The following is a 256,551-nucleotide window of genomic DNA, read 5'->3' on the forward strand; positions in this document are numbered from 1 at the left end:
ATAAACCTTGAAGAAGGATGGAGATGTAGTGAAGGAGGACATGTGGACAGTTGGTGTGGGTGAGGAGGATAAAGAGGACAGGGTTAAACGGAGGCAGATGATTCGCTGTGGCGACCCCTGAAGGGAGCAACCGAACGGAAGAGAAGAAGAAGGATGCAGCTGGTTCCTGTATGGGCCAGACTCATATCCTGTCATTCAATCTCCTTCAGCCTGTTGGTCACTAGCAAAAGCCTGCTGGAATGACAGAAGGGGTGGGGGTGAGGACTTTGCCCCAGGGTATTGATGTGGGTGTTTGAAACAGTGACAGCAAGGTGTGAAGAATACAGTGGTCTGCTATTCAAAGAATACACTGTGTGGTCTTGGTTACTCTGAAACATTCTGTGATGGCACTATTATTGATTGTGACAAACTGGTTAAAAGACTATTTCTTAGCTTCTCACTGTTATGCTTAAATCACTCTAGCACTTTTATGATCCCCCAGTTTGGGTAGCAGAAGTGAAGATAGAAATATGTCAGTAGGTCAGTTCAGTTCTATACATGAACACCTATATCATGTAATTTTCTATAAATATTTATGGTGCATTAACCATATTACCTTAACAGCAGGTCAAAGTTTACTCTAATCCTGAGAAAGACTTTGTACAGACATCCATGGCTCCCACAGGATGAGGCCTAATAACTTTTAAGCTCCAATTTAGAATTAGCAATTAGGTCAAAGCACTGCTGGGCCTGTACAGTACAGCCCCATAGATCTGCTAGCATTGACTCAATGTCTTGTTTGAATTTTCCACATGAAAACACATTGCACTTCTACTTCACTAGAAGTGTACACATTACTGCTGACATGCTCTGTCTGCTGTACTCTGTCAGCTGGTCAAGTGGTAAACAGGTCAATTAACAGAGCCTCTGTTAAAAATAGAAAGCACTGTGGTGTCTTTTATATTGTCTGTAAGTATTACAAAGATACAATATCAGTGCCAGCAATTAAAATAAACAGAAATTATGTTTACTACTGTGTCTTGTTTTAAACACCCAGTGGAACAACTTCTGTCTGCAGCTGTACTTACACTGTACCAGTGCAGTTTAGACTGGCTGCAAAATGGGTTCAATGATAAATTCTTTAAAGGGCAAATGAGAATTTTAGGTGCTGTGGTAGTGCAAACAGGGTGTGACTCTTACTAAGCTCTCCTGCTGAATTTAAACTGGCAGACTGAGTGGCTTAAATGAGCTAATACAGTGGTACTGATCCAGATTCACACACACACTCCCAAGTTTTGTTTTTTTTTATTTCTCATGGGGACTTTACATTGACTTACAATGATTTCATGGAGACTTACCCTAACAATAGTTAGAGCTAATACTTACCTAAACCTAACCCTAACATTAATCTAACCCTTAAAACAATGTGTCACCCTCAAATTCAGCACTTTACATGGTAGAGATCAGCATCTGGTACCCACAAGGAAGGTTGAGTCCCCACAATGTGAGTGTGTAAACAGTTTTTTTTAAAACTGAGTACCACCTGGCATGCACATACAGGCAAACACACTAACAAACATCTCCTGGCACAGTGAACAGAGGGAGGAAGAGAGTCATAATGAAAACCATGACGCTTGTCTGCAAATACTGCCAGTTCTGCAGATTTTCCTTCCACAAAACACATGTTTTTTCACAAGTCCTGATTACAGAAGATGTGTATCATAATAATAATCACGCACATGCTCATATGTACCTTAGCAGTTCTAGTGGTCACTCTGGACTCCTCCTATACCTACTGGTTGTGTAGAGATCTCTCTCTCTACCTGCTGGTATTACATTTGTGTCAGCCATCCATCCTTTAGCTTTCATATATGTACAAAAACCTTCACATCTCAATGTAATTCTAAATGTAATTGCAACATAATTCTGTAATAAATCTGATGCTTAGGGAGACATATTATTGACTTATGATGTAACTTTGTAGTGTTGGTCAGCAGAATACTGATGAGAATAAAAACTCTTGGAAGAGATTACACACCATCCATTGTCTCCCTCTGGTTGCCAGATGTGTGTGTATCTGCGCTCCACTGTTACTTGCTTCTTAGTGCTGTCATTGCTTGTGCCAGTGTAATGTTTAACCACAGATTCTAGCATCTTTAACTTAAATTATTGGAAGGGCAGCATTTTACAAGCTAGTTTGAAGACTCTTTATCAATTTAACAGACTTTAATTGAGGTGTGTAACAATGTGCACATGGATGTCTACACCAACAATAAAACATTTGGACACAGTTTCTTGTTCAATTCAATATAAGAGTGTCCAGATCTTTGACTGGTAGTGTAGCATATTGAGTAGTTCTTTTGTATCAAATGAATAATCTTTATTATAGAAGTATGTTCAGTATCATAATCTGTGTTTTTTTTTCTAGAATGATCAGTAAAGAAGGCATCAGATTTCCAAAGCGCAACTGAAAAATGTTCTTTCAATGAATCTCTCTCAGCTCAACAGTATTACTGATCAGCAATTTAATGTGTCACAGTTGATAAAAGGTGTATATTAAAAATGTAGAAGAGATGCTTATGGGATATCTGTGCATCTGTGCTCCAAAAACAGAGACGTGGTGTGAGAGTGTCACAATAAAGGGTCTGCAAGTGGCTGCATATAACACTGACTATTTTGTTTGAGGGAAATGGAAAGTATTAAGTATTTTACACTGAACATTATTTGCTTCAATTTGACAACCTCAAACTCTCCACAGCAGAGTTAGTCGTGCCCTGCATAACACTAGGTTTTTCCTCCCACCCCACGCCTGTTATTGTTTTCACAAATAAAAAAAGGTTTCATAAATCTGATTTTTAAGTGACTGACTTTGAGTTTTCCAAAGGTTACCAGTCTACTTGTTTATCACCCTGTGAAACTGCCATATTACTTTAATAATGTAAAGGTTCAACAAATCTGAAAGTGACGTAAAGTGACGTTATTTACGTTAAGATGTAAATAACCAACTCTAACTGGCCTTGCAAAACTCAGCCTGGGGTCGTACCACATACTGAAAAATCACCAGGTGCCACTGGTTACACAAAAACTGGCTTTGCACTGCCTCACTGGAATGAACCACCCACCTGTGCACCATGCTCTGGTACAAATATACCATAGATCAGGAAACTGTCACTGTGCCAACATAAAAGTAGGACTCGTAGTTTGCATTTATCACTTGAAAAAACACTGGAAAAAGCACTGTGGTGTCTTGTATATTGTCTGTAAGTATTACAAAGATACAAAATCAGTGCCAGCAATTAAAATAAACACCCAAATTATGTTTCCTACTGTGCCTTGTTTTCAACTTCTGTCTGCAGCTGCACCTATATTGTACCAGTCCACATTAGACCAGCTGCAAAATGGGTTCAATAATAAATGTTTTAAAGGGCAGATGAGAATGTTAGGTCCTGTACTTGTACTCAGTCCCTTCCCCAAGACATTATAATCTTAATTCTATATTAGTCATGCACAGAAACACCTTCTCAGTGTCTCAGTCAGTGTATTCTGCCTGATAGTATGTGGCTGCATTATAGTGGAGCTTAATCAGTCACATATTAACGTATTAATACTTACAAATATTTCTTGAGGATTAAGAAAGGATAGAACTTTGCCACTGACCAAAAACTCTTCCACCTTTCTTGTTATTATTCTACTGTCTCATTTTTTACACGAGTAGTCAAACTAAACTTCCTTGTTCTTTTCAATCCAAAAAGGAATCAAATATGAAAGTTAAAGTAAAATAAATAAAAGCATTAGGTTTAAAGAACATACAAAATGTTTAAAAAGTACAAAATTTTTATTATCAATATCCAAATTATTTATTATCAATATCTATCAATCACCTAAAGCAAAAAATAATGAGCATACCAACAAAGACATTCTTTTAACTACGTTCAACACAAAACATAGAAAACCATTTCGATTTTTTATAGAAAATATCATTACTACAAACAGCAGAAAAAATAATAAATGCACTTTTCAGGGAAAGAACTACTGCAGCTTCTGTTTGCTTAGAAACCTGTCCAGGAACAGGTGAAAATACAAATGCATTTGTTAGCCTCTCAGCATATTCTACAAAATATGACCAAATTATTAAATTATTATTATTAAGGAATTGAGTGATTTATTGGGAGGTTCATTGCTTAACCTATTGTTAAGTAACAAGGGAAGACTGAAAAAAAAAAAATCCTGAAGTTTAGTTTTTGGAATCACACCATGTAGAATCAGCACAGTAGCTGTGAATTTTAATGCTTGTTGTGACATTTTCTTTATAAAGAAACAGCGTAGAAGTTTTCCAATGCCACTGTTCTAATCAGTTTTCAGATCAATTAGCACAAAACCTTCAGAACTACTGTGTACAATTTAACAGGGCTCTACATGTTAAGTATGAGATACTATCTGAACACTATCGTTGAGTGTTCCTTATAATGTCAGCATGCTGTTCTGTAAAGAAACAGTCACTGAGTTAGTTTTACATGCCAGTCAAACAGTATCAGTGTTGGTGAGTCAAGTTGAAACACTGTCTCAGAAGAAGCAACCTGGTGTTTCTTGTACAAGTGGAGGCCAAAGTATTACCACTGCATCATGACAGGTGAGGTTTTTCCACAGGTAGGGGAATGGTGGTTAGAACCTGGTTCTGGAAAACAAATCTCTGGACACGCTCAAAGACCCAAAGAAAGACAAGGAGGATGCTGACATATTGAATCCAGGCAAATTTGATGGTTTCCCAGAAGCCAGGATGATAGGTGGAGGGAAATGGTTAAGGTAGAATTAATGACAAATAAGTTGGCTTACGTCCAACCCAAATTTCCCCTAAGTGATGAATAAAGTTTATCTTACCTCATTTTTATCTTGTGTTAATGAAAAAATTTAAATCTTTGGAGCTAAAAGAATTGAAAAATGTCTCTTAAATGCATGTATAGGTGGTTTTGTTTGCTTAATATAAAAACAATACAGTACTGATGCAACAAGCTCGCACGCATTTCAACAAGGCAACAATTTTACCACCTGACAGCATTATTTTGTGTCTGCTTTCAGTGCTTACATTTCCACTGACAATGCAACTGCCTACAGGTATTTCAAATGTTTTCAGTGATTGAAAGTCACATATACATGTCCCAGATACGAGTATAAAAAACAAGCATTTTGATAGGTGAGGGCTTCTGGACAATTTTATCTGTTTTTATATTTAGCTTTCTGTTTGTTTGGTCCAGCACCTGCTGAAGTGTTTTGGATTTGTACTCCTAACTTTTTATTTAAGGTAAAGAATTACTATTACTATTACTAAAGATTTGCTAATTTCTATTAGGTTGAAGTATATCCTATGTTAAAACACATACAGCTTTTCCAGTTTATATTAAAGGATATCTAATGACCTCCATGGGGTAACGGATCTCAACGTTAAGCTCAAAGGGAGAATCTGCAGCTCGTCCTACAGTCCAGACAGGCATGGAACAGGACAGCGTAGTGGTCACTGTGGTAACAAAAGGGGCAAAAAGATGGATTGAGAGAGAGAAATGATACCACTTTAGCTGTGAATGTGATAGCTGTGGGTTTAAATCCCTCTCAGATGTAGCGGTTCAGCTTGAGTCACACAGTATATTCAGTAATAAAAGCAGGTGACTTACAGTTCCTCTCCTGGTAGCTTCTAATTATGTTGTTTAGGTCATATGCACTTGCAAAAGGACTGGAGCCATCAATCACTGACACCTTGACATTAAGAAGAAAAACACACGTGGAACAATAGCTTAACAAATGAAACTCTGTGGTTAGTGCCACATCTCCTTCAGCATGTGGCAGCACTACATGCTGAGCAGTACAGGTGGTACATGTGTAATATGAGAGCTAGAATAAAGGTATCAAAAGGTATGGTATGTGCTGAGCAAGTTGTGCATGAGTAATATTGGATATCATTACATGAAGTCACTTTGGTGTCATAATACTGTGAAGTGATTTTATGCTATACATCAGGGATTTTTGAAGTCTAATACTGCCTCCACCCCCTTCTCACACTGTGTTTTTACTTCAGCTTCCACAGCTGCTGCACAGCCCCCCCCCCGTGAGGAGCAAACACGACAATGAATGGCTTCCATAGTTTAGCTTTCACACTAAATTACCATAGTTTCTATTACTAAGTGTTTGTTTATCTGGTAATCGGCCTGTAATCACAATAAAAATGACTAATTCTGTTAATAACATGGTTAGAAAAAAATAGCTTTGAATTATTAAATTTTATCTTTCGTTACACAAAAAAATGAAACCTGTGTTACTGCTGCTCAGAGTAAAAACTCCACACAGGTTTAATAAGGGATTTGAATTCCAAATCTTGTACCTCATCCATCTCATGCATCCCATCACTGCCTGAGTCCCTGCCTCACTACTGGACCCTCTGTCACCTGCTCTCTTTCATTTTCTTTGTTGACTACTTTGCATGCAAACCTCATCACCCACCTGCACATGGCTCTGCCAGGCTCTGAGTGTGTGTGTGTGTAAAATACTTTTTCATCTTATTCATGGGTGGCGAAGTCTGCTATTGTTTAATGAGCACTTGTGCAAAAGGCAAAATGAGAACACAAGGGAAAGAGAACACGTAGACAGAGAGAGACAGTGACACTCTGAGTTCTCTCACATTGTAGATGTTGTAGATCCCCCGGTGAGGCAGGGGTGTCCTCTGCTGAAGCCTCAGGTCCCCACTGATGAACAACTTCGCTCCAGGGACAGAGGAAGAGTACTGGACATAGGCCAGGCTCTGCATCACCACTGTGGACATTCGCTAGGAAACATAAAGGCAAAAACATGGTTTGTTGTAGTTGAAACCTCGACTGAGGCTTGCCTTAATGAGCCTGATGTCTTAGTGCAGTTGGCAGGCTGTACTGCTGTGTCAGCGTAGACACAGGAAAGGAGCTCCGGCTACTTGAGTGCAATGGCTCCTGTATCAGAAGGCTATTTTCCAAAGCTACACTAGCTGGCTGTGTGTTTTCTATCTCTGGAACAAAGCATATGTGTCCATGAATATATTATTATGCTAGCTATTATGAGATTACATGAATTTGAATTGCAATACATTTTGACTATGGTGGTAAAAATGGCGTTTTATAAATGGTTTTCATGCTTTGGTAACATTTAAAGAAAAAGTGCTAATCCACATAATCTGCATGGGACAATTAAGCAACACCGAATTGCACATTTGAAGCCGACCTCAACAAGTGAAAGCAACAATGCAGCAATGTGGAGAGGAGTACATACATAAAGCTGGTAGCTGAAGGTGAGGAGCAGCTGGACACTGTACACCTGTTCCGTAGGTTTTAGAGGTAGCTGCAGCTGAAAAATCAGAAGGTCCAACTTCCCGTCCTGGTTTTGATCCTCTTCTCTCACCTGTAGTGTGTGTCAAAGACATATATATATATATAGTTTGTCCTTTGCCACTGTATTTTGACAGTATTAAAAGAGCAATATCCAGTGTATTTATTATGCAATTACAGCCAGTCCACGGAGGCACAAGTGCCAGTCCACATGGTCTTACAGAGACAGAAGGGATGCGGAGGTTAGCCCCAAGCATGTTGTTGAGGTAGGGGTAGGTGCTCCAGGCCACATGGTCCCCCACTGTACTGGTTGCTGCCACTAGCAGAGTCTGATACTGGAACCTCACAACCGGTTGCTCCTCATAGGTGCTTCTTTTTAGCCAGAAACCTAAAGCAACACGGCTGTAAGCAGTGAACAAGCACTTGTACCTGTCTAGCCCAGGGCTGAAACACTGTCAGCCTCCCTCATGTAACAACAGCAGCACAAGCAGCGTTACCTTGGCTCCTGTAGGCGACCAGCAGAGGCGAGATGTAGGTGAGGCACAGCACTATGATCAGAAACAGAGTGGCTCTCGAGCAAACACTCGCCTTGTAGCGAATCAAAGCTGGCCGAGAATAGACTTCATAGAAAGCCATGGGATCCGCTGCGTTAAGAGGAACCGTCAACGGTGCGTGTCCGCCGGCTAGCTGTTTAAGCTAATTGTGAGGATGCACCTAACGTTAGTGAAAGCTCAGAGCCACCGGAGCGATATGAATACAAATGAACCCTAATATCCACAGTAATATGCACATATCTGCTTCCGACATGAAATCGTCGTTAAATGCGTATTTTATTGATATTAGCCTCCTAGCTAAACATCATGCATGGCGCCATGTTCTGGCTTTGTGTAGCGTCTCGCGGTCACCATGGCTGCCAGTGCTGCATTCATGGAATAACGCTGCAGTGCGAAAAAAGAATTCCCCCTCATTACTCCGAATTGGGAATATTCACATAGCCATCCACATTGCTTCACTGTAGTAGTCACATAATTTAAATTGGACTTTATTTACATGTAAATGATAGAAATGTTTTGCAGCTACGCTGTGAAAACCTGTCAAACCAAGTTGTCCTACACAAGAGCAAGATTCCAGGCGTACTAATGTGACACCTCTTCGTAGCCATTTTTTGTGGGTTTGACATCTGATTGTAGTAACTTGGTGTGACTCAAGTGATTAAACAGTTATCAAAATTGTTGCAAACAGTCAATTGATAAATAAACTGATCATTTCGTTTGTACAATGTGAAGGTTATATGACAAGGTTATATGCTTCCTGGGCGAAATTGTCATATGAAGTGGGAGGCAATAGGGGCACACCAACAGTTTCCCCCACAGTACTACGTTAATCCATCCATGGCCTTCATTAGTTCCTTATGGATTCTAAACAAACATTTAACTACATTATTTTATATATAAACAATTTTTGTCTGCAACCAAATAATATCCTGCGTAAATTAGTCCGCATTGTTTTTATGGGCTCCAATGATGGTAGGACAGATTATCTTCGATTGCACGTGAAGGCAGCATCATCACCGCCACACCTCTGTGAGACAGTGACGTCACCTCCCAGCGAAACGGACAGCTGGAAGCTTCAGGTAGAGAGACGGTGTTGACGTTTGGTTTTGATCGTTTTTGCCTGGATTTTTGGACACTACGCCCGATTTAGCAGCCCGTCTTTCGACTGTGCCATCACGCCTCAGTCCCGGGATCCAGCAAAGATGAAATGGATGTTTAAAGAGGACCATTCCCTCGGTAAAGGGGTTTGGATTGTTATGAAACAAGGGATGCTCTCCTAATGGTTGTAACAGCACAAGCCGCAAATGATGCTGTAAATCAATTCTGACTAACGCTGCATGCCTGGCAACAACTAACATGGTCTTCCTGCAAGTAAAATGACCCATGTAGGAATAGGGTTCACCTTTTACACGTCAATGATTTCACAGAAAAATGTTTCACCTTGCGTTTTGACATTTCATCTCCAAATTTGCATTGAAGAATTCGCCAATTTAATGTAGCCTTGCCTAGGCCTTTATTTAGCCATCGGCAGAAAATGTCTTTAGACATGCGGGACTGTAGTTGTTTTCCCGAGATACCTTCTGCTATAACGTTTTGCAGGAATTATTTTGCTAACACGACTCTGAAGATTTCATGTAAAACAAATAAAGAAAGCAGGTAGATAGATAGATAGATAGATAGATAGATAGATAGATAGATAGATAGATAGATACTTTATTGTGTTTGTTTGCAGGTAGTACTGAGTGTGTGTATTACCTAGATACAGGATAGATGAGTGTATCCTTAGCATTTGTTTCAGAGCTTCTGTGTTCCACTAACATAAATATTTAAGGATCCAAGGGGAATATTTCTAATTGTAATGTACCAGAATTTTGAATTGAGTTTGGTGTAATGTTCTGTCCATACTCAGATTGCTCACATTATTTAGCAGTCCCATATGTAACCACTCCTCAGCTCCTTTCAGCTTTTATGTGCATATTCTGCAGATATAACAGCACCGTGCTGTTTAAAGTAAATATAAATGAATATAAAATATCAAATGTAAATATAAGAGTTGCTGGACAATCTGAATTTCCCCCATGGGGATGAATAAAGTATCTATCTATCTATCTATCTATCTATCTATCTATCTATCTATCTATCTATCTATCTATCTATCTATCTATCTATCTATCTATCAGTCTATCAGCCTATCTATCTAAAGAAACTCTGCATCTGGTTTGTAGACATGTTTCTAAAAGTAGGCCTTCTGTCAGTGCTAATGAAAGCATGTAATGTGTTAGGCCTAAATGGATCCACACATCTCACCACCTATCACCTCCCTCCTCTGGCCTGTGTCTGCCTGCCAGACACCCTATCACTTGCTCTTTGATGATGGTAATTACTAAATTGTTTAGTACCAAAAGACTGTTGGTGTGATTCATTGCTTCCACTAATGACTATGGTTTAGGATCACTACTAAAATCCACTGTCTATCTGTTCATATGGAACCCAATGTTGGACTGACCTGCCTCCCTCATCCCTTTAATCTCTAACTTCGAGTGTGTTTCCTGTCTTTCCCTCAGAGCATCGATGTGTGGAGTCAGCCAAGATACGCAACAAATATCCTGACAGAGTACCGGTGAGTGAGGGGTGGAGGTGCTATTTCTGATTTCTGGCTGGGGAATGGAGCTTGAGAGAAAAGTCTAGAGATAAAGACGAGTGACTGTCTGAGTCAATGGGAGGAAAAGAACAGAAAGACTGAACAATGACAGTCCTGTCCTGACACACATATTACGATTTGGACCCCAGTGAAAAGTCTTTATTTTCCAATACCTTTCATTAAAACCATAATATATCAAAGGTGTGAATGTGTGTATTATGATCAGCTTGAGGGACTTGATATTTGACACCATGTTGCCAAAAGAAAAAAAGGATGAATGCGGCTTTATCTCAATATATATATATAATTATGTGTTCATGTGTTTACCCCAGGTGATAGTGGAGAAGGTTTCTGGCTCTCAGATAGTGGACATTGATAAGAGGAAGTACCTGGTGCCCTCTGACATCACCGTGGCCCAGTTCATGTGGATCATCAGGAAACGCATCCAGTTGCCTTCTGAGAAAGCCATATTTCTCTTTGTTGATAAAACTGTCCCGCAGTCTAGGTGAGAGCAGCATCACATTCTGCAGGTGCAATTGTGGAGGGAAGTTCCAGTAAGACAGTGAAATTTTACAGGCAAGATTGTTTCCTGTTTTGCATCATCGATCTATACTGTTTGTGCTGTGAAGCACTAAAGCAATTCCTCCCCCAAAGTGCCTAGGTGGTACACTATTTAAAATGCAGTGTAGAGGCCATTAGAGGTTGTGCAGCTTTGTGCTGATGGCCTGTTTGTTTATGGGAATTCATGTCACTTCTGCAAATCAATGTTAAAATAATTTATTGATCTCAAGCTTCTATTTGTAGCACTTTTAAAACAAAGCAGAATATCATGTTTGCATAATTCTGTCCTCAAAGTACTCAAGATATTTTGTTTTGGAATTATCCATATTTATTAACTATTTAATAGGGGCTGGACAAACCTCTGCTGTGCATTCAACTTTTAAGCCGTGGCAGTCTTCATGTAAAATGTATTCTTGGTTCATATTGGCCAAAGTGAAAATTCATGCTCTAACCACAGACCTAGCTGACCTCACATTCCCCCAAAATGCAGGCTTTGTGTTGGAGTAAAGCTCCATAAAGATGATCACGGCAGGGATACTTCCCTCAGAAATACTCCAGCCCTCACTTCCTGTCTTAGTAGCAGCTTTGACACACCAGCATTTTAAAATGGCAAAATTTCAAAGTGGAATCACTACACTCTATTGGTACTGGCGAGATAAAATTAAGTCATGTGCGTGATCTGTGTAAAAGTTCACCTCTGTTCTTGAACCTCTGAGCTAATAAAAGTGGTTTCTGCTGTGTGTTACAGTCTGACCATGGGCCAGCTGTACGACAAGGAGAAGGATGAGGACGGCTTTCTGTATGTGGCCTACAGTGGAGAAAACACCTTTGGCTATAAGGCCTTTCATACAACACAGGGTTAAAGCTTCAGCGAATACCAGTCACTCTCTGTCTCACAGACAAACACACACATACACTGACACGGCCGAACAGATGCTGGTGCACAGTGTTTTAAACATTGGCCTTCACGTGTGTGACAAAAGTAATGCACCTACACATTTGGTACATTGATTAGTGGTCGATTTTTGATACAAACAAAATACACATTCATTTTCATTATGAAGTAATCATAAACCACACAAAAATACTACAGTGAACAAAGTGCTTCACAAAATTTTGACAGCCTCAGATTAGTTTGAATTTAATGATTGTTGGTGATTACAGTTTAAAGGCCAGTTGTGGAGAGAAATATCTTTAACACTGCCGTGACATAAGGATAAAAATCACCACGCATGTCATCTGTCATTAATTTAACACACACACACACACACACACACACACACACACACACACACACACACACACACACACACACACATCTTACTTTGAGTCCAGCTTTGTCATTGCAGATATTTGTGTTCAGCTGAAGTGAGGGAGAAACTCTGTAATCGTGAATCAGAATCATTAACCATGTTGTGGATGTATGTGTATAACATATCGTGTATACCAATGTAAGTATGTAACTTTAGTCCACCAGGTCCGATCAGAACCTCAACAGGTCATGAGAACGACTAATAAGCATGTGAGAGCTTGTGAGTTGGTGGGTGACTGGAAGCTGGTGAGGAGGCAGCCAGGGCAGAGTCTGTATAGCTCAGGGCCAGGGACCTGCATCAGTCCCTGTGGATGTTACTGAGTGCTTCGCAGTCTGGCTTCGCATTTGCACATTATGTTGGATGAATAGATGTCACCACCACCCTCGGATTCAGACTGCCAACAGGAAGTCATGAGCCTCAGTGAACAGCTAAAGAAATTCAACACTTTCCTTGAAGTTTATTGTGTTGAATTGTGATATGTTAACATTGTTATCACTGGGTAACAGCGGCAACATTACAGGCACTAAAAGAGGAGGCTTACTTTGTTATATTATCAGCCTGTGACACTCTGTCCAGGAGATACTCAGTGAAAAAGTGCTGCTCTGTTCAACTTGTTATCAGGTAGCGGTTTCTTATGTTTTTCAGAATGCCTTTCAACAGTTTCCATAAACGTCTGTTCTACCAAGCTTTTTCACTGCACACAGTCTGACTTGGGATTTACACACGTCTAAATTGTTGGAATCATCAGTAACGTTAATAATTTCACCTGTGTTTCTCCAGCCATAACCAGACAAAATGTCTTCTGTGTGTCTTCTTTGTGCTTAATACTGACCTGACTGCTGATGTTTTAGTGGAGCATTTAGGTACATGTATAAAAGGTACATATAGTAACATCAGAAGCAGTATTATGCTGCATTACGTTTATTTTTTTCTCATTTTCCTGGAATGTGCGTCTGTGTTACCAAACATAGGTATCTGACGGCTGAAATTTTAATCAGTAATATACGCAAGGCTCTCAGTGTAAATGCTGGTTAATGAAATAACTGAAAGCCTTTTTATACTGTGCAGAGTACTTTCAGACTTGTAAATGACTGAATACGTCCAGTGGTCATTTACCAATCAATCCTGTGACCACAGTAAAAATATAAAAAACACTGTAATTAACATCTCCAAAATTTCAAGTAAAGTGTTGCTCAGGTCTTTAGCTGTACAGATTCCAAAGGTGTAAAATCAGAACCACCGTTAACTTTCTTACCTTCACTGAGGTAACTCTGAAGCTGACAATTTGGCTGCAGCTCTAGTCTTTGGTGCTGAATCAGAGCAAGACATCTGATGTGTTTCCACACTTTGCTTTGACTCATTAAAGTATTCATATTTGTGCACCGCAAAGCTGATTCAGGCATTTAAACATTGTATGTAGATGTGTAATATATTTATGAAATGCTGAGTAATAACACAGCAGGGTTGTTTTATTTCATCAGTGTTGTATGATTATTAACTATATCTTACAGACAAAGGAATTTTAGATATTTGAAGTAAGGGAGACCAATAAAAATGAATGTAAAATTAATCGTAAGGTGTCTCTGTCATATTAAAAAGAAATATTTGTCAGTACACTTACACTTTATATTTGTACAAAATTAAAGGTACACTGTACAGTTTTGACCACGTGCTATGGAGTAATGTTTTCCAAGTGGATGCCTTTTGGTTTGTCATGCACAAGGTAACATGAGCATGGAGCCAAAATGTCTGCAGTGTGTGTGCTAAAATGCACCACAAAAGGCAATGAAGGAGACTGCTACAAAGTCCAAATGTTCACCCAAATTGACACTCCAGTGATTTAATGTTGGGGATTGGTGAAAGATATACAGTGGGTACGGAAAGTATTCAGACCCCTTTAAATTTTTCACTCTTTGTGTCATTGCAGCCATTTGCCAAAATCAAAAAAGTTCATTTTATTTCTCATTAATGTACACTCAGCACCCCATCTTGACAGAAAAAAACAGAAATGTAGAAATTTTTGCAAATTTATTAAAAAAGAAAAACTGAAATATCACATGGTCATAAGTATTCAGACCCTGTGCTCAGTATTGAGTAGAAGCACCCTTTTGAGCTAGTACAGCCATGAGTCTTCTTGGGAATGATGCAACAAGTTTTTCACACCTGGATTTGGGGATCCTCTGCCATTCTTCCTTGCAGATCCTCTCCAGTTCTGTCAGGTTGGATGGTGAATGTTGGTGGACAGCCATTTTCAGGTCTCTCCAGAGATGCTCAATTGGGTTTAGGTCAGGGCTCTGGCTGGGCCAGTCAAGAACAGTCACAGAGCTGTTCCGAAGCCACTCCTTTGTTATTTTAGCTGTGTGCTTAGGGTCATTGTCCTGTTGAAAGGTGAACCTTCGGCCCAGTCTTAGGTCCTGAGCACTCTGGAAGAGGTTTTCTTCCAGGATATCTCTGTACTTGGCCGCATTCATCTTTCCTTCAATTGCAACCAGTCGTCCTGTCCCTGCAGCTGAAAAACACCCCCACAACATGATGCTCCCACCACCATGTTTCACTGTAGGGATTGTATTGGGCAGGTGATGAGCAGTGCCTGGTTTTCTCCACACATACCGCTTAGAATTAACGCCAAAAAGTTCAATCTTGGTCTCATCAGACCAGAGAATCTTATTTCTCATATTCTAGGAGTCCTTTATGTGTTTTTTGGCAAACTCTATGCGGGCAACGTGTCTTGCACTGAGGAGAGGCTTCCGTCGGGCCACTCTGCCATAAAGCCCCGACTGGTGGAGGGCTGCAGTGATAGTTGACTTTGTGGAACTTTCTCCCATCTCCCTACAGCATCTCTGGAGCTCAGCCACAGTGATCTTTGGGTTCTTCTTTACCTCTCTCACCAAGGCTCTTCTCCCACGATTACTCAGTTTGGCTGGACGGCCAGGTCTAGGAAGAGTTCTGGTCGTCCCAAACTTTTTCCATTTGAGGATTATGGAAGCCACTGTGCTCTTAGGAACTTTGAGTGCTGCAGAAATACTTTTGTAACCTTAGCCAGATCTGTGCCTTGCCACAATTCTGTCTCTGAGCTCCTTGGGCAGTTCCTTCGACCTCATGATTCTCATTTGCTCTGACATGCACTGTGAGCTGTAAGGTCTTATATAGACAGGTGTGTGCCTTTCCTAATCAAGTCCAATCAGTTTAATTAAACACAGCTGGACTCCAATGAAGGAGCAGAACCATCTCAAGGAGGATCAGAAGAAATGGACAGCATGTGAGTTAAATATGAGTGTCACTGCAAAGGGTCTGAATACTTATGACCATGTGATATTTCAGTTTTTCTTTTTTAATAAATTTGCAAAAATTTCCACATTTCTGGTTTTTTCTGTCAAGATGGGGTGCTGAGTGTACATTAATGAGAAATAAAATGAACTTTTTTGATTTTGGCAAATGGCTGCAATGACACAAAGAGTGAAAAATTTAAAGGGGTCTGAATACTTTCCGTACCCACTGTATAGCCAATATTTATGTCATGGTGCCATGCGCCTTAAGGCCTGGATCAGGTGTGTTCAGCCAATCAGATGCTGGAAACTGTTTTAGTTAGTCCTTTATAGGAATAGAGTTCCACAAACACGAATCCTACATTCCCATGATGCATCTCTTTCTTGGACCCGCTATACCTGCTAAATGTCCACAGATTTCAAACTTTGTGACCCTACCACTGTTATGAAAGTATAGTCCTCAGGCACAAGCAGATGACATCATCAAGGTTATTCTGTGACGCCTCTGAAAACTCCCTGCAGACCCACAGAAGACAAGGCACATCTGTTTTGAATAGCATTGGTTAACAGCCTCAGCCTGTCAGCCTTTACCACTTGGTCACACAAATACTGGGTGGGAGGACATGAAATTTTGTACAGAGATCCATGTGAAATCATTATGAACTTTGTGATCCTCTGACTTTTACTCTAGTGCCAAGCTATGGCACTTGTTTGTTTTACTGTATGCCCTGCAAAACTAATGGCAATTGTATATTGTTTTTACTGCAATTAGTGTATGTTAGCATGCTAAGACTAAACTAAGTGTGGCCACAATCGTAAACATTATACTAAACTATACTATGCTGAACATCATCACAAAGTGCTGGTGGAGCTGTAAATTTAGAATTTGGAAAGCTCCCAAATGAGTCACAGAAGACATCATACAGCACATCTGAGTTCACGCACTGGTTTTTGTGTGAGAGCCCAGGTATGTCATTTTCTCACATAGTGCAAAGCATTCAAATGAATAAAAACACTGAAGCATTATCAGGCAAAAACTCGGGGTTGAATTGACAATGTGAAGCATCCTAGTTATAACTTGCAACATGCTCTTCAGTGTTAGTCGAGCTGAACAGCTAAAGCAAGAACAACTGGTCCTCAGTCCTGACATTAATTTGGTGCTGCTGGGCTCAACACCAAAGCCTCAGCCTCAAATGTGCAGGCTCAACTTACTCTATTTGAGTGTGTGTCCCATAGAACTGGAACAGATTCTGGAAACACAGCACCTCATCAGATTTATGGGTTGTCACAGGCTGAATACAGACAAATTTGTCCTTATTCCATATGACCAGACTGCATAGACAGGTAGAGGAAACCTATTTTCCACTTTGCAACAAACCTCCTGATGTCTTTTTAGAGCCTGAACACCAGGCAGCTGCAGTCACATGTTACACACTGTGAAAATAATCAGAGGACAATGAAGAGCGGTCATCAACCTCTGTGAACAGCATGACAGTGCAGGACATCATGCTGTGTGGACTATGGAGTCTTAGAAATAGCCAAACAATACTTATTCAGACCTCAAGCCTCAGTGACCAGCTGACCCACCAGGTGTTAGGAAATCAACGCTTTAGAAATAAGAGTAGCCAAGTTTGTCATTTATAATACGACATCATGAAGATTCAGTATGTTTTATTCACAAGTATTTGTGTTACTACCATCCTTTGTTTGAAATGGGAGTTTTACTTTTCCCCCTTGACAAGCGTCATATTCTTAGAGAAAAACACTTGTAGACCACTGTAGTTATTCAGACTTGTAATGGGGATATTTCAGCTGCAGACTGGGATTTCAGTGGAAGAGCAGGAGATCTCTGTCACTGCGTGGCCACAGAGGAAAGGCTTGGCTGTGTATCTGCTGCCAGGCCTGCTGGTACGACTGGGATGCCTGCTTGTAGTCCCAATAGGTCTGAAGCTCAGTTTTCCTGAACATACACATATAAAAGAGGGAGGACCCAGTTATTGCTAATATTTTTTTTTTACAAACAATATTTGTTTATGTAAATCTCCCTGCTGTAATTAGTGAACTAGTTACCAAAACAAAAAAAAAAACACACATTTGAAAAATCTGAATAGATCATACTGGATTTTCTCCAGAGTGTATGAGGTTTAGCATAAATGTTAGGTTATTTTTTTTCTCCTAGTATATTTGTTTTCAAATGCAGTCCAGTTTAAAAGATCTAACTGCATGGCTCTCTGAATGGTTGCATTATGCTGGACAGCAGAGGGCTCCTGGAAGGATGTTTGAGTAGCCACATATAAAATAGTTATAATTACCTCATTAGCCATCAGTAATACAAATATTTGAATTTTTATGTGACTTTAACATACAACCTTTTGTCTGGTTGTTTCTTTTAATTTATCATATTTTATTTTTACTTTTGCATATGTGTGGTAATAGCTGGATGCAGATATATTTTATTGAAGAATACATTTTGTGATACCTCATGTAAAAAAAAAGGACATGTAAATAATAACGAGCGATGGCTGAAGTCTATTTAGCTTCATGTTAATAGTAACTCGTGCTTTACCTGCTACAACTGTCTTCTGGGAAAAGGGCTAGCTGTTAGAAGATTTGTATGAGCCAGCCCACAATCAGGTTACTTGAGGAGCAGCAGCAAGAACAAAATCTTGCTCGGGTGAAGTGGATAGTCTGGATCTGAATGACTGACTGCTTTATTTAATCATTAATGTCCCGTCAGACAAATAGGCACTACCCGGTTACCTAAGTTGTCTATTTTCACCAGACACAGCATTGTCTTTGCTGACAATGTTGTCACTTTATCAGAGCTAGATGTATGAGGGTGCATGAGTGTGTGGGTTTTGTTGTGTGCCTACGTGTATGGCTGTAATGGGCTGGGATCAGGTTATATGCAGAAATGCTGACAAACAAAGGGATGTCTGTTCTGCCTTTGGACAGGATCCTCTGCCAGTAGCACACACACACACACACACACACACACACACACACACACACACACACACACACGCATGCATAAACACAAAGCATGTGAACTACCCTGGACAAACAGATGGAGACTAATAGAGGAAATATGAGCACTAAATGTCATATGCTCAGACACACACAGAGAAAGTCATAGCACACATACATATGCGCACAGAGGTGTCAGAGGTTATCCATAACACAAAACCTTATTATGTGCGATGACTGATATATAAAACATTTGTTGACTGTGGGGGGTAGATTGTCTCACTGTGGATTCGACATGCTTTAGATTTACCCAAAAGGCCAAGCTGATGAAAGCCAGATCATCATTTGGTTGGGTTGTCATTAGTGTTTTAGGTTGTTCAGATTCAGTTGGGGGCTGTTTCAAACCACAGTAAGATTATGAAAGAGCTTATTGTTTGTTACCTGAGAGAGTCAGGAAGTGCTGAAGGGTCAGTGGCTGATACCAGAGAGAGGAAGGAGTGGAAAAGCTCCAGTTTACACAGAAGAGACCTGAAGACATGCAGAAATATCACTTTATTTCTTTAGAAATGAAATGCACCAAACAGTAAAGTCTTATAAGTATTCTGACAAGACAGAGTGGGCCAACTTTACCTGCACTTTGCTGTGCCTAAGGCCTTTTTGGTGACTCCATGTTTGTAGCCGTTGGCGGTGACATCTAGTGGCTGCTCACTCACATTGCACCAACTGATGGCTGAAACGTATGTACAGGTTGATTGTAATTACTGGAGAAGCTAAACAAAACTTCAAACACTCAGTGAGCTCCTAAAAATCGCATGTGTTACTGTGTGTTTAAGTTTTTCCTCAGTATTATTCTCTATAATTCACAACTGTTGTGGGACCTGATGTAACACTGACGTTAAAATAAATAAAAACAGCAAACAGAACAGAGCCATCATTGTGCTATTGGTAACACCTGTAGTTTGCTGCTGTGAAAAAGACTTTAAATATATGCAGTCTGGTGACGTAAGCACAGATCTAATCAGCCATGATTATTAAAGACGTGTGGTTGTGCTGTAAGAAAAGATTTGTCTTTCCGCAGACCTCAGCAATCGGCAAACACAGTTATAGCCTATAGAGCTTATGCCACTTTTAATTCACATGCTTTCTTGTCTATTGTTTTTCCTTTATTTAACCAGGAAAAGGCTGAACTTTAATCCAAATCTTTTTTACTTATTGTGGGGGTTAGAGAGATGTGCATGAAGGGAGTATTACAATACTGTCATAACGATATAAACAAACGTAAAGAGGCAACTGTCACATGCTTCAAAAGAGATATCAAAAAAGTAAAAAAAAAAATCATAATAAAAAGAAAAAAACTAGAAGCAACTACATTTGTGTGGGCAGAATGGTATGAGACGACAATACCTGCACCACAGGGGGAGATGCGTCCGTGCCTGGGCTGGTGCCTGAGCTCAGTCTGGGCTTGGCTAAAGGGGAATTCCAGGCTGGACTGAAGCAGCACTGGTGCAGACACAGAGAAACCAGCAGGGAGGTGGGATACATGGGAGCACCTGAAGATGACAGGAGGACTACAGTTAAGAAGGCGTGTCCTCATTGTTGCAATTAGCAACAAACTTTTAGCTTTACATTAGTTAAAAGGACATGCTTTCTTATAAAAAAAAAAAAACGGTTCAAAGGACTATGTATAATATGAAAGAAGTTGGTTATAATGATAAATCCATGAAGAACTGTCATCTGACTGCAGTTCCCCTGTGCTCTACAGAGTTTTTTAACCTTATTTAGTTAATTGCTTTGGTTTTAGTCTCGATTCGAGTCTCGAGTCAAGTCTTGAGATGCAGCAGGCAAATACGTCTACCTGTTTAACACAGAACCACAGACTACGTTAGCAACTATCTGAAGAGATGTAGTTGGTGGAGACCAAAGCTGAGATTAAAAGCTGAGTCCACAATAGGTCTTCAAACTGTTCGTTTTACGTGATCAGAAGAGTGTAGCTCAAATATATTTAACATTTATTAGAAGGCTATTTGCTCCTGTGTCATTCCTCACCTTGTGACCAGAGCTCTCTGCAGGGCCTCTTTGCTGTACGGGCATTTCCCCACCACCACAGTGCTGAAGTAGAGTGCCTCCTGTAGGTAATGGGACAGCAGTGCACCCTGGAAGCCCAGCACTGCCCAGCGGGCCAGCTTGTCACTGCAAGAGAGAGACAGAGTCGGCTCTCCTCGCCCAGGCTTCACTCGAAGCACCCCGGTGCTGTGATACCCCACCCCAGCATGCAGAGGGTCAGCTGGGCCACCTGGGACACACTTGGCCCCTGTTCTGTGAATGTCTGAAACCTCTAGGTGCAGCCCATCACTGTCAGCAGAGCCTTTAGATTTTAACTCCATCTGCACTGAAGCTTTTGAGATAATTTCCATAGGTGTTTTTTCACTTTTAGGTAAATTAGAAAGGCAGGGTAGTTTTGTGTGTCCTCTGTCCTCTAGTCTCATCTCTGTGGTCTTCTGTTCCACCAGACGGGGCAGCTTAGTGTTTTGCCCCTCACTTAGTTCGTCAGCTTTCCTTTTCAGATCTTCTCCAACATCAGTTTCTTCAGAGTCCTTTACAGAAACAACAGGAGGACAGGGCTGAGACTGGCTGTGAGTCATGGGGATGATGGAGGCGTCACCACCTAGCCAAAGGGAAGAAGTTACAAGAATAAGACGAAACATATAACTTAAAAATAAACATACCTCAACTACAACACAGAAAAATATACCATAAAACATACAGCTTTATTTAAAACCTGTGGCTTATCTCACATATGTTGCTGATGCTCATTTACACAACTTCTGTGAAGGCAGACTGATAGACTCACAAGGAGTGTGACTGGTGAAGAAGACGAAAGAAACTCCCGGTTGAAGCCTCCACTTCCCCGGCTGATCTCCCAGGCAAAACACAGAGCTGTTCCCACCACTCACAGCCCTGTGCAACTCCTGGATCAGGTACCTGAAACACACACATCCAAAATGCTAGCAGCCTATGCTCAGTTTTGTGTATGCTCCAATGTCTGCAGCCACAAACCTATCAGGCACACAAAAAACTCAATACAGATACACACCTAATACATCCTCTTCTGGCAATGACTTCTGCATGGCTGTCATTAAGTACATCACCTGCATGGATGACAGAATCAAGAAAAACAAACAGATTGCTCCAAAGGTTGTTTACAGGGTGCTGTGGATGTCAGGGTTTACCAGCGGTTGTGATCTAAGGTCTGAAACTGAAAAAACAGCACTTTCACATAAATACACATAAAATCAATCCGCAAGAAAGCAATGAAAATGTTTATAGTGTGTTGGCAAGTCAGTTTTGTTGATCTGCTAAAAATGAACAACACATATAGAAAGACCGAAACATTTATTGTGTTAACAAGGTCAAGGCCACACACCTCTGGGACTCATACATGCCCGTCCAATACATTTGGTCCCAGTTCCCAGAGAAACGACTTCTTTCTCAGCTGTGAAAGAGAAAGAAACCCATCACATGCTGCATTTAGCTGCCAGTGTCAAAACTCTGAGCTGACGTTTACAAGCATAACGCTGGTATATTTCCTAAAACTAGTTTGCCAGTGTACAGAACCGTTAGCTAAGGTTTCCATGCTGTATTAATGAGATATGGTCAGATATGATGAACGAGAGACGATAATAATTACAATGAATAAAGTTTTGGAAAAAGGCTAATTCTGTCTAGTTATAAGGCCCAACTAGCATAAACAGAAGCAGAAATGTGTATTTGTAATTGTAGTTCATTCCGCAGTCCCACCTGTGTCGGAGTTTGCGCACTGGCGGGTTTTGACCACAGCGGCCAGCAGGGTCCACTCTCTGCCCGGCTCGGGCTTCCCTCTCCGCGGAAGCTGCTTGAAACGCTCGTAGCACAACTTGGCGATTTCCTCCGCATTCACCATGTTAACACACATTACACACGTGACTTAAGTTACCGAGAAATATCTTTCAGAGAGCAACGGTGTTACATAAACAATAAATACATGAAGGATATTTGATCAGGTTCACCGACCAAGTTGCAAGAGGCATGACAGGAAAACGCAGCAGGTACTTCCGGGCCGAGCCATGGAATGCTCCCCTTCAAAATAAGGGTCCTTAATGAAGAACTAAAAAGTAATTGTCTTAAACCAGTTAGTATTAAAACGATAATACTTTTTTTGCATCTAACAGTTATTCTATAATATAGACAGCAAAAGCAAATTAGTATGTTTTCTATTCAATTCAATTTTATTTGTATAGCGCCAAATCAGAATACAATCATAAAATGAAAAACCCAACAAATCCCTTATGAGCAAGCAGTTGGCGACACTGGAGAGGAAAAACTCCCTTTAATGGAAGAAAAAACCTCCAGCAGAACCAGGCTCAGTTTGGGCCATCTGCCTCAACTGGTTGGGGTGAGTGGATAGAGGAGAGAGAAAAGAACAGCAACAATAAACAACAAATAAACACTGCAGGTTGGTGGTTCAAGGTCACCTGAACCAACCTTAACTATAAGCTTTGTCAAAAAGGAAGGTTTTAAGTCTAGCCTTAAAAGTACAGAGAATGTCTGTCTCCTGAACCCAGAATGGGAGCTGGTTCCACAGGAAGGAGCTTGATAGCTAAAGGCTCTGCCTCCCATTCTACTTTTGGAAACTCTGGGAACCACAAGTAGACCTGCACTCTGAGAGTGAAGTGCTCTATTGGGATAATATGGTACTATGAGATCTTTAAGGTATGAAGGAGCTTGATCATGAAGGGATTTGTATGTGAGAAGAAGGATTTTAAATTCTATTCTGGATTTTACAGGGAGCCAGGGAAGAGAAGCTAATATAGGAGAAATATGATCTCTCTTGCTAGTTCCTGTCAGGACTCTGGCTGCGGCATTTTGGATTAACTGGAGGCTTTTTATGGAGATACTGGGACATCCAGATAGTAATGAGTTACAGTAATGTAGCCCTGAGGTAATAAATGCATGGACTAGGTTTTCTGCATCATTTTGAGACAGGATGTTTCTAATTTTGACAATGTTGTGCAAGTGAAAGAAGGCAGTTCTAGAGATTTGTTTTATGTGTGAGTTAAAGGACATATCCTGGTCAAAAATAACTCCAAGGTTTTTCACAATAGTGCAGGAGGCCAGGGCTGTGCCATCTAAAGTAGCTATAATTTTAGAAAAGTAGAAAGTTACTGGTCATCCAGTATATATTTTCTTTCAATATATATACACATACAGTGGGTACAGAAAGTATTCAGACCCCTTTAAATTTTTCACTCTTTGTGTCATTGCAGCCATTTGCCAAAATCAAAAAAGTTCATTTTATTTCTCATTAATGTACACTCAGCACCCCATCTTGACAGAAAAAAAAACAGAAATGTAGAAATTTTTGCAAATTTATTAAAAAAGAAAAACTGAAATATCACATGGTCATAAGTATTCAGACCCTGTGCTCAGTATTGAGTAGAAGCACCCTTTTGAGCTAGTACAGCCATGAGTCTTCTTGGGAATGATGCAACAAGTGTTTCACACCTGGATTTGGGGATCCTCTGCCATTCTTCCTTGCAGATCCTCTCCAGTTCTGTCAGGTTGGATGGTGAACGTTGGTGGACAGCCATTTTCAGGTCTCTCCAGAGATGCTCAATTGGGTTTAGGTCAGGGCTCTGGCTGGGCCAGTCAAGAACGGTCACAGAGTTGTTCCGAAGCCACTCCTTTGTTATTTTAGCTGTGTGCTTAGGGTCATTGTCCTGTTGAAAGGTGAACCTTCGGCCCAGTCTGAGGTCCTGAGCACTCTGGAAGAGGTTTTCTTCCAGGATATCTCTGTACTTGGCCGCATTCATCTTTCCTTCAATTGCAACCAGTCGTCCTGTCCCTGCAGCAGAAAAACACCCCCACAACATGATGCTCCCACCACCATGTTTCACTGTAGGGATTGTATTGGGCAGGTGATGAGCAGTGCCTGGTTTTCTCCACACATACCGCTTAGAATTAATGCCAAAAAGTTCAATCTTGGTCTCATCCGACAAGACAATCTTATTTCTCATAGTCTGGGAGTCCTTCATGTGTTTTTTGGCAAACTCTATGCAGGCTTTCATGTGTCTTGCACTGAGGAGAGGCTTCCGTCGGGCCACTCTGCCATAAAGCCCCGACTGGTGGAGGGCTGCAGTGATAGTTGACTTTGTGGAACTTTCTCCCATCTCCCTACTGCATCTCTGGAGCTCAGCCACAGTCATCTTTGGGTTCTTCTTTACCTCTCTCACCAAGGCTCTTCTCCCACGATTGCTCAGTTTGGCTGGACGGCCAGGTCTAGGAAGAGTTCTGGTCGTCCCAAACTTTTTCCATTTGAGGATTATGGAAGCCACTGTGCTCTTAGGAACCTTGAGTGCTGCAGAAATTCTTTTGTAACCTTGGCCAGATCTGTGCCTTACCACAATTCTGTCTCTGAGCTCCTTGGGCAGTTCCTTCGACCTCATGATTCTCATTTGCTCTGACATGCACTGTGAGCTGTAAGGTCTTATATAGACAGGTGTGTGCCTTTCCTAATCAAGTCCAATCAGTTTAATTAAACACAGCTGGACTCCAATGAAGGAGCAGAACCATCTCAAGGAGGATCAGAAGAAATGGACAGCATGTGAGTTAAATATGAGTGTCACTGCAAAGGGTCTGAATACTTATGACCATGTGATATTTCAGTTTTTCTTTTTTAATAAATTTGCAAAAATTTCTACATTTCTGTTTTTTTCTGTCAAGATGGGGTGCTGAGTGTACATTAATGAGAAATAAAATGAACTTTTTTTATTTTGGCAAATGGCTGCAATGACACAAAGAGTGAAAAATTTAAAGGGGTCTGAATACTTTCCGTACCCACTGTATATATTTTGTAATCTGTAGAGTTATTAAAGGCTTTTTGAGCACTTTTATATTGTTTCATTGTCATGGAGAGGACAAGTACAAGAACAACAACTTTATAAGTACAGAACATACTTTTTTAAAAAAAAATAAATTCAAACTAATTAACATTGGTATACACAATTCCTTTAAATTTAACTCTATATGTATAGTCTTCATTATACATTTCTTGATTTTAATCATAAATATTTTATACCTTGGAATCCCACAGGCAAATGGGAACCATAAAGAGGCCGCAAGAAGAGTAGCAACAGCCAAATATAAACAGAGAGTAAGGCAAGTCCTGAGAAGTCAGCTGAATGGTTAGACCAAGGTCATGGCTATCATCAGTTACCCCCTGCCAGTCATCATCACCAGAAACAGGATTTTGATCCAAATTGTCATAATTTCTTCTCTGGACAAACTGATCCAAGACCAGCAGACATGTGGTAACTCCTTTGCTGTGTGCTCACTCACTTTGGGATGCCTCCGTATTGTGTCTGCAGTGTCTGCATCTTGTTGTGTGGGAATTCTAACAATTACACAGTACTGTGAATCAGAAAATGTATATTTCTTGATTTGATCAAAATGCAATTTTATGAGAGATTTAAATGCATTTTTTAAAAATTAAAGTAAGATCATTTACTACTTTTTCCAATATTATCCTGGTTCCAGTTCACACAGTTAGCAATTTTGTACATCTGAAGTCTTTCCACTGCTGGGATTTCAGCAGTTTCTCAAAGAACCTCACAGTTAAAGTTGTGTTCAGAGCCTGGAATCTGTGACACCGCTCTTATGCCCAAAGCTGCAAACTGTCGAGCCAATGGGAAACTGACAGTGGAGATGTATAAAATGTTTGTTTGTATGGTTAGATCCAAATCTGTATTTTCAATTATTGTGATCCTGCCAGCCAAACCACAAAATGTGCCCTGATTTGTGGAAAATACTGCTGGTTCTGGCACAATTCTGTCCACATTCACAATCATTCCCCTTTCACTGCTTCTTGCCAGTGTGACAGTAAATTATAGGGCAAAATAGTATTGGTTTGAAGTTCTCATAGCCTTGGATTTACATATTTAAGGATTTCTCATGTCGTCACCCTTCATACTTTTAAGATAAAAGTTTATTTCCTTTGTAGTGGGAAATTTCCATGCAAATACTGGATGACAAATGATATATTACAAACCTTTTACTTCAGAGTTTTTGCTGGCAGAGGTGCAAAGAAGTGTTACACCAAAATACAAACAAATAGCTACAAGTGTTTTGATTACGTGGTAATGTATATGCAAATGTATAAATGCAATTTTAGATACTTATGCAAATTGACAGATTTTTCTGAGGATATTTTTGGCTTTATATAATAACATTGCAAAAACAGATATAAAACATGGGGAGAGAGAAGAAGGTATGACACGAGGTGAAACAAAATAGTGAAATACAGCTTTTCAGCCTGGTGCTATACACTATTTCTCACCAAGAGCTCTGCAGACAGACTTATATTGACTGGGTGGAACGAACCCAGCAGCTCAGGATCACCAGGTAAAATTTACTCTTGTGGTGTAGCCAAAATCAGGAAATAGTTTGGGTATTTTAAACGCAATGTACAGTGGGATAACATCAGTTCATAAAGATGTCAATTGTAGTGTTTCATCAAAAATTCCATCACTAAGCTCTGTCAGCTAAACAATGTCCCTTGTGGCTTGTATTTTTATTTGGCAGAGAGCAAAAGACTCATCATTACCTGAGGAAAGATTTGTGTTCTAATCAGTCCACCTTTCTCTGCCCTGTGTATGGATTTCAACTGGACTAACTTGGAAACATTTTTACATTATTTCTAAACAGTGTAGAAATGCATTTGTTTCTCTCACGTTCTAATATTTCTTTTTGGTTTATTACACCCAGTGTGTCTTCTAATACTCGGATCCTCGGGTGCTCTCTCTCCATGTGTATGAGTTACTCAGACCAAGTTAGTATTTTTTAAAGTTTTAGTAAAGAATTTTCACTATTTTTCTGCAGACTCCTAGACCTAAAATAGCTAACAAAATTTAAAAGGCTGTTAAAAGCGAATACCTTCAGTTCAACTTGAGGTATTGGTCTGTGAATAGTCTTCATGCACCCATAGGAGTGTGTGTGTGTGTGAGGTTGTTTGTTTTTGTGTGGCCCTGTGATGGACTGGTGACCTGTCCAGGGTGTACCCCTGCCTTTCACCCAAAGACAGTTGGGATAGGCTCCAGCAGATCCCTGTGACCCTGGTTAGGAATAAGTGGGTGTAGATAATGGATGGATGGATGGTCTTCATGCACCTGTCAACTTTCACATGGACACAGGCATTAATAATGGCAGCATTGCATCTTCTTTCTGTGCTTGTGTACTTAATGTTTGTAGCCATGCTAGTGGCAGGGCTCTAGAGATGACAGTGTCAGTCAGTCCACCACTTCAAACTACCTTAACTATTATTTTCATGAGTTGCCATTTGTGTACATTCATGACCATACACTTTCATAGTTAATGACATGTCCATCAGCAATACTTTTGGTTCATCATGAAAACTTTGTTTGTAGCCATGTTTTTAATTTGCTGTGATGGTGTATATAAAAAAACTCCTAAATGAAATAAGTTGTCTAAACCGCATGACTCACTAGGATTCATATAAACTCTGCATATGGCAAGTCAAACTGAAAAAAAGCTGTGCAACACAAGATTCAAATCTCATTTATTTTAATTATGTACAGGAGAAAATGCTGAATTTCACAATTAACAGAAAAATAAAAAATAAAATCACATCTCTCTAGCCTCTGTCACAGAGGTACTTATGTTAGCGGCTCTGTTCCACACAAACACATACATGCGCTCAGCTCCTCTAATATGTTGTCTATCTTACTCTCTGACCACCTCCCCCCCTCTCTCTCTTACTTTAAAATGTTAAAAAACTTGTTTCTCTGGTAGATATGTTATACTGCATTTATGGGTAGCTGTGCTGCTGCTGCTGCGAGCCACTGCTGATATTAAATCTATCCTGTTTGGTTTCGGTGCATTTCTAAGCAATGAGAAAAGATGTGTATGTGAGTCTAGTCAAATATAATCCTCGGTATGTGCCATCATATGAAACCCATACACATCCCTTTTACCACTCACTCACACTCACACTCACACACACAAGTATATACACTCTTCCTTGATGTTCTTGTGTCTCTTTTTCCCAGCTCCAACTTTAACGCATTACTCAATCTACAAACATGACCCTCCCTCAGGTAAGGGGTTATAGATGATGTGAACTTTCAGCCCTGTGAATAACAAATGCAAAATAAGAACAATAAAAACAAGGGGAACTAGTAACTGTTCTCCTTATGCTGTCTCATGTCTGATTCCTGCATCACTCCTGTCCAAATCCCTCTGTCTCCTCAATGGCGAATAGGAGTTTCTCTCTGAGCTGCTCCAAGCTCCTGTAGGGTGGCAGATCCAGACGATTGAAGCTGCGGGGAAGGGACAAGCAGGGGGTGACAGGCACAGTTAGCTATTCTTATTTGTGCACTCGCATAGCGAACAAAATAACAGATCTGCCAGATATGTAAACTACATTGACTAAAATCTTTTATGGCTGCTGACAATTAAAAGAAGCTCATGTGAAATTCAGAAGCTTGGTGGTAATGCCAAACAGCAGTGATGGGAACACAGTATTGTTCAGTATGTTGGCATGATTTTAACAGTTGTAGTCCTTTCAAATCACTGATCAGATGCAGTTTGATTCTTGATGTCTTGGCCGTTTCCAGTAGTCAGAAGGTCATGAGTCCTCATAATTAACACTATTAAAAATTAGTTATTAGACTTTGCATACGCATGAATGTATTCTGATCTTTTAATCTACTCTTTTCGGTTTGGATTTATGGTCACCAGTTTTTTCACACTGTAATCACCCGTAATTACCTCTTTACACAGTAGTTTTCATTGTTGTTGGCAGAATCCTCTATTCCCCTGCTGCATTCAAATGAACTTTCTACAGCCTCACTCGTTACTGTTCACTCCCCATATTCATATCAGAGCTGGCTTTGAATACAATTACCAGTCAATCATGAAGCCCGCTAGGTTAGCACACAGACTTATATTCACATCAGCTGATTCTTTATGCACAAGTGGGTAAACCCACATTTACAATTTGAGCAGTAAAATCTGAGGTCTATTATCTAGCTTTCTGGAGCTTTCAGTCACATCCTACAGTCTTCCTCTTGCCTTGTAAGTGAAGCTTTGAGCTTAAAATATGACAGTTTCACAAATACCACAGCATCTTACCATGTGTGGCTTCTTGGAAGCCAAGTCTCCTTCCCCACCTTGTCTATGCAGAACTTCTGGGGACCGTTACTTCCTGCAGGGAAAATAAATTGATATTTTTGTAATAGAAATATCAGTTTCATCAACCTATTAATCCCAGTTTTTCCATGTTTTTAAGCTGCTGCAGTGTTTTCATGTGAAAAGCCTACAAAGAATAGGAAGGTTGCTATCCTTTTAATGTCAAAATTCAGTTTGAAGTGTCACCAACAGTACTTATAGGTTCTCGGTGAGTTGTGTAATTCAGTGATATGTACCTATGAGCTCAGCGAAGCCTCCGACAGGCAGCCGACAGGTTCCAGTTACAAACTGAAGCAGACGGATTCTCTTCTCATTATCCATCTCTTTCACCACCTACAAGAACACCACTTCCTTACATCACTATTTCACCATAAAAGATCAGGACTTCTGTAACTTCTGACAGCATGACACGTGCTCACTAAAACACGGCGTGTGTCTGTACCTGCCAGAACCAGTGGATCTGCTTGCTGTTTTTTGTGTAATGTCTATAGATGGTGTTCTTCTGCCAGTCGGTCAAATCGATCTCCTGCATTCCACACAGCATCAGCTGCAACAAACACAATGGGGAAAAGCCATTTAAAATCCAGTGTGTAAAGCAGCATGTCCTTCATTCTTTGTCTGTGTTAGTCTGACTCATCACCAGGTGGAGGACAATGTGAAAAAGGACAGTGTCAACACACAGTCACAACATGTCTCTGTATGACTGAGTTTCTGCTGCAACATGGACATAGTACAAATTAGTATGTACTTTCTTGATTCTCTCTGAAACCAAAACATCTTTTTTTATAGTTTTAATTTTTATTCTGAGTTTAAAAATGAACCAATAAATTAAAAAAATAAAATAGAACAAAACTTGTTTTGATTTGATACAGCTGATGACATTCTGCAAATATAAATGAGTGGAAAAGGAAAAAAGGAAAAAAAAAAAACATGAACTGTCAGTGTTGTGTTGTAACATGAGGGGATGCACAGATTCATATATTATTTTACAACTATTGGCCATGATAATGATTTAGTTTCAACAGTTTTCAGAGGGTTCTTATACCCAGGGTAATGAAATGTACCCTGTCCTCTCTCAGGTTGTCTGAATGAGACACGCACTGCAAATATTGTTTCAGCTGCATGCTACTCTTACTAAAATCTGCAGTAAGAGTAGTTCTTTCTTTTGGGCAACATTTTCACTTGTGTTATACTAGGAGGTACGTTTTTATTTTTTTGGCAGTACAATATTATCTTTAGTAGAGTAAAGAGCGCCATCTAACTAGCTAGTGACTACTTGACAAAACGACTGTAAATATACACATATAATTTGGTTCGCCGTATAAGTCACAGGACAAGCCAGAGGAGTAAGAAAAAGTACGACTTATGGTCTGGAAACTATGGAAATCACTAACTAGGCCTTCACCTATGCTCCAAACTATGGCCTCCACCTTCCAGCCCCACCATCCATTCTCCTTCCTCACCTCCAGCTCCTTCTCATCAAAGTATCGCAGCCACTCCAGAGGAACCACCTCGTTGAAGCCGTCCAGGAAGGCTTTGGTCTGCTCCTCCACCCCACGGGTGAACCTCCAGTCTGTCAGGAGGCTGTAAGAACACAGTGGGTGGTTTTTATGGTTTGGTCACCATCCTTAGTTTCCTGAAATGTATTCCTGACATAATTGTTTTTTGCAACTTTGATGATGACCTACCTGATATACTCTTCCTTGTTTTCCTCGGTGACCAGCTCATTCTCTCCTTCATCCTTCAGCTGGTGAGTGGAAACTTTGCCGAGGATCTCCATGTCCTGTGCAAAATACAGCTCCACCCCACACTCTTCCAGGTTGTTCTCTCTGGACACACACACAAAACACACATGAGTGCACACATTAGAGTACCAAAACCTTGCTCATTCTCATACACTAAGCCTGTTATAAAGAGTGTTAAAAAGCAAACTAAGTTATGATAATAAGAGAAAGGCTGAATACATTCAGAAACATACCCATTATGTGCTACTTACTTGACCCACATGATGGAGTTATAGAACTCAGGGTCTATGGATTCCAGGTCTTTGAGTGTGGGTTTCTTGTCCAGCATGCGTTTGTAGAATGGCAGCGTGAAGCCAGTGTCGATGAACTTTCCGTGGTACAAAGCCTGCATGGAGGATTTGTTACATGACAATCAAAATTAGCTGAGTCAGGTTCCCTAAGTTATACATAAAAAAGAAGCCTTGACAAGTCCCTAGTACAAAAGTAGAGAAAATATTATTGCTTCCACTGTAATTTGGGGATATTACAGCGCTATTTTATGGCCATCGCTGACATATGGTTGAAATATGGTTCTCGACAGATTGCAAATATTTTCAGCTAGGTTGCTCAGTGTTTGTATTGATGATTCACTGTGGACTGTTTTGTGCCCCTGCACGTTTACAGGAAACTGGAATGGGCCTTTTATTCCTGGAATCACAGTGCCTGGGTAGAACTTTGGCTACTTCTCTTGTTGAAATCATTAGCCAGAAAAAAACTCTACACCTGTTTTCTCTATATACACAAAAGGTATAAATACAAAGCAACAACTAATTACAATGCAGTAGCAGCTTCTATGTTAAGATTGTATTTTGGTGACATAAACTGTATCTTTTATCCATATTTTAATAGGAAAAACTACAAGGAGTCGCCGAGACAAAACAAAGCCAGAGTCTCTCCTTGGTGTGTATGTGTGTTTTACAGAGAGGTAGAGTGAATACTCAGCCAGACGAAGTTGTTTAATGTTGAAGAAACCACAGAGGCCTCAGAGCTGCGATTAGCCAAAAACAACACAGACACCCACTGACGGACTTAGTCACAGTCTGTTCTGTCTTACTGTATCCCGACTGACCATGTGTCTGATGGCCAGTGACACACACAAGAAAATTTACAGACAGAGCAGAAGGTGTCTGTGCAAAATGGTGGGTAAAGAAAGAAAAAAAGGTAAGGAAAAGAGACAAGAGAAAGAAAAAAGACAATGGGAAAGTTTAGTAATTGAGAGTTCGTAAAGATAAGCGTCTTAATGATAGTAAGGAAAGTGCATTTTCCTGCTAAATATAAACAGCTGCTAGCGGGTGTGGACTGGGTGCAGCAATGAGGTCATGGTGTGGGTGAGTGGTGGGGTGGCAGTAGAGGGCATCGGTTTTGGGACCTACAGCTTGATGGAGCTGATCCCAGACAGACATGAGTACAGTATATACTGTAAATATTAAACATCATTGTATGTATTAAGGGTTATGAAGTATTAGATTTTTCATCTTCAAAACAAAGAAGACCTGGTGATAAAGATCCATAACACAAGGTTCAAATCCAGCTGGGAACCTTTTTTGATGTCATAGTGTTCTCTGTATCTTCTATCATGATCATATAAAGGATAAAGTCCAAGAAATAACCAGAAGAACAGAAGCTATTCAAATACAAGTGAATAGCTGTTCGCACAAGAGCAACTAAACATGCCAGCAGACAATTCAAAGGGAAAAGAATCTGGACCAAGCTGTCATACAGCAGCTCTGCATAGAAAAAAACCTTTACCAGATTTCTGTTTCACATGTAGTCATTTCAGTGTCTGAAGATGTTTCTTGCACATTAAGAGTTTTGCTGTAGAATTCAATGAATTCTATTAATTAAACCCAAACTCACTGGTTTCATGGTTAATACTTGCAAGCAAATATAACGGTAAAATGAAGACAACAAAACAGACATTGCCTGTGGCAGTTCAGTTTTAAAGCCCTTGAACATGCCTGAAAGAAAATCAAATCATAGATCTGATTTTAATAAAACTTTTCCAAAGTGAAGCTCACCATGGCTATGAAGCGTCCGATGAAGCGGAAGTATGTGAGGTGATCTGGGTTGATGGAGGAAGCCGGATTGATCTGCAGACAGTAGTTGTTCTTGCCGGCGTATTCAAACAGACAGTACATGGGGTTCAGGACTTCATGGGAGAGCAGGAAGAACCACTCCCTGCAGAGCAAGACGACAGAAGACGTTTATGCCGGAGAAAGACATAATCCTTTCAGAAGGCCTCAGAGTCAGACACATTGCTGCAGAGGTGTACTGTTATTATGACAGCAAACAATGTATACACAATCATTTTCCTCATACATACAGTGGGTACGGAAAGTATTCAGACCCTTTAAAATTTTTCATTCTTTGTGTCATTGCAGCCATTTGCCAAAATCATAAAAGTTCATTTTATTTCTCATTAATGTACACTCAGCACCCCATCTTGACAGAAAAAACCAGAAATGTAGAAATTTTTGCAAATTTATTAAAAAAGAAAAACGGAAATATCACATGGTCATAAGTATTCAGACCCTGTGCTCAGTATTGAGTAGAAGCACCCTTTTGAGCTAGTACAGCCATGAAGTCTTCTTGGGAATGATGCAACAAGTTTTTCACACCTGGATTTGAGGATCCTCTGCCATTCTTCCTTGCAGATTCTCTCCAGTTCTGTCAGGTTGGTTGGTGAACGTTGGTGGACAGCCATTTTCAGGTCTCTCCAGAGATGCTCAATTGGGTTTAGGTCAGGGCTCTGGCTGGGCCAGTCAAGAACAGTCACAGAGTTGTTCCGAAGCCACTCCTTTGTTATTTTAGCTGTGTGCTTAGGGTCATTGTCCTGTTGAAAAGTTGAACCTTCGGCCCAGTCTGAGGTCCTGAGCACTCTGGAAGAGGTTTTCTTCCAGGATATCTCTGTACTGGGCCGCATTCATCTTTCCTTCAGTTGCAACCAGTCGTCCTGTCCCTGCAGCTGAAAAACACCCCCACAACATGATGCTCCCACCACCATGTTTCACTGTAGGGATTGTATTGGGCAGGTGATGAGCAGTGCCTGGTTTTCTCCACACATACCGCTTAGAATTAACGCCAAAAAGTTCAATCTTGGTCTCATCAGACCAGAGAATCTTATTTGTCATAGTCTGGGAGTCCTTCATGTGTTTTTTGGCAAACTCGGGCTTTCATGTGCCTTGCACTGAGGAGAGGCTTCCGTTGGGCCACTCTGCCATAAAGCCCCGACTGGTGGAGGGCTGCAGTGATAGTTGACTTTGTGGAACTTTCTCCCATCTCCCTACTGCATCTCTGGAGCTCAGCCACAGTGATCTTTGGGTTCTTCTCTACCTCTCACCAAGGCTCTTCTCCCACGATTGCTCAGTTTGGCTGGACGGCCAGGTCTAGGAAGAGTTCTGGTCGTCCCAAACTTTTTCCATTTGAGGATTATGGAGGCCACTGTGCTCTTAGGAACCTTGAGTGCTGCAGAAATTCTTTTGTAACCTTGGCCAGATCTGTGCCTTGCCACAATTCTGTCTCTGAGCTCCTTGGGCAGTTCCTTTGACCTCATGATTCTCATTTGCTCTGACATGCACTGTGAGCTGTAAGGTCTTATATAGACAGGTGTGTGCCTTTCCTAATCAAGTCCAACCAGTTTAATTAAACATAGCTGGACTCCAATGAAGGAGCAGAACCATCTCAAGGAGGATCAGAAGAAATGGACAGCATGTGAGTTAAATATGAGTGTCACTGCACAGGGTCTGAATACTTATGACCATGTGATATTTCAGTTTTTCTTTTTTAATAAATTTGCAAAAATTTCTACATTTCTGTTTTTTTCTGTCAAGATGGGGCGCTGAGTGTACATTAATGAGAAATAAAATGAACTTTTTTGATTTTGTCAAATGGCTGCAATGACACAAAGAGTGAAAAATTTAAAGGGGTCTGAATACTTTCCGTACCCACTGTATAAACACAATGCTGAACAATTTAACAGGTCAGAGAAATCAAGTTCATCAATGGCCAAGTAGACAGAGTTAGAGTTATTTTCATCTTTGTGCTCAGACAAAGTGGTTGGTGGAAGTAAATACACAAACATATTTTGTGGTACAGGAACAAGAACAGGTGACAAACAGATGATAGAGAAAAGAAGACATCTTATAACAAAACAATACTCAGTGCATTTAATGAGCACAGTTCATAGAAAATAAAATAAAATAAAATAAAAAAAAAACAAACCAACAAAGATGGCACACTGTATGTTTGAATCTTTAATCAAATATAGTCCAAATGCAGAGCCTGATTTCTTCGGCCTTTAACATCTGCAGATGAAAAACAGCCTTCTGGTTAATTCTGGCATATTTACAGAAATGCTCATTAATATGCATTGTCCCAAATGAACACATTTAAAAAAAAATTATTCATTTTTAAAGATTTCAACACTGCACTAATTAATTATGGAATAAATTGTGGCAGATAGAGTGAGGTGTTGATTCTCTTCTCTAGTTTTTAAGAACAGTTTAACATTTTTGCTTATCTGCTGTCATGCTGAGAGTTAAATAAGGAAACTGATACCCCTCTCATGTCTTACAAGTGACATGCTGAAGTCTCCTCAGGCTGTCTGGCAACCTTACAGTGAGGACAAGACAGAAATAGTTCCAGGACACAATAAAGCTTTGGAGGTATTGCTGGGTGGATTTTTAAACCTTTGGACAGATCCAGACTAGCTGTTTGCCCCCTGCTTCCAGTTTTCACACTTAGTTAAGCTGAGCTAATGATCTACTGGCTCAAGCTGTATATTTAACAGAAAGACATGAGGTTTATGTTAATCTCATTATTTAAATAAGACATTTTTCTCTTAATCTAGGGCTTTTTTTAAATAGCAGCAGCAAATAATATTTGGCATGAGCCTAGTCCAGATAGTGCTGATCCTACTGTACAATGCAGATTTGATATATCAATTACATGAAGGCAAAAAATATTAAGTATGAATACATTAGGACAGAATAAAAAAGACACAGACTGTGAAAGGATGCATGTTAGAGAATGAGGGCCCACCAGCAGCAGCTCCGCCACCAGCTGCAGCACCAGAACCAAGCGTTCCCAAGGTCCCTGCCCTCCCCGTTGGGGGATATGGGAGGGGGGTATGGACTGACGGACGGACGCAGACACCTCCCAACATCCCGTCCGTGGTTCTACCCTGTGGTAGAACAGCATGATGTCACCTACCATAGGGTAAAACCACTGACGTGACACCGGAGACAGACACACAATGCAAAACCAAACAGAAAAATGGAAACACAGCCAACAGAAAAATAACAACATATATACAGAGAGAAAGACCTGGAACACAGCAAACAGAGGGGCAGGATGGATATATGTGATGGGTGGATGAAGGGATGGGAAAGGGGAAGGAGGAGAAAGACACTGCAAGAGGGTGAGCACCATTTAAAGAGGCATTAAGTGATATACAGTATGACCTCTGGTGGTAACTAGTGGGAATTTCATACTCAGACCCACAGAGCTTAGTCATGCCAATCGACTCAGACAAACAAACAAAAAAAAAAGTTTTGTAACAATAAGGATTTTCAGAGAATGGAAAACTTTAAGGGCCAGCAATCTCAGCCCCTTCAATCAACCTTGTTTGGAGGTGCAGCTAACATCACCTTAAAGCTTGTTCCAGATAACGAAAAACTAAGAGGAAGAACACGGCACCAGTGTCACCAACATTAAAAACAAATGTTGACAAATGGAATAACCCTTGACCAAACCTGTAAAACAGAGAACATGACAGAATGGGAGGCAAAGAGAAGAGTGTCTTTGTTTCATTGCTGCTCTTACCTGGCAATGCCACCATAGTCCAGACCCTCTTCTCCTCTCATAATGATGTAGAGTCTGCGGCGGAGGTCATATGGCTTCACATTCATGATCTGATGACAAGACATCTTTTTAACAAATACATTACTGCATTTAAGAGGCTACATTTGAAATTAGTAGAAACTGAGAATGTAGTTATATACGTAACTGTAATTTGGGTATTCATTTTACTGAACACAAAAGTGAGTGAATATTTTACTTGTTGTTCTTGATCTATTTACAGAGTTATTTGAGCATGGTAGGCAGGTCAGAGGAAATCAGAGGCATCTCATAGCTCAGGATCAGTCCACATCACTATTCTTGCTAAGACAATCAAAACTAATTACATATACTGTAGTGTCGCCATTATTTTATCTTTCAAGTACTTTTAATATTCTGAATATTTAATGATTTATTCATTTAACATGTACTAAATGTATTATTTTTCAAACTGAACAGGTTGTCTTGTTTGTTGGTTAAATTTACTCAGCAAGTATTCATCACAATTTACAGTGGCTATATTTAACTGCAGAATACATATGTAACATGTTTTGTGAATCTCTGACCTGCTGAAATGAGTCCTCAAACAGCGTCTGTCTAGATACAGAGATCTTCACATGGCTGGGCAATGCATTGGACTAAACAGAGAAAAATAATTGTGAAGTTAAAATTTTAAACAATCCCTTCATTCTGTGAAAACCTTAAAAGATCATGAATGAAGTCAAACTTAAATCTAAACTAAACATCATCATCATCATCATTACTGAAACTACATTCTATCTTTTATTACCTTTAATTCTTTGCCTATTTTCATATATTTCAGATAGGTTTGTTAAACTGGTCTGAATAAACAAGACACTCTCTTAATACTTGTGGAACATAATGACAATTTCGGGTGATTGGTAGGAACTCTATGTATGCCCTGAACCAATAACGTACTTTAACTTTACCTTAACCTATTTTGACTCAACTCAATTCAGTTCATTTTTACTTTTTTTTTTTTTTGGATAGTGCCAAATCACAAAAAAATTATCTCAACAAACTTTACACAGAAACCCAACCAGTCCCTTTTGAATAGGCACCTGGTAACTATAGAGAGGAACAACTCCCTTTAACAGAAGAAACCTCCAGCATAACTTGTTTCATTTTATTCAGTTCTGAACTATAGTGTTTGGCAGAAATGCTCTTTCTAAGATGAACACAAATCAGTGCTTGTCTTATAGCGATATATTTAGTACAGAAAATATACAACGACATCTCACCTGGCCAGTTCAGTTCACCACTAATGGAGAAAAGTATAATGCTATAAGTATATTATTATTAATATTATTATTACTGTGAAAATATTGGCACAGTTTTGAGCGAAACTATTCTAGTCTCAAAAACATTATTGTGATTGGTTATTGTGCCAGATAGTTTATTTTGTTAAAATGAGATTTTGGCCGTTAGCCCATTGATGTGGAGGCTAACAGATTAATTTATGAAGTTCAGTGTTAACTGAAAAATTACAATGTAAAACAAATACTGTAACCCAATTATTGCCAATGTGGATAACCCACAGACCCCACTGCCAACATATGAAATACCTACTCCTGAAAAAATTGTTCCAAGAAAAACATTTTCAGAGTGTGTATCTGTATTTCAGATGAACAGAATGCCTCTGCCTTGCTGGACATCGCTACACCTAATTTGGGTTATACCAGTAGTACACTCCAACACACAGATAAAGGTGAAGTGTGTGGACAGGGAACCTTTTTTGTGGTTGCTGGCTCCAGTTAACACTTACATGGCACAGGAAACGGAACTGGTGGTATTTCCACCTGAAGCTGCGGTCGTAGGCGCCGGGTGAACCTCCCTGCCGTGATCTGCACACGCGCATGCACGCGCGCACACACACACATAAAGAGACAAAGAGAGAGACGAGAGAAGAACTCAGAATTTTACATGGTCTAGGCATGATACATGAGGAATCCTGATTCAAGAATTCCTGAATTAATAATCTAAAACAAACAAATGAATGACCTTGATCAGCTGAACAGCTTTGACAGTTCGGCTGATCAACAGAAACATGAAGTGCAGCTTTAAGAACACATGATGTTCCCTGGAGTAAAGTTTGAGTTGAAAATTCACAGCAAATATTAAAGCCACCCTGCTCTAAATAGCTCAGTGTATGTGGGTCTCAGACAGAGAGGTGAGCCCAGGCCTGCAGCTGTGTTAGTATAAGCTCCACCAACCCACTTCACACACACACACACACACACACACACACACACACACACAGACACTGGATATGTGCCTTGTCAGCATTGGAGAGGCTGAGACACACAGAGAAAGAAAGACAGAGCTAGACAGATAATGGGAGGAAAGGAGAAAGCGAAATGGGGGAGAGAGGAAGAAGGGGGTTGATGAGTTGGGTTTGTGCTCCACAGGCTGCCAGGCACATTTCAATTTGGGTTAGGAAACAAAGACCGCAGCATCAGAGCGCAAGACGCAGACACACACACTTGCAAGACCCAGTGTAAAAACAGCAAAAGGCTCTATTAGAATCCCTCCATGACTACCAGCATAAAAATATGATCAAAGATCAGCAGGAAAAGCAGCTTGCAGATGAACCCATGCACACAAACAAACCATCATCAGTGCCCACATTTGCATGCTAAACAACAAAACAGCACATTCTCTTGACTTTGTAGACATCCATAGGCTGAGGAGAAGAGCTATGTGCATGTGCTAGGATGAAAATGACATGATAAAATGAGTTTGTGACACTGAAGGTGATGCTATCTGAAATATGAAAGGTCTTGAAAGATAGAAAATAGTCTCAGTAATGATGATGATGTTTAGTTTAGATTCAGCTTCATCAACATGATCTTTTTACGGTTTTCACAGAATGAGGGGATTGTTTAAGTTTAAATTAATATTCCTAATGCAGTTATGTCAGACCCTGGCAAAATTGTGTAGTAATTTGAGTTTTTTGACTTGAGAGCATTTCTTGAGAATGTCTTCACCTCAGTCTGTGACATACTTTAATTTTTTTTTTTTTAAGCAGGGAGGAAGGGCTGAGAAAATATTTACCCTGACTCAAACCCGGGTCGGGGGTCTTTAAAGGTGGTGGTGCGCAAGTTGTGGTCCACAAAATATCGGACTCCCTCTGCGGTGTACTTCATCTCCCAGCCCGGGGGCAGGGGGTGCTCCTTGATCATCCTGCAACAGGGAGAGGAGCAGTGAGCAGGGTCCCAGCTAGAGGGCCCCGTCCTGGGGATGAAACTAATACACCTCCCTGCAACCGGTGGATCTAAAACAAAGCCTGGCCTGCGACAACTGAAGCTACGCTGGCCATGGAGCTTTGCTCTGAGGATTCCAAAGGTACAAAGTCTAGGGGCCTTTACCAGTGGGGCCCACAGCAAGAGAAGCCCATATACAATTTTGTTTTATTATAACAAGAAGTAATTCACGATATTGTTAATATAGCCAAAATGTTCTCATTACATCCTAGCTATGCCTCTTGTGTATCATTATTAGACCCACAGTGCTAGTAGCAGTTTTTGTGAAAAAGAAAAAGAAATAAACAACACTCTTTGAAAAAGTTAAAAGGTGGTTTTAACAAGCTGGTGCTCTAATGGCATTTCCAGAATCCTCAAAGACTTTCAACCCTCTGGATATAAAGAAATTACTGTTCATAGTGTGAGACGATATAAATACATAAGTGTTATTTTTCTGCACCAAACTAATGCAAAGTAATAGTAAAAGGCACTTTCGGACCGGACGAACCTTTGGAGAAGGTTTTTGTATGTCTGCATCACAGAAAAAGCTCCTCCAATCCAAAAGCGCCTATATATTTACGTTAAATCGTCTAACACTAACTTACAAATTTTTATATCCTAATGTTTAGAATAGTGTTTCTGCACATCTGTAAGTGCTGTATAACCACCTTATACAGTTAGTTTGTCAAAGTCTGCTATATTTAGGTCGGTGACATGATTATATCGTTAACAGATGAGAGGCATAAACTGGGGTTAACCAAATCCACATTTCTCTTTTATGCCATAGGCTATAGAGGTGAAGATGTCCCACATGTTCAAGAGGCTGACTATCAAAAAGGGACTGAAGATTCAAATCTGAAATGTGTGATATTTGCTTTATACTAACAAGTGGATGACGGAGTTAGTGATTTAATTAGAATGAGTGAGGTGATGAAAAACCTTAAGTTAAAGACCTTAAGAAGAGTTTAAAAGGTAAAAGAAATTGAGAGTGATGGCAGAAAGAAATGTTTCCAATGTCCTCTGGCCGTTCAGAGGGGAGGAGTGACATGAACTACAATAAAACTAGGGTTCCCAAATAAGTGGATAGAATTTCTAAAATAGTGTTTGCCATGGTCCTGTAAAAAAAGAGCTGTGCACTGACTTAGTTAAACTGTCAATTTTGGCTCTTTTGGGATCAGGACTCTTTCAGTTCTGTATTCCTGAACAGTGGGAAACATGTTTATATATGCTATGATAATGTATGACTCACTCTGTGTATGGTGACGTTTTCTGTATGAGCAAATACCCAAAGCGATGTACCATGTAACAAGCAGGCAAACATGCACACATACACACTTACAGTACTGTATATATAGTACTTTTCTTAGCTCATGGTCTCACCCTTGGGTCCGTGGATCATCCCACTGTGTTGTTCGAGTGTTGTGGTTGACAAAGTACACTCTGCCATTGTCCTGACGCTTCTCTGTAGACAAAGAAAAAAGCGAGTTTTGTGGCATTTGGGATGTTCACAGTGGAAGGATTATTAAAAAATGGCAGGATAAATCAAGATCACACAAGTTTCTCTGACAGTAACAATCAGAAGAAAAAGGAAAAGAAAAAAAAAAGAAAATGAAAAATCACACCACTGTAATAGAAAACCAGCAAGTCTGTGTGGTATTTCACTGTGACTTGATCTGAATACCTCACCAGGGTAAACCTAAGTGTAAGTGTGTGTGTGTGTGTGTGTGTGTGTGTGTGTAGGTGCTTCTGGAATTAAGGTTGCAGTGGAAGTGTCTCAAAGTTTGTGACACTGTTGAGAGTAAATATGATTTTTTTTTATAATAATCAAATCTACATTATAAGCATGTTAAACACAGACCAGTGCTATGCATACACATACATTTACACACACACAGTGATATAAATATATGTATGTAATTTTGTGTATGTGTGTGTGTGTGTGTGTGTGTGTGTGTGTGTGTGTGTGGAGGGGGGTAGGCCAGTGGTCTCCAGAGAGAGTAGCTGGTGCCCCATCCTCCTCCCTCCATTGCTCTGACATCTTTTTCTCATTAACAGCAGTGTGTGGAGGGCCCAGAAACACTAGAGCTCACATTGCAACTCTTACTAGTCCGCTCTTTCACTCACTCCACACTCCACCCCCACTTTACTATCCAGTTTAACCCCCCTCCTTTTTTTATAGTTTCTTTCATTTACCACTGTCTCTTTCCTTTCTCCTCCATCTTTTGGTATTGCAACATGTTGAAAAGGCATCATGGATAGACAGTGAGGCTTTTGGCTGTGTGATGAAGTGGATGAAAATGCTGGTGGGACAGGAGCTGCCAGAAGTGTTCCTTTATGAATGAATGTGGGTGACATGATTTTTGCGTGGAATCCGATTACTCTGGGAAAATTTTAGATTATGAAGAGTTCCATCAATAACGTAGCCTCTCATTTGTGGACTTCTGACTAAAGGGAGTGTGCACAGTGATAAATTGATAGAACACAGGAGACGTACATTGAAAAGAAACTATGAAGTATTTTAATCTAGATTTTCTATAGAAAGATAATGATCAAGATGAGGACTGGAGACTTAAATCTGTCAATTTATAATAGATTTGATCACTGCAGTCTACAAGAAACAACCTCAAACAAATACCAAAAGCAACAGCACTACCACAAGCAAGTTTTAAATGGTGAAAAAAGGCCTAAAATAATCAAAAAAGTGCACATGGTTCTGTTAGGAAAAACAACACAGCCAGGCTGCAAACATTTTGCAACATTTTACCCAAACCGCACTACCTTAAAGTTGCATGTAGAAGTGAAAAACAAATCTGCAGGACTCAAATGGACTAAATCAAGCAGTGCTTATATCCTAACAAATTGCACGCTTTTACTGTTGACTACTGGCAAGAGTCAAAAATACCTGCACAACACTGGCAAGAGTTGCAGGTTTTTATTGAAAACAGCTCAGACTCACGAATCCAGTCTTGACTGGCCAGATTTATTTAAAAAATGGGCATCTCTAGCAGGTGTAGAGGACTTTTAGATGAAAATCTAGCTTGCTATCAGACACTAAACCTCAGCAACAGTTTAGAAATTAACCTTGTCTGGTGTGCATGTACAAGGAGTGTGTTAGGCAAACTTACCCCATCCAGGAGGAAGAGGGCCCAGAGGGTCATTTTCTACCAGAGCACCAGATGGCTGAGGGAGAAACAGAGACACAAAACAAATCCAGTTAGGACACCTTTCTGATGCTCTTCTCTCATCTTCCACCTCTATGCTCAGCTTTCTCCTGTTCTCTCTCAGTGTTCATCCATGTCGTACAGCATGCGGTGAGCTTCTGTTGCTCGGTTTTTCACCGCCATGTGATGATGACAAGAGGAAGGAAATGTTTGGAAAAAAATCAACCAAAAAAAACAAAACAAAAAAAAAAAAACAAACAAAAAAAAAAAAAAGCAGAACTGAGGAAAAACCACTGAGGTTGCAGATGAGTAAGAAAAAAGGAAACTCACTCAGTGTAGGTGTCCCAAATTCTGGTAATTTGGTCAGATGTGTGATGTAAGGTCTCTCAGTTGACCTCACAAAATCAGGATACCTGTGGGTAAGTCAGGCTAGTTGAAGTATGTGTGCATGTGTAAGTGCTGAGGGCAGAGCAGGGTGGGGGTGGCTCCTCACTGCTGCAGCAGTAAAGGGCGACTGAGAGATCTGGCTGGCTGGCGGCTCCTATGCCTTCCAAAAACTACACGTTTGGTAGGAGGATAAAACAACAACGCTGTTCCAATGAGCTCACTCTCTGGATGTAAGCCCCACCCCCCCTCACCCCCCTCCCCAGCTTCACGCTTACCTCCTCAAATACACCCTCCACCTCCACCCTGGCACCCCTCCCTTCCCCACCCAGAGTTCCTCCTCCTCCCCCTCCTCCTTCATTTTTCTCTCTCTCTTTTCTAGGACTGCTGTGAAAGTAGGCAGGAAAGTGCGATGTCTGAGGGAACTGAGGGAACATTCATACATGTTCCAGACTGGACAGACCCCCCCGCCCCACCCACTCTGCCTCCTCACCCGCCGCCCAAACCCACCTCGGCCCTGACAAAAGGCACCTTTATACACCCTGGGCCTGGAAATCACTGTGGGGTTTGCTCAGCCTACACTCCTATACACACACACAGTGTGAGAAAAAAAAGCGTGAGACTGTGCATGAATGTGTATGTGCAGCAGTGTGGAAATTTTGTCCGTGGCAAACAGTCAGTCAGTGTGTACGTTTTCTTGCTGGCATATAAACACACATGAATATATTAGCTTGAATGGAAAAGTAGCTGAAAAGACGCTTGTTCAGAATTAGTAGACACTGATGTTTTTTCACTCTAAAAGATGTTTATCACAGGGGCCAGTTTGTGTGTGTCACAACATTATTCAACATTATTAACTGGTCTCTTGGAAAACAACGTTACATTGGTTAATGTTGTGATGGTGCTGCAAATAAAAAGTTGGGTACAGTGTGAACTCTATTTAGTATTTGTGGAAAGCCAAACCTGAAGTATGGACAAAAAATTTAATTACGCCTTCAGAAAAACCTTAACAAAATGTGATTTTGGTGGCTTCATCATCTATTAAATGGCTGGTTTTGGCAGCATACAGAGTGCTCATTGCCCTTTAATACAATGAGGTGAAAAGAACTAAAACCACCAATTTTTTTTAAAATGAAAACTAGTGGACCTTCAAAGGGATTTCTCACTGAGATTGCTGCGCCAAGTGATGACTATTTCCTGAGAAGCCGTAAAGAATTATCCTCTGAATGTCAATGTCGCTTTACACAGCATTTTCCTAAAAGAAATATGACTGCCAACTTAAAATGACTCTGTCATGGAAACTGTGAGGAAGTCATGATGGAAATGACTGGGCCTGTTGGAGGAGTGAGAGTGGGCACATAACAGGGTTAAAGGGTGTGTGTGTGTGTGTGTGAGAGTACGTGTGTGTGCTGCTCCCATCGACAGGGAATCTATGCCCTTGTGCCCCACCCTTATGGGTTTTCTGTGACTAAAAAAGGTAAAAGGAGAGTATAATGATATAAAGACATGATGACTTCATCCTGGCTCTGACCATTCAGCTCCTCAGCAGCTCCCAGACACAGCGAGGCCGGATGGAGAAAAAGAAAGAGACTGAGAAAACAAGGGAGGGTGAGGAAGAGAGGGAAAAGCAGCATGTTGGCAGAAACTTGTGAAATAAAGGTTGGGTGTTATGGATCCAGAAGGAATATGTCATAAAGGCATGTTTCAAGACCTGACACCACAGGTGAAAATGGCAGTTTCAGCTGGTCACTTTTAACACTCATAACTGGCTCCAGAACACAAAATGAGTACAAATACTATCCACGTCTACAACTGTAAAGGCTAATCAGAGTTCTGTCACAAAAATGACTCCTCATTCACACACAGTTTTCCACATATGCATGGGAAAAGTAAAAAACAGGAGTACAGTTAAGGTCAGTGAGTTCATCATCAATCATTCAAATATATCAAAAGTGTAGAAGTGGTGCTGTGTGTTTCTGCCCATACCAGAACATCAGCTCCTGTGTGAAAACGTATGCTTATTTCTTGTCTAATATTAACTTGATAAATAGTGACTATTTTTGCTGGTGAGTATTTAACTCTTTTTACTTGAAGGAGGAGGAGACCAACAGACTAAATCTGACCTGGTCCTTCTATGACCAACCCAATTTGCACTTACAGGATTAAAAGACTTTTCATAACACAACATTAACAGAACCAGCATCAGTACATGTTCTGTTCATTGTTCTTTCGTCAATTACCCCACTTACAAAAGTGCTTTATGGAAACATAAGCACTGACGGATTGTGTGTAAACACAAGCGAATGTGATATGCAGCGGTGCAGACATGTGTGAGCTTTCTGTTCAGGGCTGCAAATGACACAACACAGGAGTGATTCAGGCAGTGTTGTTAAGGGTCCTTGTTTCAGCCAAAATGCACAGAAAGTCAGAGCGGGAGAGGGTGAAGGAAGCAATTGACGAAGGTGAGGGCTAAAGGAAGACTTCTGGGTGGAGGATGAAAAGTGGTAAAAACAGAAAACAGAGGAAGAGGCACAGATGATGTGAAACTAGCCAAGATTAAAACAAAGACATTTTAGCGTAATGCACAATAGGGTATTCTGGAGGGTCAAATTGAGATTGGGGGGAATTCAGACAGGCCACAGAGCAGTGGAGGAGGAGTGTGGAAGGAAAGAATAGATGTGCAGAAAAGGAGACTAGTAGAGGTAAAAGAAGAGGGCTGGAAGCCACAGTTAATGATTCTGAGGCTGCACACTGATGTGTGCTGATGAGCAGCAAGTACTCCACACACACACACGCTGCAACTGCTGTGAAGCCAAACAGTGTGTGTATGCAACAATCTGTGTAAACTCTTACTGAATGCACTTTGGTGCTAATTTTTAATGCGTTTGCACAAACAAGTTTACACAATGTGCATATTGTGTGTGTTTATGTGTGCACATGCCTAGTATTACTCACTGTGAGGACCAAAACCTGCTTACACACACACACACACACACATTGTGGTGGCCTTCGTTCACTATGAAACCAGTGAATTTGCAGTAGAGTGCTAACTTGGTTTAAGTTAAGGGTAAAGGTTATGTTTCAGCAAGCAGTGCTTATGGTTAGTATTAGCCTGCAGGCAGTTAATCTAAGTCCATCTGAAATCACACAAAGAATGAAAACAAAGGTGTGTGTAGTTATATGACTACAGATGTGTATGTAGGTCCTACTGTTAAATTAATGCTCTGCCAGATGTATTCACAGGGCTGTAATGATGAGGTCTGGTGCCACATTTCTTTTTTATAGCACCTAACAATAGTCAGGGTTGGTCGTCCACTCAGATGAAAACAGGTTGACAAAGTTTTTTTTCATTCCTTGTGGGGACATTACATTGATTTACACACATTTCCTGGAGACTTACCACTTCCCCACCCCAACACACACACTATTACAGCATCCTGAATACCCACAATAATAAAGGAAACTTAACATGCCCTGATTTTTTATGGCAAAAGAGGATGATAGATTCCCAAGATGTTTTTAGTTATATTAGTAGTTATTATTTATAGTGCATCTACACAGAGTTAGAGCAGTAAAATATGAGGCTATGTTCACAGTTAAACTATGAGCTCGTTTGTGTGTTTCCTTGTTCACACACACTGAGGCCATAAATAGTCACTGCTATCAGCAGTGTGGGCATTCCAAGACAGAGTAGTGTACTATCAACATGGAGAGCAGACCTGCCTAGTGGCTTGTCTCACACACACTGATGGAGAAGAGGATGGGAGGGAGCAGGCAAAGTTACCAGCTCACACTGAATGGGTGTGTGCGTTGGGTGACATGGAAGACTGAATTAACTTTGTTAATGTATTTTTGCTTGTGCAATCCTTTTTTCATGAAGATGAGATCTGTTGCAAATTCCTTATTGTTTTTTGAGATAACGTGTTTGTTGTCTGTTTTAGTCAGGCATTTTTTGGGCAGTTTGTGGTCCTTGAGAGTAATTAGCAGGCACCTGATCAGGCAGCTATGGTTTCTAAGGTCTATGAGTGAGAAACGGGTGGGAACTCTCAGTGCCGTGACCGTGAAAACTCTTTTTGGTGTAGAGATTGTGTTCGTGAAGAAATAAGTTATTATTGACATGTACAAATGGAAAAATATTTGCCACCTCTGTATGTTCGGATGGGTAACCTTATCTGTGCGTTAAAATACTGGCTGTGGATATAACAGCGGTTTAGCTAATGCTATCTTGCTCGCTGTTAAATAATGACTTCTGCCATATCAGGCTATGGACCAGGGCTAAGTGACACCTTGACTCAGTCTCTGCACCGCATCTGCACCGCAGTTTGGGACCGCCTCCAGGCCGCCAGTGCTCACGTCGACAAGTCTAATTGTGCCACAATCAAGCACTCAAGCAACGCCAGCAGGGGCTTATGCAACTCAACAAAGACCACTAGCCTCAGCATACCGCCCTGCGTAACAAATAAGTCAGCCCAAGCCATCATTAGCAGATGCCATGCATGGTAAACCAGCAATACCTGGACAGACTGGACCTTACCACACTAGACAGCTTACCATGGGAACCTCTGTCGATCCAATACACCAACTCACTCAAGCTGTAACTGCTCCGTTAACATGCCAAACCCAGACTGCAACTGTGTCATACTCTGCACACCAGATAACAGCTGTAACTAATATTGAGCCTCAACAGTTTATCCATCAATCTTCATGAGTACCAGCTGTTACACCACAGATGGATCTTTGGCCCCAACCAATCATTACTGTACAACTGGCATATCAACTGCCAATCTTTCAGCTGAGTCAACCTCTACAACAGCATTACCAGCCTCCTGGACGAGGCTAAGCTATTAGCTCAATCCTGCGGACATTACATACAGCCCTACACTGTCGCTATGCAGGCTCTCCAGCGACAATACGGGCAACCGCACCAACTTGCACAAAGTGAAATTGCTGCCATCATGAACTCTCCTGACCGCAAACCTGGAGACTCAAAGGCCTTTCAAAGCTTCGCCCTCAGCGTCAGGCTAAAGCTGATAATGCATGAATCCAAGAGGATGTGCCTCTTTTGTTAGAGCGCTGATCACTACCCATCACAATGTGTGGACATAACCCAACGCTCAATGGAAGAGATCCGAAGGTGTCTAGAAAGGAGCAAACACTGTCATAACTGAGGTTGGACCAACCATCAACCTGCACTCTAAAGAAGCCATGCAGTGAATGCCAAGAAATTCACCTCAGGGTTCTCCATGGTGCTGCTCCTCATCCTACAGACCATCCGCCAGGATGTGGCTCACCTTGCTGGCGAGTCAGTTGATTTCTATGTAGCCTCATTGTCATAGCGCACTAAAACGCCACTTTATCCAAAATGCCTTTACAACAAGTCAGTTAGCATTGGCAGACCAATCATACCACATGGCAGTTCTCCAGAAACGCTATAGACTATTGAGAGGTCTCCCGCTTCCGAATTTCAGCAATGTGCAACCACTGCTCTGCTGCTAATTGGTCCAGATTACACCCCTTTAATTACTACCCAAAGCCCAGTCATATTCGGTTCTAAGGGCAATCCTGCTGCCATTCAGACAGCTCTTGGATGGGCACTTCAGGGCCCCGACTGCGATGCATCTTCTGATTCTTCATGCTGCTTCACTGCCCTGAAGCCAGTACCAGATGACTTGTACCAACATGTGGAGCATCTGGCAAATACATGTACTCCCATATAAGAATGAACGCTTAGCGGCAAGGTCGTGCTTAGACCAATAGGCAGTGAACACCCCAGGAGGTAGAGCAGGTCGACCATGAACCAGAGGGTTGATGGTTCAATCCTTGGCTTCCATGGTCCATAGGCCGAAGTGTCTTTGGGCAAGACACTGAACCCCAAGTTGCCCCCAGTGGCTGTTCCACCGGTGTATGAATGTGTGAGCATTTGTGTGAGCTAGTGGGTGAATGGACATATAGGGCAAAAGCGCTTTGAGTACACTTGAGTGTAGAAAAGCGCTATACAAGTATAAGACCATTTACCGGGTTTGTGTGTTATGTTGAAGCACGCACCAAGATGGTAAAGACACGCACTGGTATGCCAAACCCTTGTTCCGCGTCAAAGGTGCCCCACTACTCAAGGCTACACCCGAGGCAGTTATACCAATGCTTCATAACACAAAGTGGAGGCTATTGAGGGACCCAGCCCTAGCAAAAAATGTATGAGGCAGAGATACAGAAACTCATCAACAGAGGATGTGTATCCAAGCTAAGCTTAGTTGAAGTAAATGCCTCCAATGAATCATGATTCATCCCACATCACCTTGTCCATCAGAGCTATGGCTGGTTGGAAAGGGACTCTAATTCCCAGGAGCCAGCTTTGGGCCTAGAATGGCATTGCCCCACACATCAACTTGGTTACATACTGTACCTAAACCAATGGAAATGGAGACAGATACTGTATGATAACGGCGTGGGTGTGAAAGGACAATACTTGGTTGTGAATTTCGCGAAAAAAAAAAGATGGGAGAAACAGAACGAACAGAAAAATAATTTTAAAAAACTGAAAGACGACGGAACAGTTTGAAAGTTGAAAACCAGGTTATTTAAATGGTAAACACACACACAAACACACGCACACACAAGTGTAAGGTACGGTGTTTGAAAAGAAAGGAAAATTTTAACAGTGGGTTGACTAAAGGTCCATTCAGAAAGTCCCTTACGTCTCTACTGACTGGCCGCTTCACTGAGAGGACAGTGATTGACTTAACTGACACTGTTCGGAAAGCACATTAAACAACTTTACAATAACAGCTTAATTTTACCGAACCCAAATCTACAAAGATCAGTGATAAAAAACAAGAATGAGGTAAATTACTTTAAACATCAATATTCAGAAAATGTCTGTGGAGATTCTCAATCGTCCAGGTGAAGTTATCTAGAGGTTGAGTCATGGCAACTGAACTTCTAGTTTTTAGGTTGAAATGTTTCACTACTCATCCGGTAGCTTAATCAGTCTGAGAGAAAGCTGGCATGGAACCACAAATTTATCATTCAGGTTGGTTTCACTCCACTATTTTCAGTTGATGTTTGCATAGCAGTGGTGCTCACTTGTCACTGTAGATGCTACATGTTGTGACATTTTGATCTAGTGATTCTGGTTTTGTCAGTTGGGTTGATAAACAGCTACTGACAGGAAATTCTGCCCTCCATGTAGTATAACATACATCAACGTCCAAATGAGAAAAAAAGACAGGCTCCAGCGTTCTCGCAACCATGACATTACTCCACAGTTGTTTTTGCGGATTTGGTTTGTCTCATTTATACTGGCATATGTTGTTAATATGGCCGGTGAAAGCCTGAAGTACCTGGTAGAGGAAGCGCTGGCTGAACTGGTGCATGGCACCCTGCAGCTGGCTGCGCTGGCTCTGCCACTGCTGGTAGTTACGCACCGACTCTGCCGTGGGCCTCTGCCATGTAGTGGTTCTGGTGTTGTGGTCCACATAGTAGAACCTGCCCCGCTGGTCCACTCGCTTCTCCCAGCTAGATGGGAGACAAAAAGGAGAGGAGTAAGAGAGGCTGCCGCTTTCAACAACATCTTTATTAAGTCTTTCAAAAGTGGGTTGTTGCATTAAAAAGCTATGCTTCTGAGAATAGCTGCACTGATACAGACACAAAAAGAAACAAAAGCAAGAAGAGGAAAAAACAGTAAGCAGGAGACAGAGTGGGAGCAAGTAAAAGGAAAAGAGAAGGCAGGACTAAGAGATAAAGACTGGAGATGAAGCAGGGCAGAGTAGGATAAGAAAAAGAGGAGAGGAAGAAAAAGAATATGCAGCTAAATTGCTTAATGAAAACCATTCCTAACAAAACCAACTTGGTCTAATCTACTTCATTACAGTTTTCAATTTTACCAAAAAACATTTTTAAATTTTTACACTTATTTTGGTATTCAGTGATTAGCAAAATATAGTTTCACATTTATTCTAGTTTGGATTTTATCAAAAAGTTTATTCACTTTAAGACAAACCCTCAATTACAATGACAAGGGAAAACAATGGTCGATACCAGATTATTGATTGACAGTACATATGCACTGAGCTGTGTATCTCTGTCAGTGCCTGCCGCTGCCATTACTCAAATGTCAACGTATATCCTATTCTACCCTTGAGACCAAGGGTCTGGGCATGACCAAGATACAGATGCTTCATGGAAAAACACACACTCAGACACAGTCATACATCAAAATGACATATGAACATAGGTCCACACAAACAGACAAGTTCCCTGGGGTCAGCAGGACTGACTGCAGTTCTACTGCTATTCTCATATGTCTGAGTTAAGCGCAACAGAATTTGGAAGACAAAACAGCACTGACTTCTGTTTGTTTATCAGAAGCATACGGTGCAGACCCCAGAAGGTTTGTAACACACAAAATAAATACTCATGTAGATTATGATAGCAGTTTCACTCCCAGTGTTAAAACTGTGCGTTCTTTTATTTCATTTTCATAACTAGCTGGAATATTTCTATGACCTTGCTCCTTTCTGGTAAACAACCAATACTGCAATTAATGTGTGAGACAAGCTGTTTAATAAATTCTGTTCTAATCCTCTTCACTGAACCAGTTCAGTTCCTAGATAATCTAAGTTCTTTTACTTTTATCCGTTTGGAACACAGTTCAGTTATGTTTCTGGTGGGAATCTGAATCATACACTGAAGTGCAGATACAAACACTCTCTTACACACACTAAAATTGGCACAGTACGCCAGGGCATTTATTTTGCTGGGTCCTCCCAGTGGTCCATGTCCTCTAAATAGACTCACTTTTGTGGTATTTCAGATGTTAATGCTTGCTCACACTCCCTCTCCTCTCTCTCTCACACACACACACACGCGCGCACGCGCGCACACACACACACACACACACACACACACAATGCATTCAGTGTGTAGAACTACATGATAGCTTACTATAGTATGTACAGCATTTTCTGGATGAATACGTATTTATCTTAAAACATACATTTTTTTCCTGTGAAAACAGAATTTTAGAAATGTTTGCAAATTTATTAAAAAGGAAAAACTAAAATATCACATTTACATAAGTATTCAGACCCTTCACTCAGGACTTAGTTGAAGCACCTTTGGCAGCAATTAAAGCCTAAAGTCTTTTTGGGTATGACGCAACACCTGGATTGGAGGACAGCCATTTTTAGGTCTCTCCAGAGATGTTCAACAGGGATCAAGTCAGGGCTCTGGCAGGGCCACTTTAGGATTTTCACAGAGTTGTCCCTAAGCCACTCCTGTGTTATCTTGGCTCTGTGCTTGGGGTCGTTGTCATGTTGGAAGGTGAACCTTCGGCCCAGTCTGAGGTCCTGAGCGCTGGGGAACATGTTTTCATTGAGGATATCTCTGTAAGCTTTTCCTCAACCCTGACCAGTCTCCCAGTCCTTGCTGCTGAAAAACACCCCCACCATGCTTCACTGTTGGGATGGTATTGGGCAGCTGATGAGAAGTGCCTAGTTTCCTTCAGACCTTACCTTTAGAATTGAGGCCAAACAATTCAGTCTTGGTTTCATCAGACCAGAGAATCTTGTTCCTCATAGCATGAGTCCTTCAGGTGCTTTTTCAAGTGTTTTGCACTGAGAAGAGCCTTCCGTCTACCCACTCTGACATAAAGCCCAGATTGGTGAAGGGCTGCAGTGATGGTTGTCCCTCTGGAACTTTATCCCATCTCCACACAGGATCTCTGGAGCTCAGTTAGAGTGACCATCAGGGTCTTGGTCACCTCTTTTACTAAGGCCCTTCTCCCACGATTGCTTAGTTTGGCTGGGCAACCAGCTCTTGGAAGAGTCCTGGTTGTGCCAAACTTGTTCCATTTGAGTATTATGGAGGCCACTGTGCTCCTGGGAACCTTTAGTGCAGCAGAAATTTTTGTAGCCTTCCCCAGTTCTGTGCCTATGAACAATCCTGTCTCTGAGCTCTACAGGCAGCTCCTTTGAATTCATGGCTTGGTTTTTGCTCTGACATGCATTGCCAACTGTGAGGCTTTCTGTAGAGAGATGTGTACCTTTGCAAATCATGTCCAACCAATTTAATTCACCACAGGTGGACTCCAATCAATATGTAGTAACATCTCAACAAAAATCAAGAGAAATGGGAGGCACCTGACCTAATCTTCACACATTGTTGCACAGGGTGTGAATACTTATGTAAATGTGATATTTCAGTTTTTCCCTTTTAATAAATTTTCAAACATTCCTAAAACTCTACTTTCACTATATCATTATGTGGTACTGAATGGTACTGGTGTTAGAATAATGAGAAGAAAAAACAAAGAATTTAAACAATTATAGTATCAGGCTGCAACATTTTTTCAGTATTTTGCTCAAAGACACTTCAGCAGCATGGATGATTGTAAAGACAGGGCAGTGTTTGGTTGAGGGTTGACTAGTGTGCCTCTGAGCTTCCTTTAAAAGGCAGGAAAAACACTGTTCCCTCTCTGATATTAACATTAGATAGTTATTTACTGGAGCCAGGGAAAATCCCAGAGCCCACAGCGGCCTGTCTGAGAGTCTCTACTTAGTTATGCTATCCAGCTTTAACTCTTTGTTCCAGTCATTTCATTAACTATCTACTCCATGTTTTTCTTGGAACTAGAAATGTAGAGCCTCCTCACCATAAAGTGTCTGGATTAAGATTATGCAGTAGATTCTTGCCCTACATGTGCAAAGTCCACTCATTATTCATTACCCCGCTCGCTGACAGCAATATGTGCGCCTACCTTCTGTCTCTATCCTATACGGATTAACTTAACAGCTTCTAAATTTAACCGTTAACACCACATATAGGATTAGCATAAATTATGCTTGCAGTGCACTAAACACACTGGAGACCGAAACTATATAGTTTGCTGATGCACAATGTAGAATTTTGAGGGGCACTATGTATCAATCATTTCTATAATTGCCTAGTTACTGTATTTAAGTTTTCTGTTAAAACCACTTTGAGTTAATATGAAGCAGATGTGTATTCAGAAATTCTCACTATAAAACACTGCTGTTCTGTGGCAGTTCAGTTTGTGGCTCAGACCCCAGACACTGTTACCCATTATTTCATGTTCATGGCAAATAAAACTCTGCTAAATTAAAGTAGTTCTCGCTTGGGGTGAGTTTTACTCTTCATTCTGACTGTTGTCAGTTTGGTATTGCAGAAATGCTTGAACCAAAGCTTTCAAAACATTCCTTATTATTATTTTGTGGTTTCAGTCTGAGCTTAGTCATGGTAGCCAATACGAGTCCAAGTGAGGTTTATTAAGCATCTCAGGTTTAGTATCAAACAAAAAATTACTGTTGTTCAGGACCAGAGCTACATCAAAACACAGGGACATGAAACAAAAAAAAAAACAAAAAAAAAACAAAAAACTCCAATCCTGATTGACCGAGTAATTAAATTTTTATTTTGACTATCCATTTTTCCTAAGAAAACCAAATGTAACTATTGAAAGTGGAACTGTTTAGTTAAAATAGAAGCATTAGCTGTTTAGAAATGTGGTACTAAAAATATAAAAACAATATGTTGCTTTACATACCAGTTTTGGTTGTTTAACTTACTGTAGTTCCTGTCAAAAAATATGAGAAGGAATTACATTACACTAACATTGCGGTTGAAAGATATAATGCGATGCAGACAAGCACAGATTTATGTAAACATGGCATCAATTTCAATGAAAGAGACCTTACCATTGTTAGACTAAAGAAACTGTGTTATGGTGTGCTGCAACTGAAAAACCAGAGTGGTTGAGCTTGTGATCCATCACTACTTACTGACTACAGTAAATAAAAGAGCAGTGTGAGTCAGAAGCTCTCTTTTAGTCAGCCTTCGGATGGCTTTCATTATTTCAGCTTCCAAACCTAGATTGCTTAACTCCCCCAACCTCTAAACAGTTCCTGGTGTGTACATCTGGAATGCTAGCCCAGGATTAGCTTGCTAATTGATCCTCTGAAGGGCCATGGCAGCCAGCAGCCAACACGGTGGTGGATGGAAGTACATGTGGCGCTAAGAAAGGACTTTTGTTCTCTAGGCCCTTGTGCTGTCGTTCCTTGTATGGAAAAACTGAGATGGGGTTGGATGTTTCGGGAGATGTGGGGGTGACCTTTTCCTCAATACAGTCCCTCACACACACACACACACACACACACACACACACACACACACACACACACAGACACACGCACACACACACACACACGCACACACACACACACACACACGCATGCACACACACACGCACACGCACACACACAATATGAAAATCAATAAATAATCAGTTCAAGTAAAAACGTCATAAAAGGGCTCGGCTTCTGGCAACACTTGCAATGTTCTTGCAATGCTGGCACAAAGAGAAGGAGAAAACTGTGTTCCTATTATGATGGCTTAACACACAAACAGTACAATCAACCTGGGTGATTTAAGATTAGTTACATTGAGAAAACAAAACACCAGAAGCGCAAACCTTCCTTTGGACACATTCCCGTACCTATGGTTAATATTGTAAATACCTAAAAATACAGTCACAGCAGCATTTTACTGCAGAAGACCAGATAACCATGAAGTGTTCACTTCCAGACAAAACATGTCTGAATTCCAATGAAAAACGTGATGATGTAAGAATTATTAACAAAAGATTTCTGTACGTTAGTTTATGAGCTACCTAATCTTTCAATTCAGTTCTGTATTATAGTAAACTACTTGTTGTGTTTTTATTGTATCAACTGCCTGGTGTTTGTTCAATAATCAGAATTTTCCAAGAGAAAGTCTAGTCAAGTCATTTGCATATGTAACCCACGATTAAAAAAGTGTTGTAAAATCAGCACAAAGCAGAACACAATTCATCTAAAGTCACACTGTTTGCTTGTTTCACAAGACTGTGAAACCAGTCAGTATATGCACTCTGTAATGAATTAGTTGGCCAACGGTTCTGTAGCTGTTCATTATCATGGCCAAAAAAGTATTCATGTAAAAGAAAAAAAAAATAAGTGCATTTTATCTGTTAAGTCAGTTTAGTTCATCTTGGCACATTAAACTCTCCACTGAAACAAAAACCAGTTTTTGTGAAAAACAAGGCCCATTTGGTGACCTGATTCATCAAGTCAAATGTAAAAAAAAAAAAAAAAAAAAAGCCTAGAAAACACTCATTTTAACAATAACCATGTTGGTTGTCTGTCAGACTGTAACTTTCATACTTGCAGAGGTGGCATAATGAAAGCATCAACAAAAAACTCTTAACAGGCCTACCCTGGTGGCAGTGGTCTCTCCCAGGTTGTGGTTTTGGTGTTATGGTCAACATAGTACACTCTGCCATGAGGCAACACCCTCTGCTCCCAGCTAAACACACAGACAGAAAGACAAAAGTATGAATGTATGCAAAATGCATGGAGAAATGATAGTAATTTATAAGTGGAGCAGTAATTTAAGTGTAGTCATGAGGAATGCACAGGACACATTTACAACAGAACTGAGTACACTCCTACGCAATATCACTAAAAAGTTAAATAATTCAAAAGTGTACCATCTTACAACAGTTTTGTAAGCTAAAGTGATTGGTATTTGATCCATTTCTATACAGAACAGTGCAAATATTTTACGCAGTAAAAATACACAGCTTTTAATATAAATTACAGAAATAGTTTTTCATTTCATTTCCAATTAACTTCATTCAGTATTTGCAATATTTCTCCTTTGTCTTTTAAGCCAGAAGCAGTTCTATCTGGTTTGACCTGCACACAGCTTCTCCTGGTACTTTGCAGCACCTTGGAGAAGCTGCTGCAGTTCTTCTTTAGAATCAGGCTATGCCAATGTCTTCTGTCTCTTCATATGATCCTGGACTGATTCCAACTGCTGAAATTGTTGTCCTGTTCAATGGGCTGCACAATGAACCTAGAATCAATCAGACATCTGATGGTGTTGTGTGATAAGAATCTAAAATACCTACAGTGCCAATAACATATGCACAGTGCTTTATATTGAAAACAAACTGGAGGGACAATATCAAAGTACAATACAAAGACAAAGTATAATATCAATGTGAGTAAGTGACATCAACAGTGATAACTGCAGCAAAGGTGATTACACCTGTGATTTTCAATTAAGGCTAACTGCACAAAAAAGGTCAAAAAATAACCCTGGAACATAACACCTTTCTTCGATCGTGAGATTTCATAAAGATGGGAGAGGGTAGAGGAGCATCAGTAGTTACTGAACATAAACTGAACCGTAGTTGCTGCAATGGTTCGGAGGTATAAGAAGAACAATAATACCAATAACCAAGTCCTTGAAAAATCACAGCACATATATGTAGGGGTTTCCACAGACACATGGAGCCACAAACCTCCACTGATCAACAGCTGCTGTTGCTTAAGTTTTGCGATTTCCCTTAAAAACATTCATTTCAATGCTGTATGGTTTAGAGAGGTTTACACTGTGTTGACAGACAGTGTTTAAAAATTACATTTACATACCTACTATAATATTGTGAGATGCCCTTTATCGCTGCATGTGCTGACTTACCCTGCTGGGAGCGAGTCTGTGGTGGATTCTGTTGTGGTGCTGTTGCTAGGCTGTTCTGTGTTAGAGGTGGTACTGGGGCTGGGCTCTGCCGGGGTGGCCGGACCCAGGGCATCTTGACCTGGTGAAGGGCTGGGGCTGCTGCTGCTGCTGCTGGCGGCTGGGGACCGGCTTGATGGAGAGGACGGTGGAGGTGTATGATGGGCTACACCCCCACGGCTGTTATCTAGCCCATTTGACGTCAACTCAACTTTGTCTGAGAGAAGACAGAGGAAAGGGTATGAGACAGATGGAGAGGGGGGATGAAAAAGAGACTTACTGTCACAGTTTTAGCTTAGAATTGTCAAATCGAGGTTCTAAGCTGATGTGGTGCTGTGGAGAGCTATCTCTCACCATTGTTTCTCTGGTTAAAATGGCAAACGTAATCAGTGGCAGATTATATTTCTATATAATTTATTTGACAACAGGTAAAATGGAAATGTCTGTTTAATAAGCTCACTACTACTATGCTGCTGTAATGTGACATCTTTCACTTAAACAACAGAGCACAGAGTCATAATGGACCATTCTGCTGGACACAGCATTATATGGGGTTGCTTTGCAGCTTTGTTTTTTTTCGTCTACAGTAGAAAGCAGATTTGGACAGATACTATAAAAATCCCTCATACTAATTTAGTAATAAAGGCAGACTGATTTACTGACATTCATGTTGTAAACACAGTAAATGTTAAAATGGTTTATATATATTTTAGGCATTATTCCATCATGGCATAGCATGGTTACTTTCTGCAGCTTCTATCCATTAATAAACAGAATCAACTTTACAACAAACAACAATAACAAACAAATCACAGTAGAGTACATGACTAAACTTAAGGTTGGCTATATACCTGCGCTGTTCCCTGGGCTTTCATGACTCTTGGAGGACTGACTGTTCGGGTTCGGTCCAAGCACCGGCTCCTCTGTCAGCTCCCCATTTGTCAAAAAGCCCCCTCTGGAACACCCTGGGGAACTGCCCTGCGAACCCCCCGCCGAGTGCCTGCTACTCCTGTGAACAGAGAGAGACAAGAGAATAGGATGTAGAGCAGATGAGGAGAAAAAGTGAAAATAAGGAGATGAGGAGGAAAGACAGGAGGGAGGGAAGGTGAAAGGGAGTTGCAGTGAAACAGGGAGTAATATGGCAAAGAAATGTTTTTGAACGTCTTTCAATGCCCACTTCCTGTGGAACACAGCACAGCTTTGCTGTGACAACTTATAATCAGATCAGTACCATTGTTCGTGACTCATGTACAGGTCTAGCATACGTACAAGTGTGTACATGGCTGAAACCAGCACATAAAAACACACACAGGTGTTGATGTCGGCTACTTTTCCTCTCTGAACACCCTCATATTTTCATAACGCTAAATATAACTGTGCTTTTCCGACAAGAAGTTCTGCACAAAGAAAAACATGTTGGCTTTCCCTCCCTGGGACCAAGGAATGCTGAGTCCAAGCTTGGAGAGCCATCAACAAAAAAACCGACTTAGGGCTACACTCAGTTGTTTATTGACCAGAATTTGGGGAGAAGCAGCACAGGAAGGGCAACAAACAACTCGCACTGACACCTGAAGTATATATACATTTATGTATTTTTTACACTTACAAATGTGTGTACAAATGTGAGCTCTTAGTCATGGGACACAGAAAAAACTTCTTGTTTTTTCTGTCACAGACATCTGTTAGACAGGATGGAGATGTTGACGGCTTCTCCATGACAGCGGCGGTTTGGTCTCTTGGCTGAACTGTGTTTGATGCCCCCCTACAATGTTTACAGGAAATACCATCTGACCCCATGCACCCCCACCGCAAAGCTTTAAAAAAATGCAGCATGTTCCACTATTTATTATCTCACTACTGTTCAGTGAGAGCAGCATCTGAAACCACACTCGGGGAATAACATGCCGACACTGCATTAAGTGCTCCAATTGACCATACTGGCACAGTCACTCAATGCTTTCCCTTCTTTCTTTGATTTATTTGGATTACAATTATGTCCTGGGTTTATGATTTTCATACAGGAGTTTTGCAAACAGTGTTTCACAAAAAGGCAAGTTCATTATTGTGCGATAACTTTTGTTATTTGTATTGTGATGACTAAAAAAGCTGGTTTTCTGTGTGCATTCCAGGTTACACAGATACATGTGTGTGTGTGTCCTATATATTATTATACTACAATAGAATCCAAAAACCCCATGAGCTTGTATGTAACTTGGAACAGGAAAAAATGTCAAACTGGTGAGTCTCCCAACTTAAAATAAAATTTACTTTTCGTGACAAAAACAACAATCCAGGAAAAATGTGGACTTACTGTTAGGTTGTTACTTCTCTTTGGTATGAAGCATTACAGCTGAGAGGCAATAAAGCACAGTGTATATGTACCTTTTCACTTTAAAAGGACAAAAGTATCTTTCATTACGCATAACCTAAATGATGAACCTACAGTGTTGTAAGTCATAACAAACTGTGCCTGACCTCTATAGCTATTCATCTTATTTAGCCACACACTATCTGATCAGAAATGTGTGTGTGTTTTGTCTGCTTAAGCATTTGTTAAAAGACAAACAAATGCTATTGATACTGCAGAAATCTATTCAGAAATGAAGTGTCTTCATAATAAAAGCCAAGACCACTTTCTTTTTAGCTAGAAAAACCTTTCATACAACTTGTGCAGTTTTTGAGATGTCTGTCTTTCACGAGACAGACGATACTACCACTACACAATACATTCAATATGCTGTCATCCACCTCACATATTACTATTACTATATTTATCCCTATGTCATCAAGGTGATTGTATTGTACCTGAATCTCATTCAGTGTTGTGATGGTGTGTGTATGGGTGTGTGTGTGCGTGCTGACCTGCCGTTAGATCCCACAGTACTGGGAGTCTCCTCACTCTGTGTCCGCCTCAGGTTTGGTCTGTCTGAATAGAAAATCTCTGCAAAGACATATTATCATTATAGAGGGGGCAAGAGACATATTTTTAAAAGCAAGTAAATGTATGCTACATCAGGAGTGATGCCAGTCATGCTTTTCGAACAGCCCACACCAACCACAGATGTCTGTTTTCTGCTTACTCTTAAAAAAAAAAAAAAAAAAAAGATATATACACTCAGTGGCACAAATATTCCAAATATATCAGGCTGAATTTTTATACATATATATATATATTACACACAGAGGTTGGAAAATGAAAACTGAAAACACTGGCCAATTTATTGTTGGAGGTGGCTAAATTTGACCAGCCTGGCAGCCAATCTTCATTGATTGCACATTCCACCAGTAAGAGCAGAGGGTGAAGGTTTAATTAGCAGAGTAATAGCACAGTTTTGCTTAAAATATTGCAATGCACACAACATTATGGGTGACATATCAGAGTTCAAAAGAGGACAAATTGTTGGTGTGCGTCTCGCTGGCGCATCTGTGACCAAGGCAGCAAGTCTCTGTGATGTATCAAGAGCCACGGTATCCAGGGTAATGTCAGCATACCACCAAGAAGGACGAACCACATCCAACAGGAGTAACTGTGGACGCAAGAGGAAGCTGTCTGAAAGGGATGTCCGGGTGCTAAACCGGATTGTATCCAAAAAACCTAAAACCACAGCTGCCCAACTCACTGCAGAATTAAATGTGCACCTCAACTCTCCTGTTTCCACCAAAACTGTTCATCAGGAGCTCCACAGGGTCAATATCCATGGCCATACTAATGAATTATTGTGGTCTAAAACCAGGCGTTTCAGTTTCATTGTCCAACCCCTGTATATCCCACTTAAAGCATTAACATTTTGTTATCTAAACACCTTTTGCAAGGTAGATTATACTGTGGAAACACCATCATTTAAAAACACTTTAAATAGTATGGGCAGTTTTTGTAACCACAATATCACCAGTTTAAGTATCTGTATTCGATTTGTTACCCTTTAAGTTCACTCAATTTCAGTTCAAAATTTCAGCCTCTGCCTGGAGGTTACAAGGTGACACTACTGTCAAACACTGAACACTGCGTTATTAGTTCTCTCAAGAGCTGTGTAGGAAATAAGAAAATGCTCATAGTGAGATTTATCTCACTTTGTGTTTATATTTAAAAAAAAAACAAAAAACAAAACTCCAGAATAATTAAATCCATATATATCTGAAACATGTGGAAATGGAAGTACATTGTCGTGGTATACAGTCTTGGTGGTGTGAGTGAATGTGATACTACATGTTCAGCCCCAGCTGTGACTGAAAACCACAGGCATATACCATGCTTTTCGAAAACACTTACTTTTTCCTTCCTATGTGCAAGACACTCACACAGAAGCTATGATGACCTTAAACAGCGTCCATGTTTACACAAATATATACCCTGCTATCTAAGCTAAAGCAAACAGGTAATCTCTCACTGACTCACTCACTCTCTCTAACACAGACATACACACAGGGTGCTGTCTTGTGGCTATGAAAGGGCTGCTTGTGAGCAGACCCAATGGACATACAGAAAAATAAACAGTGGTCTTGAGGAGAAACCATTGTGTCATATCCTGTTCACTGAGTTTTACCCCCTCCCTCTTAATGGCACAAGTCTAAGTACTAGTCCGCTATGTGTGTGCGTGTGTGACAGAAGCATGTGTAGCAAAACAGAATTTCCAAAGTGACCATCCTTCGGACACAAAAACATCTAAACTGCACTAAAACAACAGAGGGCACCTTTCACCTTTTAGCTGCTGCTATGCATGGGTTGGAAACTCAAGGTTACTGGAATAACCTCAGTTGTCTAATTAGCAATAATGGAATGTGTAAATGAATTCTGCAAGAGAACAAATGTCAGAACTAACCGTTACTTTCACCACAAATTAATTGATCATACACTAACAGAAAAGCAGCACCTTGCTACATTTCAGACACCAGAACCACAGAATATTTGGCCTTTTTGCCTAAAAACATTAGGCATTACCAAAAATTGTGTAGAACAGCTCTGTGGATCGACAAATTGCTGCTCAATACCATTTTGCTGAAAAGTTCTGCTGCTGTGCCATAAATGGTTAGCATGGGCATAAAAACACCAGTGACAAAGTCCTGCAATATACTGTCTATTAAAAAAAAAAAAAAAAAAAAAAATTGTTTGCTTTCCAGTTAGCTACCATACAACGAGACACGTGTCCATTGAACACCACCCCAGTAATAACAAGTAATAACAATGTTTTTAGTACACGTTTTTTTTAATTTCAACCTAGATTGCTGCAAAATTAGACTTAAACCACAAATTAGACATTTAAATCTGGCTGTTTCCTAAATGTATTTTCAGGATATTACTAAATCACAATATATCCTTTTTACTTTGGTAAAATATTACATGTAATAGAGGATTTGTCTCCACCCAGACTGCTGCTGGTTTGAATGAGGTCTAACCAGAAGTAACAGAATTTCTATGTCAAACAGTCAACAATTATTTGGCACATACTTGTACCGAGTCTTGCATGACATGTCTAGGGTGATGAGCGTTTGCTACTGGTGTGTCTTTGTGGATAGTCTTTAGTTTGTGTATGTTTCTTCTGCCTCTGTTTAATGGACAGTTGTGTATACATGAAGTCTGTATGTGAGGATCTAACATTTAAATAACACAGCAATATTCTCAGAGTAAAAGTCTTTCTGTTCAGCCTTCTGTTTCCCCTCACCTCAAAATACAAAGGTTTGTTTATGAAGTCTGCCATGTGTGTGTGCAAGCTTGCCAGTGTCAGAAAAGTTGCCAGGGGAAATGAGTAAAACCTTCAAACTAACAGAAGTGCGTTCAGAGCGAGAACAGAGTGCCTTAACACCACCAGAAGGCAACACACTCCCACCTTTATACACCTTATATATGCAGGCAGCCCACATATGCCTGCGCACATACACAGACGTACACAAACACAACATGTAAAACATATTTACACACACTCACCAACAAACACACACAAGTGTGAAAACGCTTGCATCTACACACAAAAAGTTTGAAACCCTGGTTATAGTGGGCACACTTCAGCCCTCTGTTCACTAGCATTGCCTCCCCCACAAAAACACACATACACACACAGAACCTCTATCATCCCTGGCCCTGCAAGGCAGGAGAGGAAACCCCCCTGCTACCATGCACCCTGACGGCTTAGGGATCACAAGAGGCGATTGTACTGACGAGCTGCAAGCAATAAGACCCAATTACGCAATTCTCAGAAGCAAATTAGAAAAACGCACTCCCGATGTCTATGATTATATGTGCGTGCGTGCATGTGTGTGTGTGTATATGTGTGTGTGTGTGTGTGAATACAGAGTTTGACAAGACATTAAGAAAACAATGGACCATATAAAGAAACAGGGGTCCAGGACTTCATTGATATATTAACCTTTGAGCTGCAGACGTCTAAATACCCGACTTTTTTAACTGCACTCCCATTTACCGTATTTATCCCCTTATGTGTGTTTTTTGTTTTTCTCATTTTCATTTTGGCAAGAATGTAAAATCCAATATATGAAACTGTTCTGTGAAGGCATTGGTTCCCAATCGTTTTGGCATATAAAATGTTAAAAAAAACAAACAAAAAAAAAACAAACAACAAACAACACACACAAACCACCTCCTCTTAACGTGTCTTCACACTAAACAAAGAAATACATTTATACAATCCATGCTGTGGCAGGCCTTGGCCCTTACTGCCAGCCCTGTATTCATGCACTAGAATACACTGTGGGCTCTGTATCTTGCGCTATGAAAAGCCTTGTGTGTGTGTGTGTGTGTGTGTGTGTGTGTGTGTGTGTGTGTGTGTGTGTGTGTGTGTGTGTGTGTGTGTGTGTGTGTGTGTGTGTGTGTGTGTGTGTGTGTGTGTGTGTGTGTGTGTGTGTGTGGTGCAGGCGATGGATGCATAGCCCTGGCTAAGAGCAGCTTAACAACCATGTATTTGTTGAAAAGACACCAAGTCTTTGCTTTCAAGCCATAAAGGAAAGTAAAATGTTAAGAGTAGTGTCTGGTAGCAGAAAATACTGTTGACTGAGAGTGTGTGGAAGGGTTGAAATTTTTTCATCTGAGGGCTCTGATCTGATTTTATATTGGTTTGGATATAGCAACATGCAAGCATTAAATGTTCTCTAACATAAGTTAACATTCAGTAAAAAAATTAGCAATTCTGCAGCTGTGCATAGTCAAAAAATTCTGCTTGTATTAAGTCACATTATTTTTAAATATTCTTGACATAATTCTTGGCAGGCTGGAAAATCTTCCGACACACTATTTAAATATCCAGCCTCTCCACTTAAACTCATACGTTGCTGAAATAAATAAATACATATATATGCTAACCATTGTTCTGGAGTTAGGTTTTACAGAGTGCAGCAGGGAAATTCAAGAGCTACATGCCAAGTAACTACAGACAAATCAGTTGAAATATATTCAAATATTCACATGCTGTTATCTTTGAATATTATCCTCCTTATTTTAAACTTACAGCAGAAGCAGAGCAGCTCATAAATTTAAATAAACGATACTAAGGATGTCACAGCAGGGTTCAGACGTCCACTGCAGTGGGAGAACATGCAGAGCGGTTGGCAGGATTAAGCTAACATAGGGCGTATGAAAGGAAATTTGTTCACACTGACAAGAGCCTAGCTGATGCATGATGAAGTAGGTAAATGATGTGTATCCTGGAAAAGATTGGGTGAAGCTCTTGCTAAAGGTTAAAAGGATAGTAGCAAAGCTCAGGTTCTCTATTAGAGGTCACTTTGTATTACTGGCTCATAGATTATTGATTTCTAAGGCTGTCACAGTATCACCATTAGAGTGACAAAGAATTCAAGTGCAATAAAGTGGCTAACATTTCGTTATAACACAAACAAACATTTTTAATATTATTTCCTCAACCATATCTTTGATACTTCTGTACTGATTTGGCATTTCTGCCTCTCACAAGCCCATCGCAAGATTTCTTGGGTGACTGTGATGCTCTGAGCTTCCCTTGTGATCCATGCAACAGTCCTGCTGTAAGCACTGTTGGCTTTAAAAGTGGAGATCTCTTAGACTGAGGTAGGGTAAGACTTCAGACTTGCAGCTCTTTATGTTATTTGATGGTGATTTAATATGTCAACCTCAGATTTGAGGGGGGAATCTGGTCACTTGGGTGTCATGCTGGCAGGTCAGATTTGGGGCAAACTTCAGCGTCACTTTACAAGACAACGTTAAATGATGTAACTGAAACTGAAATGTGGTAGTGACAATGAGCTCAAGGATGATCATTTAGACTTCATTTCTTCCTTTTAAATTCCATTCCCTATGTAAACAGCATACATTCACTGCTGCCATACGAACACAGTCCAAGCAGTCTTTTTCCTTTCTATACTCACATTCTCTCACTCTTCCTCTCTCGCTCATCCTTTATGCTATCTAAATATGTGTTAAATATCATGTGAGCCTTGTCTCTTTCCATAAATGTGCTGTGATGCAACAGCTAAACCATGCGAATTCATAAATGACAGCCACTAATACATAAAGCTGTATAATTCCCATGGGCAAACTATGTTGTACTCATCCACTGTACAATACAGGTTAAACAACACAATTTAAATAACAAAGAAAATAAATTAAACTTTCATTGATTAAATAAAATTATAAAAAAAATATATATATAACTAAATATGTATATTAATACATACAATAAACCCAAGAGTCAACATTCATCCCACTGTTTTAAAAAAACAAAAAACAAAATGTAACACTATTCATTCAAAGCCCTGTGGTTAAGTGCCTTTGGAAATTTTACAATTAGACAGTGTAAAACCTCTGGCTTTCTCCACATGGGGAAAACAGTCATTGCCAGGATGAGAAAACACACAATCATTCTACTATATCAGTTAATGCATATGCATGTGTGAGAGCAAATATGTATGTGGTTGTTGGCAACATTAATAAACATTTCAGAGAGTACGGAAGGAAGGGAGGAGTGAGAGGAGGTAAAATGGTTGAATATTGTGGTGTATTCTGTACCAATAAACTGTCTATTATATTATATATTTGTGAGAAGAGTGTGTGTAAATTTACTTTAATATATCGTGACTATATTGTGACCAAATGAAAATCCAGAATTTTCACAAACAGAAACCATGAAAACGGCTAAAATTGTTCACACTACAGCAGTGAAACATCTGTGTGCATGCCCGTAGTGTGAGAGCTTCTCTGTATATTTCTGTTATCACCTTCACCTCAGAGTGTGTGTGTGTGTGTGTGTGTGTGGTAAAGACAAGACTCACTATCCGCTGCCGTGCTGCCATTGGGCAAGGAGCCCAGATCAACAACCATGCCATCCAGACAGACGTTGAGCTCGCCTCCCGCTACAACCAAGCCTTTGTTCTCTGTCTGCAGCACCAAACTCAGCTGGACGTTCTCCACTGGAGGGCGAGGAGGAAGCATAAAGAACAGAGTGAAGAGACAGTGAGAGGATGAGAGGTTGAAAACATAAAGGACAGGAATGGTGGCAAGAAAAAGAAAGGTTGAGTTGCAGAGGAAGTGCTATCATGTTTTACTTCACAGTGGTTTTAGAAACAGACGAGACACTTCTGTGTCAAGAACTGAAAACTAAACTGACTACTGTCTCAATGGTAAATGTTAGATCCCAGTGCTGTACTACTGGTGGACATCAGTAACTGATGTAAGTAACCAGGATGATGTCAGTAACTAAAACACAAGTCTTAATATTATAAAGAATCGGAGTTAGGGTGGAAGTTAGATAAATCTTCAGATGAAGGGAAAAACACATATTATAAAGAATCAGATTTCACTTCCCCCACAATCGGCTGCTGAACCTTGGGAACTAGCCACTAATCCTGTCAAACTGTACCAAGTGCAGAAAGCTGTCAAGTACTGAAAAGTGGCACTGGAAGCTTGATCAGATGTACATGTACTTTACGCTATAATCAGACACCCTCTGATTTACCATGCCTAGTATTGAAACTTACATAATAAAATATATAATATGACTCTCTGGAATTTAATGATTTTCAACTTATTGTTTAGTGGTCCAGCTTGCAGCTACTGTTTTAGGTCACTCTCGCCACTCATTACATTGCTTTCAGATGGTGTTTTTGGCATCAAAGTTACAAAAATAAAAAAAAATTTTAAAAAAAGCACCTGCTTAGCAAAGACAGCAGCCAGACAGTTAGCAACTTTCATGATATTGCTATTCTCAAACTGCACACTGTGCAAATAAGCTAATGTTTGCTGAAAGTCTTCCATATGAATGTAAAAGGGAATCAAATATCAGTCATATTTACATTTTGCTTTATTTGTTACTGCAGGTTTAATCATTGCAACTGTCCTACATTAAGGTAAAGAAAAACATTATTATTCACATAATTTTTAATATCTAGCATTTAGCTGCTGTGAATATTGAGTTTTAAAAACTTACAAATATTGAAAAACGCATGTTTTATAAGGTAGGTGGCATATGATGGGAATTTCAGCACAGGCCGACGGCCGGTTTAGGTAATTAGTGAAGGAGGTAATGAACTAAGCAGTTTACTTGAAGTGCACCACTAACACCACCACAGTAACATGTAAATAAATGAAGTAAGCGTAAACATCACTGGTGCCATATGGATGTACTGACTGTTGTGTATGGCAGGCTGTTTTAAAATAGATTTCACTTCAATATTCGTAACTGCATTTCAGATACAGTATCTACAATTACATTTCAACGAGACAAAATTACAGTGTGACTAGTCACAATTATAACAAACAACTTGTTGCTTGTTTAAAGGTGAGGCATAAGGTGCTTCAGGAGGTGGTACACTCTGCCGTGGAGGAAGAGCGACGGACCAGTGCCATGGCAATGTGGCAAGGGGCCTGGATGAGGTGGGAGCAGGTGATGGAGTGGAATGTGGAATGTCACCTGGCAGCATCTGGAAGTGGAACCCCCAGAGAATCAAACCCACCCAATCCTGTTCTCATTGGGCAAGGTTGAAACACCAGCTTGTCACCTTTGTTTAAAAACCAGGACCTTAAGACATGACCAGGTCCTTAAGATGGAGAGGGTCAGCAGCCCAAACCTCATCTTCAGAGCCTTCAAAAACCACCTGATCATGGTGGTGCTTAACTGCCCTATTTAAGGATTCAATGGCCTCTTTACTCAAAGAAGTAAGTACACATGTAGTACTGTGTGGCATCAGTTTCATGAGGATGTAGACCAGATTTTGGAGTGGATGGCGAGGGGAGATGTGGACCGCCAGTTGAAGACTATGACCTCAATCACAGTTAACATTGTAACTGAGCGATTTGGGATGAAGGAGGCCAAGCCCGCACCATCAGCCTATGTTCCAAACCACTGAGCAAGGACTATCCAATGCCTCAAGGAAGAGCTTAAGGCACTGAGGGGCAGTACAAGAAGGCAGGAGATGTGGAAAAGGAAGGTCTATCAGATCTTCAGGCAATCCTGAGGAAACAGTTACTGACTTTGTGAAGAGTGGAAAAACACAGGAGGAGGCGCAGAGACAGGGCAAGGAGGAGAGCCGCATTCGTGGCCAACCCCTTAAAGGCAAACAAGCAACTCCAAGAATCTGGTGATCTTTTTCTGGTCTCACATCTGACTGGCACCAGCTGGAAGTGGGGACAGTCACTGGCTGCACCACCTTAGTGTCCCTGTTTGCATTAGCAAAGAACATGTTGGTCAAGTCGGCAGAACAACGGCCCTCTCAGCAAGCCAGGCATGAGACAACCGCCCATCAGAGCCTTTATGGATGATCTCAGGGTAACAACAATAGCCATACCAGAAGCTAGGTGGATCTTCCAGGGGTTGTAAAAGCTCATGTCCTGGACATGGAACTAGAGCTTTAAATCCGCCAAATCCTGTTCCTTGGTCCTGAAGAAAGGGAAGATTAGCGACAAATTCCACTTCAGGGTAGGAGAAGTCCAGATGTCGTCTGTCACAGAAAAACCATTGAAGAGGTCTTCAATTGCAGTCTGAAGGACCATCAAGTCAACCAGACCAACTGAGTCAACACCGTCAGCAGAATGGAGAGGCCTAAGCTGGTTCAGGAGGAGGTGCGTTCCGCTGTGGAGGAAGAGCAACTGACTGCAAGTGCGGGCCGTAGTAAGCCAGCTGGACACAGGCCGGGGTTTGATAAACCCTGGCTGAGGGTGTCTGTTGTAAGGCCTGAAACACCCGGTGAAGCCTGGATACAACACTGATATGTCCAAGTTAGAATTGCTTTAATGGACTTTTGACTAGTCTTCTTAAATTAGTTTTCCCATTTAAGTCAATTTAAATAACATTGCTGACTAGTTATAAATACATTATAGATATCTTAAATATGAATCCGGTCCACCTATTTAATGTTAAAATGTCTTGCCATAGTTGTGTGCCAGTTTGCATTTTGTGGACAACTTCCTGGTGATGGACTTAACTTTTTATTCTTCTGTATAGGAAAAATACTATTTGTATATATTTTCATAGACTACATTTCTATTCACATTCTAGATTGCAATGTTTTCCAAATTGATTTTCTGTTTGCATGTCCTTACTCTTGCCATCATGTGTGCGCAGTGTGTCCAGCAGGTCTATGGTGGCACTGCCCAGTAGCTCCTTCCTCAGGGTGTGGCAGCTCCAGAGCTTCAGATCCAGACGACTCTGAGGCGTCACATTACTGTGAAATGCAGAGTAACATGAACACGCACACACACACGCCTGTTACCACACACTCCATTAAAAATACAACAAATACTGACTTCTGACATCCCTACATTTTCCTAATCAGTTCAGCATGAAAACACACCAACCACAAACAGGCAGTGTCATTTTATCCAGTTTTCCTCAACCATTTACAGTACCTATTTCTATTATAACAATGTCAGTGAGTGTGCTTTCTTTTACCTCACAAAGTGTTTGCAAAGAGCTGGATTCCATTTAAATAAACTGGATATTTACAGGAGAACCCACTGAACTTCAGTTAAATGTTCAGTGACATGCACTTCTACCAGAGGGGAATATTTGGATATTGGGAACCCTTTCCTTCATTGCCTGAAAAACTAATGACACAACAGTGTAGCAGATATACAATGTTTCTGTGTGTTCTATATATCTGTTTACACAAAGTTGCAAAAAAAATACATGACTGTATAAACATCATTGTGGGAAATGATATTCTTACAGGGTGAGGTCTTCATTCCACTGCAGCTCCAGGTGTCCACTGCGTTTGCCTGTTTTTTTGGTTTCACTGGTCAGGCCATCTGCAGTCACCTCCACAAAGGAGCTGAGTCGAGTATGACGGTTTGGCAGCTTGGGAGATTGGGGCTTTGCTGAAACCACTGTGCGTGAACATACATTAAAAAAAAAAACATATCCTTTGTCAGTGATGCACAGAGCCCATGGGAAAAAAGAGCGTAATTAAGTAGAGTAAGATAAAAAGTGTGCGACCATAGCCACAGTCCAACCACAACTAGAAAACTATTCTACAGTGTGTGTTTTAAAGATGAAAGTTTTAGGTTTAATGTCAGCTCACTCACAATTCACCTCTGTGCCTTCTGCAAACAGGTCTTTAAATTGAGTATCTAACAGAGGAAACCCTAACTCATTTGATCCAAACTCAGCAGCCAGCATTCTCACGTGTACACGCAAAGATGAACATGTTACTCTTATACTGAACTTACTAAATTGCCTTATCGTGAAATACAGATTGCTGATAAGTATGTTGTGTGGATTTAGAACAACTTGTGTGCTGGTAATACGGCAAGTAAAGAAATAAATATAAGCACTGCCCTCTGGTGTAAGACAAAACATCTGCAGGTACACTCATTTATTTTCAAGTGAGGGGTTGAGGAAAATAATTACATGGTTGCAGAATGGGACTTTCAATACTTACATCAGAGTGCTTCCACAGTCTAAAATTGCTACTGCTGTAAATGTATTTGTAACTATTTTGTCACATCATGCCCACGTAAAACAAGTCATCACAATGATGACTTCTTGATAAAACTCTCCAACATTTTCTTTTTCTAATCTGAATCTCAGCACTATTGGGATCTCTGGAAGAGGGGTATAATTCTACAACTGAGCTTAGGGTTAGCGGTTTTGAATTGTTGTAGGTCTGCTGAGAATCTTATTACAGCATGTGTCAGTCATACGACATCCCACTTATTCATCACTGCTGGATTGAAAAGCAATAAGCAGGCAGCACTCCAGTGTTTCCCTGGGTGTATCTGATCTGGATGAATAAATGCTGACACAGAAAGAGGCTTCTGTCTCTACTTCTTTCTATTGCAGATGAGATATTAGCAAATCCACTCTAGGTGAGATGAACTAGCAGTCTCTGAACTCATCTGGCAGACAAAATGGGACTCGCCCACAGCCCTCTTGCAGAGTAGGAATTGACACAGAGAGGTAGAGCCCAGCCTGAAATTCAAGAATCAAATGCAGGCTTCGCCAGAGTCACAGGAAATCAGAAGTTCAGGGAAAAGGTAGACAGTGTGACTGAATAAAAACTGATTGGAGACAGGAGAAAGGTACTTTTTGGCCTCCTTAAAGAAAATACAAGTCTTACATAAGACTGTAAAACACAGAAAGACAATTCATCAATGTAACCACAAAAAACTCTTAAGTATACTTAAATGTACAATGAATTGAGAGTGATATTTCATAATTAAATAGTAATAAAATCAGTCCAGGGTATGCCATGCAGCTGGATTGGCTCCAGCCCCACTGAAACACCCCGAAGGAGAAACACTAACTAATGGATGGATGGAAGTGTAATTTGGTTTTAAATAAGAAGGTATTTTCATAGACTTGCCCATACATGTATGATAATTTAGTACTCAGAGTAACTTTTAAGAGCGTAGGGTACCTTCTACAGACACTGTGAAAATTTCAATTCAAATGGAAATACAAACTGTCACTCCTCATCAAGGTAGGTCTGCACCTGCATCTGCTATGACCCGCCACCTACCCTGCCTCTGATTGGCTAACTGCAAGTGTAAGTAAGCTTGCCCAATTAAGGCAGCAAGTCCCAGCCAGTAAGTAGACGAGTAAATCTTTGAGCCTTTATTTACATAGAGAGTAATGGTATGGCAAAGTCGACAGAAGCAGGTCCTCCGAGAGACTGGACTTAATGAGCCAGTGTCCCAGCAGCTGACACAGTTGTGTCTGGAGATGGAAAAGTAACATTACTGCTTCTGTTCTGTTCATCAAGAGCTTCTGCAGCCGCTCAGAGAGCACATACTTAATAAAGAAGCTAAAAAACTTCCATATATTACAAGTACCATTTTAAAAATCAAGTTCCATGGTTTATGTAAATCACTTTATTTGGATGTCAAACAGCAAGTGAGTAAAAATCCCTTGATGCATTCAAAATAAATGCATTCATTGTCTTCCCCAAATAAATTTGGCTAACCTGGAGGTATATTTACCAACTTCTCATGTGTCTTGACCTACCTGACATAATTTGGTTAAAACGAATCTCAGTAATAAAGTTAACTTTACAGAGACCAGTCATCTATCTATGTTCATTGTTTACATCACTGACACACATTACCTTTATGTTGGTGCTGTGTTAAAATGCAAAATTAAAACATGGGCTAACTGATATGATACTTGTTAAGTGGATATTACTGTTACTGAAAACGGTGTGTGATAGCTTGGAGCATTAAATAAGATCAACTTTATAATTCCCATGGGGGGAAGTTCAGGACGGGGCTATAACCTACCAGATCAGCACAGACAATTTATCACCACTCCATATTCACACTATAAGTGAAGCTGGATTAAATCTGTGTTTTCCTTCATGCTCTAACATGCTGTGACTTTTTATAAAGAATCTGTGAAAAAATTACAGTCACTTGGATCACTTGGAGTATATACTGGTAAATCTAATTTTTGTTGATGAAAAGGAACCAGAAATTCTTACATCTTTCAACATACAACCCAAAGCGATGGAGGTGTTTATGTAATGGACAGAGATTATTAGGAATTATTAGGAATGTTGTTTGAATCCAAACAAAATACATGGAACTATCTGAGCTGAATGATGCCATGATGTGATAACTTCAGTCACTGTGAATCTACATAAGTATAACATACATAAATGAAGAGGCATCTGACACAGTCACTTTTTTAAATGATGTGAAACTGTTACACATCCTGCCTAAATAAATGCTGCACTGTAACAAAGGTTAGGACAACAATAACACCTGGCAAGATGTCGTCATGGGTAATAAAACCTGCTAGGACCTACGCAAACAATCGGAGAAGGGTTATAATTATGGCCTTCTGACAATCAGTAATGAGTGCAAAACTGACAAGAGCAATAAAGAATTATATTATACATTATAAAACTATTATCTTCTTTATGCAAGGACATGTCACGGTTGACTTTTATCACTCTGTTGAGGGTGTTACGTTATAGTTGGTCAAAGTAAAGATCTAATGAAAGATGATTACCTTTTAAGATCAACTGAGACTTTTCAGTGGTGTGGGCACTGCCAGCTCTGCTCACACTGGCAGCTGCCATGACATCACAGCTCTGAAACACACACACACACACACACACACACACACACAATATTACAACATACTGTCGCTGCATCACAACATGAGAAAAGACTCCCTACAAACAGAGTAGATTTAGCAACCGGACCAAATACATTACAGTAACAGCAGAGATTTGCCTGCCTCCCCCCATCAGACACTGTGCCAAATCCTATCAACATCACCTTGAGCAAAGTCAGATATGTAGCCTGCTGGATTTAAAGATACACACTGTCACTTTGCAGCAAAACTGAACCTAGTGCCAATACTGATCTTAACTGTATACATCTATAAAAGACCCAAATCCTAACACTGGCTTGTAGTAGGGATCCTCATGATGTTATCAGGGTGGCGTTTCTTGCTGCAGCACCAAGGTGACTGCTGCTGGAACCTCAGCACGAGACCGCTGGCAAAACCAAGTGATGCATGACAAGACATCACTTGGTCATCATGACACGAATAGTTAGGTACTGCATGAACAAATGGACACAAGAGACCTGTCTCCGCACGACAGACAACTAGATGAACGCTATCACAACAAAGCGCACGGCACCTTCTGTCAACGTTGTGAATAAAACTGAACGACAGCGTTAGCTGGATCGGCTACACAGCGAATAGACTTATAAATATTTAACTGGCACCCTGCTAAACAGATTTAATTCTCCCCATGTTTAAATACCCTGGGCTGTAGCGTAGCAAAGGCAAACACGGAAGATGATCAAGACATCTGTGTGTATCACTGTCAAGTCAGACTAAAAACTAGTGAAACTTCCGGTCATTGTTTCCAAACAAAAACTCTAATGGCAAACATGAAAATCTTCCGACTTGTTAGGACTAATACACCGCACAGAGGAAAAACCAAAAACAAAACGTTTTTACTCGGAAATAAGAATTCCGTAACTCTCCACAATGTTTAATAGCACACGATACTAACCACAACTATGACAGTTTTGTTTACACTTGTTTTGAAACTGCTGCATGTCCGGTCGAGCTAATTCTGGCTAACTTTATCTGAAAGACGCTAACGTTAGCTGTTAGCGAGCAAGATTCGTCGGTTGATTTTACATAAAGACATGCCGAAAAACCTCGCTCTAAACAGCTGACAATAAATAGAGCTGCATTTATAGTTACATCCCTCAGGTTAAAATATGCTACATCCATTGACACACCAAAGAACTGGGCTTAAATGTAACATTTCCCATACCCTTTTCAGCTGTGTTCTGCTGCTGTCGCTAGTTAACTTTCATTTCCGCCTCACTGACAATACCACGTGACGAGAGGTGCTGTTTTTTTTTCCTTGTACAAAGGATTGTGGGTCATAAGTAATGGTACACAAAATCACGTTGGTTGTCACTCAGTTACCACACTTTCTTTCACCTTAAAACTACTCTTCATTTAATCAAATATTTAGCAAACGTGTCTTAACCACATCACTACAGTCCGCTGGCTCTCACATCCCATATTTTAAAGATCTTGGAGAGGATGATTCTCCTTAAGGCTCAAGGTTATACACACAACTAATCCTCTGCAGTTTGCTTACCGAGAACACAGTGTTGTGGATGATGCTGTCCTCTACATGCTTCACTGTGTTTTGTCTCAACTTGAAGAACCAGCAAGTTATATGAGGATTATGTTCTTTGACAGCCCTGCAATGGACTGGTGAACTGTCCAGGGTGTACACCTGCCTTTCACCCAAAAAGAGAGCTGGGATGGGCTCTAGAAGATCCCCTGATGATACTACAATTGTTGCATGTAACAGGAATAGACAGGAAGCGGAGTACTGCTAAAATCCTTCAGTGACTGGAGTCACAAAACTGCCTCCTAATGAATACTTCTTTAAAACCAAGGAGATGGTAGTGGATTTTCAGAGGTCTAAGCCCCCTCCTTATCCAATCAACATCTGTGGTGATACATTGAATTGGTGCTTACAAATATGTAGGTGTACACCTGGACAATAGGTTGGATTAGTCACTGAACACAAATGTTCAATATAAAAAAGTATAAGTAAAAGACATTTTGCGTGTAAGGCGAACGTGATCACCACTACACTAGTTGGTATAGACACTACACTACACCAAGTTGGTATTCATAGTCTTCAGTCCTCACTCCTTGAGTATCTCCTTGCTGTCATTAACATACCAGCTCAAACGTAAGTTGAGACTGACTTTAGCTCTGTGGGAAAAGACCAATTCAGACCTTATTCATCTGAATAAGGCTCTTTACATTCCAGAGTGTGTATTGATTGTTTGTTGCATCATTTAAAGTGTTTAATTCAGCTTTCGTTTATATTTTCTTTTTAACAAGGTCCGGCACGGCTCATTAACACCGCTTTTGTCCGGCTAAGAGAAAGCCTACAGAACTTTGCATTCCCAGGCGTCCTCCCATCCAAGTACTGACCAAGCCCCGCCCCGCCTAGTTTCCGAGACTGGGGAGGGCACTCGCAGGATGGTGTGGCGGTAGGCGGCAGGCAGCAGGCAGCAGGCAGCAGGCAGCAGACCTTATTGATGGTTCTTGATGGTGACTGACACTACAGACACTGGCTTGTCCTAGCTCCAAAGTGAGTCCTTTGTTTTTTGCAAGTCTGTGCAATCGCCTGTGCTGCACTTTATATATATTTCAGACTGACGTCGCCTTTTGGCTGAGAACATGGCACTGGGAAATGCAACATTGTACACTAAGCCCATGGGCCACTTCCTTTGGAGGAGCTAAATGGGGAGATACTGTCCACTATACTAACGAGGACTGCAGGACTTTTTTGGCGTGTAAGGCGAACATGATCACCACTGCACTGGTTTGTCCTAGCTCCAAAGTGAGTCCTTTGTTTTTTGCGAGTCTGTGCAATCGCCTGTGCTGCACTTTATATATATTTCAGACTGTGCATTTGTTGCGTTTTCCATATTCAAAGTCAATTACTCTACTTCCCGTTTGTGTTTTCTTTGTAGGAAATCCGCAGGAGCTTTCGGCCCACGGGCTCGGGGTGGGAATCGAACCGAGGTCTCCCATTTGAAAGCCATGAGCTCTGCTGGTTCACTTTTAAACGGCGCTGTCCATCATGGTAAGCAGTACTTTTGTTCAACTGGTAAAGACAGAATAACATAAGACTCCCCGTCGGGGAATCGAACCCCGGTCTTCCGCGTGACAGGCGGAGATACTGTCCACTATACTAACGAGGACTGCAGGACTTCCACGGCGTGTAAGGCGAACGTGATCACCACAACACTACAGAAACTGACGTCGCCTTTTGGCTGAGAACATGGCACTGGGAAATGCAACATTGTACACTAAGCCCATGGGCCACTTCCTTTGGAGGAGCTAAATTCAAATGATCCAAATGTGTGTCACCTTTAGGAAATCATAAAGGAGCCCTGTCATATTTCTTGACAGCATACAGCAGTGTTCCTGTAGTGCAGGAGTGTTAGTTTCACAAGTACAAGGCCTCCACAGGCTTGCGAGGGGGACGATGTGAACGCTGCCATAAGACAACTCAAAGCTGCTTTTGCATTGGCCGGGAATCGAACCCGGACCTCCCGCGTGGCAGGCGAGAATTCTTCCACTGAACCACCAATGCTTCCGCTCTGCCAAGCGACTGATGTCCCCGCAGCACGGCGCCTGATCTTCTGCATGTCCAAGTTGGTATTCATAGTCTTCAGTCCTCACTCCTTGAGTATCTTTTTGCCGGTCATAGACATACCGGCTCAAACGTAAGTTGAGACTGACTTTAGCTCTGCGGGAAAAGACCAATTCAGCGCTCTTATTCATCTGAATAAGGCTTTTTACATTCCAGAGTGTGTATTGATTGTTTGTTGCATCATTTAAAGTGTTTAATTCAGCTTTCGTTTATATTTTCTTTTTCACAAGGTCCGGCACGGCTCATTAACACCGCTTTTGTCCGGCTAAGAGAAAGCCTACAGAACTTTGCATTCCCAGGCGTCCTCCCATCCAAGTACTGACCAAGCCCCGCCCCGCCTAGTTTCCGAGACTGGGGAGGGCACTCGCAGGATGGTGTGGCGGTAGGCGGCAGGCAGCAGGCAGCAGGCAGCAGACCTTATTGATGGTTCTTGATGGTGACTGACACTACAGACACTGGCTTGTCCTAGCTCCAAAGTGAGTCCTTTATTTTTTGCAAGTCTGTGCAATCGCCTGTGCTGCACTTTATATATATTTCAGACTGTGCATTTGTTGCGTTTTCCATATTCAAAGTCAATTACTCTACTTCCTGTTTGTGTTTTCTTTGTAGGAAATCCGCAGGAGCTTTCGGCCCACGGGCTCGGGGTGAGAATCGATCCGAGGTCTCCCATTTGAAAGCCGTGAGCTCTGCTGGTTCACTTTTAAACGGCGCTGTCCATCATGGTAAGCAGTACTTTTGTTCAACTGGTAAAGACAGAATAACATAAGACTCCCCGTCGGGGAATCGAACCCCGGTCTTCCGCGTGACAGGCGGAGATACTGTCCACTATACTAACGAGGACTGCAGGACTTCGTTGGAGTGTAAGGTGAACGTGATCACCACAACACTACGGAAAATGACGTCGCCTTTTGGCTGAGAACATGGCACTGGGAAATGCAACATTGTACACTAAGCCCATGGGGCACTTCCTTTGGAGGAGCTAAATGCGGAGATACTGTCCACTATACTAACGAGGACTGCAGGACTTCGTTGGAGTGTAAGGCGAACGTGATCACCACAACACTACAGAAACTGACGTCGCCTTTTGGCTGAGAACATGGCACTGGGAAATGCAACATTGTACACTAAGCCCATGGGGCACTTCCTTTGGAGGAGCTAAATGCGGAGATACTGTCCACTATACTAACGAGGACTGCAGGACTTCCTCGGCGTGTAAGGCGAACATGATCACCACATCACTACAGAAACTGACGTCGCCTTTTGGCTGAGAACATGGCACTGGGAAATGCAACATTGTACACTAAGCCCATGGGCCACTTCCTTTGGAGGAGCTAAATGGGGAGATACTGTCCACTATACTAACGAGGACTGCAGGACTTTTTTGGCGTGTAAGGCGAACATGATCACCACTGCACTGGTTTGTCCTAGCTCCAAAGTGAGTCCTTTGTTTTTTGCGAGTCTGTGCAATCGCCTGTGCTGCACTTTATATATATTTCAGACTGTGCATTTGTTGCGTTTTCCATATTCAAAGTCAATTACTCTACTTCCCGTTTGTGTTTTCTTTGTAGGAAATCTGCAGGAGCTTTCGGCCCACGGGCTCGGGGTGGGAATCGAACCGAGGTCTCCCATTTGAAAGCCGTGAGCTCTGCTGGTTCACTTTTAAACGGCGCTGTCCATCATGGTAAGCAGTACTTTTGTTCAACTGGTAAAGACAGAATAACATAAGACTCCCCGTCGGGGAATCGAACCCCGGTCTTCCGCGTGACAGGCGGAGATACTGTCCACTATACTAACGAGGACTGCAGGACTTCGTTGGAGTGTAAGGCGAACGTGATCACCACAACACTACAGAAACTGACGTCGCCTTTTGGCTGAGAACATGGCACTGGGAAATGCAACATTGTACACTAAGCCCATGGGGCACTTCCTTTGGAGGAGCTAAATGCGGAGATACTGTCCACTATACTAACGAGGACTGCAGGACTTCGTTGGAGTGTAAGGCGAACGTGATCACCACAACACTACAGAAACTGACGTCGCCTTTTGGCTGAGAACATGGCACTGGGAAATGCAACATTGTACACTAAGCCCATGGGGCACTTCCTTTGGAGGAGCTAAATGCGGAGATACTGTCCACTATACTAACGAGGACTGCAGGACTTCCTCGGCGTGTAAGGCGAACATGATCACCACATCACTACAGAAACTGACGTCGCCTTTTGGCTGAGAACATGGCACTGGGAAATGCAACATTGTACACTAAGCCCATGGGCCACTTCCTTTGGAGGAGCTAAATGGGGAGATACTGTCCACTATACTAACGAGGACTGCAGGACTTTTTTGGCGTGTAAGGCGAACATGATCACCACTGCACTGGTTTGTCCTAGCTCCAAAGTGAGTCCTTTGTTTTTTGCGAGTCTGTGCAATCGCCTGTGCTGCACTTTATATATATTTCAGACTGTGCATTTGTTGCGTTTTCCATATTCAAAGTCAATTACTCTACTTCCCGTTTGTGTTTTCTTTGTAGGAAATCTGCAGGAGCTTTCGGCCCACGGGCTCGGGGTGGGAATCGAACCGAGGTCTCCCATTTGAAAGCCGTGAGCTCTGCTGGTTCACTTTTAAACGGCGCTGTCCATCATGGTAAGCAGTACTTTTGTTCAACTGGTAAAGACAGAATAACATAAGACTCCCCGTCGGGGAATCGAACCCCGGTCTTCCGCGTGACAGGCGGAGATACTGTCCACTATACTAACGAGGACTGCAGGACTTCGTTGGAGTGTAAGGCGAACGTGATCACCACAACACTACAGAAACTGACGTCGCCTTTTGGCTGAGAACATGGCACTGGGAAATGCAACATTGTACACTAAGCCCATGGGGCACTTCCTTTGGAGGAGCTAAATGCGGAGATACTGTCCACTATACTAACGAGGACTGCAGGACTTCGTTGGAGTGTAAGGCGAACGTGATCACCACAACACTACAGAAACTGACGTCGCCTTTTGGCTGAGAACATGGCACTGGGAAATGCAACATTGTACACTAAGCCCATGGGGCACTTCCTTTGTAGGAGCTAAATGCGGAGATACTGTCCACTATACTAACGAGGACTGCAGGACTTCCTCGGTGTGTAAGGCGAACATGATCACCACATCACTACAGAAACTGACGTCGCCTTTTGGCTGAGAACATGGCACTGGGAAATGCAACATTGTACACTAAGCCCATGGGCCACTTCCTTTGGAGGAGCTAAATGGGGAGATACTGTCCACTATACTAACGAGGACTGCAGGACTTTTTTGGCGTGTAAGGCGAACATGATCACCACTGCACTGGTTTGTCCTAGCTCCAAAGTGAGTCCTTTGTTTTTTGCGAGTCTGTGCAATCGCCTGTGCTGCACTTTATATATATTTCAGACTGTGCATTTGTTGCGTTTTCCATATTCAAAGTCAATTACTCTACTTCCCGTTTGTGTTTTCTTTGTAGGAAATCCGCAGGAGCTTTCGGCCCACGGGCTCGGGGTGGGAATCGAACCGAGGTCTCCCATTTGAAAGCCATGAGCTCTGCTGGTTCACTTTTAAACGGCGCTGTCCATCATGGTAAGCAGTACTTTTGTTCAACTGGTAAAGACAGAATAACATAAGACTCCCCGTCGGGGAATCGAACCCCGGTCTTCCGCGTGACAGGCGGAGATACTGTCCACTATACTAACGAGGACTGCAGGACTTCCACGGCGTGTAAGGCGAACGTGATCACCACAACACTACAGAAACTGACGTCGCCTTTTGGCTGAGAACATGGCACTGGGAAATGCAACATTGTACACTAAGCCCATGGGCCACTTCCTTTGGAGGAGCTAAATTCAAATGATCCAAATGTGTGTCACCTTTAGGAAATCATAAAGGAGCCCTGTCATATTTCTTGACAGCATACAGCAGTGTTCCTGTAGTGCAGGAGTGTTAGTTTCACAAGTACAAGGCCTCCACAGGCTTGCGAGGGGGACGATGTGAACGCTGCCATAAGACAACTCAAAGCTGCTTTTGCATTGGCCGGGAATCGAACCCGGACCTCCCGCGTGGCAGGCGAGAATTCTTCCACTGAACCACCAATGCTTCCGCTCTGCCAAGCGACTGATGTCCCCGCAGCACGGCGCCTGATCTTCTGCATGTCCATGTTGGTATTCATAGTCTTCAGTCCTCACTCCTTGAGTATCTCTTTGCCGGTCATAGACATACCGGCTCAAACGTAAGTTGAGACTGACTTTAGCTCTGCGGGAAAAGACCAATTCAGCGCTCTTATTCATCTGAATAAGGCTTTTTACATTCCAGAGTGTGTATTGATTGTTTGTTGCATCATTTAAAGTGTTTAATTCAGCTTTCGTTTATATTTTCTTTTTAACAAGGTCCGGCACGGCTCATTAACACCGCTTTTGTCCGGCTAAGAGAAAGCCTACAGAACTTTGCATTCCCAGGCGTCCTCCCATCCAAGTACTGACCAAGCCCCGCCCCGCCTAGTTTCCGAGACTGGGGAGGGCACTCGCAGGATGGTGTGGCGGTAGGCGGCAGGCAGCAGGCAGCAGGCAGCAGGCAGCAGACCTTATTGATGGTTCTTGATGGTGACTGACACTACAGACACTGGCTTGTCCTAGCTCCAAAGTGAGTCCTTTGTTTTTTGCAAGTCTGTGCAATCGCCTGTGCTGCACTTGATATATATTTCAGACTGTGCATTTGTTGCGTTTTCCATATTCAAAGTCAATTACTCTACTTCCTGTTTGTGTTTTCTTTGTAGGAAATCCGCAGGAGCTTTCGGCCCACGGGCTCGGGGTGAGAATCGATCCGAGGTCTCCCATTTGAAAGCCGTGAGCTCTGCTGGTTCACTTTTAAACGGCGCTGTCCATCATGGTAAGCAGTACTTTTGTTCAACTGGTAAAGACAGAATAACATAAGACTCCCCGTCGGGGAATCGAACCCCGGTCTTCCGCGTGACAGGCGGAGATACTGTCCACTATACTAACGAGGACTGCAGGACTTCGTTGGAGTGTAAGGTGAACGTGATCACCACAACACTACGGAAAATGACGTCGCCTTTTGGCTGAGAACATGGCACTGGGAAATGCAACATTGTACACTAAGCCCATGGGGCACTTCCTTTGGAGGAGCTAAATGCGGAGATACTGTCCACTATACTAACGAGGACTGCAGGACTTCGTTGGAGTGTAAGGCGAACGTGATCACCACAACACTACAGAAACTGACGTCGCCTTTTGGCTGAGAACATGGCACTGGGAAATGCAACATTGTACACTAAGCCCATGGGGCACTTCCTTTGGAGGAGCTAAATGCGGAGATACTGTCCACTATACTAACGAGGACTGCAGGACTTCCTCGGCGTGTAAGGCGAACATGATCACCACATCACTACAGAAACTGACGTCGCCTTTTGGCTGAGAACATGGCACTGGGAAATGCAACATTGTACACTAAGCCCATGGGCCACTTCCTTTGGAGGAGCTAAATGGGGAGATACTGTCCACTATACTAACGAGGACTGCAGGACTTTTTTGGCGTGTAAGGCGAACATGATCACCACTGCACTGGTTTGTCCTAGCTCCAAAGTGAGTCCTTTGTTTTTTGCGAGTCTGTGCAATCGCCTGTGCTGCACTTTATATATATTTCAGACTGTGCATTTGTTGCGTTTTCCATATTCAAAGTCAATTACTCTACTTCCCGTTTGTGTTTTCTTTGTAGGAAATCTGCAGGAGCTTTCGGCCCACGGGCTCGGGGTGGGAATCGAACCGAGGTCTCCCATTTGAAAGCCGTGAGCTCTGCTGGTTCACTTTTAAACGGCGCTGTCCATCATGGTAAGCAGTACTTTTGTTCAACTGGTAAAGACAGAATAACATAACACTCCCCGTCGGGGAATCGAACCCCGGTCTTCCGCGTGACAGGCGGAGATACTGTCCACTATACTAACGAGGACTGCAGGACTTCGTTGGAGTGTAAGGCGAACGTGATCACCACAACACTACAGAAACTGACGTCGCCTTTTGGCTGAGAACATGGCACTGGGAAATGCAACATTGTACACTAAGCCCATGGGGCACTTCCTTTGGAGGAGCTAAATGCGGAGATACTGTCCACTATACTAACGAGGACTGCAGGACTTCGTTGGAGTGTAAGGCGAACGTGATCACCACAACACTACAGAAACTGACGTCGCCTTTTGGCTGAGAACATGGCACTGGGAAATGCAACATTGTACACTAAGCCCATGGGGCACTTCCTTTGGAGGAGCTAAATGCGGAGATACTGTCCACTATACTAACGAGGACTGCAGGACTTCCTCGGTGTGTAAGGCGAACATGATCACCACATCACTACAGAAACTGACGTCGCCTTTTGGCTGAGAACATGGCACTGGGAAATGCAACATTGTACACTAAGCCCATGGGCCACTTCCTTTGGAGGAGCTAAATGGGGAGATACTGTCCACTATACTAACGAGGACTGCAGGACTTTTTTGGCGTGTAAGGCGAACATGATCACCACTGCACTGGTTTGTCCTAGCTCCAAAGTGAGTCCTTTGTTTTTTGCGAGTCTGTGCAATCGCCTGTGCTGCACTTTATATATATTTCAGACTGTGCATTTGTTGCGTTTTCCATATTCAAAGTCAATTACTCTACTTCCCGTTTGTGTTTTCTTTGTAGGAAATCTGCAGGAGCTTTCGGCCCACGGGCTCGGGGTGGGAATCGAACCGAGGTCTCCCATTTGAAAGCCGTGAGCTCTGCTGGTTCACTTTTAAATTGGCGCTGTCCATCATGGTAAGCAGTACTTTTGTTCAACTGGTAAAGACAGAATAACATAAGACTCCCCGTCGGGGAATCGAACCCCGGTCTTCCGCGTGACAGGCGGAGATACTGTCCACTATACTAACGAGGACTGCAGGACTTCCTCGGCGTGTAAGGCGAACGTGATCACCACAACACTACAGAAACTGACGTCGCCTTTTGGCTGAGAACATGGCACTGGGAAATGCAACATTGTACACTAAGCCCATGGGCCACTTCCTTTGGAGGAGCTAAATTCAAATGATCCAAATGTGTGTCACCTTTAGGAAATCATAAAGGAGCCCTGTCATATTTCTTGACAGCATACAGCAGTGTTCCTGTAGTGCAGGAGTGTTAGTTTCACAAGTACAAGGCCTCCACAGGCTTGCGAGGGGGACGATGTGAACGCTGCCATAAGACAACTCAAAGCTGCTTTTGCATTGGCCGGGAATCGAACCCGGACCTCCCGCGTGGCAGGCGAGAATTCTTCCACTGAACCACCAATGCTTCCGTCCTGCCAAGCGACTGATGTCCCCGCAGCACGGCGCCTGATCTTCTGCATGTCCAAGTTGGTATTCATAGTCTTCAGTCCTCACTCCTTGAGTATCTCTTTGCCGGTCATAGACATACCGGCTCAAACGTAAGTTGAGACTGACTTTAGCTCTGCGGGAAAAGACCAATTCAGCGCTCTTATTCATCTGAATAAGGCTTTTTACATTCCAGAGTGTGTATTGATTGTTTGTTGCATCATTTAAAGTGTTTAATTCAGCTTTCGTTTATATTTTCTTTTTAACAAGGTCCGGCACGGCTCATTAACACCGCTTTTGTCCGGCTAAGAGAAAGCCTACAGAACTTTGCATTCCCAGGCGTCCTCCCATCCAAGTACTGACCAAGCCCCGCCCCGCCTAGCTTCCGAGACTGGGGAGGGCACTCGCAGGATGGTGTGGCGGTAGGCGGCAGGCAGCAGGCAGAATAAGGCAGCAGGCAGCAGGCAGCATACCTTATTGATGGTTCTTGATGGTGACTGACACTACAGACACTGGTTTGTCCTAGCTCCAAAGTGAGTCCTTTGTTTTTTGCGAGTCTGTGCAATCGCCTGTGCTGCACTTTATATATATTTCAGACTGTGCATTTGTTGCGTTTTCCATATTCAAAGTCAATTACTCTACTTCCTGTTTGTGTTTTCTTTGTAGGAAATCCGCAGGAGCTTTCGGCCCACGGGCTCGGGGTGGGAATCGAACCGAGGTCTCCCATTTGAAAGCCGTGAGCTCTGCTGGTTCACTTTTAAACGGCGCTGTCCATCATGGTAAGCAGTACTTTTGTTCAACTGGTAAAGACAGAATAACATAAGACTCCCCGACGGGGAATCGAACCCCGGTCTTCCGCGTGACAGGCGGAGATACTGTCCACTATACTAACGAGGACTGCAGGACTTCCACGGCGTGTAAGGCGAACGTGATCACCACAACACTACAGAAACTGACGTCGCCTTTTGGCTGAGAACATGGCACTGGGAAATGCAACATTGTACACTAAGCCCATGGGCCACTTCCTTTGGAGGAGCTAAATTCAAATGATCCAAATGTGTGTCACCTTTAGGAAATCATAAAGGAGCCCTGTCATATTTCTTGACAGCATACAGCAGTGTTCCTGTAGTGCAGGAGTGTTAGTTTCACAAGTACAAGGCCTCCACAGGCTTGCGAGGGGGACGATGTGAACGCTGCCATAAGACAACTCAAAGCTGCTTTTGCATTGGCCGGGAATCGAACCCGGACCTCCCGCGTGGCAGGCGGAGATACTGTCCACTATACTAACGAGTACTGCAGGACTTCGTTGGAGTGTAAGGTGAACGTGATCACCACAACACTACAGAAAATGACGTCGCCTTTTGGCTGAGAACATGGCACTGGGAAATGCAACATTGTACACTAAGCCCATGGGGCACTTCCTTTGGAGGAGCTAAATGCGGAGATACTGTCCACTATACTAACGAGGACTGCAGGACTTCGTTGGAGTGTAAGGCGAACGTGATCACCACAACACTACAGAAACTGACGTCGCCTTTTGGCTGAGAACATGGCACTGGGAAATGCAACATTGTACACTAAGCCCATGGGGCACTTCCTTTGGAGGAGCTAAATGCGGAGATACTGTCCACTATACTAACGAGGACTGCAGGACTTCCTCGGCGTGTAAGGCGAACATGATCACCACATCACTACAGAAACTGACGTCGCCTTTTGGCTGAGAACATGGCACTGGGAAATGCAACATTGTACACTAAGCCCATGGGCCACTTCCTTTGGAGGAGCTAAATGGGGAGATACTGTCCACTATACTAACGAGGACTGCAGGACTTTTTTGGCGTGTAAGGCGAACATGATCACCACTGCACTGGTTTGTCCTAGCTCCAAAGTGAGTCCTTTGTTTTTTGCGAGTCTGTGCAATCGCCTGTGCTGCACTTTATATATATTTCAGACTGTGCATTTGTTGCGTTTTCCATATTCAAAGTCAATTACTCTACTTCCTGTTTGTGTTTTCTTTGTAGGAAATCCGCAGGAGCTTTCGGCCCACGGGCTCGGGGTGGGAATCGAACCGAGGTCTCCCATTTGAAAGCCGTGAGCTCTGCTGGTTCACTTTTAAACGGCGCTGTCCATCATGGTAAGCAGTACTTTTGTTCAACTGGTAAAGACAGAATAACATAAGACTCCCCGTCGGGGAATCGAACCCCGGTCTTCCGCGTGACAGGCGGAGATACTGTCCACTATACTAACGAGGACTGCAGGACTTCCACGGCGTGTAAGGCGAACGTGATCACCACAACACTACAGAAACTGACGTCACCTTTTGGCTGAGAACATGGCACTGGGAAATGCAACATTGTACACTAAGCCCATGGGCCACTTCCTTTGGAGGAGCTAAATTCAAATGATCCAAATGTGTGTCACCTTTAGGAAATCATAAAGGAGCCCTGTCATATTTCTTGACAGCATACAGCAGTGTTCCTGTAGTGCAGGAGTGTTAGTTTCACAAGTACAAGGCCTCCACAGGCTTGCGAGGGGGACGATGTGAACGCTGCCATAAGACAACTCAAAGCTGCTTTTGCATTGGCCGGGAATCGAACCCGGACCTCCCGCGTGGCAGGCGAGAATTCTTCCACTGAACCACCAATGCTTCCGCTCTGCCAAGCGACTGATGTCCCCGCAGCACGGCGCCTGATCTTCTGCATGTCCATGTTGGTATTCATAGTCTTCAGTCCTCACTCCTTGAGTATCTCTTTGCCGGTCATAGACATACCGGCTCAAACGTAAGTTGAGACTGACTTTAGCTCTGCGGGAAAAGACCAATTCAGCGCTCTTATTCATCTGAATAAGGCTTTTTACATTCCAGAGTGTGTATTGATTGTTTGTTGCATCATTTAAAGTGTTTAATTCAGCTTTCGTTTATATTTTCTTTTTAACAAGGTCCGGCACGGCTCATTAACACCGCTTTTGTCCGGCTAAGAGAAAGCCTACAGAACTTTGCATTCCCAGGCGTCCTCCCATCCAAGTACTGACCAAGCCCCGCCCCGCCTAGCTTCCGAGACTGGGGAGGGCACTCGCAGGATGGTGTGGCGGTAGGCGGCAGGCAGCAGGCAGAATAAGGCAGCAGGCAGCAGGCAGCATACCTTATTGATGGTTCTTGATGGTGACTGACACTACAGACACTGGTTTGTCCTAGCTCCAAAGTGAGTCCTTTGTTTTTTGCGAGTCTGTGCAATCGCCTGTGCTGCACTTTATATATATTTCAGACTGTGCATTTGTTGCGTTTTCCATATTCAAAGTCAATTACTCTACTTCCTGTTTGTGTTTTCTTTGTAGGAAATCCGCAGGAGCTTTCGGCCCACGGGCTCGGGGTGGGAATCGAACCGAGGTCTCCCATTTGAAAGCGGTGAGCTCTGCTGGTTCACTTTTAAACGGCGCTGTCCATCATGGTAAGCAGTACTTTTGTTCAACTGGTAAAGACAGAATAACATAAGACTCCCCGTCGGGGAATCGAACCCCGGTCTTCCGCGTGACAGGCGGAGATACTGTCCACTATACTAACGAGGACTGCAGGACTTCCACGGCGTGTAAGGCGAACGTGATCACCACAACACTACAGAAACTGACGTCACCTTTTGGCTGAGAACATGGCACTGGGAAATGCAACATTGTACACTAAGCCCATGGGCCACTTCCTTTGGAGGAGCTAAATTCAAATGATCCAAATGTGTGTCACCTTTAGGAAATCATAAAGGAGCCCTGTCATATTTCTTGACAGCATACAGCAGTGTTCCTGTAGTGCAGGAGTGTTAGTTTCACAAGTACAAGGCCTCCACAGGCTTGCGAGGGGGACGATGTGAACGCTGCCATAAGACAACTCAAAGCTGCTTTTGCATTGGCCGGGAATCGAACCCGGACCTCCCGCGTGGCAGGCGAGAATTCTTCCACTGAACCACCAATGCTTCCGCTCTGCCAAGCGACTGATGTCCCCGCAGCACGGCGCCTGATCTTCTGCATGTCCATGTTGGTATTCATAGTCTTCAGTCCTCACTCCTTGAGTATCTCTTTGCCGGTCATAGACATACCGGCTCAAACGTAAGTTGAGACTGACTTTAGCTCTGCGGGAAAAGACCAATTCAGCGCTCTTATTCATCTGAATAAGGCTTTTTACATTCCAGAGTGTGTATTGATTGTTTGTTGCATCATTTAAAGTGTTTAATTCAGCTTTCGTTTATATTTTCTTTTTAACAAGGTCCGGCACGGCTCATTAACACCGCTTTTGTCCGGCTAAGAGAAAGCCTACAGAACTTTGCATTCCCAGGCGTCCTCCCATCCAAGTACTGACCAAGCCCCGCCCCGCCTAGCTTCCGAGACTGGGGAGGGCACTCGCAGGATGGTGTGGCGGTAGGCGGCAGGCAGCAGGCAGAATAAGGCAGCAGGCAGCAGGCAGCATACCTTATTGATGGTTCTTGATGGTGACTGACACTACAGACACTGGTTTGTCCTAGCTCCAAAGTGAGTCCTTTGTTTTTTGCGAGTCTGTGCAATCGCCTGTGCTGCACTTTATATATATTTCAGACTGTGCATTTGTTGCGTTTTCCATATTCAAAGTCAATTACTCTACTTCCTGTTTGTGTTTTCTTTGTAGGAAATCCGCAGGAGCTTTCGGCCCACGGGCTCGGGGTGGGAATCGAACCGAGGTCTCCCATTTGAAAGCGGTGAGCTCTGCTGGTTCACTTTTAAACGGCGCTGTCCATCATGGTAAGCAGTACTTTTGTTCAACTGGTAAAGACAGAATAACATAAGACTCCCCGTCGGGGAATCGAACCCCGGTCTTCCGCGTGACAGGCGGAGATACTGTCCACTATACTAACGAGGACTGCAGGACTTCCACGGCGTGTAAGGCGAACGTGATCACCACAACACTACAGAAACTGACGTCGCCTTTTGGCTGAGAACATGGCACTGGGAAATGCAACATTGTACACTAAGCCCATGGGCCACTTCCTTTGGAGGAGCTAAATTCAAATGATCCAAATGTGTGTCACCTTTAGGAAATCATAAAGGAGCCCTGTCATATTTCTTGACAGCATACAGCAGTGTTCCTGTAGTGCAGGAGTGTTAGTTTCACAAGTACAAGGCCTCCACAGGCTTGCGAGGGGGACGATGTGAACGCTGCCATAAGACAACTCAAAGCTGCTTTTGCATTGGCCGGGAATCGAACCCGGACCTCCCGCGTGGCAGGCGAGAATTCTTCCACTGAAACACCAATGCTTCCGCTCTGCCAAGCGACTGATGTCCCCGCAGCACGGCGCCTGATCTTCTGCATGTCCAAGTTGGTATTCATAGTCTTCAGTCCTCACTCCTTGAGTATCTCTTTGCCGGTCATAGACATACCGGCTCAAACGTAAGTTGAGACTGACTTTAGCTCTGCGGGAAAAGACCAATTCAGCGCTCTTATTCATCTGAATAAGGCTTTTTACATTCCAGAGTGTGTATTGATTGTTTGTTGCATCATTTAAAGTGTTTAATTCAGCTTTCGTTTATATTTTCTTTTTAACAAGGTCCGGCACGGCTCATTAACACCGCTTTTGTCCGGCTAAGAGAAAGCCTACAGAACTTTGCATTCCCAGGCGTCCTCCCATCCAAGTACTGACCAAGCCCCGCCCCGCCTAGCTTCCGAGACTGGGGAGGGCACTCGCAGGATGGTGTGGCGGTAGGCGGCAGGCAGCAGGCAGAATAAGGCAGCAGGCAGCAGGCAGCAGACCTTATTGATGGTTCTTGATGGTGACTGACACTACAGACACTAGCTTGTCCTAGCTCCAAAGTGAGTCCTTTGTTTTTTGCAAGTCTGTGCAATCGCCTGTGCTGCACTTTATATATATTTCAGACTGTGCATTTGTTGCGTTTTCCATATTCAAAGTCAATTACTCTACTTCCTGTTTGTGTTTTCTTTGTAGGAAATCCGCAGGAGCTTTCGGCCCACGGGCTCGGGGTGGGAATCGAACCGAGGTCTCCCATTTGAAAGCCGTGAGCTCTGCTGGTTCACTTTTAAACGGCGCTGTCCATCATGGTAAGCAGTACTTTTGTTCAACTGGTAAAGACAGAATAACATAAGACTCCCCGTCGGGGAATCGAACCCCGGTCTTCCGCGTGACAGGCGGAGATACTGTCCACTATACTAACGAGTACTGCAGGACTTCGTTGGAGTGTAAGGTGAACGTGATCACCACAACACTACAGAAAATGACGTCGCCTTTTGGCTGAGAACATGGCACTGGGAAATGCAACATTGTACACTAAGCCCATGGGGCACTTCCTTTGGAGGAGCTAAATGCGGAGATACTGTCCACTATACTAACGAGGACTGCAGGACTTCGTTGGAGTGTAAGGCGAACGTGATCACCACAACACTACAGAAACTGACGTCGCCTTTTGGCTGAGAACATGGCACTGGGAAATGCAACATTGTACACTAAGCCCATGGGGCACTTCCTTTGGAGGAGCTAAATGCGGAGATACTGTCCACTATACTAACGAGGACTGCAGGACTTCCTCGGCGTGTAAGGCGAACATGATCACCACATCACTACAGAAACTGACGTCGCCTTTTGGCTGAGAACATGGCACTGGGAAATGCAACATTGTACACTAAGCCCATGGGCCACTTCCTTTGGAGGAGCTAAATGGGGAGATACTGTCCACTATACTAACGAGGACTGCAGGACTTTTTTGGCGTGTAAGGCGAACATGATCACCACTGCACTGGTTTGTCCTAGCTCCAAAGTGAGTCCTTTGTTTTTTGCGAGTCTGTGCAATCGCCTGTGCTGCACTTTATATATATTTCAGACTGAATTCAAATGATCCAAATGTGTGTCACCTTTAGGAAATCATAAAGTAGCCCTGTCATATTTCTTGACAGCATACAGCAGTGTTCCTGTAGTGCAAGAGTGTTAGTTTCACAAGCACAAGGCCTCCACAGGCTTGCGAGGGGGACGATGTGAACGCTGCCATAAGACAACTCAAAGCTGCTTTTGCATTGGCCGGGAATCGAACCCGGACCTCCCGCGTGGCAGGCGAGAATTCTTCCACTGAACCACCAATGCTTCCGCTCTGCCAAGCGACTGATGTCCCCGCAGCACGGCGCCTGATCTTCTGCATGTCCAAGTTGGTATTCATAGTCTTCAGTCCTCACTCCTTGAGTATCTCTTTGCCGGTCATAGACATACCGGCTCAAACGTAAGTTGAGACTGACTTTAGCTCTGCGGGAAAAGATCAATTCAGCGCTCTTATTCATCTGAATAAGGCTTTTTACATTCCAGAGTGTGTATTGATTGTTTGTTGCGTCATTTAAAGTGTTTAATTCAGCTTTCGTTTATATTTTCTTTTTAACAAGGTCCGGCACGGCTCATTAACACCGCTTTTGTCCGGCTAAGAGAAAGCCTACAGAACTTTGCATTCCCAGGCGTCCTCCCATCCAAGTACTGACCAAGCCCCGCCCCGCCTAGCTTCCGAGACTGGGGCGGGCACTCGCAGGATGGTGTGGCGGTAGGCGGCAGGCAGCAGGCAGCATACCTTATTGATGGTTCTTGATGGTGACTGACACTACAGACACTGGTTTGTCCTAGCTCCAAAGTGAGTCCTTTGTTTTTTGCGAGTCTGTGCAATCGCCTGTGCTGCACTTTATATATATTTCAGACTGTGCATTTGTTGCGTTTTCCATATTCAAAGTCAATTACTCTACTTCCTGTTTGTGTTTTCTTTGTAGGAAATCCGCAGGAGCTTTCGGCCCACGGGCTCGGGGTGGGAATCGAACCGAGGTCTCCCATTTGAAAGCCGTGAGCTCTGCTGGTTCACTTTTAAACGGCGCTGTCCATCATGGTAAGCAGTACTTTTGTTCAACTGGTAAAGACAGAATAACATAAGACTCCCCGTCGGGGAATCGAACCCCGGTCTTCCGCGTGACAGGCGGAGATACTGGCCACTATACTAACGAGGACTGCAGGACTTCGTTGGAGTGTAAGGCGAACGTGATCACCACAACACTACAGAAACTGACGTCGCCTTTTGGCTGAGAACATGGCACTGGGAAATGCAACATTGTACACTAAGCCCATGGGCCACTTCCTTTGGAGGAGCTAAATTCAAATGATCCAAATGTGTGTCACCTTTAGGAAATCATAAAGTAGCCCTGTCATATTTCTTGACAGCATACAGCAGTGTTCCTGTAGTGCAGGAGTGTTAGTTTCACAAGCACAAGGCCTCCACAGGCTTGCGAGGGGGACGATGTGAACGCTGCCATAAGACAACTCAAAGCTGCTTTTGCATTGGCCGGGAATCGAACCCGGACCTCCCGCGTGGCAGGCGAGAATTCTTCCACTGAACCACCAATGCTTCCGCTCTGCCAAGCGACTGATGTCCCCGCAGCACGGCGCCTGATCTTCTGCATGTCCAAGTTGGTATTCATAGTCTTCAGTCCTCACTCCTTGAGTATCTCTTTGCCGGTCATAGACATACCGGCTCAAACGTAAGTTGAGACTGACTTTAGCTCTGCGGGAAAAGACCAATTCAGCGCTCTTATTCATCTGAATAAGGCTTTTTACATTCCAGAGTGTGTATTGATTGTTTGTTGCATCATTTAAAGTGTTTAATTCAGCTTTCGTTTATATTTTCTTTTTAACAAGGTCCGGCACGGCTCATTAACACCGCTTTTGTCCGGCTAAGAGAAAGCCTACAGAACTTTGCATTCCCAGGCGTCCTCCCATCCAAGTACTGACCAAGCCCCGCCCCGCCTAGTTTCCGAAACTGGGGAGGGCACTCGCAGGATGGTGTGGCGGTAGGCGGCAGGCAGCAGGCAGCAGGCAGCAGGCAGCAGACCTTATTGATGGTTCTTGATGGTGACTGACACTACAGACACTGGCTTGTCCTAGCTCCAAAGTGAGTCCTTTGTTTTTTGCAAGTCTGTGCAATCGCCTGTGCTGCACTTTATATATATTTCAGACTGTGCATTTGTTGCGTTTTCCATATTCAAAGTCAATTACTCTACTTCCTGTTTGTGTTTTCTTTGTAGGAAATCCGCAGGAGCTTTCGGCCCACGGGCTCGGGGTGGGAATCGAACCGAGGTCTCCCATTTGAAAGCCGTGAGCTCTGCTGGTTCACTTTTAAACGGCGCTGTCCATCATGGTAAGCAGTACTTTTGTTCAACTGGTAAAGACAGAATAACATAAGACTGCCCGTCGGGGAATCGAACCCCGGTCTTCCGCGTGACAGGCGGAGATACTGTCCACTATACTAACGAGTACTGCAGGACTTCGTTGGAGTGTAAGGTGAACGTGATCACCACAACACTACAGAAAATGACGTCGCCTTTTGGCTGAGAACATGGCACTGGGAAATGCAACATTGTACACTAAGCCCATGGGGCACTTCCTTTGGAGGAGCTAAATGCGGAGATACTGTCCACTATACTAACGAGGACTGCAGGACTTCGTTGGAGTGTAAGGCGAACGTGATCACCACAACACTACAGAAACTGACGTCGCCTTTTGGCTGAGAACATGGCACTGGGAAATGCAACATTGTACACTAAGCCCATGGGTCACTTCCTTTGGAGGAGCTAAATGCGGAGATACTGTCCACTATACTAACGAGGACTGCAGGACTTCCTCGGCGTGTAAGGCGAACATGATCACCACATCACTACAGAAACTGACGTCGCCTTTTGGCTGAGAACATGGCACTGGGAAATGCAACATTGTACACTAAGCCCATGGGCCACTTCCTTTGGAGGAGCTAAATGGGGAGATACTGTCCACTATACTAACGAGGACTGCAGGACTTTTTTGGCGTGTAAGGCGAACATGATCACCACTGCACTGGTTTGTCCTAGCTCCAAAGTGAGTCCTTTGTTTTTTGCGAGTCTGTGCAATCGCCTGTGCTGCACTTTATATATATTTCAGACTGTGCATTTGTTGCGTTTTCCATATTCAAAGTCAATTACTCTACTTCCTGTTTGTGTTTTCTTTGTAGGAAATCCGCAGGAGCTTTCGGCCCACGGGCTCGGGGTGGGAATCGAACCGAGGTCTCCCATTTGAAAGCCGTGAGCTCTGCTGGTTCACTTTTAAACGGCGCTGTCCATCATGGTAAGCAGTACTTTTGTTCAACTGGTAAAGACAGAATAACATAAGACTCCCCGTCGGGGAATCGAACCCCGGTCTTCCGCGTGACAGGCGGAGATACTGTCCACTATACTAACGAGGACTGCAGGACTTCCACGGCGTGTAAGGCGAACGTGATCACCACAACACTACAGAAACTGACGTCACCTTTTGGCTGAGAACATGGCACTGGGAAATGCAACATTGTACACTAAGCCCATGGGCCACTTCCTTTGGAGGAGCTAAATTCAAATGATCCAAATGTGTGTCACCTTTAGGAAATCATAAAGGAGCCCTGTCATATTTCTTGACAGCATACAGCAGTGTTCCTGTAGTGCAGGAGTGTTAGTTTCACAAGTACAAGGCCTCCACAGGCTTGCGAGGGGGACGATGTGAACGCTGCCATAAGACAACTCAAAGCTGCTTTTGCATTGGCCGGGAATCGAACCCGGACCTCCCGCGTGGCAGGCGAGAATTCTTCCACTGAACCACCAATGCTTCCGCTCTGCCAAGCGACTGATGTCCCCGCAGCACGGCGCCTGATCTTCTGCATGTCCAAGTTGGTATTCATAGTCTTCAGTCCTCACTCCTTGAGTATCTCTTTGCCGGTCATAGACATACCGGCTCAAACATAAGTTGAGACTGACTTTAGCTCTGCGGGAAAAGACCAATTCAGCGCTCTTATTCATCTGAATAAGGCTTTTTACATTCCAGAGTGTGTATTGATTGTTTGTTGCATCATTTAAAGTGTTTAATTCAGCTTTCGTTTATATTTTCTTTTTAACAAGGTCCGGCACGGCTCATTAACACCGCTTTTGTCCGGCTAAGAGAAAGCCTACAGAACTTTGCATTCCCAGGCGTCCTCCCATCCAAGTACTGACCAAGCCCCGCCCCGCCTAGCTTCCGAGACTGGGGAGGGCACTCGCAGGATGGTGTGGCGGTAGGCGGCAGGCAGCAGGCAGAATAAGGCAGCAGGCAGCAGGCAGCAGACCTTATTGATGGTTCTTGATGGTGACTGACACTACAGACACTAGCTTGTCCTAGCTCCAAAGTGAGTCCTTTGTTTTTTGCAAGTCTGTGCAATCGCCTGTGCTGCACTTTATATATATTTCAGACTGTGCATTTGTTGCGTTTTCCATATTCAAAGTCAATTACTCTACTTCCTGTTTGTGTTTTCTTTGTAGGAAATCCGCAGGAGCTTTCGGCCCACGGGCTCGGGGTGGGAATCGAACCGAGGTCTCCCATTTGAAAGCCGTGAGCTCTGCTGGTTCACTTTTAAACGGCGCTGTCCATCATGGTAAGCAGTACTTTTGTTCAACTGGTAAAGACAGAATAACATAAGACTCCCCGTCGGGGAATCGAACCCCGGTCTTCCGCGTGACAGGCGGAGATACTGTCCACTATACTAACGAGGACTGCAGGACTTCGTTGGAGTGTAAGGTGAACGTGATCACCACAACACTACAGAAAATGACGTCGCCTTTTGGCTGAGAACATGGCACTGGGAAATGCAACATTGTACACTAAGCCCATGGGGCACTTCCTTTGGAGGAGCTAAATGCGGAGATACTGTCCACTATACTAACGAGGACTGCAGGACTTCGTTGGAGTGTAAGGCGAACGTGATCACCACAACACTACAGAAACTGACGTCGCCTTTTGGCTGAGAACATGGCACTGGGAAATGCAACATTGTACACTAAGCCCATGGGGCACTTCCTTTGGAGGAGCTAAATGCGGAGATACTGTCCACTATACTAACGAGGACTGCAGGACTTCCTCGGCGTGTAAGGCGAACATGATCACCACATCACTACAGAAACTGACGTCGCCTTTTGGCTGAGAACATGGCACTGGGAAATGCAACATTGTACACTAAGCCCATGGGCCACTTCCTTTGGAGGAGCTAAATGGGGAGATACTGTCCACTATACTAACGAGGACTGCAGGACTTTTTTGGCGTGTAAGGCGAACATGATCACCACTGCACTGGTTTGTCCTAGCTCCAAAGTGAGTCCTTTGTTTTTTGCGAGTCTGTGCAATCGCCTGTGCTGCACTTTATATATATTTCAGACTGAATTCAAATGATCCAAATGTGTGTCACCTTTAGGAAATCATAAAGTAGCCCTGTCATATTTCTTGACAGCATACAGCAGTGTTCCTGTAGTGCAAGAGTGTTAGTTTCACAAGCACAAGGCCTCCACAGGCTTGCGAGGGGGACGATGTGAACGCTGCCATAAGACAACTCAAAGCTGCTTTTGCATTGGCCGGGAATCGAACCCGGACCTCCCGCGTGGCAGGCGAGAATTCTTCCACTGAACCACCAATGCTTCCGCTCTGCCAAGCGACTGATGTCCCCGCAGCACGGCGCCTGATCTTCTGCATGTCCAAGTTGGTATTCATAGTCTTCAGTCCTCACTCCTTGAGTATCTCTTTGCCGGTCATAGACATACCGGCTCAAACGTAAGTTGAGACTGACTTTAGCTCTGCGGGAAAAGATCAATTCAGCGCTCTTATTCATCTGAATAAGGCTTTTTACATTCCAGAGTGTGTATTGATTGTTTGTTGCGTCATTTAAAGTGTTTAATTCAGCTTTCGTTTATATTTTCTTTTTCACAAGGTCCGGCACGGCTCATTAACACCGCTTTTGTCCGGCTAAGAGAAAGCCTACAGAACTTTGCATTCCCAGGCGTCCTCCCATCCAAGTACTGACCAAGCCCCGCCCCGCCTAGCTTCCGAGACTGGGGCGGGCACTCGCAGGATGGTGTGGCGGTAGGCGGCAGGCAGCAGGCAGCATACCTTATTGATGGTTCTTGATGGTGACTGACACTACAGACACTGGTTTGTCCTAGCTCCAAAGTGAGTCCTTTGTTTTTTGCGAGTCTGTGCAATCGCCTGTGCTGCACTTTATATATATTTCAGACTGTGCATTTGTTGCGTTTTCCATATTCAAAGTCAATTACTCTACTTCCTGTTTGTGTTTTCTTTGTAGGAAATCCGCAGGAGCTTTCGGCCCACGGGCTCGGGGTGGGAATCGAACCGAGGTCTCCCATTTGAAAGCCGTGAGCTCTGCTGGTTCACTTTTAAACGGCGCTGTCCATCATGGTAAGCAGTACTTTTGTTCAACTGGTAAAGACAGAATAACATAAGACTCCCCGTCGGGAATCGAACCCCGGTCTTCCGCGTGACAGGCGGAGATACTGGCCACTATACTAACGAGGACTGCAGGACTTCGTTGGAGTGTAAGGCGAACGTGATCACCACAACACTACAGAAACTGACGTCGCCTTTTGGCTGAGAACATGGCACTGGGAAATGCAACATTGTACACTAAGCCCATGGGCCACTTCCTTTGGAGGAGCTAAATTCAAATGATCCAAATGTGTGTCACCTTTAGGAAATCATAAAGTAGCCCTGTCATATTTCTTGACAGCATACAGCAGTGTTCCTGTAGTGCAGGAGTGTTAGTTTCACAAGCACAAGGCCTCCACAGGCTTGCGAGGGGGACGATGTGAACGCTGCCATAAGACAACTCAAAGCTGCTTTTGCATTGGCCGGGAATCGAACCCGGACCTCCCGCGTGGCAGGCGAGAATTCTTCCACTGAACCACCAATGCTTCCGCTCTGCCAAGCGACTGATGTCCCCGCAGCACGGCGCCTGATCTTCTGCATGTCCAAGTTGGTATTCATAGTCTTCAGTCCTCACTCCTTGAGTATCTCTTTGCCGGTCATAGACATACCGGCTCAAACGTAAGTTGAGACTGACTTTAGCTCTGCGGGAAAAGACCAATTCAGCGCTCTTATTCATCTGAATAAGGCTTTTACATTCCAGAGTGTGTATTGATTGTTTGTTGCATCATTTAAAGTGTTTAATTCAGCTTTCGTTTATATTTTCTTTTTAACAAGGTCCGGCACGGCTCATTAACACCGCTTTTGTCCGGCTAAGAGAAAGCCTACAGAACTTTGCATTCCCAGGCGTCCTCCCATCCAAGTACTGACCAAGCCCCGCCCCGCCTAGCTTCCGAGACTGGGGAGGGCACTCGCAGGATGGTGTGGCGGTAGGCGGCAGGCAGCAGGCAGAATAAGGCAGCAGGCAGCAGGCAGCAGACCTTATTGATGGTTCTTGATGGTGACTGACACTACAGACACTAGCTTGTCCTAGCTCCAAAGTGAGTCCTTTGTTTTTTGCAAGTCTGTGCAATCGCCTGTGCTGCACTTTATATATATTTCAGACTGTGCATTTGTTGCGTTTTCCATATTCAAAGTCAATTACTCTACTTCCTGTTTGTGTTTTCTTTGTAGGAAATCCGCAGGAGCTTTCGGCCCACGGGCTCGGGGTGGGAATCGAACCGAGGTCTCCCATTTGAAAGCCGTGAGCTCTGCTGGTTCACTTTTAAACGGCGCTGTCCATCATGGTAAGCAGTACTTTTGTTCAACTGGTAAAGACAGAATAACATAAGACTCCGCGTCGGGGAATCGAACCCCGGTCTTCCGCGTGACAGGCGGAGATACTGTCCACTATACTAACGAGGACTGCAGGACTTCGTTGGAGTGTAAGGTGAACGTGATCACCACAACACTACAGAAAATGACGTCGCCTTTTGGCTGAGAACATGGCACTGGGAATGCAACATTGTACACTAAGCCCATGGGGCACTTCCTTTGGAGGAGCTAAATGCGGAGATACTGTCCACTATACTAACGAGGACTGCAGGACTTCGTTGGAGTGTAAGGCGAACGTGATCACCACAACACTACAGAAACTGACGTCGCCTTTTGGCTGAGAACATGGCACTGGGAAATGCAACATTGTACACTAAGCCCATGGGGCACTTCCTTTGGAGGAGCTAAATGCGGAGATACTGTCCACTATACTAACGAGGACTGCAGGACTTCCTCGGCGTGTAAGGCGAACATGATCACCACATCACTACAGAAACTGACGTCGCCTTTTGGCTGAGAACATGGCACTGGGAAATGCAACATTGTACACTAAGCCCATGGGCCACTTCCTTTGGAGGAGCTAAATGGGGAGATACTGTCCACTATACTAACGAGGACTGCAGGACTTTTTTGGCGTGTAAGGCGAACATGATCACCACTGCACTGGTTTGTCCTAGCTCCAAAGTGAGTCCTTTGTTTTTTGCGAGTCTGTGCAATCGCCTGTGCTGCACTTTATATATATTTCAGACTGAATTCAAATGATCCAAATGTGTGTCACCTTTAGGAAATCATAAAGGAGCCCTGTCATATTTCTTGACAGCATACAGCAGTGTTCCTGTAGTGCAGGAGTGTTAGTTTCACAAGTACAAGGCCTCCACAGGCTTGCGAGGGGGACGATGTGAACGCTGCCATAAGACAACTCAAAGCTGCTTTTGCATTGGCCGGGAATCGAACCCGGACCTCCCGCGTGGCAGGCGAGAATTCTTCCACTGAACCACCAATGCTTCCGCTCTGCCAAGCGACTGATGTCCCCGCAGCACGGCGCCTGATCTTCTGCATGTCCATGTTGGTATTCATAGTCTTCAGTCCTCACTCCTTGAGTATCTCTTTGCCGGTCATAGACATACCGGCTCAAACGTAAGTTGAGACTGACTTTAGCTCTGCGGGAAAAGACCAATTCAGCGCTCTTATTCATCTGAATAAGGCTTTTTACATTCCAGAGTGTGTATTGATTGTTTGTTGCATCATTTAAAGTGTTTAATTCAGCTTTCGTTTATATTTTCTTTTTAACAAGGTCCGGCACGGCTCATTAACACCGCTTTTGTCCGGCTAAGAGAAAGCCTACAGAACTTTGCATTCCCAGGCGTCCTCCCATCCAAGTACTGACCAAGCCCCGCCCCGCCTAGCTTCCGAGACTGGGGAGGGCACTCGCAGGATGGTGTGGCGGTAGGCGGCAGGCAGCAGGCAGAATAAGGCAGCAGGCAGCAGGCAGCATACCTTATTGATGGTTCTTGATGGTGACTGACACTACAGACACTGGTTTGTCCTAGCTCCAAAGTGAGTCCTTTGTTTTTTGCGAGTCTGTGCAATCGCCTGTGCTGCACTTTATATATATTTCAGACTGTGCATTTGTTGCGTTTTCCATATTCAAAGTCAATTACTCTACTTCCTGTTTGTGTTTTCTTTGTAGGAAATCCGCAGGAGCTTTCGGCCCACGGGCTCGGGGTGGGAATCGAACCGAGGTCTCCCATTTGAAAGCCGTGAGCTCTGCTGGTTCACTTTTAAACGGCGCTGTCCATCATGGTAAGCAGTACTTTTGTTCAACTGGTAAAGACAGAATAACATAAGACTCCCCGTCGGGGAATCGAACCCCGGTCTTCCGCGTGACAGGCGGAGATACTGGCCACTATACTAACGAGGACTGCAGGACTTCGTTGGAGTGTAAGGCGAACGTGATCACCACAACACTACAGAAACTGACGTCGCCTTTTGGCTGAGAACATGGCACTGGGAAATGCAACATTGTACACTAAGCCCATGGGCCACTTCCTTTGGAGGAGCTAAATTCAAATGATCCAAATGTGTGTCACCTTTAGGAAATCATAAAGTAGTCCTGTCATATTTCTTGACAGCATACAGCAGTGTTCCTGTAGTGCAGGAGTGTTAGTTTCACAAGCACAAGGCCTCCACAGGCTTGCGAGGGGGATGATGTGAACGCTGCCATAAGACAACTCAAAGCTGCTTTTGCATTGGCCGGGAATCGAACCCGGACCTCCCGCGTGGCAGGCGAGAATTCTTCCACTGAACCACCAATGCTTCCGCTCTGCCAAGCGACTGATGTCCCCGCAGCACGGCGCCTGATCTTCTGCATGTCCAAGTTGGTATTCATAGTCTTCAGTCCTCACTCCTGAGTATCTCTTTGCCGGTCATAGACATACCGGCTCAAACGTAAGTTGAGACTGACTTTAGCTCTGCGGGAAAAGACCAATTCAGCGCTCTTATTCATCTGAATAAGGCTTTTTACATTCCAGAGTGTGTATTGATTGTTTGTTGCATCATTTAAAGTGTTTAATTCAGCTTTCGTTTATATTTTCTTTTAACAAGGTCCGGCACGGCTCATTAACACCGCTTTTGTCCGGCTAAGAGAAAGCCTACAGAACTTTGCATTCCCAGGCGTCCTCCCATCCAAGTACTGACCAAGCCCCGCCCCGCCTAGTTTCCGAGACTGGGGAGGGCACTCGCAGGATGGTGTGGCGGTAGGCGGCAGGCAGCAGGCAGCAGGCAGCAGGCAGCAGACCTTATTGATGGTTCTTGATGGTGACTGACACTACAGACACTGGCTTGTCCTAGCTCAAAGTGAGTCCTTTGTTTTTTGCAAGTCTGTGCAATCGCCTGTGCTGCACTTTATATATATTTCAGACTGTGCATTTGTTGCGTTTTCCATATTCAAAGTCAATTACTCTACTTCCTGTTTGTGTTTTCTTTGTAGGAAATCCGCAGGAGCTTTCGGCCCACGGGCTCGGGGTGGGAATCGAACCGAGGTCTCCCATTTGAAAGCCGTGAACTCTGCTGGTTCACTTTTAAACGGCGCTGTCCATCATGGTAAGCAGTACTTTTGTTCAACTGGTAAAGACAGAATAACATAAGACTCCCCGTCGGGAAATCGAACCCCGGTCTTCCGCGTGACAGGCGGAGATACTGTCCACTATACTAACGAGTACTGCAGGACTTCGTTGGAGTGTAAGGTGAACGTGATCACCACAACACTACAGAAAATGACGTCGCCTTTTGGCTGAGAACATGGCACTGGGAAATGCAACATTGTACACTAAGCCATGGGGCACTTCCTTTGGAGGAGCTAAATGCGGAGATACTGTCCACTATACTAACGAGGACTGCAGGACTTCGTTGGAGTGTAAGGCGAACGTGATCACCACAACACTACAGAAACTGACGTCGCCTTTTGGCTGAGAACATGGCACTGGGAAATGCAACATTGTACACTAAGCCCATGGGTCACTTCCTTTGGAGGAGCTAAATGCGGAGATACTGTCCACTATACTAACGAGGACTGCAGGACTTCCTCGGCGTGTAAGGCGAACATGATCACCACATCACTACAGAAACTGACGTCGCCTTTTGGCTGAGAACATGGCACTGGGAAATGCAACATTGTACACTAAGTCCATGGGCCACTTCCTTTGGAGGAGCTAAATGGGGAGATACTGTCCACTATACTAACGAGGACTGCAGGACTTTTTTGGCGTGTAAGGCGAACATGATCACCACTGCACTGGTTTGTCCTAGCTCCAAAGTGAGTCCTTTGTTTTTTGCGAGTCTGTGCAATCGCCTGTGCTGCACTTTATATATATTTCAGACTGTGCATTTGTTGCGTTTTCCATATTCAAAGTCAATTACTCTACTTCCTGTTGTGTTTTCTTTGTAGGAAATCCGCAGGAGCTTTCGGCCCACGGGCTCGGGGTGGGAATCGAACCGAGGTCTCCCATTTGAAAGCCGTGAGCTCTGCTGGTTCACTTTTAAACGGCGCTGTCCATCATGGTAAGCAGTACTTTTGTTCAACTGGTAAAGACAGAATAACATAAGACTCCCCGTCGGGGAATCGAACCCCGGTCTTCCGCGTGACAGGCGGAGATACTGTCCACTATACTAACGAGGACTGCAGGACTTCCACGGCGTGTAAGGCGAACGTGATCACCACAACACTACAGAAACTGACGTCACCTTTTGGCTGAGAACATGGCACTGGGAAATGCAACATTGTACACTAAGCCCATGGGCCACTTCCTTTGGAGGAGCTAAATTCAAATGATCCAAATGTGTGTCACCTTTAGGAAATCATAAAGGAGCCCTGTCATATTTCTTGACAGCATACAGCAGTGTTCCTGTAGTGCAGGAGTGTTAGTTTCACAAGTACAAGGCCTCCACAGGCTTGCGAGGGGGACGATGTGAACGCTGCCATAAGACAACTCAAAGCTGCTTTTGCATTGGCCGGGAATCGAACCCGGACCTCCCGCGTGGCAGGCGAGAATTCTTCCACTGAACCACCAATGCTTCCGCTCTGCCAAGCGACTGATGTCCCCGCAGCACGGCGCCTGATCTTCTGCATGTCCATGTGGTATTCATAGTCTTCAGTCCTCACTCCTTGAGTATCTCTTTGCCGGTCATAGACATACCGGCTCAAACGTAAGTTGAGACTGACTTTAGCTCTGCGGGAAAAGACCAATTCAGCGCTCTTATTCATCTGAATAAGGCTTTTTACATTCCAGAGTGTGTATTGATTGTTTGTTGCATCATTTAAAGTGTTTAATTCAGCTTTCGTTTATATTTTCTTTTTAACAAGGTCCGGCACGGCTCATTAACACCGCTTTTGTCCGGCTAAGAGAAAGCCTACAGAACTTTGCATTCCCAGGCGTCCTCCCATCCAAGTACTGACCAAGCCCCGCCCCGCCTAGCTTCCGAGACTGGGGAGGGCACTCGCAGGATGGTGTGGCGGTAGGCGGCAGGCAGCAGGCAGAATAAGGCAGCAGGCAGCAGGCAGCATACCTTATTGATGGTTCTTGATGGTGACTGACACTACAGACACTGGTTTGTCCTAGCTCCAAAGTGAGTCCTTTGTTTTTGCGAGTCTGTGCAATCGCCTGTGCTGCACTTTATATATATTTCAGACTGTGCATTTGTTGCGTTTTCCATATTCAAAGTCAATTACTCTACTTCCTGTTTGTGTTTTCTTTGTAGGAAATCCGCAGGAGCTTTCGGCCCACGGGCTCGGGGTGGGAATCGAACCGAGGTCTCCCATTTGAAAGCGGTGAGCTCTGCTGGTTCACTTTTAAACGGCGCTGTCCATCATGGTAAGCAGTACTTTTGTTCAACTGGTAAAGACAGAATAACATAAGACTCCCCGTCGGGAATCGAACCCCGGTCTTCCGCGTGACAGGCGGAGATACTGTCCACTATACTAACGAGGACTGCAGGACTTCCACGGCGTGTAAGGCGAACGTGATCACCACAACACTACAGAAACTGACGTCGCCTTTTGGCTGAGAACATGGCACTGGGAAATGCAACATTGTACACTAAGCCCATGGGCCACTTCCTTTGGAGGAGCTAAATTCAAATGATCCAAATGTGTGTCACCTTTAGGAAATCATAAAGGAGCCCTGTCATATTTCTTGACAGCATACAGCAGTGTTCCTGTAGTGCAGGAGTGTTAGTTTCACAAGTACAAGGCCTCCACAGGCTTGCGAGGGGGACGATGTGAACGCTGCCATAAGACAACTCAAAGCTGCTTTTGCATTGGCCGGGAATCGAACCCGGACCTCCCGCGTGGCAGGCGAGAATTCTTCCACTGAACCACCAATGCTTCCGCTCTGCCAGCGACTGATGTCCCCGCAGCACGGCGCCTGATCTTCTGCATGTCCAAGTTGGTATTCATAGTCTTCAGAGTCCTCACTCCTTGAGTATCTCTTTGCCGGTCATAGACATACCGGCTCAAACGTAAGTTGAGACTGACTTTAGCTCTGCGGGAAAAGACCAATTCAGCGCTCTTATTCATCTGAATAAGGCTTTTTACATTCCAGAGTGTGTATTGATTGTTTGTTGCATCATTTAAAGTGTTTAATTCAGCTTCGTTTATATTTTCTTTTTAACAAGGTCCGGCACGGCTCATTAACACCGCTTTTGTCCGGCTAAGAGAAAGCCTACAGAACTTTGCATTCCAGGCGTCCTCCCATCCAAGTACTGACCAAGCCCCGCCCCGCCTAGCTTCCGAGACTGGGGAGGGCACTCGCAGGATGGTGTGGCGGTAGGCGGCAGGCAGCAGGCAGAATAAGGCAGCAGGCAGCAGGCAGCATACCTTATTGATGGTTCTTGATGGTGACTGACACTACAGACACTGGTTTGTCCTAGCTCCAAAGTGAGTCCTTTGTTTTTTGCGAGTCTGTGCAATCGCCTGTGCTGCACTTTATATATATTTCAGACTGTGCATTTGTTGCGTTTTCCATATTCAAAGTCAATTACTCTACTTCCTGTTTGTGTTTTCTTTGTAGGAAATCCGCAGGAGCTTTCGGCCCACGGGCTCGGGGTGGGAATCGAACCGAGGTCTCCCATTTGAAAGCGGTGAGCTCTGCTGGTTCACTTTTAAAACGGCGCTGTCCATCATGGTAAGCAGTACTTTTGTTCAACTGGTAAAGACAGAATAACATAAGACTCCCCGTCGGGGAATCGAACCCCGGTCTTCCGCGTGACAGGCGGAGATACTGTCCACTATACTAACGAGGACTGCAGGACTTCCACGGCGTGTAAGGCGAACGTTATCACCACAACACTACAGAAACTGACGTCGCCTTTTGGCTGAGAACATGGCACTGGGAAATGCAACATTGTACACTAAGCCCATGGGCCACTTCCTTTGGAGGAGCTAAATTCAAATGATCCAAATGTGTGTCACCTTTAGGAAATCATAAAGGAGCCCTGTCATATTTCTTGACAGCATACAGCAGTGTTCCTGTAGTGCAGGAGTGTTAGTTTCACAAGTACAAGGCCTCCACAGGCTTGCGAGGGGGACGATGTGAACGCTGCCATAAGACAACTCAAAGCTGCTTTTGCATTGGCCGGGAATCGAACCCGGACCTCCCGCGTGGCAGGCGAGAATTCTTCCACTGAACCACCAATGCTTCCGCTCTGCCAAGCGACTGATGTCCCCGCAGCACGGCGCCTGATCTTCTGCATGTCCAAGTTGGTATTCATAGTCTTCAGTCCTCACTCCTTGAGTATCTCTTTGCCGGTCATAGACATACCGGCTCAAACGTAAGTTGAGACTGACTTTAGCTCTGCGGGAAAAGACCAATTCAGCGCTCTTATTCATCTGAATAAGGCTTTTTACATTCCAGAGTGTGTATTGATTGTTTGTTGCATCATTTAAAGTGTTTAATTCAGCTTTCGTTTATATTTTCTTTTTAACAAGGTCCGGCACGGCTCATTAACACCGCTTTTTGTCCGGCTAAGAGAAAGCCTACAGAACTTTGCATTCCAGGCGTCCTCCCATCCAAGTACTGACCAAGCCCCGCCCCGCCTAGCTTTCCGAGACTGGGGAGGGCACTCGCAGGATGGTGTGGCGGTAGGCGGCAGGCAGCAGGCAGAATAAGGCAGCAGGCAGCAGGCAGCAGACCTTATTGATGTTCTTGATGGTGACTGACACTACAGACACTAGCTTGTCCTAGCTCCAAAGTGAGTCCTTTGTTTTTTGCAAGTCTGTGCAATCGCCTGTGCTGCACTTTATATATATTTCAGACTGTGCATTTGTTGCGTTTTCCATATTCAAAGTCAATTACTCTACTTCCTGTTTGTGTTTTCTTTGTAGGAAATCCGCAGGAGCTTTCGGCCCACGGGCCTCGGGGTGGGAATCGAACCGAGGTCTCCCATTTGAAAGCCGTGAGCTCTGCTGGTTCACTTTTAAACGGCGCTGTCCATCATGGTAAGCAGTACTTTTGTTCAACTGGTAAAGACAGAATAACATAAGACTCCCGTCGGGGAATCGAACCCCGGTCTTCCGCGTGACAGGCGGAGATACTGTCCACTATACTAACGAGGACTGCAGGACTTCGTTGGAGTGTAAGGTGAACGTGATCACCACAACACTACAGAAAATGACGTCGCCTTTTGGCTGAGAACATGGCACTGGGAAATGCAACATTGTACACTAAGCCCATGGGGCACTTCCTTTGGAGGAGCTAAATGCGGAGATACTGTCCACTATACTAACGAGGACTGCAGGACTTCGTTGGAGTGTAAGGCGAACGTGATCACCACAACACTACAGAAACTGACGTCGCCTTTTGGCTGAGAACATGGCACTGGGAAATGCAACATTGTACACTAAGCCCATGGGTCACTTCCTTTGGAGGAGCTAAATGCGGAGATACTGTCCACTATACTAACGAGGACTGCAGGACTTCCTCGGCGTGTAAGGCGAACATGATCACCACATCACTACAGAAACTGACGTCGCCTTTTGGCTGAGAACATGGCACTGGGAAATGCAACATTGTACACTAAGCCCATGGGCCACTTCCTTTGGAGGAGCTAAATGGGGAGATACTGTCCACTATACTAACGAGGACTGCAGGACTTTTTTGGCGTGTAAGGCGAACATGATCACCACTGCACTGGTTTGTCCTAGCTCCAAAGTGAGTCCTTTGTTTTTTGCGAGTCTGTGCAATCGCCTGTGCTGCACTTTATATATATTTCAGACTGTGCATTTGTTGCGTTTTCCATATTCAAAGTCAATTACTCTACTTCCTGTTTGTGTTTTCTTTGTAGGAAATCCGCAGGAGCTTTCGGCCCACGGGCTCGGGGTGGGAATCGAACCGAGGTCTCCCATTTGAAAGCCGTGAGCTCTGCTGGTTCACTTTTAAACGGCGCTGTCCATCATGGTAAGCAGTACTTTTGTTCAACTGGTAAAGACAGAATAACATAAGACTCCCCGTCGGGGAATCGAACCCCGGTCTTCCGCGTGACAGGCGGAGATACTGTCCACTATACTAACGAGGACTGCAGGACTTCCACGGCGTGTAAGGCGAACGTGATCACCACAACACTACAGAAACTGACGTCACCTTTTGGCTGAGAACATGGCACTGGGAAATGCAACATTGTACACTAAGCCCATGGGCCACTTCCTTTGGAGGAGCTAAATTCAAATGATCCAAATGTGTGTCACCTTTAGGAAATCATAAAGGAGCCCTGTCATATTTCTTGACAGCATACAGCAGTGTTCCTGTAGTGCAGGAGTGTTAGTTTCACAAGTACAAGGCCTCCACAGGCTTGCGAGGGGGACGATGTGAACGCTGCCATAAGACAACTCAAAGCTGCTTTTGCATTGGCCGGGAATCGAACCCGGACCTCCCGCGTGGCAGGCGAGAATTCTTCCACTGAACCACCAATGCTTCCGCTCTGCCAAGCGACTGATGTCCCCGCAGCACGGCGCCTGATCTTCTGCATGTCCATGTTGGTATTCATAGTCTTCAGTCCTCACTCCTTGAGTATCTCTTTGCCGGTCATAGACATACCGGCTCAAACGTAAGTTGAGACTGACTTTAGCTCTGCGGGAAAAGACCAATTCAGCGCTCTTATTCATCTGAATAAGGCTTTTTACATTCCAGAGTGTGTATTGATTGTTTGTTGCATCATTTAAAGTGTTTAATTCAGCTTTCGTTTATATTTTCTTTTTAACAAGGTCCGGCACGGCTCATTAACACCGCTTTTGTCCGGCTAAGAGAAAGCCTACAGAACTTTGCATTCCCAGGCGTCCTCCCATCCAAGTACTGACCAAGCCCCGCCCCGCCTAGTTTCCGAGACTGGGGAGGGCACTCGCAGGATGGTGTGGCGGTAGGCGGCAGGCAGCAGGCAGCAGGCAGCAGGCAGCAGGCAGCAGACCTTATTGATGGTTCTTGATGGTGACTGACACTACAGACACTAGCTTGTCCTAGCTCCAAAGTGAGTCCTTTGTTTTTTGCAAGTCTGTGCAATCGCCTGTGCTGCACTTTATATATATTTCAGACTGTGCATTTGTTGCGTTTTCCATATTCAAAGTCAATTACTCTACTTCCTGTTTGTGTTTTCTTTGTAGGAAATCCGCAGGAGCTTTCGGCCCACGGGCTCGGGGTGGGAATCGATCCGAGGTCTCCCATTTGAAAGCCGTGAGCTCTGCTGGTTCACTTTTAAACGGCGCTGTCCATCATGGTAAGCAGTACTTTTGTTCAACTGGTAAAGACAGAATAACATAAGACTCCCCGTCGGGGAATCGAACCCCGGTCTTCCGCGTGACAGGCGGAGATACTGTCCACTATACTAACGAGGACTGCAGGACTTCCTCGGCGTGTAAGGCGAACGTGATCACCACTGCACTACAGAAACTGACGTCGCCTTTTGGCTGAGAACATGGCACTGGGAAATGCAACATTGTACACTAAGCCCATGGGCCACTTCCTTTGGAGGAGCTAAATTCAAATGATCCAAATGTGTGTCACCTTTAGGAAATCATAAAGGAGCCCTGTCATATTTCTTGACAGCATACAGCAGTGTTCCTGTAGTGCAGGAGTGTTAGTTTCACAAGTACAAGGCCTCCACAGGCTTGCGAGGGGGACGATGTGAACGCTGCCATAAGACAACTCAAAGCTGCTTTTGCATTGGCCGGGAATCGAACCCGGACCTCCCGCGTGGCAGGCGAGAATTCTTCCACTGAACCACCAATGCTTCCGCTCTGCCAAGCGACTGATGTCCCCGCAGCATGGCGCCTGATCTTCTGCATGTCCATGTTGGTATTCATAGTCTTCAGTCCTCACTCCTTGAGTATCTCTTTGCCGGTCATAGACATACCGGCTCAAACGTAAGTTGAGACTGACTTTAGCTCTGCGGGAAAAGACCAATTCAGCGCTCTTATTCATCTGAATAAGGCTTTTTACATTCCAGAGTGTGTATTGATTGTTTGTTGCATCATTTAAAGTGTTTAATTCAGCTTTCGTTTATATTTTCTTTTTAACAAGGTCCGGCACGGCTCATTAACACCGCTTTTGTCCGGCTAAGAGAAAGCCTACAGAACTTTGCATTCCCAGGCGTCCTCCCATCCAAGTACTGACCAAGCCCCGCCCCGCCTAGCTTCCGAGACTGGGGAGGGCACTCGCAGGATGGTGTGGCGGTAGGCGGCAGGCAGCAGGCAGAATAAGGCAGCAGGCAGCAGGCAGCATACCTTATTGATGGTTCTTGATGGTGACTGACACTACAGACACTGGTTTGTCCTAGCTCCAAAGTGAGTCCTTTGTTTTTTGCGAGTCTGTGCAATCGCCTGTGCTGCACTTTATATATATTTCAGACTGTGCATTTGTTGCGTTTTCCATATTCAAAGTCAATTACTCTACTTCCTGTTTGTGTTTTCTTTGTAGGAAATCCGCAGGAGCTTTCGGCCCACGGGCTCGGGGTGGGAATCGAACCGAGGTCTCCCATTTGAAAGCGGTGAGCTCTGCTGGTTCACTTTTAAACGGCGCTGTCCATCATGGTAAGCAGTACTTTTGTTCAACTGGTAAAGACAGAATAACATAAGACTCCCCGTCGGGGAATCGAACCCCGGTCTTCCGCGTGACAGGCGGAGATACTGTCCACTATACTAACGAGGACTGCAGGACTTCCACGGCGTGTAAGGCGAACGTGATCACCACAACACTACAGAAACTGACGTCGCCTTTTGGCTGAGAACATGGCACTGGGAAATGCAACATTGTACACTAAGCCCATGGGCCACTTCCTTTGGAGGAGCTAAATTCAAATGATCCAAATGTGTGTCACCTTTAGGAAATCATAAAGGAGCCCTGTCATATTTCTTGACAGCATACAGCAGTGTTCCTGTAGTGCAGGAGTGTTAGTTTCACAAGTACAAGGCCTCCACAGGCTTGCGAGGGGGACGATGTGAACGCTGCCATAAGACAACTCAAAGCTGCTTTTGCATTGGCCGGGAATCGAACCCGGACCTCCCGCGTGGCAGGCGAGAATTCTTCCACTGAACCACCAATGCTTCCGCTCTACCAAGCGACTGATGTCCCCGCAGCACGGCGCCTGATCTTCTGCATGTCCAAGTTGGTATTCATAGTCTTCAGTCCTCACTCCTTGAGTATCTCTTTGCCGGTCATAGACATACCGGCTCAAACGTAAGTTGAGACTGACTTTAGCTCTGCGGGAAAAGACCAATTCAGCGCTCTTATTCATCTGAATAAGGCTTTTTACATTCCAGAGTGTGTATTGATTGTTTGTTGCATCATTTAAAGTGTTTAATTCAGCTTTCGTTTATATTTTCTTTTTAACAAGGTCCGGCACGGCTCATTAACACCGCTTTTGTCCGGCTAAGAGAAAGCCTACAGAACTTTGCATTCCCAGGCGTCCTCCCATCCAAGTACTGACCAAGCCCCGCCCCGCCTAGTTTCCGAGACTGGGGAGGGCACTCGCAGGATGGTGTGGCGGTAGGCGGCAGGCAGCAGGCAGCAGGCAGCAGGCAGCAGGCAGCAGACCTTATTGATGGTTCTTGATGGTGACTGACACTACAGACACTAGCTTGTCCTAGCTCCAAAGTGAGTCCTTTGTTTTTTGCAAGTCTGTGCAATCGCCTGTGCTGCACTTTATATATATTTCAGACTGTGCATTTGTTGCGTTTTCCATATTCAAAGTCAATTACTCTACTTCCTGTTTGTGTTTTCTTTGTAGGAAATCCGCAGGAGCTTTCGGCCCACGGGCTCGGGGTGGGAATCGATCCGAGGTCTCCCATTTGAAAGCCGTGAGCTCTGCTGGTTCACTTTTAAACGGCGCTGTCCATCATGGTAAGCAGTACTTTTGTTCAACTGGTAAAGACAGAATAACATAAGACTCCCCGTCGGGGAATCGAACCCCGGTCTTCCGCGTGACAGGCGGAGATACTGTCCACTATACTAACGAGGACTGCAGGACTTCGTTGGAGTGTAAGGTGAACGTGATCACCACAACACTACAGAAAATGACGTCGCCTTTTGGCTGAGAACATGGCACTGGGAAATGCAACATTGTACACTAAGCCCATGGGGCACTTCCTTTGGAGGAGCTAAATGCGGAGATACTGTCCACTATACTAACGAGGACTGCAGGACTTCGTTGGAGTGTAAGGCGAACGTGATCACCACAACACTACAGAAACTGACGTCGCCTTTTGGCTGAGAACATGGCACTGGGAAATGCAACATTGTACACTAAGCCCATGGGGCACTTCCTTTGGAGGAGCTAAATGGGGAGATACTGTCCACTATACTAACGAGGACTGCAGGACTTCCTCGGCGTGTAAGGCGAACATGATCACCACTGCACTACAGAAACTGACGTCGCCTTTTGGCTGAGAACATGGCACTGGGAAATGCAACATTGTACACTAAGCCCATGGGCCACTTCCTTTGGAGGAGCTAAATGGGGAGATACTGTCCACTATACTAACGAGGACTGCAGGACTTTTTTGGCGTGTAAGGCGAACATGATCACCACTGCACTGGTTTGTCCTAGCTCCAAAGTGAGTCCTTTGTTTTTTGCGAGTCTGTGCAATCGCCTGTGCTGCACTTTATATATATTTCAGACTGTGCATTTGTTGCATTTTCCATATTCCAAGTCAATTACTCTACTTCCTGTTTGTGTTTTCTTTGTAGGAAATCTGCAGGAGCTTTCGGCCCACCCGCTCGGGGTGGGAATCGAACCGAGGTCTCCCATTTGAAAGCCGTGAGCTCTGCTGGTTCACTTTTAAACGGCGCTGTCCGTCATGGTAAGCAGTACTTTTGTTCAACTGGTAAAGACAGAATAACATAAGACTCCCCGTCAGGGAATCGAACCCCGGTCTTCCGCGTGACAGGCGGAGATACTGTCCACTATACTAACGAGGACTGCAGGACTTCCTCGGCGTGTAAGGCGAACGTGATCACCACAACACTACAGAAACTGACGTCGCCTTTTGGCTGAGAACATGGCACTGGGAAATGCAACAAACTGACATCGCCTTTTGGCTGAAAACATGGCACTTGGAAATGCAAGATTGTACACTAAGCCCATGGGGCACTTCCTTTGGAGGAGCTAAATGCGGAGATACTGTCCACTATACTAACGAGGACTGCAGGACTTCCTCGGCGTGTAAGGCGAACGTGATCACCACTGCACTACAGAAACTGACGTCGCCTTTTGGCTGAGAACATGGCACTGGGAAATGCAACATTGTACACTAAGCCCATGGGGCACTTCCTTTGGAGGAGCTAAATTCAAATGATCCAAATGTGTGTCACCTTTAGGAAATCATAAAGGAGCCCTGTCATATTTCTTGACAGCATACAGCAGTGTTCCTGTAGTGCAGGAGTGTTAGTTTCACAAGCACAAGGCCTCCACAGGCTTGCGAGGGGGACGATGTGAACGCTGCCATAAGACAACTCAAAGCTGCTTTTGCATTGGCCGGGAATCGAACCCGGACCTCCCGCGTGGCAGGCGAGAATTCTTCCACTGAACCACCAATGCTCCGGCCCTGCCAAGCGACTGATGTCCCCGCAGCACGGCGCCTGATCTTCTGCATGTCCAAGTTGGTATTCATAGTCTTCAGTCCTCACTCCTTGAGTATCTCTTTGCCGGTCATAGACATACCGGCTCAAACGTAAGTTGAGACTGACTTTAGCTCTGCGGGAAAAGACCAATTCAGCGCTCTTATTCATCTGAATAAGGCTTTTTACATTCCAGAGTGTGTATTGATTGTTTGTTGCATCATTTAAAGTGTTTAATTCAGCTTTCGTTTATATTTTCTTTTTAACAAGGTCCGGCACGGCTCATTAACACCGCTTTTGTCCGGCTAAGAGAAAGCCTACAGAACTTTGCATTCCCAGGCGTCCTCCCATCCAAGTACTGACCAAGCCCCGCCCCGCCTAGTTTCCGAGACTGGGGAGGGCACTCGCAGGATGGTGTGGCGGTAGGCGGCAGGCAGCAGGCAGAATAAGGCAGCAGGCAGCAGGAAGCATACCTTATTGATGGTTCTTGATGGTGACTGACACTACAGACACTGGTTTGTCCTAGCTCCAAAGTGAGTCCTTTGTTTTTTGCGAGTCTGTGCAATCGCCTGTGCTGCACTTTATATATATTTCAGACTGTGCATTTGTTGCGTTTTCCATATTCAAAGTCAATTACTCTACTTCCTGTTTGTGTTTTCTTTGTAGGAAATCCGCAGGAGCTTTCGGCCCACGGGCTCGGGGTGGGAATCGAACCGAGGTCTCCCATTTGAAAGCCATGAGCTCTGCTGGTTCACTTTTAAACGGCGCTGTCCATCATGGTAAGCAGTACTTTTGTTCAACTGGTAAAGACAGAATAACATAAGACTCCCCGTCGGGGAATCGAACCCCGGTCTTCCGCGTGACAGGCGGAGATACTGTCCACTATACTAACGAGGACTGCAGGACTTCCTCGGCGTGTAAGGCGAACGTGATCACCACAACACTACAGAAACTGACGTCGCCTTTTGGCTGAGAACATGGCACTGGGAAATGCAACATTGTACATTAAGCCCATGGGCCACTTCCTTTGGAGGAGCTAAATTCAAATGATCCAAATGTGTGTCACCTTTAGGAAATCATAAAGGAGCCCTGTCATATTTCTTGACAGCATACAGCAGTGTTCCTGTAGTGCAGGAGTGTTAGTTTCACAAGCACAAGGCCTCCACAGGCTTGCGAGGGAGAAGATGTGAACGCTGCCATAAGACAACTCAAAGTCATAGACATACCGGCTCAAACGTAAGTTGAGACTGACTTTAGCTCTGCGGGAAAAGACCAATTCAGCGCTCTTATTCATCTGAATAAGGCTTTTTACATTCCAGAGTGTGTATTGATTGTTTGTTGCATCATTTAAAGTGTTTAATTCAGCTTTCGTTTATATTTTCTTTTTAACAAGGTCCGGCACGGCTCATTAACACCGCTTTTGTCCGGCTAAGAGAAAGCCTACAGAACTTTGCATTCCCAGGCGTCCTCCCATCCAAGTACTGACCAAGCCCCGCCCCGCCTAGCTTCCGAGACTGGGGCGGGCACTCGCAGGACGGTGTGGCGGTAGGCGGCAGGCAGCAGGCAGCAGACCTTATTGATGGTTCTTGATGGTGACTGACACTACAGACACTGGTTTGGTGAGCTCCAAAGTGAGTCCTTTGTTTTTTGCGAGTCTGTGCAATCGCCTGTGCTGCACTTTATATATATTTCAGACTGTGCATTTGTTGCATTTTCCATATTCCAAGTCAATTACTCTACTTCCTGTTTGTGTTTTCTTTGTAGGAAATCTGCAGGAGCTTTCGGCCCACCCGCTCGGGGTGGGAATCGAACCGAGGTCTCCCATTTGAAAGCCGTGAGCTCTGCTGGTTCACTTTTAAACGGCGCTGTCCATCATGGTAAGCAGTACTTTTGTTCAACTGGTAAAGACAGAATAACATAACACTCCCCGTCGGGGAATCGAACCCCGGTCTTCCGCGTGACAGGCGGAGATACTGTCCACTATACTAACGAGGACTGCAGGACTTCCTCGGCGTGTAAGGCGAACGTGATCACCACAACACTACAGAAACTGACGTCGCCTTTTGGCTGAGAACATGGCACTGGGAAATGCAACATTGTACACTAATCCCATGGGCCACTTCCTTTGGAGGAGCTAAATGGGGAGATACTGTCCACTATACTAACGAGGACTGCAGGACTTTTTTGGCGTGTAAGGCGAACGTGATCACCACTGCACTACAGAAACTGACGTCGCCTTTTGGCTGAGAACATGGCACTGGGAAATGCAACATTGTACACTAAGCCCATGGGCCACTTCCTTTGGAGGAGCTAAATTCAAATGATCCAAATGTGTGTCACCTTTAGGAAATCATAAAGGAGCCCTGTCATATTTCTTGACAGCATACAGCAGTGTTCCTGTAGTGCAGGAGTGTTAGTTTCACAAGCACAAGGCCTCCACAGGCTTGCGAGGGGGACGATGTGAACGCTGCCATAAGACAACTCAAAGCTGCTTTTGCATTGGCCGGGAATCGAACCCGGACCTCCCGCGTGGCAGGCGAGAATTCTTCCACTGAACCACCAATGCTCCAGCCCTGCCAAGCGACTGATGTCCCCGCAGCACGGCGCCTGATCTTCTGCATGTCCAAGTTGGTATTCATAGTCTTCAGTCCTCACTCCTTGAGTATCTCTTTGCCGGTCATAGACATACCGGCTCAAACGTAAGTTGAGACTGACTTTAGCTCTGCGGGAAAAGACCAATTCAGCGCTCTTATTCATCTGAATAAGGCTTTTTACATTCCAGAGTGTGTATTGATTGTTTGTTGCATCATTTAAAGTGTTTAATTCAGCTTTCGTTTATATTTTCTTTTTAACAAGGTCCGGCACGGCTCATTAACACCGCTTTTGTCCGGCTAAGAGAAAGCCTACAGAACTTTGCATTCCCAGGCGTCCTCCCATCCAAGTACTGACCAAGCCCCGCCCCGCCTAGCTTCCGAGACTGGGGCGGGCACTCGCAGGATGGTGTGGCGGTAGGCGGCAGGCAGCAGGCAGCAGACCTTATTGATGGTTCTTGATGGTGACTGACACTACAGACACTGGTTTGTCCTAGCTCCAAAGTGAGTCCTTTGTTTTTTGCGAGTCTGTGCAATCACCTGTGCTGCACTTTATATATATTTCAGACTGTGCATTTGTTGCGTTTTCCATATTCAAAGTCAACTACTCTACTTCCTGTTTGTGTTTTCTTTGTAGGAAATCTGCAGGAGCTTTCGGCCCACGGGCTCGGGGTGGGAATCGAACCGAGGTCTCCCATTTGAAAGCCGTGAGCTCTGCTGGTTCACTTTTAAACGGCGCTGTCCATCATGGTAAGCAGTACTTTTGTTCAACTGGTAAAGACAGAATAACATAACACTCCCCGTCAGGGAATCGAACGCCGGTCTTCCGCGTGACAGGCGGAGATACTGTCCACTATACTAACGAGGACTGCAGGACTTCCTCGGCGTGTAAGGCGAACGTGATCACCACTGCACTACAGAAACTGACGTCGCCTTTTGGCTGAGAACATGGCACTGGGAAATGCAACATTGTACACTAAGCCCATGGGGCACTTCCTTTGGAGGAGCTAAATGCGGAGATACTGTCCACTATACTAACGAGGACTGCAGGACTTCCTCGGCGTGTAAGGCGAACGTGATCACCACTGCACTACAGAAACTGACGTCGCCTTTTGGCTGAGAACATGGCACTGGGAAATGCAACATTGTACACTAAGCCCATGGGCCACTTCCTTTGGAGGAGCTAAATTCAAATGATCCAAATGTGTGTCACCTTTAGGAAATCATAAAGGAGCCCTGTCATATTTCTTGACAGCATACAGCAGTGTTCCTGTAGTGCAGGAGTGTTAGTTTCACAAGCACAAGGCCTCCACAGGCTTGCGAGGGGGACGATGTGAACGCTGCCATAAGACAACTCAAAGCTGCTTTTGCATTGGCCGGGAATCGAACCCGGACCTCCCGCGTGGCAGGCGAGAATTCTTCCACTGAACCACCAATGCTCCAGCCCTGCCAAGCGACTGATGTCCCCGCAGCACGGCGCCTGATCTTCTGCATGTCCAAGTTGGTATTCATAGTCTTCAGTCCTCACTCCTTGAGTATCTCTTTGCCGGTCATAGACATACCGGCTCAAACGTAAGTTGAGACTGACTTTAGCTCTGCGGGAAAAGACCAATTCAGCGCTCTTATTCATCTGAATAAGGCTTTTTACATTCCAGAGTGTGTATTGATTGTTTGTTGCATCATTTAAAGTGTTTAATTCAGCTTTCGTTTATATTTTCTTTTTAACAAGGTCCGGCACGGCTCATTAACACCGCTTTTGTCCGGCTAAGAGAAAGCCTACAGAACTTTGCATTCCCAGGCGTCCTCCCATCCAAGTACTGACCAAGCCCCGCCCCGCCTAGCTTCCGAGACTGGGGCGGGCACTCGCAGGATGGTGTGGCGGTAGGCGGCAGGCAGCAGGCAGCAGACCTTATTGATGGTTCTTGATGGTGACTGACACTACAGACACTGGTTTGTCCTAGCTCCAAAGTGAGTCCTTTGTTTTTTGCGAGTCTGTGCAATCACCTGTGCTGCACTTTATATATATTTCAGACTGTGCATTTGTTGCGTTTTCCATATTCAAAGTCAACTACTCTACTTCCTGTTTGTGTTTTCTTTGTAGGAAATCTGCAGGAGCTTTCGGCCCACGGGCTCGGGGTGGGAATCGAACCGAGGTCTCCCATTTGAAAGCCGTGAGCTCTGCTGGTTCACTTTTAAACGGCGCTGTCCATCATGGTAAGCAGTACTTTTGTTCAACTGGTAAAGACAGAATAACATAACACTCCCCGTCAGGGAATCGAACGCCGGTCTTCCGCGTGACAGGCGGAGATACTGTCCACTATACTAACGAGGACTGCAGGACTTCCTCGGCGTGTAAGGCGAACGTGATCACCACAACACTACAGAAACTGACGTCGCCTTTTGGCTGAGAACATGGCACTGGGAAATGCAACATTGTACACTAAGCCCATGGGGCACTTCCTTTGGAGGAGCTAAATGCGGAGATACTGTCCACTATACTAACGAGGACTGCAGGACTTCCTCGGCGTGTAAGGCGAACGTGATCACCACTGCACTACAGAAACTGACGTCGCCTTTTGGCTGAGAACATGGCACTGGGAAATGCAACATTGTACACTAAGCCCATGGGCCACTTCCTTTGGAGGAGCTAAATTCAAATGATCCAAATGTGTGTCACCTTTAGGAAATCATAAAGGAGCCCTGTCATATTTCTTGACAGCATACAGCAGTGTTCCTGTAGTGCAGGAGTGTTAGTTTCACAAGCACAAGGCCTCCACAGGCTTGCGAGGGGGACGATGTGAACGCTGCCATAAGACAACTCAAAGCTGCTTTTGCATTGGCCGGGAATCGAACCCGGACCTCCCGCGTGGCAGGCGAGAATTCTTCCACTGAACCACCAATGCTCCGGCCCTGCCAAGCGACTGATGTCCCCGCAGCACGGCGCCTGATCTTCTGCATGTCCAAGTTGGTATTCATAGTCTTCAGTCCTCACTCCTTGAGTATCTCTTTGCCGGTCATAGACATACCGGCTCAAACGTAAGTTGAGACTGACTTTAGCTCTGCGGGAAAAGACCAATTCAGCGCTCTTATTCATCTGAATAAGGCTTTTTACATTCCAGAGTGTGTATTGATTGTTTGTTGCATCATTTAAAGTGTTTAATTCAGCTTTCGTTTATATTTTCTTTTTAACAAGGTCCGGCACGGCTCATTAACACCGCTTTTTTCCGGCTAAGAGAAAGCCTACAGAACTTTGCATTCCCAGGCGTCCTCCCATCCAAGTACTGACCAAGCCCCGCCCCGCCTAGCTTCCGAGACTGGGGCGGGCACTCGCAGGATGGTGTGGCGGTAGGCGGCAGGCAGCAGACCTTATTGATGGTTCTTGATGGTGACTGACACTACAGACTGGTTTGTCCTAGCTCCAAAGTGAGTCCTTTGTTTTTTGCGAGTCTGTGCAATCACCTGTGCTGCACTTTATATATATTTCAGACTGTGCATTTGTTGCGTTTTCCATATTCAAAGTCAACTACTCTACTTCCTGTTTGTGTTTTCTTTGTAGGAAATCTGCAGGAGCTTTCGGCCCACGGGCTCGGGGTGGGAATCGAACCGAGGTCTCCCATTTGAAAGCCGTGAGCTCTGCTGGTTCACTTTTAAACGGCGCTGTCCATCATGGTAAGCAGTACTTTTGTTCAACTGGTAAAGACAGAATAACATAACACTCCCCGTCAGGGAATCGAACCCCGGTCTTCCGCGTGACAGGCGGAGATACTGTCCACTATACTAACGAGGACTGCAGGACTTCCTCGGCGTGTAAGGCGAACGTGATCACCACAACACTACAGAAACTGACGTCGCCTTTTGGCTGAGAACATGGCACTGGGAAATGCAACATTGTACACTAATTCCATGGGCCACTTCCTTTGGAGGAGCTAAATGGGGAGATACTGTCCACTATACTAACGAGGACTGCAGGACTTTTTTGGCGTGTAAGGCGAACGTGATCACCACTGCACTACAGAAACTGACGTCGCCTTTTGGCTGAGAACATGGCACTGGGAAATGCAACATTGTACACTAAGCCCATGGGCCACTTCCTTTGGAGGAGCTAAATTCAAATGATCCAAATGTGTGTCACCTTTAGGAAATCATAAAGGAGCCCTGTCATATTTCTTGACAGCATACAGCAGTGTTCCTGTAGTGCAGGAGTGTTAGTTTCACAAGCACAAGGCCTCCACAGGCTTGCGAGGGGGACGATGTGAACGCTGCCATAAGACAACTCAAAGCTGCTTTTGCATTGGCCGGGAATCGAACCCGGACCTCCCGCGTGGCAGGCGAGAATTCTTCCACTGAACCACCAATGCTCCGGCCCTGCCAAGCGACTGATGTCCCCGCAGCACGGCGCCTGATCTTCTGCATGTCCAAGTTGGTATTCATAGTCTTCAGTCCTCACTCCTTGAGTATCTCTTTGCCGGTCATAGACATACCGGCTCAAACGTAAGTTGAGACTGACTTTAGCTCTGCAGGAAAAGACCAATTCAGCGCTCTTATTCATCTGAATAAGGCTTTTTACATTCCAGAGTGTGTATTGATTGTTTGTTGCATCATTTAAAGTGTTTAATTCAGCTTTCGTTTATATTTTCTTTTTCACAAGGTCCGGCACGGCTCATTAACACCGCTTTTGTCCGGCTAAGAGAAAGCCTACAGAACTTTGCATTCCCAGGCGTCCTCCCATCCAAGTACTGACCAAGCCCCGCCCCGCCTAGCTTCCGAAACTGGGGTGGGCACTCGCAGGATGGTGTGGCGGTAGGCGGCAGGCAGCAGGCAGCAGACCTTATTGATGGTTCTTGATGGTGACTGACACTACAGACACTGGTTTGTCCTAGCTCCAAAGTGAGTCCTTTGTTTTTTGCGAGTCTGTGCAATCACCTGTGCTGCACTTTATATATATTTCAGACTGTGCATTTGTTGCGTTTTCCATATTCAAAGTCAACTACTCTACTTCCTGTTTGTGTTTTCTTTGTAGGAAATCTGCAGGAGCTTTCGGCCCACGGGCTCGGGGTGGGAATCGAACCGAGGTCTCCCATTTGAAAGCCGTGAGCTCTGCTGGTTCACTTTTAAACGGCGCTGTCCATCATGGTAAGCAGTACTTTTGTTCAACTGGTAAAGACAGAATAACATAAGACTCCCCGTCAGGGAATCGAACCCCGGTCTTCCGCGTGACAGGCGGAGATACTGTCCACTATACTAACGAGGACTGCAGGACTTCCTCGGCGTGTAAGGCGAACGTGATCACCACAACACTACAGAAACTGACGTCGCCTTTTGGCTGAGAACATGGCACTGGGAAATGCAACAAACTGACATCGCCTTTTGGCTGAAAACATGGCACTTGGAAATGCAAGATTGTACACTAAGCCCATGGGGCACTTCCTTTGGAGGAGCTAAATGCGGAGATACTGTCCACTATACTAACGAGGACTGCAGGACTTCCTCGGCGTGTAAGGCGAACGTGATCACCACTGCACTACAGAAACTGACGTCGCCTTTTGGCTGAGAACATGGCACTGGGAAATGCAACATTGTACACTAAGCCCATGGGCCACTTCCTTTGGAGGAGCTAAATTCAAATGATCCAAATGTGTGTCACCTTTAGGAAATCATAAAGGAGCCCTGTCATATTTCTTGACAGCATACAGCAGTGTTCCTGTAGTGCAGGAGTGTTAGTTTCACAAGCACAAGGCCTCCACAGGCTTGCGAGGGGGACGATGTGAACGCTGCCATAAGACAACTCAAAGCTGCTTTTGCATTGGCCGGGAATCGAACCCGGACCTCCCGCGTGGCAGGCGAGAATTCTTCCACTGAACCACCAATGCTCCGGCCCTGCCAAGCGACTGATGTCCCCGCAGCACGGCGCCTGATCTTCTGCATGTCCAAGTTGGTATTCATAGTCTTCAGTCCTCACTCCTTGAGTATCTCTTTGCCGGTCATAGACATACCGGCTCAAACGTAAGTTGAGACTGACTTTAGCTCTGCGGGAAAAGACCAATTCAGCGCTCTTATTCATCTGAATAAGGCTTTTTACATTCCAGAGTGTGTATTGATTGTTTGTTGCATCATTTAAAGTGTTTAATTCAGCTTTCGTTTATATTTTCTTTTTCACAAGGTCCGGCACGGCTCATTAACACCGCTTTTGTCCGGCTAAGAGAAAGCCTACAGAACTTTGCATTCCCAGGCGTCCTCCCATCCAAGTACTGACCAAGCCCCGCCCCGCCTAGCTTCCGAGACTGGGGCGGGCACTCGCAGGATGGTGTGGCGGTAGGCGGCAGGCAGCAGGCAGCAGACCTTATTGATGGTTCTTGATGGTGACTGACACTACAGACACTGGTTTGTCCTAGCTCCAAAGTGAGTCCTTTGTTTTTTGCGAGTCTGTGCAATCACCTGTGCTGCACTTTATATATATTTCAGACTGTGCATTTGTTGCGTTTTCCATATTCAAAGTCAACTACTCTACTTCCTGTTTGTGTTTTCTTTGTAGGAAATCTGCAGGAGCTTTCGGCCCACGGGCTCGGGGTGGGAATCGAACCGAGGTCTCCCATTTGAAAGCCGTGAGCTCTGCTGGTTCACTTTTAAACGGCGCTGTCCATCATGGTAAGCAGTACTTTTGTTCAACTGGTAAAGACAGAATAACATAAGACTCCCCGTCAGGGAATCGAACCCCGGTCTTCCGCGTGACAGGCGGAGATACTGTCCACTATACTAACGAGGACTGCAGGACTTCCTCGGCGTGTAAGGCGAACGTGATCACCACAACACTACAGAAACTGACGTCGCCTTTTGGCTGAGAACATGGCACTGGGAAATGCAACATTGTACACTAATTCCATGGGCCACTTCCTTTGGAGGAGCTAAATGGGGAGATACTGTCCACTATACTAACGAGGACTGCAGGACTTTTTTGGTGTGTAAGGCGAACGTGATCACCACTGCACTACAGAAACTGACGTCGCCTTTTGGCTGAGAACATGGCACTGGGAAATGCAACATTGTACACTAAGCCCATGGGCCACTTCCTTTGGAGGAGCTAAATTCAAATGATCCAAATGTGTGTCACCTTTAGGAAATCATAAAGGAGCCCTGTCATATTTCTTGACAGCATACAGCAGTGTTCCTGTAGTGCAGGAGTGTTAGTTTCACAAGCACAAGGCCTCCACAGGCTTGCGAGGGGGACGATGTGAACGCTGCCATAAGACAACTCAAAGCTGCTTTTGCATTGGCCGGGAATCGAACCCGGACCTCCCGCGTGGCAGGCGAGAATTCTTCCACTGAACCACCAATGCTCCGGCCCTGCCAAGCGACTGATGTCCCCGCAGCACGGCGCCTGATCTTCTGCATGTCCAAGTTGGTATTCATAGTCTTCAGTCCTCACTCCTTGAGTATCTCTTTGCCGGTCATAGACATACCGGCTCAAACGTAAGTTGAGACTGACTTTAGCTCTGCAGGAAAAGACCAATTCAGCGCTCTTATTCATCTGAATAAGGCTTTTTACATTCCAGAGTGTGTATTGATTGTTTGTTGCATCATTTAAAGTGTTTAATTCAGCTTTCGTTTATATTTTCTTTTTCACAAGGTCCGGCACGGCTCATTAACACCGCTTTTGTCCGGCTAAGAGAAAGCCTACAGAACTTTGCATTCCCAGGCGTCCTCCCATCCAAGTACTGACCAAGCCCCGCCCCGCCTAGCTTCCGAAACTGGGGTGGGCACTCGCAGGATGGTGTGGCGGTAGGCGGCAGGCAGCAGGCAGCAGACCTTATTGATGGTTCTTGATGGTGACTGACACTACAGACACTGGTTTGTCCTAGCTCCAAAGTGAGTCCTTTGTTTTTTGCGAGTCTGTGCAATCACCTGTGCTGCACTTTATATATATTTCAGACTGTGCATTTGTTGCGTTTTCCATATTCAAAGTCAACTACTCTACTTCCTGTTTGTGTTTTCTTTGTAGGAAATCTGCAGGAGCTTTCGGCCCACGGGCTCGGGGTGGGAATCGAACCGAGGTCTCCCATTTGAAAGCCGTGAGCTCTGCTGGTTCACTTTTAAACGGCGCTGTCCATCATGGTAAGCAGTACTTTTGTTCAACTGGTAAAGACAGAATAACATAAGACTCCCCGTCGGGGAATCGAACCCCGGTCTTCCGCGTGACAGGCGGAGATACTGTCCACTATACTAACGAGGACTGCAGGACTTCCTCGGCGTGTAAGGCGAACGTGATCACCACAACACTACAGAAACTGACGTCGCCTTTTGGCTGAGAACATGGCACTGGGAAATGCAACAAACTGACATCGCCTTTTGGCTGAAAACATGGCACTTGGAAATGCAAGATTGTACACTAAGCCCATGGGGCACTTCCTTTGGAGGAGCTAAATGCGGAGATACTGTCCACTATACTAACGAGGACTGCAGGACTTCCTCGGCGTGTAAGGCGAACATGATCACCACTGCACTACAGAAACTGACGTCGCCTTTTGGCTGAGAACATGGCACTGGGAAATGCAACATTGTACACTAAGCCCATGGGCCACTTCCTTTGGAGGAGCTAAATTCAAATGATCCAAATGTGTGTCACCTTTAGGAAATCATAAAGGAGCCCTGTCATATTTCTTGACAGCATACAGCAGTGTTCCTGTAGTGCAGGAGTGTTAGTTTCACAAGCACAAGGCCTCCACAGGCTTGCGAGGGGGACGATGTGAACGCTGCCATAAGACAATTCACAGCTGCTTCCACTGAACCACCAATGCTTCCGTCCTGCCAAGCAACTGATGTCCCCGCAGCATGGCGCCTGATCTTCTGCATGTCCAAGTTGTTATTCATAGTCTTCAGTCCTCACTCCTTGAGTATCTCCTTGCCGGTCATAGACATACCGGCTCAAACGTAAGTTGAGACTGACGTTAGCTCTGCGGGAAAAGACCAATTCAGCGCTCTTATTCATCTGAATAAGGCTCTTTACATTCCAGAGTGTGTATTGATTGTTTGTTGCATCATTTAAAGTGTTTAATTCAGCTTTCGTTTATATTTTCTTTTTAACAAGGTCCGGCACAGCTCATTAACACCGGCTAAGACGCAACAGAGAGAAAGCCTACAGAACTTGTCTGATTCTCATCCCAGCCGCTTCACACTCGGTTGCAAACCGCCCCCTGACTTACTGCTGGCAATGCGAACCAAGCACCTGCTCCTTTTGTACGGAGACTGGATAGCCCTTAGCAAAGGGCCCCAGACCCCATACTCCCGGAGCACCTCCCACAGGATGTCGTGAGGGACACGATCAAATTCCCTTCTCCAAGTCCACAAAGCACATGTGAACTGGTCGGGCAAACTCCCATGAACCCTCGAGCACCCTTGAGAGGGTATAGAGCTGGTCCTGTGTTCCACAACTGGGACGAAAACCGCACTGTTCCTCTTGGATCTGAGGATCCTCCTCTCCAGCAACCTGGCATAGACCTTCCCAGGGAGGCTGAGGAGTGTGATCCCTCTATAGTTGGAACACACCCTTCGGTCCCCTTTCTTTAAAAGGGGGACCACCTCCCTGCTCTGCCAATCCAGGGGTACTGTCCCCGATCGGCAAAATTCCTCCACAGCGTTGTAACAGACTCATTGCAAGTTATCGCAAATGCTTGATTGCAGTTGTTGTTGGCCCAACCATTTATTAGGTTTAGAGGGCAAACAACTTTTCACACAAGGCCACGTAGTTTTGGATTTTGTTTTTCCTTAATAATAAAAACCTTCATTGAAAAACTGCATGATGTGTTTACTTGTGTTATCTTTGACTAATATTTAAATTTGTTTGATGATCTGAAACATGCAGTGTGAGAAACATGCAAAAAAATAAGAAATCAGGAAGGGAGCCAACACTTTTTCACACCACTGTATGTATATAGATGCATAGGGGTGTTCTTGAACAGTGGGTGAATCAAATGCAGACATGGTAGCACTGTCATGGAGGCCTGCACTGTTCAGCCAGGGAGGAGGAGCAGGAGGAGGAGGAGGAAGAGGAGGAGGAGGAAGAGGAGGAGGTGGAGGAGAGCCTCTTCCTCATCACAGCCATGTGGGCTCACTTTCCGGTGGAGTCCAGAGTTCAAAATGGGTGGATCAACTATAGGAAAAATAGAAATGGGTTTGTCATATACTTCATTCTGAAATATTCCATCCTTACACTACCTTACCAGGCTGTAAGGATGAAATATCAACTGTAATAGCAAGTTACTGGTGTATTTCCTTAATGCAGCTGGGTTGAGAATAAACAAAGTCAAACATGGTAGATGGTAGAACCCAGAATGTGATTAAAAAAAATAAATATTTATAAATTCCCATCATGATGCTTTTTTTTCCATTTGCTTTTTTTGGGGAATAAACAAATAGGCTATGTTTTTATTTATTACCCTGGAAATGTTTCCATTAAATGCAGATGTAGCATGAGCTGAAGGATTAAGGATTAGGATCTGTTAGTAGTTCAAAATATTTTACCTGTTTTGTGTGATGTGTAATTATTATCATCCTTGAAATGGTGATTTGTGATATACAGGGCTGAGAGCAGGGCAGTACATCATTTGCATGAAATCTGAGATCATAACCCAGATATGTCTCCTGTCCATTTATAGAGGACCAAAAGTCCCAAAAATGAAAGAAATAAATACATCATTAAATAATTAATAATATGTGTCAATAATTAATACAAATATGAAATAAATAAAAGTGCCAGGGTGAAATAAATAATTATTAAATCGTAATTTAAATGTTTCATTAATCAATTGCAATTTGAAATAAATACATAATCCATTAAATAGATAATTAATTGTATCATTAATTAATGAATGATTTCATGGTGCTGTGGTGTTTTATGAATTAATTTTATCTGTCAGCCTCACCCATCAAAGTCAGTTTGCCGTCACTCTAGGGTCAATATCTTGGCCGGAAGGTGCCGAAATAACTTCAATAAACTTCTGCTTTAATGGCTACATGCTCTGGGTCAGCAAATCCTGCTTCTCTATTCTCTGCTAGGTCTAAATGTCTCTTACCAACTTGCTAGAAAGTTCGTGAAAATCCCCCACGAACCTAGCTGCCATGTTTTGAAAGAATCAACTTCAGACCAAAATGTATAATGATATACATTTTTTTACATAAAATGAATTGGTATTTTAATTAATTACTGACACATTCTGATAATTATTTATCAGTTTACTAAATTATTCATGTATTTATTTTACATTTTAGGTAATTAAATACATTTACATAATTATTTAATGATGTATTTATTTATTTGATTTTGCCACTTTTGGTCCTCAATATCCATTCACATGGAGCTGAATTAATACTAGGTTTAATGACTTGCTACACAGCTCATAAGGTGAAATTTCAGGGATTACATGAGGGTCAAGTTCTTAATGGTTAAGTTGGACAAACGTTAACCAATAACATGCTATTAATTGAACTAAAAATTAGATTTTAGAGTTGGCACATGTTCCATATGTTCAACAGTGTATACCGAATCAAATACGTGCGACAAATAATTCAGTCCTTGTAACGTGTGATTTTAATATTTCATACTGAAGTTGCTACTGATAATTCAACTTTAAATTGCCAAAATAATGAACGAAGTTCGGCGTGACCTTCCCTAAGAAAACGACTTACCTCTTTATCCTCCCAAAAAAACACAGCATCCTGTCTGACAGCTCGACCCAGATGAAAACTACATCTTAAACATTTACAGTTCATCAGCCCGTTGTCTGCTTATATTTGTACATACACAGAACTGTTTGACTTCTCATTCCACCTGGGAGTGTTTTCAGGGTCTCATTTTTAAGTCCACTAGCCTCTTTGCAAATTATCAAAATAAAAGCCTCTATGAAACTAAAAGCCACATCTTCCTACCAAAATACAGTGAGTCCAGGAGAATGTTACCAAACAACCTGAAAATAATCTTAATAGAAAACGACCGGTTTGCACTACACAGTCTCTAAGGTAAATTCACAACTGCACCAGACTTAATTTTAGTAAGGTGTTGTCACATTTGTGCAGTGTATTTGAAGCTATGCAATCTTCCTTCTAGTATTACTCTGGATCCCAAGTGGGTATAAAGAGACAAAGGCACTTTATAGACAGAAACAGTTTCCAATTTGTCAAAAATATCAAAAACATATTGGTGTCTTAAATATTAGGAAGTTAGTGCCAGTTAATTTCTGACAATTTTTTTTCTAGTCAATGGTTTCACTGGTCTTCGCTGTTTTTACAGAATTTCTAATAATCCTTACAAACTTATTTTGCAGTTCAAGTATGTTTTTCCTAGTGTCAGTATTTGTTATGTGCATGTGAATTAAAAGTCACCATGAACTACCATAAAGACCTCATAAAAAACATCACATTCATCAAAAGCTAATTTATTTAAAAGGTAATGTTTAACAAAATAATAGCTTAAGTGTTACACTAAAAACAAAACTTGTATCAAACAAACTTCCTATCACACACTTGCTCTGCTTGCCTTTACACACCCAGCTTATGTTACAATGATGTAGGACATTAGACCTCAACAGTTATGGCTTCTGATCATAAGCTGTGTGAAAGCCAGTCCTGATCTGTTAAAGAAACGCCTTCAGTTGATGGTGAGCACGTCACTCTGGATCTCGTGGCTCAGCTGGGTCTGCAGGTCACTTAGCTTCTTCTTGAGGACGGCCAGAGCCGACATAACAATGGTCTCTGGGCGCAGAGAACCACATGACTCCACGTTGTAATAGAACCTGCAAAGTGAAAATGAACCATGAGTCATGTTGTAGCTTGCATTTTTTTGATGCTACCCATTCTCTCTGTAACATGTACTGTATCTCAAGTCTCTGGGTGGGCAAAGAAGAATCCTGACCTTTCTGGTTTACCATTGGGGTCATAAGGAGCCTGAACTTCATCCTCCTCAATCTCAGAGTATTCACTCTTTGGCCTGGAAATCAGGGTGAATTCACTTTAGCCAGAATACACACACATTCAAAGTGGTTATTCTATGATTATCATTCTGTGTTACACATTTAATCCTCATGGTGAGCAACACTAGAACATGCAACGCACCACTCCTCAGGCCGTGGATACACTGTATGCCTCAGTGCATTGTCAGGGTCATACTCAAAGGACACCCCCGCCGTTGGGTTCCACTTGGCGTGCTCCTTACCGAAGCCTTTCTTGGCATATGCCCTGAGACGCAGTTCCTGACCTTTACGAAGCTTCACCAACAAAATGTCTGTCAGAGACACAGCAGGAGTCAGAGACAGCACAGAAAAAGGTAAATGTGGAATAAAATGAAGGAAGAACAAACATCTAATGATAACATGGTTAAGGCTGGCCACACATTAGACAACATTATGCCCCATTTGCCCCACTCAGGGTATGGCTTGATTCGAGGCTTGTCCCAACTGATTATTTGTCTAAACAATCCTCAGTTGTATGGTGTCAATATTATTTTACTGCTCCTCATCAAGTCAGAGCTTCATGTTTGATATTTATGATTCCAGGGAGGCTCAGACAGAATACCTACAACAGAATGAGAGCGAGCAGCCTGGAATGCATCACCAACCAGATGTTGCGTACATGGCAGTGCATTACAACATAACCTGAGCTAAATGGAGGCTTGAAAAAGAAGACAAGCTTGTAGAATTATGGCAACAACACTAGTGTCTTTTTAATGTATTGTGCAAGACATACAGGTCCAATAAAGTCACATGTGATCATGTGAGTTTCTGTGAAATCTCATGTTTGTGGAATAACAAACTTTAATTTGTTACTACAAACAGCAGGTATGTGGTCTCCCAGTCTGCCCGAATCATCTACTGTAACTGGTTGAGACTGTCCTTATGTCTGCGGTCTCCCATGTTTTAAAAACCAGTGAAGATTTGAAAATCGTCTAGTGTGTAGCCAGCCTTAGGAAGCTAATGTTTATCTCTCCAGAAGACTTCAGGCTTACCATCTTGTTCAACATAGTCATTGGGGTCATTGTCTCGACTCCTGGAAGTCACCTAGGAAGTCACATTGAAACTGTTAGCTTTTTCTTCCACTTTTACTCAGTGACTTTAACAAACAGAGAAAAGACTCACCGGGATGACTCTGGGATTGTTGGACAAAAGATCACGTGAGGTGACATGACGCGTCTGGTCCTCAGTGCATCGAACGTCCAGAGTCAACTCAACAGAACATTCTGGACAGAAATCATCACAGGTGCAGTCCTGCAAGAGGGCCACATACAGACAGTAGAAAAATTATTATTATTACTGCCCTTCAGTTAAAACCAAAAACATTAAATAATAATGTCCCATATAAAGGTCATAGGTCTACCTCATTAATCACTTACAGTACAGTACACCTACCCTGGAATACTGCATTTTGTCCACAATGTCATCACTTGTGAGCGGTATGAGACCTGACAACACAGGAAACATCAATGTAACAGGCACCTTCACAGGTTTCACCACATCAAGTTACTATCACCATGTTACACTGGCAGCTCCTCATCATACATACCAACTCTGTGTGCAATGAACTCATCATGCAATACTGATGAATTGGCATCAATCTGGATCCAGTCAATTGCTATAAATAAATGCAAGTTCAAGTCATTTATAGTTGGGTGCCATATTGTAGTTGAGAGGACGTGCTAGACAGACTGTATTTAACACTGATATTGATGAGGTCACGCATTACTTTACCAACCATCCTTATGTAACATCCCATAATAGTGCACTTCAGGGCCTACGCAGGTTACTAAATAATCCATTCATATCAATGAGATGTTTGTGTTTTTTTATTGATTTTTGCCTGTTCCACCAGCTTGGACTGCATATAGGCCAAAATAGATGAGCGTACTCCAAATGTATGCCTGATATTATTTATGATCGTGTTTTTATCAATCTGAAAAAGATGGGCTATCCACATCTGCTCTTACTGAACATGTGAAATTGAAATCCAGTTTACCTATAGTGGGAACTTCTGACATAAAGACCCGGCGGAGAGAGTTTGCAACCCTGAAAAACAGACAAAAGTAACGTTAGCCAAATTTTCACTCATCTGCGGCAAACCCTGACCCATACTGTGACAGTGCAACTAAGGTGCATAAACTCCAGATGAAAAAGAAAGCCTCACTGCATATATAGATAACTGTTTACTGCGTAATAGTGCCATCAGTTAATTCATAAACGTCTCGTCGTTTGTGTTTTGGAGTCGAAAGGAATGGCCGCTCTCTCTGTAAATGGAAGTAGGTAGATACTCACGCCAAATCGGTGTTTTCAATAACAAACTTGACATTTTCGTCTGTCAGTTCTGTAATTTTCACCGTTGGTTGGTTAGCATAGGGCATGTTTCCTATTTAACGAGTCAAATCTGAGCGCTGGAAAATCCTTTACACACGCCGGTACCGCAGCTTCGGCTCAAAGGCCTCCACGGAAATGTTTATTCCGCGTCCATTGGCCAGTAGATGTAAAACTGATATGTGATTGGTCCAAATGAGGCATGGAGGCGGGCTTTAATTTAATATCCGGGTCATACATTCCTGGAAATTATTTTTCAAACTAAAAGCGCTCACGTATATGCTTTAACGATACTTGTTCCAGTCGGAAAATTGGATTGGGAAACTCAAAATCCATGTGCGGGATTTATTGTAGTATATTGCAGATCACTCTTATAGCGCTCTGGCGTTTTTCTTTGTAGATAAAATAGACAATACTACTGAAAATTGTATATAAAAGTAACTTTAAACCTCAAAACATTTCCCCTTCAGGTGTTTATATACAATACAACAACATACAATAATAATTACTTTATTGAAGACCTCGATGATCCAAAAACAAGATAATATGTCTTTGTGTCCTTTGTACAAAGAGAAAAAAATCTGCGAGTGAATATCTTGGACAATGAATCAAAACCAAACAAAGCCACTGGCCCTGCTGGTGAACAGAAATACACCCAGTGTCTGTCGTGTCGCAAATGATTTCTCAGCCTCCTACTGAATATAGGCATAATCCAATACTTTCAGAGCTCAGGTAGTCACAAATAAAAGCAAAAAGAAAATTGATCATGGATTGATCTTGGTTTGTGCCAGAGCTTGTGACACAAATTAGTCTGGCTAGGTTCAGTGTGGCTGTTACATCATCGTCTCTGGTTCAGTCCTGTCAGGTTCTTGAGCTGCAAAAAAAAAAAAAAAAGACATGCATAAGCCACAGCTTGAAATGCCTTCACATATTTACAAACAATCAATTTTGTAAAATGCAGAGCCCTTTCTTTCTTAAAATGCATTACCAATAACGCCATAGCAACTTTAGAAGTATTCAAGCTTGACTTAATTTCTAAAATTGCTATGGCAAGAGGTGTAAAAAGCACAGATTAGTGAATTGCATAGACAGGTTTAATATTGAGTGGTCGTTAAACTTGGGTGAAGAAGTTTGGAAAAGAATGCATATAAATGATGAGTTTTGTCACTGAGGCAAACACTTACTGTTACAGCAGCTCCCATTAGGCCCTGCACCATGGCTTCACCAGTTGACTGCACCTATAGAACAAAGTGGAACACACAACTTACAACAGAAGGGCTGGGCAGTTTAACATTTGATACTATATTTCACTCTTTTCTTTCTGAACTACTTATGCTCATCTTGTGGTTTATGTATCAAAGTTATTTTTCAGTTAGATGTTTTCCTTTGCATTTGGCCCTATTTTCAAAGCAACTTGAGGCCGTGCCGTAAAGAGAGACCGACTTTCACTTAATTTGAGGACAAATCTGTACTTATTCTATTCACGGTCAAAATTGTGAAACAGAGAAGACCAAATCCATCCATCCACTTATCTTATTCCAACTATCCAGAGGTGCATTGGGGAGCATTAATTTGATATTGTGCAAGAGGCAGGATATACTCAGACAGATCATCAGTCTACAAACACTCACATTCACAGCTACAGGCAATTTAGAGTCACCAATTACCTTAATCCCAAACTTAATATGTTTGGACTGTGTAAGGAAACTGGGGAAAACCCATGCAGACATCAGAAGTACATGCAAATTCCACATTATCCAGGTCAAGTGGGATCCAAACCCAAAACTTTCTTGCTGTGAGGTGACAGTGCTAACCACTGCCCCATTGTTCTGCCCTGAGACTGAATCAAAGTCCTTAATGACAACACTTCTGCAACTGCCTGCTTTTTTTTAAACTCTTTATTATGTAGGCAATGCACCCCACCTGTTTGGCAGTGGTGGCCATGTTGACGACATCCTGAATCCGGTTATCAAGGAAGTTCCAGGTGTCCTGGAAGTCTGGAGAGGAATCCTGAATCATCACCAGCTCTGTGGTATTATAGATTCCTGTCAGTGCCGCCCTTTTGGTATACCAGTTCATCTGCATAAGAGGGGAGGGGGGCACAGAAGAGTAAGCAAGACAACTGTATTTTGTATTGTATTAACAAAATTCAAAAAACAAAGATGGGAGAAATGTTGACACGTATAGTACAAATCCATTGACAGAAATGTTGATATTAAGACATTTCAGAGTGGCTTATTATGTCTAAACCAGGTCCACTTGCCAAAGAAAAGGACCAACAGAAGAAGTCAAAGTCATCAGCTTGTCTTACACTTTGTCAGGCCACTATGGAAATACTTGAAGATTTTCAATCAGGATTTAGAGCACATCATAGTATGTTATTAGGAACCACTCTATCAATTACCACTGCTATATGCAGATGGCACTCGGCTGTATTTATCTATGAAACCTGTTAACACAAACCAGTTAACCAGACTTCAAGCATGTCTAACTGACATAAAGGCCTGGATGACCAGTAACTTTCTACTTTCTACTAACTAGCAGGAGATCATATTTCTTCTATATTAGCTTCTCTACATTGGCTTCCTGTAAAATCCAGAATAGAATTTAAAATCCTTCTTCTCACATACAAATCCCTTCATGATCAAGCTCCTTCATACCTTAAAGACCTCATAGTACCATATTATCCCAATAGACCACTTCGCTCTCGGAGTGCAGGCCTACTTGTGGTTCCCAGAGTTTCCAAAAGTAGAATGGGAGGCAGAGCCTTTAGCTATCAAGCTCCTCTCCTGTGGAACCAGCTCCCAGCTCTGTACTTTTAAGGCTAGACTTAGAACCTTTCTCTTTGACAAAGCGTATAGTTTGGGCTGACTTCAGGTAACCCTGAACCATCCCTTAGTTATGCTGCTATAGGCCTAGACTGCCTGAGGACCATCGGTGCACTGAGCTCCCCTACCCTAACCCTCCGCTCCCCTCTCATTTATATTCCACCATTGAATGTCACTAACTTTGTGCTCTCTCTCTCTCATCTAGTTTGTGCTCTCTCTGTCCTCTCTCTCTCTGTACCTTCTGCAGGTGTCCTGGAGCTGTATGTTGCTGATGTGCAGTTACTGATTCCACCAACCTGCAGTGTCTATTTGTTGTTTATTGTTGCTGTTCTTTTCTCTCTCCTCTATCCACTCACCCCAACTGGTCGAGGCAGGTGGCTGCCCAAACTGAGCGCTTGCTCATAAGGGATTTGTTGGGTTTTTTTGTTTTTGTAAAGTGCCTTGAGATGATTGTATTGTGATTTGGTGCTATACAAATAAAGTTGAATTGAATTGAACTGAATTGAATTGAATTATGGTGAAAGTATATGGTTTGACCCCTTTGATAGTTTAAATTGGCCACTATTTTCGTTCTGGTATCTTGCAGCCTAATATAAGCTTGGTGCTAGTCTGGAATGATGATTTTGACTTTGGACAGGAGCTCTAATGCAAGTGCTTACAAGTACAGCACTAAAAAGTAATTCTACTGTATGAACAGGGACAGAGTCAGGCATTAGTGGGGGGAGGGGGAGTAACCTGGGAGGTGGCAGGCCGGATATTGTCGGGGTGATGATGAAAAGAGGACAGGAAAGTATGAGCAGAGGAAGACGGGGATCGAGGGTGATGGAATCCACTCACATCTGTGGATCGGTCTCCAGCGTAGTACCAGATGTCGTCCACCAGGGTGGAGAGGTGCTTCAGGCTGTCTGGGATATTGTGAGGAAGGAGCAGGATGCTCATTGCCTGAGGAGACAAGACACAAATGCAAGGATCAGAGCTACCTTCTCAGTCCATCTTAGTTGTGACTCATCATCATACACACCATACCTGTGGCCATGTTTCAATGTAGGGGATGTACATCCTCAGTCTGGTCTCTACAGCATCTTTTAGAAAGTCTGCAGTCTCTTTTGGTCTGAAACACAGGTGACAAAGCCGAACTCTGCAGTTTGCCATTTGGTGCTCCAACAGTGTTTTAGAGCTTATGAAAACAATAGACTCTAAATGATTAACTGCAGATATATATCAACCGCAGCCCCCATGTTTTGGAATGACCTGCCTGAGAAAATAGAACAGCAGTCAGTAACCTATTTTAAATCTCTTTTATAACACATACATCCTCCCAGATTTTATTTAATTTTATTGCTTTAATTGATTTGCTTGTATTTTTGATCCTCCTTTATTCTTTTGTGCTGCATTTTATTTTTCCAACCTTTGCTGTGCTTTTTATCTTGTTCTTTTATTGTGATTACTATATCTGATGCGCTTGTGAAGCACTTTGTAACACAAATTCAGGAAAGTGCTCTATAAATACAGCTTATTATTATTAGTGACATGAATAAGCAAAGAGAATGCTTATTTAAAAAATGAAAGTTAAAAAAGTGAACTCAAATATATAATTTACTTTTTCCCTAGATACCTGTGATTAAGCTGTAAAATGTGGCTTTACATCTTAACAGTAGAACTGTGTGCATTGTGTGTGTGTGTGTGTGTGTGTGTGTGTGTGTGTGTGTATACATACTCAGCCTGTCCCAGCTGCACCTGCATGTGTTGTTCAGCCAGGATCTCAGTGAGCTGTGAGTTGCACTGGGTGATGAAATGAAGTACCAAGTCTCCGGCTCCATTACTGAACATACCAGTGGAAGCAGAGGACAGGCCCAGGGTCTGATACCAACACATAAGAGCAACCACAACACACACAGTGTGAATTCTCCACTAACAACAGATCTACTCATTTAGCTTACTTCTCATTAATTTTCAATGAGTAGCTGGGTTTGAATAGTTTAAGTTTTTCAGGGGCATATGTAGAGCTGGGTGTAGGTAGGACAGCGGGGAGCTGAGAAGAATTAGTTTCGTGAAAAAGTTTTTGCCCGCTTACTGATTTTTTATTTTTTTGTATATTTGTCACACTAAAATAAAATGTTTGGACAGCTTTTTTCACTTAATAAATGAAATACATCCATTATCTATACCCGGTTTTTCCTATTTAGGGTCACAGGAATCTCCTGGAGCCAAATATGCAAAAACATTAAAAAAAAATCAGGAAGGAGGCAAACACTTTTCACAGCACTGTAAATGTAAATGACATATAGCCAACGTCCCTGGCCAGATGCTTAAGTTAGAATATGTTCATGAACTTCCTTCTGGATATGACAACATCTTATTGCTACATCTTTTAAGTGGTCAAGTGCTGAGGGAAGTTTTACTACGTAACCGCATCTGTGTAGAAAAGCCACAACACCCAGTTGATGTTGTTCATGTTGATGAAGATGATGATGAAACATCTCGATAGCCAATAGCAGCCTATAGAAAATACCATTTTATATTGTATAAGATATAATTCATGTTTGAGATTGTACAATATCACTTTGGAGTTGTGTCAGATTGTGTGAGAAAAGTGTTGTGAATTGTAGCCCCACAGTGTACATAGGGAAAAAAACAGATGTAAGCAGAAAAGTAATCAACAAGTGTACAAGTCATCAGCTCTGTAAAACAGTGAAATCATTTTTTAGAAAGTCACAATCATGTTGATATTACTCTGCTTGGTGTTTGTTCTAAAGCTACTCTGCTATTCATTTTAATAGCAGCTCACCTCAGCACCAGCTGCAATGGCTTCCATTGACCAGCCATGCAGCGGGACGAACTCCAGAGCAGCAGTCAGGATTCGAGCTTGAAGCTGCTCCTCTGTTTCATAGTCTTCACCCTGCTCTCCACTCTGGTCCTGGTAACTTCACAAAGACAACAAACAGTAACATTTAGCAGAAAAGTTCTACATAACACATTTCCTGCCCACAAAAGACATTTTTATGGTCTGACCTGGTGTTTGGCCTGGAAAGCTCCTCTGCTGCAGGGCCAGATGCTGAGTCGCCTTGGGAAGCTGCTGCTGCGTCCTGTTCAGCAGAGTGAGCATGGTAGTGCTCATGGTAAGTTGTGGATGAGGAGGAGGATGGTTGATCAGATTTGGATTCATCCTGAAGCTTTACTGCTGCACAGTAGAAGCCTCGTCCCAGGCTGCACTGGGTTTTTGCTGAGGTTGGAGCAGCTACCACTGGAGGGAGGTGATATTTTGATGAGCTTCTAGGAATTTGGCTGGGACAGAACCAAACTCCATAATGAAATCTCACATTTAAAACAAAACGGAAATACTAGAATTAGCACTTTTTGTTCAAATAACTCTTTAGAGAGATGACTAGATGATTTACTTTAAAATATACTGGTCTCGGCAGGCTCACTGAACTACTATTATTTCCCGATTCAGAACTGAAAAGAATAATCTACAGGATATTAGACATCACATACACATATCTACTAGCAGTCTGGATCACTCTTCTTTAGCACTTTGCTCCAGTTCTCAGACTTGAGGGAAGTCTGCTGTTTGCAGATCTTGTGACAAGTAATTGATCCAGTTTTATCTGTTTCATCTCTGACCTATTCTCAACAATCCAGTGTTTTGACAACATTTTTTTTTCAGGTTTAAACATGCATCCTTCTGAAAGATCCATTATCATCCACAAATAACCAATTAAATGTGCTTCAAAACACCTAAACCAACGCCTTGATGTTATTCCAAGGTAATCTGTAAAAGAGACAATACTAAACCTTCTATACGTCACTTTTTTTTGTCTGTAAACAAATATTACGTGCTTCACCAAAATGAAGCCTCAGCTGCCAACAGGGTGCTTTTCCAGAAGGATTTAAGCTTGTTGAGTTTTTAAAGGTCTCACCCACAGCAGCAGACCATGCTGACCCTTTTCACTGAGTTAGAAAATGATGCAATTTTGAACTGTTGCACCTGGTGTTAATTTGTGTGGCTGCTGCATTAGGCTCTTTCTACACCACTTCCACAATGTGTCACAATAATCTGTCATCAAGTGTGCTTTTGCTATTGAACAGCTCAAACTGTGAGAGGTCACAAAATAATTTGCCCTGCATATATATATATATATATATATATATATATATAGCACAGTAATGTGCAGTGTGTTTTTTGTGTACCGCATAAGACACGTGCAGTATAAACTACAAGGGAATCACCTGCCTGAAGTGAAGTGAAGATGCAAAATAGTTTTCTGTTCATGAATAAAACAATAGACAACTTTATTATATATGATTTATGGGTGCCATGCAATATACAGTTTTTTGTTTTGTTATACTCCAAGTAGTTTTATGTTAAACAGTCTGCAAGAACAGGCAGTGCATCATTCCCCAGTGGCTTAACTCGTAGTTTGGTAGCAGTGTGGGTGATAAAATGCAGGAACACTGAAATACCTTAGTGTAAGGAGCTTTTTTCTCTCTCTGCCCAACAACACGCACACACCGGAAAGTCCAGGGTAAGAGTTAGCTTTATATAACAACTAACGTTATAATATACCCAGAGAGAAGACGCCCCCCAGTTGCAGGAATTTGTTTACCATGCATGTCCAAATATTTAGGTCAACAAGACCGTTAGCAACGCGTCCACTGTCACCCAACAATAATCTCCCGATAATTACATTTCTAAGCCCCAGCCAATAAAACGCTGCACAGTCCTGTCCTTCACGATCACCTTCTCCTGATTGCTAACATCAACACAGACGCATTTCCATTTACAACTAAAAGACCAAACGGACGACACAGGAATAATTTCCCAGGCTGCCCATTGTTCACATGTGTTTGCACACAACACAGAACACAACAACAGTGTGTTACCACTGGCCAGCCCCCGAAGTGTCCTTCCAGCCCGCAGACCTCTCAGCAGCGCCGCCATATCCAGCTGCTTTCAGACACAGCTGCGTCACTTCGGCGCGACTCAAGCCAGGATAGAAACTAGTCATGACGATGCCCTCTTCAAATTAAAACGCATAAAATATTTTTGTAGAAGTACATTAGGAAAAAAACTGCAATAATTTGGATATGCAAGGATATGCAATCGTTTGTATCGAAATCACTTAATATTATTCCTAAAATATATAACATACTCACATGTTGAAGGAGCAAAACAAAGCAGAAAGAATTTATTTTGAAAAAACAATCCGGAAGCAGTTTTCTCAGTTTTCTCTCTAACCTGACACTTTGACTGCCATCGAGATAGCAGGTAGGTCAGTGAGTATGTTCGATGGAAACTGTAGTCCTTAAGTCCTTTAACCACCAAGCCTGTAGTAGCGGTCTGAAAATATGAGTGTTTGTTGTTCGGGGCTGGCTGTGTGCCGGACTCTCGTAGCGTTACCGTGTTTATAGTCCAGGCTGCTGAGTCACGTTATCTGCTGGACTGTAAAGTCACGGTTGAGCCGCCGCTAACGTCGGACTGCACTTTTCATTAAGCTGGCCCAGTGACTACTGTAACTCTTTTAACCAGCTTGTAAATCATGACCTAGACAACCTAAACACTTTATTTATACACTGGATTTACTTTCCCACCACTGTTTTGTTATTACAAAAATATACGTCGCCTTATCTTTACTTAGCATTGGTCAAATGTCGTAATGGAGACTACAGTGACTTTGCTGTATTAATTAATTACACTAGCCTAGTGGACCCTGCTATGTGTATTTGGGTAAGACATAAGAGGTGAATACAACAACTGAATATCGTGCCGTGAGGTCATGTAGATCCAAATAAAATACTGTGTCTGTAAAAGTTCTGATCCTCACAAACCCAGCCTGCGATGCTGTATTTTTATAAGCATATTAACCTTGACTTTCTCCAGGCAATCATGGCAGACCTTGGCATCAAAGCAGGAGACAAGGTACTGATTGTCTGGGCTAAATCTTCCACACCAGCAGTCCTTAAACAGTATGCAGAGGAGCTGGCTGCCATTGTTGGCCAAAGTGGCAGAGTGGCCATGGAGAACATGGACAGGCTCTTGCTGTGTGAGTGACCTTTTTGCCTGTATTCAAATTATACTTTGGGAAAAAAACACTTTATTAGCTTAAATTGAACATTATGGCTGCAATTGAGTTTTTTATCATCATAAATTCTGATATTATAAATACACTGTGGTGTAGCGTAATTATGTAGAGTTATTATCTAAGGAAAGGTATGACAAAAGATGGGAGTAAAAATGTCTTTCTTTCTTTCTTTCTTTCTTTCTTCACCCTCCCTTCAGCCACCCATTCAGCATCCACCTTTGACTGGGTGCTCTCTTGTGTTCTGGCTGACAGCTCCTCTATCCACAGTTCAGAGAATCTAGCTGAGATGGCCAGAGTGCTCAAACCTGGGGGGAAGCTAATTCTGGATGAACCAGTCACTGGTGAGAGACAAATCTTTTGTTCTCTATCTTTTCAAAAAGTCTTAATATCATGTTGGATGGCAGGACTGTTTAAAAGTCAAGACAATTAGTTTTTAGAAAGAAATTGCAACTACTCTATGTACATTATTTATTTGAATTTTACATCTCTGGGTCAGGCAAGATTACCGATGCCCAAGTCCTTCATGATGCATTCACCAGAAAACAGCAGTGTACATTGGAAATGCTACATAAGATTCTGGTTCTCACTGTGTTGGATTTCTTTCTTTGTTCCAGGAACTGAGTCAGCAAGTGTGAGGACTATTGAGAAGCTGATGTCAGCTCTGAAGTTGTCGGGCTTCATGTCAGTGACAAAGGTGCATGTCAGTGGATACAGCACAGAGTAGCTGGGTAACATACATTCAGCGACAAAGGGCTTAAAACAAAAATCATACCTATGATTATTCAGTGAAAATATAATCCATAATATAATATAAATATAAGCCCATTCTAAGCCTTTTATTAGTATTGGTATTAGCATAATTGTATTTATACAGGGACAGTGCACATTACAGTGACCACCCATGAACCAAACACTGTTTCTAAAACCATTCCAATTTACCAGCCCTTCACAAACACACACTCACTCTTTCACAGACACACACCCGTCAAATATTCTTATCACGAAACTTGAGTGCATAACAATTCAAGTAAATGCCTACATTTTTTTTTTGTCTGTTGACCCTCTTGGTTCCTCTCTATCTAGGTCAGTAAAACAGAACTGACTCCAGAGGCACTGAGTTCCGTCAGGGAGGCCACTGGTTACAAAGGAGACACACTGTCCAGAGTCCGCATATCTGTCTCCAAACCCAACTATGAGCTGGGATCCTCCAGTCAGCTTAAATTGGAATTTGGGAAAAAGATGCCCAAGCCAGGTGATTTATACAGTTTGTTCCTTCTAACAAGGTTTTTCTCCTCAAGTGTTAAATAAAATGTCTGTACTATAGGTTTTTATAAAGTACTAAAATACATTAAATATGAGAGGTCATAAATGAAAGCTATTTGAAACTAGAGATGTGTGAAGTAGCAAAGATTAAAATTCCTTTTCTTTACTTGCTTTTGTCTTCAATTAGTGTAAATATTAGCTTCAGTGTCAATGGTTCAGATTGCTTTTATTATGGTAATACGTATAATCACTGAATCGAGGATGTACTGATGTAACAGATCGTAACTTTGAACAGTGAGCTGTCCCGCAAAGCTTCTTGTGGCACTGTATCCTCTAAATTTTTTTTCATCTCCGTAGTTTCAGAAAAGAAACCTGCTCTGGATCCAAGTGTTGTCAAAATGTGGACACTCTCAGCAAATGACATGAACGATGACGATGTGGTAAGTTGGTGATTCATTTGCCCATAGTGTACCACCTCACACATCTTAGCTTTTTTACATTACATATGTGTTAGATGTCATATCTTGTCCCATCTCTTCACTCTCTTGTCTAGGATCTGGTGGACTCTGATGCTCTGCTGGATGAAGATGACTTGAAGATGCCAGATCCAGCTTCTCTTAAAGCCCCTAGCTGTGGAGAAGAAGCTGGAAAGAAGAAGAAAGCGTGCAAGAACTGGTGAGATCATCACACAAATGTTTTTAACCATAGGATAGAGAATGATGTAATGTCAGATTGTAACTGTAACAGAGGCAGTTTGGCTTTCAAATGCATTTGGTACTTGATGCAGTGTGTTGTATGTTTGTGTAGCACATGTGGTCTTGCTGAAGAATTGGAGCAGGAGAGTAAAGAAAAACAGAAGACAAATCTGCCAAAATCTGCCTGTGGAAGTGTGAGTACAGTGTTATGTAGAGGTAAATTCTCACCACACGTTTTCTCTCCTTGTCAAACTCACCTGTTAACACTGATGATTTCTGTGATTGTCACTCCTGTTTGAGACAGTGTTACCTTGGTGATGCTTTCCGATGTGCCAGCTGTCCATATCTGGGGATGCCAGCATTCAAACCAGGAGAGAAGATTGTACTTGACAACAACACACTGACAGACGCATAAAACACCACACCTCACACATTTATCACTCATGTTTAAAAACATTACATTCCTCCCTACATCTCTCCTGTCCATCCAAGATACAACAACACAGATGCAGAAGCTGCTTTTCAGTGGACATCACTTCTGCTTGATGAGTTCACACATAAATGCCTTGGTGACTCACCAGCAGTTATTCTCATCATTTAAAATTCTTATCAGCTCATCCCTGAAGTAATAAGGGTGCATATTGTTCATCTGTTCAATTTAGATAAATTACCATGAAAGATACATACTGATCAGATTAAACCTTATTTATGTATATAAAAACAGTTGCTGCCTTTTGTGTTTTAATACAATAAACCAGAGCCAGACTTCAGATGTTTACAGGTATTCCATTTATTTTACTGCATGTTTGTAATATAATGACACCACAAATTATTGTGATTGGCTGTCAGGTTAGTTAACATACAATATTCAGCATAAAAATGTTAGATTTGAGGTGCAGGGCAGTGAAGTCATAAGTTTTTTCCTTCTTGGATTACTCCTACCTTTAAGCACTTTAAAAGGTATTGAAGTCATAAGAAGGCATTTCAGATTAAGACATAAGTATGACATATAATTCCCATTAACATATCTAAATGTTGGCACCTGGACATTACATTGAAAGAAGCAGGAATGAAGTGAAGACTGCTTTCTCTCATTTAAAGCCACCTGTTATCACAGCTGCTTGGACCTGCAGCTGTCAAGTCATACATTCACCAGAAGTACTTTCTCATTTGATTCTGTTACTCTGCTCTGGGATATGAAAGATCATTGCTTTCTCACACACGACCAGCTATTATTGTTAGTAGCATTTTAGAAAACAGACATTTCAATTTGTTAAAGATAACATTTCAGTATGTGAAGTTCCTGTCTTAACAAATCAGAACAGCTTTAGTGACTTTTGAAGGAAGTTGTATATTTGTGTATCCTGTATTTATAAAGTGGTTGCTGTTAACAGGTGTCAAAAGCAGCTACTAACATCATTCTTACATTTCAAAGCATAAATATTTGCAATGATATGAAAAAATGTGATACAGCAAATAAGGCAGATACAAGACGCCTATCGCTTGGTATGATGTCATAATATATAACCTCAGTGGTGACGACATTTGTGTGATAAAACAAGACCATTTGAATTGGTGGTGATGGTGGTGGTGGTGATATCATGGTGTCATATCCTGATCCTCAGTCGTGTCTTGATTTTTTTTTTTTTTTCTCTGATTTACTTTGTCTTCAGGACCTGACTGAACTGACACCACCAGTGAGGTAACAGTGTCATAATGATGTTACCAATACTTTTTTGGTCATTGAATGATGTCATCATGTGTGAAGTGAAGAAGGTGTCTCTCTCTCTCTCGCTCTCCCTTTCAAACATGATGACATGTAAGTGCAGAAGACAGGATATTATCAGGATTGACACCGGTGGATACCAGACATTAACAAAGATGTTGGATTGGACTTAATAGTAGTTGTACTATAGTACAATGGCATGGTACCACTACTATGGTACAGTACCTGATAAAACACAGTCTTCATTCAACACACCCAGTAAGCATACAAAGTGATGGTGGTAACACTCTGCGTCTGATGTCACACAACATCAGCCAGTCAGGTGTTATCAACAATGAAATGAGAATGGAGGTGTCTATCCTGACTTCTAAAAACACTCAAACTGTGTCAGTGTGTTATTTGCAAGCAGCACCAGCTGATGTGAGCCGTGCTTTGCAAAAAAGAGCTCTCAGAAGACCTATGATCAAGAGTTGTTGGATTACATGTAGCTGGAATAAGTAATCTACTAGACTCTAGGTCAGGGGTGCCCAATCCTTGGGGGCCACTGTCCTGCTTGTTTCCCAGCTATCCCTGCCCTAACCACTGGTATCTGATAGGCTGAACACACCTGATCCAGGTAATCAGCAGTGGGTAAGGCAGGGGATATCTGGAAAACCCCAGACCACAGTTAGACATCCAAAAACAAGCAAAAACCAGTCTCGATCTGTAAATTGGCTATTCTCCATAGAAATGCGTGCACAAGCAAGATCCCTCCAAAGGCACAGCGCATTACCCTCAATGAGGTAAGGAAGAGCCCATGAGTAAGAGCTAAAGAATTAAAGAGTCAACCACAGGTAAAGCATTGCACAGGCCTGGTATCCATAGTAGCACACCACATAGGAAGCCACTGCTCTCGCAAAAAACATTGCAGCACGCCTGATGTTTGCCAAAATGTCTTGTGAACAGATTAAATGAATATAGAATTGTTTAGGAAGAACACATAGCACTATGCATAAAACAGCATACAAATATGAAAACACCATCCCAAGAGTGAAGTATGGTAGACGGAGCATCGTGACCTGGGGTTTTGGTCTGGACTTGGACTGTTGGCTATTTTGGTGGGCACATTGAATTCCCAAGGTTATCAAAGCATCCTACAGGATAATGTCAGGGTTGCTGTCTACAAGCTGAAGCTAAGGAGAAGCTAGGTGATGTAGTAGGACAATGACCTTAAACACTGAGGTAAATTCACCACTGAATGGCTTCAGGCACACAAAATCCAACTTTTGGAGTGGCCCAGTCAGATCCCAGACCTCAACCAAATATAGGTGCAGTGGAATGACCTCAGGAGAGTCATTCACATTAGACATCTTAAGAATATATCTAGCTTCAGCAGTTCTGTAAGGGGAATGGTCCAAAACTCCTGCTTGTGGTGTTAGGGACCTGTATATGTTGGAGTTGTTTTAAGTTCCATGTGCGGCAAACTGTCTAAACTACCAGATGTGCTTCTAAGTACTGATGTTTTCCTAACATAGAGTATGAGACAAGTTCTTTACAGAGCAGAGATATATGCTGAAGCAAGCAAGAAAACATCTTGTCATTTATCATCTTGTCATAATTACTGTATATTTCTGCATTAAATAGATGTAAAAAATGAATACAACAATTAATACTCTAATGTTTCTAGGTGGAAGCAGAGTTGTTCAGCTGAGCTCAGTGTTCGTGCAACAGCTGGATCACCACTTCTCTGAGCTGATGGGAGCCTCCAGAGGAAGGGTGGAGGAACGGGACACGCATGAAAGGATATCACAACAAACGTAGGTAGGGGTTGTGTTTGGTTTTTTTCTTTAAACAAATCTCTGCTCAGATTTTTTTCTTCTTTAGTTTTAGTTATTAGACCAGTGGGTACTTGGTTAAGGTCAGCATACCACAATTTACTAAAGACAATCCCTGGCCGATCCAGGACACTTTCAGTTTAACAGTGACCTAACAGAAATACCATCAAAAAAAGTGATGAACACAATAATGCATACATAAATGTGATCCAGTAATGTGACATGTTCAATGGGAGATGATTAATTACTTCTACTTTTGGATTAAGTATATTTTGATACTTTTGTATTTCTACTGAAGTAAAATTTTGAACACTTTTACCTCTAAGAGTATTATTACACTGCAGTATTTATACTTTTACTTAATTAAGGACTTAAAGGATCTGAGTACTTCTCCCATTGCTGATAGCATAATACTGAGAACGGTTAAAATTATGTTCCAGTAATAGTCATGATATTGTACTGGACAGGTTACAAATAATGTTAAGTAAAATATACAGAACTGAATTTACTCCTTAATTCTAAATTCAGGTGTTAACTAATCTTAATTTCCCAATAGTTTACAAATAAGTCAGCAGAAACTTTAGCCACAAATCCTTTAATTTCCTATTATGTTCAAAGTGTGAAATATCTACTTAATAAACCCCTCAATTTCAAAATACCTTAAAAAAGAAAGTCAAAAGAGTTTAAATTTCTATCCCTTTAATTAACATGTTGCTGTATGTTGTATTTTGAAATATTTGATAAATCCCTTAATTATAAATGTAAGTTATTTGAATAAAGTTTTTTAAGCAAGCTTTGAGTTTTTGAAAGAAGTAATTGCACCTATGCCCAAATAATTTTTAGGTGTTCTCATTCTCTTTAGCTGGTTTAGCTAAAAATTGAAGATTTGTAAATGCCACAAAAGCTGCCTGATCTAAACAGAGCTCTGTCTGTGGACAAACTGTGCACGTGGTAAGAAACTTGCTCCAGGATTGTGGCATGTGATGTTAGGGATATGGGTTTTTTGTTTGTTTGTTTTTTTTTTTTTTTTTTTTTTAAAGCTGTTCTGTGCACATTTGACTTAAATGACATCCAGAATTAAACTGCCACCTTGTCGTGCATTATTACAGCATATCTCTGCAATGAATAAACAGTAAAAATGTAATTCTACATGTTTCTAGGCAGAAGCAAAGTTGTTCAACTGAGCTCAGTTCGTGCAACAGCTGGATCACTGCCTCCCTGAGATAATGGGAGCCTCCACAGGAAGGGTGGAGGAACGGGACATATATGAAAGGATATCACAACGATTGCAGACAGAGGTTGTGTTTTTTGTTTTTTTTTTTTAAAACAAAGATTAGCTCATCAAGAGTTTCTTTATTCATTAGTCTTAGTTACTGTATTAGGATGTACTTAGGCCTGACGGTCAATGAGTGAGATTTGAATAAACACAGTGCATTCATTCAATATTACACGTAGGGTTTCAATGACTTGTCTAAAAGGTCTAAACTTATTCTAGTATTTTAAATTCTTTACTGATCAGTTGGAAAATTTCCAATATAGTATATTGCTTATAAAAACAAGCAGGAGTGTTGTCTTTTTATTTTTCAGTTTAGTACAGTAAATCAGATCCAGACTTACAATATTCCTAGGTACCCCTTCTAATTCAGGGCATGTGGCCTGCAGCAGTATAATGTAACAGGTAACACACAGTATCCAACATTAAGAAGAAAATGTTAGATCTGATGGTCAGGGGAGTGATATCACTGTTAGTTCCTGTAGTGTCATGGTCAAAAAGAAGTAAACTTTCTTCATGGAAACTTTACAACAATAAAGCCAAGACTAACAATATAAAACTTCTCTACAATAAAATAACATTTGGCTTTTTTAGACCAGTGACCTGGAAATTCACTTAAACCTGTACAGAACTGACTGACTGAATATCAGCTTGCCAGTCTGTGTTACCTTCCTGATGTGATGGATATAATTGTTTAATAAGTTTTTATTAAACAAGTAAAAAAAATGAACATAGCTAAATTCTTCACTAGTTGGTTATGGGAAGCTATTAATATGAACTATTGTGCTTATTATTATTATTGTTATAATAATAATTAACTGAGGAAATGTTTTTCAATTTTCCTTTCAAGTCTAAAAACACTGAATTCTGGTCAGTTTTGGAGATGATAATGGCCCCATTTCAGTTGTTAGATTAAGTCATCTTCATAAAGGCAAATGGGCAAATGGGTCAGAACAACAAGCCTGGATGAACCACCGATGTTAAATGTCCACTCAAATGGCCAAATGCAAACACAGTACTCATGAGGTAAAAAAAAAAAACGCAGTTTTAAGAATTTGTCCATCAGTCAGTGACTGTTCCACATTACTGAGATTCGATGCTGAAGTCCATCTTAATGTCTCCTGAACTAGGTTCAAACGTGAAGCTGTAAGACACTGCAGCTCTGCCATCACCTGAACTCTCCCACGGTGACCTGAAGAAATAAACTCCCTGCTTCCTGTGCCGGGTCCACTCACAGTCACCCTGCAGGAACAGACAAGACAGGAAAATATCAAGTCTGTCACACTTCATGCAGCTGCTTCCATCTGGTGATTGTTCTGTGACAGAAAGCACCAGAACAACTGCAGCAGCTGAAAAGTGTTTGTTAGAATGCAAAGTAGGAAAAATGCAAACATGCTCAGATTTAAAGTAGATAAGAAGGGTCCAAGGTACAGAGGTGAAAAGCATAAATACCTGCTCACCAACTGGTCCCATCAGACCTGCACTAACAGTGATGTCTCTGGTTAGGTGGTACTCCATCCACAATGCAACACCATGGCAACGACCACTCCTGAAACAGTGTTAACCACACAACACTGAGTGTTGAATGTTTCAGATTTAAACCAGTTTATAGGCAAATGTTGCACAAAAAGTATCCATTATGGCATCATTTTGTGTTAGTTACTTCATTACTGTATAAGAGCAGCTGAAACAGACCATTAGCAACTATGCTGGTCAATAAAGACTGTAGCTACTGCTATTCCATATGCTTTTATCAGGTTGCATAGTCTTCTCTGGTGCCTTGTGAAAACTCTAAACTAGTCTTCAACTGTTTCTGAGAGATGAAGCTGTTTGTGTAGAGTTGTCTTATCTTATCTAGATCATCTAAAAGTGTTTAAGTTCTAGAAAGTGTCATGGTGATAGAAAGAGACTGTACCTTAACAATGGCAGTGAGCCCTGATTACAGACTGGCTGTTGTGGGACACACTGTGTGAAATCAAAAGTCATGACGGCCTTGGACTGAGTCAGAGCACGGCACGGGTACTCCCATAGAGGGTGGGGCTCTGCCTCACGGGACTCACGGAAATCCAGAGATTGCTGGAGGGGCAGATGTGGCCAGTTATATTTTTTGTGGAAACAGGAGATTCAAAACAGACCCAGTTTAAGCCATGTTACAAAACTGACAGAACATGAATTACATAAAGTGTTACCTGGACCATTTCATTCATGGGTGTGACATCAAAGCCCTCACATGTTCCACAAGGTGCTCTTATCCTCCACAAATCCTGGCATTGTAAAGACAAGTCATTTACATTTTATACTATTACACTATTAAGAACTGTTCCAGAAAAAAAAAGTGATATTTCCTCCCACAGAACACATCAGTGTTATAAAAAAAAGTCAAGGAGACCACAAACTAGGACGACTAATGAAGAAGGCGACAGGGAATATGCAGAACTATGCAAAAGAGAATTTAAAACAGAAATACTACAAAACCAACAGTGGAAGTTCATTTTTTCTATTTTTAGAAAACATGTCTCTGTATGAAAATATTCCCATCTGGCCAACCTGGAACTCCACAGCCACCATGTGAAGTGTGGCAGAGTAGGGCAGGATGGTGGCACTGGGCTGCAGGAGGCCTGCCAGGGCAGTCCGACAATACCAGAAGAACAGGGAGTGCCAGGGCAAAAGACTGGTGCTGAAATATGGCTCACCCAGCAGGACTGAGATCTGTACAAGAGACAGCATACACTGAGTGACAATTCTGGGATGATCTGTTAATATAATATCTACTGGGTTTAATACCAGTCAATGAAACCTGGAAAGCAGCATTGATTTTTTTGGAGAACTGAGGGTAGTAAACAGCAAAATCGTTATTTAAAAATAAGAAAACTGGCAAAAGAAAATGCAAATTAATGCATTTCCATCTGCTCTCCTTAAACCAGAGGTGTCAAACTCCAGCCCTCAGATGTCCTCCTTGTTTTCCAACTATCCCTGCCCTTCCAGTGTCCTTTGAGGACTAACGCTTGACACCTGTGCCTTAAATAAATTGAGTTAATTTATTGAGGTACACAGCTGAAGTGATGCTAATTTCCCAGTCAGATCCCATTAAATCATGAGAAGAGAGGTGGCTACGATGAAATGACATAAATAAAGGATCAGCAGTCACACAGGTTAGCAATACACAGATGTAAATATGAAAACATGTTTGTAACATGTTAATCTCAGGGTGTCATAGCAATGTTCCACACTGATGATGTTGTTTTTGACTGCCACTGTGGCTCAAGTTGGACCTAGAGTGGAAATTAATGCTCCAATTACCTCATGATTTATTCTTTGAGTATCCAATATGCTTTGTTGCATTTTGTTTTTAAATTTTACATTCTTAGATGTTTCTACTCAGTATTTATGTGCAAACAGAAAATGCCCACAAAAACAGGACCAACATGCAGTGCTGTTTTAGTTATCTGCACATCGGTTCTCTACCAACTGCTGACAAAAACACTGGAGCTGCTACTTGCTCCATGTTTCACAACTAGCTGCTAACCTTGGCTTTCTGTTTGACTGCCAACCTCTGGCTTCAATTATGTGTTTCACATCGTAAAGTATTAAAATATTAATTGGTGCTGTTTTAAAGCCAAATCTTCATTGTTGGTGACACCCTGGGGCACATAACAAAAGGTGTTTCCAAAGATACCTGTTCTCCTTCTAAGTCATTACTGCTCAGCTGATCAGGCCTGATCTCCAGCAGCTCAACACCTCCATCCATCGAATTGGCTTCCAACACCTGCAAACAAACAAACAAACAAAAAAAAAAAAGATGTAGTAATAGCACTCACTGCCTAATGCTGACAAGTCTAAACTGTCACAATATCAAGGAGCATCTCTGAGGTCTTAAAGCAAAGTAAATAAATCAGTTCATTTACCTGCTCCATAACCTGCTTGGACATTCTGGAGTTTTCCAAACTGAAGACCTAAGAGGCAGAGTGAATAACAAGTCATCAGCAGAGCCTGAGTATGGTGATTAGATTGTAAAGGTACAGTATGTGCCCAGTCAAACCTTCTTGGCTCCAAGCATATGAGCAAACACAGGAAGCAGACTTCCATCACTGACACCAAGACACACACTGTCCTCTCTCAGAACCTGCAGGTAACACAGAAGGTAATGAGACAACAGTCATATCCAGGCATTCTCTGGCAAAAAGGCCGGACTCTGGCCTGCCTGTCACTTACACTGCGCAGGGCACTGACGTAGCTCTGTGTACGCTGTCTGTCATTGAGTTCACCGAAACGAGGCCGTGTCCAAACTAGGTGAGCCTGGCAAGTACAACATGGCCGAGACGGAAGCGTTTTTGTCTGCAAGTCCCGCTGGCTGAAAACAGTAACACGCACAAGTCTGAAGTCATTAGTATGGTTGGCCCTGAGACATTCAGACTTCATGACACCTGTACGTATTTATTCAGCTCCCAAATACTTCTAAAAACATGCTTTCACTTGTCTAGTCTGTGAGTGCAGGCTATAGTTAAAAATGACAGGAATTAAGAATGTTTTGATAACTGGATCACTAAATAAAAATAAGTGACAATGTCAATTAGCATGGAAGACAACACACACAGGTGTCCATGCACAGTGACAACACACACTGTGACCTGCACTCAAAACTTCTAACAGTGGGTTTGCATTACCCTGTGGTGCAGGAGGCATATAGTACAGAAACACAGGTTGTTGTTTCTGACCTGTTGTACCTGTGAGACTGCAGGCTGTACCAGAGACTGTAGTCATCATGGCAGACAGTCAGACTGAGCTCCTCTCCTGCTGTCACCCTGCTCTCCATGGGCAGGAAGTACACACTCTGCATCCAGTGATCCCGCCACTAAAAACACACCACAGCATTAACAGGGGCCGACAGATGGCTGAATGCCCGATTCATAACTTTGTGTCCTACTTCTAACTCACAGGAGCCATCTTTGGCTGTGGGTATGTCCAGCTGGGAGCCATGGTACACACAACAGATCCATTGGGATCCATATCAAGGTCCCACCAGGACAGGACCACCTGGGCTCGACCACTGATCTGAGCCACAAACTGAGAGGAGTGGGACTGGAAGGCACTGCTAACTGGCTTACTGAAATCCACACTGAAAGGGAAGGATGGAGCCCACAGAGAGAGAGAGAGAGAAGGCAAGATGTTAAAACGCGCTGTTGACAGTAACAGAAAATCGCTCTCACTTTCATACCTGAACATTGTGCAGAGAGGACCCAGTGGGGTGAAGCTGCGAGGAGACACCTGGCTCAGCTGGATGTCACACACCGAATGGGCTCCAGCACAGTGGCACACAGCAGGTGGTGGGACCAAACGGGCCCCCTCTACATCCACCGGCTGCAGCTGAGCCCAGCTCCACAGCAGCTCTGACTCCACCAGCTGGGCATAGACCGTGGCTCGATGGGGAACTGCCTCACAGCCCTCCTGCAGCATGGACGGACATTAGGAACACCAAGTGAAGACAAGGAATCTACCCACATAGATAGCAGATGCAGCCTATTTTAGCAAAAAATAATTTAGTACATGATTTAATTCCTGGTGTATAACAGATTACAGCTATGATATAGTTTATGACAAGTTAGAACATTTCATTATTTGCCTATTGAAACATAAATAGATACAACTGCTCACACACAAACCTGAACCAGATTTTGGTGAGCATGTTCATAGCTTGGCAGAGCTCCTTCACCTATCAGTTCTGTATCAAACAGTTCTGTGATGAGGACATTGGCCTTCATTTGCATATCCCCATCTGTATTAAATCACAAACACAACACATCTCAGCAGACCAGATGAATCAAACCTGTAAAAGAAAATCTGCTTTGTCTAAATTGGAGATAATAAAATATGCTTTCCCCATCAGACTGAATGACAACATTCATGTAGTTCAGCTGTGTGTACATATTGCTTCTCTGACCTGGCCCCACAGTGACATCAGTAGAGTGTTTGTTAATAATCTTGATCTTGCCAGAGAAGCCGTTTTTCTCCACAATGCACTGGGCAGCTTCAGCCATGGGCTTAAAAACCTGTAGATGCAACGAAGACAGAGATGACACCTGAAGCCATATAACTTCTGTGATCTGAGACTGGTGTTGAGTGATGAGCAGTTAATGACAACACAAAACTGACATTTGTTAGTGCTAACATGGTTGGTTATGAGTAATTTTAAGGAAAACTCATCTACAACTTGTCAGTTTTATATCATTGCAGAGATAAATACATATAGTTGGTCTTTGATAGTTATGCAGCATTCATTAACCATAAGCTGACTTTTCTGCACTAGAAGGCCTTCTAACAAACTCAATTTTGTTTGATTGCCACTTAAAAATTTTTACTTTAATATTCTTTTGGTGTTAATTTTAAAATATGTATGACAAGACTATATTTTCTAACTAATGTGTGCAATGTTGTGCAGTATTACTGGGTAGTACTTTTTAAGTTCTTAGTGTTTTTTATTCTATTTTGTACATATTCTATTCTATTCATATATCTTATGTGTGCGTTGTGCATGTGTGTGGCTGGGCACCGCAGAGAAGAACTTCAATTTAGTTGTTCTTAACTGATCAATGATGAAGGCTATTCTATTCTATACGATTCAAATGATAATTTGTTGCAGCTCATAAGTCCATCCATGTCACAGTCCAAAATCAAGTGGTGATAGCATCTATATTTAAACTTTTGTGAGTGCTAGACTGCACATACAAGTAAATTGTGGCTAAAGTGTGAGACAATGAAAACAGATTTATCATTTCTTAACCCTTGTATGGTGTTCGGGTCTGTGAAACTCGTTTTCTAACAGAGGTAAAGGGCAAATGTTAACCATATATGCTGTATATATTGCTTGTATTTGGGATGAAGTAAACATCTGTTGAGTAACATAACATAAAATTAACATTAATTTGATTGAATGAGTTCAATTAAAAACAAAAAAATGCAGCGGGTCCACCAGACAAGACAACACCACACAAGGGTTAATTCAGTATTTATAGGATGAATGAACATGATACATTTTCATTATAACATGCTATACAGTGGAAATATGGGGCAAAATGGGGGAGAAGTATCATTCATGCACAAAAAGTGTATACAAATATATATATACCTCCACAGAATAGCAGAGGTCAGCTCCAGCAGTGATGGCCATCATGGACAACAGGCCCGTACCGGTGCCGATGTCTAGGATAACAACCTTCTCCCCACGAGCTTTTACTCTTGCCACAGCTGCACAGATCCCCCGGTAGTACTTCTCATTCTGAAAGGTAGACAGTATGGCAGATGTGGTATGTGACTGCTCTATACTGACCTGTTTGTTATTATTTAACAATGACAGGCTGGATGAGAGTTTTTCTGTCTACAGCTGAAATATATTTAACAATCCATCAACATCCCCATCTTCTAAATCTTAAAGTAAGCAAAAAAATCTTCAGATTCTGGACTGCTGCTCCGACAAAACAAAAAAATCTAACATCATCTCCTTGGGCTTGATGATGTCTTTCATTTCATAAACCAAAAATTTACCAAGACAATAACTAACGCATTAATAAACAATCAATTAAATTATTGATATCTGCAGTCCTAGGGGCCCTTCGAACGTTAGTCCGTTTTCCTTGAAGACAGGAGAAATTGAAGGGAAATGAGTGGAGAATGAACTGTATATCAACAGTTCATAATCTCTTTCCAATGTTTTTTTAATCTGATTATTGTTACATGAAGTGTTCAGCCCACTGTATTTAGCTCGGAAGGTTATGAGATTGTTCTCACACCTCAGGGAAAACAACTGGACAAATGTACATCCTGTAGCCTTCTGATACCCGCTGAAAACGCAGGAGGTTTTCCTGCAGCTGCCATATAACCATCCATATAACCAATAGCATTCTGTCAAAATCTTAATGGCGGAATAGCATAAATAATGTGACCAGAGTGATTGTCAGTGTCCAATACTCACCCTGTCATGGTCATGCAGCATGTCAGCGTAACAGGACCTGAAAGACAAACATAAGTCAGACATGATTAACAGATCTGTGGTGTTTGGGGTTGTTAATATGAAAACAAACTCAAACTGAAGAGTCTCAGTTTCTTGGCTGTTGGAATAAAACTAACTATTCTTACTGAGTAATGTTCATATATGAAAAGTACTGCACAATACTGCAGTATTTTAGCTAAGTGCATGATGGTACAGAGCTGAGAGGAGAATATAGTGGGCATTGTGTACAGGTATTAAGGAGTCCACAACGCACATGTACTTCATACAAAACATGTATGTGTCAAACCCAAAACTTACAACACTTAAGATCTTAGTAAGCCACAATCCATATGAAAATGCGCTGAAACAGTTTGCTTAATGTTTGATAAACGAAAAAAGTCTGTGGAAAACAAAGGAAGATTTTCTACGGGGCTCTAAAGTAAAATATTCTCCTTTCCGTGTTAGATTATTTGACCGAATGATGTTATGCTCTTTTCAGCGTTTCCATGTGATGCTAACGTTAGCTCAGGGCTACCTGGCTATCTCCTGGTGGTAGTCGTACTCTTCACTCTCCTCCACCCAGTCTAAAGCTCCCGTGGTCGGGTTGGCTCTTCCACAGAAGGTCTTCATCTCTGCCACGGTCGTCACAGCAGCCCGGTACGCTGTATAGCTTAACGAGGGCTGTTTTTGCTAAAACCGAAGTAGACTAGAGAAGCAGCGTTGGCTATCGGCAGCAGCCATGTTTCCTGATGACGTCACATCCTAGCTTGGTCACGTGACCGGCGCTTCCTTTACTTTAACAAGGAATTTCTGCGAACAGTTAATTGATTAGCTACTTAGGATGACAGACAGGAATCAGTGCACCTCGATATTCATTTGGTGTGACGGGCTATGTACCATGTCTTGTCTTTTTGCAGTGCATTTGTTTGTGTGTGTTTTGTCTATTTGCATGTGGTTTCTTAAGTTGCACTGTGTAGAGCTGTCAGGGCCACCAAAGGCAAAAAAAAAAGGTTAGAATGATTGACTCACTAAGGTTACAATCCAAAGAATGGCCAACATTTTTGCTTGAAAATGATGTTAAAACAGTAAATGAAAATAGTAAATACTTTTTAATCAATTAACTAATTGATTAATCGACTACTTGCTATGATTGTAATGAATTAATTTTCTTGGGTGGCTCTCCTTGTGGCTTTTTCTAAACTGATCTCTGGAAGTTATCAAGGCTGATTCTTTATATTATTACTAATACAAACTTTCTTAAGTACGTCACTTCTAGTTTTACTGTGCCAAATATACCACTGGATACCATTTATCCTCACTTTCTGTTCCCTCAAGTTCACTGTCATCCTCACAATCACAGGGTATATCCCAAACCTCCCTAGTGGGTGTATATTGATCGTAGAGGATTCTGGTATCCATTCTCAGTGAGCATGCATGCAAATATTAGGAAAAACACTGATGAATCCGTCACTTAGCACCAATCTACAAGCTACAACAGGAGAACAGCTTGCTCCAAGAAAAGATCTGCACAATGCTGCCCTGGAGCAACAAACAGAAAGCAACATATTTTTTAGATGCAAATATTCTACCGCATTTAATGAATTATTACTCTTGAAATGTTCAAGTAGTATTCTTTATTTCAAGGTTATTAGTGCTTATAAGGACAAAATGAGTTCAAACTTCTTCCGTTCTGCACAGGCCATACAGCCAGAGGGCCTCAATTACTAAAAGGAAGTCCCATCTTCCTACTGGCCATCACATCCACTTTGAATCTGGCTATAGAAAATGTCCTAATGCAGTTGCAAGTGTAAAAAAAAGAGACAGTTTGGGTAGAAGGGGACTGGAAACTTTCTGTTGCCTCAGGGCAATGCAGTGCAGTAAAGGGTTAATTTATTTTTTCGTTTTTTACTCCAACAAAAGGAAAATAAAGTGAATAGTAGTGCCATATAAAATATTTATCTTCCTGTTGGATTTATATGTACCTAGTACTAAATATAAAAATGAAAGTTGATTTCGGAAACCATTTATTTAACAGAATTACAGTGTGCTTTAAAGGCTGGCACTGAACCAGAACAAGCAAAATATCTTTTGAAATACCAATAGGAAACACCATTCAAAAGGAAATGGCAAAAAAAAAAAAAAAAAAAAAAATCGCATAAATACAATAAATACACTACAAAATTAGATTAAAAGCAGCCAATGTAAACAGCAGTACAAGATAATTGGAGAAAACCAAAATCCAAAAGGAAAGGTAATGAAAAGGTGATTGTACGAGATTTAAAAGTAGTGAATTAGCAGCCTACGTTCCTTAGGTATGATGGACTAAACATACTGTAGGTTGCTACTCATACAGCAATTTTTATCTGTTACACACTGCAAAATGGATCACATGCTCTTTCATTTGCACGTGATGTTCTAACTCTAGCTTGACCTTCCACTGATTAGCCCAGAAATTAGCATAACATTTTTTATTGTGATTTTATTTCTACCTACCTTTCCAGCATGAGATACACATTGTATCATACATAAAGTGACAAGCCAATTCAAAATCCAATAGTTTGTTTCTTCCATAGTGAGTTACAGTAATAGAAGCTTAGAATTTGCTTACATTTATAAGTTTCAGATCTCAGGGTTGTTTGTGGACTACATGATTAAATGCTTCTTTCTTCTGTCAGGTTAAAAGTCTCTCTAATGCTGCTCATGCCTTATATCACAAGGTCCTAGTTGAAGATCTCCTCTATAGGTAACACTGTTACAGGTGAAATGAAAAGGTCTATTCCCCAAAAAACTTAAAAAACATTGCTCCATTGTGGAATTTAGCCATGCAGAGAGTGTCACCTTTATGTAGTTCAGGATATATTCCTGCAAGAAATCTGCTGCTGTAAGTGAAATTTTACTTGGAGTGCACAATGTTTTGCTTGAAGTATAAAGTCCAGCAACTGAAAACTTTTAGCAAGCAAATTGACCCGACAAAGCGACAAAGGATGAAGTAACATAATCTACCATGTAAAAATGAACAGTTCATTCTTCCTTGTGGCAGCAGTTCAGCAGAGGTTACAGAAGGTCACTTTAAAGCGTCATTGTCCATTTGATAGCATCACAAATCCTGAAAATATTGCCAAGCAGAAAGAGTGCCATGTGCTCTTTACTCATGTCATGATACATGATTTCTCTGTCAGAAGAAAAAAAGGTTTTAAAATAGTTATTCTTGTTTAAAGTTGCTTACTGCATAATCAACCCAATGGTTGATGCTCCCTGGATCAATTGTGAGTGGCAAAAATAAGCACTGGTTGGCCATCCATCAATATAACTTCAAACTCAGCAGGAACGGATTCACCAGCATCTTTCTGCTTGGTCCTGAATATTTTTGTTTAACAATGATTTTGGGGTAACTTCGCTTGATGATCCATCTGATTTTAATGTGAAAGTCTGTGTGCAGAACAGGCAAGGTTTTTGTTATTCTAGTCATGCACACTTAGCAGTGGGCAGACAGAATGCCATGGTGGAGGGAGGCACCAGGATGTCAGTGAAGATGGGTCGATATCCTGCTGGCAGCGGTGGGGCACTCTGCTCCAGCAAGTCCAGCACAGCCCCCCTGATGTCTCTGGAGACGTCACCACGAATGTCCAAGAGTACAGACACATGTTCTTCACTGAGGGAACAGAAACCCAGACAGATATAATCCCCTAACATCAATTACATCAATATCTTCATTAGCATTACCCTTTTTAAATGGTAGATACCTAACTTTGATATAAATGGATATGCAGCAGACTTATAACATGCAACAGCAGTTTGTAATAGTGATGGTACTAAATTACCTGATATCGGGATATTTGGCCACAAGTCCTGATAGTTCCAGAGTGAGCATGCCAGGATCTTTCAGTCGGATGAAGTCAGCCAGGACAGGTAGCAAGGCTAATGGGTTTACATCAGCTACTGAGCCGTCACCTTCCTACAGAGACTTAAAGTTAAACATCTGTGTTTGACTGATTACACACAGTGAGTGCTTACACAAAAACCATTATTATGACTGAAGCTGCCATTGGTTACATCATTCCACATACTTCTTACAGACACTCAGGGTAGCAGTGATTGGTTCTATAATCCATGATCTCAGAGATGAACCTCAAACTGACGGCACATGACACTATGATATTGCAAAGGTTCATGATGAACCTTTCTGAATTATGTCAGCGCTCATTAATGTCAGGTGAATGCTATGATGTCTAATACTACAAATGCTTACCAGACACTGGAAGCTTTCTCTGAACAGCTGGTCATCCTGGAGCATCTGCTGAGCAAGCTGCCTCCTCTCCTCTGCGCTGCGACACACTGTTCTTTTCTGCATCAGAGCCCTGACGTACTCCACCACCATCAGCCACTGGGCCTCCTCCTGCAGACACTGTATACACACACACACACACACACGCACACACACGCACGCACACGCACGCACACGCACGCGCACACACGCACACACACACACACAAAGATTCACAGGACATGTTGACTACATATAAAAGGTACAGCAAAGTGCCTCCAGTGCAGCTTAGTGGTGATTAGTGAAGAACATTGCATAGTTGTTTTGGAACTTCATGTCTCCTGCCCAGCTGGGCAGCACCAAGTTCAAGGAGTTTGAGAAGAGGAAGATGTTGTAAATTGTTCGAGAAGGAACCTGACCTTTTACCTCCACTCTGAAATCGAGAAACCCACATTAACGTTTGGTTGATATGGGGCTTAAGTGGATCAGTACTAAGCTTTCACCCCTGAATCCATATTGCACATTGCAACACTGCGATAGAATTCAACAAAAGCAAAATATTTTTTGGGACTTATTCAAATGCTTCTTACTCAATTCTTGCATTTTTCTTTAGGAATGAAATTTCTCAGATAAAAATAGTATTATTATTCTGCTCTAAAATAAATAATTACCATAACAGCTTTCAAAAACGTCTCTCAGCCAAATAGTTTTTTAAAATGCATAATATACAGTGTTTTGAGATAAACACAGTAGAGATATAGGCATAATCATTCTGATGTTGTGCTATAGCAGACATATTTCAGGCAGACAAGAAAAACAAAAAGTTGACAGTTATAATAAAAACAAAATATACACATTTAGACATACACATGTTGGTAAAGACAACCAAGAATTGGGGAAGACGCTTGCAGGATCTTCCACTGTTGCTTAGCGATTTATATTTGATTTGAATCTATTTGTAATTAGTAGGTTTTATCAACCATTGATTTATCACAAATACAGTATAATTAATATACGATCAAAGAATGTTGATGGAAAGATAAGCTCTGACCTGTCGGCAGGGCGGCCGAACACGACCGTACAGCTCCAGGTGACGCTCCAAGACGTGGCAGAGTTTGGGTGTGGGTTCTCCCTGGACCAGCCAGGGTCGGGTCAGCAGGCTTGGGAGAAAAGGCTGAAGGTCCAACAGGAGTTGATCCATCACCAGTCGACAGGCCCGTCTTACAGCCCGGTCGAGAGCTGCCAGAGGATTGGGTGGAGTCCGCGAGAACTGGCTTGCTGACCGGGTAGACTGCTGCTGCTGCAGGCTCTCTGTAGACTTTCTGCATCACACACAGAGAACACCATGGAGTGTATGGTGAGTGAAGACTGGAGAAGTTACATTCGAGCTTGTGATGCTGGCAAATATGATATTGACCCACTGTAAATCCCTGAAGTGTTGCAAAATTTAAAGTGTAGATTAGCTTTGAAAGCATTTCACCATTACTCTGTCATAATCTTACTTAAGGATAATGCAGTTGCTGATGGAAGCCAGCAAATAGTAGAGGTAGAACTTGTTCTTGTTGTTACTTGGATCTCTGCGATGCTCTTTGCCAAATTCCACCAGAGCTTCTCGGAACCTTTGAAGTACAAATGAGAAGCAATAGCAATAAAAAAGGTAAATTGCCCAAAGCAGCTGAGAATAAAACAGAAGCAGGTATGGAAAGGTAGCCACAAGCAACACACTTGTTTAAGAGGTTCTCCATTTCATACAGTCCCATCTGTATAGTCTGATCTCGTAGGGATTCTCCAATCATCAGAGCCACTCGGGCGTTCTCCTCCAGCATCTATCACACACAGCCCACACAAAATACACAATATGAATATAAATAATATGAACAGATCTCAGGTTGCAGGTAGATGTTATGATGCTGAAAGGATCAGACATTTGAAAGGAGAAGTAGGGAGTGGAAGCAATAAATACATTATGTCACACTAGTTGTGCGTCCAGGGAGTGGACAGGGATGATTACATTAGATTAGAGTAGATGAATCTCACTGTTCAGACTGAACTCAGGCATCTTTGATATTGACTCCTTGTATATGTAACTTCACTTATTTTGATTCACAGCTGCATGATAGTGCCACATTTTTGCCTGCAGACACCCTTTGTGGTTGGGCACTGGGTAGTATCCTTACCTGTGTGATGATAGTAGGTAGACTGGTTTGGTAGAAACCTTCATGGTCTGTATCTGGCTCCTGCTCCCTTTGCCAGTCTTGCAGTTCCACCTGAAGAGCTTTGTGCATCCACTCTGATACACTCTTCTGTAATGGCAACATCACACTCACCCAATGTGCTTAATAAGACTGTCTGACTTTGACAGACTCCATCACACCCCCTCTACATATTATAGAACTCTCTGCTCTGTAGGGTAATGTGCAGTCCTATTTCCAGATAATATAATGTTTTTTTAATTCAGTAGCCTGACCTACATACTAAGACCAAAAAAGTAGTTCTCAATTTGTGAAATGGCCTCACCCTGACACTCTGCACATATTTGTTTTGCAGTTGCTCAAGTCCTTCAGCAGAGATAAGAGGTCCCAGCTCTTCTCTCTCCATCTCCACCACCAGCTCAGGATGACCCATCATGTCTGGGCTGCCAAAACAAGACAATCAGTCTCAGAGCATCTGATGGTTAAGAGTGTTCAACGAATATAGCAGCAACAAAAACAAGCTCTAAAAGATTAACATAAACATAACATAATTTAATATAAAACTAATCAAATACTTGCAACTCTTTCTTATGAGGCTGCATGTATGTCAGGTATATCAATGAGTATATGAGTTAAAACATTCATTATTCCACCAGAATAAGAATATAATCAATTCTGTGCCAGAGCAATGTTTTTTCCTTACTTCCTATCTCCTTAAACACTTAAATTCAATCTCAATGTTTTTTTATTCTATACTGGGTATATTATGCTGCTGTAACTGTAGAATTTCCTAACCCCAGGATGAATAAAGTATATCTATCTATCTTAGATACAGACATTAGCTGTGTTATATTTTGTATATAGCTTTTTTCTAGCGTTTAAGACACTAGTTTTAAGACACACAAAGACAGAAAGACAAACAATACTGAATCTGTGCAGATTGTTGACCTCACCTGTTGTAGATGTGTAGCACCCAATTTAGTACGGCAAAGATTTCACCACTCTCTAGGTCCCAGCTGCTGACCTAAGCCAGAAAGATCACTTACATATATATAGTGCGATTGTCACCAGAAAATAAAAAAGGAAAATACAATTAACATAGTAAAGTCTCATGGCTCTAAATTGTGAAGACATATCACATGATAAAACATTGAGAAAAATAAGCACTAGCCCATGTAATTATTAATATTAAAGAGTAATATCAAAGCTAAAGGTTTTGCAGCACTGGTTTGTTTCTCTCCCATCACTGACCTGCATTAGGTGAGTATGTAAACAGTAATGGCTAGCCCTAAGGTAAGCTCCTGTTAGCCGGTAGTGTGATGGGACGCAGTGCTCCAGCAGGTGGCGTACAGTGGCCAGGTCAGCCATGATAGCATGCTGGAGAGCAGAGAGGTGGCCCGCCAGACCCGGGCCACGCGTGTGTAGATAGGACACGCTGCGAAAGCGTGCAGAAACCGCCTCCTCTAGTACCTGGAAGGCAGAGCATGAGAAAATTTGTGATCTTGGTGAAAGGTGAAATGTTAGTTTGTATCAGCTGGTGCTGACCTGGAAGAAGCATGATCTCCAGCAGCGAGGACGTCTGGGGGGTAGGGGCCTGTTATTGCCTCCGGGGCCCCCTCTCTCCTCCAGCAGAACTTGGTCCAGGGCTTCCTCTCGCTCCACTATCCTCACTGCTGACACAAATGGTGTGGGGTTTTGTCGGGCCACAGCCAGAGCACTGCTCACCACCGCCCACAGTTCCTTACCTGCAGTGAGAAGGTGGATGTCGAGAATACTGCTCTCAGAAAGCTTTCATTAGACAGTGCAAACAGTACATGATTTCAGACCCACTTGTGTTGGTGTCCCATTAGGCCACCATGAAACAAACTGCACGAAACATTTTTAGATGAACAATAACTGCATAAACACTGCCAACATGCTTAACAAGATGAAAATATGTCAGGATTAACGTAAGATGAACCATCATTTCTCCCGCAATGGGGAAATTGAAATGCTCCAGCAGCATATAGAAAAAGAAGAAATAGCAGCAACACTGCAAAACATGGGTTGGCAAAAAAGGCAAAAATCTACTAATACAGCTTTAAGTTTTGTTGAAGTGTCGAGTTGAAGGTTCCATATGTTAGCAATGGATAGATATGGACTTGATCAAATAACTTTGATTTGAATGTGAAGATTCAATAAACAACATAGCCTTACCTAAATAAAAGCCACAATAGAGAAGCACTGATGTTTCTTGTACTGAGAAACTGTTGACCTGTGTTACATGTGATGATTACGCCATATCATTTATCACAGTAAATTAATTGTAAATATTATGACAGCTTAATATGTATTGCTCTTAGAAGGAGATAGCAATATAAGGATTTAATTTAATAAACCTGTCTAATGCATTTAATGCTGCTTTCCCACAAAGAGCTGTACATGAACTTGGACATGATAAATTAAAGCATGAAATGAGCAAAATTCTTATTTTGGACTGTAGAATGATATTGTTATAGTGGGGTCTTTCAGTACCAGGGATCAAGGAATCTAAGTGATATTCAAATGACGCTATCATCATCATCCGCTTTGTAGATGAACATATAGTATGGCTTACACCATTACAGATACACACACATATATAGTTTTATGTCTCCAATCTTTTTTATATATGTGTCTATATATGTAATATAATATATGTAATAGCTCATTCCCATATTCAAATAATTCATGCTCTGTTAATATAATGCATCAGAAAAGAAAAAAGAAAAACACCAAATACTGCTGCCATACACTGTTTGCTATGGCATTACTGAATAAACACCGAGGATATCCCTACCCAGGGCATCCACCAGCTGCCCCACACCAGAGAAGTATTTAGCCACCAGTTCCTGGTCTTCAGTGCTGAGTGCACTTCCTGATGTGCCAGCAGCCCCGTGGAGCTGCCAGAGGATGTCATCCTGCCAGCGCTCCAGATCCATCAGCCGGGCATGTGCCTCCAGGAGCCGCCGGGACTCCACCAGGCGCTCAGTCTCCAACACCATGCTACGCACTGCAAAGACAAGGAAGGACACAAGGGAAGAATTTATACAAGGAGCTATTGCTGCCCCTTGGGGGTGTTAAAGACTATAATTAACAATTTTAGTTTCCACCAAAAATGTTCTATACTATAACATAAATAGTTTTGGATGAAGAAATGTTTTTCTGGTTCTACACAGAACCAGGAAATGTGGAACCAAAATGAAGAACAGTAGCTGCAAAGACATTTTAACACATCAAATTCAACTTCGTAAACTAGATGAAGAACCATATTGGTAGTAATATGGTTCTTGTGAGGAAGAAAATGTTGACATTCTGGTGCTTGTTCATGAAGATGGTGGTAAAAATGTGCACATTTAAAATAAACTGTAACCAATTCATAATTATTTACCACACTTGAATCAATGCTTTTCTAACACAGTCTAAACCAAAGTATTATCATAAGATAAACGTGGCTTTTTTGCAGGGCTGTATGAGATAGCACTGCATTGCAGGTAAAATATGCATAGAGTCCTATAATATGATAATTACCCCTGGTGTAGTAGGATTGAGGTCAACAGGGGTTGAACTACTTTCAACTCCTGATGATGACATCACTTATACAATAAAGAAAAGTGGTTTCTTTTCTTTTCAGCCATGGACCAGATTAAGTGTGACAACTTTCAGTGAACTAAAAAAACAGACCGAATGGCTGTCAGGCCAGTGTGGGCACAAAGCAGCCTCTCACCAGAGTATAGCCGTGGCAGGTTGCTGACAGCAGCGAGGAGCTGACGGTGGTTGACTGACACGTCTCGAAGCCTCTCCAGAGACTTCACCCCCTCTGCGTTTCCATTGGTTTCCAGTCCTGCCTTCTTCAATGTGTGTGACACCTCCTTTAGCTCAGTCCTGGCCTCCCGGAGCTGCTCCAGACCCCAGCCAACCCCCTCCAGGTATGACTGGACCATGGACTGAAAGGAAATGATTGATTGCAGGTATAAAACAAGACAGAAAGTTGTATTGATTCATAACAATGACTGAGTGGCAGCAATTTCAACTTAAGTGAAAAGCTGCCATCATGGGCTGCATTTATGATACCATTAAATAAAGCTGTCTGCATGCCTCTGTGTATTCTGATGTATCCCTGTATCACCTTGAGTCTGGTGTGTATGGAGGCAGTCCTCTGGCTCTCTCGCTTCCTGTACTGGCTCAATCGTTCAAGATGCTCAGGCTGACAGAAAACACCTGACGCCCACTTCAAGGCAGCTCCACGTGCCAAGCACTCAGCCCTCTCCACCTCTGGCCATACCTCAGCCACTGGTACCGTGTCTGTCAGACAAAGGCAGTAAGTAAAGGCAAGACAATGTTTTTATACAACTGTGCAATGTACATTTTCCCCCAAAACTTGCTAAAATGTAATTCTTTCAACTAAAACGATAAGCTTTAGATCCATCACACAATACCATGAGGGAGGCGTCTTATTAGTCCTAACTTCATTTTGTGGCATGAATAAAATAGTTTTTAAAGCCTCAAACTATATGACCATCAGAAAAATTACATTCACAACCGGGGTGCAACCTTCCCAAAGACAGAGAAAAGCCAGAGCTGGCCTCTGTTATCTACAAAATGAGGTTGAACTTACCCAGCCACTCTTATTATTTCTGTCTCTATAGCAGCTTTGCCTCAGAGAAATATTCAGAGAAATAAAATCCAGTGTGTGATCAGGTTTGTTCCCAGCTGAAAAATTTACTGTCAAGAGTACACTGCTTAATGTTTTATCATCTGTTTCTCATTTACCAGCTCAGGAAAAGTACACCCTGGTTGTGTTACAGCTCCTGATATTGTCCCCAAATGTCTTCCCAGCTCCAACTTACATTCTCTGTTGAGCTGCCAAGAATATTTCCCATTAAAAGAGATTTTTGCCAAGCAGCAACAATATTGATGTTTAGGGAATGGAATACCATCTGAGTCAAACATGACTCTGTGCCCTAATGGAGAGGATCTTTTTATAGCAGAGAGAGCTGGGACCCTGTTGTCAGCCACCCAGTCAGGTAAGCAGGATATCATTTCTCATCTAGTCAGCTAGCCAGGCAGCCATCAGAGTCACGTGACAATGTGTCCATTTGAATTACACACTCTAACTGGTCTTAATTGTACTGATTAGTGACTCAGCAGAAATGAATGGGGCATGCTAGGTCACCAGCACAGAGGACTGTTGCTGTGGCTTCAGGACTGAAAAAGTGTAGTCAGCTGTGTTAATGACAAATTTTAACAGGCTAGGCATGTAGCACTAAAGGTTACGATTCTGTCAGTAACTCGTGCATCTGTGTTTGTGTGTGTGTGTACATCGCTGGACATCTCAGCTCCACAAACAGGGCTGTCTCACAGGAGCTCATCGGATGTTCTGCTTTCTCCTACTAACACTAAATGTCAGTGCTGAAACATCTCTATCAGCAAATCTGCTGAACAATAAACCATAGAGCTCACATCCAGGAACATGATGAGTGCCATGGAAGTAGTGCTGCAACAGCACAGTTAAAAACAACTCCACCGTGGACAATAAAGCAGCTACTCACTCATCATGGTACTATAATGTTGTTGCCACGGTGAGCTGGTATGTAGACCTGCAGACTCACCGTCCAGTGACACATGGTGGAGGATCACTGTCAGTCTGATGGCAACGCAACAAACAGTCTACTTTATTTCACTCAGGCCATCAGTGTCATTATTGGAGCGGTATACAAGGCAATGGCGAGTAACTGGGCACGGGAAATGAAAGATGCTATCAAGATGCATTATGGGGCATGTGTACCATAGGTTTTGGAGCTCGACCCATGCCTGACCCTAAAAGTCAGGAGATCTTGGCCTCTGTTGCTTTTGTTAAACTATCTCTCCAAAGTCCTCCAGCTTTATAGAAGTGCAAGAAAAAAAAGACTATACCTTTAGATCAAACTATTTTTACTCCAGAAAACATAAGCACGCTGTTTTCTTTATCCTTGTCAGGGCAGGGAGGCATTTGAAGTTTCTGATATCCAAAGGTCCTTTTTTGACTGTGGAACCAGCTATTGTCAGTCTCATCATATGGTCGGCTTAGAAGGTGTGGTGGATCTTTTGATCATATCACATGATCTTCATCAGAAGAAGGAGTTTGGGCAATTGCCATGGAACTGTTGACATTCTAAGGGTTACTGTTTTCTAAGCAGCAAATCCTTAAAGAGCATAGGTACAAACCATTTTGTACAAGACACCTGGGTAAATACTATATGCTATGTAAGATCCATGATATGAACAAATGCTCCTTTTGTTGACGTTGTTTATCCAGTTATTTAGAATCACATTTGAACCACCAGGGGACACTAAAACTTCTTGCTCAGACATAGTGATGATCTTACCATAAATAAAGTCAAACTTTAACTTTGGTTTTCATTTTTTTCACCCATTTTTATGAAGCTGAGATGAACCTTCATTACGCTAAGGATGGATGGTGCTGACTGACAGGGAGATGCAATATATCCTCAAAGGTCAGTGATGCCCGTAATCAAGGTATCACCCAAACAGTGACTCCTAAATGATGGATATTGAAGACTTCATTAATTTCTGTCATAGAAAAGCAACTCAGCCATGCACAGCTTTGTTTTGTCTCTGTCCATTAGCACGCTGAGAAGAAGTGGGTGTTGGCCATACAGCAATGTTGTCAACAGGCACACTGTGTGTGTATGTGTGTTCGGTGTGTATGTGTCCCATTACCTCCTGGTTTGTCACCACCATTCTTCTGATCCCCAGCTGACATTGAAGTCCAGTTTTCAGCTGCCCATCCACCGGACAAGGCTCCTTTTCCCCGAGGGCTGGCGCCGTGGGTGCCCAGGGTGCAATGCTGGCAGAGGAGGGTGAAGGAGGACAGAGGGACAGAGAAGAAGAAAGGGTGGAGGAGAGAAGGCACAAATCCATTCTACTGACGACTTTCCTCTTTCCCCTCACACACACACTCTCTCTCACCCAGACACATCCTCTGCTGAGAGGCCGACAGGAAAGGGAGGGAGCTGGTGGGTGGGGGGGTGGAAGAGCATAATACTGAAGGGTGGGGAAGGGGAATACAAAGGGGGAGGGGAGGGGAGAAAGGGGGCAGGGACAGGGAGGGCATAGAGAGATGCTGCATTCAGGGGCATGTTGACAAGATGGTAAATATTATTAGAAAATAATGTTTACCTCAGCTTTCTGGCTCCAGTTTAGAAACTGCTATTTCCAATATCTGAATGATCCTTCGTGCTTTTTAAACTCTTTGTTCATAAAGAAGTAGTTTGGGGAAATAACGGTAGAGTAGCTTAGCATAAAAAGTGAAAACAAGGAAAAACAACTAACCAGGCTCCATGCAGCAGGTAACTAAATCCTCTTACCATCAGCTCTACAGCTCACTCATTAACCTGCTTTACCTCATTTGTTGAAACTGTACAAATTGCAAAACTTACACATTAAAAAAAAAAAAAATCTACAGTGGAGTTGAGCCATGGCGTCCTGATTGCATCAAAAGAACTAAGAACTAAATTGAGTTTCAAGTAATTCAATTTTTTTTTGTCCCTCAGGACATTATAAAATGAGAGAGAGAGAGACCTGGAAATGGGAGGGGCCCAGAGAAACATCCAGATAGTAGCAGAAGGGCTGGGTGAAAAGGGCATAAGTGGACCTGGTGTTCTGCAAATCTCCCAGACTCATAAAGGGAAACCAATTAAACATAGAGTTACAGGAAGAAACTATATATAATGCATAAGTCATTAGTCTACAAAAACCTGTAGTAAAAGGAGGGAAGTTAAAGCAGCTAAGAACCATCCATCCATTATCTATACCCACTTATTTCTATTTAGGGTCATGGGGATCTGCTGGAGTCTATTCCAGCTTCCTTCAGGTGAAAGGCAGGGGTACACCCTGAACAGGTCACCAGTCCATCGCAGGACCACATACAACCACTATGCCGGGTTTCGAACCAGGAACCTTCTTGCTGTGAGGATATAGTGCTAACCATCGAGCCACGTTGTCTTTCACTGTGGGGAAATTTATGTGTCTCAGATGATTTAAGCCAGACATCAGTCTGAACTGTCATAATGTTACTACTAATCATTGAGGCTTCATTGTTCATGCAGAAGAAAATGTGTTGAATTTTGCCACTGAAACACAAAAAGACCTTGCCTCTGTCCGTCTCTGGAGATGTTAGACCAGTGCCGGCTTACCACCATTAAGGGAATTTTTTTGCAGAGCCTAGTGACCCCACCACCCTGTTTACACCTCCAAGCTTCCTGGACCTCTTCAAAACAATGAGGAGTGTGCCAAAGCTCCATAGCTGGAGCAAGCACAAAGACACTATCTGAAAGGAACACAGGTCCATCTTCTTTCAGTGTTACACTTCAAATTTCCTTGTAATTTTCAAATTTGTGTGCAGGTGCCCTGTGACATGTGACTGACTTTTAGAAAATATGTAGCTTTTTTTTTTGTTTTTAAAGTATGACAATTGCCATTAACATTTTCTTTGTCGTCTTATTCCCTGTATCTCAACTTTAACCTGCAGTAAATGACTTCTTGGCCACTTGGGGGCAGTGGAAACAAGCTGTTGAGACAACATCATATAAACTTGAATGACAGCTGTGATGAACAAAATTGTTAAAACATAAAAATGATTTATTATTCAGGTCAGGTTAGAGGCTTCCTACACAAATGTGCTTGAAAATGTGTGACATATCTCTAAAAATTCTATTTATGCATCACCCTAATTCTGTGTAATCACAATAATGAGGCCATGCTACTCTGTATCACCTCTTGCATCTTCGCTCCAGGGTTGTGTAAGGAACAGAGCAGAGCGTGGCACATCAGAATGTGTTCATGCTAGGGTGGGACCACACTGCTAAGAAATACAAGGCCAGTGAGCTGCTGAGCTCTGGTTTTGTCACACTGAGTGGGGATCACAGCAGTCAGATGTCTCTTCCCCTCAGCTTTGCATTCATAGCGGTCCTGCAGGATGAAACCAAGACATAGTCTAAAACCTATGAAACTAATTCTGCAACTTCACACCTTCTGATTGGCTGTCACCTGTCTATTAGCCAAAAATGTCACCTTTTACACAAAACAGTCTAATAAACAACTTGGCAATACATTTGTCAGATTTAGTAAAAATAGTTACATGGCGGATCTGTATAATCAATATGGGGCAAATATGTGTAAGAGCTTTCATTTACAAACCAGAAACATGTATCTGTATTCTCTACCATGACCCAGCACCCAGTGTAAAAAGATTGCTGAAACTGCTGCTGTTGTTGGCCAGCTCACAGCTGAATGTGTCCTGAAAGCAAAATAAAGTGCTCTGTCCCCCTTGTTGTCGTCATCACCTTAAGCTCCCAGCAGCACCTCCACCCAGAAGAGCTATGGGACGAACAGGAAGTCTAAATCTAGACCACTTCCTGTATGAAATTCCTGACCTGAACTGCCTTCCTGCAACTCTCTTCAGCTCCATATGTATAGCAGCTCTATCGCTCCACCATCTAAGCTTTTATAGTTTGGTACATAAATGTAAATGTACACAGGAATATGGTATGGTGAGGAATAGTTGGTTAGGATTTAAAACCAATACACACATCCACTTAAAATGACACTGCTGACGTGAACGTGTTCTATTGGTAAGGCAGTGTATAATATTGATGAGTAACTTATATCATATTACAGGTCACTTTTGTCTTAACCACAGAGCTGCTATGCTGCTGTCAAATTCCTGGTGGGTCCAACGCACTTGACCAATATAGCTGATTTTGATGTAGACATGTTAGCCATCATGAAGATGCAAAACTACCTGGACTAGTCAAGTCCCATCATTTAAACTGATTTTTTTAGCCATTTCATTCTATTTATTATATTGGTACCTTCGATTAATTGCATAGAATGACATTTCACATGAATAACATTTAGAAGTGATAGATGCAGGATATATATATATATATATAGAAAAAGAGGACAGCAAACACAACAGACTACATTCATCGTAGCAGCATAACTACTGACTCCTCTTTTACTTTGCCAGTTCCATCATCTAGTATGTTACATATAGAATATGGGTTGACATTTGTAAATAAACAGGTTTATCTATGTGCAATAACACAAGTCATGTACTCAGAACATGTGGAAGCACTTCAGGGCACTGAGGAGGAAGAAAAAAAGGACAATTTATATTGCCAAGAAGAGTAGATAGATTTTGACTGGTTATTTGTTTAGTAAAGGGCACCAAGAGTTCTACCACATTTTAGATAATAACAACCAAAAACCTTTTTCCCATGAAACAAAAATCTGCAATACCTTCCACTCATGACAAATTCATTGGGCCCTGGATCAAAAACTTATCTCATCAAACAGAACGAGATTCTTCATGTCTAAATGACTACAAGAAGCTCCAACTCCCTCACTAAATAGCATTCCTTCTATATTTGTAGCATTTTCTGCCATTACAAATATATTTTCATCCTAGGTTAGTTTATTAAAGATTTTCTTCAATATTCATATAAGTGTGTTTATCCTTCCAGTTTAGACATCACAAAAGTACAACATGAATCTAAAGAAAGTAGTGTTCATTATTTCACATTGACAGAAACTACAAGAGAAGTTTCATACTATCTACTGAATGTGACCAAATAATGTTGCCAACAAAGGCTAAAGCAGCTGATTACTACAGAAAGAATAGCCAAAATAAAACCAGATTTCCACAAAATCGTGATAAACTAAAAATATTCCAATGGCAACTTTAAGTTGGCAAATAAAAGTGAAAGCCCAGCAATAATGACTGGATTCTGATTGAAAGAAATTAACAGAAACACCAACAGATACCTCCTAAAGATAAATTACCAGGAGAAGCATTACCTTATGTTTATCACGGGAGCTCATGAACAAGCTTATCTCTTGCAGCTCTGAGATAAATTAGTCTCTAACCCTCTCTAAACCCTGATTTTAGCGTCTCTACCTGCCACATAAAGCTAATCCCAATAAGTTGCTGTGGATCCCATGCAGCACATCTGTAATTACAGTATGCTCTCCCTCAGGTTCCCACTGCTGGATGTGTTTGACTGCTGACTTTCTGTTTGGGTTGCTAACGGCTGGTTCCATGTATGAAAGTCCAAAAGAGCTTGGTTGAGTTTCTCCATCCAGTCCAACCTCTCCTGTTTGGTATCAGCTGAAAACCAACACCTGAACAAGAAATAACATCACAGTCTGTAAACAGAGGAGCCCTGAAAAAGCAATACCATGTTTCAAATAAAACATGGCGCTAAAAATGAATGTCTTATTCTGCACTAGCCAAAATGTTTAACCTTATAGGTGATTTAAAAAACACCCCATCAGAGGTCTAGTTAGGTTTCACACACAGAAATTTGAATAAATGCACAAAAAAAGTTGAGTTACAACTAAAATCAGGTCCCAAACATATCATTTCTGAGGGTGCTAGAGTTTTATTAAAACTTACTTGGCTAAGACGTCCTGGCTGTTTTCCCGAGGCTGAGGTGGGATGTTGCTCACCAGCTCAAAGGTGAAAGGTCGAGCACATGAATCCCTCTTGACGGGCCTGACAGACTGTCTGGGAGAGCTGGTCAGAGAGATGCTGCCCTCAGCTTCCTGGCAGGTTAAAACAGAAGACTGAATTAAAGCCACAGAAAGAAGCTTGGTGGCTTAGTCTGCAGGTCTCCATGTTGCTTTATAGATACCTTTGTTTCTATATCATTGGGGTGGTTCCAGTAGTACATGTCACATCCCTTCAGGACAAAATATCGACGATGCCACACTCCATATCCACTGATCAACTCAAACATCGTCTGGCAGCAGAACCACAAAAGAGGAAATTTTTTTTTCAACTAAATGCCACCAAATAAATTCAAGCATTTTTTTTACATTTAACATTAATATCCATGTCATGTGTTTTCATTTGGGGATATCTGTTATATGTAGAGTTAAATTCAAACATTGAAGCTGCATTCCCAGTAGGAAGCAATGCAGATGTACTTCCAAATGAGTGAAAGCTTATAATTTTACTGCATTATGACAGCAAATCGCTGGTTGACATGGACTGTTCTGTGATGCAATAGGAGTGCTGAGCAAAAAGAAACAGTACTGACCAGGAAGCCTTGGTGCTGCACATCAGAGTGACTCTCACTGTCCAGTTGCAGGTAGATGTTGCCCTCTAGAGGAGAGAGAAAAGGCACCTACAATACAAGGAAGAAGATGGAGGGACAGTAATTAGACTGTCATGATGTGAAGAAATAGAAGCAGGAAGCAATGTTTTGAAGAATTTCATCCCAACATGCTGCTTAACTATATTTGTAAAGGAAATTCAACAGTTCTGGTCAAACTGTGAGTGGATGTGGTTATGACTTGCCACTTTTAAGACATTTTATTTATACCCATTATATGGTCTACTAAATCTCACTATAAGTAGGTATCATTATGGTGCATGCTGCATTGTGGAAGGAAATTCTTGCATAGTTAGCCACACTATGAAATAACAGTGACCTCATTAAAGGTGGCAGTTTATTTTGCTCCCAGATATCATACAAACCAATACAGAATGATGTCATGATATAGCAGAATAATGTACTGTATTTTCTGGACTATAAGTCACACTAAAAATATTTGTGTTTTTTTTTTTAATAGCAAAAACAGTCTTGAACAAGAAAAAAAAAAAAAAAAAAAGAGTTGCATTTCTAATTACAGTCTAAATTAGCCTATGAAGTACGTAGGCTAGGCATGGCAACTAGCAGAAGTGCTTTACCAGATTAACTCATTTGTATCAAGTAACAATTCTGCCAACTTCAGGGAGAAGGTGAAGCAATGTGTTCTCTCTCAGGTTGCCTGAATACCTACACTTACTCCACATGTTGTTTCAGTTGTATACTTTATTACCTGCAGTAGAGCTCTTTCTTTTGGGCAGTATTTTCACTTGTGTTACACTAGGATAGAGTATTAGCTTTAATTGAGTCAAGAGTGCCATCCAACGCTACTTAACAAAACAGCAGTATATTAAAACATAACTTACTTCACTATATAAGTCACACAACAAGCCAGAGTACTAAAAAAGTGTGACTTATAGCTCGGAAAATATGCTAATATTTGGATAAAACAAGAATCAGCAATTAAATGTCTCATACTTGTTTTTACTCTGCCATTAAACTCTATTTCACTTTACAACAAAAGTACTAACATTTGAAGTAAAAATACCCACACAATGGATATGGTAGTTAATCAATTCATTCACTACTATTGCAATCTAGACTGTGGCAGAGGTTAATTTGTCTAACAAACTGTAAGAGGTTAGTTTTTGCAAAAAACAAAGAGAAATGTGAGATTTGAAGGGGTGACAGTGTTGTGAAGAGTGACACCTTTTCCTGAAATTCATCTCCAAGCAGCCTCCTGATTTTGCCTTCAAGTTTCATCTGAGTGGAAGAAGAAAATCAGAGAGGGGGGAGGGAGGCAAACAGGGAGGGACAGACATGTTACCAGTGACCCCACCCGTGTATAGAAGGTTGTAATAGAATAAAAGGACCAAAGAGATGTGACGTGGCGTAGCATTGTGCTGCTTCTCTGGTGGGTCAGAGAAGGAATTCAGAGAGGTGAAAACCTAGTGACAGTGAATGAGTTACATGTGACATGCTCTTCTTTCTAAATGTTATCATTTAATTCATTTTCACCACAGCATTTGCACAAAAAGATCAAAACTTTAATGATGAAACAATATCTTTTACATATCAAACTGACATAGATGTAACTGATTTGATGGGGATAGGGCTTTTTTTTTTTTTTTTTTAAATACATCAGTGAAATTCACCAGTTAACGCTACGTTGGCTTCTTAAAAACTGATCAACAATCCTGCAGTCACCAGGACATCAAAATAAATGGGATCAGCTCCTCACAAGTGACAATTTACCTTATCCAGAGGGAACTTGCTGTGCCCTAGTGAGGCCAAGGTGATCTTGTGGGAGCCCACCAGGCAAAAGTTACTGGAACGACGAGTGTTAAGAGGAGGTAGAGGAGCAGCTGAAATATGATGAAGCACAGAATGATAAAAAACATAAACATGGTCAGAATCCACAATATATATTAGATATTAGAGTTGCATAAAACTGAAAAAAAAAGATGCCTCCTCGTAAAATACATAAATTATAAATAACTAAACTTACGTGTCAGACTGTTACTGGATCTCTGTTGAAAAAAAAAACAACAACAAAAAAAAAAAGAAGTAAAGGTTTAGATAATGCCAGCACAAGGTAGGACACAAAACTAATACCTGGGTGTGAAATAAAAACTTGACTCACTGTGATAGTGTTCAAAAGCTTTTTTGGAGTCACCTGAATATGTAAGGACACCATAAATTAGTTAGATAGCCATTAATAAATACATGCCTGAATAAGCAAGTACCTACCCGTGACTTGGTGGTGGCCCGGTCCATGCTGCAGTTACTACCTGAACTGTGGGACTAGAAACAAGAAGTATAGGTTAGAGCTGCTGCCCTCCACACAAATACTGTTGCACACTTTAAATTTGCTACAGAAAGAGCAGATTGATATCCACAGCAACACTGGGAACAGATTAGGACTATATATGGGGGTACTTTCAGAATAAACATGATTGCAAATGTAAAAGTTTTTTCCAGGCAATAGCATAATCCAACAGCCAAATACAGGAAATACTCCAATGTATGAAAACAAGGAAAAATACTGGAACTCCATTTAGGAGTTTAAAGAATTGGTTAATAACTTTATGTATTGAGAAACCAAATGTCAAATGTTTGTCTCACCAGGCTGTAGACTTCCACATCAATCTCAAAGGAGGCACGAATATCTTTCCTGAAACATCAGGGAGACAAAACATGCAGACTTAATCTACAACATATATTATATACATAAACAACTGTGTTGATATAGTGAAAAGAGCAAATGATCAAAATGATTTGCCTCACAGTGTCCATATTTTAATCAAAGCTGTCTGGATAAATTAATGAACTATGTAAAAATACCATGTATTTCAAACTGAGAAACCCAGCCAATGTCCACCTGAAATTATGACACTCAAGATGAGAAATTGCAGCTTACAGAGTAACAGAGGTAGGGAAGGAGATGGTGTCTCCATTCTGAGCGTCAGCAGCTGTGGCCAGTGGGGTGGCAACGGTGTTGCAGGGTCCGTAACGGATCAGGACGAAAAAGTAGTGACTTGGTCGACCTAAACAGGTACATAAACAAGACAGTCCTTTTGTGATGTCAATCGCTACTACAATTTGTATTAATGAAGCCATGTATTTTGAAGTAGCAGATTTTTTTATTGAAAACAATCATATCAATAATTTTAAAAGTGTACAAGGCAATTACAAATACAAAATGGTAAAACTGTCTTCTTTCTAAGGTACCTGTGCGACTCTGTGATGAGCAGACAAATTCGACTTTGAGGGGCAGCTGGATGTTTGTGATGGTAACGGCCCCTCTGCAGGGCTGCTGGGAAAAATACTCTGCGTCCTCCCCTGCTGCTTCTGCTGACTCTGAAGTCCTCTCCTCCCTTAGTCTGGCTACCTCTGCCAGCAGCACAGAGCGTTTCTCACCTGATACAGACGAATATCACAAGATTAAGAGACAGAACACTATTTTAAAAATACTTGCATCACACTTCAAATACAGACAAGGAACAAGCTGTATAAAAAATAAAAAATAAATACTCAAATTTAAGTCTTGTTATAAATACACTTTTCCTGTTTAATATTATTTCATCAGCTAATTGTAAAATGTAACATGTACCTGCTGTTGAGAAAATCAACAGTCTACAAAAACAGAATAGTGTGAACTTGGATTTCCAACTAAGGCACACAAAGAAAGGACTGTTAAAACAATCTTGTCATCTACATACAGGAGATGAGCAGTAATTTTTCAGCTTCAGCCTCCTCCAGCGAGCCTTGCCCATGCTCCTCATCAGTACAGCAGCTCAAAGCCTGTAGGGTCTGGTGTATCACAGTCTGCAGCTTTGCTGCTTCTTCATTAAAAGCCTGACAAGCGCAGAACAACATGCAGTATAATTGGCACTAGAACATTTGTATACAATTTAATTTCATCATACAGAATTAATCACGTCAGTGGTTTTGCACCGAGGACAACATACTACTCAAAAAATTAAGGGAACTCTTAAACCACACCTTGGCTGTGGGACAAAAAGTTCCAGAAGGGCAACCATCACTGCAAAAAAACAAAAACAAACAAACAAAAAAAAAAAAAGCACCTGAAGGAGGTTCAGACTGTGAAGAACAAGATCTTTTGGTCTGATGAAACCAAGACTGAACTGTTTGGCCTCAGTTCTAAAGGTTATGTCTAGAGGAAACCAGGCACCTCTTATCAGCTGCCCAATACCATCCCAACAGTGAAGCAGAAGGGACTAGGAGACTGGTCAGGGTTGAGGGAAAGCTGAATGGAGCAAAGTATAGAGATGTCCTCAATGAAAACCTGGTTACCGGCCCTTAGGACCTCAGACTGGACCAAAGGTTAATCTTCCAACGTGACAACGACCCTAAGTAAAACTCTGTGAATATCCTAGAGTGGCCCAGGCAGAGCCCAGACTTGATCCCTGTTTAACATCTCGAGAGATCTGAAAATGGCTGTCAAACGGCCGGTCCCCATCCAACCTGACTGAGCCTGAGAGGATTTGCAAAGAAGAATGGCAGAAAAACCCTCAAGATGTGCAAAGCTTCTTGTGTCATACCCAAAAAGTCATGAGGATGTAATTGCTGCTAAAGGTGCTTCAAATAAGTCCTCAGTAAAGGGTCTTATGTAAATGTGGTAAGATTTTTTTCTTTTTAATACATTTATAGACATATCTAAAATAGTTTTTACTTTGTCATTATGTGGTACTGAGTGTACCACATAAGGACAAAGTCACATTATGTGGTACACTCAGTACCACATAAGGATTTCATTCCAGTTCCTCACAGTAGTCAGGGTATACAGTTGGCTATGACATGGAGGTCTGTGTGGCCCTCCAAGGACAGGCCTTCCCAGACCATTACTCATCCACAACCAAATTGGTCGTGATGATATTAGGCAGCATAACGAGTGAAGTGTGAACCTACTCTCATCTGTGAGCACGGCACGAGTGGCAAACCTGCCAGTTCTGGTGTTCTCTGGTGAATGCCAATCATGTTGCAAAGTGCTGGGCTGTGAGCACAGATTGTACCAAAGGATGCTGGTCCATCACGCTGGGAACACAACATACAAAACCATTTCCTTTTTCCTCTCCATGCACCTGTTGTTGTGTTCATTTTCACCAAAGCAGGTGAAACTGATTCACAACGACATGTGCTTCCGAAATTGACAAATATGTATCCCTATAGTTTAATTGACTTGGTGTTATAATGAGATGGTTAAGTGTTACTTTAAGGTTTTGAGTAGTTTAGTTAGAATTAATCTAAATAATAACTCGTCTATTGAGAGAATGTTGAAAAATTGAAAAAAAAAAAAAAAAGTACTACACACTGCGATTTTTTCCTTAGTGTTGACAGACTGTTGGGATTGGCTCTTCTCTATAGCTCGTCTCTGAACCCCAGGAGTGACACACTGTATGGTGGGCAGCTTACTCTGTCTTTGTGTGCGGTAGGCATCAATACTGTCAATCACAGAATAAACAAACAAACAGTTAAGAATGTTACAGTATAGCAACTCATATTTATGATTAATACTGATGTCTACTTTTTTCAGGCTGCTTTATTCAGAGCTGACTTGCAGACAGTGACCACACATAGGTAAGAGTACCATCATTTAGTATGTTATTTTGACAAATCCAAATATCACAATATTTGTCACTGAATCAGTACTTTTAACTACATACAATATTTGCCGTCAGGGTGTGTTAGAATAGAATTTTAAAATGTCTGAGAAACAATGTGTAAACACAGAATTGCTCAAGTATGATGACCCATACCTAACCCCATACCTCTGGCAAAAATCTACACTGCTGATTCAAGATTGATCCTCTGCGGCTGCTATGATTACCTGTACAGAGGAGCAGATTCAATAGGAGGGTTTGTGGTCTCTTCTGGAGTCAGGAGCAGAGATGGAGGATTGGATTCCTGACTTGCTGCTATACGCTGTGGAACGTGGAACATCAACACAGAATACATATTTATCCAAATTCTGAATTGATCTGATGCTTTATCCAGAAACCTCCTATAACAGAACTTATGTATCTACAACAGAGTTATGAATTAATACCCTTATTACCAGAGGAGTGACCACAGCCTCAACAGACTTGCTGAGAGGAGACAGAATGCCGCTGGGTGGGAAAGTGAGCAGTTCATCTCCACTGTTTTCGTCTTTGGCCTCTTGCTCACTTTTCGCCTTCCCTGATTCCCCGTCCATTTTATCTTTGTCTCCAGAACAAGCACTAATACCACTGTCGCGGTCAGTGTCGTCATCAATGGCTCTCTCTTCCTCCATCTTTCCAGCATATTCCAGTACCTCCTCAAACATCTGGTCAATTATTTCAGCAGTGTTCGTCTCATCATGAGAGCTTAGTTCAACATCTATGAAAGGAAAGAGAAGGGGAAATAAATAAATAAATAATTTAAAAACAAAACAAAACAACAACAAAAAACAAACAAACAAACAAACAAAAAAAAAACACCTGACAATTCTATGATAGGTACATGGTTTCCAAAAACCAAATCATTAAAAACCCAACATATGGCTACCTACTTGACCCAGCTCCGTTTACTCTTTCAAGTGCTGCACCTGTGTAATACCACCAAAGTACTGGAGAACCTATGCTGATCTTCTCATTGCTTTTCTCAAAATGAAATGAAAAATATTCAACACATAACCACAAAAATAATAAAATAATACCACCTCTGAATACTGTATTATATTTACTTGTTTGCTTAAAGAAGTATGCTCGTTTTTTCTGTCACCCTGTATCCCCCCCCCCAAAAAAAGAGCATGCTTATCTTAAAGCAAACTTGGTGTATGTAGTTCACCAGTGGTCAAGTGGTTTCTACTACTACTTCATCAACGTGCTCCACCATTCCTGAGGTGTCTTCAGGCAGCCCAGGTGCACACAACTACATCATCTTAGTGTTCTCACCTGACATGGTTGTCTCTGCCCTGGACTCCATAGAAGTATTGGTCTCAGACAGTGATACATCATTGATTAACTCAGGCTCCAGGATAAAGGTGACTTTTTTTGACTGTTCTCTTCCCTCTGCCTTGTGTGTTTCTTCTGTTTGCCCATGTACAACACCCTGCCTTTGTTCTACTGTTTCTTGCTCGGTTTCTTCTGTCTCCAAAAGATGCTCTGACACCTGGCCCTCGGTCAAACTCTGAGCTGTATCATGAGTATCAGGGTTTACTGATTTGACATAAGCCTTTGCTTTCTGCTGTGCTACACCTTTGCTGTTTCCTTGAAGATCTGTGTACCCTGTCTGTCTATTTTTTAGAGTCTGAGTTACATCTACAAAAGCTTCCAGTTCTTCCATTGTACTTTCTGGGCTTGTTCTGTTCGACTCCAAATCCATATCATCTTCTTCCTTCATATGCGTTGTCTGGATCGCCTTTGACTCTTTATGCATGTCCTCCTCATGAATACATGATTCTGTGTTTTTCTGGTCTTGTCTCATTGCAAACCTATCAATTTCTCCTGCAGCTTCACCTTCATTATATTTTTTATGGCACTCTTTTAGCCTGGGTTTCTCAGTTTCACGCAATTCAGAGAAACCAGCAATCTCCGCAGAGACATTATCCAAACAATATTTACCATGCCGGATGTCAGAAGAACCACTATGATCTACAACATGACCTCCTTTCTCCTCTTCAGCGCTGGACAACTCCAACTCATCTTCCTCCTCTCTAGCATGCACATCGTCCTGTTCTTCAGCAATGACAGACTCTTCCTCCTTATACACCTTGGACTGCGGATATCTCCACAACCTTAATTCTTCATCTGTTGAAGGCTCAATCTCCTCTTCGCCATATGAAGAATCATCAGTATTTTCATCAAATGTCTCTGAACCACTGTGTTCTGGTAAATTGGAAATCTCATCCGTTTCCTTCATGTTTGACTCATCTGCACAAGGGGGTTCTAGATAGCACTGCTCCTCACCTGACACGTTCTGCTCTTCGCCAAAAGATGTTTTGAAATTACTCTGATCCTCATTAAAAGACAGCTTCAATACAGTCAAAGTCCCTGGTTGTTGGGAACCTACATCCTCCGTGTCGTTTCCAGCTGGAGCCTTGTGGTCTTTCTTCTCCCTGACTTCCTCAACCTGATGAGTATTTTGGTTCTTCAATTCCATTTGCAGCTGTCTTTCACTAAAGCCTTCAAGTTCTACAGATGCTGCTGGAGCATCAGAGTCATAACAGGCCTCTTGACCTGTTAAAAGATTAGTCTTAAATTTTAACATTACATGCCTAACCTATACTTCTGGGCAGGTATTGGGTATTAATATCTACTAAAAAGCTGCTTAAAATCCCCATGGTAACATATCATATTTCATTATGAAATTTCATTATGAAATTTAGAAATACACCAAGACTATTTTGGAACATTTAGCAATTTATGTGTTCTGATTTGCCAAACTTTTTTTGAAATAAGGCAGCACCACTCTCAGTTTTTTTTTTTTTTATATCTGAAGACTGATTCTTGTACCTAAACTTGGGGTTCTTGATGAGTTGCTCATCTGACAACAGTGAATTTTTATTATTAAAATGAGGTCTGTGTAACTCAGTATAGAGTGACTAGGGTCATTACAAGAGTAATGATCCTAATTGTAATTATATCATAATCTGGGAGGTTTATAGAGTTGTGGTAAGGCATTTGTATATAATTACATTTTTGTATCTAATGCAATCATACTTTAGGGTCAACTTTGTACTATAGAAAGAAAATGTATAAACTTCATGAATATTCTATACAGTAAAGTAAAGTCAATGTGTCAAAAGTCTTACCTGTTGTATGTACAGACATCTTCTCTGCACCTGATATAGGAGTTTCAGTGAAGCTGCCATCTTTCATCTCAGCATCAAGATCAACCTGCTGGGAAAAAAATATCAACACCAGGATTTAAAAATAAGGCATAGGGATGCAGAGAAGAGCTCTTTTGTATGTTGACTATTGCACATTCATCTATCATCACCACTTATCCTGGAACATCCAGGGGCACCGATGGTTGGGTGCTGGAGCCAATCCCACCTGACATTTGGTGAGAGGCAGGGTATACCCTGGGCAGATCACCAGTCTATCACAGGGCTAACACAGAGACAAACACACATTCACACCTACAGGCAATTAGAGTCACCAATTAAACTAACTCCAAACTGCATGTTTTTGGACTGTGGGAGGAAACCAGGGCATGCAGACAAAACCCACCCAGACACAGGGAGAACATGCAAACTTCACACAGAAAACCCTGGGTTGAATAGGATTTATACCCAAAACCTTCTTGCTGGAAGCACCACTATGCAAATAAAGAACAATTTCCCCTTGGGCATTCATGAAGTACTTTATCTATATAAAAGCAAATAAAATAGAAGAAGTTTCACAATATATAAAAATATATCCAAAAAAACAAATACAAAACAGCCAGTAGAAAAATAGATCCCTCTAGAGTGACAATACACACAGTCCAAACCTAAGCATTTGGACAGTTACACAGGCTGCAGTACAGGCAGAGCATCACCTGAAACAATACAAAGTCTAGTGATTTTTGAGACTTCAGGCACTTATTGACTGGGAAGCATTTCCAGAAATATTACATTAATAATATTTTACTGCTATTATGTGATGATCATGTACATCTGTCCAATTAAGTTTAAAGCTCTTAACTATGGGCACCATCTTTTAACCCCATACTGCCCAAATGCACAGTTAGCATTCAGACATGCATGCATGCAGACCAGAAGCGGTTTGAGGCGAATTTGTGACAGTCTACAACTGTCAGAAATGCACGCAGGCTGGCTAGTATACTTGTGTGTGTGTGTGTGTGTGTGTGTGTGTGTGTGTGTGTGTGTGTGTGTGTGTGTGTGTGTGTGTGTGTGTGTGTGTGTGTGTGTGTGTGTGTGTGTGTGTGTGTATATATAAATAATATATATATATACAGTGGGTATGGAAAGTATTCAGACCCCTTTAAATTTTTCACTCTTTGTGTCATTGCAGCCATTTGCCAAAATCAAAAAAGTTCATTTTATTTCTCATTAATGTACACTCAGCACCCCATCTTGACAGAAAAAAACAGAAATGTAGAAATTTTTGCAAATTTACTAAAAAAGAAAAACTGAAATATCACATGGTCATAAGTATTCAGACCCTGTGCTCAGTATTGAGTAGAAGCACCCTTTTGAGCTAGTACAGCCATGAGTCTTCTTGGGAATGATGCAACAAGTTTTTCACACCTGGATTTGGGGATCCTCTGCCATTCTTCCTTGCAGATCCTCTCCAGTTCTGTCAGGTTGGATGGTGAACGTTGGTGGACAGCCATTTTCAGGTCTCTCCAGAGATGCTCAATTGGGTTGAGGTCAGGGCTCTGGCTGGGCCAGTCAAGAACGGTCACAGAGTTGTTCCGAAGCCACTCCTTTGTTATTTTAGCTGTGTGCTTAGGGTCATTGTCCTATTGAAAGGTGAACCTTCGGCCCAGTCTGAGGTCCTGAGCACTCTGGAAGAGGTTTTCTTCCAGGATATCTCTGTACTTGGCCGCATTCATCTTTCCTTCAATTGCAACCAGTCGTCCTGTCCCTGCAGCTGAAAAACACCCCCACAACATGATGCTCCCACCACCATGTTTCACTGTAGGGATTGTATTGGGCAGGTGATGAGCAGTGCCTGGTTTTCTCCACACATACCGCTTAGAATTAACGCCAAAAAGTTCAATCTTGGTCTCATCAGACCAGAGAATCTTATTTCTCATAGTCTGGGAGTCCTTCATGTGTTTTTTGGCAAACTCTATGCGGGCTTTCATGTGTCTTGCACTGAGGAGAGGCTTCCGTCGGGCCACTCTGCCATAAAGCCCCGACTGGTGGAGGGCTGCAGTGATAGTTGACTTTGTGGAACTTTCTCCCATCTCCCTACTGCATTTCTGGAGCTCAGCCACAGTGATCTTTGGGTTCTTCTTTACCTCTCTCACCAAGGCTCTTCTCCCACGATTGCTCAGTTTGGCTGGACGGCCAGGTCTAGGAAGAGTTCTGGTCGTCCCAAACTTTTTCCATTTGAGGATTATGGAGGCCACTGGGCTCTTAGGAACCTTGAGTGCTGCAGAAATTCTTTTGTAACTTTGGCCAGATCTGTGCCTTGCCACAATTCTGTCTCTGAGCTGCTTGGGCAGTTCCTTCGACCTCATGATTCTCATTTGCTCTGGCATGCACTGTGAGCTGTAAGGTCTTATATAGACAGGTGTGTGCCTTTCCTAATCAAGTCCAATCAGTTTAATTAAACACAGCTGGACTCCAATGAAGGAGCAGAACCATCTCAAGGAGGATCAGAAGAAATGAACAGCATGTGAGTTAAGAGTGTCACTGCAAAGGGTCTGAATATTTATAACCATGTGATATTTCAGTTTTTCTTTTTTAATAAATTTGCAAAAATTTCTACATTTCTGTTTTTTTCTGTCAAGATGGGGTGCTGAGTGTACATTAATGAGAAATAAAATGAACTTTTTTGATTTTGGCAAATGGCTGCAATGACGCAAAGAGTGAAAAATTTAAAGGGGTCTGAATACTTTCCGTACCCACTGTATATATCCTATATATTTAAGGGACAGTAAATCATGTATATTTAAGGGACAGTAAAGGTAGTGACAGAAATTAAACGGCAGGGGGAAAAAAAAAAAAAAAAAAAAAAAAATCAAAACTGATGCTCTACTATGTGAAGCTGTTTATCACCTCATGATAACCCCACTATGACAGAACTGACAGCCACAGCTCACAACTATTCAAAGTGAGTGCGCAGATAATCCTTTGTGTCTTCAGTGAATAGCCCACTTCACTAAAAACCACTACAGACTTTAAAAAGGTGCAACAGTGAAATTAAATTCTCTAAATGCTGAAGCAACACACGTGCTGCAACAACAGTTGTTGTATTCAGACATTTTCTTTGTTCTGTAATATAATAATATAGTTTAGTTTATCAGTGCCCAAGTCAATACTACCTGCCTCCAGAAATTATCCATGTCCACTAAGTCACCGGAGTGCAGTTATTTTTTTTTTGTAAATGTTACTGACTCACATCCCAAGGCTGCATTGGAGGCCAACGCACTCTCCGTTTAGATTGAGGGACCCACGAAGAGGATGGGGTGCTAATCTGCTAATGTTTACACAAGCAGGTGTGTAAATAAAATCTAACTGCAAAAAGAGCCTACTGAACACTGAACAAGCAATAAAAGAAGTGAGAAGATAATCCTTTTTAAACACAAAATACATTAAAAAAAATGAAACAAATATAAGCAGTTGTTTATCTGTATAGTTACTATTGGACATATGTGGAGCACTGGGGCTCACTGATCTGTTTCTAGTAGCTCTGGGACAACAATAGAAGTACATGGGAGAGACCAACAGGTTAAACTGTGGTCTGGTTTTAGTCTCTCTGTATGATGTGTAGAAAATACAAACAGAAAATAGCTAGCTTTATCCTTTAAACGTGTATAAATTTCATTGTAAGTGTAACACCTACTCTATATAATTTAATCCAATCCAAATCCAAGTACAAATATGTACCTGATATTTAAACACTATTGCTACTTCTCTTCTATGGCCCAGTTTTAGCACTGACACACAAATGCTGAAAACTGTTAGAAGTTGTGAGAATTTCTGACAGGAAAAATTCCATCATCACTAACCTACCTGAGCTAACGAGGAATCAGAGCTGCTCCTTTTCAGCCAAGCGTTCTCACTAATTGGTTGGAAATGCAACTGGTTCAACTCTTGATCCCGTTCCTGGTGGAGAAACCATGTACGAAATAACATTTTTCATGCAGTACAGCAATCACATGATTTCATTATTTGAATATGAACAGCACAGATTTAAAGTCAGTCAATTGATCCTGAAACTGTGCACGCTGCCATGACTTTTAGCAATGCAGTATTTACAGTAGTTGTTGGAACTTAGCTAGAAAGAGGTACAATATAACCTATTTGTCATTCACATATTTTACAAGCATAACCCGAGATTGCTTTTGATATGAGAAAGTAAGTATGATTATAAAGCACACTGAGCCTACACCTTTCATATGACTGAAATATTGATATTGATTAATATTTAGGCAAGGGAACCTTGAGAAATAAGTGGCTTCAGTGAGCATGATAAACACATGCACAGTGCCTATGCAACATTTAGGGTTCAAGCACACCTGTGGGCATCTGTTTCTGTCCACCTCTGCAGTAAGCAAAACAATGTCCCTCCTGAATGACAGACAACATTGCAACAGGCTTCTACACATAATACACCATTACATCATCAGGTAGCATGAGATTACTGTACAGCACAGGGACTGGCTACAGTGAATACTCCATGACAAACCACTGAGCAATTTAAGACAGCTGTATTTGTACATGTTTTGATCCCATTATTGTAGATAGCACTGATGCATTCCAATTATGTCACAGAACCAACCTGCCGCAGGCGAGAGGCCTGCTTGGAGCTGGGTGTTGTAGTGCCCTGGAGTTTTTGGTGAATGTCAGACACAAAGTTGGAACGAGTCCGAGGACAAGGGTTGGCAGGACTCGGTGTGGGGTCACTCTGGAAAACTGACATCTTAAACCTCTCCATTCGCTGACTGAATTCTCCCTCAGCTAGATGGAATAAAATATTTAAAGAGAGAAATTTTCCAAGATTAACAGAACTGAAGTCAAATTGTTTTTAGCAAGAACCTGTCATTTTCTTGCAGCAATTCCTTAAATTTAATGCTGAGCATTTGCTGATATGAAGTTTGACATCTATAAGTCCTAATCAGTCTTTCTCCTACCATTCTTTTCCCCCCTAAAAAAAAGAAAGACAATTCAAGTGCATTACATGCATTTCACTGTCCTGCACTAACTGTTATTCTCTAGTGTCCCTACTGAGGATGTGGCTTATCCATGTGTTATACATTCACATACACACACCACACGCACACAGGGCAACGTTAATGAGACAGGCTAAGTGAGGCAAACTGGAAGTAAGGATGAAGCTCTTACATGCCAAACAAAACAAAACAAACAAACAGAAAAAACAAAACAAAAAAACAAGTCAGCCTCCCAGTGAAAACCAGGCAACAATGTTAACATTTTTCAAACAGGAACATGTGCGTTTATTTGCATTCTCACCAAGTAGTTGCTCTTTGAAACCCTTGTGTGCGATGAGAGCTGATGGGCTTTGAGCCCCAGGATCTGACAGGCACCTGAAGGACGGTGGACTTCCTCCTAAAATAATAAACACTTTCTTATAAATTACAAATTGTCACACCAGATCACCACAGATTACGCAATACCTTCACAAGTTCTTATCTTTACATGGAGATAATCCAGTTTGTCTGGTAACCTTGAATACAATGACAGGAAGCATCTGAAATAGTACTAGAAGCGGAGCCAAAATACACCATAATACTTTTGTATAGACATGTAAAGTGAGATGTTAGTTTATTGGGTCTAAATAGCTAGTATTTCAACAGTCTCTAATACAAGAGTGGTGAAATAAATTTGACCTTTACAATATTTCATGTCAAATTTAAAGATTCAACTTTATGGTCATTTTAGAGCATGTAGCTTTTAAGAGGAGTCTGCCGAATTGTATTTTTGTAATCATTGTATTGTAAAGTATAATCAGTTTGGCCTCACTGACAAAAGCTGGGGAAACTAATAGCTTGTCAGGCCTAAGAGTAAAGGTAGGATTACCCTCTCTTCTCCGGGTGAGCTGCTGGACTCTGGATCGGATTGAGGGAACAATAGGTGTATCTGGCTTTATTGCTTGCTCAGCTAGGTGTCCAGACTTAAACCGTTTAGGGCTATGGTTCTCCTGACCAGCTCTGTCCAGACGCTGCCGTTTGTGGCCATCATTTAGCTCTGAAAAGTAAGATAGAAAAATCATATAAGATATAAATGTACATAACTGAAAAGATTATTGTAAATGTAATGTGTGGATGTTTGTTTGTATTTATAAACAATATGAATCTTCATATTTTTGTTAATGCAGGCACAAACAAACCTGACGGTGAGATTATATTGTCTTCAGAGTCTGATAAAGGTGCTCTCTGTCTCTTCAAGTTGACACTGCCACTATTCTCCTCGTCAGCTTCCATACTGACCTGCAAACAACAACACATAATAGCTCTTCTTGTTTAGGAGAAACCTTAGCAGCAGTTAACATTATTCAAAACACCTACAACTGCCTGTTACAAACCAGATAAAAATACATCTCCTGAAAATCATGTACAATATTATCATGGGCAAAGTTAATATGTGTTAAAGCTTTACTAAGCCATGACCATCAAAATATGGCTAACTGACCAAAACTACCTCTTAGACACGTTTGTACAGACAGAAACAGTAACGTTTACGTTAAATAAATGAAACGTGACAACGCCCAGAGTTCAGCTTCAGCTCAGCTCATTCATAGTTCAATGTTATGCTAGCCAGTCTACTAACGCTAAACTAAATACACACATCCTCCTAACGTCACCAAAACCCGACACTGTTTAGGCGAATTAACCCTACACATTTCAAGCTAACGCTTCTGATTTAAAGTCGGCTAAATACCTGAACGTTAACCTAGCTTAGAATAATAAGCTAACTTTAGCACAAACTTGCTGGGTCTTTCTAACGTTCAGCTAGCTATTAAATTAGCCGCGATAATTTATATGCTGAACAAGACACGTTACTGTCTTACCTGAAAGGTAGTGTCTATGAAACTGACTAACTGACAGGCAACGCTAACTGACAGAAAACAACCTAGTTATTTTCTGCTTTCAGCCTCCTCCTCTTCCAACTTTGAATTTCCGCGGGTCCTCTGACGTTAGTGCCGAAGTGCCGTAAATACTCTCGGAGGGCGCCGAATGGACACCAGACCTTACAAAGCCGGACTGGTTTTCTCAGCGGACCGGAGGACTCAGTAAACTGCTCTCACGACAGAACCTGCAGGGCGTTTTACCGTACTAAACACAGTAAACACGCAAATTAGCTTTCGTTGCAGAGCTTTAACCAAAATGTCTGTACAAATTTGTGTACATTGTCTGTGTACTGTGTCAGCTATCATTAGTTAAATTGGTCATAAAAACAGTTGTATGAATTTATTTTTAAATAAACCTAAATAAATAAAAGAAAGAATTTCCATAAAAAAAAAAAAGTTGCAATTAAACTATATGCTAAAAATATACTTGAGTAGCTATACTAAAGTATTATTTCCAAAGGATAAAAATATATATATATTATATATTATTATATATTATATATTTAGTATATATATAGTAGCTATACTAAAGTATTATTTCCAAAGGATAAACATATATATATATTATATAATATATATATATTATTATATATCATATATTTTATCCTTTGGAAATAATACTTTAGTATAGCTACTCAAGTATATTTTTTAGCATATAGTTTAATTGCAATACATGCCATATATGCTTCTCAAATGCAGAGTGTATTAATAGAGCATCATGCATTATACAAACCTCAGTACTTCACTTTGGCAGCACTTTGTTATGCATGTTATGCAATTTCTATATCTGAGCTGATGCACACATTTGAACCCTGCAATGATAAGATCTTGGGAACATTGTTATCTCCATTACTTTGATCTGCAGCCCAAACCTTTTCATAAAGTGGAGAACTGACTCATGGTAAACTAGTAATTTAGTTTACCCTGGAGGAGGAAGATGATATCATTATTGGTATTTTAAAATTTTAATTAGGAACCTACATCCCTCTGATTAAACCGACTTTATTAACTGACCACTGGTAGGCTGATCACACAAACAAATACACAGACATACTCTACAGACATACATTAACACACACACACACACACACACACACACGCACGCACGCACACACACACATACACAAATTAACCTATTTTTCCAATTTTAAATAAAAATATTCAACTTTTAAGTTGTTTTGTTGTAATCTCTTTTGTATTTCAGACTGTAGTGTAGATAATTTTTTGTTTGTAAGATTTTAAGCTTTGAATAATTTTAACATTTCTTCTGCCCTCAGTAAATGGCACGCTGAAGTGAGTTCAACAGGGAGTCACTTATACATTATTCAAGGCTTATTGCTTCTCAGGAGCTAGCTACACTTTGATAAGGTCAAAGTTCCTGTAGACTTGCTTAAAGTAGTTAAGAATAAGTGTGTCAAATATAATAATATCTTCAGATTTTTCGTAATAGGCTGTATTATATAATAATGTATACAATATGTAGTATAGTTTTGAGTCTTTATTTATTAATAAGTTTTCATAAATTTTGTCAGAAATCAACATTTAAGGGGTTATTTTTCAAAAGCTTCTTCTGGGGGAGCATGTCCTTGTTGACCTCGGTATTTCTTAATCCCTGCATAAAGCCCTGTGCCTTGACTTTTTTTTTTTTTTTCATCATCATTTTGAGACAGGATGTTCCTAATTTTGGCAATATTGCCCAGGTTAAATAAGGCAGTTGAGATTTGTTTTATGTGTGAACTAAAGGACATGTCCTGGTCAAAAATAGCTCAAAGGTAGTACTAGAGGCCACAATTCTTCCATTTAAAGTAGCTATATTGTTAGATAAACTATTTCTGAGGTTTTTAGGCCCAAATACAATAACTTCTGTTTTCTCTGAATTTAAAAGTAGAAAGTTACTTGTCATTCAGGCCTTTATGTCCTTTCGGACATGCTTGAAATCTGGCTAACTGGTTTGTGTCATCATGTTTCATACATAGATACCAGCTGAGTATCATCTGCATAGCAATGGAAATTAATAGAGTGCTTTCAAATAACATTGCCTAAGGGAAGGATGTATAAGGTTAAAAGAATCAGCCCTAGCATAGAACCTTGTGGAACTCTATAACTAACTTTTGTGTGTGGGAAAGGTTCATTATGAACATGAACAATAATCACAATAAACTGACATCTCATGAACAATAATGCCTAATAAATAAGATTGCAACCGCTTTAACGCCGTTCCTTTAATCCCAGTCACATGCTACAGTCTCTGTAATAAGATGCCGTCAGTGGTGTCAAATGCACCATTAAGGTCTAGCAGGACAAGTACAGAGATGAGTCCATTGTTTGAGACTATGAGAAGATCAGTGGTGACTTTTAACAGTCCTGATTGAACATCTTCAAATAGTTCATTCTTGTGTAAGTGTTCACATAACTGCTTAGCAACAGCTTTTTAAAGGATTTTAAATAAGAAGGGTAGGTTGGATATTGGTCTATACTTAGCCAGGACTCCTGGATCAAAACTAGGGTTTTTGAGCAATGGTTTGATTACAGCAACCTTAAAAGCCTGAGGTACCTAGCCTGTTACCAGAGATAAATTGACCAGGTCTAATAAAGATGAGTTGATTAGAGGCAGGATATCTTGGGATGGGGTCTAAACAACATGTTGATGATTTAGATCAAACAACTGTTGATGTTCAGAGAGATCTATGGGAAAGAAGCAGTCTAAGCATAACTGATACAGATGATTCAAAAGATACTGTAAAAACTGAAGGCAGCATCTGATGAACTTTATCTGCGGGGACGGTTCTTGCCAGCTGCGGAAGGGTGGGCTGACAGATATACAGGTGGGCAATTATTAGGATAAATTCAGAATAATGATTTATGTGTTTATTTATTCATTTAACACATTACAATGCTTCCATGATTCTGAATAGGCTACTAAACAGAACGTGTAATTTCAGAAACTGAATCTACTTCTCCACACTGAAGGCGAGGCATGAGTGTGGAGAGTAGCTCTACCAGCTTTCAGCCAATAAAACTATGAAAATACTACATTTTTCTGGTGTTATTTTTTGATTGGTTGGGGCAGTCTACAGCCATCCCTCAAACTTCTTAACACACAGCCCACCTTAGATTGCCTTTACCAAAGCACAAATCATAAAAACTGATAGAAAAATTCTGTCTTTCACTAAATTCTTATTGGGTGGGCAAGACTGATGTTTGGGTGGGCTAAGCCCACCCCTGCTGATGCCTAGTCCCGGCCCTGTTTATGTGTTATCATTTTATCATCATTTACTCCATTTTCATCAATCATTTATTGTCATGGTTCCCAAGTAGATTTCCGCTGAGGATTTTTACTTTGCTTTGAGTTCCTGTCTCTTCCCCTGTAGTCCTCAGCAGCTGAAAATTTTGCTGAAAATTAACCTGGGATTGTGTTTATTCTCCTTTATTAGTGATGAATAGTATGCTGCTAAGTTTGTGGAATGCCACTTCCCTTTCCAGCTTCCACAATGCCTGCTTTAAACACTTATTTTATAAACAACATAAGAACAAAATTTTTTGTTTAATTAAAATGTGTTTCTGTTCTTTGTAAATGGGAATAAACCAAGATGCAAAAATAAAGGCTTAAAAGATAAAGTTGTAAAGATAAGTTATTCCTGTTCTGAGATGAAGCTGGGGCCAGTCCCTCGACTATAACTTCCTTCCCATATCGAGAGGACAGCGGTCTGTGAATATTTATTTTCAGTGGAAAGCTGAGGAGGTGTAGGGGAACTGCCCTGATGTTCTGTAGTAGAACCCATTACTGATGGAAAGGCTGATGATACGTACATTTTGCGGATTTAAATCCCATTCAGGGCTGAGGGGCAACACCGTCATCTTCACGGTTTCACTGACAGCAACTAACTAACATTAATGCAAAAAGTAATAATGACAATTAATAAAATAGAGTAGAATAGAATAAGAAATATAATAATACAATATTCATTGTACAAGCATACAATGAAATTATGGTTCACTCAGGAACCAGGCTCAGTACATTCTACTGTACATCCTTACTATACAGTTAAAAGAATTATAGTTAAAGTGCATATTGCATTGTATTGCACATAAGTGACAGGGAATAAAGTACTTGTAGAGCTATTGTACATAAATGCTTTTATGATTGCAGACAGGACATGAATTGCAGGCTCTGTCCGTCTTACACCTCATACATTTATTCATCCAGCCCAGCATGGGGTGATGTATTGTAGGTCACAGTACTCTTACCTCTGCCATTCAGACAGAACAGTAATTAACATACTACCACAAGAGATCACTGATGTGAAAAATTACAGAGATTTGTAGGGGATTTTTGAAAAGCTCTCCTTTTGTTAGCAGCTAGTCCTTATCTCTAGTACAGATCACAAGTAGGCACGAAGCATGATGGTGCCTACCTCAAAAGTTGCCAAACATTGGTCTAAATTTAACTGGTCACGCTAGACCAAATAAGTCCGTAGCAGCAAAATCAGTTATACTGACACAGGCAGTGTTGCATTGTATTGATTTTTAACAGAAAGAGCATGATATATTTTTAATCAGCCTTAGATTTAAATCTAATTTATTTTAAATCACTTTCTTTGTGCAGAAAGGACAGACATCAGTTTTCAAGCTCTTTAAAACAGTGAGGAGAGATGGAGGTTTCCATTTGGAATAGTATATTCTATTCCTATTGCATAAATGTATGAAGTTGATACACAACTTACAAAAGTAGTATTGCTAAGGATATGGAATATTATCCCAATATTAAATCACACCTTGGAATAATGAGTATATTTGATCTTGACTGAGTATGTAATGAGACATAAAGAATTTAAATCAATACTTCTGAAAGTCAGGTTGAGCAGCCCTAGCAGGATTTCCCCATGCACAATCACGCCACAAACTTGTTGATAAGATCAGTGAGGGTTTAGCACTTGCATACTTTGTACAGTTTTTCCTGTCGTTGCTCTCGCCTCTTTCTGTCTCTGTGTGACCACAGCATGAAACAAACAAAGACATCACCATCAGCAAAACCTCTGTCTGTCCTGATAGCATCAAGAGAGGCTGCTGAATGTTGATTGTGGTATGACATGCAATTTTATCTTCAACATTTATTGCAATAACAAGTGTTAACCCAAATCTAGTTTGCTGAAAAGATTTTGAAATTGTACTAGAGTTTATTGCAAATCATTTAAATGAAGATATTTCATTAGAGGTCAGACTAGTTTACAACAATCATTTGCAGCAGCAGGAAGGCCTGATTAGTATAGCTGAGGATTCAGTAGGTTACATGATGCAAGAATACAAAAACTTATAACTAAAGAATGTCCCCCTTGCTCCCACCCTGGTCCTGGTAGATGCTGTGACTGGATTTGTATTGATATTGTATGTTTCTGTTCAGTCTCTGCTGTATGCAAATGTCAAGGAGGCCTTATCAACACTTGGCAGGTCAGATCACAACCTGGTCTTACTGCAGACCTGTTATAAACCCTGTACACTGAAGCAACCTGCAACCCCCATCACAGTCAACTGAGGCAACTGAGTCTCTAAGGGACTGCTTTGAATGCACAGACTGGAACGTATTGCTGGGAGAAGAAGGGAACAGCATGCACATTATCATACTGTTTGACTGTTTCACAACAACATCAAGTTCTGTAGAGACACTATTATACCTACAAAGTCTGTGTGCTGTTTCCCTAATAACAAACCCTGGATCAGTAGTGACATCAAGGCAATCCTTAACCAGAAAAAGGAGGCATTTAAAGATGGAGACAAAGAAAGGCTCAAACATGTCCAACATCAGCTGAAGAGGAGATGAAAGCAGGCTAAGGAGTAATACAAAAACAAAATAGAGAACAATCTACAGCACAATAACATCAGGAGCAGAGTCAATGAACTCAAAAAGTTCTTCAACAGGTTTGACACCGCTGGAAAAGCCCCAGCCTGTCCAGCAATACCCCTTCATTCTTTCTCAATGTCTCCTATGTATATTTAGGTTAAATACACAATAGATCCTCTGCAGTTTGCTTACAGAAAACACATTGGTGTGAATGATGCTGCCCTGTACATGCTTCACCGTGTCTTGTCTCATCTGTTGTATCATTTGTTGTATTTTCTGCTTTATTATTCTATTCTATTTTCACTTTATTCTATATTCTATTCTATTTTAATTATTTAATATTTTTCAAGAGTGTCTGTGTGTAACTGAGCTACTGTGACCAAGGAATTTCCCTTGTGGATCAATAAAGTTTATCTTATCAAATCTAATCTGGAAGAACCAGCAAGTTACGTGAGTATTATGTTCTTTGATTTTTCAAGTGCATTCAGTACCATCCAACCAATCATCTTCAGAGACATGCTCAAATGGATCAAGGTGGACCCCTCCTTTGTTTCCTGGATCACAGTTTACCTGACAGAAAGGCCACAGTTTGTCAGGCTGGTGAACTGCATCTCTGGTAACTTTTTGATCAGTACAGGGGCGCCACGGGGGACTGTTTTGGCTCCATTCCTGTACACACTGTAGACAGCAGACAGTCCTAACACATTCAGTATTCTGGTGATACTGGTCTTAGTTGCCTGTATCAGTAATGGTCAGAAAAAGGAGTAAAAAGGAGCCTTTAGTGCTTGGAATTACAAAACCTGAACAAACGTGGAGTCTGTTCAAGATTAGTCCACCCCTTTCTTGTCAAAATGTATATAAACTGGTCTTTTAACCCAAACGGGAGAGGACTTCTGCAAGGACGTCCTCTCCGGGCCTGTGATTAAACCTGAGATGATTCATCACACTTGTGGTTGTTTTCTGAGAATTAGCAACTCTCAAACTTAAAGAAATTTCTACCACAATTTGGCGACGAGGATGGGATGGACAGGCCACTGACCGGCGCCTGTTCTGGACCGAAGGAACCACCGGTGGTAAAATTTAAAAATGAAGGGAAAGTTCCGCTCCGACAAACGGAGGGCTGGAATCCCGCCTGAGGTCAGAACGGGTGGCGGACAGTGGATGCTCCATTCATTTAATAAGTGAGTACAGTGTTATGAATCATTTCTTGTGTACGTCTGTTAAGTGTTGATTTATGTTTTTGGTATGTTTTTGGTCTGCGTCAAAATGAAAAACCCTAGGTGTGTGTGTTTGGTAATCACGTGATCTTTGTAATCCCTCCTGGTAATGAGACCAGTGTGTCTGAGGGACAGACGCCAGATGATGAAAAAATAATCCTAAAAAACAAAGAAGAAGAAGAAAAAAAAAAAGAAACAACGAGAAAACCCCACTGGCTGAGGATTACAAAAGTAAGTCTTCCTTCGGGAAGCCATATGGTTTATTAAGGAAACGGACCCGTACGTGGAAAACATGAAAAAATTAAGACAGTACTGAAGAAGTAAGCTCTGATTGTTAATGAGAAGTTCGATAATGTTGTTAATGTGAACTAAGCTGTTAAATGAGAAGTAAGCTATTGTTAATGAGAAGTACGCTATTGTCTATGAGGAGTAAGATGTTATTGTCTATAAGAAGTGAGATATTATTATTGATAAGAACCACCTTAGAATTTGTCCCATATCATGAACTGGGCATATGAATGAGGTGATAATGTCATAAGCTTTGTGGTGACTCCTTCAGTGTCTTGTATGCACAATGTGTGTACAATAAGGGGACGTTGCTCGGAACGAAAGTGTCATACAAACTACCTGGCTGAAGGAAGTTACCCAAAGTTAGTGTTTGCATGATAAGATCTGACCATACGATGAGATGGGAAGATCAGTGTGAATGAGAACTATTGTGTGTGTGTTATAAGCCCAATGAAAGTGTAAGCACCAGCCCCAGTGCTAAATGATGGTAGATAAATGGGTTAAAATGTGGTTAAAGAATGTTGTTGAGAAGGAGAAGAGGAAGTGAAAGAAGGAAAACAAAGAAGGAAGAAATAAATTGGCACTCTTTTCAAGAGTGAGAAAGGGAGGCAGAAATAGAAGTAAGAAAAAATCTGCTGCAGAATTAAGGGTAAAAGTAAAAAAGTGATGTTGAGGAGAATAAGAAGGTAAAATAGAAATGTAGGGTGAGAAAGTAGAAGTTATGTTTTGAAGGTTCGTCAAACTCCGATGGGGACACATCAGACTCACAACACGGCACCAGTGGGATCACAACAATTCACCGCTGTGCGGACTGCAGTTCCTCTCAGAGTCTGCTGGTTTGAGATTCATGATACTAGACAAAAGGGGGGTGAGTCACCAGCTGATTATTGCACCCGCATGGTAACTGTATTCGCTGCACACTCCGGATAATGCGGCATACAGTCACCTGTGGAAAACTGCATTAATAAATGTCTCAACCTGGCCCAAGGAGCTGCGTCATGATGTCATGTGTCAGCTGGGAAACTGAGACTTTGCCAAATGTATGTAGGACACATGTCTTACACGCAGAAAGGAACCGAGAGGAGTCAGACATGGACCGGGTAAAGGAATAAAATTCTCCGCTCACCAGCAGGAAACTACACAACCTCGCAGAAGGAGCCTGCGATCTCGACAGAACAACACAAGGAGACGTTAGAGGAATCAAGGATTTGGGCAGAATCAGCTTCAAAGAGAACAGTTTCACACTTTAAAGGACATGGACACATATCCTATAACTGAATCAACAAAGACTGATGAAATACAATTGAATGATTGGACCTCAGGAAACCCATATGATGACAGTGCTATAGAAATACCCTGACTAATAATGTAATGTAATGTGTTTTTTTCCTCTGATTGGTAATTATAATTGTGTTGACACTTTGTGTCAAAAGGGGGGAATGTGAGGATTTTACAACAGAGCAAATGGTCACTAACTTAAACCAATGTGGGGGCTGAATGTTTGCTTGACCCTTTCATGGTATGTGGTTCTGTCTGTTTTATTGGTTTAGTATTTTAGGGTAGAGGGTTGTAAATAACTGCCAACAATTTGTTTCTTTGATGGTAAGAAGACTGAAGATAGTACCTGAACAAACGTGGAGTCTGTTCAAGATTAGTCCACCCCTTTCTTGTCAAAATGTATATAAACTGGTCTTTTAACACAGACGGGAGAGGACTTCTGCAAGGACGTCCTCTCCGGGCCTGTGATTAAACCTGAGATGATTCATCACACTTGTGGTTGTTTTCTGAGAATTAGCAACTCTCAAACTTAAAGAAATTTCTACCACACACCTCTAAAACAAAAGAAATGGTAGTGAATCTTCGAACCCCCTTTCATCTCCACCTTAGCCAATGGCAGATGACAGACCAACATGAACGGGACTGTTACTGACTTCTTTTATTATTTAGTACTCATTACTTTTGCTACACGACTACCTGAATTTCCCTTAGAGAAATAATAAAAATGATCTATCTAGCTGTTTCACCAATGCTGGCAATTGAATAAAGTCACATCTAGCACATACTGTACAGTGCATACACACAACTGGGTATCTGTTAAGAAATGTTTTGGGTTTTGGAACATTACTACATTTTCTCTTACTTTGTTGGTCTCATGCCAGTCAAATACATACTGTATGTTATAAAGCACAGGCTTAATCATGAATGAACACAAAAGCAAATTGTGAAGAAGTGGCTGAGATGCAACCAGGCTATGCTTCAGGTCACTGATAAAGGAGGACTACTGCTGAACTGTGAGGAGAGGCTTAACATGGTATGAGGAGGAAGATGGGCAGGATGAGGGCTGAAAACACAAAACACTAGTTAACTGCTTGGAGGCGGAGAATTGCTCATTGTATTTGTACTTTTCTCAGAATTGTTATGAATATGCAGATGAGAACATAGTATAATCAGCTTCAAGACAGTCAGTGATCAGATCACCTCAAACAGCAACACCAGAGGAGCATCAGCAGTTCTAACCTGAAGTCACCATGAAGCCATTCAACTGTACAGTGGCAGTGCTGCTGCTCATCACCATTTACTACTGCATTGCTGGGCGTAAGTCTGCCAGTCTTGTTGGAAAGAAATGTAATTTTAATATTCAGCATTTTGGATGGAAGGCTTTTAGTTATGTTTTGTCACAGTATCTTTTTTTTTTTTTAACACAATTGTAAAATGTCATTCTTTATACTTAATGTTAAAACTGTTTAGTTGGGAAACACTGCTATTTCACCAGAAGAGTGATTAATAAGCAGGCTCTATATTTTTAAATTAATTTTGAGCAAATAAAGGCGAGTCACACTGTTATGTATGTAAATTACATACAACATACAGTATACACATATACAGTTGCATATAAAAGTATACACAGGTGGTTTTATACATCTACTGCATTTCTGTTTTTAATTTTTAAACTGCATTGTTTTTACATACCTATAGTTCCAATACAATTTCTGCCCAAAGGTTTATGCAGTGTAATAATGAAAGCAAATAGCCTTACACAATCATTATTGTGTTTTTGCTGATGTTGTTGCCTGAAGTGTTACCTTGATTGTTTATGGTTCAGTGATACACATACCAACTGTGTTGATGTTACTGTAAAAAGATGTACAGCACTAAATCATCTTTTTTTTTTTTTACAGCTCATGGACTAGATGAAATGTCACCTGGATCGTGCTGCTTTAGATTCTTTCCAAAAAGAATACCAAAGAGCCACATTTTCTCCATCACCAAGACTCACAGCAGATGTCCAGAAAAGGCATTTGTGTATGTTTGTTCTTCACTCTAACATGAAGGTTTATTAGTATCAGAAACCAGGAGTCACCAAAATTATGTGTTTTAAAGCCCTCTCTTTAGAGCAAAATCTGGGAATATGATACCAAAAATGATTTTCCAAGATCAACTATCATGACTGACTCTGTTATCATTTTTTCTGCAGGTTCAACACAACCAAAGGACAGATCTGTGTGAGCCAGACCCTGGACTGGGCCAGGAATACTTTTAATGATCAATAACTATGATCTAAAGATGAACAGCTCCACCTACTTCACCTCCTGCCATAATACAGAAAACTATATCAATGTATCATTTGTCTTGCAATGTAATTTCGATGCACCTATAGGTGATAACCATTTAATTGATTAAACTCATAGACCATTGTTTTTGCTTACTTGTAATCATTAAAGTTTCATTTTACAAAACATACTGATTGTGAAAATAAAACACCTAAAATTTCATGTTGTTCAGCCCAGGTCTTGAGATCATAAGCAGTGCTGCAGTGCTTTTTCAGCACACCCTACTGGCGGAAATAACAAATAGCAATACCAAAAACTCCAAGTACTTTCTAGTACCACAGGTAAATTGCAACAAAACTCTATAACCACCTGCATGGGACAGAGGGGGGACAGACGCTTAAGGACAATTCACAATTTTAGTCTCAGAATCAGCCTTAGAAATTAGAAGTATTTATGCTATTCGTACCGTCTGTTGTGCATAAGGCGACTCTTTTGTTAATACAAATTAACTGTAGTAAGATGCAGTTTGTTTTTGTTTATGAATACGCAAGAATATAACCACACCCTTATTCTAACACAACTGCAGAGCTAACCACGCTGCTAGTTACAGCTGTCACCTTTGAAGTGGCACTATAACTTTTAAAACATAAATAGCACAACCTACATCTTAAAATGAAAAAACTGAGTTCTGAAGCAACAAATCTTTATTCAATTCAATAAAATGATGGCTTCTACTCAAGCACCTCCTTGGTTTGTCATGAGAGCAGCTTCTGCTTATGCTGTCTACTTGTGTTACTGTTTTAGCATAATATTACCACATAATTGGCATATAATTCGCCCTTGTGGAATTGGTGGTAACTGTGTAGTAAGTTTTTTTTTTAGGACATTTTGTGCATAACACATTGTAATCACTTTATATTATATTTTAAAATATCCTTCTTTGTGTGCTGTTTTCTCTGATTGCCTGGCGTCACTGAATAGCTATTTTTATGTTTTCCTTTATGCCAAACACCTTTTTAGAAATACAATTACTGTTTTAGCTTTAATAAATTCATAAAGATCTTGAGTGTTTAAGTGACTACCTACCTGGAGCACATACAGACAAACCACATACACACTCACTCCTATGGGCAATTTAGAGTCACCAATCAACCTGACATACATGTTTTTGGACTGTGGGAGGAAACCAGAGTACCTGGAGAAAACCCACACAAGCACAGGAAGAACATACAAGCTGGAAGGGGTGAGGTCATTTAAAAATAAATTTTTGTCACTTTTTTACCTTGTAGGAGCACAGAATGTTATTTTCTGTGGACTTACACAGAACATCAAATATCATGGTGCAGTCCTGAGAAGGTGTGGCATATAGTAGCTGGATGTATGTGTGTGGGTGTATAAATGCATAGGAATATAGTTTACACTTTAGGCTCTGTTCTGCTTTTATTCCTGGCATAAAATATTCAGAAAAAACAAAACAAAAAACAAAAAGGCCACTGAGTAGCCTCAGTATGTACACAAAATATGCATTTCCACCATGAATAAATCCATACAGTAATATTTTATGCTAAAGGTGTACGGTTTGTTCCTTTAGCATTTTGCTTTAAATGCATCATAAAGACTTCAGGCTGTCTGAATACTAAAATAACAAATTAATCTGTGAGTTCTTTAAGGTAACCAGAAGGGATTTAAGGAGTCATTTTTCAACCGTATATATACTATTATTAATATCACCATCATCAATATACGAAAATAAAACATGACAACTCTGGGAAAAGATTATAAATGTTCAAACATGTTGCACAACATAATGCTTTCTGAGTAGACTCAGACCTGGACTTTACATATTGTCTTTAACAAGAAAGCAAAGGGATAATGATTTGTTGTCTGTGGAAGTGAAATCAAGAGGCAAAGTTGTGTCTCAATTGGCAAACATGTCCGAACAGTTGTCTTTCTTAAGAGTCCAGTGAGAAAGAAAATATAGTTGGTCAATTCACCCTAACAGAAAATGTCACAAACATTTGGACATCAGTGTTTAGGTCTACGACAACACCCATCACATACATCACAATATAAAACATATTTGTAACCTGTTAACTTGTAAACACTGATGAGGCTTTTGCATAATTGTATTCAAACAGGAAACACTCATTACAATTCCTATCTCTTTTCCTTCCTTCTCTATGGGTGGGATCACACAGTATCTATCACCTCAAACAGAGCATTTATTAAAACACGTCTGCTCTTACACACACCTGTCACTGTGCTGTAAATCCTGTCTAAAGGCCCAGCCACACTGGCATTAAAAACAATTAAAAATGTTTAACTAAGCACATTTTTCAAGTCAAGCTTGGTTTTGCAAACTTTTTGCAAGTGTGAATGTGTGCAACCAATAGCAAGTTATCTTGACAGTCGAAAACAGAGGGAGCAATTGTATCTGTTAGCTCTTACTACTCCATAAAAAAGGAATGTTTGATAGGCAGTTGTAGGACAGGAGCTGCTGATACAAATAAGTCTTTTGAATAGGACAGTAAGTTTAGTAAAATTACTTCCCTTATAGGAATGCTATGTTTTTTTTTTTTTTTTCTAAAAAGGCATTATTTGCTAACTACTGTATACAAATGGGCCTGTTAGCTAAGTTACTGTTTTATTTAAAAGACATCTGCCAACAAGACAAATGTTCCATTAACAAACTGACTATTTTATTTAAAAATAAAAACATTTTTTGCTTTTAACAGGATAGTAAGTTTAATAAGCAAATGTGTTGCTTTATTCACAGCAGTATTTGTACCACTGACTTGAGCGACTGTTAGTTTGTTAATTAACACATTGCAAACTCCTTCAAGAGCTTTTTCCTCACCTTTACTGAATGACATGTAGAATCCTGAGACATGGGAGAGGGGAGAAAATCTCTCACTACTGAGAAAATAATGACGTTCAAAAAGCTATTGTCTTTGGATAGCGCTAACATGTACCTGGCTTGCTTGTATATTAACAGTTAGCTCAAAAGCATCAGTACTTCACTACCTGTCCCTACAAGCAGTCACTATGTCACATATTTCACAGGGACTCGCTGATTTATTTTGTCTTCTTGGCGTGACTGGGCCTCGATTCCACCTGAGTTCTCCCTCCACAGCTGCCACCTGATTCAGTTACACTCCTCCTCGAAACACAGGAGGCCTTCATGACTGAGTGTTTAAGTGGGTATACACTTGTTACATTTTTGATAACAACAAAAGAAAAAGCATTGAGGACGGGGACATTACGTCTATCTGCATAACTATGAATATCCAGAGAACATACGACTACTATAAGTGTGCAGATGGTTATGAATGGGCTCTGCCATGTGTTCTGTAAGCTCAGAGGAACTCGGGCTTCTCCCCTTTGTCAGAAAATAGGAAAGTAGAGTTTGACAAGCACATGCGTTCCCTAAGAACAAGAAAATAAACACAGTGAAACCCTGCAGAGAGAGAGGCATGGGCATTTGCATATGTGTATCTGTGTGTGAATGGCATCCATTGCATATGTGTTGCATATTATGTGACACGGAAAAATGCTATGAATATGTTGAGTGTTATGTCAGTGTGTGTGTGTGTGTTCGTGTGTTCTGAGGGCCACAGTAGATGCAATCTTCAAAGGATGAAGAAAAAATTAACATGTAACACTGACGGAACAGGTTGCGTCCCTCTTCAAAAGATTTTTCCTTTCTTCTTGTTCTTTTCCATCGTCCTGTGTGAAAAATAAGGTAAGAACCAAGAGAACATTATTTGACTTTCTTAATAGCAACACAACATAAAAACACAGCAGCAATAAAACACATGAAAAGTTTCTTTTGTCCAATTTAAATTCCATTAGTTTTATTTTCTTATACCGTATTTTCAGGACTATAAGTCATACATTTTTTTTTTACTAGCATTAGGTGGCATTCTTGACTCTGCTGAAGAAGTAAAAACGTTTATGTTCATGGTACTTGCGCTCTTGTATGAGCAATAGCTTAGGGTGGCTAATCATAGCTAATATTTACAAGCTTTAGATGGACTTTTTTTTTCTACTTCTGCTATTCTGTCATGTCTTAACATTTGTTAAGACATGACCTGTAATGGTAACCTGTGGCAACAGTCGCTGTGGTTCAATGAAAGTTACATTAACTGAACCAGAATTAAAAGACAATATTTTCTGTGGTCCAAATTGAATAAATGGTGTGGACCTATTCATAAAGAATATAGAAGTAAGAGCCTTTCCAGAAATAATGTTCCTCTCTATTCTAGGTAATGCATGGCCCACAGGCATATTTTTACTGAATATATCTATGCTATGTTATGTCTGGACATCTTCTTTTTATGTTATGTGCTTCTATTGTTTTTCTCCTGTCATTTTTGGCAGGCTGTTTTTCATTACTCGGGCCTCTTTTGACAGAATTTGATCACAATCAGGCTACCTGTTTATATCAAGGTTGTGTAAGGAGCGTTACTGACTTGGAGGCATCCAGTTTCTGCTGCTCAAGGATTCTCTGCTGGGCCTCCCAGTTGGCCTTCTCTTCCTCAAAGACTCGTCTTTTCTCCTCCAGCTCTTTGTACTGGGCCTCTAGGTTCCTCTTCATTTGCTCGTGGCGTCGCTCCAGCTGAGGAGCACAACATTAGATCGACTCAACCTCAAACACAAAGACAGGAAAGTCAAAGGAACGGCTACTGTACATGTTTCAGCTCAACAAAATTAGAACTAGGCTATTTTTTTATTACTAATTTTGTAAGGAATATTTATGTAACACACGGCGAGTTGGTGTTCCATTTTAATCACGTGTATTTACTAAACTATCAGCTGTTCATGTACTTACAGGAGTAATTTTTGATCTCACTTTTCTGTTCTGAGCCATTTCATAGGCTTAGGAATTTTTAACAGCCCCAACTCTTCCACTTGTCTTTATTTTCGTTTGGTTAGTAACCTTTTCTCTGCAGCTGGGGGCAGACCTGTTAATCCTGAACATGAACTGACTTGAACATCCAGATTCAAACTTAAATCAAATTTGGTTAACATAAAAAAAAAAACCCCCACACTCAAACCTATTTACAGTAGAGCATCTGACCACACCCCACTGTCAACATCAATGGATGGAGTTTATTCAGTTGCCATAAGGTGTACATGCTAATTTTCCATGACAGGTGAGCACATTTCTATAGTGTAAAGCTCCAGAAGACCTTGAGTTATGATCTCTTTTTATTAAACCTTTATTTCATGGTTGTCGTTAATGTGTCGTTTAGTGTTTAGTTTACTGTCTGTCCTTGCATCACAAGTGAACAATGCATACAAATGCTCAAACCCACCTCGGCCTCCGAATCCTTCAGTTTCTGCTTCTTCTCTTTAACCTTCATTTCAAAGACTTGTTCCATTTCTGCCTCCATCTTCTTCATTTTCATCACATGCTCCCTCCGCTCCTCCTCCATCTGTGCCAGGGGACTCCTGTTCATTGTGGAAAGGATATTAACAGGACAGGGAAGTCAGACCAGTGGATACAGGACGTTAATAAAAACCACAGGGATACAAGGTGTATGATGAGTGTGCAGGCATTTTTTTCCTCCGTGTATTTTAGCAGATTTTTTTTAATATAATTGTTCATTTTTTTTTCAGTGATTGAGGTCTTACTTAGTAAGCTGTCCTTTAGTCTTGGAGGTGTCGACTCCATTACAGGTGACAGCAGCAAGTTTCTTGCTGCGGTAGTTCTCGTAGTGGACATTGTTGGTGACGTCCTTTAGATCCTGCATGTGGGTCCTATGGAAGGTGTAGGACAGAACAAACACACCAAGTTATTCATAAACAAACAAGCAAAAGAGGCTAACAAGTTAAACACACAGGTCAACTTTCACTTTGTACTACCTTGGCTTCTGAAACAGTACTGTATAATGCATTTGGCTGTGGGAAATCCTCATGAGATTAAGTTTGGGAAATAAACATTCAACATTAAGCAAAGCAAACTAAGCAACTGTCTCACCTGATCAGCATGTTGCGGAGCACAGTAAAGTCGCAGTGTTCCCCATTTTCCACTGAAAAAACATAGGGAGCAAGTGGAAGATGGAGAGGGAGGGGAAGAGACACATAGATACTAAAATTATTTAACAAGAACACTTCTTATAGTACTACTTATAATAGTCATTATCTAGTCTCATGGGAAACTGAGCTTCAAAAGCATTGCAAGCATGAATATGTGAGCTGCTACAGATATTTGCACATGCAACGCAACTGCTGTACAGGTGCTAAATAACTGAAATGAAATCAACTTCTGTGGTTTATCCCTGCCTATACACAGAAGCAGTCCTGAGAAACATGGGTTATTTTGTTTTTGGTGAGTAAAATCAGTGCAACTGTAATTAATAACTGTGTGTTATTTACATGATCAAACCTATATTGGTGACACAGAAAACAAGAAAAAAAAAAATATAAGCAAATCACCACAAAATTAAAATTGATATTATTCCTTATGGAGACCTTGTGGTTTAAGCACATAATTACTACAGAACAGTCCATTCATCCATCAGTTATACAAAGGGAGAGACACTAAGAGCAAGGTCTTTTCAGGTGCAGCCAGTATTTAAAGTGAATTAGTAAATAAGATGTAGTACATGATCAGTTGTAGTAGCAAGGGCAAAACAAAACAAAGGGCAAAGATAAGTCAGGCTATGATCACATAGGATGGATTTAATATGAGCACTGAAATAGCAAACAACTCTACTGCCTACTTCTGCTGTGCCGTTCTATTTTCTAAATTAATTTCCTAAATCCTATTTAGAAACATTTTCTGTCATGTGGAATAGACTGCAGACTAGAATAGGTTGTGACATCACCACTAGGTCTATTGCATAGGAATTCAACATTTCATTTTTAAGACAGATTATTATCAAAACTTAACCAGCCCTGCTTTAAAGACTCCCAACACTTTAAAGATAAAATTCGAACCAGGAGGACTTGTGGTCGCTGATGTCAGATGAACACCTGCAGAGGGGAGGACACGTCACCAAACACACGACAGCCTAAAAACTGTGGCCTACTAACCCAACTCTGAATCTGTTATGACAAAACACCTTAGCAAACTGTTTCCAATTGATCCTTCTACAAACAAAGTGCACCATTAACATTCATCTGGAGTTGTGTGTTGGTGTAAGTGATCAATGCTCCACTACATTAAACAAAGTCACCACATTAAGTCACCTTTTTCCTGAAACCAGCTTTCTGTTGCTACTGAAAACAATACTGATGAGAGTGGTTATCAGTAAACCTGTGCCCATACAATCAAAACAACATGCTGAAAGAAATAAGAGTGCTGTATACAGCTAAGAGGAGCTGCAATGTTTGATGATAATTCTTTTCAATACTGTTGATTTGTTGTGCTGGTAAGTTAACTGCAATGACAACAATGACAAATCATAATCAATGGAGTTCTTCTCCATGTCCTGCTTTGTGGTATTAGTGCAGCTGACACTTGAACACAAGAAAAGCGCCTCCTATCTGATCACAGCCTGTCACTGTAGGACCCACAAACGCCACATAGTTAGAACAAACAAGATTACTTGGTCAGACAATGGAAAACAGAACTGGTCTTGTTTCAACATGGTACAGTTATATGATTGTCAGTCTTCATCTCAACAACAAAGACATTGTTACACAAGCAGATGGGATTCTGGAAAAGTACTGCAGATAAACTGCTACTGAGGAAATGTGTGGTCGATCTCCAACCTCCTCTTCATCAAATATGCAGCTCCTTAATGGTTAGTCTCCACCCCACTGGGAGTCAGTGATCATCAGGGGAGGGAATAATGAGGACACCTTACCATTGATGAAACTTAAGCAGTCCTGCCCCTTGGCCTCCCAAGCCAGCCATTGACCTCCTGTCTCTTCTAGAGGAGGGAGCTCTGACGGAGGGGAGGGGTACGGTTTTTCAGTTACTGTCTGCACCCAGCATGGCCTAAATCTGGGTCTGGAGCAGCTGGGTTTATTATGGCTCAGACTTGGCCCAGTTTGGACCCAGAATCTGCCCATGTTTGGCCCAGATTCAGCCCAGATTTGGCCCGGAGCAACACCATAACCTGCATGTGTCCAAGCTGACTGGCTAAAGAGGCTTGAAGAGGGAGTGTGGTGGTTGGAAAGGGGTGTTATATTATGTTTTATGCATGACAGCTGGAGGGAGCAAGTAGAAGAGCTAAGTGGGGTCAAGGGACATAGGATAAAAACAGGTTATAACTAATAGTAAACAGCTCCTATTTATTGATGAATGGCAGAAAATACCTGATGCACACTCATGTGTTTTGTTTAATCCATGTCCAATTTAAGTTTTCTGTCAGAGACACATAGGATGATGAAAAATTGTTCATTTGGTTCATCAGGTGTTTTGAGCCTGATTGTCTTATCACTAGCAGTGTTTATTTAGGCCATGATGATGGACTGCACTGGTTTAATGAATTAAGAGCACATGTGCTTATTTGAAACATGCATAAATGTGTATGTGTATGCAAATTTTTTTTTTTGCAAACATGAAAAGTTTTACATTAAGATTCCAAGTATACTAATGCGTGAGAATTTATGATACAAAGCCACATGTCTCAATGACTTAAATGAGCTGCTACATGCCTTTCTGCAAAACACTAACTTACCATTAACTGCTCATGAACCTATAAGCAATATGTTAGGATGGTGGGTCCCAGTCCTTGGTCCAGTGATACAGTGAGGCCTGCACATCTTTCTCACCCTGCACCAACACAACCGATTCAACTCGAACAAAATGCAGTGAGATGAATCGCGTGGAAAAGCAGGACTGAGACTGAACAGCACTGCTACATTTCATATCATAGGAGCAAAGAAGGGAACCACAGCGTTAGATTGATGTTTCTATAGCAGCTGGAGCTTCAGCACCAAACAGCCCCAAGTTTTCTCCATGACTATTTTACAGCATCAGACCTGGGACAAAAGGTTTAAACCTTTTGAGAACTCCAGAAAGACAGGGAATTTGAAGATATTCATCAAGTAAATATCAAATGCACCTTAAAGAGTAATTCCTATTCATTATATCCTTGGACTTCTTTTTGTCATTTTGGCCCTCGTTCCTATTTCTAATAATAATAACATTATAGTCTCAGAGGTGATTGCTGAGAGCTGGGAACACAGTGATATTTCTAAAATATCTGATGAAGCCAGAAACACAAGCAATCAGATGATCGTATAGGCCTTAATGAAACCCCCAGGTGAACTAAGCTTGTTTAAAAGACACCAAAAAAAAAAAAAAAAAAAAAAAAAGAAATTGCCCAAAGTGTTTGAGACAATATTTGCAACATTTCAGATGTGCTCGCATTTAGTTGTACTACTACTTATTACTCATGTAAATTTCCCTGTCAAATTTGTCACCCTATTCCCAGATCTCAGTAATTACTGTGTTGAGTACAATATTGCTCTAACACACAGAAATGGTGGCCAAATGTATGATTGTTTTAATTCTAAATTACAGTGAACATTCAGTGAGGTTTTGAAAGATTCAGGTCTTTTGATCCAGGATAACACCTAGTATACACTATGATGACTGACAATAACAACAGCAGATACTGACTGTCCCTTAGGCATAAGGAATACCATAAAAAAATCCATAAAGGAGTGAAATTGTGATTTTGCTTTGGTATTCAAATTTGTACGTTCCTTTGGTGGGTGTGATTTTTTTTGTGTACTACACATTTAGTGTTATGTGGCAACCTAATATGTCAAGAGTGCAACAAACATGTTATCATCTCTAAAAGTTCACTGTAGTAATTTAAAGTGATTGTAGTAAAGCTGTACAATTTTGTTTTGCACTGTCTAAACAACTGTAACATCCAGAATATTTGGCATTTCTCTACCATAACTTCTTATTATTGTTAGTTTAATTCGTTGCTAATTAATTTGTGATAAACTATAGTCATCCCCATATATTGCTATGGTTTAAATTTATTATAAAATTATATGAAAATAAGTTAAGCATTTGTGCTTAAAACTACTAAGCTATAAACTCGATAATGTAGGAAACACTAAATTCTGTGATGACTAATACGTTTTCTGTGAATGGGTTTGTGGTTGCTTTCTTGTAGTATTTATGAAAATAAAACTAGGGTCCCATAATGCCAAACATACTACATGTGTGGTTGTATTTCTCATGTGGTGTGTAGACCGTCCCATTCAGGAGTAAATCCTGCAATATTAGCAGGAAACACAGGAATCTAACTGACAATACTGTTAATTGTTGCAATCATCAATATCTTCTTACTTTGGACAGTACTACTGTAGAGTCTCATTCAGCATGGTGTATAGTAAGTGTTATCAAAGAGCACTGCCACCTACAATAAACTGGAAAAACATGAATAAGTTTGGTGTCAAAATTCCTCTGGATTTAATCATATATGATGTTAACATATATATCCATGATCTTTCCAAAAAAATGTGTATGTATTGTTTGGCATAGTTTTAGTATGTATTCAGCCCAAGTCTGATTAGAGCATTGGTTTGACCATCAGCCTAATGATGAGACAGCACAGCAACAGAAAAGTGGAGGGAAAGAAAGGATGGAGAGTTTCGGGGACTCTCTGAGGGCGGAGAAAAGGGGGAAGGGGGATCAGGGGGTGGAAATAAAGTGAGAGATGGTTTTGTTTACCAAAAATGCCCTCTGTCAGTCATGGAAAAGAATAGACAAAGCAAAAAGAAAAAAGAGAGAAAAGAAAGAATGAAAAAGTGAAAGACTGATCAATGGTCAACCACAGAGCAACAAAGGTATATTACTTTATATAAGATATATGCAGCATATCATCTTTCAGGGGACTTTAAAACAAAGGCAAACACCAATAACGGCAACAACAGTTCATTGTGGTGAAAACGTAACGTCAAGTCAGTTTGGTCAGTCAGTGCTTGCTGCTATACAAAATACAAATCCCATAACACAACATTTCTGTCCTCCTTTTCCAGAATCCCTATCAGGGTCAAGATCGACACTAGCAGGAGGTCTGTGTGCAGCGGGGTTTGTTTGTGTAGAAGGGATAAAGGGTGGATATATAAGGTAACAATGTAGTAACTGCCAGATAACTTCATAATTGTCATTTTGAAATTATCCCACGGTACCTCAGTGGCTTTTGGCTTAAGACACAAATGAACTGCAAAGTTGCCAGTGGGGACCACTGCTGCATTTCTGTCACTCCTCTCCTGTCATCTCCTTACTACTGCTATCTAACAAAACCAAACAAATGCCCCAAAATGTTACTGTTAAAGACTTGAACATCCCGTATAAAAAAGACAGTGTGTCCTACTGATGGCCCGTGGTGGGTGTAAATAGTGATGAACTTTATCCAAGAGAATGCTGCTATTCACTTGCCAGAGGACTTCATCAGGATGCTGCTATCCTCACCCTTCTAACTAGAAGATGCTGTGTATGATCCCTAACTTCGCACCAGTGGACACTGCTAATTGAGTTTGATGGGGAACAGCTGGAAGGACTGTGGTGGGAACCTGTCCATGTGGTGGTGGTGAGGGCTTTTTCTTCCTCTTCACAAATAAAAAGATGCTAAATGCAGAAGCACCTCGATGAAGGTTGGGTGACAAAAACTGTTAATTATGACTGGCATAACAAACTACAGTTAAACAGTGTGAACACCCTAATACATAAAGGGTATTTTACTTACTACTTCAAGACCTGCTGGCCACTGTGCAGATACAGAAAACCGAGGTGTAGACTTACTTAAGTCCAACATGAATCCTGCCAAAACGGGGGCCAACAAGGACAGGATAAAGCGCACTGAGTAAATCCCAGCAATAAGACCCACCCACTTGAACAATCAGTGAAACTTATAATGGTAGTCCCATTTGCAGCATCTCCTTGTTTGCCTTTTAACAAGTTACTGTATTTACCTGGTAGTTAATACATTTAGTGAATACAGGGGTCACTGTCATGCACTGTTTCCCACACTCTTGGGAATATCATGCGTCATCCGCTCCAACAACAGACTACTGTGCTGTCATTCTCAAACACATCAAAAACACAAATGTGCTTCAGCCTCGCCCCTGACCAAGCTTCAATGACAAACAGCATGTAGTGTCACATGGTTTTCTTAAGAACCTAGAGAAAAAAAGCTTACGTTTCTTCTCATAAACTTTTTATAGTGTCCACATTTTCTTTCTAGTGAATTTTCTAGTTTTTTTCTAGCTGTCTGAAAAAATTGAGTTTGTGTTCTTCCTTTAGCAGAGGACCTGAGTGAACCTACCTTCTGCTACACCCCATGGGTACTGGCGACCTCTGACCTTCTTGCCGTTCACTTCAATCACCACATTGCTGCCAACTACTGCCAGGGGCATCTTCTCCTGGATCAGGGAGACAAACACAACTTTCTTTGACTGCAAAAACCCTGCTGCATTCTGTCCTGTCAGGATGGGTCACTGGTCACTTCCTGAAGCCACTCACAGGACACACCAGGCTGTTTTTTTTATGTTTATTAGTATTTTAACATTAAAATTCCTGTCTCTTGGGATATATTCCAGAAAGCAGGTTTAACACAATTTCAACTCTGAGTTGATGAACTCTGAGTTGACTGTGTGCACCAGTTCTGCGGTGGGTCCTTGTGTGGTCTTGAACACAAACACATTTTTCAAAAGAAAAGCAACACAGCTGCAGCAGCAAAGGAGAGGGAACTGGCATAGAGTTCAAATGATCGCTGTTTCTGGAACAGAAAACTTCAGGTTAAACTACTCTGACGTTTTACTAAACTTCCTTTCTGGAATACCCTCCAGGTCACTGAACCGTGTTTCTTATTTTAATTTACTTATATATTTATCCTTCTGTTTAACAGTATAATTCAATGTAAATGTTCACCAGTATAAATACAAAGCCAAAGATTTTAGCAGTGCATTTTGCCCCCACAAGTGATCCATGCTAGTTCAACTGAAAGATCTTTAATGAGCTTGTCTATAAAGGGAGTGATTAATTAGGGTGACAGTCATGGAGCAATGGGACAGATGCAGCTGCAGGGGTTGGAGACAGGCCAGAGGACAGACTGGCCTTTTTCTGTCTGTGACCATTTATCTGTCTCCTGCTCAGATCAATAAGAAGCACTTTAGTCAAGTTCTATATTACTAACAGGACTGTGTGTTACCTTGATCTTTCGGATGAGCTTGTTGTCCTCATCATCCTCCGTGTCTGGAAATTCATAAATTTTAATTTTGTGCTCCTGTATCTCTTTCATTATCTGAGGAAGAGAGAGAACAATCAGAAATATGTAATAAGCACATACACTGTAAATCTGTATACTTACTATATGTATCTCTAATTTTGATTCCCCTCTTGGGTTTATAATCTTATTGTTTCCTTTGTTTTTAGCTTAGCTCAGCATATAGGAGGGAATGAAGATGACACAGCTAGGTTGGTAATGTCAAAGGTCCTGCCAATGCCTCTAAGGTTCTTTAAATAACATATTTCTTTAATAAGAAGCCACATGTGCAAACTGTTTTATTGTGGTTAGGTTGGACTGTAACAGCACTTTCTATCTCTGTATTGAGACATACATTCAGATGTAGGCATTCAGTGTCCACATTTTTCTTTGCAGCATGTTTGCAGCACTCTGATGTATATGTTGTGGTAGCAATGCAGTATTTTTAAACTACCGGTCTCTTAAAGCTCAACTTCCAGTTCTCCTTTTGGCCATGAGGTGTCATAGAGTCTCTCTCACATCATTGTACTGCTTGTGGATCCTCAGAGGAAAGCCAAAACTTAACAATACTGACTGAAGATACTGCATTTCCCATCACACAAGTGGCTGTGCCAAATAAATTATTATAATCTGTTACAATGGCACATTGTGTTCCATATATTTAGTTACATATGTTTAACGTGGTAAACACAGCAGCTCAAGTCACAGTTTGCAACAATTACAAAGATAACTTCTGTGTGAGCACTCATTTTTAATCTGATATACTGTAGAGTATACTACATACAGCTTCTCTCATGAACATAAAATTAGGTCAAGAAAAAAAAAATAAAACTGGCCTACTGATTTCCTGGTGCTTGTAAAAGCAATGATTTGTGTGCAACTAAAATATGAAAAATGAGAATCATAATCAACCCCCCAACCCTGCCAAATAATTTAAATGTGCTTGTTTATTTCATATTGTAACTGCATTAAATTATAAAGGCAGTATGAAAGACAGTATGGTGGTACAGCAGCACTGAACCTCTCTTTGTTTCTCTTGCTTGGAATAAACACATTTTTTTTCTTCTTGATTGATTGCTGTTTTCATGAATTAATTTCTTTAATTTATTCTTCCAAGTACATTTTATTTAATTGATTTTATTCATTACTGTGGGCTATGATTTGATTTCTGATTTGCTATCAAAGCCACAGTGGATGCACATAGTACCTACAGTAAGCTGTATATAAGCTGAGTGTCACAGTATATAACACATGCCCCGCTGCAGCACAAATGAAGAGCAACCATAGTAAAAGTGGTCACAACACAAGTACCTGTTTTTTAAACAGCTGGCACTCCTCAGGGGTCAGGGTGTCAGCTTTAGCAATAAGAGGGATGACATTGACTTTATCGTGGAGTCTCTTCATGAACTCGATGTCCAGTGGCTTCAGTCTTAAACGAGACAGAGAGATAATTGCAAGAATTACAAGCAACAGTACATTCAATAATTTTGCCAGAATTATCAACAAGCCAACAAAAGTTCAGTGTTCTGTTGTGTTGGATATGTGTGTAAAGGTAAAGTATCTGCTCTGCTCTGCCAGGGTCGGGTTCAAGTTTGCTTTAATGAGATAAAAGCTGGAGTACTCTGGGCCATGCCATTCACCGAAGCTTAGCCTAAGCAGATATGATGTAGGGATGAGGCTAGCTCAGCCCACAATGAGTATTTGCTCTTTGTTGGGGTGAGAGTAGGAATTAAAAGCAGTTTTAAATCAGGTTAAATGTGCTGTAGGTTAAGGCTGTAATGGGGCCCTGCAGGTTTATGCCAGTACAGCCTTACACCCGCTGTGGGGCACAGTCATGGGTTAGACATCATCTAACATAAAGAATGGTCTTCCATCAGAATGCTTACCTCATATTAAATGCATTTAAATGAGTATTGATAACTGTTAACTTAAGAAGGAATTGTAATATTGTTGTAATATTGATTGTATATTGTAATATCCCTATAGTGTCTCCAGCTTTGCCAGAAATGGGACTGAGAGCTTTGATCAGCCATGAGGTCAGTTGGCTGTCTGCTGGTGTTGCAGTGTGTAGATGAGTATGTGCTGCAAAATGGGAAAGAAATATGTAAAAACAGGTGTACATACATGACTGAATATTGTAAATGCAGTATTCATGTGACACATGCTAGGTGGAGACATGATTCTGTAAAGGTATGTGTGTAATATGTGTTGGTAAAAGGGATGAGTTACTCTTTCCAGGAATGCAGAAATACAAGAGGGGCAACAAAACAGGTCAGTGGACAACTAGATCAGTGAACTGTAGACTAGGGAGTGTGTGCATGAGTAACTTCATAAGGATAGGGTCAGGTTGGTGACTCTAAACCAAATACTTACCCAAAGAACAAATATGTGATTACTCACAAGAAATTAAATATTCTTGCGTCTTAGTAGTTAGTTTGAATTTGATAGTTTAAAAATCAACAATCCAGGAATACACAAGAAGTAGGACAATCATTAGACAGTCATTATCGTATATAGCTGTCAAATACAAAGAGAAGCAATAAACTAAATATACTACTAACCTTGGTGCAGCATAATCTGATTTATAGAGAATCCAGGGATTAGACCTATGTAAGATTTAGGTATCCATCATAAAGCCTGATTGGATGGAACTTCACATTTGAACTCAGTATTGTGTTGCACCCATCTTGAGAAAAAGGTAATGTTCTAGTGATGCTAAGTGAATAAACAAACACACTTTCTGAGACACTGCAAGATAAGAGCCCTGCCTCTGAGAGCTGCACTGAGCCTCCACTCTGATAGGGTGATTCAGTGATGAGAACAGAACTCTGCTGAGCATGAGCAGAACGTTGTTACATAACCCTTTTGTGGGTTGCAAACACTAGCTGCCTGCTTCCATGTCTATGGCTCAAACACACAACATTATGATCAGTTATGGATAAGGAGCAGAGTAGGAGGTCTCTAAACCAAAGACAGGGCAAGGGACCTGCAGGTTATGGTTGGACTTTAAGACTGGATCAAACTGATTGTACTGGCATAGCACAGTCATTTGAGCCTGTGCAGGCAGTTAGTACCAAATAGATGAGAACAAAACCAACCTCCCATCTGCCATCTTCTGCTTGTAAAGTCTATTCTAGTTTAATTGACCTCAATTATTATTATTATAGTTTATTATTTTGGTTTTCGGACCCGCAACTTTACTGTCTCTGGTTTTATCAGTATGGTTTCTAGCAGCAGGCAGCTGCTGTCTACAGATTTTAAGCTAACTCCCGAGCACCAAACATGCAGCAGAGAAAGAAAGTCGGTGAGCGATGATGAAAACAGTGGAGAATTTAGCAGCTCCAGAGCCAGAGATTGTTCTGAGAAGTGGGTAGGAGAGTAAATATTAGACCAATGTTTATTATGTGTCCAGAAAGTTTACTAACACTTATGCCATAACTTTTTGAGGTGGTAAGAGGTGATAGGTTTGTGTTTACTCAGCTTGACCAACTGACTTACAACTACTGTACCTCACTTTCATGTCATGTAGCACCTACCCATGCCCAGAGGGCGCAATGAAGTATAGGCAGCAGTGGACTCTGTTGTCTGGCATGGATCTGCGGTTCACCCTTGACTCTGCATTCAGGAAGTCCTCACATTTGCTGTCAATGTAGTTTATCACAGGCTGCCAACTGGATCGCAGGAAAACATTAGATCAAAACGACATACTTTCTGGAAAAAAAGATGATTAGCAGAGCATTCCTCACCAGTTGCTGTTGTCCACCGCATCTCCAAACCCTGGTGTATCGACAATGGTGAGTGTCAGCTGGACCCCTCCTTCCTTGATCAGCACTTTAGACTGCTCCACCTGAAACACACCAACATTCACATCCTGGTGATAAAGTTCTTACCCTGCACATTAACTGAATTAATTCCTCTAACTTCTGAATCTTGAAGAAAGCCTACGTTATACATTAATCCCAGTTGCTGCAGCATTCTGACTCTGAATTATTTATGAAGGCCTTAATTCTGTAATGCACTTCAGAATAAAAGTTGGCAGCAACAATGTACCCACACACTGAACTACATGTTTAATTATGTGACACTATCTCTCCCACTCAGGGCACTGATGATACATCACTACACAGTAAGCTCACCCACACACCCTGCTGGGAGACTCAGAAATGAATATCTGCTGGTCTGTGCTTTCCTTCCTCTAAGGAGCAAATATTTAGCTCTGTAATGAGGTGCAGCTCAGTGATGTTTAACCTCTTTAAGAGCTGCTGCAATGAAATGGCATGTGAAGGACAAACACTACTGCATCGACCTGTGGGTTTAAAGATTTAGGTCTGTCACATTTCTGACCTTATACAACTGTGATACCACATCCTCAAATGTGTATAGAGATGTACTGTATTGCACAAGGTGCAGATATAGCATGCAACGATCAATAGATTAGCTTGGGTGGACTTACTCTTAAACAACAATTTAAGCCTGAGAATGTATACCGAAACAAATGAGGTCATTGTGGTCAGAATTACAGGAGCACTGGTGTATTACGTGAATGCCTCTTTCTTGAGGATTTGGAGAACTTAATTATCCTTAATACTCAAGTTTTATTACAGGTATGTCAGTGAAGGCTGTTAAAACTATAATGATGATAAATGGTAAAGATAACGTATCTTTACCATTTATCATCATTATAGTTTTAGCAGTCTGGTAATTCAAAGAGGAGAGCAAATTTTGGCACAATAACACAAAGTCAACATTCAATCATCTTTATACCACAATGCTGTAAAAAGGTTACGATGGCAGCCTTATACTCCACACTGAAAGTACAAGGCCTCATCAGCTTTAATCATATCTTGTTTAATACGCTTTAAAGAGGCAAAAACAGAAATCTAATCTTGGCAGCGCAAATTTAAAAGTGAGCAACAGACAGCATCATATAAGTTGTATAAGTCCTGATGCTGCAGTAACTCATGAAGAAAACCTACAGTTTTAAAGTCAGTCTTAAAGGAATTCCAATTTACTACTACACACAATTGCTATCACATGCATCATTATCACTTATAATACTCAATAAATATATTAATATTATTAATAATTATTATTATTATAACAATAACATAATTTTAAAATAAATTACAGTGAGTGAATTTTAACAGAATAACAGTGAGAATGACAGTCAAAAAAAAAAAAAGAAGCAAAATAATATGTAACCAAAAGACCTAAAAGCCTTCCATGAGCACTACTTGACTCGGCTCGTTTTTTGGGGGTTTTCCATTAGGGATAATATCTGGTACCAGGTACTTTTTTAGTAGCTCCTCGTCCGAGGATCCAAGCGAGCTGAACTGATACTAAAATGTGATGTCAACAGACTGTGGGCCACTGATTTGCCAGGGAGTCACGTTTACTAGAGTCATGAGCACGACTGACTGTGTCCAACACAAGAATCAAACCTGCCATTTTTAAAAACCGGCAACAATAACTGTTTGTTTTTCCATTTTTATAGTCCGTACTGAGGCAAATGTTTAACGCTACTCAAAACAACAACGAGGTCCTATGAGGAGGTGCATATGCGTGTGTTTGTGTTGAAAGGACGTCATGGAAGTTTCGAGCCTCCGTGCTATGACGACCCCGCCCACATTGTGGTGGTACTCAATTGAAATGAAAAATGACCAAAACTGAGTTGAGTCAATTAGAGTAGAGCCGAGTAGTGCTAAAACTGTATAATGGAAAAGTGGCATTAGTGGCATGGGCAATGGTGTGGCTATGGTGGTTGGTTTACAGTCAAAAGGATTAAGGTGAAAATCAGGTATTATGCTAGGTTATATCTATTATTTTATTAGGTTAGGGTTATGATTGTTTGTTTGTCTGTTAAATAGTCTGGATAAATTGAATGAATATGGACCAAACAGAGGGGGTTTCTGTTTCAGGGTGTTGTGTGAAAGTGTCTAGAGTGACGTATTAAAGTATCTAAGTGATTTCTGTATGTTGTTTTGGCTCAAAATATAAAAAAAACAGACAAAATCAAACCAATCTCAATCTTCAGTTACATAAACTCAAATTCAGTCCCACAGATCCATCATTCCCTACAGCTTGCCTGCTGTTCCTTCACTTTGCCACATACTTTCACAAGGCCATCTAGTTATTTTGGGATTGCCCCTTTAACTCAAACTACAGCCTTCTTGCTCTAACACAAACATTCTTCAGCTTCCACAAACCTTCAGATAATCTGTCTGACTTTACAGCTGAGCAAATATATCATGCACCGCAGTCTTTCGACATAGTGGAGCTTAATTGTGCATCAACTAGCATGTGTGTTAAAGTGTGTGTTTGTATTGTTAAGTGTTTGCGCATGAGATGTCAGCCATTTCAAAACCAAATCTGCTATTTCTACCATTTCTCTGAAGAAAAACAGATTGGGAGGAAACCTCAAAAATTCTGTCATTCTCAACACCATCATTTAAAAGAAATCTGATCTGTGCAAATGTGTGCAAGCAACAAAACACGAGGAGATTGTTCTGAAATATAAATACTCTGACCCCGTCTCTCCCCCTCAGCCTCAGACCACAGCACCCATGGCACACGCACAGTTAAACACCAACTGTTGCTTGCAGAACAGCATTTATACCCACATCGTGCTCATGGGGTTCGCCAAGTTTGATGTGAGTGACAGACTGAAATGAAGCTTGAAGCAAAATATCTGAATGTGTTTAGTCCCACCAAAACAGAGTAAATTTAGCACTGGGCTGGCGCACAGTGCTAGAACGACACAGAGCTACTGTCCAATGGAGATGCAAATAAATACATCATCTAATTTGCTTATCCATCCATCCATTTTCTATACCCGCTTTTTTCCTGAAGGTCAAGGTCACGGGGATCTGCTGGAGCCTATCCCAGCTTAATTTGCTTATGTAAGGCATAATTTAGGACAAACTGCATGAGAGCAAGGATACAAGATCAAAAGTCACAAACTGATGGTGCAAAAACTGATTGAGGGAATATAGTAAATGACTAAACTGTCATGACTATACACAGAGCTGTGTTTGACTCCTTTCTAACCCAGTGTTAACAATATAAGGTTTACTGCAGCTGGGAGCTGTTCACCTGAGTTTCAAAAACACACACACTTTCTTCTCTCTTGCTTACCTCCAGTGCAGCTGAACCTAAATCAAATTTGATATAGTGTCAAACTCTGTTAAATACAACAAAAAAGGTCAGGTTTACTGTCATTATTACTTGATAAGAAGGTTCTCTACATACATACATAAAAATGTAGCTAGTTTTAGGCCATATTTTCTTAGGTAAAGTCTCTGTACAGATGCTTGTGTTTACACGGAATACTGAATGGTACCTTCGGGAGATTTGTTGCTAGTAGTACATCAGGGTTAAGTAGTTTGGGTTTGAGATTTAAACTTCAACTTCAATACCACAGCTGAATGAAATGTAGTTTGTGGGCCTCATGATGATGAGAAATGGGGTAAGAGGCAGAAATCTCAACAGCAAGCATCTCAAAAAAGGTTGGTCGTTTGGATGAAACAGTGCTTCAGACTTAATAAACCCACTCAGTTCATCTCTAAGAATCTCACATTTTCAGCTGAGGCTCCACTCACCATCTGACACAGAAGCATCTGCGGCCAGTTCACAAGCATCCGGAACAGCTAGCTTCTAGAAGATTTGAATGTTGGCTGAGCTTATGTGTGCTGTGTTGTGTGTCTTTTGCTTGTTGGTAATGTGTTAAAATAATAGTGTATGTGGGTGCTAAATGCTGGTGTGAAGTGATTTGACAAATGTAAACGTGGGAGTAGTTTTCATGATTGGGCAAACAATTTCTTTATCAAGTTGAGATGAATTACTACTTTTCCAACAGCAGTGTATGTTTGTTGTATGTGTTTTATGTATATAGTGTGCTTTCTGTGTATAGTGTATTGTATGTGTTTTCTATGTGTGTGTGTGTGTGTATTGTATGTGTGTGTGTCATGTCATCTTTCATGGGAACATTCTTGCCCTGCTAGTCACCCTCAGAACTCAGGGGAAACACAAATTCCAATTCCTTGTTTTTCTTTGTCTCTCGTCTGTCCCCTCTCACTAACCCATTACTCCCTCATACCTGTCTATCCCTCTACCCCCGTAAACTGCCCTGCTTCCTTCATTGCTCGTTTGTCCACAACCCTTATCTTTCATTCTCCATCTTCTACTCTGACTGCTGTTTTTCAACCTTCTCCTCGTTGATCATTCACAGTCCTTCGCCTTATCCCCAAACTGATTCTCCTCCCTCCCCCTCTCCCCTGTCTTCTGCTCTCCCCACTGCTGCTCCAGATGCAGCCTCCTTCCTCCTCCTCAGTTTACCATGACCATAAAAGGACAAAACCAGGCCCTGTGGCCCTGCCATTTCCCTTAGTCCCTCTATCCCTCTTTCCATCTCTCTCCATTGCCACAGTACTACATCCATATCTTCCTCCTCTCCAGAATACTCCATCTCCGCTCTCCTTCATCGCCTTCCTTCTTCACTTGGTTTAGACTTTCACCCTCAGAGACATGATAACTAGGATTAGTTCAACCAATACAGCTTGGTGTTTTTTGAGTTAAAGATGTTTCCAATGTGAATATATACACAACACTTTATTTGATATTATGCAGAGTTCACACAAGCTTTTTGGATAGTGGTCCACTGCCTTTTAAGTGATGCCTTTAAAGCACAGCTGTCGATCTGAAGAGTTCTAAAAGCAGCGGGAAGGTAGGAAATGTTATGTAGACAGAGTGGTCAGAGACAGCTCCAAACCTGACTCATGACATTTTTCTTATCTATACAGGCAGAGTTCAGGCAAAGGTGGGATGTCTGAAGAGTGCTTAGTTTTTCTTCACACAAATAACAGACACCATTTCTAAAATGTTTGCTCATATCTTCTAACTGATCATTTACATGGCTGTGGTTAGGGCTAAGGACAGAGCGGTGAAACGAGAGTGTGGGTTATGGTGAGCCTCCAATTCTTTGCGAGAAGTGACACATCTGGAAATAGAGGTCCTTTTAAAAACTTGGAGATAATTTACATACATACCTAAACAAACTGAAAGCAGCAGCTATTATACATGCACATGAAAACAATAGGATCTCTCAGATCTGAGCCTGTACAACACAGGTTGTGGGCTGCTCTTATCACAGATAACCACAAGTAACCGGAGAGTCATGACTCATTCCTAAGTTTCAGGAAGTTTTTCACTTCTGGGCATGATTTTGTCACCTGTCTGCTACATCACGCTAGACAGAATCACCTGCACAACTTGGGGGAGGAGGAGAATATGAAGACTTTTCAGATTCCAATAAAAAACACACACATTTTGTTGATGGAAGCCCTAACATCCTGTGAGGCACAGAAACACATATAACAAGGACATGTGCACATAGGAACTGATTCAGTTTAAATCTGAAAGGCAGCTGTGATGTCTTAAGATTACAGAATTAAGCTATAGATTAAAAACAACTTACTTGCACAGTCTTCTTGATGCGCTGGGAAGGCCCAGGGTAGTCCTTGGAGTACAGGTCAGTCAGGAACAGAGAGTTGATGAGTGTTGATTTCCCAAGACCAGATTCACCTGAGGACACACAGTTTAACAGCATGAATATATATATATATATATATATATACACTCAGTTGGCAGTTTATTAAGTACACAAGTCTATCCATAAATCCCCAACAGTAAAGAGAATGGCTGTTGGCCTTGATGTACATCATTGCTTTTGGTCGACTACAAAGCACACAAACATATTGCAACCATAGACAAAAACATGTGCATTCATTGCACACATGGCTTGAAGGGACAGGGCTGAAGCCGAGAAAATAAAGTAGATTTATTGACTGCAAGGGAAAAGGTCAGGAGCTTGATTGCCAGCAAGAGAAGCTTTCAGATGGAGGGAATAAAACATTTCCTCTCCACCTCCTCCTTACTTTCTCCTTCATCACCCCCATTCAGCCATTCTTTCTCTGTCCTTCCTGCTCAACACTTTGCTTACACATACTGCAAATCTTCCCATTTCTCTCCTTACTGTGCTAACTTTCCAAAACCTACTCCCATACTGATTTCAAGGGCACAACGGGCATGCAAAACACACAGTTAACGTCTACTTGACAAAGAACGGCCACTCCAAACATACATCCTATTCACTCTTCTTCACCAATGCTATGATTAATGGCAGAGCATCTGGCTCGTGTCTCATGAAAAGGAAGTGGAGGAGTGTTTGGGTGGAGGGAAGGATCCTTGTCCTTGCAAGACCTCTGGCTCCTCCTGCACCATCACAGTGCTTTTCAGTCAAAGTCTATCAGATAAGAGAAATCTGGGCTGAAAGTGTCTCGTATGTTTTATTTAGGACTACTGGTTGGAAGTGTGACATTTTTCCAGTAAAGTTACAGTAACACAGCTGATAAAGAGAGGAGTGAGTGAAAATGTCCAGCTCAAGTGATATTCAGTCTCTGGAAATGCCATGGTATCACTGAAACACATTATATGGTTCAGCAATACTGACCTTTCATTTAAGGAATTAGCCTCTCCCCAGCATTACCTGCAATAACGGAAGGAAACCCTTCCAGGGTCACGGAGGGAGATATAACTAAACTTAACTAAAACTTGGAAAGTGTAATATGAATCAGAAGCTGAGGAATTACCATATACCAACGTAATTTCAACAGTGTAAATTATGGCCAATGAGCTTCCATTTAATGTTTTTATTTTTTAATAATTAAAAATTCATATCAAGCTGTGGATGTTGTGAACTATTAGACCTCTGTTGATTGATCAATTGATTTTATCAGAATCCAATGCATATTTAAACTTTATTATATTGTCACTTTGACAAGCTAAAGCAAGCAAATGATTCTTCTGGGTTACTAAAAGTGTTGCTGATTCATTTTCTTACAATTGTCAGATCCCATTGTTGCCAGCTTTAGGCACTGCAATGACCGAATGTATTGACAGAATCTACAAACTGCTCCAGCTGTTACTTTATTGCTTGTTAGAGTTAAGCTCTTCATTTCAAGTGCAGGATGTCAGAAGTACAAAGAAACAGCTACACTGCTCAACAACAGGATTAGTAGGTTTAGCAATAAAATACATTTTTTTGAAGCAGCATTTCCCTATATTTATTTTGTGAATGAAAATATAGTGTCTTCTCATGCCCTTCAAATCAAACACCTGCTGAGGGGGGAACAACTGCAGGGAGGACAGTTTCATTCATATAGTACATCTGTGTATTCCATCAGGCTGCGTTGACATGATGGATTCCAGTCTTTGCCCCCTTCTTAACCCCTTGGCCTACCCCATACGTGTGTTTGCTCAGACATGGATAATGTTGTGGCCCTGTGTGAGTTATGATCACAGTCTGAGTCTTCTGCAGCCTCTGCGGGCAAAGGACCTACCCGTTTGTCGGACTTCTCAGTGCTAGATCAAAGGAAGAAAAGCTATCTAATTGGGGAAGATGGGTTAAGTATGTATGTTTGAGTATGTGTTTCTCTGGTGCTGTCTGATTCCTGCCATTATCTTTGCTATGTTGGTAGCAGGAAATGAAGTGCAACTAAACTAAGATTTGCCTAAATCAAGTGTAGCCTGCAACTAGATCATTGAATTTACACTCCCCTCCAAAAGTATTGGAACAGTAAAGAAAATTCCTTTATTTTTGCTGCCGATTGAAAACATTTGGGTTTAACATCAAAATTTGAATGTGACAAGAGATCAACATGTCAGCTTCCAGGTATTTACATCTGGATCTGATACACAACTTAGAAGATTACATTATTTGTAACAGAACACCAAATTTTTAGGTGAGCAAAAGTATTGGAACAGATAGACCTAAAATAGATTAATGTGAATAAGACTTAATATTTAGTTGCAAATCCTTTGCTTGCAATAACTGCATCAAGTCTATGACCCAATGACATCAGCAAACTTTTGCATTCTTATTTGTGATGCTTCTCCAGCCTTTCATTACAGCCTCTTTCAGTTGTTGTTTTGGGCGGTTACTCCCTTCAGTCTCCTCTTTAGCAGGTAAAATGCTGCTCTATCAGGTTTAAGTCTGGAGATTGACTTGGTCAGTGTAAATCCTTCCACTTCTTGCCCCTGATGAACTCCTTTGTTGTTTTGCTAGTGTGTTTTGGGTCATTATCTTGCTGCACGATGAAGGATCTTCCAATCAATTTGCATCTTTCTTTAAATTGGCAGACAAAATGTTTGAGTTCATTTTGCTTCTGACATCATGCATTACATCATCCATGAAGATTAATGAGCCCGTCCCAGAAGAAGCCATGCCAGCCCAAGCCATGACATTATCTCCACTGTGACCTTGTATGTTTGGGATCATGAGCAGATCCTTTCTTTCTCCAAAGTTTAGCCCTTGGTTAAGGTTAATCTTTGTCTCATCAGTCCATGAAACTTTGTCCCAGAATCCTTGGGGCTCGTCTCTGTACTTTTGTTCATGACGTTTTCTGCGAACAATAGATTGTGATAGCTTCAATCCTTACCTCTGGACATTGTTGCTGATGTCAGTTGTTTTTGGGTCTTTACAGCTCTCACAATGTTTCTGCCATCAGCTGCTGCTGTTTTCCTTGGTCTGCATGTTCCAAGTATGTTACTTAGTAGACCAGTGTTTCTTTTCTTCTTCAGGACATTCCAAATGGTTGCACTGGCTATGATCAATGTTTGTGCAATGGCTCTGATTGATTTTCCGTCTTCTTTCAACTTCACAATTGCTTGTTTTTCCACCCATAGACAGCTCTCTCTTGTTTTCATCTTGGTTACACCTCTAACTATAAATGCAGTCCTCACAGGCAAAACCCAAATCTGAAACTGAGCGTAGACATTCAGCGCTATTATTTTAATAGTCAGTGTAATAGGACACACCAGGGCAACAAAACACACCTGTCAGTCATATGTTCCAATACTTTTGCTCACATGAAACATGGGTGGGTTCAACTTTTGATGTCAAACCCAAATGTTCTCAGTCTACTTCAAAAATAAAGGAATTGGCCTCACTGTTCCAATACTTTTGGAAGGCAGTGTAGATAATCCAAAAATAAATACAGTGCATCAAATAGGTACATGTGCAATGATTCCATGTCAACATCTCTGAATAGTCAAGCGCACCCAAACATTAGTTGAACAATCTTTGTCAATCTGATGATCTAATAAACTGAGGAAAAACACAGAATTGTTGATACTTTAAAACATCCTGGCATACTACTGTGCAGTGAGAATGCAGTACTTTATGCAGTCATACTGATGAACAGTGTGTATGAATGGGAACTGGCTGGTAGCAACAACTCTGAGTGGCTGAGACTGTATGCAGCATCCTTTTATTCTACACCACCAGTTTCAAAGAATAAAGCACTGCCCTCCACCTGGGAAATGCTGACTTTTCTTACAACATTCTTTGAGAACCTCACCAGTTATTTATGCTGTGAGAAAGTTGGGTGCCAGGACCATTTCAGAACAGAAAGTCATGGGTCAAAGGTTTCAGTTTCTGTTCCTGACAGGCTCCATTTGTGGTCCTGCTGAACCAGGCTACCCAGTCTTATCTGTGGTGCATATGTGATACTGTGATGGGTTTTCTATAAAGAGGCCTACAGCAACCCAGGACTCCAGTGTAACTGTTTTGATCGGTTGCATTGGTGACCCTATAATTTGTTTACTTAGGTACACTAGCACAATATGAAAAACTATGTATAGGCCTATTTCACTTCCTCCTGAGCTAAGTTGCTACTGTTCTGTCATCCATGAGTAGCCAGGTCCTGATTTCCAAATCACATGGTGTATCAGAATATGCCTATTAGAGCCAATCACAGGTGAAGACCAACCCCCATTTGTTTTTCATTTGCTTTGACCCTCAAGGGGTAAACGTGATGTTATACACATAGACACACAGACCTGTGGAATATTAGGCGTACCACTGTAACCAAGAAAAGAATTTAGTTGCACTCAGCAGGTATTTGGTCACATTTCCAACCAAATTAGTTGCACTCTGGAGCCCTGCAACCTAAATACTTTCATCCTGGGTCTTGATCAAACACTGGACTGCTCTTAAACATCCCATGGACCAAACATTTAAATTGCTTCGAGGCAAACAGCACTATTCTGCCTAAAATCAACAGGTTTCAAAAGCACTGTAATCTGTAATCTCAGGTACAAAAAGCAGTGAGGAGTTGTTAGAGAACGTGTGTCATTGCCACGTGACCTTCTATTGATGCTTGATTTTAAGGCCATTGCCTTTCTTTCTCGACCACTCTGAATGCAATTTAATATGTACTTCACATCCACAGTGACGCAAAGTATGAAGGATGTGATGACAAATCTGTTAACTATTCATGCCAATACATGATACGCAGAGTTCTAACCAGCATTTTCAGCATATGCTGCAATGGGCTTCTAATTCACTGTTTAACTTCAGCCAAGCATAAAATGCACTATTTTTACTCCATTTCACATTGAACATTAATAAGTGAACCATTTCTAAAAAAATAAACATTACTAGTATTTACCAGTGATATTTTACCATGTTAAATATGGCAAAAACTGAAATTGTTTGGTTATTAATTGTCAGACAGCTGAAGTAAAGTATTTTAAGCTTAAAATGTCAGGTTAGTTCCTCTGACAGACAGGCTCAGTGTGATGAATACTTCAGTCAGCCACAGCAGCAACCTAACCCCCCCTTGGGGCATATCTGTCCCAATTAGCCTTCCTCTTTCAGCTTTAATTAAACATCAGTTCTATATGACAAGCGGAAGCACAGTGGCAGCTCTCTGTAAATAGACGAATGACCTAAAACTTGATAGATGGCTGATCTTTCAAGCGCATCCACACTGTTTTTCCTTCCTATCTTGCTCAGTGAGCCTCCAATCCCTCTTCCAGCCTGAAGGATGTTTTAGTGAAAATGGAGTAGTTTTCCACTGTGCGTTCATTTACACAGTCTTTTTCAGTTTGGAAGATTGCTTTATTTCGACTAGTTTAGTGCACAGATGAAACATCTGATCATTAAAGTATAACACAATTATTAGGCAACAGTTTCAGCTCTATTTGCTACTGAGATGGACATTTATTAATAACTGGCGTACCTGAATTAATTAGCTGCACTTTAGTTATACTGTAGGAAATGGAAGGATGAATGTTCTGCTCTGCATATTAAGTATGAACATGTTGAGAGTTATAGCAAGCTGGGCTGTGTGAGATAGAAAAAACAAACATACAAATGGTCAGAGTGGGTTTCCCATGAGATTCCCAACATTCCTCCTTCTCTTCCTCTCATTTTGTCTCCCTCTCTCTCAGCCCTGAGGCAGCAGCTAGCCCCCTCACATCCTGACAGGCCTTCTAACTAGCACCCAACACAAACACACACTGGCACACAACACACATCTCACACACGCGTGAGACCTGAACCAGAAAGTGTGAAATGAGACATCTGGGGAACATACAGGCACAAAAGAATCAGAAGAACGGAGTCGCAGACAGACATGGATGTGGAGGGAAGTTGTGTTTGCTGAGCACCAGACTGTTGGAAAAAATATTTCCCATTGTTGAGGCTAATAGGGAGAGGCTGAAACTGGGGGCAGAGGTCAGTGTTTTGGCAAAGATAAAGATCTGCAAGTCCAGCAGAGTTTATGGAAGAGTCAGAATCCAAAGTAAACTGGGACAGCACCCAGTCTGACAGCAGTCCACATGGGCTAGCTGCAGCAGCCTTGGAGGGACACAACCCACTTTCCCTGGGTTTCTTTATATTGAAGAGTGAGTGAGTGTTCTGCTGCTATCCACTGAGCCTTCAAATAAATCTGACAAAAATCAGCACGTGCTGGGTCACGGCAGACATGTGCATCTCAAAATAGAGACACAGAGAATGGGAGCAGAGCAGAGGGAAAGGAAAGACTTGCCTGCAGTAGTTTCACTGGGCATACATGAACATGCATGACCCTATTTGCACACACACACTGACTGTAGTCACTGCTGAGTGTTGTGTCCAGAGGCAACAAGGACTCTTTGTGAAGAAGGCTTGTACACAGACTGCTGTTCAGCAATAATGCTAAAGCCTGTCCAGTTATAACATGGCCACTTTATTACAAATTTAGCTCTAGGGTGGCGATCAGAATGGAAAATACAGAAGTTGAAACTGTGATATCATTTTGTTACTTTCAGCTGGGCTGCTTAAACACCAGAAACTGGAAGATTTTAACCTTTTTTTTTTTTTAAATTTATTTTGTCAAATACTCTGGTGCTCCAGCTCTCCTTGTGGCTGGCTCTTGCTCTTCTCCTCCTCAAGAGGAGCCGGTGATTATTCATCCCCTACACCTGTCCCTAATTCAGCCGCCTATCGCTGCCTCACCACACCCCCTGCAGCCTCGCCGTAATCACGCCCCGCCACCACAGGATGCAAGAGAATTTTTGCCATTCAAGGACCGCTCCATTTGTAAAAACAATAATGGAGACACAGAGGTTATTGCAGGAATGTTGTACTGTGCCCAAGGACTGTAAGAATCCACAGTATGTTTTTTAAAAGAAGATGACACTGGAATATTCCACAAAAGGATGCAAGTACCAGCCTGGCATTTGTAGGCACTCTCAGAACATAGCAGTTGTTTTGCAGTGCATGCTACTCTGCTGGTTGTCAGACTAAATATCTGGAATATCTCCACATTACTAAAGTCCTCAGACCCTTGCTCTCAACATTGCTCTCGTCTTTTGACCCCTGGGCTGTGTCTGTCTGGGTGTTTTCATCATTAACGCTGACACTTGAGTTGTCATCAACATTTTCTGTTCTGTTCATCTTCTCTTTAATATCAGGCCCTACTCCTGACGTACTGGCTTACACAGCGACAACAGGCCAAACATTAGCATGTGAGCTGCTGCTGGCTGCTCCTCCACGATCTGTGCTGTGTGCATCAACCTAACTGCTCTAACTCTCTTCCAACCACGACTGGTTCAGTGCGGCGCTATTTTCATTATCATTGGCTGCTTGTGCTTTGTGTCAGAACAATGATGGAATCAGTTGTTAGAGCAAAGTTATAACACAAGTGGGTGGTAACTGTAAACATGTGCTAAACTTGTGTTTCACTTCTGAGTCTTATATTTCTGCTACATGATTGACTGGAAGACCTGTCCATATTAAATTAAAAAAAAACTTTTATCATTAGAATCAATGTTAATAGTATTGTGATGCAACATAAAATTTGATATTTGACACAGTCCTAGCATATCCTGATGTGCCAGAAACAATCAGGTAGTAAAAGTGTGTTTTCTTGTTAGACCCTGCTCTTTGTTCACCACATTACAATTCTCATATCATTCTCACTACTGCCTGCCCCAGTGTCCTACACTCCATCTCACCACCACTTGTAGCCAAGATTATTAGACCTCTTATACTCAGGGCAACTACTTTGGGAGTTACCTTTGCAAATACTGTAGTATCCCACTGCAAGCAACATACTACTAATAAATTCATGTGACAGAAAGGCTCTGGCTAGAGACAATCTAAGCTGGGATTGATCCCAGCTCGATAGTTTATGTTGACAAATCTATATATAATATATGTTATGTAGCACCTTGGCCAGGACACCCAGTATGACCAGAACCATAAAAATCTTGACTTCCCTGGTTCAGGCTCAACTTCATAGACATCTTGAGTCCATACTTTGTAGTACTATATTCAGTGGAATATATTCTTGGACAAAATGTTTTACATAATAAGGAATATTCCAGATACTTGACTAGATTTCAGATTGTTAATGAGTTCTTCTACATGAAGTAAATTAACTTCAGTCTTGTTTGTTAAGAGTATGTAGTTTTCTCATTTTGACTCGTCAAAGCATAAAGCACAGGTGTTAGTTGTCCCTGGCCCTGCTCCACTGACGTACCCCAGTATACCATGACAGTAAGCCGATGTGCACAATACCAGAACTGAAATACTAAATGAGGAATTACAGTCAGCCACAAATCACCACATTGCAGTAAGTTCTGACTGTGGCTGGTGTGTTTGAGCACACCACCGGCTTCTTTGTCATGTTAACAACCACAGTTTGTTCTTTTCTTTTGACTTGGTTTGGTGAAACAGTGACAGCAACTGGGTGAAGCTGAACTCCTGAGGCTTTATGATAGGTGTGTGACATGAGAATAAGAGAGATTCAATAGATGAAATGAAAAAACGAGTGAAATAGTTTTCATACAGGCAGGTCGACACTGAAACAATCACCGTATTCACCTAGTGTTTATTATGCATCTGGCTAAGACAGCAGATTAGAGTGAAGCCTTCCTTCACTTACTGCTTTCTGCAAGGTCAGTAGGCAAGGCGGTCAATCCTAAGCCTGTCAGAGTGACTTATCTGGACACACACATTGCACAATGTTATTACATACACACAGCTCACAAGCTTATAGAAGTACAACAAAATAGAAAGGAGGACAAATAAATGAGAGATTCAATGACCTTATACTTTAAAATCTAACATGAGATCTCAAATATCTGTAGTGTGAAATGTCAAGCAGCCATACAAGAACATGCTTGAATAAAAGAAGTTAAATAATGAATAAAACTGGTGAAATGTCAATCTAAATCAGAGAGGATTTGATCATATGTAAATATTATTATGAATCTGACCAAACTTTCAATACCAGCTTTGGATACTTGACCACTGAACACTCAGTACTATGGATGCATTTCAATTGGTACCAAAAAGATTTATGTTTGATACCCAGCACTTGTTCGGTGAAGTCTTGAGTTGATTGACAAATTGGGTCATACAATAAGGCAAACATAACAAAACTGGTGGAGAATCACTGGTTATTAAGAGCCAGTGAAACATCAAAAACTTCAGCTCAACTCTAATTCAGTGTTCCACAGGCAACCCACAGCTTTGTGTGCAAGATCAGAGTCAAAGAAAAAAAGCTTCTCTGCTCGCCTCCTGTGTTGCTTTAAGAAAGAAGAGGCAGTGGGGTTGATAAGTACTGGCCTTGTAACACATCAGAAGCAGCATGAAGCGAGGATCGCTTCCCCTCTCCTCCCAGTTCTCTTCAGTTCAGCTCTGACCCACAGATCTGTTTAGCTCTCTGCACTGGCGCTGCATCTTCCTAATCTTTCCAGGAGTTCCTATTCAATCTGCCAGTTGGACAAAGGGACAGGAAGCAGCTTTTTCCCTCCTCAGAGACAGGAGAATTGAGAGGGAAAAGAGAGTTGGAGAGAGGGGAAGAAGAAAAGAAAGCTGAAGAAGAAAAAACACCAGACGAGCAGTTTCTGGTAGCATTCCTTCTCAGGGAGTGACAGACAGACAGACAGACAGCAGAGCTGCTTCCTGGTGAGCCCAGAGCTCTACATGGGCATGGCACACACCAATACACATAGAATGGTCACAACACCAAACCAAGAATGACACCATCACACACCACATCAGAGCAAGCATTATCATGAGCTCTTCGTCATCATCTCCAATGGTGTACATGTTGTAAAAACAGGTCATTATGGCTAAACCCTTGCTCAAATATGATGCAGTGTCACATACTATTTTAATCAATCCAGATATCTGCACAGGCTCTGAGTGCTGCCAAAAGACGAGTGAGCTACGCTCAATACTGTGCCTGAATGCATCCTGTTTACATGGAGGGCTGAAGCTGCTGCAGCTCTTCTAACACGCTACTTCTCTTGTACAGTGTTTCAAAAGATTTATCTTAAAGTTTGTCTGGAAACCTTTGGTGCCGTTTTCTTTTTGTCCAATTTGCCAATTGCCAAACTAATTAACTTTTAAGACCGATTAAGGTGGCAACAATTCTTTCCCTAAATTCTGTAACTGTACAAAACCTAACTTATTTTGATTATTACAATCCACACCGTTAGGTGTGGCACACAGGAACGATTTATGAAAAACTCTATATGTTATACTGTATCTAGCAGAGTATTGGGTTATAATAACACCATTTATATATATATATATATACGCACACGCACGTGCGCGCACACAAACACACACACACACCAGTCTGACCTTTGTTTGTTATTGCTCGTTCTCTCTGACACACACATCACATCCCCTCTGTTTACTTTTATGTAGGCCACTACATCTTATTACAGAGCTCTTGTCACACAATTTCACAGTGCTATGTAGGACAGAGACAGCAACTCTTTCAGGTGCTAAACCACTTTTATTAGCTAAACTGTTGTTCAGATAGTATTCTTGGCTCTACAAAATGTCTACATATATCAGTCACATAATAAGTGCAGTAATGGCTTTAAGTTGAAATCTTCAGTTAATACTTGTCCATAAATAAAATTTTCATGTACTGCTGCTATCTGCAGGTATCTGCCCAGGACTCTCCTATTCTACCTCATTACCAACAGAAACACTGGAGTAAATGACGCTCACATTACTAACACAGTACAAGACAACTTCATTTTTACATAGCTCTCTATGAATGGATTCAAAGAGAATCTGTGCATTGTTTTTCAGTCAAGTGCTTCTCTTGAATAATCTGCGTAAGCTTGCTCTAACTGACATTAGTAAGCTGGCTCTTCTTCCTTTCGCCGCTTCAGTAAGCCTTTAAAAACCATCCACTAAGAATGGGTGAATGGTTCGGCATTAGTTGCTGATGTGAGCAGATCCTGAAAACATCCATGTGTGTCTATGTTATTGTCATCGCCTCCATATTCTTGGTGCAATTTTAAAGCTGTAACAATGTGTCAGTCACGAACATGAGGATTTTGGTCTTGTGATGATGTTTGGAGTAATAAATAAATGAGTAAAAGAAACTTTCGTTTTTAATGGGTGAGGAGAAATGTATATGTATTTATTAGAGTTCTCATTTTAAAATTCTGTATTTGCCAACACATTTTTGGTGACTGATGTTATCAGGAAGTTAAGTCAGTTTTTCTTTCAGTTCATACTGTCAACATCTCATATCTGGAATGAAAAAAGTTAGCCAACACATATTTCTTCAGTTTTCCTTATCAAAAGCAGATATGCATATATGTGCTACAGCTTTTAGACAACGTGGAAGTGGGATGAACAAACATCAGCTGAGAACCTCCTTTATATATGCACGCTGTGGTGAGTTGTGAACACACTGCTGTGCTCCTCACATTTGTTATGTGTGAAATTTGGATCAGCTGGAGAATGCAGGGCTGGAAGCCAAGAAAGCTTGGGAGACAGACAGAGAGGCCCATTTGTTAGGCCTGAAACAGGATCTAGCTGATTATGGTTCTCTCTGGTTCTCTCCCAAGCCATCATTCTGCTGTCTTTGTCTCCCTCCTGCTACTCTTCTAAAGTGGCAGCTTACTAAACAGAAAAATATAACCCCTGGCTGTCATAATAAAAGTAGGAAGCTTCTTTGTGTTAATGTCCTCATCCTTTCACTGAACTGATCAAGGTCACCATGAGATATATAGAGTCATCCATGTGCTGTTACAGTGTTCATAAGGGATGTTATGGACAGTTGTTTAAAGAGTTGTAGAACCAACCCTTTAAGTTTTAAATAATGTCTTTGGGGGGAACAGAAAATGCAAATAATGCATTGTGAACTTTTCATTCCCTGACACTGCAGAATGCTGGAAAATATTGGCAAACATAGTACTCTACTGACTGAAATGGAAAATATGGGAAGATCTTTAGAGTTTAATTTTTGTTTAGTCCTAACAAGAAATTTTAACTTACACATAGTATGCACAGCAAGTATAAAGATGCCAATATAATTTAGATATGATATATTTGCCAGCTGAGAAGCTCTGCAGGACTTCCTTTCTACAATCCATATCTGCTTATTATGGATCCCTTTCACACAGTGTGGTTCAATATGTCATTACAACATTGCTACACTGTCTAAATGTGATTGTGTGTGTGTGTGTGTGTGTGTGTGTGTCCATACAAAAAGCCAAACCCATAGTTCTTCTACTTCCTCCCTTCCTCTGTAATGCTGTTAACTACATTCTGATTCCAAACTCATTCATACAGTACTTCAACCAACATCCTGCAGCTCGCTTTCCAACTCCAGTGATCCAAAACACACAGATGTGTTATTGTGCATCCTGGGGCCACAGAGAGAAAACTCCCCTGGGAAACTGTGGGAATGCAGCTTTTACAAGAAATATTTTCACATGCACACTTTTTTTTTAGTCACTGAACAGCACTGTAGATGTTGTAATAGCCACCACCACTGTCTAAGAACTGCATTTTGAAATGTCATCTCGTCATCATGAGCAGCTGAGTATGCTGGATGTCACACATGCTTTACCTCTTTTCAACCTGCCCTGATGACACTGACACACACACACACACACACACACACACACGTAAAAAATGATAACATACCCCAACAAAGACAGATAAATGTGCATGCGTACATGCATAGGTTTGGGCGTGCACACACTTGCACACGAACAGAAACACTTGCACATATTCACTCAAGAATGTGATGTCAATTTTTCCAACTTACCTACAACCATTAATGTAAACTCGAAACCTCTTTTCACTGACTTCCGGTACACTTGGTTGGGGAGATTAGCAAAGCCCACATAGCCCTCCAGGTTCCGCTGCTGGAAGGAAAACACACACACTTTTACTGTTCATTAAACACATAATATAGTCATGCAACAGCACATGATGAGCACTTATCAGTATGCATGGAAACACACAAAGACCTCTATTACAATGATTTTTTATGTGTGCGCGTAAACACATATAGCTGCACATAAAAACACACATTATGTGTGCACAAAGCAATTAGCATTTCTGTGTCCTGCAGCAACAGAGACCCTTTGAAGTGAAGTGCAGCTGGGTTAAAGACAAGAAAGGAAAAGGGTGGTCTAAGGGAATAGAGGTGAGGAGAGGCAAAAAAATAACAGGTGTCTCCTGCAGAGGATGCAAAATGGGAAGTGGAGTCAACACTGTCCAACAAGTCAACTAAAACAAAAGAGTAATATAATCCAATAAAGAAGCCAATCACTTCCTCAAATGTATTAACAAAAAGACGCAAAGCCAAGTGGAAGAAGAGAAAGTGACAAAAAAACAAATCCAGTCTTCCTACGTGTTGAATTGTGTCCACCATGTCTCTCACGTAGGACAGGTCATGAAGGCAGTGAATCTCAGTCCGGATCAGGCTTTATTCCAGCTGCTTTCTCTGCACACTACTAAGGTATTTCGTCCTCCCCGATCTCATCCCTCTCCCAATCCCCTCCCCTCCTGCAATCAGCATGTACTGTCCTGCACTAATTTCAGGGGAAACACAATCGATTGCTGGCCTCTCAAACTCTCTCATGCATGTCAGTGATGGGAAACTGCAGCACTACACCGTCTTATGATAGTTTAAAACTAAACAACTCAATTAATAGTCCCACATGAAGACAACGAAAATGGCCACAGATGATTGTAAAAGACACAAAGGGGAACTATAAGGCAGAGAGCTCCTGGAACAATAAGTCTATTATATTTTATTTAATAACTGCAGTGTTCAAAATCCATTCTTGTGCAAAGCCTTCCTGGAGAGTCTGTAAAAGCAACATTAGTGTCCAAGATTCTGGAGTGAGATGTTCCACAGTCATATATGGCTGGGCTGTAATCTTAAGTTGTCTGCATACGTTTGGCCATACTGTATGTCTTTTGTAAGTGTGTGCACATCAACACTGAGAAATCAGTATTGAGTAACAAAGGTTTGAATTTCACAATTCACAAAACACAAAAGCAGTTTCCTAGCAACACAATAACAAAAAGTATTTTTAGTATTTTGGACTATGTGGAGAGTGCCACAGTGACCATTATGGATAGGAAGCAGAGTACAAGGGCCTGGTGCACTGCTTTGTGTCCTGGTGTGAGAACAACCTCCTGCATTTAAATGTATAAAAGACCAATGAGATGGACTTTAGGAGGACTAGGACTAGGTCAAACACCATTTGTATTCTTTGAAAGGAAGTGGCAGAGGGCAGCACATATGTTGGTGACAACCCTGAAAACCATTTTCCCTTGTTTAGTGAGACATTGTAAAAACCTTAGGTTAGATACCAGTTTCAGCAGTGGCTCTTATGAACACAGGCTGCTGGAAAACAACATGAAACGATCCGTTCGCCAGATCAATACCCTGCGTTGCAAAGCTGCTCAGCAGGAGACCTAACTATTCTGAACAAGCCTGAAGCACTTTCCACTATTTCCATGTTTGATCCGCCCACATACAACTTTCATGTGAATATGCATGCGTGTGTTACATAAGGTGCCTCATCTGATAGTCAGTCTATTTGCCTTTACCTGCACTGAGAGCAGCACACATAATATAAACCACTACATCATTTAAGCATGGTGCAGGAAATTATTAGTACAGCCTACCTACAAGATGAACTATGACTGTGTGTAGGTGGGAACCCTTGTAAAAAATGGTGCACTACATGAGCGAAAAAAGTCTGTGTGTGTGTGTGTGTGTCCACTTATGTGAATGCGTTAATATACATGGCTGCATAACTACAAAGGCCTTACAGGGATCCTGTGGATGTAGCACACAATGGAGCATACAATGAGCTTGAATTATCACATGAAAAAAAAAAGCTTAAACCATCACATTACCAGCACAATTCTAACTGTATGCGTCATATTTTCACTGAAACATTTGCAGTGCTACAATAGCACTTGCCCGCTTTTCAACAACAGATTGAAGAAAAACAGACAGGGGGACTTAAAAGAGGGTAGTAATGGGGGGACAAGAGAAAGGAAGGCTAGCCAGTCCATACCATTCATACTAACCCCTCCCCCAGTCCACCCAGTGGTGATAGTAGCTGCCTGGTTCACTGACATCATCTGTAGTGCCAAGACCAACCCCCTAATGTATTCAGCAGCTGATGCTGAGGCCCTATCACTGCTTCCATCTGCTGTTTATTACATATCAAATATTAATTATATAATAAATACTGAATCACTTAAAACTGCAGACAGAATGCAAAAATAGCCTGAAAAAAGTGTGATGTCATTTTTCTTGCTTTATTTAGCAGAGAGCACATTGCACCCACTGTGCCTTCACTGTCTCTGTAAGAGCATGTAATGTCTGTCCACCCGCTCAATGTAATGTTAAGGAAAGTCCCTGCCAATCACCACAGACTATATCTCAAACAGTACAAACAGTTACTCAATGTTAAATCTAGAGACAAAGACAGCCAGATGTGGTTAAAAAACAGAGAGCAGCTGTGCAGACATTCAACACCAAATACCAGTCAACAACCCAGCAGTTTAATGCTTGCTTACTTTCTGGTAAATGTACACACATTATTTGGGGAGGAGGGTTTAGTAGCTCTGCTAATGAGTGGTTCTGCTACTATTGTGTACAAACTACAGTTCGTCAACCAATATTTTATCCTACTATAAACTCACATTTTTAGACAGTGGTTTAAAATGCAAGGTCAACTCTCTGCTATCCAAAAAGCATGGAATCACACGGCCACAGCCACACTGTTATTTGGATTATTTAACGCTACATACTTTTCACTGATAACATTTTGTAAAAGCATACGTTTAAACAAGTATTTAAAGAATTTCCCAGAGCCCACTGCCTTCCCTCCGCAGTGAGCTGCTATTTACAGCAGATCACGTAGCCTGTTAAGTTCTGTTCCATGGGGAACACTCAGAGCAGCTTGTCATTTAGTTACTTATCTACAAGACCACACTGACCTATGATTTAAGGTCTGAGCTGTAAATTAAACATAAAAAATACAAACTATGTTATGTCGCCACATACATCATATTAAAGTCAGACATTTTTTGAAAAGGTTCCAATAAATACAGATTATGAGCAGACCATATCACTCTGCCTGAGGCTGTTCCTGATGTACAGGATACTAGCGGCGTGCTGGAGAGGCCTGCTGAGCTGATCTACCAGTAGCAGCATTGTGATTTATACGGCTCATTTTTCGGAGGCAAATGGACTTACAGCGATGCTGGGAACCGCAGTCTCTGGACGCTCGATCATGGTAACGTTACCGTGCTGTCACCACCCAGCCTGCAACGGACAGTCAACCAGGCATAAACTGATAACCGTCCAAAAAAATGACGGAGCAGAGAGACACGCGCTGTTTTCCACCCTAAACCCGGTAAAGAAACCAAGTGCGCCTGAAAATGAATGAATGAGGTGAAATTGCATATGGCCGCTAACGGACACTACCACCAGATGTAACGTTAGCTCACTGAAGAAAAACGATCGCGCGTCCGTTTACCTCTCGAGGCAAAACAACGGAATTATACGACACATCCGGTTACAAATTTCAGAATAAAACGCAATAACTCTGCAACTCGTGTCTTACAAAGGACCGAGCTTTCCCCAGGTTTCTGTCTTTTAAGAGAGTTAACATGTGACAATACATGGATTTTTGTCCATATCATTGTATGGAAATTAACAGTTTAAACATATTAACAACCAAGTTATAACTAAGATAGCAGTGTGTAGTTAGTGTAGTTGCAAGGTGTAGTTGTAAACTTGGTCACATCTGTAGATGTATTGGTAATAGAAAATACATTAGACTTTTATTAGATTATGAGATTAATGACAGAATCCAACTTATGGCTAAATACATTTATGGATCAACACCGTTAATGTTATGGATTCAGGCTCTTATACTGAAAGTAAGTACAGAGTACCCTCGGTCTGTTATTAGCTGTGTCTGGCGAACTTAATGCAAGGGACCCTTGATCCGCCTTCCAGCACGGACATGATCAGTCTATAGTCGTGTGTGCGTGAGAGGCCTTCAGGTGCTGGAGGAAAACATTTGCTGCCTTCAACGACCGTTCTTAATAAAAAATAAATAAACAAATAAAAATAGGCCACTACCAATCGGATTCTACTTGAAATCACCTTCAATTTTAGACCCTTTCTAGGGTCTATGCTTATGCTTATATATACAATATATACAATGTGTGAACTATTGCAGTAGGAGTTTTTTACTGATTGTTGTGTGACCTACCTTAATTTTAAATTAGATAGCGCACTCAGAATTAAATCATGACATGAACCATCATGAACCGACTTTATTGCCCAGTGCCGACATAACATCCAGCTCCTCTCAAAAAACTACTTGATAATCACCACACGACCTGTCTAAACCAATACACAACATCCCCCCTTTTCTTGAAAATAAATGTATCACATGAACAAACTCTATACCACATTACTGATAGTTATTAACCTTCGTAATAGCTGTTTCAGCAACTGAATACTAATTTCCTTTTTTTTTTTTTAAACCACAAACCTCTTTCATACATTTTCTCATAACCCATACACTTCACTTCAACAGAAAAGTCTTTCAGCTGTCTTCTTGGCCCTCTGGGGGCTGGCCAACATTGGCATCTCAGGTCCCTGAGTGCCCTCTTGTGGTATTTGAGTGTAACTGCTCTCTTTTCATGTATACTGTCACCTTCTTTGGGATCATATTTCTCATATTTCTCCACTGTCTGTGTGGTATTCCTGCGATTGTGTGCTCCTGTTGGAGATTCCACCACAACTTGGTTTCTAGATTTGCTCACTACTTCTTGTGGTGTTGCATTGAATAGTGTGGTGAATTTGTCTACTTTGTATTGCTGTAACTGTACTGTGTCTCCTATGTCCACTTATGTCCACTTATGATTACTGTGCAAAAAGCGTTACCTTTCCTTTTTGCTCAGCATCTTTATCACATACCTCCAAGGCTGTTGCGCTTGTCTCACCAATGCCTGGTAACTTTCCCTTATCTTTCTCTTAAAAAGGAATTCAGCAGGGTTTTTTTCCTGTGGTAGGATGTTCAATACTATGGTACACAGTCACATATTTCCTCAGTTCCGGTTTCCAGTCGAAAAGAGGAGGATGTCAAAGAAGGCAGAGGGAAAGAATCTGGCACACTAAGTGCGTTCACCTTGTGGAAATCAGTGCAAAAGCATGGAGGGATTAAGGCAGACACCTTAATGTTATCATGTCTTTTTAGTATGGTTTTTAAACAGTTGAGAGAGTAGTGTTAGCAGACGCTGACAATGTCTATGAGCTATTTTAGTCAATGTGCGTCCTGACCACGGTGGTGCGTCAATTTACCGACGCAAACAGCTACAACAAATCAAGCTGTTGTAAAAAATTATGAAACGTGTTTTTTCAAAATGTTTGTGTGTTTCTCAAAATTGAGGTAAAAGTGTTTGATGTACATTGTCTTTTTAATGGAAAAGAGTCAAGGAGTGTGCATCAACAGCCACGAGCTGAACTCTCTGAGGTACCACTTCGAGGCCCCATTTGGTGTGCCACCCCAAGATTTTCTCTGGTTTCCCTCTGGCCACCCCTGTGAAAATTTTCTGGGGGCGCCACTGCCTGAAAACCGAGCAGTGACGGCTGAGCCTGGTGCTCATAGTAAGGCCAGAACTTTTTCACCGTTTTCACAGCACATGCTGACAACTAGCAGGCAGGTCTATTTGATGGACAGCATCAAAGTTACCACCGGTCAAGTTATCAAGCCAGGGGACCCACTTGCGCATTAACACTCCATGAACACTCCAAGAAGTAAGGCTGTTTTGGAGTACACACACTTGTATCATTTACAGCAGCAGCAAAACACGGTGCCAGAGAGGGATCACTTTTCTGAGCACTGATTAGGGACTCATGACCTGCCACTGGGAATGACAAAACTGGAGTAACATCTGCATCTTCCACCAACACCTATTCAGATTTTGAAATGCAGTGTTTGGGCTTGCCTACAGGGGGCAACCTGTCATCAGACAAAGCAGAGGGGGGGCCTGTTTGTGATGCTTGATGGAGTTGATGGACTTGATGGAGGGGCATAGGCACAAAGTTCATCCCTATCCCTCACACTATGGCACTGGCATCACAAGCACAAGTTTCTCTTTTAAACTTGAAGCAGAAGGAGCGACACACGCAGCCTGAGATGGTTGCATGCTGCCAGCCTTTTGCAAGACCCCACGGAAGGTGAAGGCGTCACCTTTAACACGGGTAACTTTGTGGGTCAGAGAAATTAGCTTCAGCTTGCTGAAGTGACTTCCTGCTCATTAATATACATAATTTGTTCAGGCAGGCAATTTTTAAATTCCTCTACCAACAGGAGCTCATGCAGTGCAGCTACATCCACAGCTTTACAAGCTGAGCACCACCTGTCAAAAAGGACTGCTTTCTCCCTAGAAAAGTCCAGATAGGTTTGATTTGGTTTCCGTTTAAGGCTACAAAAACGCGGCTGGTAAGCTTCCGGCACAAGCTCAAATGACCGCAGAACTGAAGCTTTAAGATTCTGATAACTTTCTCTTTCCTCCACAGAGAGTGAGGCACACACTTCTTGAGCTTTACCAAACAATTTGCACTGAAGCAAGATAACCCAAGTATCCTGCGGCCAGTGCAACGCGAGAGCAATTTGCTTAAAAGCATCAAAGTCAGATTCCACCTCACACTCCCGAAACGCTGGGACCGGTCGGCTATTTTTACTCACAAGACCAAAGCGAAAACTCCCAATTAATGAATTCTGAGGCAAAGGACTGTTTAAAGGCATAAGTTGCTTTTTTCGGGTTTATCAGCAATGATAACAGATCCCAGCCTAATTGTAGTTTCTGAATGTTTAATGTCATGTCATGTGTAATGTGTTTTATTAGGCTAAACTCTGTTTTAAGTAGTGTTTCCACGTTAAGAAAAGCTTTATAGATGTCTAACAGTAACGATATATGTGATAGAAAAAGGAATACCTTAATAGCAGTGTACTGAACCTCCTGCTTTATTTGCTGGACTGACTGGCACACCATACATTCTGACACCTGTAAAAAACATAGATGCATGATAAGGTCAGAACAGCAAATGTTGAATGTTACAGTTTTCCAACCCTCATTGCCAAAGGTTGGCAACTAATTTTGTCTCACTTGACACTATAATGCAATGTCTTAAAGATAATGTATTGGTGAATATTTAATGAATGACTCTATTTGACTGCAATGTCACACACAAGCACAAAATGTCATTCAGTGTGTTATGTGTTCAAAATACATTAGAACTCATTAAATGATACATGAAATAGTGGGTGAAATTATTGATCTGGAAATAAAGTGCATTCTTACCCATTCATCAATGTCCCTGGTCATTCCAGGCCAGAAAAAACGTTTTGAAATGGCAATAACATGTGTTCTTCCAATTTTTTTTAAATTTTCAGGTAACACAGTCTTTTGAGCTTGTCGGGAAGGACCTGATTGGCAAGTTAGCTAAAACCAAAAGTGGCTATCCACATGTGTATGTCATGATTGACTACTACACCAAATGGCCACAAGCCTATCCTCTGCAGTCAAAGTGTGCAGAAGAGATTATGGAACAAATTCTAAAGTTTGTCTATCAGTTTGAGGCACCAAAACGCATTTTATAGACGAGGGGATTGAATTTGTAAATGCAGTAAGGCTGTACTTAATTTGTCTTCCTTAATTTTTAATCATTTTGCCACCTCCCGCGGAGGTGCAGGCAGGTCAGGGTAGGCAGAACTCGGTATAACACCTGTTGGCCTCTGCGCCACCTACACCCCCAGAGAAACAGCGTGGCACACCTCCAGCGAGCCAGCCACCTTACCTGACACAGCACAGTTACCGCGAAGGTGACAGCGTGACCAATCATGGACACCAATTGCGTACAGTAATAGAGAGACAGAGGCCCCGCTGCAGTGAAACTTTTCACCAGCTCAACCCAACAGTCTTATTCAGCACCTGTGTTGTGCCAAAGTAGTTATCGCCGACAGGAATTGTATCCCCTGCCACGGGAGCGCGCATGCATTCAGAATGAAGGTGGACCTGCGTTGTTGGGCTTGAATTTTAGCTAAACAGTAACACTTGGATTCTTACTGTTTGGAAGATACTGTCAAACACGCTGTGATCTGAACTTTCTTTCAATAGAATATGCTCAATCAAACAGCCTGCACGTTAGACAGCTACAGTAAAATCTAGGTCGACAGGAAATGTAAACAACCCTACAATAAACTCATTACACTGTCAACAACAAATGTTTATATAACTGACTTTTAATTGCAAAATAAATGGAGGCCTAGTTTTTGATACTGTTATGAATTACTCTGAATGATCACAACGTCATATTATTGCATAGTATGACCTTAGAGAGGGATACAAATGATTTCAGATTCAGTTTCCCACCTGATATAAATTGTATCCCTCCCTTCCATGATGCCAAATAATACTCAAACATCCTGACTGTTCTTAACACATTTCTGATCATGCTTCACATCATTGGTGAGTTTGGACAACTTTCCTCCACTATACAGTGGTGTGAAAAAGTGTTGGCCCCCTTGCTGATTTCTTATTTTTTTGCATGTTTGTCACACTTTGTTTCAGATCATCAAACAAATTTAAATATTAGTCAAAAATAACACAAGTAAACACATCATGCACTTTTCAAATGAAAGTTTTTATTATTAAGGGAAAACAAAATCCAAAACTACATGGCCCTGTGTGAAAAAGTGTTTGCCCCCTAAACCTAATAACTGGTCGGGCCACCCTTAGCAACAACAACTGCAATCAAGCATTTGCGATAACTTGCAATGAGTCTGTTACAGCGCTGTGGAGGAATTTTGGCCCACTCATCTTTGCAGAATTGTTGTAATTCAGCCACACTGGAGGGTTTTCGAGCATGAACCGCCTTTTTAAGGTCATGCCACAGCATCTCAATCGGATTCAGGTCAGGACTTTAACTAGGCCTCTGCAAAGTCTTCATTTTGTTTTTCTTCAGCCATTCAGAGGTGGACTTGCTGGTGTGTTTTGGATCATTGTCCTGCTGCAGAACCCAAGTTCGCTTCAGCTTGAGGTCACAAACAGATGGCCGGACATTCTCCTTCAGGATTTTTTGGTAGACAGCAGAATTCATGGTTCCATTTATCACAGCAAGTCTTCCAGGTCCTGAAGCATCAAAACCGCCCTAGACCATCACACTACCACCACAATATTTTATTGTTGGTATGATGTTGTTTTTCTGAAATGCGGTGTTACTTTTACACCAGACGTAATGGGACACACACCTTCCAAAAAGTTCAACTTTTGTCTCGTCAGTCCACAGAGCATTTTCCCAAAAGTCTTGGGGATCATCAAGATGTTTTCTGACAAAATTGAGACGAGCCTTTATGTTCTTCCTCAGCAGCGGTTTTTGTCTTGGAACTCTGCCATGCAGGCCATTTTTGCCCTTTCTTATGGTGGAGTCATGAACAGTGACCTTAACTGAGGCCTGCAGTTCTTTGGATGTTGTTGTGGGGTCTTTTGTGACCTTTTGAATGAGTCGTCGCTGCGCTCTTGGGGTAATTTTGGTCAGCCAGCCACTCCTGGGAAGGTTCTCCACTGTTCCATGTTTTCGCCATTTGTAGATAATGGCTCTTACTGTGGTTGGCTGCTGTCCCAAAGCTTTAGAAATGGCTTTATAACCTTTTCCAGACTGATAGATCTCAATTACTTTCTTTCTCATTTGTTTTTGAATTTCTTTGGATCTCATCATGATGTCTTGCTTTTGAGGATCTACTTCACTTTGTCAGGCAGGTCCTATTTAAGTGATTTCCTGATTGCGAACAGGTGTGGCAGTAATCATGCCTGGGTGTGGCTAGAGGAATTGAACTCAGGTGTGATAAACCACAGTTATGTTTTAACGGGGGACAAACACTTTTTCACACAGGGCCATGTAATTTTGGATTTTGTTTTCCCTTAATAATAAAAACCATTTGAAAAGTGCATGATGTGTTTACTTGTGTTATCTTTGACTTAATATTTAAATTTGTTTGATGATCTGAAACAAAGTGTGACAAACATGCAAAAAAATCAGAAATCAGGAAGGTGGCCAACACTTTTTCACACCACTGTAACTAAAGTTACAGGGGGATACAAATTATTTCAGATGCAGTTTCCCACCTGACATAAACTGTATCCCATTTCATAATGCAGTTTTATTCACCATCCTCATGTGTTTAAAGTGTGGTTATGCTTAATAACATATTGTGAGTTTGAACAGTAAGTTTGATTTGTCAGATAGTCTAATGTTATTGGGAATAGACATAATGACTGGAGACTACTTTTTTTTAATTATGAGAAAGTAAGTTTCCTCTTGCCACAATGGCAAATAATGAAGTGTCAGCACTGAATGTCCATCTTTCACCCGTGTTATTGTGTTTTTCAAGGATATGCGATTTTTTTATGCAAATGAGTTAAGGTCTGAGGTTGAGATTATACAGTGGGTACGGAAAGTATTCAGACCCCTTTAAATTTTTCACTTTGTGTCATTGCAGCCATTTGCCAAAATCAAAAAAGTTCATTTTATTTCTCATTAATGTACACTCAGCACCCCATCTTGACAGAAAAAAACAGAAATGTAGAAATTTTTGCAAATTTATTAAAAAAGAAAAACTGAAATATCACATAGTCATAAGTATTCAGACCCTGTGCAGTGACACTCATATTTAACTCACATGCTGTCCATTTCTTCTGATCCTCCTTGAGATGGTTCTGCTCCTTCATTGGAGTCCAGCTGTGTTTAATTAAACTGATTGGACTCGATTAGGAAAGGCACACACCTGTCTATATAAGACCTTACAGCTCACAGTGCATGTCAGAGCAAATGAGAATCATGAGGTCGAAGGAACTGCCCAAGGAGCTCAGAGACAGAATTGTGGCAAGGCACAGATCTGGCCAAGGTTACAAAAGAATTTCTGCAGCACTCAAGGTTCCTAAGAGCACAGTGGCCTCCATAACCCTCAAGTGGAAAAAGTTTGGGACGACCAGAACTCTTCCTAGACTTGGCCGTCCAGCCAAACTGAGCAATCGTGGGAGAAGAGCCTTGGTGAGAGAGGTAAAGAAGAACCCAAAGATCACTGTGGCTGAGCTCCAGAGATACAGTAGGGAGATGGGAGAAAGTTCCACAAAGTCAACTATCACTGCAGCCCTCCACCAGTCGGCGCTTTATGGCAGAGTGGCCTGACGGAAGCCTCTCCTCAGCGCAAGACACATGAAAGCCCGCATAGAGTTTGCCAAAAAACACATGAAGGACTCCCAGACCATGAGAAATAAGATTCTCTGGTCTGATGAGACCAAGATTGAACTTTTTGGTGTTAATTCTAAGCGGTATGTGTGGAGAAAACCAGGCACTGCTCATCACCTGCCCAATACAATCCCTACTGTGAAACATGGTGGTGGGAGCATCATGTTGTGGGGGTGTTTTTCAGCTGCAGGGACAGGACGACTGGTTGCAATTGAAGGAAAGATGAATGGGGCCAAGTACAGAGATATCCTGAAAGAAAACCTCTTCCAGAGTGCTCAGGACCTCAGACTGGGCCGAAAGTTCACCTTTCAACAGAACAATGACGTCCAAAGTTTGGAGGCAAAATATAAGAAGCCAACAAAGAAGGGGGGGGGAAATTAGAAGCCAGCTTTTTAGGACCATTTATCATATTATCCCTTCATGATAAAAGTGCAGATCTTCAGGATGACAGTGGGACAACTTTTCGAAAAATGAATGTAGACCAACTGAAGATGGCCATTGAAGAAACCCCCAGGGTGCCACACAGATATCCTAAATCAGCTACAGCCCCTACAGCAGCCACAGCCCCTACAACAGCTACAGAATTGCCACAACCAACAACCCCACCAGGAAAAGTCAAACAGCCAGCATTATCATCAGGAATTCCTGGATATACCAAAGCTGTTGCCGAGAAATGTAAGAGTCTTAATTATATTTGAACATCTACTACATATTGTGATTACAATACAGTGTAGTGGGGCATTAGATAAAGTTGATGCATTTTAACTGGCACTGCTCTTTTAATTTTTAGTTTTCAGAGGTTTTTCAAATAATTCATTTTTATTGCTTTTTGGCAGATGTCCATGATGCATGGGCAGGAAATAAGGTCCATGTTCTACTGTCCAAGATTGGGCCTTACAAATTATTTTACTGAGACATTTGGAGACTTGCTCCTGACATGGAGTTGGAGAGTGAGGTAGGGTGAGTAGCCTAATGTGGAACATTGTCAGCATCTAACAGTTTTAGAGTATATTACAATATGAAGCCAGTATTATATATGTAATAAGACTCAAGCTCTGTAAATGTAATATGAATCTCATGTATGTACTCCAAGTTTCAGACTATTTATGAATTCCAAAGCTATGACAATTCTTTTGCTTAAATATAGTAAATACATCACAATATTAGTTACATTTTTCAATTTTAGATAAGACCCATTGAGTATAGAGTCATTGTGGGAATTATAAATGAGCACCATCATTGTACAATTTGTGATGTGATTCTACAATTCAAAATTTATACAAATCATGTCAGAAAAACAAATACATTGCTTTACATACATTGTTTTATAATAAACCTGTTTTATAATTAATTATAATAAAAATCTGTCAGTCATCTAGCCGCAAGAAAAGACGACCCTGTTTCTGGATTCACTGGGGGAGTCAAAGCAAGGCATGCAAAGATGCTTGGAAGCAACAAGGTTAGGATAGTACCACATTTTAATGTACCCTATCAAATGAAAATTGCCATACAAGTATTTCATTTACATAAAAGGAAGGTGGCCTTGACAATGTTGGTATTAACAAATAAAATTGTCTTTCTCTAGGTTTTTCATGCAAAAGATGGGATGCAATGTCTCAAGGTGGAAATGTAATGCTGTCCCACATCCTACTAATGGGTGCATCTTGGTGTAATTGTCTTAATTTTTTTTTTTTTTTTTTTTTGTAGTTTGCAGAAAAACTCCTGACAAAGGAAACAATAGATTTTCTAGCTACAAAAGAAGTCATCAACAAACACAGGCTGGAAATAGCTGTGACACTCCTCCTAGAGACTGATAAATAATGTAGTATCATAGTACAATTTTGGCTATCAAAAAAATTGTCCTTAAAATTCCTGTACAAAACAATTTGTGTAAAAGCAATGAAAAACTGGATGCACAAGACAATAATCAGACATGTTTTTTAGTTTTCTTCAGATGACCTAACAGATACAGTGGGTACGGAAAGTATTCAGACCCCTTTAAATTTTTCACTCTTTGTGTCATTGCAGCCATTTGCCAAAATCAAAAAAGTTCATTTTATTTCTCATTAATGTACACTCAGCACCCCATCTTGACAGAAAAAAACAGAAATGTAGAAATTTTTGCAAATTTATTAAAAAAGAAAAACTGAAATATCACATGGTCATAAGTATTCAGACCCTTTGCAGTGACACTCATATTTAACTCACATGCGGTCCATTTCTTCTGATCCTCCTTGAGATGGTTCTGCTCCTTCATTGGAGTCCAGCTGTGTTTAATTAAACTGATTGGACTTGATTAGGAAAGGCACACACCTGTCTATATAAGACCTTACAGCTCACAGTGCATGTCAGAGCAAATGAGAATCATGAGGTCAAAGGAACTGCCCAAGGAGCTCAGAGACAGAATTGTGGCAAGGCACAGATCTGGCCAAGGTTATAAAAGAATTTCTGCAGCACTCAAGGTTCCTAAGAGCACAGTGGCCTCCATAATCCTCAAATGGAAAAAGTTTGGGACGACCAGAACTCTTCCTAGACCTGGCCGTCCAGCCAAACTGAGCGATCGTGGGAGAAGAGCCTTGGTGAGAGAGGTAAAGAAGAACCCAAAGATCACTGTGGCTGAGCTCCAGAGATGCAGTAGGGAGATGGGAGAAAGTTCCACAAAGTCAACTATCACTGCAGCCCTCCACCAGTCGGGGCTTTATGGCAGAGTGGCCCGACGGAAGCCTCTCCTCAGTGCAAGACACATGAAAGCCCGCATAGAGTTTGCCAAAAGACACATGAAGGACTCCCAGACTATGAGAAATAAGATTCTCTGGTCTGATGAGACCAAGATTGAACTTTTTGGCGTTAATTCTAAGCGGTATGTGTGGAGAAAACCAGGCACTGCTCATCACCTGCCCAATACAATCCCTACAGTGAAACATGGTGGTGGGAGCATCATGTTGAGGGGGTGTTTTTCAGCTGCAGGGACAGGACGACTGGTTGCAATTGAAGGAAAGATGAATGCGGCCAAGTACAGAGATATCCTGGAAGAAAACCTCTTCCAGAGTGCTCAGGACCTCAGACTGGGCCGAAGGTTCACCTTTCAACAGGACAATGACCCTAAGCACACAGCTAAAATAACAAAGGAGTGGCTTCGGAACAACTCTGTGACCGTTCTTGACTGGCCCAGCCAGAGCCCTGACCTAAACCCAATTGAGCATCTCTGGAGAGACCTGAAAATGGCTGTCCACCAACGTTCACCATCCAACCTGACAGAACTGGAGAGGATCTGCAAGGAAGAATGGCAGAGGATCCCCAAATCCAGGTGTGAAAAACTTGTTGCATCATTCCCAAGAAGATTCATGGCTGTACTAGCTCAAAAGGGTGCTTCTACTCAATACTGAGCACAGGGTCTGAATACTTATGACCATGTGATATTTCAGGTTTTCTTTTTTAATAAATTTGCAAAAATTTCTACATTTCTGTTTTTTTCTGTCAAGATGGGGTGCTGAGTGTACATTAATGAGAAATAAAATGAACTTTTTTGATTTTGGCAAATGGCTGCAATGACACAAAGAGTGAAAAATTTAAAGGGGTCTGAATACTTTCCGTACCCACTGTACATGTCACCTCTGTAAGGAAGAACAGCATGACACAGACCTGAACTGAGTATTAAAAATCATTACACAGCTGATTAGAAAATATGAAATGACCTGTTTGTGTAGCTGATTCATTGGACATCTGATGTGGAGTCACATTTAGACACAGGATCCACTCAATAGAAAACATAATAATGATATATAATAAAAATGCCAAATACCAAAGTGCTGACTATATGGTCCATACACTGAAGATAATTCATTTGAGATTTGAAGAAGGGAGGAGATTGACTAGATTGAAAACCAGGTTTTGAAAATTTCAGTTCAGATCTGAGAAATGAATGGAAGCCACTGAGATAACTAAAATATGTTTGATTCTTCAGTTCTGGTAATGAAATATTTTATTTTAGCTTAAACTATAATAAAAAAAAACAAACAAAAAAAAAAAAACATGGACAACAAAGGAATGTACAGTTTGTTCAGACTGGCATTATTTTAAACCCCTATTTCATATTTTGCAAATTCAGTGTGACATTTTTCTGAGGTGGTACCGTCAGGAATGTGTCAACAGTCCACCTGCAGACGAGGCATTCACTTGTCTTGCATGTTCAGCAGAATAAACAGTTCATTTTTTATGTTATCAAGTTCTTATTTATTATCCTATAAGTTATTATTATAAATTGTTATGTGCATGTTGCTGTTTGTAATGTTTTAGTTAGGTTTTGTTTTATTTTTTCCTTTTCAAGTATTGTGTGAAAATGTGCATTTCCTATTAAAGAAATCTAAATTAATCTGTATTTCCTTTTACCTTCAGTTGAGAGAAAAGAAACTTGTCCAAATTCTTTTCAAGCATAATAGAGGATGCAAACACTTTAGATGATATGATAATAGTGCCTAATTTGCCATTATGGAAGGTAAAATGCAGTTTGAAATATTTTGTATCACTTTATATCTTGGTCAAATTCATCAGTGGTGATGGCATGATCAGAAATATGAAAGGGTATAAACACACTTTGGTAGTGCTTGATATTGTCATGATGGAAGGAGGTTGTAAAACCAGTCTGAAATAATTTGTAGCCCCCTGTAACTTTAGTTGTAGTGGAAGAAAGTTGTCCAAACTCACCAGTGTTGTGAAGCATGATCAGAATCCAAGTGTTACTGTTTTTTCGTTAGCTTAGCTAAAATTCAAGCCCAACAACGCAGGTCCACCTTCACTCTGAACGCATGCACGCTCCTGTGGCGGGAGATACAATACCTGTCGGGGATATACGGTGGCCGACAAGGGCAAACGCGCCACAACAACCAAGAGACACGCAAAAGAGAAACGCTGCAACAGCCGAAACACACGCAAAAGAGAAACGCTGCCGAAGCACATGCAAGAGAGTAACGCTGCAACGGAAGTGCGCCACACCTCTAGGGGGCCCCCAACCTGAGCTAACTTTTATAGAGGCGACATAAAACAGGTAACGTTTACTTGAATTAAGTTCAGTTCAATTTTAATTGTATAGCGCCAAATCACAATACAATCATTTCAAGGCACTTTACAAAAAACAACCAACAAATCCCTTATGAGCAAGCACTTGGCGACGGTGGAGAGGAGCTTAATAGCTAAAGGCTCTGCCAGACCTGCACTCTGAGAGCGAAGCGCTCTATTGGGATAATATGGTACTATATGGTCTTTAAGGTATGAAGGAGCTTGATCATGAAGGGCTTTGTATGTGAGAAGAAGGATTTTAAATTCTATTCTGGATTTTACAGGGAGCCAATGAAGAGAAGTTATGGAGATACTGGGACATCCAGATAGTAATGAGTTACAGTAATCTAGTCCTGAGGTAACAAATGCACGGACTAGTTTTTCTGCATCATTATGAGACAGGATGTTCCTAATTTTGGCAATGTTGCGCAAGTGAAAGAAGTTTAAGGACATATCCTGGTCAAAAATAACTCCAAGGTTTTTCACATTAGTACTGGAGGCCAGGGCTATGCCATCTAAAGTAGCTATAATTTTAGAAAAGTTATTTCTGAGGTTTTTAGACCCAAATACAATAACTTAAAAGTAGAAAGTTACTTTATGTCAGTTAGACACGCTTGAAGTCTGGTTAACTGATTTGTGTTATCAGGTTTCATAGATAGATACAGCTGAGTGTCATCTGCATAGCAGTACTAATTTAATAGAGTACTTCCTAATAACATTGCCTAAAGGAAGCATGTACAAGGTGAACAGAATCGGTCAGAACCTTGTGGAACTCCATAACTAACTTTTGTGCATCTGGAAGGTTCATCATGGACATGAACAAACTGGAATCTGCCCGATAAATAGGATTGGAACCATTTTTGGTTTATGACCACAGCATCACTGGTGATGGTACTTTTCACTGTTGCATATGCTTCAAGTTCAGTGCAGTAACGTCATTACCTTTCATTATGGCAGAATTCTACATTTGGTTTTCACATCCCAGTAAGTACATTAGCTCAGTTAGCTACTTTTTCAGGAGTGTAAAAGCTCTCAAGCAAGTTATCCTGGTGAAACCCTTTTGTCTAACAAGTCCTTACCCAGAACACCCTGATGTCAGTGCCGATGTGTGTTGTTGCTTTAGTGTACATAGACGAAATAAAACAAAAATTTCAGATGCATCTTGTCAAGTTAAAAAATAATCAGGGCAAAATGCAATAAGGAAAAATATTTTATGATGAGCTTTATTATTTTAAATGCATATTAATCTTACTTTTACTCTTTGTCTTTCCACCATTTTCAGTCTGCTGGTTGTTCACCAGGGGTCAGTGTGGATCACGCTACCACCGCTAGAGCTATGGTGTTTGGGCTCCACCAGATGGCATCATACCTCCTGTGACCACACATCTAATGGGGCAAAATGGTACGTGATTTGGGATTGTAGAGACTCAGCAGAGATAATGTATGGTATGTCACCAGCCTTCCATCTAATCCCAGCGGACATTTGAGTATAACATGACTACATCTCTTTTCACTGTTCTGCAAAAGAAACTTCAAACTTCATATCAATACTGAACTGTATAAGAAAATAAGCACATTTAAGCGTACATAATTTCCTGAACAGGTAACCCAATTGGTAAACTTGTACAGTGAGTACACAAAGAGTAGGTAGTTACTCACTTGTCATTCATGCGCTGAACTTGTGACAATGTGGCTCAGCGAGTAGCTCAGCTAAAATACAATTAACCATGCTGACGTCATCCCCGATGGAACTTTGGTACCTATGGTGCCTAATAATCCCTTATAAAGGTTTTAGGAACCAGATGATGTAAACATGAGAATCATACTAACTAAAATTTCCTTTTCAATGTAAATTAAGTCTGCAGTGTTCACATTTTTATGAGTTTAGTATGATAATTGTGATCAAAGCCACCTA

General features: G+C 41.7%; 12 protein-coding genes, 1 long non-coding RNA gene and 48 other non-coding genes across 74 annotated transcripts; 4 read left to right on the forward strand and 57 right to left on the reverse strand.

Moving 5' to 3' along the window:
* Positions 1 to 3,800: 3,800 nt before the first annotated feature.
* tmem231 (transmembrane protein 231) lies at positions 3,801 to 8,218 on the reverse strand. The gene is made up of 7 exons (XM_026310441.1): positions 7,817 to 8,218; positions 7,541 to 7,707; positions 7,264 to 7,392; positions 6,647 to 6,790; positions 5,646 to 5,727; positions 5,386 to 5,491; positions 3,801 to 4,763 (listed from the first exon to the last, which is right to left on the reverse strand). The coding sequence occupies exons 1-7, from the start codon at positions 7,953 to 7,955 to the stop codon at positions 4,601 to 4,603; spliced, it is 930 nt and encodes a 309-aa protein (XP_026166226.1). The 5' UTR covers positions 7,956 to 8,218; the 3' UTR covers positions 3,801 to 4,600.
* Positions 8,219 to 8,904: 686 nt separating this feature from the next.
* gabarapl2 (GABA(A) receptor-associated protein like 2) lies at positions 8,905 to 14,115 on the forward strand. The gene is made up of 4 exons (XM_026311482.1): positions 8,905 to 9,109; positions 10,438 to 10,493; positions 10,847 to 11,019; positions 11,824 to 14,115. Exons 1-4 carry the CDS (start codon positions 9,076 to 9,078, stop codon positions 11,936 to 11,938), a joined length of 378 nt encoding a protein of 125 aa, XP_026167267.1. The 5' UTR covers positions 8,905 to 9,075; the 3' UTR covers positions 11,939 to 14,115.
* A 3,238-nt stretch (positions 14,116 to 17,353) lies between these two features.
* Positions 17,354 to 22,708, reverse strand: adat1 (adenosine deaminase tRNA specific 1). The gene is made up of 9 exons (XM_026311492.1): positions 22,420 to 22,708; positions 22,046 to 22,114; positions 21,716 to 21,770; positions 21,473 to 21,603; positions 20,668 to 21,286; positions 20,026 to 20,171; positions 19,252 to 19,351; positions 19,063 to 19,149; positions 17,354 to 17,614 (listed from the first exon to the last, which is right to left on the reverse strand). Exons 1-9 carry the CDS (start codon positions 22,571 to 22,573, stop codon positions 17,482 to 17,484), a joined length of 1,494 nt encoding a protein of 497 aa, XP_026167277.1. The 5' UTR covers positions 22,574 to 22,708; the 3' UTR covers positions 17,354 to 17,481.
* Positions 22,709 to 28,214: 5,506 nt separating this feature from the next.
* Positions 28,215 to 76,655, reverse strand: wwp2 (WW domain containing E3 ubiquitin protein ligase 2). Of its 3 annotated transcripts, none has more exons than XM_026310955.1 (24): positions 76,585 to 76,655; positions 75,294 to 75,375; positions 72,013 to 72,169; positions 71,387 to 71,508; positions 68,122 to 68,259; positions 61,732 to 61,810; positions 59,721 to 59,878; positions 58,834 to 59,086; positions 57,562 to 57,651; positions 51,633 to 51,807; positions 43,873 to 43,927; positions 42,128 to 42,209; positions 40,560 to 40,688; positions 39,271 to 39,349; positions 38,051 to 38,122; positions 37,470 to 37,558; positions 33,665 to 33,824; positions 31,859 to 31,992; positions 31,551 to 31,691; positions 31,326 to 31,446; positions 30,305 to 30,409; positions 30,099 to 30,195; positions 29,806 to 29,878; positions 28,215 to 28,991 (listed from the first exon to the last, which is right to left on the reverse strand). In XM_026310955.1, the coding sequence occupies exons 2-24, from the start codon at positions 75,361 to 75,363 to the stop codon at positions 28,892 to 28,894; spliced, it is 2,679 nt and encodes an 892-aa protein (XP_026166740.1). In that variant the 5' UTR covers positions 75,364 to 75,375; positions 76,585 to 76,655; the 3' UTR covers positions 28,215 to 28,891. The 3 variants fall into 3 exon arrangements, with proteins under 3 accessions (XP_026166740.1, XP_026166741.1, XP_026166742.1); XM_026310956.1 differs by lacking the exon at positions 76,585 to 76,655 and adding an exon at positions 76,060 to 76,112; XM_026310957.1 differs by lacking the exon at positions 40,560 to 40,688.
* Positions 76,656 to 78,481: 1,826 nt separating this feature from the next.
* On the reverse strand, positions 78,482 to 78,553 carry trnad-guc (transfer RNA aspartic acid (anticodon GUC)). Its single transcript has one exon. It is a non-coding gene; the product is annotated as a tRNA-Asp (tRNA).
* Positions 78,554 to 78,877: 324 nt separating this feature from the next.
* Positions 78,878 to 78,948, reverse strand: trnag-gcc (transfer RNA glycine (anticodon GCC)). Its single transcript has one exon. It is a non-coding gene; the product is annotated as a tRNA-Gly (tRNA).
* Positions 78,949 to 79,776: 828 nt separating this feature from the next.
* Positions 79,777 to 79,848, reverse strand: trnad-guc (transfer RNA aspartic acid (anticodon GUC)). Its single transcript has one exon. It is a non-coding gene; the product is annotated as a tRNA-Asp (tRNA).
* An 887-nt stretch (positions 79,849 to 80,735) lies between these two features.
* trnad-guc (transfer RNA aspartic acid (anticodon GUC)) lies at positions 80,736 to 80,807 on the reverse strand. The gene has a single exon. It is a non-coding gene; the product is annotated as a tRNA-Asp (tRNA).
* An 887-nt stretch (positions 80,808 to 81,694) lies between these two features.
* Positions 81,695 to 81,766, reverse strand: trnad-guc (transfer RNA aspartic acid (anticodon GUC)). Its single transcript has one exon. It is a non-coding gene; the product is annotated as a tRNA-Asp (tRNA).
* Positions 81,767 to 82,653: 887 nt separating this feature from the next.
* trnad-guc (transfer RNA aspartic acid (anticodon GUC)) lies at positions 82,654 to 82,725 on the reverse strand. Its single transcript has one exon. It is a non-coding gene; the product is annotated as a tRNA-Asp (tRNA).
* A 324-nt stretch (positions 82,726 to 83,049) lies between these two features.
* Positions 83,050 to 83,120, reverse strand: trnag-gcc (transfer RNA glycine (anticodon GCC)). The gene has a single exon. It is a non-coding gene; the product is annotated as a tRNA-Gly (tRNA).
* Positions 83,121 to 83,955: 835 nt separating this feature from the next.
* On the reverse strand, positions 83,956 to 84,027 carry trnad-guc (transfer RNA aspartic acid (anticodon GUC)). Its single transcript has one exon. It is a non-coding gene; the product is annotated as a tRNA-Asp (tRNA).
* Positions 84,028 to 84,914: 887 nt separating this feature from the next.
* On the reverse strand, positions 84,915 to 84,986 carry trnad-guc (transfer RNA aspartic acid (anticodon GUC)). Its single transcript has one exon. It is a non-coding gene; the product is annotated as a tRNA-Asp (tRNA).
* An 888-nt stretch (positions 84,987 to 85,874) lies between these two features.
* Positions 85,875 to 85,946, reverse strand: trnad-guc (transfer RNA aspartic acid (anticodon GUC)). Its single transcript has one exon. It is a non-coding gene; the product is annotated as a tRNA-Asp (tRNA).
* Positions 85,947 to 86,270: 324 nt separating this feature from the next.
* trnag-gcc (transfer RNA glycine (anticodon GCC)) lies at positions 86,271 to 86,341 on the reverse strand. Its single transcript has one exon. It is a non-coding gene; the product is annotated as a tRNA-Gly (tRNA).
* A 2,200-nt stretch (positions 86,342 to 88,541) lies between these two features.
* trnad-guc (transfer RNA aspartic acid (anticodon GUC)) lies at positions 88,542 to 88,613 on the reverse strand. Its single transcript has one exon. It is a non-coding gene; the product is annotated as a tRNA-Asp (tRNA).
* A 324-nt stretch (positions 88,614 to 88,937) lies between these two features.
* On the reverse strand, positions 88,938 to 89,008 carry trnag-gcc (transfer RNA glycine (anticodon GCC)). The gene has a single exon. It is a non-coding gene; the product is annotated as a tRNA-Gly (tRNA).
* Positions 89,009 to 89,853: 845 nt separating this feature from the next.
* Positions 89,854 to 89,925, reverse strand: trnad-guc (transfer RNA aspartic acid (anticodon GUC)). The gene has a single exon. It is a non-coding gene; the product is annotated as a tRNA-Asp (tRNA).
* A 324-nt stretch (positions 89,926 to 90,249) lies between these two features.
* Positions 90,250 to 90,320, reverse strand: trnag-gcc (transfer RNA glycine (anticodon GCC)). The gene has a single exon. It is a non-coding gene; the product is annotated as a tRNA-Gly (tRNA).
* Positions 90,321 to 91,165: 845 nt separating this feature from the next.
* trnad-guc (transfer RNA aspartic acid (anticodon GUC)) lies at positions 91,166 to 91,237 on the reverse strand. Its single transcript has one exon. It is a non-coding gene; the product is annotated as a tRNA-Asp (tRNA).
* Positions 91,238 to 91,561: 324 nt separating this feature from the next.
* On the reverse strand, positions 91,562 to 91,632 carry trnag-gcc (transfer RNA glycine (anticodon GCC)). Its single transcript has one exon. It is a non-coding gene; the product is annotated as a tRNA-Gly (tRNA).
* A 1,761-nt stretch (positions 91,633 to 93,393) lies between these two features.
* Positions 93,394 to 93,464, reverse strand: trnag-gcc (transfer RNA glycine (anticodon GCC)). The gene has a single exon. It is a non-coding gene; the product is annotated as a tRNA-Gly (tRNA).
* Positions 93,465 to 94,681: 1,217 nt separating this feature from the next.
* On the reverse strand, positions 94,682 to 94,752 carry trnag-gcc (transfer RNA glycine (anticodon GCC)). Its single transcript has one exon. It is a non-coding gene; the product is annotated as a tRNA-Gly (tRNA).
* A 1,794-nt stretch (positions 94,753 to 96,546) lies between these two features.
* Positions 96,547 to 96,618, reverse strand: trnad-guc (transfer RNA aspartic acid (anticodon GUC)). The gene has a single exon. It is a non-coding gene; the product is annotated as a tRNA-Asp (tRNA).
* Positions 96,619 to 96,942: 324 nt separating this feature from the next.
* Positions 96,943 to 97,013, reverse strand: trnag-gcc (transfer RNA glycine (anticodon GCC)). Its single transcript has one exon. It is a non-coding gene; the product is annotated as a tRNA-Gly (tRNA).
* An 845-nt stretch (positions 97,014 to 97,858) lies between these two features.
* Positions 97,859 to 97,930, reverse strand: trnad-guc (transfer RNA aspartic acid (anticodon GUC)). Its single transcript has one exon. It is a non-coding gene; the product is annotated as a tRNA-Asp (tRNA).
* Positions 97,931 to 98,774: 844 nt separating this feature from the next.
* On the reverse strand, positions 98,775 to 98,845 carry trnag-gcc (transfer RNA glycine (anticodon GCC)). Its single transcript has one exon. It is a non-coding gene; the product is annotated as a tRNA-Gly (tRNA).
* A 1,216-nt stretch (positions 98,846 to 100,061) lies between these two features.
* Positions 100,062 to 100,132, reverse strand: trnag-gcc (transfer RNA glycine (anticodon GCC)). The gene has a single exon. It is a non-coding gene; the product is annotated as a tRNA-Gly (tRNA).
* Positions 100,133 to 101,891: 1,759 nt separating this feature from the next.
* On the reverse strand, positions 101,892 to 101,962 carry trnag-gcc (transfer RNA glycine (anticodon GCC)). The gene has a single exon. It is a non-coding gene; the product is annotated as a tRNA-Gly (tRNA).
* A 1,241-nt stretch (positions 101,963 to 103,203) lies between these two features.
* trnag-gcc (transfer RNA glycine (anticodon GCC)) lies at positions 103,204 to 103,274 on the reverse strand. The gene has a single exon. It is a non-coding gene; the product is annotated as a tRNA-Gly (tRNA).
* Positions 103,275 to 105,063: 1,789 nt separating this feature from the next.
* Positions 105,064 to 105,135, reverse strand: trnad-guc (transfer RNA aspartic acid (anticodon GUC)). The gene has a single exon. It is a non-coding gene; the product is annotated as a tRNA-Asp (tRNA).
* A 324-nt stretch (positions 105,136 to 105,459) lies between these two features.
* On the reverse strand, positions 105,460 to 105,530 carry trnag-gcc (transfer RNA glycine (anticodon GCC)). The gene has a single exon. It is a non-coding gene; the product is annotated as a tRNA-Gly (tRNA).
* A 1,238-nt stretch (positions 105,531 to 106,768) lies between these two features.
* Positions 106,769 to 106,839, reverse strand: trnag-gcc (transfer RNA glycine (anticodon GCC)). The gene has a single exon. It is a non-coding gene; the product is annotated as a tRNA-Gly (tRNA).
* An 845-nt stretch (positions 106,840 to 107,684) lies between these two features.
* On the reverse strand, positions 107,685 to 107,756 carry trnad-guc (transfer RNA aspartic acid (anticodon GUC)). The gene has a single exon. It is a non-coding gene; the product is annotated as a tRNA-Asp (tRNA).
* A 324-nt stretch (positions 107,757 to 108,080) lies between these two features.
* On the reverse strand, positions 108,081 to 108,151 carry trnag-gcc (transfer RNA glycine (anticodon GCC)). Its single transcript has one exon. It is a non-coding gene; the product is annotated as a tRNA-Gly (tRNA).
* A 1,804-nt stretch (positions 108,152 to 109,955) lies between these two features.
* Positions 109,956 to 110,027, reverse strand: trnad-guc (transfer RNA aspartic acid (anticodon GUC)). The gene has a single exon. It is a non-coding gene; the product is annotated as a tRNA-Asp (tRNA).
* Positions 110,028 to 110,351: 324 nt separating this feature from the next.
* trnag-gcc (transfer RNA glycine (anticodon GCC)) lies at positions 110,352 to 110,422 on the reverse strand. The gene has a single exon. It is a non-coding gene; the product is annotated as a tRNA-Gly (tRNA).
* An 842-nt stretch (positions 110,423 to 111,264) lies between these two features.
* On the reverse strand, positions 111,265 to 111,336 carry trnad-guc (transfer RNA aspartic acid (anticodon GUC)). Its single transcript has one exon. It is a non-coding gene; the product is annotated as a tRNA-Asp (tRNA).
* Positions 111,337 to 111,660: 324 nt separating this feature from the next.
* Positions 111,661 to 111,731, reverse strand: trnag-gcc (transfer RNA glycine (anticodon GCC)). The gene has a single exon. It is a non-coding gene; the product is annotated as a tRNA-Gly (tRNA).
* An 845-nt stretch (positions 111,732 to 112,576) lies between these two features.
* On the reverse strand, positions 112,577 to 112,648 carry trnad-guc (transfer RNA aspartic acid (anticodon GUC)). Its single transcript has one exon. It is a non-coding gene; the product is annotated as a tRNA-Asp (tRNA).
* Positions 112,649 to 112,972: 324 nt separating this feature from the next.
* On the reverse strand, positions 112,973 to 113,043 carry trnag-gcc (transfer RNA glycine (anticodon GCC)). The gene has a single exon. It is a non-coding gene; the product is annotated as a tRNA-Gly (tRNA).
* Positions 113,044 to 113,885: 842 nt separating this feature from the next.
* On the reverse strand, positions 113,886 to 113,957 carry trnad-guc (transfer RNA aspartic acid (anticodon GUC)). The gene has a single exon. It is a non-coding gene; the product is annotated as a tRNA-Asp (tRNA).
* Positions 113,958 to 115,464: 1,507 nt separating this feature from the next.
* Positions 115,465 to 115,535, reverse strand: trnag-gcc (transfer RNA glycine (anticodon GCC)). The gene has a single exon. It is a non-coding gene; the product is annotated as a tRNA-Gly (tRNA).
* Positions 115,536 to 116,380: 845 nt separating this feature from the next.
* On the reverse strand, positions 116,381 to 116,452 carry trnad-guc (transfer RNA aspartic acid (anticodon GUC)). The gene has a single exon. It is a non-coding gene; the product is annotated as a tRNA-Asp (tRNA).
* A 1,026-nt stretch (positions 116,453 to 117,478) lies between these two features.
* trnad-guc (transfer RNA aspartic acid (anticodon GUC)) lies at positions 117,479 to 117,550 on the reverse strand. Its single transcript has one exon. It is a non-coding gene; the product is annotated as a tRNA-Asp (tRNA).
* A 500-nt stretch (positions 117,551 to 118,050) lies between these two features.
* On the reverse strand, positions 118,051 to 118,121 carry trnag-gcc (transfer RNA glycine (anticodon GCC)). Its single transcript has one exon. It is a non-coding gene; the product is annotated as a tRNA-Gly (tRNA).
* A 1,393-nt stretch (positions 118,122 to 119,514) lies between these two features.
* trnag-gcc (transfer RNA glycine (anticodon GCC)) lies at positions 119,515 to 119,585 on the reverse strand. Its single transcript has one exon. It is a non-coding gene; the product is annotated as a tRNA-Gly (tRNA).
* Positions 119,586 to 120,978: 1,393 nt separating this feature from the next.
* On the reverse strand, positions 120,979 to 121,049 carry trnag-gcc (transfer RNA glycine (anticodon GCC)). The gene has a single exon. It is a non-coding gene; the product is annotated as a tRNA-Gly (tRNA).
* Positions 121,050 to 122,433: 1,384 nt separating this feature from the next.
* trnag-gcc (transfer RNA glycine (anticodon GCC)) lies at positions 122,434 to 122,504 on the reverse strand. The gene has a single exon. It is a non-coding gene; the product is annotated as a tRNA-Gly (tRNA).
* A 1,441-nt stretch (positions 122,505 to 123,945) lies between these two features.
* On the reverse strand, positions 123,946 to 124,016 carry trnag-gcc (transfer RNA glycine (anticodon GCC)). The gene has a single exon. It is a non-coding gene; the product is annotated as a tRNA-Gly (tRNA).
* Positions 124,017 to 125,409: 1,393 nt separating this feature from the next.
* On the reverse strand, positions 125,410 to 125,480 carry trnag-gcc (transfer RNA glycine (anticodon GCC)). The gene has a single exon. It is a non-coding gene; the product is annotated as a tRNA-Gly (tRNA).
* Positions 125,481 to 126,301: 821 nt separating this feature from the next.
* trnad-guc (transfer RNA aspartic acid (anticodon GUC)) lies at positions 126,302 to 126,373 on the reverse strand. The gene has a single exon. It is a non-coding gene; the product is annotated as a tRNA-Asp (tRNA).
* Positions 126,374 to 130,555: 4,182 nt separating this feature from the next.
* polr2c (RNA polymerase II subunit C) lies at positions 130,556 to 133,631 on the reverse strand. Its single transcript, XM_026311513.1, has 9 exons — positions 133,437 to 133,631; positions 133,141 to 133,190; positions 132,691 to 132,759; positions 132,537 to 132,589; positions 132,267 to 132,395; positions 132,137 to 132,188; positions 131,248 to 131,416; positions 131,048 to 131,122; positions 130,556 to 130,928 (listed from the first exon to the last, which is right to left on the reverse strand). Exons 1-9 carry the CDS (start codon positions 133,520 to 133,522, stop codon positions 130,784 to 130,786), a joined length of 828 nt encoding a protein of 275 aa, XP_026167298.1. The 5' UTR covers positions 133,523 to 133,631; the 3' UTR covers positions 130,556 to 130,783.
* Positions 133,632 to 133,966: 335 nt separating this feature from the next.
* On the reverse strand, positions 133,967 to 141,287 carry coq9 (coenzyme Q9 homolog (S. cerevisiae)). 2 transcript variants are annotated; one of them, XM_026310596.1, is made up of 9 exons: positions 141,185 to 141,287; positions 139,313 to 139,544; positions 139,089 to 139,224; positions 138,018 to 138,160; positions 137,327 to 137,411; positions 137,138 to 137,242; positions 135,396 to 135,551; positions 134,657 to 134,710; positions 133,967 to 134,346 (listed from the first exon to the last, which is right to left on the reverse strand). In XM_026310596.1, the coding sequence occupies exons 1-9, from the start codon at positions 141,240 to 141,242 to the stop codon at positions 134,311 to 134,313; spliced, it is 1,005 nt and encodes a 334-aa protein (XP_026166381.1). In that variant the 5' UTR covers positions 141,243 to 141,287; the 3' UTR covers positions 133,967 to 134,310. The 2 variants fall into 2 exon arrangements, with proteins under 2 accessions (XP_026166381.1, XP_026166380.1); XM_026310595.1 differs by having other exon boundaries at positions 137,036 to 137,242.
* Positions 141,288 to 141,435: 148 nt separating this feature from the next.
* ciapin1 (cytokine induced apoptosis inhibitor 1) lies at positions 141,436 to 145,111 on the forward strand. Of its 2 annotated transcripts, none has more exons than XM_026310597.1 (9): positions 141,436 to 141,569; positions 142,182 to 142,344; positions 142,581 to 142,724; positions 142,998 to 143,077; positions 143,467 to 143,635; positions 144,004 to 144,086; positions 144,200 to 144,321; positions 144,454 to 144,535; positions 144,646 to 145,111. In XM_026310597.1, exons 2-9 carry the CDS (start codon positions 142,188 to 142,190, stop codon positions 144,754 to 144,756), a joined length of 948 nt encoding a protein of 315 aa, XP_026166382.1. In that variant the 5' UTR covers positions 141,436 to 141,569; positions 142,182 to 142,187; the 3' UTR covers positions 144,757 to 145,111. The 2 variants fall into 2 exon arrangements, with proteins under 2 accessions (XP_026166382.1, XP_026166383.1); XM_026310598.1 differs by having other exon boundaries at positions 144,010 to 144,086.
* Positions 145,112 to 147,592: 2,481 nt separating this feature from the next.
* On the forward strand, positions 147,593 to 150,432 carry LOC113132493 (uncharacterized). The gene is made up of 3 exons (XR_003295901.2): positions 147,593 to 147,867; positions 149,042 to 149,179; positions 150,285 to 150,432. It is a non-coding gene; the product is annotated as an uncharacterized LOC113132493 (long non-coding RNA).
* prmt7 (protein arginine methyltransferase 7) lies at positions 149,031 to 157,887 on the reverse strand. Of its 4 annotated transcripts, none has more exons than XM_026310593.1 (17): positions 157,674 to 157,887; positions 157,121 to 157,157; positions 156,278 to 156,427; positions 155,093 to 155,201; positions 154,815 to 154,927; positions 154,370 to 154,599; positions 154,090 to 154,270; positions 153,870 to 154,006; positions 153,367 to 153,505; positions 153,194 to 153,277; positions 153,060 to 153,107; positions 152,831 to 152,920; positions 151,702 to 151,863; positions 151,344 to 151,418; positions 151,070 to 151,230; positions 150,607 to 150,703; positions 149,031 to 150,396 (listed from the first exon to the last, which is right to left on the reverse strand). In XM_026310593.1, the coding sequence occupies exons 1-17, from the start codon at positions 157,766 to 157,768 to the stop codon at positions 150,238 to 150,240; spliced, it is 2,067 nt and encodes a 688-aa protein (XP_026166378.1). In that variant the 5' UTR covers positions 157,769 to 157,887; the 3' UTR covers positions 149,031 to 150,237. The 4 variants fall into 4 exon arrangements, with proteins under 4 accessions (XP_026166378.1, XP_026166377.1, XP_026166375.1 ...); XM_026310594.1 differs by having other exon boundaries at positions 150,238 to 150,396; positions 153,879 to 154,006; XM_026310592.1 differs by having other exon boundaries at positions 149,031 to 150,703; positions 153,879 to 154,006.
* A 1,427-nt stretch (positions 157,888 to 159,314) lies between these two features.
* Positions 159,315 to 170,573, reverse strand: exoc3l1 (exocyst complex component 3-like 1). Its single transcript, XM_026310412.1, has 15 exons — positions 170,336 to 170,573; positions 167,742 to 167,917; positions 167,340 to 167,559; positions 166,413 to 166,625; positions 165,140 to 165,339; positions 164,846 to 165,064; positions 164,548 to 164,618; positions 163,920 to 164,037; positions 163,580 to 163,705; positions 163,128 to 163,228; positions 162,905 to 163,021; positions 162,454 to 162,724; positions 161,388 to 161,543; positions 160,960 to 161,093; positions 159,315 to 160,790 (listed from the first exon to the last, which is right to left on the reverse strand). The coding sequence occupies exons 1-15, from the start codon at positions 170,376 to 170,378 to the stop codon at positions 160,604 to 160,606; spliced, it is 2,352 nt and encodes a 783-aa protein (XP_026166197.1). The 5' UTR covers positions 170,379 to 170,573; the 3' UTR covers positions 159,315 to 160,603.
* A 3,027-nt stretch (positions 170,574 to 173,600) lies between these two features.
* Positions 173,601 to 191,658, reverse strand: anln2 (anillin, actin binding protein 2). Of its 4 annotated transcripts, none has more exons than XM_026312217.2 (24): positions 191,469 to 191,658; positions 190,788 to 190,887; positions 190,478 to 190,645; positions 189,911 to 190,006; positions 189,219 to 189,397; positions 188,450 to 188,542; positions 184,568 to 184,652; positions 182,709 to 183,992; positions 181,850 to 182,151; positions 181,622 to 181,716; positions 181,106 to 181,235; positions 179,493 to 179,628; positions 179,002 to 179,190; positions 178,691 to 178,817; positions 178,396 to 178,444; positions 178,021 to 178,074; positions 177,914 to 177,946; positions 177,779 to 177,800; positions 177,526 to 177,635; positions 176,980 to 177,033; positions 175,720 to 175,806; positions 175,312 to 175,419; positions 175,074 to 175,222; positions 173,601 to 174,799 (listed from the first exon to the last, which is right to left on the reverse strand). In XM_026312217.2, the coding sequence occupies exons 2-24, from the start codon at positions 190,879 to 190,881 to the stop codon at positions 174,634 to 174,636; spliced, it is 3,810 nt and encodes a 1,269-aa protein (XP_026168002.1). In that variant the 5' UTR covers positions 190,882 to 190,887; positions 191,469 to 191,658; the 3' UTR covers positions 173,601 to 174,633. The 4 variants fall into 4 exon arrangements, with proteins under 4 accessions (XP_026168002.1, XP_026168001.1, XP_026168004.1 ...); XM_026312216.2 differs by having other exon boundaries at positions 184,568 to 184,655; XM_026312219.2 differs by lacking the exon at positions 182,709 to 183,992 and having other exon boundaries at positions 191,469 to 191,649.
* Positions 191,659 to 201,328: 9,670 nt separating this feature from the next.
* LOC113133263 (C-C motif chemokine 4 homolog) lies at positions 201,329 to 202,567 on the forward strand. Its single transcript, XM_026311953.1, has 3 exons — positions 201,329 to 201,467; positions 202,052 to 202,175; positions 202,348 to 202,567. The coding sequence occupies exons 1-3, from the start codon at positions 201,401 to 201,403 to the stop codon at positions 202,421 to 202,423; spliced, it is 267 nt and encodes an 88-aa protein (XP_026167738.1). The 5' UTR covers positions 201,329 to 201,400; the 3' UTR covers positions 202,424 to 202,567.
* Positions 202,568 to 203,844: 1,277 nt separating this feature from the next.
* LOC113132494 (septin-7-like) lies at positions 203,845 to 241,792 on the reverse strand. Of its 4 annotated transcripts, none has more exons than XM_026310600.1 (13): positions 241,506 to 241,792; positions 238,038 to 238,134; positions 225,086 to 225,192; positions 219,360 to 219,460; positions 219,150 to 219,284; positions 216,925 to 217,042; positions 215,560 to 215,652; positions 214,675 to 214,771; positions 208,407 to 208,458; positions 208,061 to 208,186; positions 207,742 to 207,877; positions 206,896 to 207,041; positions 203,845 to 206,149 (listed from the first exon to the last, which is right to left on the reverse strand). In XM_026310600.1, exons 1-13 carry the CDS (start codon positions 241,542 to 241,544, stop codon positions 206,110 to 206,112), a joined length of 1,287 nt encoding a protein of 428 aa, XP_026166385.1. In that variant the 5' UTR covers positions 241,545 to 241,792; the 3' UTR covers positions 203,845 to 206,109. The 4 variants fall into 4 exon arrangements, with proteins under 4 accessions (XP_026166385.1, XP_026166384.1, XP_026166387.1 ...); XM_026310599.1 differs by having other exon boundaries at positions 238,038 to 238,137; XM_026310602.1 differs by lacking the exon at positions 241,506 to 241,792 and adding an exon at positions 238,629 to 238,684.
* Between the last annotated feature and the right edge of the window lie 14,759 nt (positions 241,793 to 256,551).

This window comes from Mastacembelus armatus, chromosome 6, assembly GCF_900324485.2.
Source record: "Mastacembelus armatus chromosome 6, fMasArm1.2, whole genome shotgun sequence".
Classification (NCBI taxonomy): domain Eukaryota; kingdom Metazoa; phylum Chordata; class Actinopteri; order Synbranchiformes; family Mastacembelidae; genus Mastacembelus; species Mastacembelus armatus.

What these genes read in the sequence shown, in the direction of transcription:
- tmem231 (XM_026310441.1), bottom strand. Translation starts at nt 7,955, where the DNA reads ATGGCTTTCTATGAAGTCTATTCTCGGCCAGCTTTGATTCGCTACAAG. An exon ending in CCTTCAGCTACCAGCTTTAT is followed by an intron (nt 6,791 to 7,263) that starts GTATGTACTCCT and finishes TATGTTTCCTAG; the next exon opens with CGAATGTCCACAGTGGTGAT. An exon ending in AAGCTACCAGGAGAGGAACT is followed by an intron (nt 5,492 to 5,645) that starts GTAAGTCACCTG and finishes TTGTTACCACAG; the next exon opens with TGACCACTACGCTGTCCTGT.
- gabarapl2 (XM_026311482.1), top strand. Translation starts at nt 9,076, where the DNA reads ATGAAATGGATGTTTAAAGAGGACCATTCCCTCG. An exon ending in AATATCCTGACAGAGTACCG is followed by an intron (nt 10,494 to 10,846) that starts GTGAGTGAGGGG and finishes TGTTTACCCCAG; the next exon opens with GTGATAGTGGAGAAGGTTTC. An exon ending in AAAACTGTCCCGCAGTCTAG is followed by an intron (nt 11,020 to 11,823) that starts GTGAGAGCAGCA and finishes TGTGTGTTACAG; the next exon opens with TCTGACCATGGGCCAGCTGT.
- adat1 (XM_026311492.1), bottom strand. Translation starts at nt 22,573, where the DNA reads ATGTGTGTTAACATGGTGAATGCGGAGGAAATCGCCAAGTTGTGCTAC. An exon ending in TTAGGCACAGCAAAGTGCAG is followed by an intron (nt 19,150 to 19,251) that starts GTAAAGTTGGCC and finishes GCATGTCTTCAG; the next exon opens with GTCTCTTCTGTGTAAACTGG. An exon ending in GCACTTCCTGACTCTCTCAG is followed by an intron (nt 17,615 to 19,062) that starts GTAACAAACAAT and finishes GTGTATGTTCAG; the next exon opens with GAAAACTGAGCTTCAGACCT.
- wwp2 (XM_026310955.1), bottom strand. Translation starts at nt 75,363, where the DNA reads ATGGCAGCTGCCAGTGTGAGCAGAGCTGGCAGTGCCCACACCACTGAA. An exon ending in AACTCCATCATGTGGGTCAA is followed by an intron (nt 31,692 to 31,858) that starts GTAAGTAGCACA and finishes GTGTGTGTCCAG; the next exon opens with AGAGAACAACCTGGAAGAGT. An exon ending in AGATCCACTGGTTCTGGCAG is followed by an intron (nt 30,196 to 30,304) that starts GTACAGACACAC and finishes GTGTTCTTGTAG; the next exon opens with GTGGTGAAAGAGATGGATAA.
- polr2c (XM_026311513.1), bottom strand. Translation starts at nt 133,522, where the DNA reads ATGCCCTATGCTAACCAACCAACGGTGAAAATTACAGAACTGACAGAC. An exon ending in ATTGAAAACACCGATTTGGC is followed by an intron (nt 133,191 to 133,436) that starts GTGAGTATCTAC and finishes TCTGTTTTTCAG; the next exon opens with GGTTGCAAACTCTCTCCGCC. An exon ending in ACAAAATGCAGTATTCCAGG is followed by an intron (nt 132,396 to 132,536) that starts GTAGGTGTACTG and finishes GCCCTCTTGCAG; the next exon opens with GACTGCACCTGTGATGATTT.
- coq9 (XM_026310595.1), bottom strand. Translation starts at nt 141,242, where the DNA reads ATGGCGGCGCTGCTGAGAGGTCTGCGGGCTGGAAGGACACTTCGGGGG. An exon ending in CCATTGCAGCTGGTGCTGAG is followed by an intron (nt 138,161 to 139,088) that starts GTGAGCTGCTAT and finishes TGTTGGTATCAG; the next exon opens with ACCCTGGGCCTGTCCTCTGC. An exon ending in ACATTGAAACATGGCCACAG is followed by an intron (nt 137,243 to 137,326) that starts GTATGGTGTGTA and finishes TTGTCTCCTCAG; the next exon opens with GCAATGAGCATCCTGCTCCT.
- ciapin1 (XM_026310597.1), top strand. Translation starts at nt 142,188, where the DNA reads ATGGCAGACCTTGGCATCAAAGCAGGAGACAAGGTACTGATTGTCTGG. An exon ending in CATGGACAGGCTCTTGCTGT is followed by an intron (nt 142,345 to 142,580) that starts GTGAGTGACCTT and finishes CCCTCCCTTCAG; the next exon opens with CCACCCATTCAGCATCCACC. An exon ending in AAGAAAGCGTGCAAGAACTG is followed by an intron (nt 144,322 to 144,453) that starts GTGAGATCATCA and finishes ATGTTTGTGTAG; the next exon opens with CACATGTGGTCTTGCTGAAG.
- prmt7 (XM_026310590.1), bottom strand. Translation starts at nt 157,768, where the DNA reads ATGAAGACCTTCTGTGGAAGAGCCAACCCGACCACGGGAGCTTTAGAC. An exon ending in CCTCTCTGCACAATGTTCAG is followed by an intron (nt 154,271 to 154,369) that starts GTATGAAAGTGA and finishes CTTCCCTTTCAG; the next exon opens with TGTGGATTTCAGTAAGCCAG. An exon ending in CCATGAATGAAATGGTCCAG is followed by an intron (nt 151,231 to 151,343) that starts GTAACACTTTAT and finishes CTGCCCCTCCAG; the next exon opens with CAATCTCTGGATTTCCGTGA.
- exoc3l1 (XM_026310412.1), bottom strand. Translation starts at nt 170,378, where the DNA reads ATGTCAGCTGGGGATCAGAAGAATGGTGGTGACAAACCAGGAG. An exon ending in TGGTGGTGACAAACCAGGAG is followed by an intron (nt 167,918 to 170,335) that starts GTAATGGGACAC and finishes TTTGTCTGACAG; the next exon opens with ACACGGTACCAGTGGCTGAG. An exon ending in GAGAAAGCTTCCAGTGTCTG is followed by an intron (nt 161,094 to 161,387) that starts GTAAGCATTTGT and finishes AAGTCTCTGTAG; the next exon opens with GAAGGTGACGGCTCAGTAGC.
- anln2 (XM_026312216.2), bottom strand. Translation starts at nt 190,881, where the DNA reads ATGGAAGCTGACGAGGAGAATAGTGGCAGTGTCAACTTGAAGAGACAG. An exon ending in AGGCCTCTCGCCTGCGGCAG is followed by an intron (nt 188,543 to 189,218) that starts GTTGGTTCTGTG and finishes TTTCTCCACCAG; the next exon opens with GAACGGGATCAAGAGTTGAA. An exon ending in ACACTAAGGAAAAAATCGCA is followed by an intron (nt 179,629 to 181,105) that starts GTGTGTAGTACT and finishes TGCGCTTGTCAG; the next exon opens with GCTTTTAATGAAGAAGCAGC.
- LOC113133263 (XM_026311953.1), top strand. Translation starts at nt 201,401, where the DNA reads ATGAAGCCATTCAACTGTACAGTGGCAGTGCTGCTGCTCATCACCATT. An exon ending in TTACTACTGCATTGCTGGGC is followed by an intron (nt 201,468 to 202,051) that starts GTAAGTCTGCCA and finishes TTTTTTTTACAG; the next exon opens with CTCATGGACTAGATGAAATG. An exon ending in TGTCCAGAAAAGGCATTTGT is followed by an intron (nt 202,176 to 202,347) that starts GTATGTTTGTTC and finishes TTTTTTCTGCAG; the next exon opens with GTTCAACACAACCAAAGGAC.
- LOC113132494 (XM_026310599.1), bottom strand. Translation starts at nt 241,544, where the DNA reads ATGATCGAGCGTCCAGAGACTGCGGTTCCCAGCATCGCT. An exon ending in CTCCGCAACATGCTGATCAG is followed by an intron (nt 208,187 to 208,406) that starts GTGAGACAGTTG and finishes CACCTTCCATAG; the next exon opens with GACCCACATGCAGGATCTAA. An exon ending in TGAAGGATTCGGAGGCCGAG is followed by an intron (nt 207,042 to 207,741) that starts GTGGGTTTGAGC and finishes TGTGCTCCTCAG; the next exon opens with CTGGAGCGACGCCACGAGCA.